Source organism: Leptodactylus fuscus, chromosome 5 (genome assembly GCF_031893055.1).
Source record: "Leptodactylus fuscus isolate aLepFus1 chromosome 5, aLepFus1.hap2, whole genome shotgun sequence".
Lineage (NCBI taxonomy): Eukaryota > Metazoa > Chordata > Amphibia > Anura > Leptodactylidae > Leptodactylus > Leptodactylus fuscus.
The window spans coordinates 30,684,234-30,961,884 of record NC_134269.1 but is presented as its reverse complement, the minus strand read 5'-3'; the positions used below and the strand labels follow the sequence as shown (position 1 = coordinate 30,961,884).

General features: G+C 44.3%; 9 protein-coding genes across 17 annotated transcripts in view; 6 read left to right on the top strand and 3 right to left on the bottom strand.

Moving 5' to 3' along the window:
- LOC142202645 (gamma-glutamyl hydrolase-like) overlaps window positions 1-5,663 on the top strand; it is a 17,691-nt gene extending 12,028 nt beyond the window's left edge. Inside the window, exons 7-10 of the mRNA XM_075272877.1 lie at window positions 3,249-3,355; window positions 3,455-3,548; window positions 3,639-3,776; window positions 5,084-5,663. Of these exons, the coding sequence (XP_075128978.1) occupies window positions 3,249-3,355; window positions 3,455-3,548; window positions 3,639-3,776; window positions 5,084-5,205 (461 nt within the window). The 3' untranslated portion in view covers window positions 5,206-5,663. The remainder of the gene's footprint in view (window positions 1-3,248; window positions 3,356-3,454; window positions 3,549-3,638; window positions 3,777-5,083) is intronic.
- An 8,655-nt stretch (window positions 5,664-14,318) lies between these two features.
- LOC142204472 (olfactory receptor 2T11-like) lies at window positions 14,319-15,083 on the top strand. Its single transcript, XM_075275784.1, has one exon. It carries the CDS (start codon window positions 14,319-14,321, stop codon window positions 15,081-15,083), a length of 765 nt encoding a protein of 254 aa, XP_075131885.1.
- A 15,351-nt stretch (window positions 15,084-30,434) lies between these two features.
- Window positions 30,435-31,358, top strand: LOC142204471 (olfactory receptor 5V1-like). Its single transcript, XM_075275782.1, has one exon. It carries the CDS (start codon window positions 30,435-30,437, stop codon window positions 31,356-31,358), a length of 924 nt encoding a protein of 307 aa, XP_075131883.1.
- Window positions 31,359-48,822: 17,464 nt separating this feature from the next.
- Window positions 48,823-49,776, top strand: LOC142204470 (olfactory receptor 1A1-like). Its single transcript, XM_075275781.1, has one exon. It carries the CDS (start codon window positions 48,823-48,825, stop codon window positions 49,774-49,776), a length of 954 nt encoding a protein of 317 aa, XP_075131882.1.
- Window positions 49,777-55,112: 5,336 nt separating this feature from the next.
- LOC142204469 (olfactory receptor 1C1-like) lies at window positions 55,113-55,748 on the top strand. The gene has a single exon (XM_075275780.1). It carries the CDS (start codon window positions 55,113-55,115, stop codon window positions 55,746-55,748), a length of 636 nt encoding a protein of 211 aa, XP_075131881.1.
- A 1,965-nt stretch (window positions 55,749-57,713) lies between these two features.
- Window positions 57,714-94,388, bottom strand: DDHD2 (DDHD domain containing 2). Of its 4 annotated transcripts, none has more exons than XM_075272834.1 (19): window positions 94,336-94,379; window positions 80,449-80,829; window positions 75,206-75,401; window positions 73,808-73,998; window positions 72,815-72,904; window positions 72,327-72,447; window positions 71,782-71,871; window positions 71,539-71,680; window positions 67,256-67,464; window positions 66,303-66,373; window positions 65,666-65,776; window positions 65,208-65,303; window positions 63,833-63,943; window positions 63,394-63,549; window positions 63,166-63,268; window positions 62,663-62,827; window positions 61,812-61,968; window positions 61,130-61,234; window positions 57,714-60,122 (listed from the first exon to the last, which is right to left on the bottom strand). In XM_075272834.1, the coding sequence occupies exons 2-18, from the start codon at window positions 80,803-80,805 to the stop codon at window positions 61,153-61,155; spliced, it is 2,448 nt and encodes an 815-aa protein (XP_075128935.1). In that variant the 5' UTR covers window positions 80,806-80,829; window positions 94,336-94,379; the 3' UTR covers window positions 57,714-60,122; window positions 61,130-61,152. The 4 variants fall into 4 exon arrangements, with proteins under 4 accessions (XP_075128935.1, XP_075128936.1, XP_075128934.1 ...); XM_075272835.1 differs by lacking the exon at window positions 94,336-94,379 and adding an exon at window positions 91,253-91,352; XM_075272833.1 differs by lacking the exon at window positions 94,336-94,379 and adding an exon at window positions 80,975-81,138.
- Window positions 94,389-110,403: 16,015 nt separating this feature from the next.
- On the bottom strand, window positions 110,404-122,035 carry PLPP5 (phospholipid phosphatase 5). Its single transcript, XM_075272767.1, has 8 exons — window positions 122,026-122,035; window positions 119,994-120,065; window positions 117,838-117,946; window positions 117,221-117,311; window positions 115,377-115,440; window positions 114,104-114,228; window positions 111,816-111,986; window positions 110,404-111,226 (listed from the first exon to the last, which is right to left on the bottom strand). The coding sequence occupies exons 2-8, from the start codon at window positions 120,062-120,064 to the stop codon at window positions 111,057-111,059; spliced, it is 801 nt and encodes a 266-aa protein (XP_075128868.1). The 5' UTR covers window position 120,065; window positions 122,026-122,035; the 3' UTR covers window positions 110,404-111,056.
- Window positions 122,036-142,181: 20,146 nt separating this feature from the next.
- On the bottom strand, window positions 142,182-215,411 carry NSD3 (nuclear receptor binding SET domain protein 3). 6 transcript variants are annotated; one of them, XM_075272742.1, is made up of 23 exons: window positions 214,960-215,411; window positions 203,591-204,363; window positions 194,643-194,805; window positions 194,349-194,503; window positions 192,355-192,897; window positions 190,796-190,925; window positions 178,551-178,651; window positions 167,553-167,598; window positions 167,127-167,257; window positions 163,116-163,235; window positions 162,863-162,989; window positions 162,117-162,314; window positions 160,831-161,004; window positions 155,733-155,876; window positions 150,970-151,129; window positions 149,776-149,978; window positions 149,566-149,678; window positions 148,291-148,560; window positions 147,486-147,602; window positions 147,024-147,165; window positions 145,595-145,701; window positions 144,133-144,337; window positions 142,182-142,608 (listed from the first exon to the last, which is right to left on the bottom strand). In XM_075272742.1, the coding sequence occupies exons 2-23, from the start codon at window positions 204,317-204,319 to the stop codon at window positions 142,367-142,369; spliced, it is 4,320 nt and encodes a 1,439-aa protein (XP_075128843.1). In that variant the 5' UTR covers window positions 204,320-204,363; window positions 214,960-215,411; the 3' UTR covers window positions 142,182-142,366. The 6 variants fall into 6 exon arrangements, with proteins under 6 accessions (XP_075128843.1, XP_075128844.1, XP_075128845.1 ...); XM_075272743.1 differs by having other exon boundaries at window positions 150,970-151,126; XM_075272744.1 differs by having other exon boundaries at window positions 150,970-151,126; window positions 155,733-155,756.
- A 9,435-nt stretch (window positions 215,412-224,846) lies between these two features.
- On the top strand, window positions 224,847-241,492 carry LETM2 (leucine zipper and EF-hand containing transmembrane protein 2). Its single transcript, XM_075272765.1, has 11 exons — window positions 224,847-224,963; window positions 225,608-225,676; window positions 227,154-227,523; window positions 228,259-228,402; window positions 229,986-230,126; window positions 233,851-234,054; window positions 234,483-234,602; window positions 234,699-234,815; window positions 237,489-237,575; window positions 238,515-238,574; window positions 240,211-241,492. Exons 2-11 carry the CDS (start codon window positions 225,630-225,632, stop codon window positions 240,235-240,237), a joined length of 1,317 nt encoding a protein of 438 aa, XP_075128866.1. The 5' UTR covers window positions 224,847-224,963; window positions 225,608-225,629; the 3' UTR covers window positions 240,238-241,492.
- The last annotated feature ends 36,159 nt before the right edge of the window (window positions 241,493-277,651 follow it).

Below are 277,651 nucleotides of genomic sequence, written 5' to 3'. Positions count from 1 at the left end.
ATGACATAACAGCAGACAAGAGTAGCCGGATGAATTCTGAAGTGTACCGGGATATACTTTCAACCCAGATTCAGCCAAATGCTGCCAAGTTGATCGGACGGCGCTTCATAGTACAGATGGACAATGACCCCAAGCATACAGCCAAAGCTACCCAGGAGTTCATGAGTGCAAAAAAGTGGAACATTCTGCAATGGCCAAGTCAATCACCAGATCTTAACCCAATTGAGCATGCAGTTCACTTGCTCAAATCCAGACTTAAGGCGGAAAGACCCACAAACAAGCAAGACCTGAAGGCTGCGGCTGTAAAGGCCTGGCAAAGCATTAAGAAGGAGGAAACCCAGCGTTTGGTGATGTCCATGGGTTCCAGACTTAAGGCAGTGATTGCCTCCAAAGGATTCGCAACAAAATATTGAAAATAAAAATATTTTGTTTGGGTTATGTTTATTTGTCCAATTACTTTTGAGCTCCTAAAATGTGGAGTGTTTGTAAAGAAATGTGTACAATTCCTACATTTTCTATCAGATATTTTTGTTCAACCCTTCAAATTAAACGTTACAATCTGCACTTGAATTCTGTTGTAGAGGTTTCATTTCAAAACCAATGTGGTGGCATGCAGAGCCCAACTCGCGAAAATTGTGTCACTGTCCAAATATTTCTGGCCCTAACTGTATCTATCTATCTCCTATCTATCTATCTCCTATCTATCTATCTATCTATCTATCTATCTATCTATCTATCTATCTATCTAATCTATTATCTATCTCCTATCTATCTATCTATCTATCTATCTATCTATCTCCTATCTATCTATCTATCTATCTATCTATCTATCTATCTCCTATCTATCTATCTATCTATCTATCTCCTATCTATCTATTTATCTATCTATCTATCTATCTATCTATCTCCTATCTATCTATCTATCTATCTATCTGCCTATCTATCTATCTATCTATCTATCTCCTATCTATCTATCTATCTATCTATCTATCTATCTATCTATCTCCTATCTATCTATCTATCAATCTATCTAATCTATTATCTATCTCCTATCTATCTATCTATCTATCTATCTATCTATCTATCTATCTCCTATCTATCTATCTATCTATCTATCTAATCTATTATCTATCTCCTATCTATCTATCTATCTATCTCCTATCTATCTATCTATCTATCTATCTTCTATCTATCTATCTATCTATCTATCTATCTATCTATCTATCTCCTATCTATCTATCTATCTATCTATCTATCTATCTATCTCCTATCTATCTATCTATCTATCTATCTATCTATCTTCTATCTATCTATCTATCTATCTATCTATCTATCTATCTATCATCTATCTATCTATCTATCTATCTATCTATCTATCTCCTATCTATCTATCTATCTCCTATCTATGATCTATCTATCTATCTATCTATCTATCTAATCTATTATCTATCTCCTATCTATCTATCTATCTATCTATCTCCTATCTATCTATCTATCTATCTATCTATCTATCTAATCTATTATCTATCTCCTATCTATCTATCTATCTATCTATCTCCTATCTATCTATCTATCTATCTATCTATCTATCTATCTATCTCCTATCTATCTATCTATCTATCTATCTATCTATCTCCTATCTATCTATCTATCTATCTATCTATCATCTATCATCTATCTATCTGCCTATCTATCTATCTATCTATCTATCTATCTATCTATCTCCTATCTATCTATCTATCTATCTATCTATCTATCATCTATCTATCTATCTATCTATCTATCTATCTCCTATCTATCTATCTATCTATCTATCTGCCTATCTATCTATCTATCTATCTCCTATCTATGATCTATCTATCTATCTATCTATCTATCTATCTATCTATCTATCTATCTAATCTATTATCTCCTATCTATCTATCTATCTATCTATCTATCTATCTATCTAATCTATTATCTATCTCCTATCTATCTATCTATCTATCTATCTATCTCCTATCTATCTATCTATCTATCTATCTATCTATCTATCTCCTATCTATCTATCTATCTATCTCCTATCTATCTATCTATCTATCTATCTATCTATCTATCTATCTATCTATCTCCTATCTATCTATCTATCTATCTATCTATCTCCTATCTATCTATCTATCTATCTATCTATCTCCTATCTATCTATCTATCTATCTATCTATCTCCTATCTATCTATCTATCTATCTATCTATCTATCTCCTATCTATCTATCTATCTATCTCCTATCTATCTATCTATCTATCTATCTATCTGCCTATCTATCTATCTATCTATCTATCTCCTATCTATCTATCTATCTATCTATCTATCTATCTATCATCTATCTATCTATCTATCTATCTATCTATCTCCTATCTATCTATCTATCTATCTATCTATCTATCTATCTATCTCCTATCTATCTATCTATCTATCTATCTATCTCCTATCTATCTATCTATCTATCTATCTCCTATCTATCTATCTATCTATCTATCTATCTATCTATCTATCTATCTATCTCCTATCTATCTATCTATCTATCTATCTATCTCCTATCTATCTATCTATCTATCTCCTATCTATCTATCTATCTATCTATCTATCTATCTATCTGCCTATCTATCTATCTATCTATCTATCTCCTATCTATCTATCTATCTATCTATCTATCTATCTATCTATCATCTATCTATCTATCTATCTCCTATCTATCTATCTATCTATCTATCTATCTATCTATCTATCTCCTATCTATCTATCTATCTATCTATCTATCTATCTCCTATCTATCTATCTATCTCCTATCTATCTATCTATCTATCTATCTATCTATCTATCTCCTATCTATCTATCTATCTATCTATCTATCTATCTATCATCTATCTATCTATCTATCTATCATCTATCTATCTATCTGCCTATCTATCTATCTATCTTCTATCTATCTATCTATCTATCTATCTATCTATCATCTATCTAGCTATCTATCTATCTATCTATCTATCTATCTCCTATCTATCTATCTATCTATCTATCTATCTATCTATCTATCTAATCTATTATCTATCTCCTATCTATCTATCTATCTATCTATCTATCTATCTCCTATCTATCTATCTATCTATCTATCTATCTATCTCCTATCTATCTATCTATCTATCTATCTATCTATCTATCATCTATCTATCTATCTATCTATCTATCTATCTATCTCTTTTTGGGACAGATATCTCATCCAGTAAGATGTTCTGTCATGCTCCCTCGGAGTTACTTCGTGCAGCCTCCCAGGAAAATATTACAGGGAATTTCCACCATTTTGGAATCACTCCGCAGGTAATAGCGACACAACAGCAATCTTCTCCACATGACTACTTTCCGTTCTCTCTTTATGTCCATTCTCCCCATTATGGCACTTGTCATATTGTTTTACAGACCTTCCAAGCCAACAAGAAGCTCTCTGCATTTTACCGTATCCTGTCCACAAACCATGATCAGGATGGTGTAGAATTTGTCTCCACCATCGAGGGTAAGCGGACTCTCTGCAGCATTACAGTAAATGTTATCATGATGGTGACGGTTTCTGGCAGCCATTATATGATGTGTCTTCTCTCCACAGCTTGGGACTATCCGATCTATGCAGTGCAGTGGCATCCCGAGGTGAACCGCTTCCAGTGGCGCAGTGATCTCACCTATCCACACTCTGCCAATGCCATTTGGATATCGCAGTATATGGCAAATTTCTTTGTGAGTGAAGGTAATGCAATGATCCTTATAGGATTATTCCAGGTTTTTAATATTGATGACTTATTCTTAGGATCAATTATCAGGATCAGATCAAAGAAGGTCTGATTCTTGGAACTCCTAAATACCAGCTATTGGAAGTGGCCAAATGTCAATGGACCTACAACAGTTCTGCATACTGTGTAGTGGGGGAAGAGGCTATTCGAGCTTAGTCCCATTCAAGTAAAGAGGGTTCAGCTTGCTATACCTTTCCTATCCACTAGGCAGTGTATGGACCTGTACTAGTTCTCCTCCAGGCAGCTGATCGCCAAGTGGACCCCCATCAATTTTATGTTAATATCCTATCCCACATCTTCGGATACCCCTTTAGTTAACTGAATTATTGAAGTATTCATGCCGACATCTCCTATTGATAGTGATATAATTGTATGAACGACTCCGCCCCTTCCCTTTACAGCAGAAGCTGTAAAGTAATCCACACAAAACAGGAAGTGTTAGTTACTGTGTTGCCCCTAGAAGTCCATGTGAACACTATTATATTTTGCATTTTATTTTTCTATACCTATTTGTATCCAAATGAAAATTAAGAGCATTTTTTAAAAAATTTTTTTACATTTTTTAAGTAAAATCTTCAGCTAAACTATGTCATATTTTGTGTTCGATTCCATTTAGGATTACTTTTTACTTAAATGAGTTCTTGGCTTTGGAAACCACTACATGTTAGAAGTCTGCCCTGACAATACACAGATCACACATTGTCCCCTACTGATGATGTTTAATGTTCAGATCAGTAAGTGGTCGATTTCCCTGCAGCACCACCACAGGAGAAATGAAGTATTGCACAGTGTCCATTCAAATCAATGGGGTGTCTGAGTAATAAAGGACAGGACAGGTCCTCCAGAGCAAGAGACACTCTTTATAACCACTTTCCCCTCTAGCTAATACATCAGGGTCCTCATCTGATAGAGCTTAGAAGACCTGCAGCATCTACATCCTTTAACCCATTAAAGCCTTTGCTTTTTTAAGCATTTTCATCTCCTTTAGTGCTAGCAGGATCACTGAGCAAAAAATACAGAAAAACACATGGGGTCCCATCATTATATTCAGGGACCCTTCTACTGATAAGACATTGTCCAAGGTGGACAACCCCATGAACTGTATCCACTCAATACAATATAGTCCATGTTGTTAGGTAAGCAGAGTATATTTTTGTATTGTGTTGACCTCACAGTTACAGACTGCAGCCAGGTGACCAACAAAATTACTTGAAGAACTAAAAGGATTATAAGGTTTTCTTAGTGTCTTTCTTCTCTGTTACAGCCCGAAAGAATGCAAATCACTTCTCCAACCCCAAAGAGGAAGACTCGTCTCTGATCTATAACTGGCCACTGACGTACACGGCTAATATCAGCGGTTACGAGCAGGTGTACTTCTTCGACTAGTCATCTATGACAGACATGGAACACTAAACAGTATTAAATTATTTTAGAGTCACGGACTTACCTATGGAGGGAGCTGACAACCAGAATCTCCTGTTAGATAGCAAAGATTAAGAAAAGTTGCCGGTTACTGTGGACGTCTTAGGTATTCATGTGTTCAGGGGTATTTATATTGATAAGTAGCAGTGATAGTTCTGCCACCTTGATAGGGGCCCTTTGGTCTTTTTGCATGGCTTGGTGGTTATCACAGTAGCCTTACAGCACTGGAATCCTGGGTTCGAATCCGACCATAGACATTGTACATTCTTCTTGTGTTTGCGCGGGTTTCCTCCGAGTACTCCAGTTTCCTCCCACACTCCAAAGACATACTGATAGGGAATGTACATTGTGAGCCCTATATGGGACAGGGGCTGTCAATGTCTGTATAGCGTTGCAGAATATGATGGTGCTGTATAAATAAATAGTGATAACCACATTTATTTGTTGCTGCCTCCATTCCCATCCATCCTCCACCAGATTTTTGCCCCTTAGTGCACCAGGTACCTGAAGAATCTGCAACTATTCTCAATCTCTAAAGAGTCATCTTCAGTAGATGTGAATCTATAGAAAATTGTTTATTTAGAAAAAATAAAAAAATTTAAACTTCCTTTGGGGAAGCCGATTTAGAGAGACACCTACTTCCTGTGTGTGTGCTTTATGGCAGCTGAAATTAATGTTGTCAAATAACATAGAAGTAGATTGATACAGTTTGCAGGAAGTGATGGATGACGGCCCCTAAAGGGTACCAATGGAGGACCAGGGAAGCTGCATATAGAGCCTTATCTGTATGTAATATCCTGCCTTATCTATGCACTCCAGCAGTACATCTGACTTTGAGATGGCTCTGCTCACCCTCTTCCAGTCTGTAAAGCAAATCTGGCAAAGTTATCTTCAGAAAACAGATGTGTCAGTCTATTGATCTAGTGACCAATGTGAAATCTGTAATATGTAAGGACCATTTTGATGTGGTTAATACCATAATAGTCTAAAAGATGGGTGTCCTACTTCTGAAGACTCAGTGGTTCTCAGGCACTTTGTTATGGTCAGCAGGGTTTATTTAAAAAAACTAAATAATTGAAAACCCTGCGGAGCCCTCTGGGCTTCTGAACTGCAACACCTAGTGTGAACACCGTCTGACAGTTGGTGTCACTGCCAGCTAAATTAAACTACCAGGTGTGCTCTGGCTAGCCTGAAGTCCAGGACTAGCCAGAGACCAACTAAACCTAGTGTGTTGCTGTTCCACCCAACCAGCAAGGCAACTACTGCCAAGCCCACTTCCAGTAAACCTTGACTGAGAAGGGATGCTAGCTGAAGCCTACTGAGTACTACCACACACATACAAGGCAGCATGCTGCCTAACTAATAGTGACATTGCTGACTCAGGGTAATTGCTAGCTAGGGCAACTAAGGTTTACAGGCTGGAACACGCACGCGTCAGGTTTGAGAATGGATCTTAGAGCACCAGGTGATCAGGCCAGCCCCCTTATATAGGCAAGGGGCGGCCACCAGCAAATAGCCCAGCTGCCCAATCCGAGCGTCCATTGGTCGACACACCAGTCCATCAAAGAGTCGACCACACCCGGCTGTTGCAAGGCAGGTTAACCCTTGCAACCCTGGACCGTGCAGAAGAACAGGCAGCGACGCCCATCTCATGGCCGCAGCTTCTACACAATCCTAACACACTTCCATAGTGAATGGGGAGAGCCATACATGTGTGGCCACCACTCTGTTCCCTAAATAGGTGCGGGATCCTCATCTATGAGACATCTCTACAATATTATGTGACTATGTTTCTAAGATGGTTTTAGCCCTTTAAGTTTGGTTGTTAACGAACTTAAACTATGTACACGTCACGTTTCAATAACATATAAGCTTAGTGGATCCATTTTAATTGACACCCTAAAAACAGATGGCATTGAAGGGAATCTGCTTGTAGCTGTTTTGCATAGACTTCTATGTAAGAAAAAAATCCATTGTCATGTTTTTTAGTTTTTATTAGGGTTAGGGATAGCGTTATCTACCGCACTTAATGGGAACAGTAATGTGTACATTATACATTTGATGCCTACTAGAGATGAACGAACACTATTTGAAACAGCCGTTTCGAATAGCACGCTCCCATAGAAATGAATGGAATGCCTACATAAAGGGGTTTTCTAGACCCAAATCGAATTTTCATACTCATGACGGAAGACTGATCATCTGCTCTAGCAGGATCCGATCACTGCTAGCGGGTGGGCGGTACGTGCAACACCACTCACATTCAAGTAATAGGAGCAGCTCAGCAGCGCCATCCACTACATAGTGGTGGTTCTGGTAAACTACAGGAGCGCCAATTGGCTCAAATTGGTAATGTGGTAAACTACAACACCACTCCTATTAGAAGAAAAGGAGCAATGCCGTCACTTATATCTTGAAATAAAACTGGGGCCACTTTATAGGTCTATAGGATCCAACAACAATATTCAGGATCTGTTTGAGAATATATAGTTGTCGTAAGGAATCTATGATGTTAATGTGAGCAGGTCTTTATTTGGCATATTCTGTAATCCTCTCAGTTATCTGCTACGGGCAAAACAATAAGGAAAATAATTGGTGAAGTAATTGTTCCACTGAGATCCAATATTTTGTTCTCCTTGCGGACAAGGTCCCAAGCTCATCCTCTGGTGAACAGATTCTCATCTCTAAGGTCTACTATTTATAACTGGATACCTTTAATTACAAGCTAGAAATCTTATTAAGAAGAAGCTTATTACATCTGCCATTACATCTGCTTATAAAATCTCCAAGGAACGATATGCAAGACTTGAAGAAATTAGCTCAGGACTGTAAAAAAGATAGAACATAAACCATCAAAATGTGATGATTTACTGGCCATGATGTATCAAGACCATGGAAGACTGATGGAAGGGTTACACAATTTTGATTAATTCTTCAGAATTTGGCCATATTAGATTTTGGAGACAGGAGCACAGGATTAGAAATTTTTTGTCTTCAAATTTGAAACAACTTTCTTAGGAAATACAAAATGCACGCAGGGTAGTTTGGGCCTTAAGGCTCAGACCCTGTTTTTCAAATATGACGTCTTTTACTTTATGTGAAGATAGCTTCATAATGCATTTACCTATCCAGGTGATTCCAAGATTGTTTTTTCGTGACACTTTGTAGTTTATGTTGGTGGTAAATTTTGGTCATTATACTTTGCGTTTGTTTGTTAAAAAACGGACAATGTACTGAAAATTACATAAAATTATCAATTTTGAAAGTTTCTGTTATTCTCATGAAAACACAGACAGTCCTATCACACAAAATTCTTCCTAATTAACATTTCCCATATGTCTACTTTATATTGACATTGTTTCTTCAATGTCCTATTACTTTTCTAGGAAGTTAGAAGGCTTATAAATTTAGTAGCAAATTGTCAGATTTTCAAGAAAATTTTAAGATTTTGTATTCTAGGGACCTATTTAGTTGTGAAGTGACTTTGAGGGGCCTATATAATAGAAAACTCCCATAAATGACCCCATTTTTGAAACAGTGGTCTTCAAACTATTCAAAATTGTATATAGGAACTTTATTAACCCTTTAGGTGTTCCACAGGAATTAATGCAAAATGAAGGTGAAATTTCTAAAAGTCACTTTTTTATGCACATTTTCCATTTCAAACCACATTTTATCTGTAACAAAGAAGGGGTTAACAGCAAAACATACCATAATATTTATTTCTGCGATTCTGCAGTTTGTGGAAATATCCCATATGTGGCCCTTCTGTGCAACGTGACTCAATACGTGTCCTTTAGGGATTTCGGGCAGCAATTTCATTAGGATGGTTTTTAGATACTATGTTGCATTTACAAAGCCCTAGAAGTACCACAATAGTGGGAAACCTCCAAAAGTGACCCCATTTTGGAAACTGCACCCCTCAAAGAATTTCTCAGGGGGTGTAGTGAGTATTAGTATCCCAGACATGAATGCACAGCGGATGGTGAAGAGGGAATATGTAAGCGGTGCGGAGGACATTGGGAGCACCAAATTCCCTACTATGTCCCAGTAGCTCCTATGATTGGGGGGTCACTTTGGGGGTCTCTTCTATTGTTTTTTTTCTTGTAAGCTGCAAAACTGGTCTGTACCCTGATATACGCTCGCACCGCTTATATATTCCCCTCCTGACGCCTTTGGCGATTTTGGGTTTTTTTTCTCTTCACATTATTCAAGCTATATTTCTTTATTTTTGTGTTGATGTGGCCATGTGAGTGCTTGTATTTTTCCGGGATATGATGCATTTAGTAATGACACCATTTTTGGGTGCCTATAGCTTATTGGCTATTTTTTATTAACTCTTTTTTGCTGGATAAAAAAAAAAAAATCAATTCTGGCATTGCATTTTACTTTTTAAATGTTTTTCCACATGAGGTACAGCATAAGTATCATGTGAACTTTATTCTGCGGGTCGGTACGGTTACGGCGATACCTCATTTATAGGTTTTTTTATGCGTTAGTAATTTTGCTGAACAAAAACCCATTTGGGGACATAAATCAATGTTTTTTGCATCGCCATCTTCTGAGATGCGTAAAATTTTTATTTTTCGATTGACAGAGTTGGTTGAGGGCTTATTTTTTGCGAGACAACCTGTGCTTTTCATTGGTACTATTTTGGTGTACATACGACTTTTTGATCACTTTTTATAGCATATTTTTTAAGGTGAGATGGCAAAAAATCATTTCCGGCGGTTTTTTTCCGTTTTTTTTCTCGACATTTACCATATAGGTGAAATAATGTTTTAGTTTTATGGCACAGGTTGTTACGGACGCGGCGATACCAAATATGCATTGTTTTTATTATTTTTTAGGTGTTTTTTTTTTTATTTAACTCATTTGCTATAGAAAAAAGGGAATTTGGGGGCTTTATTAATTTATTTATTTATTTCACACACTTTATTTATTTATTTATTACACTTTTTTTTTACATTTTTAATTTCTTTTATAACTGTACTTGGACCAGTAATACTCTGATTGCTGGTCCAGTACTATAGCCTGCAATACACATGTATTGCAGGCTATATAGGAAGTGTGTCTCTGCAGACGCAGAGACACACTTCCGGGCATCAAGGCAGGATCACCAGGTAAGCGGGGGTCCTAGCAGCCCAGGGTCACTAGCCAGACCCCGGGCTACATAAAATTAATCATGGCACCCCCCGATCTCGCCGCAGGGGGTGCCCAGGAAGGGGGGGGAGATCAGAGAGAAAATGCTCTCAATGTCGCGGATCTGGAGCTCCGACCGGCAATTCACCGAGGCAGCTCGTCCTGGCTCTCGCCTGTGTAATGCAGCCGAGTGCTGGGTGTAATGGCGCAGGTACAGCTTCTGTGCCCGCGCCATTACTGGTCAGTAATAGTACTGACCTGAGCGCGAACGTGCTACTTGCCAGGACATACTATTACTGACCAGAGCGTTAAGGGGTTAAGAAGAAGCTTATTACATCTGCCGGGAACGTGTAAAATCTCCAAGGAACGATATGCAAAACTTGAAGAAATTAGCTCAGGACTGTAAAAAAAAAAAAGTAGAACATAAACCATCAAAATGTGATGATTTACTGGCCATGACGTATCAAGACCATGGAAGACTGATGGAAGGGTTACACAATTTTGATTAATTCTTCAGAATTTGGCCATATTAGATTTTGGAGACAGGAGCACAGTATTAGAAATTGCCGTCTTCAAATTTGAAACAACTTTCTTAGGAAATACAAAATGCACTGAAACATCTCTGAACCATATTTGGACTGTAAATGTCTAAATAAAGTAACTCAGAACCTCAATATAAGTGCAGACGTTCTATCAGTAGATGTTTGTGGATTGGAAGTTCTACTTCTAGCACCAGAATAACCTGAAAAGTGTATCCAGGAACCTCAATCCTATAGTTCGTACTAGAGTTTAAGACTGTGTGTCCTAACCAGGGGGTCGAGGAATTCTCTGGACTCCTTGGAACCCGATAAAAGGTTCCTCAGAAGATGGCCATGTCAAGAACTTTTCAATTTTAAGAGTAGGGATGACAAAATAATTTCAGAATGTCCAAAGATGTTTGACATGAAATCAGACAATTTTGGCAAGATTCTAGAATTCAAAAATGTTTTATTGACCCGTACACAATTTGTTCATGGGCTCACACATGGTAATAGGGTTGAGAACTTTTCTGACGCCCACTTGACATCTGCATTCAGGCCATTCCGTTCTACTCTATGCATAAAAAATGCAGAGAAAAGTCCTGCAAGTAGCAATTTTTTCTCCATTTTTCATACGGAAACCAAACAGACCCCATTATAGTCTATGGGGTCTGTGGGTTTCCTTTTTTTGCAGATTAGGTTTCCATTCGGGGAGTCCACTTGGGAAACCCATATGCAGATGTCTACTGGGTTTGAGAAGCCATTTTCTGTTTGTGGATCCCACATCCCGTCTTTCCTTTAGGCTTTCTGTTCCCTTCTTATTGGATCCATGGCTACGTTTCTTCTAAATAAGTTAAGACCTAGTGAGATCAAGTCCTACTCCTAAGATTAGGGCCTTTTCTTAAATTTGTTGAGTTGTTGAAGCACATTTATAATAGAATGAAACAGTTCAACTACTTTTTCTGCATGAATAAATCCCTCACTCCTGGTAACTGGTGGTTATAGTGAGGAGCCAATGATTGGGGTTTCATAAATAAGAGTGCCTAAAAGTCCCTCTGCTGTATATGAAGAAGTGCTATAAATGGTACATAGCTGTAGTAAGAGGGGTTCTAACAACGTTTGCACTGGGGCTTCAAATTACCCCTCTGGTGCTATTTGTTGCTTATCTCCATAGATTATCCAGGTGGACATTCTAGTTTCGGGAGAGCTTCTACGTTCTGCTAGCATTTACATTCACTGGGGAACACTATTAGATGTCTGTAACACCCTTCTCCATGACCTCCCAGCAAATACTCTCAATCCCCTCCAGTCCACCTTAAACTGTACGGCTCTCTTAAAACACCTCTCCCCCTGATCTTCATTGGCCACTCCCCCCTGCCAATTCCTTCACTGGCTACTAGTTGCCCAGCAAATAGAGTTCAAGTTACTAACACTGACATACAAAGCCATCCACAACCTGTCCCCTCCATATATCTCCAACCTAATCTCCCGCTACCTGCCCACACGTAACCTCAGATCCTCCAATGACCTCCTGCTCCGCTCTGCTCTCATCCGCTCCTCACACAACTATCTCCAAGACTTCTCTCGTGCATCCCCCATACTCTGGAACTCCTTATCACGACACATAAGACTGACCCCCACAATCACAGGCTTCAAGAAGGCCCTGAAGACTCCCCTATTCAGGAAGGCCTACAACCTCCAATAACACTATCACCGCACCGCCATCTGTACAGTCTCCCCCTCTCCTTCTGTCTCTACCCCCTTCCCCCATAGATTGTAAGCCCTCGCGGGCAGGGCCCTCTACCCCACTGTGCCAGTCAGTCATTGTTAGTATTATATTTGTTTTGAATATTTTGTGTACTCTCAAATGTACAGCACCATGGAATTAATATAATAATGTACAGCACCATGGAATTAATATAATAATGTACAGCACCACGGAATTAATATAATAATGTACAGCACCATGGAATTAATATAATAATGTACAGCACCATGGAACTAATATAATAATGTAGAGCACCATGGAATTAATATAATAATGTACAGCACCATGGAATTAATATAATAATGTACAGCACCATGGAATTAATATAATAATGTACAGCACCATAGAATTAATATAATAATGTACAGCACCATAGAATTAATGGTGATAGATAAATAAACAATAATAAAATTGTTTGTAATTTTTGGTCCAGAAAATTGTTCTCTATTTGTTATTGTTCCAGAAATATGGACTGGAATCTGAATTCATTCAGTGGTTTCAAGGGTCTGAGATCTTGGGATAATGGGGGCCATGTGTATCATTTGGAATTCAAATGTCATAAGGCCATAAATTTCATTTGATACTTCACCTTTCAGAACCTTCACGATATCTCTTCTGAAAAATTAAGTGTTTTACATTGGACTTTCTTAATCCTATAGGTGATTTTTACATAAGGCCACACGTATTAGGTAATCCTACTGGGTTCCATTGATACGAAGATGAATGAATTTTACTGTATTAATGAGTTTTATATTTGCAGAGTAAAGAACTTGTTATTGAGAACCAAATAATGTCATTGGGGAATTCTAGATGGAAAAACAAGACTTGTCCCTAGTGATATCTAATTACTTGTCTTTACGGAGAAGACCTCTTGTGTATCTGCCTGCCAAGGGTATAAAACCTGCCCCATATCTCTCCTCGTAGAGACTTTGCTTCTCCATTCAGCTATAGAGCAGACTTCATTGGACTCCGTTGGGCATCAGTTGGAAGGTAGCGTAGCATTTGTTGCTTTGTATTGAATACATGTCAATTTTTCAATTCTTAATATTGCAACAAAAAAATCTAAAACTATGGGAATACCTTGGTCTGAATAGTAGCTGTATACATAAAAATGTTAAAAAAAATTTGATTTACTAATAGTAAGATCAGGGTCAAATGTAGTGAGGTGACACCTAGGTCCGCATGGAACTTGCTACCCTACAGGTAGTAATAGAGGGGATAGATGATGCAATAACACATGGATATAGGATTTGTAGTGTGTGTATATATATATATATATATATATATATATATATATATATGTGGCTCCCGGGCTGCCAATGGGGAATCACTGGTCTAAGCTATAGTGTTTGCTTCAAAATTTTCCTCATTTTCTTTATAGTTATTACCAAAACATTATCCATTTTATGTACCAACGTGAGACCAGTGAACCAAATTTCCTATAAAGACAAGCCACAATTTCATACAATAACCTACAAAGCAATCTGATGGATAACTTGACCTACAATTTTCACTTGACAGCATTTTCCAATTCGACCGAAAACCACCTTGTACTTTTCCATTTGTTTTTATTCATCTACTTGACTGGCACATTGGGGAATATCCTTATCATTACCTTGGTGATCACGGATGCCCATCTACATACCCCCATGTACATTCTCCTCTGCAACTTGTCCTCTGTGGACTTGATATTCAACTCATCCACCCTCCCGAAACTCATGGACATTTTACTTTCCGGGAATGACTCCATATCCTTCATACAATGCTTCACACAACTCTACTGTTACATGTTTGCGGCTAGCACGGAGGACATCTTGTTGTCTTTAATGGCCTATGATCGATATGTTGCTGTCTGTAAACCCTTACATTACAACCTGATCATGAATAAGAAGAACTATGTCCTCCTCTTACTGGGCACCTGGATATCAGGATGTGCCAACTCTTTATTTTTGACCCTCTCGATCTACCATTTGGACCTATGTCCCTCTAATAAGATACAACACTTCTTCTGTGATATCAAAGCCTTGGAGAAGATAACTTGTAGTCATACCCAATTTTACACCCTACTATACATTGAAAGTGTGGTTCTTGGACTCTTTCCATTTTTGCTCAGCTTAACGTCCTATGTCAAAATTATTCTCATCATCGTAGGTATCAAGTCTACTGGTGGGAGGCGGAAGGCCTTCTCCACATGTACGTCCCACCTGGCCGTGCTAATCATTTTCTATGGGGTGGCTCTATGTATGTATGTGAAGCCGCCTTCTGGCCACTACGAGAAGGAAGACCTGGTGTTTTCCATAATGTACACAGCAGTCACTCCCATGTTGAATCCATTAATCTACACTCTGAGAAATAAAGAAGTAAAAGCCGCATTGTCAAGAATCTTTAGGATAAACCAAACAAAAAAATATTAAAGAATTGTTTGTTTTTTTTCCAAGAAATTAGCCCAAACCATTGACAATAGCCACCAAGCATATCCACCCTCTACTACGTTATACAGAAAGCACTGGGCATAAAATTCATTATGAAGGGCAATTTAGGTTCTTTCCATCCTGGGTTCCCCGTCAGTAGCCTGTTTACTGGCTCTTGCCTTGAACGAGGCTCTCTTAGATCTCAGGGAGTCAGGCAGGGACATAACTTGAGGGGGTGCAGAGGGTGCAGTTGCATTGGGGCCCAGGAGCCTTAGGGGGGCCTATAAGCACTGGCATCACGATTGAGATTGCAGCTTCCATCTGGTCCATAAGCCAAGAAGACCAACAGATGACCCTGACCACACTAAGGGGGATTAACCTCCTTTGTACCCGTAACCATCACTATCAAGTATTCACTGTAGGGATGAGGTAGGGGGCACCGGACAAAAGACTTTAGTTACACGACAGGAGTCAGGTTTCACATAGCAGCAAGCTGCAAAATGACGGGTGAATGGGGTCCTCCCTACTTTTTGCTCCGAATCCTCTTGTCCCTTTAGTAGTTGCTAGAATTGCAGACAGAACTTTAGCTAAGCTTTCTTTCAATCAGGGGCCAAGACTGACTTTACCCCCTTTGTTTTCCACAACACACCCGCATTCTCCTAGAACTTCTCCAGGGCAGATCTAGCAGATTCGAAGTTTCACCAGCTGGGATCCTAGAGCAGCGCCATATTTAACCTTTTTCCCACAGCAACAATTTTTTTGTTTTTGCATTTTCATATTTATTTCCCGATTTCTAAGAACCACAACTATTATTCTTCTTCAGTTTTGGGTATAAGGGCTTATTTTTTATGAGACAAATTGTAATTTATAATGGCACTGTTTAATATTCCATAAATGCAATGGGGACATGGAAAAAAAGAATGGGGTGGAAATACAAAAAACTGCAATTGGCACATTTTTATTTTTCTGGTGTTCATTGTGCAGTAGAGATATCCTTACATTCCTTAGATTTTGCAGGTCAGTACAATCACCGTAATAATAAATTTATAGAGATTTTGTTGTTTTATTACCTTTACCAACATCATTTTACATTTTTTGTAGATTGGGCATTTTTGGATATGGGGATGACTTATAGGTTGATGTTAATTTTGAGTTTGAATTTTTAGATTTTTTTTTTATAGTTTTTTAAGATTAAAGAATTAGCTATGTTTGGCCCCCTCCTTGGGGCTTTAGTCTGTGATCATTAAATTGAATGTACCATAGACTGCAATACTACTGCAACACTAATGTATTGTAGTCTTTGGTAAAATATGTATTCAACTGTTGGTAGCCCCCAATATTTCTATGGCAGCCCTGGAAGCTTTCAGAAGGATCGAGGATGCCATAGTATTTGGACAGCACCTGTGATCTCAGCATGGGGGAGCCGTACCTGTGCCTGAATGTAAGCAGTGATGGTGGGGGAGCCACAAAAAAAATAATGTCCACAATCAGAGAGGATTGTAGTCAGTACTGTAGGATCTCCTCTATTTGTAAAGCAGTGGAGACCCAACAGTTATGGCACCCACCCTACTTCTAAACGGGCTCTGTCTAAAGATATGACTTTTGCCATACTATTATGGTAGATACTGTATCAGGAAGGGGTTAAAGTCACACCATTTGTTTCCACCCACACTAATAGCAATGTGTTTTTTTCTTCCTATCAGTATGTCTTTGTAGTATAGGAGGAAATCCACGTAAACACAGGGAGAACATACAAACTCCTTGCAAATGTTGTCCTTGGCAGGATTTAAACCCAGGACTCCTGCACTGCAAGGCTGCAGTGCTAACCACTGAGGCACTGTGTTGCCCCCTACTAATGTCAACGTTTGTCTATGGTGATGGAACTCAGAACTTCATATTTAGGAGGGGATCCACATACTGTTGGCCATGCATTAGGACCGGTCTCTGATCCAGCTGATAGTTCAATGTGCTTGCAGCAAACCAGAATATGCCCCAATATGCACCATCTTTCATTGCAAGCCCTACTCCTTTCTTCTTACCCCTGTCACATGTTCTATCCACCTGAAGAAGTCGGAAGTCATCCAGGGAGACAAGGGTGCTGAGATGATTATTCCTCCATACTCTATCTCCCTCTCTTGTCCATGCTTCCCTTAACTCGTGGGGGGATGGTAGGTTCCTGCACTGTAACAAAGCTTTCTACGTGCACACAGCCTGCCGACTGCAGGCATCTTCCAAACATAAACAATAGACACAAAAACGATTTGGAAAGAAAGAGTCTGCAAGTTTCATGCAAGTTTTGCCTCTATACTTTATCTACCTCTCTTGTCCATGCTTCCCTTAGCTCATTGGGGGATGGTCGGTTTCTAGGCTCCAAAATATAATAAAAATACACTTAAAATTTAACTTTTATTAATTTACCAAAAGTAAAATAAACTACCTCTAAGACACATTTGGGGCCAAGATTCATCCAGGATAGACTATATAACAGTGGGAGTCGCCTAATCATATGGTGAAACTGTGTGCAGAGCAGTGGCCAGGATCGGTAAGTGACACCGTGGGAACAACAAGCACTATTATTATACTCGGGGGTCTTTTCAGACCCCTGAGCACAATGATCGGAGCCCCCGGAAAGGTAAAGGAACATAATACTGTGTGCAGGGGCCACTATGGTACATAATACTGTGTGCAGGGGCCACTATGGTACATAATACTGTGTGCAGGGCCACTATGGTACATAATACTGTGTGCAGGGGCCACTATGGGGCATAATACTGTGTGCAGGAGCCATTATGGGGCATAATACTGTGTACTGGGGACACTATGGGGACATAATACTGTGTGCAGGGGCCACTATGGGGCATAATACTGTGTGCAGGGGACACTATGGGGCATAATACTGTGTGCAGGGGCCGCTATGGGGGATAATACTGTGTGCAGGGGCCACTATGGGGCATAATACTGTGTGCAAGGGTCACTATGGGGCATAATACTGTGTGCAGGGGCCACTATGGGGCATAATACTGTGTGCAGGGGCCACTATGGTACATAATACTGTGTGCAGGGGCCACTATGGTACATAATACTGTGTGCAGGGGCCACTATGGTACATAATACTGTGTACAGGGGCCACTATGGGGCATAATACTGTGTGCAGGGGCCACTATGGGGCATAATACTGTGTGCAGGGGCCATTATGGGGCATAATACTGTGTACTGGGGCCACTATGGGGCATAATACCGTGTGCAGGGGCCACTATGGGGCATAATAGAGCATGCAGGAATGCGGCGGGGGGGTCAGTCGGTCGAAGTCTTCGGTGTCAGTCAGGAAGGGGGAGGTCCCATGTCAAAAGTTCGCCACAGAGCCCCGCCATTCCTAGTTACACCACTGGTGCAGAGTGTAATGCAACAACAAGCCGCACATGCAACCACTCCCCACGCCCCACCTGAGGCATTTCTGCTGGTAGTTTCCAGCTCATCAGAGGAAGAATAAAGTGGAAAAATGCCTGGGTGCATCAATGGTATACACCCAGGTCCAAAAGAAGGTAACGAGCGTTTGTGTGTCAGCCCAGAGAGCTGTAATTTGTAGCTGCAGTGCCAGGACTTGCAGCCCATACTGATATAGGCTAGGTCACGCCCCCTCATCCACCATCAGCGGAGGTGCACCCAATGAAAGGACGCCACATCCCCGATGACGCGGAGACAAACCACGCCCAGAACACACCTGTCTTAAGGATAAGAGTGATCTAGCTCCTCCCCCGAGGGTGGATAGGTCCCTGTTAGGACTGTGCGTCAGCTGTGGCCGAGGGGTCGAGTCGCAGCCCGTCCCTCTGCGGTAGTGTCTAGCCACTTGTCACTCAATTCTTAGTTTTAGTTAGGAATTTATTATTGAAAGTTTAGTTGTTATCTACCTGTGGTGTGCCTCTGTTGGTCTGAGTGCATGCTATCTATTTATTTGCAGTCTAGCACAGGAGTGCTGTCTACACTGGTTTCCTTTGAGTGGCTGCTCTGAGCGGCACAGGCCTCTGTGATTATACAGAGCAAACCCGGTTGGTGTATTGTGCAGTGACGCTAATGGCCAGACCTTATTCACACCAGGGTGTTCCTGTGTTTCAGAGCTCAGTGGGCTCCACAGGGTTTTTGTTTGTTGTTTTTTTTTAAATAAACCCAGCTGACTGTAACAGTCCCCTAGATCCCCCTTTAATTCCTATAGGGGTAGATCCAGGAGTAGACGAGAAAGGAATCCCCAATCTAGAGAAGTATTTTTATTTATTTTTTTTATCTCAGGGTCCCCCCATTTCCAATTATATGCTAAGAAATTGGAAAGGATGGCCTCTAGACCCCAGGCAACACTGACAGAAAGTGACGAGATGCAGATTATCAATCTGTCTGATAAGATTTTGACGGAAGATGAAGTCAAATTGTAGAAGAGCGGTCTATCTTTTGTCCCTACCCCACAATTTGACCCCTTTGTGTGGGTTAGGGACCTTAACCTTTTTTGTCATAGACTTGAGTGGAAACATTTTTTTAAGTTTACTGACAAACGTAAGTGTCAAGAATTGGGGGTCTCTGAGGAGGACTTGTAAATATTGGGTGACCTCTGGGAGGATGGACAAAGAGACCTGGGGGATGGTCCATTTTCATCTAGGCGCCTTCCCTCTAAAAAGGTTTTCCCCTTTGGGAGATGAGGGACCTATTGATGTGTTTCTCCGGGTATTCACTGACAAAATTATGGATATGTATGCTACTGGTGATAGACTCCATTTTGCGGGCTACAATTTAACCAACCAGGAGTGGTCGGCCCTGAGGAAGCTAAAGGAGTGTTATAATCAAACCCTTAGACAAAGGGGCAACTTGGTTTGACTTAATCGGACACAATATTGTCAGGACCTGAGTTGTTTTATAAAATTGTTGTATGTTTTCCGGTGGTATTTGGGGATTCGAGCCAGTGCCCTGTGGCTCTCTGGTCAGTCTCTTTGCCACTGATCTGTTGACTTGGTGGTTTGGTATCTGCCTCAGTGTATACTCGAGCTGGCTTGGTGTCTCAGTAGATGCGAGCTCCAGGTGTTTGACATTGTCATCAACCTAACAAGTCTTTAAAAGACTGCAAAAGGCTGACTACTGGCTTCAGTCCTCGCTGGTTTTAATTGTTACCAACTAGGATTCTTGGCCCAGTTTAGGAGGAGTGTTTTGTGGAAGTTGCACGGTCTCAGGAGCTGATTGGCAAGTGGTGTGAGTTTTGTCTTGTGTGAGAGTCTGTTTTACCATCAACATTTCTATTCAACCCCTGTCCTGCATTTCTGTATTGGTATTAGTGAGATTTTGTTTAGGGCTTCAGGTTTATTTTTCCCCTGTCCTGTGATACCCTTTCCTCACTACTCCACTCTTCCTCTCGACAAACTCCTGTTGTGTAATTATGGTTGTGCTGCGCCTGTTAGTTCTCCAGCACGTCCCATCCTAGTTGTTACCATTTGCAGCTGACCGCCTCTAGTATCCCCGTCCCTAGCCTCTTTCAGCTCTCACCCCATCTGTCTGTTAGATCTTCACGTTTAGAGAGCTATTAGTTGTCGGGGCCAAGCTTAGCTTGGGTACAGCTGACCAACACCCTCAGGCAGAGCCTAGTCAGCCATCATAGCGCCAGGGACAGCTTTCCTACGCCATTTCCATAGAGGTGCTAGAAGCATTCGGTATCGTGTTTGCTCGGGCATTGACACAACCAGATCTTCCACCAGCTTAGGGCAGTAGCTATGGGGAGCCCTTGTGCCCCCCATTTTTGCTAGCTTTTACCTGGGCTAGTAGGAGAAGGAGGCAGTCTTCTCTGACTCTATGGATCAGTGGACTGGGCACATATTCCTCTGGGTCCATTTCATTGATGACCTCTTCATTTTGTGGGACGGGCCCAGGGGGGAATTTGTAGCCTTTGTACAGGCCCTAAATCAGAATGACTTTGGGTTATACTTTACCATTGTAATGCAGGACAAAAAAATGACGTTCCTAGATTTATCTATCTCAAAGGAAGAATCTGGGTAGTTATGTACAGTGGTACATAGAAAAACTACTGCCACAAATCGAGGGTTATGAATGATAACCTGTTTCCCTTAGTCCAAACAGCAGCACAACAGATGGGGTATTCCTGCCCCTGTGTGCGGTTTAGGACAGGTGGAATTTTAATTAGTCAAAATTAAATGCAGCCGTACCCCCTCTATAAGAGGGTAAGAGAACCTCCTCCCCTTGTGTTAATTATAAAGTAAAAATATCCGCAATATATAGGGAGGGAAAAAACTTGTGCTGCTGTTTGGACTAAGGGAAACAGGTTATCATTCATAACCCTCGATTCCCCCACGTCCAAACCGCAGCACAACAGATGGGGATGTAGCGAGATTACCCCTAGGGAGGGCCCCCTCGGCATACAGATGACAACACATTATGACCGAAGGTGGTAGCCTCTGACCTTTGCAGGTCCAGACGGTAATGCTTAACAAAGGTTAAATGAGACTGCCAGGTGGCAGCCATACATATATGCTCTAAGGAGACAGAGTGCCTCTCTGCCCAGGAAGTGGACATTGCCCTAGTGGAATGGGCCCTTACAAAATCTGGGGGAGTAAGCCCCTGAGACACAAAAGACAATCTTATAGCCTCCTTAATCCATTTGGATAGTGTAGGTTTTGAAATTTTAGACCCCTTGGACTGCCCAGAAAAGGAAACAAATAAGTTTTCCTCCTTTCTAAACTCACTGGTGCGTTCTAAATAGATGCGTAAGCACCTTACCAAATCCAGCGAGTGCCATCTTTCCTCCTCAGGAGAGGAGGGAGAGGGAAAAACACAGGTAATGAAATAACCTGATTCAGGTTACTATAGGAGGGAACCTTAGGTAAAAAACCTGGCAAAACCTTAACTGCACCCGATCAGGGAAGAAGGTTGTATAAGGCTCATGTGCTGATAGAGCCTGCAGTTCCCCCACGCGTTTGGCTGATGTAATCGCCAAGAGAAAAGCCAGTTTAACCGACATTAGTTTAAGGCTTGCCTCCTGCATGGGTTCAAATGGAGGGCTGCAAAGTCCTATCAAAACCGTTGAGAGGTCCCAATGCGGAACCGGAGGTCTTGTAGCAGGCCTTAGCCTGGTTGCACCTTTCAGGAACCTGGATATAAATACGTCCTGTGACAAGCGCTTGTTTAAACAAGCCGACAAGGCGGACACCTGCACTTTAAGTTTAGCAGGAGTAAGGCCCTTGTCCAGAGCGTCCTGCAAGAATTCCAGTAGGCTTTGCGTGGATGGATCAACATGTGATCTCTGCTTATCCATACACCAGGTTTTAAAGGTGTTGTAGACCCTGAGATAAGCCTGGTTGGTAGCTGGAGCCCTTGAATGGGCTATGGTGTTGCGGACGGCTAAGGACAATTCTTCTAGTCCTGGTAAGGACCGGTCAATTTCCAGGCTGTCAAGTTGAACCTCTTGAGATCTTGGCATACTCTGGCACCCTGCCAGGTTGTGCACTGGGGGGAGCCTCCAAAATATCCCTCGACTCATCTGAATGAGCTGGGTAAACCAAGCCCTCTTTGGCCAAAATGATATGATTGCTATCACGGACGCCTGCTCCTGTCTGGCTTTCATCAATACCCTCGGTATCATGGAAAGTGGAGGGAAGATGTAGGCCAGCCTGAACCTCCATGGAATCGACAGGGCGTCCACTGCCAAGGGCTCGTCCTCCAGGTAGAGAGAGCAAAAATTTTCCACCTTGGCATTGTACTTGGTGGCCATCAGGTCCACCTCTGGAACTCCCCACATCTCGGTAATTTGGACAAAGATTTGCTTGTTCAGTGACCATTCGCCTGACACCATCAGACCCCGGCTCAGTTGATCTGCCAATACATTCAGGGACCCCCTGATGTGGACCTCCATGATGTGGGTAAGGTTCCTCTCTGCCCAGGAGAAAATTAGATTTGTTTCCCTCAGGAGGGCAGGTGACCGGGTGCCTCCCTGTTTGTTCAGGTAGAGGACTGCGGTGAGGTTGTCCGAACGTACCTTGACTGCCTTCCTCTGAAGGAAGGGGGCAAAATATAGAAGTGCCAGATAGATGGCTCTGATCTCGCGCCAATTGGATGACTTGGCTTTCTCCAAGTAGCTCCATGTCCCTCTTGCGTGCATCTCTTCTAGATGGGCTCCCCAACCGGTGAGAGATGCATCCGTAGTCAACAGGGTCCAGACTGGCTGGACCGTGGACTTCCCGTCCTTTAGATGGGACCACCACCTGAGTGACAGACGGGTATTAAGGGACAGGCGGATTGGTGCATCCAAACTTAGAGGGCTGCGGTTCCACTTCTGAAGGACCTCGCTCTGGAGCGGGCGCATGTGAAAAAGGGCCCAAGGGACTGCGTCCGCAGCCGCTGACATGAGACCAAGGACTTTCATGGCAGTTCGGACTGACACTCGGCTGTTCTGATGGAGATGGTTGACTGCTGCTCTGATTTTCTCCTTCCTCTGGGAAGGAAGAGAGACCGTCATTTGGATGGAATCCAGGATGCAACCCAGAAAGGTTTTCCTTGTGGAGGGTACAATGTCTGACTTGTCCCAGTTGATGATCCATCCAAGTTTCTGGAGGAAGGAAGTGGTCAACCGCATCTGGCTTACCAGTAGCTCTTCTGAGCGTGCTTTCAGCAGCCAGTCGTCTAGGTAGGGCACCACAAATATGCCTTGCCAAAGGTGCCTTGCCAAAGGTGCTGAGGTGATGCCGAAAGGCAGAGCCGCAAACTGTAGATGGCGTAACCGGCCGTCCAAAAGAACGGCTATCCTCAGGTATTTCCTGTGAGCTGGACAAATCAGGATGTGAAGCTAAGCATCTCTGAGGTCCAGAGTGGCGAGAGCGTCTCCAGGTTGCAGGAAGGTGACCACCGACTTGATGTTTTCCATCCGGAAATGTAGTTTGTGGATGAACTGGTTTAAGTAACGGAGATCGATTATCATCCTCCAGCCTCCTGATACTTTGGGCACCAGGAAGACTGGAGAGTATACGCCCAAGCCCTCTTCGGCCGGTGGCACAGGCTCTAAGGCCACTTTTTCCAGATTTTCTCGGATCATTCCTTCCAGCCACACCTGTTTTTGATTGAAAGAACGGGTTGCGATATATTAGTCGCGAGGCGGAGACACAAAATCTATGCGGTATCCATGTTGAATTAGTTGGAGGACCCAGGGGTCCTGGATGTTTTGTTGTCAAGCTGGAAGGTATTTCATTAAGCGACCTCCGACAGGCAGCGGGCTGTCCACCGACAGGCTGCAGTAGTTGTCAAAAAGACTTTTTGGGCTCTTCTTTAGAAAAGCGACGGCCAGATCCTCTGGCCTGACCCCCAGATCTTCTGGAATACTGCCCTCTAGATGAAGACTGGCGGTATGACCCTCTATGAAGTCCCGGGTCTATTCTTGTATGGCTGTGGAAGGGATTTCCCCTTACTGTCAGCAAGTCCCTCCATAATCTCATCCAGGCGCTTGCCAAACAACCGGTCAGGCTCAAAAGGCAGGGCACAAATATTATATTTGGAGGCGTTGTCTGCCTTCCATGGCTTAAGCCAGAGGGGTCTTCTGGCAGCAGCAGATAAGGCCATACCCTTGGCGGCCGCTTTTACTTGGTATGTAGAGGCTTCCGTCAGGAAGTCTGTTGCCAAGAGGAGAGATGAGAAGGATGCCAGCAGGTCATCACGAGGAACCCCATCATCTATGTCACGCTGAAGTCTCGCCAGGTCTGACCGTAGCTTGTTGGAGACTTCGGAGGAGGCCACTCCGATGGAGGCTTGAGATGCAGCCGAATGAATACGTCTGAGGACACACTCTGTACGCCTATCCATAGGGTCAGATAAATTAGAACCATCCTCTGATGGCACGACAATACGCCTTGAAAGCTTGGCCACAGCAAAATCCACTTTTGGAGGAGTCATCCAGCCAATTCGTTCACCCCCTTCCAAGGGGAACATCAGTTTAAATTTTTTGGATTGGAAAAAAGCCTTCTCAGGGCGTTTCCATTCGGCTTCCATAGCTTTGGCCAGGGCTGGATCCACTTGGAAGGCCCTAGACCTTCTATAGGTGGAATCCGAGGCTTCCCCCTCGTCAACATCACGCCCGCCTGGACGGATGGACTTAATCAATTTCTGCATTCTTTCAACCGAAATGCGGACCCAGCAGACTCCGGATCCTCATCAGAGGAGGAGACATCCATATTATAAGACCCTTCTTCCGAGGGATACACTGAAGGCCGCGAATGTGTACGAGGTCTTTTAGCGGTCTGTGAAAAAGACTCCTTCATCTCATGGACGGTATCCTAGACAAGTTACTTGACCCAGGCGATCATGTCGCGCATAGCGGGTTCTTCCGGGGGAGGAGCCCGGCACTGACGGCACCTATTAAATTCATAGCCGTCGGGAAGAGGAATATCGCATCCTCTGCAAGCGAGGTGCCTACGCTTGGCCGTCCCTTTCCGTCTCGGCGGTTCAACGTCCTTAGGAGAGGAAGACATCTGTTAAAAACAGAAACAACAAATCAGTATTTAAAGACATGGAAACCATAGCCTAAGCTAGGTTAAACCCAGTACCGTGGATGACCACAATCACACGTCAAGCAGCAAGGATTCAGCAATGCACTCAATGTGTGGAGCTTGATCCAACTACAGAGCAAGCACTGAGGCTCTGCTCAGGGGAGCTTAAATACTCCAAGGGGAGGGAGGAGACCTTCCCCTTTTTTTTTTTTTTTCTTTTACTGAACATCATTAGGGGGAGCCTGGACATACCCAGGAACCCCCCCCCCCCCCCCCGATTCCAAAAAACGAGGGCTATAGTGCCCCTAATACAAGTTGATAGGGGGAGGGACAGTAGAGATGCATGACCCGTCTCTCCTCCCCCGTCCTGCTGAGAGCCGGCATCCAACTCCGGCTGGGAGAATGCACAGCAACGGCCAGCTCCCGTAAGTGCAGAAACACACTGGGAGCCAGCAAGCGTGGACCGGCCAGCGGACTCAGGAGCTCCAGGCCAGGTAAGGCCGGGGAAGGAAAAAATCAATCTGTAAGGAGGTAACAGAACCTCCTTCCACCTGTCCTGCACAGGACAGAAAAAAACACAAGGGGAGGAGGTTCTCTTACCCTCTTATAGAGGGGGTACGGCTGCATTTAATTTTGACTAATTAAATTTCCACCTGTCCTAAACCGCACACAGGGGGCAGGAATACCCCATCTGTTGTGCTGCAGTTTGGACGTGGGGGAATTCTTTATTACATTGGAACAGGTGGCACCTCCCGTCCTTGAGAGCAGGGCTACCAAAGGGCCAATATGTGCGTGTACGCAGAAACTGTTTCAGACTATCGGATTTTCAAGTAATGACCAAAGACCTCCAAAATAGATTCCTTAGGAGGGGGTATCCTAATGCGGTGCTACATAAAACATATCACCATGTGTCTACAGTGGATAGGACATTGTTATTAATTTCCCATACATACAATGAGGAAAATCGGGAGGAGATTCACATCATAGCCACCTATGATCGTGCTGCTGAGGAAATGAAAAGAATTATCACGGATTCGTGGGGTATCTTGAGAACTGACCCAGTCATGGGGCCCTTGTTGGGTCCAAGGCCTAGTTTGACATAATGGAGGGGTCCTTATCTCCGAGATTAATTGGTCCATAGTCATTTGAGGATGAAGTTAGTTCAACCAGAACCAAAGGCAAGTAAAATGATATAAAATGTACCATAAAGGGCACGGCCTGGCACTATGGACATTGGTCGGCACCAGAACCGAAATTCTGCAGCCAAGACAACGGAAACTCTATTCTACATTTTGTTTGGACCACAAGATAAAGGACTTTCCTTTCCTTTGAGCACGACCATCTTCCACTATCTAACATCTTAATAGAGGATGGGGTAAGGTGACTATTACATGGTTAAACATAGAGATATCAACAAAAGAAAACAATGGCGTTAACTTATGAACAAAACAATTTAGAATATCTGGGGAGACAATTTCTATTTTATCCTAAACCTTTTCTGGTGCTTGTCCCAGGTGTGAGTATCCCAGAAGTACATGGAGAAGATATAATGTGCAATGTTTGAGACTCCGGATGAAGCTTCCCACCTAGATCTGTGCACACATTGTTTGATTTTCAGAAGTAGAACGTTGAAGAATATTTTTGATGATGGCAAACGTTACTATTCGGTCAGACCAAGACCCAAGGTGAGATCCTTGTTCCTTATCTTGTAGACCTGGTGCCATATTGGTGAATCAATCAGTATAAAGCAGTCTGGTGCAGAATGGGTTAATAGGCTTCAGACAACTCTCAGTAACAAGAGGTAAATGTTCAAGGGTGACCGTCACATGGCACAAAGTGACTGCAGATACAGATGTGCCTCAATAATTGGTGGAGAAATTAATGAAATGGAGACATAAAATAAGAATCACTCCCTAATATCAAGACATCAAGGTAATACAAGCAGATCAGTATAGCCTTTCATCTATTGGCTGGGTACGTGAAGTCCTAAACCCGACCTGAGGCTTACCGTGTGTCACTTTAGGAAAAAAAAAATTGGATTATTTCCATGTATCCCCTATATTGCACTAATTGGTTCAAAAACAATGAAAAAAATTAACATTTCAACTAGAATTTAAATAGAATTTTTTCTCTGAACCTGTCTAATACTCTTAACATCATATGATAAATTGGATTAACCAAAATACTATAGAGTGGGTGTAACCAATGCTTATATGTTATCATCACATCACATTTTAGCATATGATATGGTCACTATACAAGAATCTGCTCCATCCTTCAGCCTCTGAATATTCCTGCCACGTGAATAATCCATTTCAATGTTGCACCTAAATTAGAGGATTCCTGTAACTGTCAATGAGACTTCTGCACCTCTCAGCTGGTATTTTGGCCCCTCCTCATGAGCAAACTGCTCCAGTTGTCTCAGGTTTGAAGAGTACCTCTTCCAGACGCCATGTTTCAGCTACTTCCAAAGATGTTCAATAGGATTTAGGTCAGGGCTCAAAGAAGGACACTTCATAATAGTCCAATGTTTTCCTCTTAGCCATTCTTGGGTGTGTTTTGGGTCATTATCCTGTTGTAAGACCCATGATCTGTGACTAAGATAAGATAAGATAATCCTTTAATATCTTATCTTATCTCAGTCACAGGTCATGGGTCTTACATGCTTTCTGACACTGGGCAGCACATTTCTCGCTAGAATCCCTTAATAGTCTTGAGATTTCATTGCACCCTGCACAGATTCAAGACACCCTGTGCCAGATACAGCAAAGCAGCCCCAGAACATAACAGAGCCTCCTCCATGTATCAAGGTTAGAACAGTGTTCTTTTCAAGATATGCTTCATTTTTCCATCTGTGAACATAGAACTGATGTGTCTTGCCAAATAGTTCGATGTTTGTCTCATCTGTCCATAGGACATTCTCCCAGAAGCTTTGTGGCTTGTCAGCATGTAGTTTGTTTATTACCTTTGTCAGATTCAAGTTATTTCTTTGTGACCATTGTGGGTTTTTCTTTCATTAAACAAAGGGACCAACAATTTTGTCCACGTGTGTAGATAGATTAGTGTCGCCAGAACTCAGCATAACAATTCAGCCCCACAGGTTAGGGTCACCAGAACTAGCATATCTCCACGGCCCCACAGATAGATAGGTTAGGGTCACCAGAACTAGCATATCTCCACGGCCCCACAGATAGATAGGTTAGGGTCACCAGAACTAGCATATCTTCACGGCCCTGCAGATAGATAGTTTAGCGTCACCTTAATCACACAGTGCTTTCCATTTGTCTATTTGTAGTTGATCCCATTGGAGCAATGAAGCTGTTGCTGTTTACCTCTTTGGAGCAATGACAAGGCCCTCATTACTTCAAAGAGCTTGTTTGCACATTGACAAAATACAATGATATCTGGTCATGTTAACCTATCTATCTGCCGGGCAGGGTTGATGTGCTGAGATCTGGTGATTGACTCCCTTTATGCCTTTCATGGCCATGTTTCTAGTTTCAGAATGATCCAACAACATATTATATACATTTATATATCCCTTTCTATCCTAAGCCTTTCTTCGGACGAACTTCAAAAACAGCAATGTGACATTTTTTGATACACTGTGTGAATGGTCCACCAAAATAGAAGACATTTTTGACCATTTTCAAGGATAACTGAATAGACTCAAGTTAATGAGGGATTCATAAAAACAAGTGGCCCATGGATGAGAATCAGCCACTTCTTTCATCCATTTCTCATGGGCAATTTTAATGACTGTCGTCCACCAAGGTTGGAGGACCCTGTATTATATTCTACTCTATGGTAAAAAGCATCTTATATCCTCAACAACTAAAAATATACCGTCAGTCATGACAATGGCCGTCCTTATGCCAGTCTTAATTCATTCCCCGCCAGGCACATGAGTTACTAACAAGCTTCTACCTGGCCGCAGATATGCGCCAGTCAGGTACCAGCATAGATTTGTGGTATAACTCAAGGCGAGAGTTATAGTAAAACTGGTGACCCCACTCTTGCCCATCTAAATTTCCGTCCACCATCTAAAAAAAAGTGGCGAGCAGGGCACAGAGGAAGAGATGTGCCACAGTGTTGGGCAAGTGATGGCCATTTTTGCCCACTTTTCAGGGGTATCTGCATTAGTAAATGACATATGTCATATGACACTCTCTGGACAGTTTAGTACATTGTATGGGCACAATATGGCACTATGTCACTACATTACCATCTGCATTATGCTTTCTGTTCTTCTGGTCCATTGGAGGACCAGAAGAATGGAAAAACAGATGACAATGGACTCCGAAAACAATGGATGCAAACAATGGCCACAATAGGTGAACTGTTTGGCACTGTATAGGCAATGCTAGTTCCTAGGATTTATTCCTGGTCATCCTCACTATTCTGGGTGAGCAGAATTAGAAACCATAGCTCTTCTTCTCTGGAAGATACATCACGTCCATTGGTCACATGGCCGGGCTGCAGTTCAGTTTTCAATTCATTTTATTGGGACTGAACTATGGCATTACCATGAGCTATTAAGGTCACCTCCACCACCTGTTTAGAAATAGATCAGATCATTCTCATATGGGCACAAAGAGGCATAAATGTGTCCACAAGCGATGCCATGTCTGTAGCTTTGGAGAGTTGTGGACCCACACAAAAGGAAAAAGATCTTACTGAACAAACTGGACAAAAGTATTTACATGAACATGAACTACTGAAAGGTAAAATTCTCAGAAAATGTTGACATTTTTTTCTACAGGTCATAGACTATTGCTTGTCCGTGTACTAAACACCGTAAGAGTGCACTGGAGACACCAAAGTCATCAAGACATTGATGGAGAACCAAACAATCATTGACCATTTTGAGATTGTGGCTTTTGCTAATTCCACAAAAAATCATCCTCTACTTTTTACAGTATTTTTCCTCATCTACGTGACGGGGTTATTGGGTAACATCACTATAATCATATGTGTGATCACGGATGTGCACCTACATACGCCCATGTACATCTCTCTCAGCAACTTGTCGGCTGTGGACATGATCTTTACTTCATCGATTCTACCAAAACTGATGGACGTTTTACTCACCAAGAACAACTCGATCTCTTTTGTTGAATGCTTCGCCCAATTGTGCTTCTACTTGTTTGCAGCCGGAACAGAAGACATCCTATTGTCTTTTATGGCCTACGACCGATATGTGGCCATCTGTAGACCATTACATTACCACTTGATTATGGATAATGGGAAATTGGTGTTATTGCTATTGTGTATATGGATTTCTGCCTCTGTTAATGCCTTGTTCTTCACTCTGTCCATTCTCCAAATAAATATCTGCCATTCCAATAAAATACAACATTTCTTCTGTGAGATCAAGGCACTGGACAGAATTGTTTGCGCTAATATTGCACTTCATCTCATCTTGTACTTTGAGATCATAGTCCTTGGACTTGTCCCATTTCTTCTTAGTTTAGCGTCGTACATCAAAATAATATCTGTTGTTCTTGGCATTCCTACTACAACTGGAAGGAAGAAAGCCTTCTCCACCTGCACCTCACACCTTACTGTCTTGAGCACGTTTTATGGGGCTGGTATGTGTATGTACCTGAAGCCTCCTTCAGAACATCTAGAAGGTCAGGACTTGGTGTTCTCCACATTGTATACGGCAGTGACCCCAATGCTAAACCCACTAATATATACTTTAAGGAATGAAGAGGTAAAAGTGGCCATAAAGAAAATTATTAGCCATATTTTTCACTAATACAAGTTGTAGGTCATGACGTAGTCTTCTACATATGAAACCCTGAACCCATGAAGTAAGCTAATGACAGGACAAAGTGCCATAGTGCTCATGATAACACTGTGCCACCTTTATTGTGAAGATCATGGTAGCATTGACGTCAGACCTCGACTGGTTACACATGGATGGTCTATCCTCATCACAAAATGGACATTGAACTTGTGATATGGCACAAAGAGTTCATATCAAAAATGTAATAAAAAGCAACAAAATGGGAACATGGTATCAATGGAAAAAAAAAAGCTCACCCAACATAAAAAAGGCCTCACACAGCTCAATCCCCGAGAGAGAAAAAGTGTATTTATTGTACAAAAACATTTTACATGGGTGCACTGACAAGTAAAAGGGTAACAATGTCTTGAGCTTTGACTTTGGAGCTCCATATCTCACCATCCACTATGGCTTAGAATGTGAGACTACCATCATCTTGTAGACAGTCATCTTGGCTATCTCATACATAAATGTGACTTGTAACTATTTAGCATACGATTAGTTATGCAGATTTTCATCATGTGACTGCATTGTTACTGTTTTGCTCCTGGTGGTGGAAAAATCTTTTTCTTCTTGTATACAACAAATTACAATGTATTCTCACATTCCCTACTAACTCAGGTTGGGGCCACATCTGTGCTTGTTGCCCATTCAGGGATTCCTTCCTTTATTCTGCTTAAAAGATGCAAGCAGGACTTTTCTCTCTGCATTTTTTGGGCGAAAACCCAACGGACTCCATTATAGTCTATGGGGTCCGCAGGTTTCCGTGGGTAACTGCTTTCTAAGCGAATTGGGTTTCCATTTTTCTGTTCCCCAAGTGGACCCAAAGCACGGAAACCTACAAGCAGGTGTGAATCTAGCGTCATTGTGTTATTAGGTTGATCCCCCAAGTGAAAGGTCACTGGTTTAAGTCGAGGATCAGCCATGAAGAAGACTTCCCAAGAAAAGAGAATCAGCATCATCCAGCTCATCGATGGCGGTCTCTCGGCCAAGAAAATTGCCAAATTGCATCATGTGAGTGCCATGACATTTAGAAGAATACAAAATGAAGTCTGTCCATCAATTCAAAAGCCAAGACGTCCAGGCAAAATATTGGAGTCGACAAATCAGCTCATCACAAGGTCTATCAAATCTGATGCGACAAGCACAGTGGTGCAAATGGCTGGTATGCTTCATAATAGTGAGATCACAGATGTCCTTGCAAGCGGCGCACGTTACACCAGTCTGAAAATTGGTGAAGAAGCCTCAACTTCAATACTGTCATGAGAAGAGTTGGCTCAAGTTTGCCGGCCGGCATCACAGGTGCTTCCATTCATTTCTATGGGTGCGTGCTGTTCGGATCGTCTGATCCGAACAGTGTTCGCTCATCTCTATGTCATCATATGGTCAGGGAAAGAGTTAGACAAGCACTGGATTCTGTCAATAGTAGAAAATAAACAATGAGTAATGAGTAACAATCAGCAAGAAACATAAAGACCATAAAACATTGTTGGATTTTTAAAAAAAACTGTTCTGTATATGCCATAGGTACTGTATGTTTAAATAATACCCCATGCGCCAGATAGTGTTGTGGCTGGGGGATATATCTCTATTTGTACAGAGGAAACAGACATTGTGAGTAGTTCGTTGCCTAGGGGACTTACCTCCGCTCGTTCGCCCGCAGGGTTCGCTGGAGACAATCAAATAGGTGGGATCAGTAGCAAGAGGACGCGGCACCAAAAGAAAAGCTGTTACGCTATTGAAAAGGGCGCGTACAGCGGGTGCCGGCGTCTGGGTATAAAAGGGCCGTGCGGCCAATAGGTAAGCTGCCGCGGCGCACACTCAGAAAGGGCTGATGAAGTGGCCGCAAGGTTCTGAAGACGCGCATGCCCACTTAGTTGCCGTGTCAGCTCGCGCTGGTCGGCATTACGGCGCATGCGTGGAGTACGGAGACATCAATACAGGACGTAGGAGATCAGATGTGCTCTTACATTGGAGGGTAAACATTGATACTTAGGTGTATTGGAAGGATGAGGGATGGGATGAGTGTGGGATAGAATTTAGCTTAGTACGTAAACCAGAGAACCTGATAATGTACCAGCAAAATAGAAAGGAGTGAAGACTCAAGGATGAGAAAATAATGAATATAAATAAGGAAGGGGGAGAAAAGAAAAGAAGGATGCAGATAAAGAAAGAATAGTGGATAGAAGATGAAAATGAGAAAAATCAAAAGTAAAGAATAAAAGTAAAAAAATAAAGAATAAAGAATAAAAAGTAAAAAATAAAAATGAATAAAAAATAAAAATAAAATAAATAAATATTTACTGAAACCATAATGGACCAATAAAAACCAAAAAAGGATACTTTGAAGGTTGCGGACCCTGAAGGGTAAATTGCGGCGGGGTGTCAACGAGCCTATAGAAGAGGGACAAGAACAACATGATCAGATAGATAAAACATAATATAGTTGAAGGCAAAATTCAAATAAAGGCATTCAGGTCATAGTAACGGCTGAGGCCCATAGGTTCTAACGTCTGTAACCTATGGATCCAATAGGCTTCCCGTCTTTTGAGTATAGCGATGCGGTTACCGCCCCGTCTGGGGACCTCAATATGTTCCAAAACCTGGAATCGTAGTTGTGAGATGTTATGCTTCACAGCATCAAAATGGGCTGGTATTGGAAGCAGAAGGTTTTTGCATCTGATGTTAGACTTGTGTTGTTTGATGCGGTCCCACACACGTTGGGTGGTCTCCCCAACGTATGTGAGACCGCACGGACATTTTATTAGGTAAACGACAAAATTAGAATTGCAGGTGAAGTAATCCCTCACTGGATCATTTGACCACTGTGTGGGTGATATACCTTATCACCCTTGAGTACGTTAGAACACTGGTGACAATGAAGGCACGGAAATGTGAAATGTGCCCTTCCTTTGTGTGTTAAGAAACATCTGTCGTGGGATTTTGGTATCTGAGCCTATGTCCGCCTTAATGAGTCTGTCTCTAAGATTGCATGGGCATTTATAGCAAGGTAGGAAAGGTTGTGTGAACTCATTAATGTTTGGGTAAGCCCGACCAAGAAGTGACCAGTGTCTCCTGATAATATTGTGCACTTTATAGGTAAATGGATGAAATTTGTGGATAAATGGAATTCTGCTACTGATTTTGGGAGACCTGTTTTGAGTGGGGGCTGTTGTTTCTTGTAGTGTCTTGTGCAGTAGTTTAGTAGGATAACCTCGGTGAGTAAATTTGTTTAACATCTCGGAATATCGTGTACTTCTGGTTTTGGGGTTGTCTACAATACGTTTAACTCGAAGAAGTTGTGATTTCGGGAGGGCTCGTTTGATGGCTGGTGAATGACATGAACATCTCCTCGAAAAATGCCATGTAGGCGTTTGCGTAGGGGGGGGCCACATTCGAACCCATAGCTGTTCCACGGCCTTGTACAAAGTATTTGTCCTGAAACATGAAATAGTTTTCTTCAAGGATAATGTGTAATAAGTCTAGGACCAGTTCAATAACATCATCGTCAACTTTGGCTGCCTCTAATAGAGATTTAGTGGCTGTGATTCCTTTGGGGTGTTCAATGGAAGTATATAGGCTTACTACATCCCGAGTTACAAGAAGACTATTGTGAGGTAGGTCAGTAAGTCCATGTATCAGCTCTAAGAAGGCTGATGTGTCGAGGAGAAATGATTTGGTGTTCTTGACATGGGGTGTCAGGATTTTTTCAGTAAATACAGCCAGTGGTGAAAAGATAGAGTCCGTGGAGGCCACTATAGGGCGTCCAGGGGGGTTATTAGGAGAATAGGTACATCATGATAAAATGGAGGGCTTCTTTAAGGAAAAATTTTTGGTGAATTTAGACCATATTCCGATGATTAAAAAAAAAATACAGACATAACAATGTCTATAAATACCATTATGAATGCAACTTTTTGCAAAAAAACCCAAAAAAACAAACAACTTACTTTTGCATGTCCTACACCGTTGACTGTCAAAATTTCTTGAAAACAGTTTGTGCTTGAAATGCAAGAAAATCCTAATGAAGTGTAAAACAAGGTAATAAGGAACATGACATCTCCCCGGGGTTGTACCGTCTATGTAATTGTTACCCCTGAGCTGCCTTATGTTCCCTGGAGAAAAGAGATGGGATAGTTAACTTTGAAAATTGTATATAAATTCCTGTCAATGTCAGAGAGGCTGCAAAACCTGAAGATTTCATCTCAACGTGAAGGTAAAGATTTTTCAGATTTTTTTTTTCACAATGTATCTCCAATCTTCCAATGACATATAAAAAAAGGTATGGCTTGTTTTATTTTATAAGAAAAACTTTATTGAGCAGGGTACGGTAAAAAGACCAAATAAATACACCATAGGTAGCCTATTTTGGGCCTAATGTGTAACTTCCATATATATATATATATATATATATATATATATATATATATATATATGTACTATTGTGTCGGGAGTATTTGGTGAACATTTTTGTAATAGTAACCTATCTAACTTCCTTTTAATATAAAATAGACTGTGAAGTGAAGTCAGTGGGATCTGTTTTGAAGCGCCTCGCTGTGACACATGTTTACATGTCTAAATGAGCGGCGCGTTACTCCATGGGAACGGGGGGCTAGATCTCCGTTCTTTAACTAGTGATATCTCAGGTTATTTTATAGTTAATACCAAAGGCTTGGCAACATCTACCAGAAACATAGGTTGTAGAAAACTGGAGATGCAGCCACTTGGAGTGACCATTGGCAAATGTTACATCTCTATATACTGCCAATACAAATGTATATGGATTCGTAGGTAAGTTAGAGGGTTGCTGGGGGGAATTTTGGAACATGTTTTCTATTAAAAAAGAAGTTAGGTAGGTTAACTAAGTGTATTACAACCATATTCACCAAATACCCCACAATACAATAAGAAAATAAAATGGAAGTTACACCACAAGGTACAAAAATAGTTTTCTCATCCACATTTATACAGCTGTGACTTTTATGGGAAATGAGAACGTATAGAAATTCTGCTGCAGTTTTATATTTTTTTTTACGTTGATCTTTGTACAATATATAAAAAAAAGTTTTTGCTTTTTTCCATTCATCATTACATTTAGGAATAATTTTATTTATATCTCTATATTTCTAAAGCCGCAGATCTTTATATTTTTCCTAGTTTTACTGCACAAGCTACATATTTCAGTAGGTCATATTTGGGTACTGTCCTACGGCTGAATGAGTAACCTTATTGTTAAATTGCTTGGCTAGAGAAGCAATTCTGACATTATTTTCGTTTCACTGGTGTACATAATATGGTGACCATAGATAACCATAACATGGAGACCATAGATCACTAGAACCATAATATAGCAACCATAGATAACTATAACATGGTGAACATAGATCACTAGAACCATAACATGGTGACCATAGATCACTAGAACCATAATATAGCAACCATAGATAATAGAGATGAGCGAACACTAAAATGTTCGAGGTTCGAAATTCGATTCGAACAGCCGCTCAATGTTCGTGTGTTCGAACAGGTTTCGAACCCCATTATAGTCTATGGGGAACAGATACTCGTTAAGGGGGAAACCCAAATCCGTGTCTGGAGGGTCACCAAGTCTACTATGACACCCCAGGAAATGATGCCAACACCTCTGGAATGACACTGGGACAGCAGGGGAAGCATGTCTGGGGGCATCTAACACACCAAAGACCCTCTATTACCCCAACATCACAGCCTAACAACTACACACTTTCCACATTCAAAAAAACCTCTATCAAAGTGGGAAAATACCTGGAAACCTTCTTTACTCCCCAAATGGATGGACACAAACCCCAATTTAAGCTCAACAAACAGTAACAACCACCCCTTTAAATCACGTTCCCCATGACAACCACAAATGGAATAGGCAATGGGAATTCCAAAAGCCCTCACCCTTAACTGTCATTTTGAGTGTGTGTGTGTGTGTGTGTGTGTGTGTGTGTGTGTGTGTGTGTGTGTGTGTGTGTGTGTGTGATGTGGTAAGACCTTCCAAAATTCACTTTTCTAGCCCTTAACATGAGCCCTTCCAAACAAAGTTACATGACCTTAAGCTGAGCTACCAGCAGAGATTGAGGCCCTTGGCATGAGTAGAGCCTTGCACCAGCAGTGTTTTTGGCACTTAGGGTGAGTTGAGCCTTGTACCAGCGTGTGTCCCTTAACATCAGGCGGGCCCTAAGTTCTGCGCTTTGCACAAAAGTTCCACATTAACTAGGCTGAATGGTACAAAGATTAGTAGGCCCGAGAACCAGGAACAGGTCTTGCAATGGCTGTCGGATAACGCTTAAAGCACATTGTCCACCAGCCAGTCAGCCTCTACCTCCTCTTACCCAACAGTCTTGTCCTCCTTCCACCCAAAATTCCCAATCTTCCCAGAACAATAACCCCAACTGTCCCTGCTCCCCAGAGCTGTTCTCCCTTCCTTTGACTGTACCGCAACCTGCCCCTCCATTTCGCGATTCCACGGACCTAACAGACGAGTATCTGTGTCCAGATGCTCAAACACTAGAGTCTCCTCCATTCCATCTCCGGTCGATTTGGTGGCGGATGACCAGCAACCCACCCTCATCGACGACGATGAGACGCAGTTGCTGTCAGGGCAGCCAGTTGACATGCGCATTGTGCAGGAGGAGGAGGCGAGACAGGAGTTGGAAGAGGAGGTGGTGGACGACGAGGACACCGACCCCACCTGGACAAGGCAGATGTCAAGCTGGGAAAGTAGTGTGGATGTTGAGGCAGGTGCAGCACCAAAAAGGGTAGCTAGAGGCAGAGACATGTCCAGAGGCAGAGGTCAGCTGCTTTGCCGAAGCCAGGCCAGACCCGGAATGTCCGAAGATGTTCCCTTTTGTACCCAGCCCAGAAAAACTCCCCCATCGAGGGCACGTTTCTTGAAGGTGTAGAGTTTTTTCAAGGAATGCGCCGAGGACAGATATAGTGTCGTCTACACAATTTGCCTCTCGAAATCGAGTAGGGGCCCTGAGAAGAGCAACCTGTCCACCACTTCAATGCACCGTCATTTGGAATCCAAGCAATGGAATCAGTGGCAGGCAGCAACGGCAGGACAAACGTCGCCCGCCGTTCATGCCACTGCCTCTGCTCACAGTGCTGGCGATGCACTCCAGAGGACGAGCCAGGACATCACTTCATCTGCCTCCGCCACTTTGTTGACTTCTCCCTCATCCTCCCCTGTTTCTGTCTTATCTCCTTCTCCTGCACCATCAAAGGCACCATCAGGCGCTTCTTTACAACAACCCACCATCTCTCAGACATTGGAGCGCCGGCAGAAATACACCGCTAACCACCCACCCACGCAAGCCTAGAACGCCAACATCGCTAAACTGCTGGCCCAGGAGAGGTTGGCGTTCCGGCTTGTTGAAACTCCCGCCTTCCCGGACCTGATGGCAACTGTGGCACCTCACTATGCCGTCCCTAGCCGTCTCAACTTCTCCCGGTGTGGCGTCCCCGCCTTGCACCAGCACGTGTCACTCAACATCAGGTGGGCCCTTAGTTCCGCGCTTTGCTGCAAGGTCCACTTGACCACCGACACTTGGACAAGCGCCTGTGGTCAGGGATGCTGCAGTGCTTATCTTTAATGACAGGCAGGGTGAATGTGGTGGAGTCTGTTCCCCGGGTGCAAACTGGGGTGGCCTATCTCCTCTCCCAGGCCAAAATTCATGGCAGGAGTAGACTGAAACCCTACGACGCTGCAACCTCCACCACAGCTACTAGCGGCAAACGCTAAAACACTGGTGTGGGGAGACGTCAGCAGGCGGTGCTGAAGCTCATCAGCTTGGGGGACAGACAGCACAGTGCCTCCGAGGTCAGGGATGCCATCCTGGCTGAGATGGCATTTTTTTTTCCCTGCTACACCTGGGGCCTGGCATTTTTACGCCTGTGATAATGGCTGGAACCTGGTAGCGGCTCTGGAGCTTGCCAGCCTCCAACACGTTCCATGTTTGGCCCACGTCTAACCTAGTGGTGCAAAGTTTTTTAAAAACATACCCAAATGTACCGAAGCTACTGTTGAAAATGCGGCGCTTGTGTGCCCACTTTTGCAAGTGCACAGGAGTCGCTGCTAGCCTAAAAACACTCTAGCAAGGCCTACATCTGTCCAAACACAGGCTGTTGTCCGTCATTCACACACGCTGAAACCCTACAATACCATATCTTGAGCAGGGTGTGTGAGCTGCACAGACCTTTGATGGAGTTCCATCTACAAAACCCAAGGGTTCCTCAAAGTCAGCAACCAAAGTTTCTGCACCATGAGTTTCCAGGGGTGGCAGAGTTATGGCTAGGGGAAGAGGCATGGATAGGGATGATGTCTAGGGGCAAAAGCAGTGTGGATGTGGAGGCAAGCTAAGCAGGAAAAACTGGGGGTACAAGCTAAGGCATGGACTGGGGTGATGTCTAGGGGCAAAAGCAGTGTGGATGTGGAGGCAAGCAAAGCAGGGAAAATGGTGGCTAGAGGCAAAGGGATGTCCATAGGCAGCAAGGGCAAAGATGCAAAACTCTCCCGTTTCAAGAATTTTCCTGACTTGTTTCCCCACAAAACATTCCTGGGAGGAGGGCTGAAACACCACCCTCCTCCTCCTCCGCTGTTAGATTGACCCCAGCTACGAGCTGAAAACGCTGCAACACTGGTGTGGGGAGACGTCAGCAGGCTGGGCTGAAGCTCATCAGCTTGGGAGACGGACAGCACACTGCCTCTGAGGTCAGGGATGCCATCCTGGATGAGATGGCAATTTGTTTATCTCCGCTGCCCCTGGGGCCAGGTTTTTTAGCTTGTTGGAGGGCTCTGGAGCTTGCCAGCCTCCAACACGTTCCATGCCTGGCCCACATGTTCAATGTAGTGGTGCAATGATTTTTAAAACATACCCCAAATTAGCTGAGCTAAGGGTGAAAGTGCGGCACTTGGACACCCACTTTCCCAAGTCTACAGTACCTGGAGCTAGCCGCAATACACTCCAGCAAGGCCTACATCTGCCTGAAGCACCTACTGTTGTGCGAGGTCACCACACGCTCTAACCCTAGATACCGTATGTTCAGCAGGGTGTGTGAGCAGCAGAGACCTTTGATGGAGTACCAGCTACAAAACCCAAGGGTTCCTCAGAGTCAGCTCCCTCACTTTCTGCACCATGAGTTTCCATGGGTGGCAGACTTATGGCTAGAGGCACAGGCATGGATAGGGGTAATGTGTAGGGGCAAAAGCAGTGTGGATGTGGAGGCAAGCTAAGCAGCAAAAACTGGGGGTACAAGCAGCCGGTGGCATCATCACTGACAAGCACAGCTGTCTGTCAGCTGACAGGCTGACTTTCACCAAAATGAACAGACAATGGATAGACTCATCATATACATGTCAGTTACATGACAAATTTAGTGCAATTTGCAAGTCCAAGATGGTTTGGAGATCTGCGGAGAGGAATCTCACCACCTCTTGCGGGTGCCATCATTTGGAAGGCAAGCCCTGGGCTCAGTGGGTGAGAGCAAGCGCAGGATAATCGTCGTTTGGCCTGGCGGCCACTGCCTCTTCCACTGTTGACAGGGCTGGCGCTGCAGTCCAGACCAGCAGCCAGGACACCTCCACATCTGCCTCTGACACTTTGGGGAGTTCACCCTTATCCTCACCTTTTCCTGCCATTTCTCCTTTTGCCCGCGCCATCATGCGCCTCTTCCCAGCAACTCCCCATCTCCCAAGCCTTTCAGTTCATGCTAAAGTACAGCGCAACCCACCCACATGCCCAAGGCTTCAACGGCCTCATCTCAAGAAATCTGGCCCAGGAGATGTTGGAATCCCGGCTGGGGGACACTCTGCCCTTTTTGGGCAGAGTGTCTACTGCGCCACCGCACTGTGCCGTCCACACCAGCACTTTCCCCCAAACATGAGGCGGTCCCTAAATTCAGCGCTTAGCCCTAAAGTTCCATGTGACCAGTTACGAATGGACAAGTGCATGCGGACAGGGACGCTAACTTTCAATTTGGGCACAGTGGTTGAATGTAGTTGAGGCGTGGACCGGGTCGCAAAATGTGGTGGCCTGACTTGTCTCCCCACACAACATTCCTGGGAGGAGGGCTGAAACACCACCCTCCTCCGCTGTTAAATTGACCCCAGCTACGAGCTGGAAACGCTGCAACACTGGTGTGGGGAGACGTCAGCGGGCCGTGCTGAAGCTCATCAGCTTGGGGGCCAGACAGCACACTGCCTACAAAGTGAGTCATGCCATCCTCGATGAGACGGCAATGTGGTTTTTGCCACTGCACCTGGGCCCAGGCATGTTGTCATGTGTGATAATGGCCGTAACCTGGGATTGGCTCTGTAGCTTGGCAGCCTGCAACATATTCCATGCCTGGGCCACGTTTTTAACTCATTGCTGCTAATCTTTTGAAAAAGGTACCCCAATGTTCCTGAGCTACTGGTGAAAGTGTGGTGCTTGTGCGGATAGTTTTTAAAGTGTATAGTTGCCGCTGCTAGCCTCTATGCACTCCTACAACGCCTGTACCTGCTGGAACAACGGCTGTTGTGCGACGTCTCCACACTGCTGGCACTAAACATATCATGTGTTGAGCAGAGTGTGTGAGCAGCACAGACCTTTGATGTAGTTCCAACTCCAAAACCCTCGGGTTCGTCAAAGTCAACTCCCTCAGTTGCTCAACCATGAGTGGCCATGGGTGGCAGACTTATGTGAAATCCCATCCCATCCATTGCACTGGACACGAAACATTAGCATGCGCTCAGCACAACTTCGGATATGGCAGATGCGTTAAGCAGGGTGCAGGGTACAACACAGACCAGGCCCGAGCACCAGGAACAGGTGTTAGAAATACTGCAGCATCTGCCATTTCCTTCCAATTTTGGGGTTTTGGACCCGCCACCGACTTGTCTGGACCTAAGTGGGGATCATGAGACACAGTTGCCATCAAGGCAAGCTGTGGTCATGTGCGGTTTGCAGTAAGGGGGCAGTGCGCAATTGGAAGAGGAGTTGGTGGATGACGAGGCCACCGACCCCACATGGACAGGGGTGATGTCTAGGGGCTAAAGCAGTGTAGATGTAGAGGGAAGCTAAATCAACAAAAAACCTGGGTAGAAGCAAAGGCATAAACTGGGGTGATGTTTAGGGGTGAAAGCAGAGTAGATGTGGAGGGAAGCTAAGCAGCAAAAACAGTGGGTAGAAGCAAAGGCATGCAAAACTCTACCCTGTTGGAAGACTTATTCCTAGGTCTGGAACACGTTAATGGCCCCCCTGGACAAATTACTGCCACTCAGGGGCCTAGTGTCACCAGGAGGGACAAGTATAGGCGCATGTTGTGGGAATACCTGGCCGACACCAGCTCTGTCCTCTCCGATCCCTCTGTGCTCTACAGCCTAAACTTATTTTCTCATCTTTTTTTCTGAACTGCACATCTCTTGCCTGCTTCCTTTGGGATCTTAGAAATGGTGGTCCACTTCCACAGATGGTAACTTCAATAGACAGTGTAACGGGAGTAGCTGAGGGATCGCTGTCTTAACCACTTTTTGGCACAAAATTAACTTCCAAAGCCAAATATGGTGCAAGTATATGATGCAAGGACACCTACACACCTATCTCTGACACATTGGGGAGTTCACCCTCATGCGCCCTTTTGGCCTGCACCATCATGCGCCTCTTCCCAGCCACTCCACATTTCCCAAGCTTTTCATTGCAGGCAGAAGTACAATACAACCCACCCCCATGCCCAAGCCTGTAACAGCCTCATCGATAAACTGCTGGCCCTGGAGATGTTGGTGTTTGTTTATGCTTCTGGAGACCCAGGCCTTCCGTCAGCAGATGGCAGCTGGGGCACCTCCCTATGCTGGGCCTAGCCGTTACTACTTCTCTTGGTGTGCTGTCTCTGCCTTGCGCCTGCATGTGTCCCATAACATCAGTCGGGCCCAGAGCTCTGCGCTTTGCTGCAAGGTCCACTTGACCACCGACACATGGACAAGCGCCTGTGGTCAGGGATGCTGCAGTGCTTATCTTTAATGACAGGCAGGGTGAATGTGGTGGAGTCTGTTCCCCGGGTGCAAACTGGGGTGGCCTATCTCCTCTCCCAGGCCAAAATTCATGGCAGGAGTAGACTGAAACCCTACGAAGCTGCAACCTCCACCCCAGCTACTAGCGGAAAACACTGTAACACTGGCATGGGGAGATGTCAGCAGGCCGTGCTGAAACTGATCAGCTTGGGGGACAGACAGCACAGTGCCTCCGAGGTCAGGGATGCCATCCTGGCTGAGATGGCATTTTTTTTTCCCTGCTACACCTGGGGCCTGGAATTTTTGCGCCTGTGATAATGGCTGGAACCTGGTAGCAGATCTGGAGCTTGCCAGACTCAAACACGGTCCACGCATGGCCCACGTTTTCCAACTTGTTGGTGCCATGTTTCTTTGAAACCTACACCATTGTGCCTGATATACAGGTCAAAGTGGGGCCATTTTCATAAGTGAGAACTAGCCTCTGCTAGGCAGAAAACATTCAGAGCACACTCCTCTCATCTTCGCACCGTTGGCTGGCGGAGGAAGACGAGGGGGTTGGAGTGGCATCTGATGTCCCTATCCCACACGAGGCTAGAGGGTGCACTTCAGTGCATCCCATTGCTTCACCACAAATGGTGTGAAGGGGAGTGGAAAATGGAGGAAATGGAGAGTGACCCTTACAGTTGGGGCCAGCAAAGGCATGCCAAGTAACACACTGGCACACATGGCTGACTTCATCTTGGGTTGCTTTTCAACACATATTTCACATCATGAAGAACAAATAATACTGGATTTTTTCAAGCCTCGAACCCCGGTCTAGGTCTAATGTCTGTTCCTTTCTTATATTAGGGGAGAGGGAAAAAAAATTACTTCAGTGATACGTTTAGCGTACATAGACTGACTATTAATGTGTATCCCACTTAGTGTTGTTAGGGTTACACACCGTCACAACCTGGCTAAAGCTTCTATAGCTGTTAATAAAGTCAACATAACTTTACGGTATCCAAAAAGACAGCTGGTACCGACAGAGAGCAAGACAAATGTCACCCAAAGCTGTGAGCTCTGAACACCCACAGTGACTTTGGCGTCATCATCATTATAAGGGAGCGGGTGGTAATAAATAACTTGGCAGTGCCTAAAACCCAAAAAGCTTATACAACTATATTTACATTAAGATACACAAATGAAACTTTTCAGTAGCATGTCATGAGACAAGCTGATAAGCTCTTCCTTTGTGCAGTGCTATTTGAAAGTTAAACGCTGCCTTTATTTTAATTCTGGAGAAGGTGCAGACATTAGATTTAGAACATGTTGTCTTCATTGTCCAAATCCTCTATATAGGTAACGTGTTTTTCGGGCCGAGCTGTCTGGGAACGAGCTGGTGCAGCACTGACAACCTGGGTGAATATGGCAAGAGCCTGAGATGTAGGGTGAATGAATCCCCAAATTATTTGTGGAATTCCCAGTGAGACAATGGCACTGTATACCAGTAGCAAAAATTGTGGGTGCACGTAACCCCCATATATTCTTTGAATTCCCAGTCAGACAATGGCACTGTATACCAGTAGTAAAAATTGTGGGTGCACATAACCCCAATATATTCTTTGAATTCCCAGTCAGACAATGGCACTGTATACCAGTATTAAAAATTGTGGGTGCACATAACCCCCATATATTCTTTGAATTCCCAGTCAGATAATGGCACTGTATACCAGTATTAAAAATTGTGGGTGCACATAACCCCCATATATTCTTTGAATTCCCAGTCAGACAATGGCACTGTATACCAGTAGTAAAAATTGTGGGTGCACATAACCCCCATATATTCTTTGAATTCCCAGTCAGATAATGGCACTGTATACCAGTATTAAAAATTGTGGGTGCACATAACCCCCATATATTCTTTGAATTCCCAGTCAGACAATGGCACTGTATACCAGTATTAAAAATTGTGGGTGCACATAACCCCCATATATTCTTTGAATTCCCAGTCAGACAATGGCACTGTATACCAGTATTAAAAATTGTGGGTGCACATAACCCCCATATATTCTTTGAATTCCCAGTCAGACAATGGCACTGTATACCAGTATTAAAAATTGTGGGTGCACATAACCCCCATATATTCTTTGAATTCCCAGTGAGACAATGGAACTGTATAGCAGTAGCAAAAATTGTGGGTGCACGTAACCCCCATATATTCTTTGAATTCCCAGTCAGACAATGGCACTGTATACCAGTATTAAAAATTGTGGGTGCACATAACCCCCATATATTCTTTGAATTCCCAGTCAGACAATGGCACTGTATACCAGTATTAAAAATTGTGGGTGCACATAACCCCCATATATTCTTTGAATTCCCAGTCAGACAATGGCACTGTATACCAGTATTAAAAATTGTGGGTGCACATAACCCCCATATATTCTTTGAATTCCCAGTCAGACAATGGCACTGTATACCAGTATTAAAAATTGTGGGTGCACATAACCCCCATATATTCTTTGAATTCCCAGTCAGACAATGGCACTGTATACCAGTAGTAAAAATTGTGGGTGCACATAACCCCCATATATTCTTTGAATTCCCAGTCAGACAATGGCACTGTATACCAGTATTAAAAATTGTGGGTGCACATAACCCCCATATATTCTTTGAATTCCCAGTGAGACAATGGAACTGTATAGCAGTAGCAAAAATTGTGGGTGCACGTCACCCCAATATATTCTTTGAATTCCCAGTCAGACAATGGCACTATATACCAGTAGTAAAAATTGTGGGTGCACATAACCCCCATATATTCTTTGAATTCCCAGTCAGACAATGGCACTGTATACCAGTAGTAAAAATTGTGGGTGCACATAACCCCAATATATTCTTTGAATTCCCAGTCAGACAATGGCACTGTATACCAGTATTAAAAATTGTGGGTACACATAACCCCCATATATTCTTTGAATTCCCAGTCAGACAATGGCACTATATACCAGTAGTAAAAATTGTGGGTGCACATAACCCCCATATATTCTTTGAATTCCCAGTCAGACAATGGCACTGTATACCAGTATTAAAAATTGTGGGTGCACATAACCCCCATATATTCTTTGAATTCCCAGTGAGACAATGGCACTGTATAGCAGTAGCAAAAATTGTGGGTGCACGTCACCCCAATATATTCTTTGAATTCCCAGTCAGACAATGGCACTATATACCAGTAGCAAAAATTGTGGGTGTATATAGCCCCAATTCTATTGCTAGGGGACTTGCAGGGTATTTCTGAGGTGAAGGTGGGGGGGCACACCGTTGGAACGGGGATTTGGGGTGTATATATGGGGTATACGGGAATACACTGTCAGTGTGTTCCATTCAGGATCCTGGGAAAGCTGGGTTGCGGCGATTGAGCCCGTCAGTGCCACGTTACACTGACAAGCTTCTCCCTGGAATTGAAGTTATATGTAAGCCCAATATATTCTTTGAATTCCCAGTGAGACAATGGCACTATATGGCAGTAGCAAAAATAGTGGGTGTATATAGCCCCAATCCTATTGCTAGGGGACTTGCAGGGTATTTCTGGGGTGAAGGTGGGGGGCACACCGTTGGAACGGGTATCGGGGGTATATATCGGGTATACGGGAATACACTGACAGTGTATTCCATTCAGGATCCTGGGAAAGCTGGGTTGCGGCGATTGAGCCCGTCAGTGCCACGTTACACTGACAAGCTTCTCCCTGGAATTTAGCTCTTACAAGAGCTGTTGGTTGTCTTCTCCTTCCTATCCTAGCCTGTCCCTGCCTACCCAGAATCTAAGCCCTAGCTAGCTGGACGGAAACCTCCGTCCCCGGTGAATTGCAAGCTCAGAATGACGCGAAGCTGGGCGGCGCTGTTCTTTTAAATTAGAGGTCACATGTTTTCGGCAGCCAATGGGTTTTGCCTACTTTTTTCAACGTCACCGGTGTCGTAGTTCCTGTCCCACCTACCCTGCGCTGTTATTGGAGCAAAAAAGGCGCCAGGGAAGGTGGGAGGGGAATCGAGTAATGGCGCACTTTACCACGCGGTGTTCGATTCGATTCGAACATGCCGAACAGCCTAATATCCGATCGAACATGAGTTCGATAGAACACTGTTCGCTCATCTCTAATAGATAACTATAACATGGTGAACATAGATCACTAGAACCATAACATGGTGACCATAGATCACTAGAACCATAACATGGTGACTATAGATCACTAGAACCATAACATGGTGACCATAGATCACTAGAACCATAACATGGCGATCATAGATCACTAGAACCATAACATGGTGACCATAGATCACTAGAACCATAACATGGTGACCATAGATAACTAGAACCATAACATGGTGACCATAGATCACTAGAAGTTACCATAACATGGAGACCATAGATCACTAGAACCATAATATGGCGACCATAGATCACTAGAACCATAACATGGTGACCATGGACTACTTTGGGTGCATATTGTATCCAAGTTTTCCAATTCTTTCTTATTTTATGCAGAGGCACATAGAGGTTTCCTCTCACTGATTCCTACTTATTATTATAGATCCAAAATACAGCCATGTGTACTGGCTGTCACCTGAAATGAAGCCTGAAAGAACCTCCCTACATCACCTCCCTCTTCTCTGACTCTCCGTTCTGTCAATGACCATAGTTTTCCAGCCTCATCTCTTAGACTTTTCTCGAGCTGCAGCGGTGCTCTAGAATGCTCTACCCCAGGCAGTCAGATTAATATCCAATTTTAGCAGCTTCAATCATGTCCTACAAATACATCTTTTTACGCTGGCTTATCACATGACCTGATCACATTGTTCTACTGAGCTAACATTTCTTATCCTATTCTATATTATCCTTCCTCCTCTATTCCTCAGAACGTGACCCATCCTGAAGTTTCCCTGCACTCCTGGCACTTAGTGTTTGTATATTCACAGATATCGGCTGCTGACGGCTCATACAGCTTCAGTTACATGACCTTGTTCATTAAAAGATGGCGGAACCATTCTACCAAACATGCCCTGCCACCTCTTGGGTCACCCCTATCTCCTCGTAGATTGTAAGCTCTTGTGAACAGGTTCCTCACTCCTATTATTTATTTTGTTGCACTGTAATGTCTAATATTGTCTACAAATGAATAGATCTATGAGCCAAGTACTCCAAGATATACTGACGCCATGGAAATAAAATAATATAAAAATAATAGAATATGTATTATATAAATAATATTATAATTATTAATATTATTAGGGATTTCTCTAGTTGCAATCTTAGATAAAACATCAAGATAATAAAACAAAAATTTCTGAAAATTTTGGACTTCCGACTAATTTTCTTCCCCAATTTTTTTTTTTTTTTTTTTAATTTTTTTTCTTTATTTTTCAGAAATCTCTCACCTAATGGATAGTAACTGGACATCCATTAAAAATTTCCAAATTGTGGCATTTTCAAACATTGCGGAGCAGAGTCATCTCTTTTTCCTGCTATTTTTCGCTATTTATATGACAGGTTTATTGGGTAATTTAATCATCATTTCAGCCGTGACCATTGATGTCCGTCTACGTAACCCCATGTACATCTTCCTCTGTAACCTGTCCTTGGTGGATATCATATTTACATCTTCTACTCTACCAAAACTGATGGACATTTTACTCTCGAGGAACTTCTCCATCTCTTTCCTACAATGCTTCACCCAATTGTATTTCTTCATGTTTGCAGCTGGTACGGAGGACATCTTGTTGTCCTTGATGGCCTATGACCGATATGTGGCCATCTGTAGACCCTTACATTACCACTTGATCATGAATACCAACAAGTACGTCCTCCTCTTATTGGGCACCTGGATTTGTGGGTCTGTAAATTCATTGTTCATGACGGTTTCCATCTACCACTTTGACCTATGTCGATCTAATAAAATCAACAATTTCTTCTGTGACATTAAAGCTTTGGAAAAGATCTCGTGTAATAACTTCGGTTTCCATATCATACTCTATGTAGAGACCCTGATACTTGCCTTCTGCCCATTTCTCCTAAGCGTAACATCCTATATTAAGATAATCTCAAGTATTTTAATGATCAAGTCGACTAATAGTAGGAGGAAGACCTTCTCCACCTGCACATCCCACCTGACGGTCCTCATTATCTTCTATGGCACCGGTCTATGTATGTATATGAACCCTCCTTCAGACCATTTAGAGATGCAGGACATGGTCTTCTCAGTGTTATACACGGCTGTGACCCCCATGCTAAATCCGCTTATATATAGTTTAAGAAATAAGGAGGTGAAAAGGGCATTGAGCAGAATTGTCAACAGAGGAAACCTTAAAAACTTGTCTTTTCTTAAAGGTCGGTGAGAAAAAATAAGGTCACCATTGTATCTTCCACCCAATCATTCCAAAACTTGTATATAGCCTATCTGCCAAGCTATACAGTGGTTTATTCCCTTTACCCACCACAGGGATATAACTGTAGGCTCACAAGGCCTGGTGCAAAAGCTTAGCTTCGGCCCTCGTGCCCTTTTCCTCACACCCATCGCTGTGCCCCATTTTAGTAGCTTTTACACTTCCTTTGGGACATAGAGCCAAACAGGGCTTTACTTCAGCATCCAGTCAAGACTACGGTGTGTTATTTTAACCTGACACTTCCCTTGATCAGGTGCCTGTGATTCCATTTGTATCTAGGATCTGCATTTTTTTAGCTTCCATTTTCTGTGAATTCCCTGGTTTAATGGTTTTGGTTTGCTATCCTCATTTTTCCCTTCTCCTGCTGGTTTGACTTTATCTGTGACCTTCTGAACTAGATCATGGCCTGGACGTCTGGTATTCCTCAGCTATTTTATTTTTTTTGGCTTTTTTTGTACTGTCCTAGTTTTTGTCCTGCGCTTGTGTATATTCCCTCTGCCTGTTATAGGGGCTTAGTTTGGTCCTTAGATAACTTGCAGGGTGACACTTTGTTCTGGGGTCCGAGCTACCAACTTCATCCTGCGTTGAGGCTCTGGTGAATACCTCGGGGTAGTTTTAGACTCTACGAACCAGATTGGTGTTGGATTACAGATAGTTTTTTACTTGCCGTCTATTGGGCCTGTCGGTTACCTACAGGTTTAGCATGGAATTGCTTAAATTACCGTTACCTTTAGGAATTTCTTAAGCTACAACTCCAGAATACCTGCTGCCACTTTATCACCATATGAGCAGCTTATGTTTCCCTTCACCTACCCTAACAGACTGTAACCCCTCTAAGGCAGGGTCTTCTCTCGCCCTCTGTACCAGTCAATTCATCTATATTTTTTTAAAGGGATTCTATCAATAAAAGCAATTTTTTGTCCGTAAAACGTAGGAATTGCCTTAATAAAGATTATTCTCCTAGCTTTAGATGTCTTCTCCGTGCCGCCGTTCGGTAGAAATCCCTTCTTCTGTATGCAAATGAGTTCTCTTGCAGCACTGGGGTCAGTCCCCAGCACTCAAACAGCACTGGGGGCGTGCTCAATGCTGCCAGAAACTATCCAGTGCCACCTCCATCTTCGCCAGGAATGGCCTCTCCCTGCGTTTTCTTCCAGCGCTGGCTTCAAACTTCTAGGCATGCGCAGTCAGCTCTGCCGTCGGACCTCGGGTAGAGCCATTTTCCTATGGCAGCTTACACAGTAAGTTATTTTAGGACTTTTTATTTCACTAAACTACTTTTTTTTAACTTTTTTTTTTGTGTAATGAAATGTTGACAATTACTAATATTCTGTCTGTGTTTCTGCCATTACTACTTTATGATTTATGGTCTCTCTGCTTTTCCTACTAAAAACTGTTAGTTCAAACAGAACTTGAAAGAAAGAATTTTTTTGGGGAAATTATAAAGTAGGTCATTATTAAATGTGGGGATATAGAAAAATGATTGCTTTAGATTTTTATTTGACATTTTATTTACAGCTATGGTTACATTTGAGATAATTGCAATAAAATATTTTACTATAATAAAAATCCAAAGTGACATAAAAAAAACATGTGAATACAGTCTAAGGCTGGATTCACACTTGCATTGAAGTCTGCTTGAATCAACTTACAATCGGCGGAGAGAGAACTTTCCTCTCCAAAGCCAGGAGTGGCGGCGCTTCATGGCATGAAGGGGAGTGATATTCTTTTTTTAATTGGTCGCTACTTATCGTATTATTGCAATAGGTAGTGACCGATAAATTACTCACCCACCCACGCTCCTGTCCAGGCCGGCCTCCGCTGCGGCCTCTAGATGGTACTACACTTATGTCACAACCCTGGTGTTCTTCAGTGTCTGGTACAGCGCTCTCTGGAGGTGGCAGTGGAGGCCGGCCTGGACAGGAGCGTGGGTCGGTGAGTAATTTATCGGTCACTACCTATTGCAATGATGCATTATCACTGTGTGGGGTCCAAGCAAAGATTGGTTCATATAATGTGTGTGTGTGTGTGTGGGTGGGGGGTGGGGGGGAGGCATCATATACTTTGGGGAGCCAAAAAGCGGGTGATATACAGTAGGAGGGATATAAAGGGGATTATATACTGTTGAGGGTCATAAAAAAGGGGTCATATACCATGTTAAGGCAAAAGAAAACAAAGAAAAAAAACAGGGTTGTGTGCAATGTGGGAACAAAAAATAAAATAAAATAAAAAAAATAGCCATATACCATGTGTGGCTCAAAAAATTTGGGGTTGTATACCATGTGGGGGCCAGAAAAGTGAATTTTGTATTGTGGGAGGGCTAAAGAGAGGGGTCATATGCCATAAGGAGCCCAAAAAATGCGGGCACTATACTATGTGCGAGCCATATAAGGTGCCGTGCTGCGATTCCTGTGGCTGATCCACTTATGGGAGGAAGATTTGGGGCAGAATCCTCCTCAAAATTGGTGCCAATTTCTGCCATGTGAGCATGCCCTGAGGTAAACGTTACATTGATGATGTGGAGGTGATGTTGTTGTGGATTCCAGATTGTATATAATGGGTGACATAGACAAAAGCACGACGGTGATAAAATATGCGTCCTTTTCAACCTTGCTATAGACCTTAGAACATGTGACACGAGACATCTAGCCATTCATGTAAGGATACTAAGCCATGGAAGAAAGGTGAGGACTGGAAAGTGGAGAGGAACTTGAGATGGTGGGCCACGTCTATTCCTCTTCATTTTTCGCTTTTTCAATGGCCCCGAATACTGTTAGAACCAGCGGATTATAGCTACGAACGGGAGTTGATGTTTAGACTACATGGCGACTTGCCCAGAGTTGACTTTGGTTTTCTTGGAGCACTCAATATAAAGGAATAGGCCATATTGGGCACATGGCAGGAGCCATCATGTGGATGAGGCCTAAATATTACACGACTTGTGATGGTTTTCACCAGTATCAAAGACACATGTAAGAGTTAAAGGAGAAATCCACGTCCAGATGTTTTCTACAGAGCAATTCCTACATTGATAAGTCCCAGTGCACACAGCCTTATAAATATGGCAAACCCGCAATATCAATCTCACTGGCTCCTGAATAAGCAGAATGTCATAGTGTTAGGTAACAGGCGATGGACATGAGCTAACCCCATGATACCGGCAGAAAGGAAGAGGTGAATCATGTAACAATAGAGCATGGGAAGACTCGGCCATCATCAGACGGACCAAGAACCTGACATAATACCAAGTCCATGAACAACCATCTAAAGGTGAGTGGACCAGACTTATGTCTATGACCTATCACATTCTGGTTTGTTTCCAGTCCCTTCTGGGAAAATATACCATAAAACTCCAGCAGTTTCTAAGAATCACTGCATAAAATATTTTTCACTGGCATAAATCATCAGAATTTAGTATAGATACCGTATATACTCGAGTATAAGCCGAATTTTTCAGCATTTTTTGTGCTGAAAAAGCCCCCCTCGGCTTATACTCGAGTCAATAAGTTTTCCCAGTTTTTTGTGGTAAAATTAGGGGCCTCGGCTTATATTCGGGTCGGCTTATACTCGAGTATATACGGTAATCGATAAACTGATAAAAGTCCAAAATACAATTTGGATTGATCTGACTGGATATATATATTTTGGAGGGGTCCTAAACTTTATACCTACTGGTGGGGTGTGATACATTGAAGACAGTATAAAAAAATATATATACCGTATTTATATCTTGTATTTTCGGACTATAAGACGCACCTAGGCTTTAGAGGAGGAAAATAGGGGAAAAAAATTTAAAGCAAAAAATGGTAAAATTTTTAATATATTGGAGTTGTAGTTTTGCAGCAGCTGCGAGGCCATATTGACAGGTGACCCTGCAGGGATGCATAGAGCGTTTTTTTGTGTGTACTTTTTAGTTGCACCATTTTGGGGAAGGTCTATTGCTTAGATCACTTTTTATTTAAATCAGAGGCAAAACGGTGAAAAAAAATTGGCTTTTTGGCACTTTTGACGTTTGCCGTACAGGCAAAATATCAGTAGATCGGGCATTTTAGGACACAGGGATACTTATTGTGTATGTGTGTCACAGTAATTTTATACTTTTATATGTATTCTAGGGAAAGGAGGTGATTTAGAAGTTTTATTTTTTTTATTTTTAACTTTTTTTATTTTTATTTTTTTTACTCATACACTGTACAGCACAAAACAGGTGTGGGAAAAATCCTGCACAGTAAGAATGAATTCAGCAATAAGTGTTAATGGTTTATTTTTATCATTAACAAAATGAAGTGAATTAAAAGAAGAGAAATGTAAATCCCATCAATATTTCGTGTGTCCGTCCTTTCCTTCCTATTAATACTTGCAGACAAAGGCTGGTCACACCACAGAGTCATGAGATTTAGATTTTTGTTTTCTTCATTCATGTCATTGTGTTAATTGATACATATACTATTAACTCTTCTATTTCTGAAAGCATTCTTACCTTACGGCATTACTTCCACACATGCCTGAAACTTTTGCTCAATCTGCACACAGTCGGGCTATTTTCATAGGAAGTCAGTTTGTTTCCGCTGGTTACTCTGATTTTCTCCCACACTCCTAATACACAATCAAACACATGGAGAACATAGAATTGTGTTTGACATCATTCCCGATCCCCGATGCTGCTGGGCAACAGTCACTTGGCTAGCTGTTAAGGGTCTTAGTAGTCACTACCCCAACCGGGCATGAAATTTAAGAGGGCCTATAGGTCACCCTGGATAGACTTCTGTGATTTCCTTACCCCTGCCCTCTGGTGCACTGAGGTGAGAAGATATATGATACATAGACTTCAACTTTCAGAAAAGAGAAAATTAACCCTTTCGTGACAAGATAAAGTAGGATTTAGTCAACAGTGAAGACCAGGTAGAGATTCTGTGGCACAAAAGGGGACACGGTTACTATGTGTTGTGCCCCACTTACTCACCAAGATCTCGGCCTTCTTTTAGGGTAAGGAGATCTTTTTCATGTCCAAACCCTAATAATTCACATCGCAGAAAGTTTACTTGATCATAATTCTATGAAAGCGATTGTATGAGTTTATAAAATTCAGAAACTGCTCCACTCATGTCCATAGGATGTGTCTGCTACTGTAGCTTAGCAATGAGGTGAATGGGACTATAATGTAGTACCAGTCATAGCCTGTAGACCAGAGTGGCGCTATTTCTGAGGCATAGTAGTCATATTTTCAATTAATTTATTTTTTAAACTGAATGCAGTGGTTGACATCTCTCCTTGTAGATCGCCCTGAGATCATGGACAACCAAACCTCCATGACGTACTTCACCATTCTGGCATTTTCCAGTAAAGCAGAAAAGCAGCCTCTTCTTGCCGTTGAGTTTACGATGATCTACCTTCTAGGAGTATTAGCCAATGTCAGTCTTATTACAGTAAGTGTCTTGGATTCCCATCTCCAGACCCCCATGCACTTCTTCCTTCGAAACCTCTCCTTTGTGGACATCATATTCACCACGACCACCCTCCCCCAACTCATTAACATCTTGTGGACCGGAACAAACACCATTTCCTCCATCCAGTGTTTCATTCAAGATTTTTTCTGTGTGTTTTTGGGTAGTACGGATGATATCTTACTGTCATGTATGGCCTATGACCAATATGTCGCCATCTGTTACCCATTACACTACCCCATCTTGATGGACCGGAAAAAACTGGTGTCGCTTTTAGTTGGCACCTGGGCGACCGGATTTGTGAACGCCGCCATTACTGCCTTGTTTGTCTCAAAATTATCTTTTTGTGGTTCTAGAATGATCCAGAACTTCTATTGTGATATTAAAGCTTTGTCTAAGAGCGTGTGCGCTTCCTCGTGGCTTCAGATATTTGTGTACGTGGAGGCTCGGGCCTTGCTTAATCAGTCTTCTGTCTTACATTAAGATAATCGGGGTGGTGTTACAAGTCCAGTCCCCGGAGGGTCGGAGGAAAGCCTTCTCCACTTGTACGTCGCACCTCACCGTACTATCAATCTTCTACGGGTCTGTCTTACTTCAGTACACCATCCCACCATTGGAACATGTGCACTTTTTGGATCAAGCCTTTACTCTTCTTTTCACAGCTTTAACCCCAATGTTAAATCCGATCATATATAGTCTACGTAATACCGAGGTAAAAAGTGCAATATTGAGGATTCTGAAGTGACCAGAGACCAGTGAGAGTCCGTGCATAGCAACGCTTCTTAGCAGCCTACAAACCAAGAGGAAATTTTGATGCATTCTGTCTGAAGGGTCCGTACAGCCCCATCCTCAGAAGGTCTGATCCTCAGGGGCAGGGAAGATGTACGTCCACGTCTGTTCTGTAAACTCGTTCCAGGCCTTGGCTGGTCAACAAGACAATCAGTCAACATTGGGTGGTCTTCAAAGGAGTGTTGGAGGACTTGAAAACATGGCCGCTTTCTTCTGCTTCTTAGGAAGGGACCTCACGTTCGTTGGTCACATAGCAACGCCACATCTCCAGCCCTTTAAAATGAAGGAGACTGAGCTGCCACGTGGCCATGTAACTAATGGACGGCCATGTTTTTGAAACCCCTTTAACATGAACCCTTGAAGACCCATTCATTTTGTAAGGTACTGCCAATTTTCTTTACTATATTTAGTAAAGACTGTAGAGTCTTTATTCCATTTCTGTACATGATTACGGGGGCGGCCATCTTGCCTGAGCTTCTCTTCTGCCCCATTAACAGCATTTAGTGATATGCTTTACAGCATAGTCATGGTCATAAACGGCAGTAGTCTGAAGCCAAGTCATTGAGGTCTAAGGGAGAGTTTTATAGATATGTGCTGTGCAAAGAGGGGAGGAAGATAAATTGTGACATCTGTTCAGTAGTGGATGTAGTGATAGGTATTAGGCGATGTTATCTATAGAGGTGTTATCTTCTATTGTGATCATGGCTGAGTGTCTGACAATTCCCAGACCATAGGAACTTTCTATGGACCTCAGAAAGTGCCTGCATTCATGGTCATATCCATTGACAACCAACAAAGACAACAGACTGACCACTGCAAAATGTTTAAATTTAAGTGACGTCATTAAAGAAGGATGAGAGCGGCGGCCGACAGCATAGGAGCCGGGGACAGGTAAGCAACAGTGTTTTTATTCCCCCGGGTCTCCGATTATTATACTCTGGGGTCTGTAAAGACCCCAGAGTATAATAATTGTTTATGGGTGTCGACAGTGGGACATAATACTGTGTGCAGGGGCCACTAAGGGACATAATACTGTGTGCAGGGGCCACTATGGGGGATAATAGTGTGTGCAGGGGCCACTATGGGGGATAATAGTGTGTGCAGGGGCCACTAAGGGACATAATACTGTGTGCAGGGGCCACTATGGGGCATAATACTGTGTGCATGGGCCACTATGGGACATAATACTGGGTGCAGGGGCCACTAAGGGACATAATACTGTGTGCAGGGGCCACTATGGGGCATAATAGAGCGCGCAGGAATGCGGAGGAGGGGGTCGGTCGAGGTCTTTGGTGTCGGGGGGGGGGGGGGGGGCACGTCAAAAGTTCGCCACGGGGCCCCGCCATTCCTAGTTACGCCACTGCCTACTGTAATGGCCGAACCGCACAAAGTTTGGTGCAGGATGACTCTGGGTGTTATTAATACAGTAACTACTAAAAAAAAAACTACTAAAAAAAAAAAAAAGATTAAAAAAAAATAAAAATCGATATGCAGTGAGCGCCCTCTACAGACAGGGAATGTAATCACTTACTTGGATGGCATTGCTAACTATAATAACAATTAGGATTTGGCTGCCCACATAAGGTTCCCCACCTCCCCCAATCTTCTTTTCCCTGTCTAGTAAATGATGACCAAGGAAACAGAGAAACAAGACACAAGTAAAAACACATTTCCTTTAATTACAAAATACAACTTATATATGCCATCACATGCTGGACCGTCATATATATATAATATATACAATTACAAAAAAAAAAAAAAAAAGGAAAAAAACCCGCCACATAAGGCATACAAGTACTATGCTATGGATAAATACACTGGCCATTGGAAAGCAGTTACATAGGCTAATGCGGTATGTTGTGCGTGGTATGGGATATATAGATGACGTATAATAAAGGTTTACATGACATCACATGGTGACTGGTGCTTGTGCTCACCTAGGCAGGAAAAGCAACTGTACTGACTTTCTTGAAGTATCACATGTAATATAGCACAGGGGACAGTATTCATAGGTCTACTATACAAAGTGACCTCCTGCATTCAGCTGAATGGAGAATTTAAAGGGGACATCCATCCAAGTGCTTGTAAGACAAGTAGTCCAGAATGTAACCGGTCATGTTACCTGCAAACAGAGTCGGACTGATGTTCCTTGGGCCCATCAGATAAGACGATTCTGGGGGCCCACCCTCCAGCAACCCCTAGGAAAAGGATTCACTACGCTTCAAATATGGGTGTCTTCTGTTATTGTGTCAGAGCCAGGGGCCACCAGAAGATACCCCAGTGGGTCAGTCCAACACTGTCTTCAGAATGTGTACAGAGTGACACAAGCACTTACTTACACTAGTTCCTGTACACACTGCACACTTGACACCACTCTTCTGATACACCCATAACCCCCCCCCCCCATTTATTAAAGTGCCTATTTAGGATTAGAAGAACAGTGCCACCCCTGTCCACAAGTTATATGTGGGTTTGCAACTCGATCCAATTCAACTGCCAGGCACAACCTGTTTTTGGAAGAATGCAGCTATTTGATGATTTGAGGGAAGAGAGGAAAACATAAAATGTCTTTTTGCCCACAGTCAGGCCCAGTTCACATCTGCGTTCGGACCATTCCGTTCCAAAAAGTCCATTTTTCTCTCCACATCTCTTGTGTGGAAACTATACAGACCCCATTATAGTGTATGGGGTCTGCGGGTTTCCTTAAGTAACCACTTTTTCACGTGGATAGGTTTCTGTTCAGGGGGTCCCCACGTGGACTCCCCAAATGGAAACCTGAACACAGTCCTGGGAGTTATCCAGCTTTCTAAAATTTTAATGACCTATCATTAAGGTAAACAATCAATTTCAGATCAGGGGGGCCGACTGACAGAATCCCCATAGATAAGCTGTGGAGTGATGAGACCCACGCCAAACTTGAGAACTGTGGTGTTTTGCATCCTAGGTCTGCCCTAGTTGTACAGTGTGCCACTCCATTCATGTGAATGTGAACCACCAGAGATAGTCAAGTAATCTCAAGAACAAATTCCCGGGGACCCCAGTCTATCGGGTGTCCATTATTTATTTATTTTTACAGACATCAGTGGATGAAGAGTCAGGTTAGGAGGACTTTTTCACCTGGGACTCTGCGCCAGAGGATCAGAACGGAAAATCTGACGCAGTTCTTAACATAGTCTAATGTAGATTTCATGTATATATCTATGCCTATCATTCAAACAAAGAAAAAGTGCAAAGAGACCTGGAAAGTAGGAAGAGCATGAGGTCCTGCGTCACATCCAGGGTACGGTCCACATAGGAACAGGATTCTACCACCCAAACATAACATCCCCAACCATCAGGAGACCTATAAGGGGGTGTACATACAAATGTGCACTACAGGTCACACCAGTGCAATGACTGCAATATTTGCAAACTCCATTAAACCCTATATGTACTCGTGTGCAGACCCAATGTACAGACTCTCCGAAATAAAAGGAGTAATAGAGAATCTGTCCATCAACATAAGACACTTAGCCACTGCTGCTCCCCCTGAGAATACACACTTGGGGATGGAGATTTAATGGTCTACATCTTTTATCCCCATGTGGTTTTTAGGTCCAATATCCTGTATGGATAAGTCTATTAACTCATTTTACTATAGGCCCTAAATCACATCATATGTCACACCCAATATGAGACTGCTGTCAGGAGGGCGGTCTTAGACTACTTGCTCTAGCCCAGGACCACCCACTTGACAGTAGAGAGGACAATTAACAGAATGGGTGCTGGAATTGACAGAACTGATTGCTCAGGAATGGCGGTGAATAGGGAAAAAATTACTACGGCTACTAAAGGATGCAAATAGTTGGAGCTGGTGGAGGTGGTGGTGAGAGGTCCTCTTGTAGACTGGTAGTCAGATAGTATACACTACTACAACTTGGGAAATGTGTGTGTGTGTGTGTGAAATATTCCTGTACATAAATGTAAGGTTGTGAAATGCGTTTAAGACAACACTTAAGGTGGCGACATCGAGAAGGTGCTCAGATCCAGGAAGACCAGGAAAGAAGGATGTATACTATCCATATGTACCTGCAAGAATATACAAAGAAATGAGGAGTCCATGAGTGAATGAATATCTAGATACATGCAGATGAGGCCGAGCCGAGTTTGTTATTTGACTTCGTTCATTGTGATATATTATCATGCAATATACATTATACTTGAAATACGTATGACAAAAAAAAAAAAAAATTTTTTTTTTTTTTTTAACCAAGCACTACCTCATATATATTTAGCTATTGCTCTGTAATTGAAGATGGCTACTGATGGGTGACATTTTGGTAGTAACCGGTCACTCATATGCCACCACTCGTTTATCTAGCATCACATGATTCACTACACAATCAGCTCCAGCGAATCAAATAACACATTCAGCACTGCTACATCCCTATCAGTATTACATCAGAATCCAAAACCCTCTCCCTCTCCGCTCACCCTCTCCAAAGGAGCTGTTCAGTGCACTTCGGGAGAGGCCACACCTGCACACACCAGGACATGCTTAGGGCTAGGGGATGATGTCTTAAATTGCAATTAAATCGGGTATTTTACCTAAGTCACACCCCTTACAATACACCCCTTTTCAGGTATGGGTTGAGCGAGGTTTGCCAGGCTGTTTCGTGACTGAACACATCCGAACTGGAACTTCTTCAGGCCTCAGAGTTTAATAAGCGGAGGCCCAGGGAAGGTGGGCAAACATATAAAAAATTGTTACTCACCTCCCCTGGGCTCTGGGGCTGCTCTTGGTCTTCTTCAGGCCTGCTGAATGATATAAAGAACTGCTGATACCTGTTATTGAGCCTCTGTAGAGTTGTGAGGCAAAGACCAATCACAGGCCTCAACAGTCTTTGATGTTATTCAGTAGCCAGTAAGAAGAAGACCAGCGCTGTAGCCCAGGAGAGGTGAGTAATACTGTTTTCTCAGCAACAAGTTTGCGCTTTGACACATGAAAGATATTTTCCTTATGTTACTAACAGTCCCTACATCAGCATATAATATGGTTTAGTTCAGCACGCCAAAATTCTTTTTGTAAAACCTACTGTGCCAAGTGCGAATTGTGCTGTTACTGAAGAGGCTGATCCATGCTGACTCCCATTGTTTGATAGATTTCCTTAAGAAACAACAACGCAGTGTCTTCTGAAGTCCTATAACAAGAATTACACACAGTATTTTTAGTTTCATAGATCATACTACATGCCAGCCCCATACACTATATAGGTGATGAGTTAATGTAGGGGGGTCCCTTTGAGACCTATCAAATCACCCACCCCAGTGTGCCAGACTACTAGGTTATAATAGGATCACCAGTGTCCTATACCAGAATATTAGGATTTTTCAGACCGCTGGCTGCTGAATTAATGGGATTTTACTGTGATGAGGAACGTGAATTAAGCAGTGGCTGCCGTGTGCACACATCGGACTCGGGGACCCAAATTCTCATGATCATTGGGGGCCCAGGATTCAGACACTTATATCCCCTCCTGTGTATTGTTCATGGGAAACCCTTTTTATTCTGCTGGTTACAATCCCATACATGGCTAAAAGGGGGACAAATAGAGTTCTTCTGTGACTTTTCTATCCAATCTCCTCCATCGTATTGGCTTCTTCTACCCTTTCTAAATATCCAACCCACACTTTGTATTGTATCTTCTACCTCTTTCTGCCCTAGAGGTGACCTGTGATGTATGTCTATATCCATATAATGGTGAATGCGGTGATTACCAGTAACATAAGTGGCTCTGTAGTGCAAATAGATATTCATTGAAGCTCTCGATGGGCTTCTCCTGGAGAACATAGTCAAACCGCTGACCCCCATTTAACATCCCCACATCTAGTGGTGCTGGTTCCTCATTCACGCCAACATCCTCCGCCGCCACAACTGGAAAAAGAAGATGTAATAATGTCACAATTAATATTTAAGTGCCAAAATATTGCTCTCAAAATCAAGTAGGCAACTAAGAAATCTGGAGTATGTGCCACTTAGCAGTAAGGCCATTCATCAACTAGGGACAGAAATAGACTTGACAGGCTGATCAGGAGGGCCAGCTCTGTCCTGGGGAGCCCCCTGGACCCAGTACAGGTGGTGGGTGACAGAAGGATACTGTCTGTGGTGACCTCCATGCGGGAGAACAAATCCCACCCCATGTATGGGACCTTGATGGGACTTGGCAGCACTGTAAGTGACCGTCTGCTTCACCCCAAGTGTGAGAAGGAGCTATCGCAGGTCCTTCCTTCCAACCGCGACCAGGCTGTATAATCTACATCAGACCAAGCGAAGATCACTCTGCACAGAGAACTAATGATTATGACTATGAAGTCTTCCTTCTTTCTTCTTCCGTTCCTTAGCTGCTATGGACTCCTAGTATATCTTCTCTTCTCAGCATATGTGTGTCTACGTCTGTAATATATTACTGTGTATTATCCTGTATCTGTATTACTATGCTGCTGTAACATGCTGAAATTTACCCACTGTGGGACTATTAAAGGATTATCTTATCTTATCTCTTATTTCTCACGGCAGATTTCAAGCGGAATTTGTAACTTGTCATTTTCATGTGCACATTTCAATTTACCGGGTGCGTTTTCTGCAACAGGTGGAAGTTCTGAAACTGGCAACTCTGCCGCTTCTGCAGTTGGAGGTGGTAAGGTAGGCACAGGGGGACGGGTGAAGGTCTGCCAGGCTACCCGAAGAGACCCCAGAAGGTCTGTACCCATCCGTGTTAGTCCTTCTTTTAGTTCTGTATGGAAGAAATAAAGATTACATATCAACTTCAGAACATAAATCCCTTAAAATGGATTTTCTGGGCCTGGGGTGTGTTTTAGATATTGATGACCTATACTTAGGGATAGGTCATCAATGTCAAATTGGTGGAGCTGACAACCTGTGCTGTTATAATCTGCTTCTGGTAAGAAAATCACACTGTCTACAGACCAAAAAGCAGAATGCTCCGTATACTCTGTAGTGCTTGTGCTGAAGATCGATAGATAGATAGATAGATAGATAGATGTGAGATAGATAGATAGATAGATAGATAGATAGATAGATAGATAAATAGATAGATAGAAGCTCAATTACCTAAATGCATCCTCTTCCTTCCCTTGTGGTGAGGGATCAGCATTGGTTCAAACTCCTCTTCCCTAAGAACCATAGGTTCAATCCTATACGCGACCGGATCAAACTAAGACAAATATTTAGAACATTAGTAGCGGTATTTCGGATTATTTTTCCATAGAATTAGCCTGGTGAAAAATAAAAAATGAATAATGCAAAGTGTCATAAAGGAAAGCACAACATTATACTTACAGGATGATAGATATTGAAGAAACGTTTACAGGTGGGGAACTGGTATTTGGGGTCAATCCTCTTCAAACCCCGGACAGTCAGAAACATCCCAATGGGAGATCCCCAGGCAAAGAATATCTCTGGGTAGAAGCTGAGCTGTGGGTAATTGATTCGGACCTGAAAAACAGTGATAGGTGGGATTTATACACTGAAATGTGTACAACATGCACCGGAAATTGTGCCAAACTCAGGGATCAGAAGAGTGTAGATGAAGGACATCCTATTTTAATGGCTATGGGGTACTGCAATGTGAAAGAGCAGCGGGGTCCCTTTGCTATGTCGGAAGTGGGCACACACCACCACTATGCTGCTGCCTTCTTCTCTTCTACTCCCACTTCTAAGTGACTTAGTCTTAGAGTACAAGACGCCAAGGTTTGAGGAAGGACTGATGGATTCTTACCTGGCCAATTCCTACATCAAAATATTCATAATTGACCATATTGAATGTAGTCCCGGAGGTGAGCGGAGGTGGAGTGAGGTCACTGTTAGGAGCGGACTCCGGGGCGGTGTCCTAGAATAGGAAGGAAAGATTAATTTACCGTTAAAGTTTCCTTGGTTATACAGTACGGTATATATAAGCAGGAGCTGGCGGTGTGACTCTCATGCCTTTATCTGTATACTATTAAAGGCCTTAGTGCATTGTCAGTGTGCTAGCTGCATTTTTCATGACTAGCACATTGACCCATTTCTTACTAAGATCCCATACACATGACTATATATTTATACTGTCCTGTGTATGGGGCCGAGAGAAAAACTCAGGACAAGTCCTATTCCTGTCCGTTTTGTTGCCCATGCTCACTGACCTCAGTGAATGGGACCATGGAGCGACGTATAGTTGTCACCCATGTGCCATCCTTGCTGTTTTAATCATGACATACAGTCATCTGCACGTCACCTTAGTATACAGCACACACCTTACAAATATTTACGGACTGTATGCTCCCACTTTGTCAGGATTGAGTCGTTCTTCCTGACCCCCATTTGAAGGGGCCTCAAAAAAGTCTGTGCAGTAAAGCGAGAAACTCTCTAGCACAGCAGGGGAATGTCCAAAACTGGAATGAAGCCTCGCTTTACAACAACCGTCATCAGTAGGAAGTGGGTGTAAGGCATGGGAAGGGTTTGATTATTATGGTCACGCTTATGGTGACCACCATCTCCTATACAATCTTATTTTCTCACCTCCTCGTCTATAAGTATGGCTAAATGCCTCTGAGGAACTTTTACCATTGGAAGTTCTTTGGTTTTTGGTTCTTATAGCACCTACTATGTCTGCCATCATGGTAGTTAGTAATATAGTTCTCACACAGATATGAAACTCAGATGGTGCAACATCTATCCTAGCTTAAAGATTAAACTAGAGTATTGCACAATGTCATGCAACTTTTCACTATAGAAATTAATTGGAAAGCAACAATATGCTTACTGCTTGTCAAGTTTCATGGACTTGTATGGAGTTTGTCCATCTTAAAGGGATTTTCTGGCACAGGTAGCGTTTTAATACTTATGATGGTATTGGAAACTGATTGGGGGGGGGTTTGACATATGGACCCCGCACCGATCAGCTGATCTGGCCGACTCCAAATACTGGAAACTACTGCTGTGGACAAGCCAGAAGCAGCTCTGAATAAGCGATCAGTGTGTGGTGCTGGTTTGAGACCTCCACTGATCAGATACTGATGGCTTATCCTATGGATAGGACAATGATATAAGACAATACAGGAACACTAAAAACTAGTAATAATCTTTACCCATATGCAAAGATTATTTGTGGTCACCTTAAGGTATCTTCTGTAGTTTATATAGTGGACAAGTTTTTTCCTTGGTCCTAAAGAAATCCCCAGATTCTTCAAGTCTTGCTCAGAGCACAAAACCTATAGACAAGGGCAGCAAACATAAGTAATAAACACAAATTCACAAGAAAGAACTTCAATAAACAAACGTAAGATAGACCAAGTGATAACCTTCATGGGTTAAAGGAGGGCTCTAGGACGAGCAATCTGAAGGCCTGACATTAGAAGAGGTCATCCATACCAGATCGGTGGGAATTGGACTCTTAGCACCTTTGCTGTAGAACGTTGTGTCATCTTTTTTAGCTATTAGACACAGCTTTGTACTGGAGTGCTGGGAGATGGACCCCAACAATTCAATATTGGTGGCCTATCCTAAGGATAGACAATTCAGTTTCTAGTCCTGGAAATCCCCCTTTAAATATAGGAATAAGAATTGGACTCACCAGTGCCTCTAAGTCCATTGATTCTCGCTCAAACACATCAATAATTTCGGTCATCTCCAGCTCATCCAAGACATCTTTCAGCGAATGCTTGCTGGTCTGAGATTCTGAAGTCTGTGCAAAAGTGTGTTAAAATAAATAAAATATTTAGAATATTATTATTATAGCTTGGGGACATCCCGAACAGAATACTGAATGCATTAAAAAGCAGTTCGCTAAGAAACCACAAAGACCCCATAGACTATAATGGGGTCCGTGTGGTTTCCGCTGGGTCTCTGTACGAAACATGCGGAGAGAAAAGTCTAGGTATTAAAGGAGTACTCTACCATTCCTCACTATCACATCCCACTCCGAATACACATAGACAATCCAAAGAAAATGATAATATCTTTAGAGACCCCCATACTTCTTGTCACGTCAGGGTGTCCCCAACATCTAAATCAAAAACATCCTGGTGCCCCCAACTTTGGGATTGGAGGAGAAAGCCTACTATCCAAAGGACAGGGCATAAGTGTCCATGCAACAAACCCGTTCAGTAACCTGCAGACCAATATCCTACACGCCCAGTCTGATGTTATAGTGAAGTGTAGGACGTCCCAAATCCAAACATTAGAAAACGGGAGAGGATTACGGGTTTTACCTTTGCTTTAGTCGGAGTGTTTCCTGCAGGATCAGCTTGGTTAGTGAGTAGATCAAACAGAATAAGAGATCCTAAAGAGGCGACACAATAGTACAGTATTAATATGTGTGTCTACTAGTCCTTCCAAATAATTATCCTTCCAAATAAGTCACCTGAATACAAGAAAGCGCCCATGAACATAAATCACACGACGGCCCCCATGATCTTTATAGCCATGGCTATGATCAAATACCCTTTTAAACATGGAAACAGCCCCCCATCTCTTATTAGTGGCCTACCCTACAAATAGATCATGAATAAAAAAAAATTAGCTGGACCACTCCTTTAACAAATTTTCTTTCTGTACCGTACTGTAAAACAGTGAATAAAATTCCAGCCCAAGGTGATAAACACTTGGGTCATGGTTGTTCGGGACATTCGGCAAGAAAGCTGATGCAATGACATGACATGACAGACACATCATATGTAATGGGAATTGTCTGAGCTAAATGGGCAAAGATCAACATGATATCATCCTGCCGGGTCCAAGATTCAGCTGCTGATACACAAACTCCACCTTTACCAGAAGATGTTCCCACCCACACCATCAGAATTATACCATGTACAAAGTAGAAGAAGATGGCTCCATGCACTGTATGGTAGCCATTCTTGACTCCTCAGCTCCCAGGTGGGCTGCAGCATACTTACACTGCTGAGGAAGGTGCCGTCTACTGGTGACTCTGTACACTGTAAAGGTCTAGGTCCCCATGGCGGATGAAGACAAGGGAGCAATGGGTGCTGAGCCCCAACACATCAGATATAAAATGCCCAGCTAACCCCTTTACAGATTTTATTTTGGAATTTCCACAGAAGATATATAACACTGTATACAGAAAATGTATCGGTAAAAGGAGTAAAATTAAGCTCAATGTTTGATAAGAATATTGCGCATATTCTAACTCCCATCATCCTACCAAGACTGTGTCCTGTGACTGAGATGCGTCCCTTGAAGCTGGGGTTCCTCTCCAGGAAGAGTCGGTAGATGCGATTCATCTCCCCGCATACAGTGTTCACTATGGTTTGGCAATACGTCGGGCTGTTATAGAAGAACAGGTCCAGTAATGTCTCATTGGTGAACTGACGCAAGCGACAGATGCTGGGCAGTGTGATCCTCTGGATGTCTCTAGGGAGAGATAGTAGAATTAAAAGCGTCACCAAATTAAAGGGATTCTACCATTAAAACCTCTTTTTTTGTGGATAAGACGTCGAAATGGCCTTTAGAAAGGCTATTCGTCTCTTACCTTTAGACGTGGTCTCTGCCGCGCCGTTCCTTAGAAATACCGGTTTTTACTGGTATGTAAATTAGTTCTCTGGCAGCGATGGGGGCGTGCCCCAGCGCTAAAAATGCGATGGGGGCGTCCCCACTGCTGCTCGAGAACACGATCCTGCGACACCTCTATCTTCGGCTGGATCCTCCCCTTCTCTGTCGTCTTCCTCCTGCATCACCTCTGACGTCTGCGCAGTTGGCTCTGCCAGTGAGACACTAGTAGAGCCGACTGCGCATGCCAGCCGGCAGCCATTTTTGGGAGGCCGCTCTTGCTCTTGTAGTTCAGTGCAAGAGCAGCCTCCCAAAAATGGCCGCCGGCCGGCATTCACACTTGGCTCTGCTGGTGTCTCAATGGCAGAGCCAACTGCGCAGGCGTCGGAGGTGATGCAGGAGGAAGACGACAGAGAAGGGGAGGATCCAGCCGAAGATAGAGGTGTCGCAGGATCGTGTTCTCAAGCAGCATTGGGGACAACCCCATCGTATTTTCAGCGCTGGGGCCCGCCCCCATCGCTGTGAGAGAACTCATTTGCATACCGGTAAAAACCGGAATTTCTAAGAAATGGCGCGGCGGAGATCACATCTAAAGGTAAGAGACGAATAGCCCTTCTAAAAGCTACTCCGACATCTTATCCACAAAAAAAAAGAGGTTTTAATGGTAGAATCCCTTTAAAGTGAAATTTCAGGGGCCAATCTGGACTCTCAAACATGACTTGTCATGGCGTGCTGTACTTATTACTAGAGATGAGCGAACACTAAAATGTTCGAGGTTCGAAATTCGATTCGAACAGCCGCTCACTGTTCGAGTGTTCGAATGGGTTTCGAACCCCATTATAGTCTATGGGGAACATAAACTCGTTAAGGGGGAAACCCAAATTCGTGTCTGGAGGGTCACCAAGTCCACTATGACACCCCAGGAAATGATACCAACACCCTGGAATGACACTGGGACAGCAGGGGAAGCATGTCTGGGGGCATAAAAGTCACTTTATTTCATGGAAATCCCTGTCAGTTTGCGATTTTCGCAAGCTAACTTTTCCCCATAGAAATGCATTGGCCAGTGCTGATTGGCCAGAGTACGGAACTCGACCAATCAGCGCTGGCTCTGCTGGAGGAGGCGGAGTCTAAGATAGCTCCACACCAGTCTCCATTCAGGTCCGACCTTAGACTCCGCCTCCTCCGGCAGAGCCAGCGCTGATTGGCCGAAGGCTGGCCAATGCATTCCTATGCGAATGCAGACTTAGCAGTGCTGAGTCAGTTTTGCTCAACTACACATCTGATGCACACTCGGCACTGCTACATCAGATGTAGCAATCTGATGTAGCAGAGCCGAGGGTGCACTAGAACCCCTGTGCAAACTCAGTTCACGCTAATAGAATGCATTGGCCAGCGCTGATTGGCCAATGCATTCTATTAGCCCGATGAAGTAGAGCTGAATGTGTGTGCTAAGCACACACATTCAGCACTGCTTCATCAAGCCAATACAATGCATTAGCCAGTGCTGATTGGCCAGAGTACGGAATTCGGCCAATCAGCGCTGGCTCTGCTGGAGGAGGCGGAGTCTAAGGTCGGACCTGAATGGAGACTGGTGTGGAGCGATCTTAGACTCCGCCTCCTCCAGCAGAGCCAGCGCTGATTGGCCGAATTCCGTACTCTGGCCAATCAGCACTGGCTAATGCATTGTATTGGCGTGATGAAGCAGTGCTGAATGTGTGTGCTTAGCACACACATTCAGCTCTACTTCATCGGGCTAATAGAATGCATTGGCCAGCGCTGATTGGCCGAATTCCGTACTCTGGCCAATCAGTGCTGGCCAATGCATTCTATTAGCTTGATGAAGCAGAGTGTGCACAAGGGTTCAAGCGCACCCTCGGCTCTGATGTAGCAGAGCCGAGGCTGCACAAGGGTTCAAGCGCACCCTCGGCTCTGATGTAGGAGAGCCGAGGGTGCACTTGAACCCTTGTGCAGCCTCGGCTCTGCTACATCAGAGCCGAGGGTGCGCTTGAACCCTTGTGCACACTCTGCTTCATCAAGCTAATAGAATGCATTGGCCAGCGCTGATTGGCCAATGTATTCTATTAGCCTGATGAAGTAGAGCTGAATGTGTGTGCTAAGCACACACATTCAGCTCTACTTCATCGGGCTAATAGAATGCATTGGCCAGCGCTGATTGGCCAGAGTACGGAACTCGACCAATCAGCGCTGGCTCTGCTGGAGGAGGCGGAGTCTAAGATCGCTCCACACCAGTCTCCATTCAGGTCCGACCTTAGACTCCGCCTCCTCCAGCAGAGCCAGCGCTGATTGGCCGAATTCCGTACTCTGGCCAATCAGCACTGGCTAATGCATTGTATTGGCGTGATGAAGCAGTGCTGAATGTGTGTGCTTAGCACACACATTCAGCTCTACTTCATCGGGCTAATAGAATGCATTGGCCAATCAGCGCTGGCCAATGCATTCTATTAGCGTGAACTGAGTTTGCACAGGGGTTCTAGTGCACCCTCGGCTCTGCTACATCAGATTGCTACATCTGATGTAGCAGTGCCGAGTGTGCATCAGATGTGTAGTTGAGCAAAACTGACTCAGCACTGCTAAGTCTCTGCATTCGCATAGGAATGCATTGGCCAGCCTTCGGCCAATCAGCGCTGGCTCTGCCGGAGGAGGCGGAGTCTAAGGTCGGACCTGAATGGAGACTGGTGTGGAGCGATCTTAGACTCCGCCTCCTCCAGCAGAGCCAGCGCTGATTGGTCGAGTTCCGTACTCTGGCCAATCAGCGCTGGCCAATGCATTCTATTAGCCCGATGAAGTAGAGCTGAATGTGTGTGCTTAGCACACACATTCAGCTCTACTTCATCAGGCTAATAGAATACATTGGCCAATCAGCACTGGCCAATGCATTCTATTAGCTTGATGAAGCAGAGTGTGCACAAGGGTTCAAGCGCACCCTCGGCTCTGATGTAGCAGAGCTGAGGGTGCACAAGGGTTCAAGTGCACCCTCGGCTCTCCTACATCAGAGCCGAGGGTGCGCTTGAACCCTTGTGCAGCCTCGGCTCTGCTACATCAGAGCCGAGGGTGCGCTTGAACCCTTGTGCACACTCTGCTTCATCAAGCTAATAGAATGCATTGGCCAGCACTGATTGGCCAGAGTACGGAATTCGGCCAATCAGCGCTGGCCAATGCATCCCTATGGGAAAAAGTTTATCTCACAAAAATCACAATTACACACCCGATAGAGCCCCAAAAAGTTATTTTTAATAACATTCCCCCCTAAATAAAGGTTATCCCTAGCTATCCCTGCCTGTACAGCTATCCCTGTCTCATAGTCACAAAGTTCACATTCTCATATGACCCGGATTTGAAATCCACTATTCGTCTAAAATGGAGGTCACCTGATTTCGGCAGCCAATGACTTTTTCCAATTTTTTTCAATGCCCCCAGTGTCGTAGTTCCTGTCCCACCTCCCCTGCGCTGTTATTGGTGCAAAAAAGGCGCCAGGGAAGGTGGGAGGGGAATCGAATTTTGGCGCACTTTACCACGTGGTGTTCGATTCGATTCGAACATGGCGAACACCCTGATATCCGATCGAACATGTGTTCGATAGAACACTGTTCGCTCATCTCTACTTATTACCAAAGACAACAACAATATGGCTGCAGAAGTTGTTAGAGAAAGAGATGTAGTTTTTTCGCAGGTTATCAGACAGGGACATTACATGTATGAGAAGATAACCTGACCATAATAAGGACATCATGGCTGGGTATCTGACAAGTCCCAGACCATAAAAAACTCCACTGGAAACCGATCAAGGCAAAAGATGTCACCACCAAGATGGTTAGAAAAGAAAAATCTTTACAATTCTGCCAAATTTTTAATTTATATTTGCAAAAATATTAACATTTTAATGTAAGACCATAAGAACTGTAGCCATATACATACTTGTCGACTCCAGTGGCATCGGCATGCAGAGCGCTGTGCCAGTTCACCGGAAGGAATTCTACCCGTCCAATCTGCTCTTGTTCCAGGGATTTCTTAAAGTGTGCGTGAAGCAGGTTCAAAGACACAAGGCGGAAATCATTTACTGAAGAAAAGAGAAGCACTGAAGTTAGGTATACAGCCATTCAGGAAGACGTCAACCCTCACCGCCTTCTATATTTGGCTGATAGTAGGGCCTGCACTTACCACATTGCACAATACTTCTAAACTGCAAGTCACAGGCAGGTCCGATGCCGTGAACCATAAAAACCAAGTGGTCGATTTGGGCTGGCTCGCCTAGAATAAAATGTGAATACTGGTAATACAGAGACACAAGCGCTTGCCTACAGACAGCAGAAGATGCCAACTAAGGCTACAACACCTGCTGAGACTCACTGCTGGGAGAGGGAAAGAAAAGGCCGGTCAACGTGTTGTCTGGGCACAGAGCTGTTCACTAGACTATTAAGGTCGTATTAGACTCTCCGATATTTAGGGCTGCCAGGGACGAATACCCCTAGGAATGATTGTTGCTGTTCACAGCCCTGTCTAACATTGCTGTCCATCAGCAAATAATCATCCATGCACCAGAAAACGGATCCACTGTGGTAGGACTACACCAGGGCCTAAAGGGGCAATGCATGACGTGTCACTGGTGTTCTCTGGAGTGTTCCTCTAAGCAACGTTTTATCCTGTGCATTGTTATTAACACACGTCTACATCCATCCCATAATGTGTGCGAAGTCAGTTCTCACCTTGAGGAATTTCCGCTGAGATATTCTCTACCCCTCTTTTTACTGTTCGAGGCCGACCCTGCTCACTTGGGCTGGCTCCCCATTCGTCCACCATTCCTGATGGCTGGTAGTGAACCATAAGCTGTGAATATAACAGAATACACTAAGAGGACGAGTGATTTCATACAGTGACATACGTTTGGATATAATCTATGTGGGCGATTTTCAGCACTTAAATACCGAACTAACTGTATTCTAATAATGCGTCAGCAGTCTACTAGAAAAACCAACCTGGAAATCAGTCTATCTATCTATCTATCTATCTATCTATATACATAGGAAAGAAGAAAGAAAGAAGCTATGCTTTAACACACCTGGACAACCCCTTTAACATGTAAAAAAATTAATCAATCAATCATTAGTATAGCTTAGGTCTATTTGGTAGCTACATACACACATTTACAGCATTGTGTGGTTGGGACGGCATACAAATGTCCTTCTCCATTCACCTTAGGATTATGTAAAATGATAAGATCTCTAGAAGGAGATTCCAGTCTCTTTTTCCACTCATTTTGGGTTACTGCCTGCATGTAAGCATCCTGGTAGAAGAAAAAAAAAACATCAAGTTCAGAATACAACACGTGGAACTGGACTATAAATGTAGTATGACATGGTGGCCAGTCCGGTAAATGGACGTCTGTATAATACAAGCTTGCCAGAATGGGAATTTTTTTCCACAGAACAGATCTCCATTGTAGCTCACACAGGGACTTCAGTGAGGGGAAAACTGACTGTCTTCATGAGCCAACCCCTTTAAAGAGGACTTTTCACCATCTCCAACTCTTTGCATCCTTTAATAGGCACCACTTCACCGATTCTGGTACAGTTGGAATTTTTTCTCTAGCCCATACTATTCCCGAGCAATGAGGTCTGTTATTTCCAGCCCTCTACTGTCTAGTGGGCGGTCCTTGGGTAGATCAGACAGACAGGCACCGCCCACTTCACAGTAAAGGGCATAATTGTGCTGATACTAAAAGCAACGATTGCTCAGGATTGGTGAGGTCTAGAGAAAAAATTCCAACTGTACTAGGATCAGTGACTATTGGAGTATGCAAAGAGTTGGACTTCGTGGAAGTGCTGAAAAGTCCTCTAAGTTCTTTTTCATACTCTTATCTGGTGCCTAGTATTTCATAAGCTGCTGGAGCACAAGTGTATGTTCACATGGCAAAAACTTCTACATCAAATTCCTTTCCAGTTTCTGTCTCTCTGCTGAAACTTTTAGTCACTTATGCGGCCTAATCTCCGCAGAAGTCACAGCAAGATTGAGTAGGACGCTTATTTTTTTTCAGCATCCTGTTTCTATCTCTGCCTCGCCCTAAATACAACGGGAGGCAGAATCAGGGTGGCATTTGCCACCCATTTTGAGGTGGAATCCTCCCCAAAATTAGCATCAAATTATGCTGCATGAACATATCCTAATACAAATAATAACAATAAGTTACCTCCAATATCTCGCTGAAGTTTTCCGGATAGGGGACATATCTACTGTCCTTATCCCCTTTATAGAACCAGGTGCATCTTTGTACGACAGAGTCTTCTTCATCCCAGTACACAGACAGGCGCCTGCGACTGCCCAGGTAAACGTCATATCGCCCACCACAAACTGGTACAACAATGCTGTTAGGATTCGCTCCTGATAATGAGAGAATAAAACAGAAACATTTTAGAACCAGCAATGAAACAAAACTGGAGAAACAATGCTGTGACCGTTTCGCCAAATGCAGCAGTTCTGAAACACGCCCATGGACCGATATCAATATCCTTTAGGTTTCTTAAGTCTATGCGGATGACAGACCTGCACTATAGTGTTAATCAAATTTTGCAATGATTTTGTTATTTTCCTAGTCCATATACTGGTCCCTATTTTCTCTGCACCATTAGTCTTTTGGCTGATCTAGAACCTGCCAGCACACATCACTTGTCTGTGAGCAATTACCTACTAGAAGATTACAGGCTTTACTACACTCTTAACAAGATTAGGCCCTAAACACCGAAATCCAATTACTACTATGCTCCTACATAAAGAGTCTTCCACCCCCTGCATAGAGAATACTACTACAAACAATGGGAATTATTTCCTATTCCCCAAATTCTTCCCATGATTCAAAAATATCATATTTAGTCCGATTTCTCATTAATAGCAAAAATAAACAGAATTATCCTCAGCAATCACAATTAGGGGCTATTGTATCCAATGAGGACCGGTCACTAGGTCTGAAAACCCAATGACAACCATCATGTGATCGGCGCCGTCACCCTGAGCACTCTTGGTGTCTTGTTTATCCAAACCTGTTCAGCCGTTCCAAAGATAGAAGTCCTGTTAGTGTTGATACAAATTAGGGTCTACTAGTCAAGTGGGTGTTAACAGTGCATGACATATAATATTCAGGCTCCGCCCCCAGAGAAGCCACAGGGTTAACGCCTACTTGGCTGGTAGACTCTAATCTGCATCATCAACAGGTCTTATAACTTTGGAAAGGCTGAATGGCTTTAGTTAAACAAAACAACAAAATTTTGTTTAACAAAGTTAAACAAAACAACAAAATATATATATATATATATATACACACACACGTTTTAGGTATGATAGCACAACTACAGAATCTATCTATATAATGTTGTGCTTGCTCTGGGGTTGCTATGGTAACTTCAACAGATTGCTATTCATCAACTTCCTGTCATGAGTGTAAGTCACATGACAGGATGTCCATAAGCAGTTCTTGACTTACATTACAATGGAACCTGTTACATTCTAATTGAATCATACCGATGATGTCATCGGTCATAAGTCTGCCCGTCAAGGAGGTCTTCCCTAGGGTTTACTCCTACGCTGTACTTACCAGAGCAGAACGCCGCCTCTAGCTTGTCCGAGTCCTCCTTGCTGAAGGGGTTCCAGGAACCTTTGTTGTCCTGCGTTCTGGTATAGAACCAGTGAGGGACCACCGCCTCGTAAGACATGGTTGTCTCCATGGTCTCAGTGGAGACCTGGTACAAGATGGGTGGAGAGGTCTCCAGTTTACCGGTGGAGGACATGAACTACAGTGATAAAGAAATGAAGACGTAAAAGGACTAACAGTGACTAGACTACACAACAACTAGTGCATCGTCCTCTCTCTGACTAACACAGTTGTACAGACTTTGTCCCCACAATGTAGGTGTTAGGTAAGATCAGGTAGAAGACTTAGGAGTAGGAGGTGCCTGACGGGACAGGGAACAACTCGCTGAGGGGATGACTAATATGTTGACTATGGGAGGTTTTGACTAACTAAAAATGTGTACAAAAAAATTTATTCAGCCAAGACCTTGGGAACGGTTACATTTAAAGGGATACTTCTGTAATAAAGGCTTACCACTAGATCTGTGGTGGAATAACTGCTGGGATATGTCATGAAAACAGGGGCATCAAGTCTCTACATAGAAAAAGGAGTAACAGCTGCGCATGCGCTCCACTCATTTGTATGGGACGGCCAGATAGCATTGTAGTCCCATAGAATTGAATGGCGCAGCAGTGTGTAGGAAGAACAACCACTCCTTTTAAAGTGGGAGACTTGGGATCCCTGTTCTAATGATGGGTCCCAACACGGAGACCCCTACTGATCTAGGATATGTAACTGGATTTGCTGGAATACGACATAGATGCTGTGCACATAAGGGGTTCTCCAGTAAGGACATCCAGGTATCCGAAGCCCGGGAGTAAATGTTCAACTTCCCTGCAGCACCACCACAGGTGACCCCGAGTATTACACAGTGTCCATTCCAGACACTGGGTTGTGTCTAATGTAGGACATAATAGGTCACAGAGCAAACAATACTTTTAGTAAACTCTCACCCCTCCGGCAAAGAGATTAGAATAATAAAATCTAAGAACCTCTTAAAGGGGTATAGAAAAATTGGTTTTCTTCAAAGGGATTGTCAAGTTCAGATGAATATTAAGCGATAAATGTTATTGCTTTTAGAATAAAAAGGTTGTACAATTTCCCAATATTCTTTCTGTATTAATTCCTTGTGGTTTTCTAGATCTCTGCTTGCTGTCATGACCATGGACTGATCTTTATCCGCTGAGAGTAAGCAGAATAAATGACAGCAAGCAGAGATGTAGAAAACCGTATATACGCGAGTATAAGCCAAATTTTTCAGTGTGGTCTAGTCCTGCTTCTCCGGTGTGTTCTTGGCCAGCTGTGACGTCTTAGATCCCTTCTACTGATTTGCCATGGCGGGGACAAGATTGCTATGACCAATCAGCAGCCTCAGGAAGAGGCCCAAGATGTCATGTGTCCTTTGCGGAGGCTGTTGATTGGACAAGGATGGAAGACAACAATGGACTGGCAGGCACCGAAGCACCGGGAGTAACCAGAGAGTATAAATTTTTTTTTTTTTTTTACATCCCCACCTATTAAAATGTTTTGCCTGTACAATCCCTTTAAGCTTAAAGTGCTCATACCACACCCAATATTTATCTTCTATTCACAGGATACAGAGGGTGCTGGTGTTTTACCCCTGTTGTGAATACAGCAGAACCTCTGGAGGACATTGATACAGCCCTGCTCCTATTCACTTGGAAAGGAGTGCTTGAAATGGCCAAAATTCAGCACTTGGCTATCCTCAGCAAACGCACTGAAGTGGTCGGAGGCTCACCAATGGATAGGGAGTAAATATTCTTTGTGGCATAACCCTTTAAAAGGTGTACTGCTAACCTGGACCTTTATGGCATAAGCATGGGATATGGAATAGACATCTAACAAATTCGAGTCCACCTCTGTGACTTGTATCTACGTGGAGAATGATTGTCCACTTGGATGTAGGATTGGAGACAATGAACGGGGAGGAGGTTGCATGTCCTTCTCTATTCACAGTGAGTTTAGGGTTGGGTTATACACACACGATTAACATTAATATGTACAGTTATTTAGTAATGATGTATAGCGGTGGCAACAAGCCTGTAAAGAGTCCACCAAACCACAAAGTCCACCTAATGGTATAGAACATATCCAGGTTATATTGTAAGGGACAATCTGAAATGTGAGAGGTGTAATAATAATTCCATCAGTCTTCGACAGGCTATTTGTATTCCCAGCAATCTCCAAAATTAGACTTCCAAAGGCTGTAGACATCTACTCACCTGCCTGAACTAACATTATCTGGTTGGGTTCACATCTCCATTGGTGGTTCCATTAGGAGCCTCTGTTACATATTCCATGTGACAGATAGAGACAAAAACATTTAAAAACATTTGACATATATGATCCTGGAGGCCCCCAGAGATCAGAAGTAATCTTCAGGGGAACTAGAGTAAGGCCTAAAGCAAACAACCAGATGCACCACCCAAGAAGGCTTCCAATGGTCCTTTCATTTTAGAACAGGTCCTATCCTGCTCAATGAAATCAGATCAGAATGAAGCCCCCTATAGAAATTAACATATCGCGAAAGGCACTCTGAGTCCAAGTCAGATCCGAGTGCCTACCTTTATATGGAAAACAGAAAATCGGCACCCACTCCCCTTGCATGCTTGGTCGTGTGCATGAGGTCAATGCCTATGTGACAACACTACAGGGGACGTAAAGCATTGTATGACTCTAAATCAAGAGGCAGTCTGTGTAATACATGGACACTAGAGATGAGCGAGTAGTATTCGATCGAATACCTCCCCGCCATAGGTCTCCGTGTAAGCGGCCAAACACCAAGGGGTTAAGCCGCTGGTGTTCGGCCGCTTACACGGAAACCTAAGGCGGGGAGGTAATCAATCGAATACTACTCGCTCATCTCTAACGGACACGTTGGGTCCTCCAAAGAAATGGTGACCTCTATCTAAACTAAGAATGCTTGTCATTTCTGCGCGTTTTATGCTACATTCACACTACTGTTATTACAGACCATTTGCTCTCGTCATAGGATGACAGCAACGGACACTGCAGGTGGTAAAATAATGGACACAGACAGAGCCCCAACCGTATACATCTATTCCCCTTGACTATAATGTAAAAAACACAATGGATGCCGTCTTCGGTCATGTTTACTCTCCTAAAGTCAAAAAAGAAGTCATGAATGCACGACTTTTAATCCGTTATAAAAGTTAAAAAAACACGATGCATGAAAGCTTCCAACATGTCTTTTACAATGTGGCGAATATTTTTTTTCTATATAATAGTGCCAATACACATTCACTAGCAGTAGGCTGATCACTGAACATCTGCTAATAGAATGATTGTCTGGTGAACAACTGTCATACATATTTTATATTGTCACTTTACAGAGGACCTCTCACCACCTCCAGTTGTAGGCTCTGCTCCACTGATTCCAGCATAGTTGGATTTTCCTCTAGTCCTCACCATTCCTGAGTAACAGTTGTTAGTTTTGGTGCCTCATCTGCAGTTTAGGCTTTATACTGTCAGCATGTAAGAGGTGTGATTCTGAGATCTGACACCAGCGGTCTCTGATTGGAGCTCAGAATCACACCCCTTGCCTGCTCCTGCCTAACACCGCCCTCCTGAAAGTACAGAGCTGTTCTATATACAGCACAGGCAGTTCTATATACTGCTGGAAAGGCCAACTGTGCGCTGAATTCAGCACACTGTCGGCTTTCCTGATCTGTGCCCCGGGTGAAGAGCTTTCAGTCCCGATACTGTAGCTCTTTACAGTCAGAAGGGCGTTCCTGATAGTCAGTCACGAACGTCCTTCTTCAAAGCAGCGCCTATCGCGCTGTACAGTGTGAGCGGGGAGGAACGCCCCCTCCCTCTGCTCACAGTGCTGGTCCATAGATGAGTATTATCAGGAGGGGAGGGGGCGTTCCTCCCTGCTCACACTGTGCAGCACTATAGGCGCTTCTGTGGAGAAGGACATACCTGACCGAGTGTAAGGAACGCCCTTCTGATTGTAATGAGTTACAGTACCGGCACCGAAAGCTCTTTACCCGGGGCACAGATCGGGAAAGCCGACAGTGTGATGAATTCAGCGCACTGTCAGCTTTCCAGCAGTATATAGAACTGCCTGTGCCCCAAACCATGAAAGGTCCTCTTTAAATAGCATATCAGATACAAAACAAAATGCACCGACTGCTCAGCAATGGTGGGGGCTAGAGAAATAATTCCAACTGTGCTGGAATCACAGCCGTGCCCAACAAAGAATTTAAAGAACTGAAGTTGGTGAAAGCCTAAATGGTTCCTCTTCACATTTTTTTTTTAACCAAGAGAAGGAAGGACAATCTTTTTGAGAGTGTTGTTTCAAGGGCAGATACTTTTTAAGAAGAAAAGATCTTTCGAACAAAAATTTCAAACCTTTCCATGCAATAACGGTGAGACATCATTCAGCTAAAACCATCTATCGCGGGTAATGTTTACTCGCAAATTCTCGTTATTGTCGAAATTGTCCATTTTCCCCAACGTTTGTCTAAGGCCTGGCTCACAATTGCATTCGGGCCATTCTGTTCCCCTATCCACATGAAATATGTGGAGAGAAAAGTCCCACAAGCGGCACTTTTCTCTCTGCATTTTTTATGCGGAAACCACATGGACCCCATTATAGTATATTGGGTCTGCGGGTTTCTTTAGGTAACCATTTTTTTATGCGGCTAGGTTTCCGTTGGGGGGGTCACTAAGTGGACTCCCTGAATGCAGATATGAATCGGGCCATATATATATATATATATATATATATATATATATATATATATATATAGTCATGTTATCACCAGATCAGTGGAGTTGGAGTCAGGAAAAGAATAAAGTTACTGACTCCGACTCCAGCTTTGAAATATAAAATGCTAAATTAAATTATTTATATTATATAATAATTAGAGGTATAGATTGTTACATATTTACTTCCATAGGAGTCAAACACTGGCTTTTTAACAAATTAGAGGAGCTTTACTACATCTGATTGACCCTGGCCGTCATCCACGTGTTGCTATTGTGGCAGAGTTGGTGGTTTGGCCTACCGTCTCCACAGCCCTGCCTCATCTCCACGTAGCAAGAAGGAGAGCTTCAAGAAATACAGAAGCAATGTATAGAACATTGAAGAAAAAAAAACAGAAATACAAGGCTGAGAGGTTCAAAGAAATTTAAAAAAGGGGAAAGAAAAAGTAACCCACGTAAGTCCGGCCTTTGTGTAAGGAACGACATATTGTTGATGTGTGAACATGGACTCCCATCCTAGAAGCAGAATTCTGAAGGTCTTTCAAGGTCGTCATTGGCTCCAGAGTGACATCCTCAACTAACTTCCTGCGTACTTGGCTGCACAGCTTAGGAGGGCGACCTGATCTGGGAAGAGTCTCGGTAGTGTGGTGGGTCTTCCATTTTGTAATGATATTGCGCACTGTGCTTACGTGGAGAGAAAGTGCTTTGGAAATTTTTTTATACCCTTCTCCAGCATTGTGGAGTGCTACAACTCTTTCCCGCACATCTTGAGAGAGCTGCTTGGTCTTCATGTTGCTTTTGTTGACCACCATGGAAGCATAACCGAGGGAACTGATCTACAAGTTAAACAAACTTATATTACACAACAATGGGGACTAATCTACTGATCTAGCAACCTTCTTAAAGGAGGTTTCCAACCCCATGAAATTTTTGGAAATGGCTATCATGATGTAAAATAACAAAGAGTAATAAGCATCTTACCATAAGCACCGCCTGTGCCGACGCTTCCAAGGTCTTCAGCTGGTCTCTGTTCACCCAACTCTAAGGATGTGTTGACACATGACCACGGCAGACAATTGTTTTCCAAAGCGTTGACCTCAATGAGTCAACAAGTCACCGCTACAGCAGTCAAATGTTTTTGGAACCTGGTAAAGGGAGATTGCCCAGAGAACCAGTGAAGCATCGGCACAAGATCGGCAAGGGAACGATAAGGTGAGTATTTCTTCTTTTGCTATTTTATACCATTGGCAGCCCTTTATTAAAAGATATTTATGGAGCTGGACAACCCCTTTAAACAAAACCATTTCACCTCACCCTTTGGGTGAAAAAAAAGAGAATCGACTCTCTTCCATTTAAGGTACCCATACCTACTCAGATATTGAAGCCAATGTGTAATAAGATGTTTTGGCTCAATATGACCCACTCAAAACGAGTGTATGGAGGTTGGTAGTTTCTATCTTTGGTGTAGTCATCCAGATTGGTATTCAGTTGCCACCCCAATCTACTAGAAAGGCCAATGATTTCATAATCTCATGTTCCTTAGGCAAAGAGTTTCCAATGGGTCAAAGCCCTACAAAACCCACTCATAAGAGCACTACTGCTGGACATGTCGGGAACACAACACTGAATGATGAAGAGCATTCAACATAGTGCAAAAATGGTTAACAAACACCCAATATACAATTTCTCTCAGGGAACAGTTATAGGCTAAAACCAACCCTATATGGGGAGATGTTTCACATTTGGTGGGGACACCACCTAAGATCCACATCGAGCATCCTTCCTCCTGTATTAAGCAAGACAAAGGCCTGAGAGAAAGAGCATGTACATGGCAAGTCAAAAATGGGTAAAGAAATGGACATCGTGGACATAGAATGTGTCATGGACTGCCAACGACAAACAGCTGTCTAAAAAGTCCTCTTGGTTATACAAACAAGCCATCCATACACTGCTTGATCTATAAGGTCCTATATGTGTAGGGTTAAGAGACTACGTGGCAAATTTTGATCATGTTGTGATGTTACTGAGCTTTCTTCAAGGAAAAAAAAAAAAAAAAAAAGTCAAATGAGTGCACAAGAAACCTCAAAAAGGTATGTTCCGGGACTACACTAAACGAAAACTTCTTAATGCTGCTGAACTTGACTTTGAAGAAAACTGTGATACCGAACATTCATCCGGCAGTTTCCGAAAATAGACCTAAACCTAATAATGTAAGCGGAAGAGGCAGCTCAAAGCAGGAGAAGGGTACAGGAAAATTCCAAAGTACTGATCCACTACAATAAAAGAGTAAAGCATAGTCATCATGGCTGCCCGTACACAATCCCAATGGGAAACTTTTGGACCTGCTAATATTAGAATAACGGGCAGTGTCTTAGGCTCTGCTCCAGGATACATTACAGTCATGGCCAAAAGTTTTAAGAATGACACAAATCTTCTATTGTCACATGATCTGCTGCCCTCTGGTTTTTATGTGTGTTTGTCAGATGTTTTTATCACATACAGAAATAGAATCGCAATCATATTATGAGTAACAAAAGCTTATATTGACAGTTAGAATGAGTTAATGCAGCGTTGCAATATTTGCGGTGTTGACCCTTCTTCTTCAGGACCTCTGCAATTCTCCCTGGCATGCTCTCAATCAACTTCTGGACCAAATCCTGACTGATAGCAGTCCATTCTTGCACAATCAATGCTTGCATTTTGTCAGAATTTGTAGGTTTTTGTCTGTCCACCCGTCTCTTGATGATTGACCACAAGTTCTCAATGGGATTAAGATCTGGGGAGTTTCCAGGCCATGGACCCAAAATCTCTATGTTTTGTTCCCTGAGCCATTTAGTTATCAGCTTTGCTTTATGGCAAGGTGCTCCATCATGCTGGAAAAGGCATTGTTGATCGCCAAACTGCTCTTGGACAGTTGGGAGAAGTTGATCTTGGAGGACATTCTGGTACCATTCTTTATTCATGGCTGTGTTTTTAGGCAAGACTGTGAGAGAGCCGATTCCCTTGGCTGAGAAGCAACCCCACACATGAATGGTTTCTTCTGTCAAAAAAGTCTGGTAATGGAAAACACCAGGCCTCTATATTAGAGTAATATAGAGGGAAATTCATCAGAGGGACAACCTGTGATCTGCTTATCAGTGGAGGATTCTAAAAAAAAAGTGGACAACCCCTTTAATAAACTGAAATGTATTTAGACACCCCCTGCTCAGTCATAACTACAGCCGCCTGCCTATATGGTGTAGGTGCCACCAAAACAACCCTTACTCATCAAGGCAGGAACTCCACAAATCGTCTGAAGGCGTCTTGCAGGATCTGGCACCAAGACGTTACCAGCAGATCTTTGTAAGTTTCAATGCAGAGCCTCCGTGGCTTCATTTTTCAAGACATCTCCCAGAGGATTGTTCAAACTGAAATCTAGGGAATCTGGAGGCCATGTCAACAACTTGAACAGTTCGTCACGTTCTTCAAAGCATTCTTGGAGAATCTTTTCAGTGCGGCAGACTCACTACTATAAAATGGGGGCCACAATGAATAGGCAAGTGGTACGTATCAGCCAGGACCAGAACATTGTCAGAACATCACACTGCCTCCACTGATGTGTCTTCTTCTCGTAGTGCCTCCTTGTGCGAATTCTTACCACCCATATGATGTCTTCCATCAGACCAGATCATTGCTTCAAAGACGAGTTATGATGCTCACATTATCTGGCATGGGTTAAATTTGCTATTTTGTGATGGCCACAGGACGTCATACTATCTAACCTTATGGATGCAATCATGTTCCAGCCTTATACGTAGGACTGGGTTCACACATAGTAGTAGCGTGGAGCACAGCCAAATCCTATAAGGCAAATCCATGGCCAGGAGGTATTGCTACGCGATGACTACCCATGTGGCAAACCTGACCGGTGAACCAAGGATTGTAGGAAATGAGGAAAAACAAAAAAGCTCTAGGAAAGTCCAAAAGTTTCCCGTAAAACTTTTATTTTGAAGAAACCAGTGCTGTCAAAGTGTCAAGTTTACCTATAAATTTGAGACTGTGCACCATAGTACATACAAATGTAGGATCTTCCGGTTCCTTCTGATGACAGTTAGTAGGACAATTTTTACCTAAATTGAGCGGTATTTCCATTGTTTTATGGCATATTGCCAGGACGCTCGTATAAATTGATTTATAAACTCAGGTCATTCACGTGCTATGGCTCACCTGCAACGTATGAGAATGGGATTTCGTTCAGAAGTCACGTGACCTAGTCTTCTAATGTAGAAATCAGTGCTAGAAGTTAGCAGCAAGCGGTTTCCATATACAGTGGGGCAAAAAAGTATTTAGTCAGTCACCAATAGTGCAAGTTCCACCACTTAAAAAGATGAGAGGCGTCTGTAATTTACATCATAGGTAGTCCTCAACTATGAGAGACAAAATGAGAAAACAAATCCAGAAAATCACATTGTCTGATTTTGTAAGAATTTATTTGCAAATTATGGAAAATAAGTATTTGGTCACCTACAAGCAATCAAGATTTCTGGCTCTCACAGACCTGTAACTTCTTCTTTAACCCCTTCCCGCCGATGACACTTTTTGACTTCCTGACCAAGCTCGATTTTTCAAAACGGACATGTGTCACTTTATGTGGCAATAACTTTGGAACGCTTTAACCTACCAAAGTGATTTTGAGATTGTTTTTTCGTAACACATTGTACTTCACGTTAGTGGTAAATTTTGGTTGATATGTTTTGTGTTTAATTATAAAAAAATTGGAAATTTGGTGGAAATTTTGAAAAATATACATTTTATAAAGTTTGAAATGATGTACATTACATACAGATAGTCAGACCGCCAAAATTATATCATAAATCTCATGTCCCAGATCTCTGCTTTATGTCGGCATCAAACTTTAGTCACCCTTTTAATTTTTACGGACATTATAAGATTTACAAGTGAAACAACAATATTCAAAATTTTCAAGAAATTTCCAAAACCCATTTTTTAAAGGGCCTAATCCAGTTATGAAAGTGTTTTGAAAGACCCTTGTATTAAAGCCCCCCATAAATCACCCCATTTTCAAAACTGCACCCCTTAAATAAGCCAAAACAACATATACCTAGTAATTTAACCCTATAAGTGCTTAACAGGAATTAATACAAAATGGAGGTGAAATTTTCAAATTTGAATTTATTTTACTAATATTTTCGTTTAGCCCTAGAATTTGCACATTCACAAGGGGTTAAAGGAGAAAACGCATCCCACAATTTGTTAGGCAAGTTCTCCCGATTACCATAGTACCCCACTTGTGGGTGTAAACTAATATATGGACGCACCGCGAGACGCAGGAGGGAAGGCGCGCCAAAGAGCTTTTAGAGGGCAGATCTGGCTGTGATCAGTTTCAGGAACCATGTCGCATTTACAAAGCCCTTGAGGAGTCAAAACAGTGGAAACCTCTAGAAACCCGATTTTGAAAACCGCACCCCTCAAAGAATTTATCAAGTGATGTAGTGAGCATTAGTAACCCCAAAGTGAATGTGTAAGCTGTGCGGAGTAAATTGGGCACACCAAATCCCATTCTATTTTCCCACTAGCATCTATGACACGGACGGGGAAGAGGAGCATTCTGGGGGATCAGCACTGGTGTATTATCCCTCATAAGCTCTAAATATGGGGAGTCCCCTGAAAACGCTCGCACCGCTTACACATTTCCTTCTAGTCGCAGCCACTTATGTCCTAATGATTTGGCGACTTTTGGGGTTTTTGTCTTCACATTGTACAAGGTAGATTTTTATTTTCTGGCAATGTGGCCATATGAGGGCTTGGTGTTTGCGGTATTAGATGTGCTTCTCAATGCCACCATTTTGGGGCCTGTAACTTATTGACTACATTTTATTAACTCTTTCTGGGTGGGATGTAAAAGGAAACATCAATTCTGGCATTGCTTTTTAGCATTTTTTTTTTTCCGGTGCAGCGTACACTATAAGTAACATGTTACCTTTATTCTGCGGGTCTCTACGGTTACGGCGATACCTCATTTATATGATTTTTTTAATGCGTTGCTATTTGTGCAGAATAGAATTCAATTCAGGGAAAAAAATCTATTGTTTTTGCATCGCCATCTTCTGAACGGCATAACGTTTTTATTTTTCGCTAGACAGAGCTGGTTGAGGGCTTATTTTTTGCAGGAAGACCTCTTCTTTTTATTGGTACCATTTTGGTTTTCATCTGACCATTTGATTACTTTTTATTGAACATTTTGTAAGGGAAAGGTGGTGAATAATCATTATTTTGTGCGGTTTTCTACGTTTTTTTTTTACGACATTCGCCGTTCGGGTTAAATAATGTTTTAATTTTATTGTTCAGGTTATTACGGACGCGGCGATACCAAATATGTAATGTTTTTTTCTATTTTTCTTTATTTTACATAAAACATTTTATATGGGGAAAAAGGGATTTTTGGGGCTTTATTTATTTATAATTTATTTTAAACTTATTTAAACTTTTTTATTTTGACTTTTTTTTTCACTTTTTTTTTCTGTCCCCATGGGGGATTGAAGCAATGATCGGCTGATCACTGCTTCACTACACATACATTGCAATACACGTGTTACACGTGTATTGCATTGTATAGGAAGCTGTCAGCCTGTGTAGACGCACAGGCTGACAGCTTCATTTACGGCAGGATCGGCCAGGCGCGAGGACGGGGTAAGTGAAGGGGCAGACCCGGGGTCACTGATCAGACCCCGGGCTGCCCCCTACGAACACCGGCACCCCCCGAAACCGGCGCGGAGGGTGCCGATCGGCACCATATGACATTGTAACCCCGGAGGTGCCAGTGGTCATGTTGATCACCGGCATCTCAGGGGTTAACACCCGCAATCGGACCCGGTTCCGACCGCGGGTGTTACGGGGCATTGTCAGCCGTGTATTACGGCTGACACCCGCTGTGCATGGTGCGCACACAGTTTCTGTGTGCGCACCATGCATCCGCAGTAATAGTACGGCGGTTTGCGGGAAGCCCTTCCCAGCAGCGCCGTACTATTACGGCGAATGTCAGGAAGGGGTTAAGAGTCTCCTCTTTCCTCCACTCATTACCTGTAGTAATGGCACCTGTTTAAACTTGTTATCACTATAAAAAGACACCTGTGCACACCCTCAAACAGTCAGACTCCAAATTCCACTATGGTGAAGACCAAAGAGCTGTCAAAGGACACCAGGAACAAAATTGTAGCCCTGCACCAGGCTGGGAAGACTGAATCTGCAATAGGCAACCAGCTTGGATTGAAGAAATCAACTGTGAGAGCAATAATTAGAAAATGGAAGACATACAAGACCACTGATAATCTCCCTCGATCTGGGGCTCCACGCAAAATCTCACCCCGTGGGGTCAAAATGATCACAAGAACGGTGAGCAAAAATCCCAGAACCACGCGGGGGGACCTAGTGAATGAACTGCAGAGAGCTGGAACCAATATTACAAAGCCTACCATCAGTAACACACTACGCCGCCAGGGACTCAGATCCTGCAGTGCCAGACGTGTCCCACTGCTTAAGCCAGTACATGTCCGGGCCCGTCTGAAGTTTGCTAGAGAGCATTTGGATGATCCAGAAGAGTACTGGGAGAATGTCCTATGGTCTGATGAAACCAAACTGGAACTGTTTGGTAGAAACACAACTTTTCGTGTTTGGAGGAAAAAGAATACTGAGTTGCATCCATCAAACACCATACCTACTGTAAAGCATGGGGGTGGAAACATCATGCTTTGGGGCAGTTTCTCTGCAAAGGGGCCAGGACGACTGATCCGGGTACATGAAAGAATGAATGGGGCCATGTATCGTGAGATTTTGAGTGCAAACCTCCTTCCATCAGCAAGGGCATTGAAGATGAAATGTGGCTGGGTCTTTCAACATGACAATGATCCAAAGCACACCGCCAGGGCAACGAAGGAGTGGCTTTGTAAGAAGCATTTCAAGGTCCTGGAGTGGCCGAGCCAGTCTCCAGATCTCAACCCCATAGAAAACCTTTGGAGGGAGTTGAAAGTCCATGTTGCCAAGCGACAGCCCCAAAACATCACTGCTCTAGAGGAGATCTGCATGGAGGAATGGGCCAACATACCAACAACAGTGTGTGCCAACCTTGTGAAGACTTACAGAAAACGTTTGACCTCTGTCATTGCCAACAAAGGATATTTAACAAAGTATTGAGATGAAATTTTGTTACTGACCAAATACTTATTTTCCACCATAATTTGCAAATAAATTCTTACAAAATCAGACAATGTGATTTTCTGGATTTGTTTTCTCATTTTGTCTCTCATAGTTGAGGTCTACCTATGATGTAAATTACAGACGCCTCTCATCTTTTTAAGTGGTGGAACTTGCACTATTGGTGACTGACTAAATACTTTTTTGCCCCACTGTATAGAGGTTAGGCGGTGCATGCAACATAAGCAGGAGCGCAGCTATGTCATGGGAAACTGTTACTGGACAGATCCAGAAACCCAAGACATCTAGACAAGCGAACTACAAGTACACAGTGGTATGGAGAAGCCAGAGAACAGTGATAGCAGCCACTTGGGGGCGTCACTACGAGCAGAAGAAGAAAAGGATCAAGCTATGTTATAAGTGATGCAGAAGTTTACATGTCATCGCATTACTAGTAGCAGCAGGGCTGGCCCTGTATCACCATAGATGGATTTCCATCTTATAAAGTGATGACAGATCACTAGGGAAAGCCATTACTATATGATCTGCAAAGGTATAACCTCTAGGTAGTGAGGCCTCCCTTACACAGCAGCCATGTGGCTAGGCTAGCTACAGGTCCTTGCAGGTACAGCAGCCATGAGACTAGGCTAGCTACAGGTCCTTACAGGTACAGCAGCCATGTGGCTAGGCTAGCTACAGGTCCTTGCAGGTACAGCAGCCATGAGACTAGGCTAGCTACAGGTCCTTACAGGTACAGCAGCCATGTGGCTAGGCTAGCTACAGGTCCTTACAGGTACAGCAGCCATGTGGCTAGGCTAGCTACAGGTCCTTGCAGGTACAGCAGCCATGTGGCTAGGCTAGCTACAGGCCAATGCAGGTACAGCAGCCATGTGGCTAGGCTAGCTACAGGTCCTTGCAGATACAGCAGCCACGTGGCTAGACTAGCTACAGGTCCTTGCAGGTGGCTGGGGCACCACCGTGCAGGGATAAATAGTGAAGAGGAAGCAAGCTAAGTTGGAGTCGCAGCCCCATCATTCCCAGGGTGGGTGGGGGTCCCAGAGGTTGAACGTCAACTGATAACCCAAAGTTATTTGCCATCACTTTATGCAATATAAATACCCTTTTAACGTAAACTAAAAGGTGGTTGACCAAGAGTATCCTCAGTATTGGTCATGAATAAGAGAGTGATGGGGGTCTGACTATATCAATGGAAGGAGCTGGAAGCAGACAGCTCCATATGCTGTGTAGTGGCTGTCCAGTGCCATTGCAGCTTAGTTCCCTATCCTATGGATAGGCCATCAATATGGGGTATTGGACAACACCTTTTTGAGGTATATGTTCAGCCCCAATATTTATGGCACTGCATATGGAATTGCTGTCTAATAGGTGTCCCTACCTACTATGTACAGAGAAGTGGCTGGAAATTAGCAACACTCTCTATTCACTTCTGTCAGACTTCCAAAAACAGCTGGGCACTCGTATTTGGCCATTCTCAGAACTCCCACAGAAGTCAATGAAGAGACATGCACAGCCATCACTCCAGTCACGGGTTGCATCCATAACCCCATTATTTAAGAAAGGTGCCAACCACCATACATTTCTAAACAATGGAAACCGCATTTAATACCATTTAGAGGCATGTGGATCCGCTTCCAGGACCTTATGAAGACACTAGCGCTTACATGGGGGGATATTCCGGCTGCCCTTAGGCCTTCTTTATGAAGGTTTTTTTGAGTGCTGAAGAATGGAAACAGAACCGAAATATGGGCAAGAAATGATAGAGAAGGCACAATATATGTCGAGGATGACAATGAGAAGGTCATTCTACGTAAAGACTTAACAAGTAGCCACAGACATAGGACTGAAGTAGACAGACAAGTGAATTCTATGGACAGGCGGCTATAAGACACCTAGAACACCAGATATCCCCAAGATGTTAAGATTAAAGGGGCTCTATCATTGGGAAAAGTCATTTTTCGATAAGCACACCCTTGCATAGGCTTTAGAAATGCTATTCCACACCTACCTTTAGGATGTAGATTGCCTCAGTGGTTTTTATTCATATGCTAATGAGCTTCCAGCCAGCACAGGAAGTTCCCAGCAGCACTCATCCCTACTATTATCTTCTATGTGTGTGCAAACAGGAAGCTGAGTCATCATCATCATCATCAGCCTGTGCTGTATACACCCATAGGAAATAACGGCAAAGAGGGTGCACAATGTATGGTGCACCAGTCTAATTAGCATATGAATAAAAACGGACTTGTTCAAAAACCGCTGAGGCAATTTACATACTAAAGATACGTGTGGAATAGCATTTCTAAAGGATGTGTTTATCTAAAAATGACTTTTCCCAATGATAGAGCCCCTTTAATGGGTTAAAGTCCAACCTATCCGCCCTCCCAATCCCAACCTCATATTTGCCTCCCTTGTAACAAATCTTCTTCTTGTCCCCCATCAGTATTATTAAAACCCACCAAGATAGTGGTTTCCCAACTTTTCAGATTTGGACTCAAAGCTCCCATCAGTGGACATTTTTTAGAGATAACTGCGCTTGTGCTCCTTCTTGGCCTCAGGATCTTCTGCTAATGGGATTTTGCAGATTGGTGGAGAGTCTGAACGCTGGGATATCTCGCACCCCAGTAAGACTAAGGTCATAAAGACACTCTATTCATTATATATGAGACTGCCACAGACCGCACTAGGAGCAGTGCCTCGGCCTGACCACTACTCCATTCAGACCGGGGCGCCAAGCATGCCCATCCTCAGGATAGGTAGCGTCCCCAACAATCTGCAACTTATCCCCTATCTTGTAAGCAGTAATAAAGTATGCAGTAAGTTCCCCACCACGAATGTAAATAATTAACCCTTTGTATACAGTCCAGATCTTGTTAAACTGGTTGTTTCTTCATTGAGAAGTCTAAAAAGTGCTGTAAAAACCAAGTCAGAAATCCCACATGCACATTTAGTTGGAGCATTTTCTGATGCAGTTTGTCATATGGTCTAATCTGCACCATCTATATACACCTGTAGAGTCAGTGCCTTGGAAACACAGCCTGTCCTACTTACCTGAATGAGGCTGGCTACAGTTCCTAGCAAAGCTGGGTAATCAATATCTGTTTCTGGGAAAGCTGAGTGACAACAATCTGTCCCACCATTATAGGGACTGTCCTATCAAGAGCCTCTGCACTCGGGGTCCATCTCTATGAGCTGGGAAGGAGATTCAAAGCAAATACAATCCCTTGCTCAGACTTTGGCATGACCGTGCGGTCCCTCCAGCCAAAAGCCAAAATGTCAAGTACCAGGGACCCCTACAGTCAGCACAAAAGGGGTTATCCAGATAGGACAGCAATGGTACAACCTAGACCCATAATCCAAATTCGGAGCAGGGGAGGTATCGCTACCTAACTGGGTTCAGTGACCCATTGGGAATATTGGAGAAGATGCAGATCTAAGGACTTCAGGGAAGCTGAGTGACAACCCTTGAGCTGTGGACGAAGACCAGGTCAGTGGTGCTGTCATAGGAGACAGCTGGATGGATCTCGTGACAAGCAGACAGAGGAGGACGACTCAAGGATGTATATTTATAGCACAGATCCTGGCACTTTGGAGTATTGGGAAATGACCACAATTACATTTGCGGTGCAGATCTTATGTCGTGCTTTGCAAAATTATTCAACACCAAAAAAAAAACAAAACAACAAATGTTTGCTGTTGATAACAATGACACCAATTGTTCCTGCTGGTAATTACACATGATGACAGTGCTGTATGCATAAGTATTCAACCCCTCTGCTGCGGATGCTCCGCGTTTACACAGACGAAAGATACTGCCTTCCTATCAGCGATCAATAGACGCCGCCATGGGCAGACATTTCTGGTATAGGCAAACAATATGTCATCAATGTATTTGGGGTGAAGCCGCACACAGTAGCTGCATATCAGCTTGGTGAGGTGCTTTTTGGGCAGCACATTTTTTTGCAGGTGTTTAAAGGGGAAGTCCCACTAATAACGCAAGTCTTCTATCCATAGGATGGCAAATAAAAGTCTGATCAGTGGACCCCAGAGATCACAAGAATGGGGGCCCAAGTGCCCATCGTAAATAGAGAAGTAGTGGGCATGCTCAGCCACTGTTCTATTCCATTCTACGGGACTTCTGACAGACCTATCGATGTGAATGGTGGCCACCACTAGTCTGTTCACATAGGGGAATAGCAGACCACTAGAGATGAGAGAGTACTGTTCGGATCAACCGATCCGAACAGCACGCTCGCATAGAAATGAATGGACGTAGCTGGCACGCAGGGAGTTAAGCGGCCGGCCGCCGTCAAAGCGGAAGTACCAGGTGCATCCATTCATTTCTATGGTGCGTGCTGTTCAGATCGGCTGATCCGAACAGTACTCGCTCATCTCTACAGACCACGTTCTTGCGATCACCAGCAGTAGCCAAAAGAGCCCATAACACTGTCTGGATGTACAAGCAATGTCTTTATGATCATACTAAATAACTGTGTGACCAATGGTTGCCACATGTGGCCACCACTACGTCAGCGCACTGCTTTAATTATGGGTAAGCCCCTTTAATGGGATACTTCAGCAACAAGAAGCTAATACCTAATCCAACAGACGTTAACTTCTTGTTGACTGCCGAGACCCGCACAGATCATGATAACTGGTTTATTTTGCACCCCATGGAAAATGAAGGAGCAAGTCAGAAACGTGCCAGCCGTGCCATAATTTCAATGAAAACTGTCAGAGATTCAAGGTTTCCTGTAGTCAACTACCTCCAGCATTTCTGACCTACTGCACCAAGGTGCAAAACAAACCAATTATCATGACCGGTGCGGGTCCCAGCAGTCAACAAGTTACTCAGTTCTTGTGATTGGTCCGATCCTTTGATTGGATGCAATTTGTTGTTACCAGAATACCCCTTTAGGCCGGGGCCCCACGTTATGTAGATGCAGCTTTTTTTGTTGCAGATTTTGTTGTGGTTTTTTGAGCCAAAGCCAAGAATTGCTAGAACAGGAATGAGAAATATCTGGGAAGTTCTTACACTTCTGCCTTCTACTCAATCCACTCCTGGCTTTGGATCAAAAAACTGCACCAAAGTCTGCAACAAAAAAAGTAACATGGGACCTCAGCCTTACAGGGGTTATCCATGGCGTTAAAGAATAGAGCTGAAGCTGGACCGGAGGGTCTGGGCTGGTTCTGACCCCAGGTCACTGATCCAGGTTGCTCCACCCCCCTCTCCCGTTTTTACATGTAACTACTAGAGATGAGCGATGATCAGCCGATCCGAACAGCACGCACCCATAGAAATGAATGGAAGCACCTGGCATGTACACTTTGCCGGCGGCCGGCCGGTGTCACAGGTGCTTCCATTCATTTCTATGGGAGCGTGCTGTTCGGGTCGGATGATCCGAACAGTGTTCGCTCATCTCTAGTAACTACCTATGCTATGGGGGCTGGCAGACTATAGAAAGCCGGCCTCAATGCACAGGTAAGTAGCCATGAACACAGGAGCAGGCTGGGATCTATGAGCCATATACCCGCGTCATCATGTAGCCGTAGTGCAGGAACTCACAGGATTATACTGTACAGCGCCAAGATGGTGGTCGAAAGAGGGGCTGATCTGGGAATGAAGCGGTTACACAGACCCCAAATCTGGAGTTTATCATACAATAGGGGTTGAATACTTATGCAAGTCACTTTTTTTTCTCTAAATTTCCCTTAAAAACAAAACAAATGGTGAAACTGAGTTTAAAAACTTAATGTCCAATGGTTTTTGAGGGTTGAATACATTTGCAATGCACTGTGTATATGTGTATATACTCATTCACATTCATACACACACATATATATATATATATATATATATATATATATATATATATATATAATGTCCATACATCCACATATATATGAAGCCTTGACATGAGGATTCCTATAGGTCTCCATTTTCCTATACACCCTATGACTTCTCTTCTATACACTGCCGTACATGACCTATATAATCCCCTATAGATTCCAGGTCACTCTTCTCCCCAGCTAGTATCATTTGTGAAATGTCCGGTACACTGTCCTCCCCCGGCTCATAGAGGGCGCCCTGTGCCGCCGCAGTCCAGGTATAACGGTACAGTACATACACTTACCACTAGCAGGCCGCCATGTTCAACCAGAGCCTCTTCCTCTATCCCCCGCCCCTTCTCTGCGATCACGTGATAATTACCTTGATCCGGGTCTGCGCTGGAAGGATCACGTGATCTGTAGCCGAGCTCTCGCCGTGTGCTGAGGGCTAGATGATGAGGTGAAATCTCGCGATACTTGACAAAGCGCCGAGGGCTTGTATTTCTAGCTTCATGTTTCTAGGAGAGCTGGGTGCAGCCTCAGTGACTGCCACTGTCCGTGTAAGGCAGGGGTAGGGAACCTTCGGCTCTCCAGCTGCTGTGAAACTACAACTCCCAGCATGCTCCATTCACTTTCATGGGAGTTCCAAGAACAGCAGAGCAAGTGTGCATGCTGGGAGTTGTAGTTTTGCAACAGCTGGAGAGCCGTACGTTCCCTACCCCTGGTGTAAGGCTTCCTGAATGTGGGCAATAATGCTATGGCCAAGGAAGAGGTTACAATATATAATTATAGTTACAAGATATCTATTTTCATTCAGGTCTCTGAAAAGCTGGGTGACAACCAATGTGGGAACGATAATGACGGCCATATTGGTTGTCACACAGCTTTTTCAGAAACATTCATGAAAGGCTGAATAAAATATCAAAAACTTGAATTAGGCCAAGGCTAGACGTAGCGAAACGAAGCTAAAAACCGCCGCGAGGCAAATCGCAGTGGAAAGTGGTGTTTTCCATTTTTACCTTCCCCACCACATATAAGTCTATGAGAAAACCGCAGTGTTTTCAGGTAAAATGAATGTTTGGTTTTCCGTAAATGCAGCAAGTCCGCCCCAATGTGTGAATGAGATGATGCAAAGTTAATTTTGCTGGTACTGTATAATAACACCCCCCACCTCTCAAAGGATAGAAGGAGGGGCAGCAGATTTAGCTCCACCCACTTGTACGTTGACTCTGCCCACTTGCATCCATTTTTCTATGCGCTCCCATTCAGAATAATCCTCTTACAGTCCACCTAAAATTACCGTATAAGCCCCACATTATAATGTTCCTCTTCAATTACCTCTCAGTATTAAGTCCTGGTGCCCCAGTTTAACCGGTTAAGGACCAGGCTCAGAAGTACATTAAGGACCGGGCCTTTTTTTTCAAAACTGACATGTGTCACTTTAAATGGCAATAACTTTGAGATGCTTTAACTTACACAAGTGATTTTGAGACTGTTTTCTCGTAACACATTATACTTCATGTTAGTGGTAAACACTAATCAATATTTTTGTATTTACTTATAAAAAAAAACTAGGAAATTTGATGGAAATTTGGAAGAAATTGCAATTTTCAAAATGTGAAATTCTCTGCTTTTCAGGCAGATAGTCATACCATCCAAACACATAAATAAATATTATCTCCCATATCTCTGCTTTATATTGGCATCATCTTTTGATTGTCTTTTAATTTATTTTGGACGTTACAAGGCTTATAAGTGTGACAGCAATTTTCTAGATTTACAAGAAAATTCCCCAAACCAATTTTTTAGGGACGACTTCAGTTCTGTAAGGAATTATAAAGGCCTGTATAATAGAAACCCCCATAAATCACCCCATTTTCAAAACTACACCCCTCAAATTATTCAAAACAGTATTTGGGATGTTTGTTAACTCTTGAAGGATTTCATAAGAATAAAAATATTGTGGAGGTGAAAATTAAGACATTTAATTTTTTTCACTAATACATTCATTTAGACCTAAAATTAACACATTCACAAAGGGTTAAAGGAGAAAATGCATCTGGCAGTTTGTTATGCAATTTCTCCCGTACACAGAAATACCCCACATGTGGGTGTAAACTGATTTTTGGGCACACGGCACTGCATGGAAGGGAAGGAGCGACACTGGGTGTGTGAACAGCAGATTTTGCTGTAATAATTTTCAGGCGCCATGTCTCATTTGCAGAGCCCCTAGAGTACCAAAACAATGGAAACTCCCCAAAAGTGACCCCATTTTAGAATCTACACCCCTTACAGAATTCATCAAGGGGTGTAGTCAGCATTTAGACCCTACAGTTGTTTCACAGATTTTACTAACATTGGAATGTGTAAATGAAAAATTACTAAAATGTCACTTTATCCCCAAAGTTTTCATTTTCACAAGGGGATAAAGGAGTAAAAGCCCCCTACAATGTGTTAAACAAATTCTCCTGAACACGGCAATACCCCATATGTGGCCATAATCTGCTGTATGGGAACATGGTGGGGCTTGGAATGGAAGGAGCGCTATTTGGCTTTTGGATGGCAGATTTTGCTGGAATAATTTTTAGGTGCCATGTCGCATTTGCAGAGCCCCTAGAGTACCAATACAGTGGAAACCCCCTAAAAGTGACCCCATTTTGGAATCTACACCCCCCACAGAACATATGAAAGGGTAGAGTGAGCATTTTGACCCTACAGCTGTTTCACAGATTTTATTAACATTGGGGCATGAAAATGAAAAATTACTTTTTTTCCAATAAACTGTCAATTTAGCCCCAAATTTTTCATTTTCACAAGAGGATAAAGGAGAAAAAGCTTGTAAAGTTTGTTACACAATTTCTCCTGAACACGGCAATACCCCATATGTGGCCATAATCTGCTGTATGGGTACATGGCGAGGCTCAGAATGGAAAGAGCGCTATTTGGCTTTTGAAGGGCAGATTTTGCTGGAATATTTTTCAGGTGCCATGTCGCATTTGCAGAGCCCCTAAATATATCAATATAGTGGAAACCCCCTAAAAGTGACTCCATTTTGGAAACTACACCCCTCATAGAATTTATCTAGGGGTAGAGTGAGCATTTTGGCCTCACAGCTGTTTCACAGATTTTATTAACAATGGGACATAAAAATGAAAAATTACTTTTTTTTCCAATGAATCGTCCATTTAGTGCCATATTTTTAATTTTGCAAGTAGCTAATGATAGGGACATATGGATCCCTCCGTATGTTGTAGAGGTCCTAATTAGATAATTAATTAACAGGCCTAGATGGACTGCAGCCATCTTCTTTTAGGCCTGGAGAACTGACTTGAGACACAAGATGGTGGTGTATCAAAAGAGTTCTAATTTTATTGTAAGAAAAAGGTAGTTTAAATACATTACAGACAAAAAGCTGGCTTGGCTATTCTAATCAGTACAACATGATTGGTCATAGAGATATACGACAAGCCTGGCACATGACTATTGGCTGAGGCTCATTATAGTCTGCATCTCATTATAGCTTTCCACACTGGGATGGACTTTCCCATGAAACAAAGAAGGATTCAAAATACTTATGTGTGAGCTAACATCCCAGACTATGTCTATATGTATATATCATGGAAAAAGAGATAAGATGACATGCTTCATAGACTCTGTGTCTATACACACTCTAAGTGACCTTCATATACCATAAAATATGACAGAGTGCCCAGATACCATAAGATTAATACTTTTGTTGGTTATGTGTCCATACATCATGTAAAGGAGGTAAGAGATATACAAAGTCAGCTGCATCTTCTCAAAATGAGGCCCTTGAGAGATAATGATTAGCAACCTATGCATTAACGTTCATTATCACATTCCTTAAAGTCTAACAAAGGGCCTCCTTGACTTAAGCAGAAAAATACATACTTATACAGTTTATATGTGAAAGAGTACAAGATGGCTGACAAAATACAAAGATGGAGGACTTAACTCTAACACTAAAGAATTAAAAGCCCCCCACAGTTTGTTACAAAATTTCTCCTAAACACGGCAATACCCCATATGTGGCCATAATCTTCTGTATGGGGACATGGTGGGGCTCAGAATGGAAAGAGCGCTAAAAATTATATATGTGGGTGTACACTGCTGCTTGGGCACACAGCAGGGCACAGAAGGGAAGGAGCACTGCACTTTTTAGCTTTTGGGGTACAGATTTAGAGGCACTTTCTGGGGGCCATGTTAATTTTGGAGAGACCTGGAGGTAACTGTAAACCCTATTTTGTAGGGGCAAGTTTAGGGTCTCTGCAAAAGTGTCATGGCATCCAAAAACCAAACTGTCTGTGCTCCAAAAACCCAATAACTCTTCTTCCCTTCTGTGTCCGGCTGTGCCCTAATATCAGTTTATACCCACATATGACATTACATCCGTTATCCCGGGTACACCAGTGTCATACATGTGGCATAAACTGCAGTTTGGCACACAGCCGGGCACAGAAGGGAAGGAGCGCTATTTTGGTTTTTGCCACACAGTTTGGTTTTTGGACATCATGCCACTTTTGCAAAGCCCCTGAATTGCCAATAAAGTGGAATCTGCAGACATGTCACCCTATTTTGGACACTACCCCACTCATGGGATTTATCAAGTGGTTTAGCGAGCATTGTTCACCCTTGAGTGTTGCATTTATTTAGTTTCCAGAAATGAAATCACAGCTGATAATGAGAAGTTAAAAATGAAATTTTTCCAGAGATTCGCCATTTCAGTGCCAATATGTTGTGCCCCACTTATATCAGCAGAGATACACACTCCAAAAACTGGTAAGCAGGTATCCCGGGCACAACAGCTTTCAGAGCGTTCATCTCTGATACAAGTCGGACACAACATATTACGCACTGAAATGACGGATTCCTGGAAAAATTGTCATTTTCAGCTCTCACAATCAGCTTCGTATTCATTTATGGATAATAAGTTATAGCAACACTTGGGGGTTAAAATGCTCTCTGTACCCCTGGAGAAATCCTTCAGGGGTGTAGTTTCCAAAATAAGGTCTCATATCAGGGGATTCCACTTTACTGGCGTTTCAGCTCTACAAAAGTGTCATGGCATCCAAAAACCAAACCGTCTGTGCTCCAAAAACCCAATAACCCTTCTGTGTCTGGTTGTGCCATAATATCAGTTTATACCACATATGACATTACGTACGTTATCCCGGGTACACCAGTGTCATACATGTGTCATATATGTGTGATAAACTGCAGTTTGGGCTTACAACAGGACGCAGAAGGGAAGGCGCACGATGCGGCTTTTGGAGTACAGATTTGGATGTTTGGTATCTGGACGCCATGTCATGTTTGTAGAGCCTGTAAGGTACCAAAAAAGTGGATTCCCAAAAGGAGTGACCCCATTTTGAAAACTGCACCCCTCAAAGAATTTATCAGGGGGTGTAGTGAGTATTAGTATCCCGGACTGCACAGCGGATACATTTCCTTCCTGACGCAGCCAGTCGTGTTCTAATAATTTGGCGATTTTGGGGGTTTTTTGCCTTCACATTACTAGATGCTATATTTTCTTTATTCTTCTGGTGACGTGACCATATAAGGGCTTGTTGTTTGCGGGATGAGGTGTATTTTGTAATGACACCATTTTTGGGTGCCTACAACTTACTGAATACATTTTATTAACTCTTTCTTGCTGGATTTTTTTTAAAAAAGAACAATCCTGGAATTGAGTTGTACCTTTTAAATTTTTCACCATGCAGCGTACAGTATAAGTAACGTGTCCTTTATGCTGAGGGTCGGTACGGTTACGGCGATACCTCATTTATGTTATTTTTTTATGCGATACTAGTCTGCAGAGGAAAAACACATTTTGCATGATGTGTCATTTGACACCCTTGAAATGCGAATCTTTTTGTCATCAATTGGCACAAACTGGTGATTTTCTCTTGTTCCAACAATTGTATGTCCATCTTTGAACCTTTCCTCTTGAACTACCCGAATTTCGTCAATTTTTTCTTTTGGAACAAAAAAAAACTTGATTCCATGCAGTTGCTCGTTGCAAAAGTTGAATAAATCCACCGGGGTCAGTATTTGGTTTTCAGTTGGGCGTTGAAGACTGGCACGAGCTGCCAACCTCTTTGCTGTCCCTCCAATCCCATCATCTTTCATTGCCCATGTAGATAGATCTGTCAGATCAGAAATGCCTTTTGTGCCAATTGCAAACCTCCAGCCAGGGCAATACATTACCTGCATTTACGATAGCAACTGGTGGATTGGAAATATTTCTGAAATTTCAGTTGACGACCATGATGCATTAATAAATTTTATGCATCCTCATGGACCAGCTACCTTCTTTCACTGGCCGGTGAGAAATGATACCTGCTGGATTCCCGAGCAGTCAATCATTGCAGTACTTCCAGCACCAGCTGCAACAGCAATGGGACGACAATACAGCTTCTCTGAACCAATTATGTTGCAAATTCAGCAACAATTCCAGACCACTTAGACTGAACATTATGGCTTGGGAACCAACAAAAGATACCCAATATTAGGCTTGGGATCCTAGGCAAAGACACCCACCCTCAGGCTTCGGAACCTGCGATAAAGAGACCGCCCATGGCTGGCCTTGCACGGTTTTCGGCCATGGCTCCTAGGCGATGGGGCTGCCAATTCTCGAAATACAGCATTATTACAATTCTTAATAGGATTATAATACCAATTCTTAGGGAATTGGTAGTGGTATAACCACCATGGACCAACGCAAGGGTTTGAATAGTGCAGTTACCATTCATTGCGTATGATTAAAAAACCCCATGTTCAGTGGCATTTTTTGAGAAATTTGACCTAAAAATAGGTAAAATTTGAATTTTATATGTTTTTCATCATATGTGGGTGTGAATATCTCCACAAATACATATGCTTTGACCATGATATTGCAGCAATGCAAAGTCATGTAGATGTTTGGTGTACAGGGCAAAGCACCAGTTACTATTGGTTTTTGGTCTTCTTGAGTTATATTTGGGCAAAGTTTGGCATAAATGTCATGCGGCGTGATTTTCAAGCTACTTTGACACAAAATTGCGGTCGATATATTGTTTTGTGATAGCCGGTAATAATTTTATCGTGTTTAGCAGCAAAAGTTGAGCTAGAATGTCAAATTTCAGCATCATAGCCAGTATAGAACTCTAATGGCTATGTGCCAAATTTTGCATAATCCTCTTAGCTGAAGCCGCGGTCTTGGTGGAACCTCCAGTGAAAGGTCAACAGTGCCCCAGGTATTTGATATCTGGCCCTAAAATTTTACAGAACCTCGTTTCAAACATACATGTACATCCTTATAAATTTTCAGCAAAATCGGAGATGGTTGAGTGGGGAGCACTGGTCCACTTGACATGGAATGACCCTTTTCCACAATGTGTAGTCTCAGCCTTAAAGGGGTTGTCCACTCAAAACCTCATCTCCCCACCACAAATAAAGATAATGCTGAGTGGACATGTCTTATTTGTCAAGCCTTCTTCGGGTGTAATTAGATTTTGCTTAAATAAAGCAGCTTGTAACTTCAGCAGGCTGAGCTTTTCTGTTTTGACATTATACGTGTGTATCGTGTCATTTGCATCAAAGCTCCAGTAGCAACGACACATCACTAGAGCATGTGATCCTATTGCTAGAAGGGTATTAGTCTCTTCTTTGACATTACTTGGTGGAGAATGCGGGCCATGATCTCACTACCTCACACAACCTCCACAAGATGAACCTGGTTTGCCTTTTCACCAATGAATCAGAGGCCTCTAGGCATCAAGGCAGACAAGCTGATTAGCAAAATACCGAGTTTCTGCTTAACTCAAAGGTGTTCAGATCATGTACACGGTTCATTGATACGTCTAAAACAATGAAGTACACATATTTCACATTCACCAAGGCATGGCAATTGGTATTTCGTCCGACACCTAATAACAGGGCAGCGGGTGATGAGGATTAAATGTGAAGAGATGGTCTGCAGGCACTCCTGAGCCTTAAAACATCAGATTCTTTATTCCATAGTAGATTAAAAAGATAGTATACAAAGGGTGTCCAAGCAGAAAAACACACGGTGCGTTAAAAAAGACGCTTACGCGTTTCGGGGTTACCCCCTTAATCATAGCATTTCAACCTTACAATATCTTCGGACTTATAAATGTTATACACAGGTGTAATACCTGATTGCCCTGTCACATGCAAAAGTGTGACAAATTGGAGTACAATAAAGTTGTTTTTGTCAAACAATGGAGCTTTGTAAAGTGTTTATATGGTGACTAAGACAATAATCATATAGAAATAAAGACATATTTTAACCACAAATTTTGTCCTTATTCTTTAACTATCCTAGATCTTTTTTTAAAATTTGTAACGGGACTCCTATTACCACCTTCAATAGCCTGGTTAGTATTTCCTGAAGAATATCTAAGCTTACATTGCTAAATATAATTTCATTACGTCGCATTAATAACATCAAAAATTCCTAAGCAGAATAGCACATTCACATTTATATGTAAACATTTATGATAGAATATCAGATTAAACTGTAATTCTGGATTGCACAAAGTTACTAAATAGAACACCGTTCAGACTAAGCGTAGCCTACGGTAGCCGATAGAGCTAGCTAGACTGGAAGTCTGAAGTAGCTGATTTGTTAGCATGTATTAGAGATAGAATTTCCGAATGAATTATAATGTAGTGCCTAGTTTCATATCATCCTCCAATTGTTTTAATAGTTGCCAAGACTAAACAGTTTTATAAGCCTTAAAACCCCCTACTTTTAGAACATATAACATAGCGAGCCGAATCTCGCTCGGGGGGGAGGAGCGTTCGCTTCTCCTTTGAGGTCACATGACCAGAATCCACCAATGAGCATAAGAGGCTGGATCATAACCTATCTCCGCCCACAAGACACACCTACTGGGGCTCCCGTCTACATTGAACAGATGTATGATACATACTGGAATGCTTCAAAAAGGTAAGTGATACATGGAAGAAAGACATACTTACTAGAATAACGTAACTAATGATAATAGTATCCTCTATTGGACTAAACTAGATTGATCCCTAGAATAAGATCTAAAACACAGATTATATATAAATCTCAAAAGAGTATAGCTATCTGGATAGTTTGTAATAAAGAAGCATAAACACGTACATATAGGGTCATGCAGGACAATCCATATATACAAGTATGTCTTACAACACAATAAAATAAAGAAATAGTTATATGGTGTTGTTTATTTAAATAACATTCATGATATATATAATTTAATAGATATAGGATAAATCGGTTCTGATGTTCATTCCCATAGGTACTCTGCTATTAAAGTTAAGGATGTTTGCGCCTTATATCCTAACATCCCGCATAGGGAAGCAATTGATGCTCTTGCATTTTACCTCTATAAGTATAGTGCGTTCTCCGGGCCCTCCTGCGAGTACATCCTGGAAGTGACTTTTTTTCTACTTTCACACAATTTTTTTATGTTTAAGGAATCTTATTATTTACAGCTAAAGGGGGCTCCTATGGGTGCCCCCTTTTCACCATCTTTAGCAAATTTATTATTATCATTTTGGGAAGAGAAATTTATTTTTACATCTGTTAATCCTTTTCATTCGTATTTACTCTGGTATGGGCGTTATATCGATGATATCCTAATTGTTTGGGATGGAGATACAACGCCCATACCAGAGTTCATTAATTATTTACACAATAATGTTTATGGTTTAAAATTTACATATACTCATGATTTTTATGGTATTAACTTTCTGGATGTCTCGCTGCAGGGCTCGGGGGACGCACAAAATGTGACTACCAAGTTATTTCGCAAACAAACAGCAGGAAATAGCATCTTACTTGCGGACAGTAGTCATCCTAAACATACAGTTTCCAGTATCCCAATAGGCGAATTAACAAGAACAAAAAGAGCCTGTAGTAACACAAAAGATTATGCTATCTTAGAAAAGGAAACCCTTAAACGCCTCAAATCTAGAAAATATCCCGATTGGATTTTGAAACAAGCTCAAAAGAAAGTGTCAAATAAAAGTAGAGATAAGCTTTTAGTAGGGGAATGTAATAAAATGAATAATAAAAATGGTAATAAACATAATTTGGTCTTTTCTACGAAATATAGCCCTCAGTTCAATAAAATAAAACAAATAATACAAAGAAATCTTCCGATCTTAGATGTAGACCCTATCACCAGCAAACTACTAAGTAGTGGAGTCAATTATGTAGCTAAAAGAGCTGATACATTAGGTAATCTTCTAGCACCTAGTTGTTTACCCCCTACCAGTAACACCAACCCAACTAACTTAGAGAACATGGGTTTTTTCAAATGTAGATCTTTGAACTGTAAAGTCTGCAAATACAGCCAAAACACTACAACTGTAACTAGTTTTGCAGCTAAATTTAAATGTATCATCAAAAAACACATTACCTGTGAGAGCCAGAATGTAATTTATTGCATTAAATATACTATATGTAATGTCGATTACATAGGCTGTACAACCAGAAGCCTCAAAACGCACATTACAGAACATCTTAGAGATAGCGGTAAAAGTACTATTGAAGGAATGTCGGGAGCTTCCCGACACTTCGCAACAACTCACAATGGCAACACGCAGTCTTTTAAATTTTATGGGTTGGAAATAATTAATTTATCCATCAGAGGGGGCAACACAAGAACTACTCTATTAAAAAGAGAGGCCTGGTATATCCTTAACTTTAATAGCAGAGTACCTATGGGAATGAACATCAGAACCGATTTATCCTATATCTATTAAATTATATATATCATGAATGTTATTTAAATAAACAACACCATATAACTATTTCTTTATTTTATTGTGTTGTAAGACATACTTGTATATATGGATTGTCCTGCATGACCCTATATGTATGTGTTTATGCTTCTTTATTACAAACTATCCAGATAGCTATACTCTTTTGAGATTTATATATAATCTGTGTTTTAGATCTTATTCTAGGGATCAATCTAGTTTAGTCCAATAGAGGATACTATTATCATTAGTTACGTTATTCTAGTAAGTATGTCTTTCTTCCATGTATCACTTACCTTTTTGAAGCATTCCAGTATGTATCATACATCTGTTCAATGTAGACGGGAGCCCCAGTAGGTGTGTCTTGTGGGCGGAGATAGGTTATGATCCAGCCTCTTATGCTCATTGGTGGATTCTGGTCATGTGACCTCAAAGGAGAAGTGAACGCTCCTCCCCCCCTGAGCGAGATTCGGCTCGCTATGTTATATGTTCTAAAAGTAGGGGGTTTTAAGGCTTATAAAACTGTTTAGTCTTGGCAACTATTAAAACAATTGGAGGATGATATGAAACTAGGCACTACATTATAATTCATTCGGAAATTCTATCTCTAATACATGCTAACAAATCAGCTACTTCAGACTTCCAGTCTAGCTAGCTCTATCGGCTACCGTAGGCTACGCTTAGTCTGAACGGTGTTCTATTTAGTAACTTTGTGCAATCCAGAATTACAGTTTAATCTGATATTCTATCATAAATGTTTACATATAAATGTGAATGTGCTATTCTGCTTAGGAATTTTTGATGTTATTAATGCGACGTAATGAAATTATATTTAGCAATGTAAGCTTAGATATTCTTCAGGAAATACTAACCAGGCTATTGAAGGTGGTAATAGGAGTCCCGTTACAAATTTTAAAAAAAGATCTAGGATAGTTAAAGAATAAGGACAAAATTTGTGGTTAAAATATGTCTTTATTTCTATATGATTATTGTCTTAGTCACCATATAAACACTTTACAAAGCTCCATTGTTTGACAATAACAACTTTATTGTACTCCAATTTGTCACACTTTTGCACGTGACAGGGCAATCAGGTATTACACCTGTGTATAACATTTATAAGTCCGAAGATATTGTAAGGTTGACATGCTATGATTAAGGGGGTAACCTCGAAACGCGTAAGCGTCTTTTTTAACGCACCGTGTGTTTTTCTGCTTGGACACCCTTTGTATACTATCTTTTTAATCTACTATGGAATAAAGAATCTGATGTTTTAAGGCTCAGGAGTGTTTGCAGACCATCTCTTCACATTTAATCCTCATCAGCTGATTTCCTCTTCAGTCCAGAGGCAAGGTCTTGCACCTCTAACGAAGCCATAGGAAGTGGTAAGACGCAGCTCCTTTACTATATATATATATATATATATATATATATATATATATTTATTAACAGGGCAGCGGGACAGAAGTTCAGGAGACAGCCAAACAATGGGTTACTTACTGCGGTTTCCTGGGTTCTGACTCAATGCTGGTGACCTACAACCAGGTGAGCTGTTACGATGCCGCATTCGACCAACTAACGTCAAAGAAGAGACTAATGCCCTTTTAGCAATAGGATCGCATGTTTTAGTGATGTGTCGTCGCAACGGGAGTTTTGATGTAAAGGACAACATCAAGTCCCCTGTACCATTCTGTCCAACCAATGGTCAGCTAGCTGCTCAAATAATGGGTTGGGTGCTGGCAACACTAGGTCACTGGTACACAACATGGACTGATGTCACCACAGAGGACACAGGGTCGATGAGCATCCCTTTTTTTGTATCTTATTTTTCCCAACTTTACTTGGGTTTTTCAGTTTGACTAGAAAAATCCCTTTAAGGTTAAGGTACCATGTCACGGGCTGCAGCCAAAAAGCACTGCAGAAAAAAAAACAAAACATGGTGGAGATGCATTTGATTTTTTTCCGCATAAAGTCCGCAGAGTTTTTCCCTGTGGACTCGCTGCTTCTATTATATCTATAGAGAAACTGCCAATGTTTGCGTAGGTAACTGACATGCTGCAATTTCCAAAAATGCAAGGATTAGCCAGAACCCCATCCACTTTGCAGGGACTGCAAAACGCCACAGCCAACACCAACGCTTCAGTCTAGAGCAGGAGTCTGTCACACTTTGTCAGTATGTGAGCTACTTTATAACATCATCAAGTCGAAAGATCTACTACCCACTTCTTATGGGCAGGGCCAGGCGGATCGTGAGAGCAGGAGACAGCGGCGTTCTGTGGCCGCCCAGGGATCCCTGCTGTCTGCTTGCAGCGCAGGCTGAGAGTTATCTCTGGACACTAGCAGGCTGGAGCTGCTGCAGCCCCGCCTGCCAGTGTCCTTAGATGACTCTCAGCCTGCGCTGTGGACAAGCAGCACCCCGGCTCCCTCCATCCCTAAGAGCGGCCTGCAAGTGTCTGGAGTGCTTGTTCACAGCACGGGCTGAGAGTCGACTCTCAGCCTGCACTGTGAACAAGCAGACACCGGGGATCCCTGGCTGCATCCCGCGATCGACCCATACGTCCATTGCGATTGACCGGTAGATCGTGATCAACGTATTGGGCACCCCTGGTCTAGAGGAAGTCTGTCACCAGAACTCAGCATATAACCCCGGCCTGCAGATAAATAAGCTCTGGGTCATCACATCCAAACCATGGTTTCTCCATTGCTCAACTATCACTTTTTATGCCGATATGCAAGCAATGAGGATGTTGACACGCCTTTATGGAGCAATGGCAACACCATTCAAAGAAGTAATATGCATTTTGATATACAAAGTGATGTGTAGATAACAGAGGCAGTGAACACTGGTGACCCCAAGGGCGCATTCACATCTGTGCCCAGTCTCAGTTTTCAGGTTTCCGTCTTCTGCCTGAGAAACTGGACAGGAGACTGAAACCAGCAGTCACTTTTTAAACCCATTCATTTGAATGGGTTTGCAAAGTGTCCACCTGTGTTCTGTGGTCTCCGCGGCAAAAGTTGTTTTTTTTTTTTAACTGGACGCAACGTCAGACATGCAGGACTTTGTGTCCCGTTAAAAAAAGAAACGGTTTCACCACAAAACAATCGGGGGCGGGCACTATCTGCTGGGTTTCCGTCTCCTGTTGGCAGAAGACAGAAACCTGAAAGTGGAGACGCGGGGCGCAGATGTGAACCCGCCCTAACCTGTATATATGAAGGACTATATATACACACTGGATTCTGGTGACACACTCCCTTTAAGAGGAAGACTCGGGCAATAATCCTTCAAGGACATGGATTTTGTGTCACTAAAAAACGCAGCGAATTTTCTGTTTTCACTTACTGCATTCCTAGAACAAATTTTTTTTCACACACGACCAATAACATTATCTCCATATTGGTCTGAAAGTGGCTATCCCTTTAAGCACTGTGATCAGGAAGGCAGGGATAGTGATAAACCACCCCTGCCTTCCGTATAGGAGGCCAAGCTGTAGTAAGCGCCGGCATCCCCATCTTACAAGGACATACCAGTATGGGTAAAAGCAGACTGTCAGGGTGTATGGAGTCAATGGGCTTCTTAGAGAGCTTTGGCTTTCACCCCATCACTGCTTCCCAGTGCCTAATCCATAGAGCCAAAGTCTGGATACCTGAAATAGCATTCTTCTGGCCTAATTGTCTGCAACTCTTATTCTGTTATATCTAGTCCTCCTATGGACTGTGAAGATCTGTCCATGCGAGAGTTGAATTTATCTACATGAACACTGCAGGAAGACAGACTCCTATCATAGGCATCCCTGCCACAAGATACCGTCATGTACAGTACAGAGATAACTCCCAGGACAGCGCCACCTACAGGTAAAGCACGACTGACTGTTTATATAGGGAATGAATGAAGAACTTGAAAACAAAGTCACAGTCTGTTTTATTACGTAGAAATGATATGCAGCACGTTGGATGGATATATTAGGCAGAAAATATAAAAGTACATGTTCACAGAATTACACAAATAACCCTGAAATGGTTCTGGACAACATTGCACATTCACAAACGGGTTCTCTTTTTATTTTTTTTAACCATTTATGTAGCATTGCTCGCTGGTTGGCCCATCATCTAAATTTCTTTAGTGCTATCAACTAAAGGATTTGTTCCCTGTGTCCGTAATATAAAATATAAGAGTCAGGCTTGTGGCAATCGAGTGTAAAGCCTTAGGCCCCTTCACACAGAGTATACGCTCGCTGATTCTGAACGTGTAACATGTTACGTATCAGCGGCGTTAAAACAGATCCCATTGCTTTCTATGGGAGCCGGCTTATGTGCGCTCCCCATAGAAATGAATGGGCTGCTTTTTTTCTATAACTTTCAATGGGATACGCGCATATCCATGCTTTTATCCACGGAGCTAATGTTCTTGAAAAAAAACAGCCGTGTCTGCCCGTGCAAGTCCACGGCTGACACTTATTCAGCCAGGCGCCGCCAGTTTTCAACTGGCTGTCATTGTACTCATGAATTGTGGGTCTATTCACCTTTGCACAGACCAAAAAAAAAAAAATCACGCCATGAATATCTAAAATCCTACAGTTTTCACTCTGGCCACTGATCTTCAGCACCACCAACATCACTTTTGCAGAGGCATGGCGAAGGTATCGGGCGGGGGGGTGGGTAGGACAGTCGTGTGTACTAGAAAGAACGGGCATAAATGATTGAGGAAATCTGGCATAGACTTCACTCCAGGTGCAAGGTCTTCATTCATGAAGACTTCATCTTGTTATGAAGGAGCACCCTCCGCCTGTATAGGGGATGTGAAGACTGGCATTGAACATGATCTCCTGTCTACAGCTTTTTATGGTCCATGTGGCTGCTGTAAAGTGAAGTTCTGAAGCTGCTGACAAGATGGTCACCCTCAACTCACGTACAGAAGACAGAAATAAAAAAAAAAAAAAAAAATACATTCCAGAAAATAAAAACCGGTTAAAAAAAAAAAAAAAAAAAAAAATTACATTTCATGGTCTTGTTTTAGTAAAAAATGAGGGGAGATATTCCCTTTGAAGTGGTCTGTCCAAGTAACAGTTTCCCTTTAGGACCAATTTAGTTAAAAAAAAAAAATTCTATATATTTGCTAAAATCCTATTACATTCCTAATGCTTGGCTTCAATTCTGTTATGTTATGACATGACATTGCAGAGGATGTGGTCACGTAGCAGCAGTCGCATGCTACCGAAACACTGCCTGGTGTGTGGATACTGCATACAGTATCATTGTGGGATCCTTGGTGGTCAGATGCAGCTGCTGCAAAGTGAGTATACACCCCAAAAAAAGTGAAGTCTATAATACCTTTACGTCAAGTAATAAAACACTTAGATGACAGTACAGAAGCTAGGTTATCATTAAGTGATCTGTTCCAGTCAGACAGTCCTCACAGATTGGCTTTTGCAGCAGCCTACAGAGGTTAGAAGCTGGCACCCAGAAGGGGAGCATGTTTTGGGGGGCCAGAAAACCCCTTTAATAAAAACACATTGCACAACAAGACATAGGGTGCAGCTCTTAAAGGTAGTAGGGGGTTGGAGTCAGGAACACCCCTTTAAAAGATCCTTCATTTAATAGGTATGCAAGGCATTCTGCCTAGAGAAGAGGGAGCAATGTGCCTACGTATGTCCCTGCACAGACATGTAAGGTAGCAGCGGGTGTCCGAGACTTGATCCAGGGTTACCCAGCTTCTATGTGCGAATAGTCCTGGAGAAAGCCATAAGGGTTCACTTACTCCAAGGAATAGAGTTCAATAGAAACCCTATTGTACAGCATTATATAAAAGTTAACCTAAGGTATGTGACAAGGTCCCTTTAACATGCCCTAATGGGGCACATACAACGAGGTCATCTGGAGCGGAAGACCCCTATAAGTCCAGCAGTGGTGACCCTAACCGAATAACGTACAGCCACTGTACACAACCCTGTACAGAGTGATCCCGCGCACAACACTAGACTGCACCTACCTCTATGTAGAGGCTACCACAACGATCAAGTGTTGCTATAACTATAGTCTGGTCCGGTATACGGGCGTTTCCTTCACTTGCACCCTGGAACTAGATTAAAAGCTAAACCCGCCATTAATATAGTTCTAAAAAACAAAACAAATAACAGATTTGCTCCTGAGAAAGCAGCGTCCAGGATGCAGCCGCTGTGCCAGGTATCAGAAGCAGATGAGAGTCAATAAATAAGGAATGTAAAGTCTTAACCATGGTCCCATATTGTGCTTATACATCCAGGCTGTACCCTGCTGTACTCAGCTTCCTCTCCTGAGCCCCCGACACACGTCCCTTGTTCCTGTATGGCTGATGGCAATCTCTGTCCGTTAATGGAGGATAATACTGCCGGTAACAGAGGTAAGCAAAGAAGAAGCCGATCATGGCGCCCACCACCACATCTGCAAGAGAAAGATCCACGGGGATTTACCAACCTTCAGACACCACTTTTCTGACCTACATGGGTGTAATGGTAGTGCATCTCTGGCATAATTCATTCTGTGGGGCAAGTCTATAGGAAATACCAGTCTTGAAAAGATTGGGCAGGACATCAAGAATATGGCTGCTTTCATCTTCAAGAAGTGAATTAAAAGCCTTGTCCCCTCTACATAGACTTGTGTATGAGGTGAATATAGACTATGACAGTGAGTGAAGATAAGGAGAAGGGAGGGGAGTCTAATAAGTGAAGGAAAACAGATTTCTGAGATCTTAAGATATCAAAGTTTCTTATATTCACCTGCACTATGCATTCATGAAATTGAAATATACTTAGAATCACTTTAGGAATGCAATTTATGACACAAAGCCAGTGTCCTGTTAAGCAAGGGTGGGTATAAGACTAGACATTGGGTCTAAGATGATGACCCTAACCCTAATGTTATGGTGCCAGTGCAGGCACATCTAGACACACTGTTTGGACAGCACTGGGAACATATATACAGTATGATCTGGGTATATAGAGCCATACATATAGTTTACTTATATTCTTACCCTGCCAGTGATGCTTGTAATCACAAGTCCGGGACAGAGCAATGGAGGCAGCACATAACAGAGGAAACAAGAAGCTGCACAGTCTCCAGGAATGTCCACGACCACCAGGGGAAAAGCTTCCAAGCTTCCCGGCTATATACAGAGCTGTAAAGCCTAACCCTGCAAAGGCAACTGGAAGAAAAGAGGTATGAAAGTCAGTAAGAGGAGCAGCAGTTGCAGGGGTCAATAAGACACTTATTGTCTCTCTGATTCATTCTCGCCTTGACTACTGTAACTCCTTACTAATCGGTCTTCCCCTCACTAAACTCTCCCCTCTACAATCTATTCTGAATGCAGCGGCCAGGCTCATCTATCAGGCTAGACGCTACAGCGATGCCTCCGGTCTGTGCCAGTCACTACACTGGCTGCCTATTCATTATAGAATAAAATATAAAGTTATCACTCATCCACAAGGCTCTCCATAATGCCGCACCTCCATACATTGCCTCCCTCATCTCTGTCTACCGCCCAACCCGTGTTCTCCATTCACTCAATGACCTAACATCCTCTATTATCAGAACCTCCCATGCTCGTATACAAGACTTCTCCCGAGCTGCACCACTTCTCTGGAATGCTCTACCCCGGACAATCAGATTAACTCCAAAGAAATCCAAAAGTAATCCAGCAACCAGTTTTGCATTAGATTAAAACATTATGTTTTATTAGTCCATTTAAAAAAGGTGATTCCTTTTCTTTAACAGAAAACCAGTGACAATAAATGTAAAAAAGAGACACAGCACTTACATGAAAAAACGTTTTCGGATCATATAGGACAATAGACACACGATGCTTAACCGCCTACGCGTTTCAGGGTCCAAGCCCCTTCCTCATGGCGCCATGAGGAAGGGGCTTGGACCCTGAAACGCGTAGGCGGTTAAGCATCGTGTGTCTATTGTCCTATGTGATCCGAAAACGTTTTTTCATGTAAGTGCTGTGTCTCTTTTTTACATTTATTGTCACTGGTTTTCTGTTAAAGAAAAGGAATCACCTTTTTTAAATGGACTAATAAAACATAATGTTTTAATCTAATGCAAAACTGGTTGCTGGATTACTTTTGGATTTCTTTGGATTTTGTATTGGTACCTGCACCGGCAGGATTCCATGGTTCTCCGTGCACCAGTAGTAGCATAAGAAAAAATTCTTTCGCACTAAGACCACGAGAAAACCACAGGGCTGTGAACGTTTTTTTCTACAAATCAGATTAACTCCCAATTTCTACAGTTTCAAACGCAAACTAAAGATGCATCTTATCAGACAAGCCTATCACAATGTCTAACGTAAACCCGCTCCCACATTTCCCCACATGATATGATGTCATCTCAGGATAACTTTATATGTCCAAGCTCCATCCACATGTTACAGGACACGACTGGTGACGGCTCATAAAGTCTTATGTTTGTGTAATGACAGTCACCTCTATTACAAAAGTGTCTGACCCCTGTCTAAGCAATGCCGCCCCTGCTACCTCTTGTGTCACCCCCTCTACCTCATAGATTGTAAGCTCTTGTGAGCAGGGCCCTCAGTCCCATTGTGTGAAATGATTCTTTGTAATGTATCTTTCTGTCTGTATTTGAACCCTACAAATTGTACAGCACTGCGGAATATGTTGGCGCTATATAAATAAAATGTATTATTATTATGCGAGGGCATACGCTTCAGCTTAAAGCCTTGCTTAGCGTTACAGGACTATAGCCGTTACATGTTGCAGCACCCCCTACCATTCTTTTGATTCCCTCTCAGAGCAACCTGTTAGTGTGTTCAGTGCTGATACCCACCTAGGGGTTTTAGGCAGAAAGCAAAGAAAGTCAGAGTCCCCTGTTCACTGCGCAGCAGAGTCCACATCTACACTAAGCCCTCGTTCACATTTGCATTTGTATTCCGTCCGTGGAGAGTCCGCATAGAGACCCCCTGGACAGAATACAAACGCAATTGCGTTAATGAGGGTCCATGTGCTTGCTGATACACGATTCCCAGCAGTGTCTTTCCCACACCTCACAGGACTGTTACTACCCATTTAGCAGGGGGTGTGATAAAACATCTGTTATATACTGCATACTTTTATTAAGGTTATATTATTGGCAATATGCAACATACGCTATACAGGGGAATACATTAGTGAATACGCCAAGCACTTTGGGGCCATTTATTGAGGGAAACCGTACATATAGAAGAAAACACTAATCTTGCTCTGACTCTGCACCCTGACAAGCATGCACACAGTATTGGAGGCAACAAGGATGCGTGCTTACATGAGGAATGGCCGCTGGGAAAGCTCTTCCTTCCCTCGATCACCACTTCCGGGTCTCCTGTACACTCCATAGACAGCAGCTCGCGACCATCGGGAAAACAGCGGTACAAGAAGTCTGGACGAGGCCTAAGTACGAAGAAGCAGAATGGAGATTTGTCGATGTGGTTAAACTTCTAAGAGGTCACATTAAAAATACAAAAACTCTCCCGACAGTGCAGATATTGAAAATATGGCTGAAATAAATAATTGTGACAACTCTGGCGCCTTAAGTACATTTTAACCCTTTAGCGACCACATTGTAGCCTGAAGCACTAACCTATCCCTCTCTGCATTCCCACTTTCCAATCTTTTACATGTCATTTCAGCGTAGCTTTACAAGGCCTTGTCCTCTTGTGGGTACATAAGACTTCTTGATCAGTTTGTTACTTTTTGCTTTTGAGACTGGAGGATCAGAAAACATCAATCCTGGGATCTGAATTTTAAAGTTTATGGCATTTATCATGTAGAATAAGTAACGTATTAATAAATTACGGTTGTTCCAGACGTGATGATCCCAATTGTGTTTTCTATTGTTCGTTAAAGGTAGGGAGCGTATTTTTGCTTTTTTTCTGTAAAATGACCAGTGTATAAGGGGTTAAACAGCAAGTATGCTTCTGATTGATAATGGGGTTGAGATAAAATACACGGTACCCCCTCCGCTAGTTATCTGAAGTGTCAGGGACAGGAGAATAAAGTCATTTGCTCCTCGCCGTGCATGGACAGCATGTTCTCCTGTACACTGGTTCAAGGGAAAGTTCAAGTACATGCACTTCCACTTTAACCAGCGATATCTATAAATCTATGTGCGCTACTGACACAATCTTATTGGGAGCCATTTAAAGTGACAGTGTCATTGAATGCCTCCTCTGGGTGAACGGTCACGTACTTTGTTCAGAACTGTAGGAATGGAGTTACATCGTACTTTTGTTTTGCTGGTTCACGCCGTGAACTTTTAAATTTCCGCTATTCCTACTTGTATTACATACACACGTATATTATATATTTTCCACATACACAAGGTGTCCATTTATTGTAAACTCTGGATCCCCTGTTATCCAGATCCATTTCAATGTAATCCCACCTGCAATGATGGGAAGATGCAAAAAGTAAACCAGAGTAGGCCAGATTAAAGTCACACTGTCTAAATCTTAGTTTGGGATAGTTAGACAGGAACCTGTCAGGGGTTTTTCTTCATCACCCTAAACTGACCCCAGTATCTGCAGGATGTAGCTTACCTTCCAACTATAAGCTTTATTGTATTGGTGAAGATGCCATTCAGACCAAGTGAGAGGCTGGCAGCTGCAAGAGACAAACAGTTTAGTGATGCCCATAAAAGGTTCCCCCCCCCCCAAAAAAAAAAAAATAAAAATAAAAAAAAAATCCTACTATTAGAAATGTAAAAGTTTGGATGTTTGTTATTCAATCACCCAAAAACGGCTGAACGGGTTTGAATGAAAGTTGGCACATAGATAGATTGTAACCTCGATTAACATATGGGCTACTTTTTATCCCAGTAAATGACAAGGCTTCATGACTGTTATCTCTCTGTGTAAACACATGCTAACCTTCTGTGGTGTGTGTTCATGTATTTGCATGTTATCTGATCTGCTCCAGTGCAGATAACGTGACATGAGCAAACACCTTTAATCCAAATTGGCAGTTTGCCACTTTTCAATATGCCTGGAAAAGAGAATGTAATTTGTCGCAAACGACAACTATGAAGGAAGCCAAAAGTCAGAGTTCTCCTTAAGTGCAGCTGAAGAGGATCATCGACGCCAACACCACATGCATTATGTGGCATCCCAGCAAGCTGCTAAGATGCCAGAACAATCACGGGCACAGTGCAAGAAACAAGTCCAGCAGCAGGCCAGCTTGAGAGCTGCCAAAACGCCAGAGCAGGCGAATCATCAACGCCAACAACACACTCATTATATGGCGTACCAGCGAGCGGCTGAGAAACTGGAACAATCACGGGCATGGTGTGAGGAACAAGGTCAGCAGCAGGACAGCTTGCGAGCTGCCAAACCATCGATGCCAGCAATTTGCTGAATAGAGGCGGATCATCAATGGCAACAACCCGCAGACAAAGTCGCAGGCAGAAGCTAGTAAATAAATTTGCAGCCATAGAAGACTGTTTGGGACTCTCTGTATTACCCAAAATGGCTACAAAAGAGCCTCTGCCCCACATCAGTACATGACACAGACGACATGTTGATTTAATGTTACATATTTGGTGAACACCCATGGGAGGCTTCGCTGTATATGCAGGAAAAACTGTAAAAACTGTAGCAGAAATGCATTGCGTTTTTTTCCCCATAGCATTTTTTCACAGAAAGGAAACTTCTGCGGACCTTCTGCATCCATTATGCCTATAGGGAAACCGCCAGGGTTTCTGTAAGTATAATAGACATGCTGCGATTTCAGAAAATGCAGTGTTTTGGAAATCACAGTGCGACCGCTGCACTTATTTTTCTGCAATGTGTGGATGGGATTCACTTGAACCCCATCCACTTTGCAGTGACTGTAATACGTTGCAGTTTTTTGCCACCAAACTGCAGAGTCTATGCCACATGGGGCCCTGGCCTGCTCCTTCACACGGGTGGGGGGCCGTCGCGACTTCCTCCTCCGGAGTCGGCTCAAATGAATGGGCCGACTCCAGAGGTCGCTGCTGTCAGGCGGAAGCAAGTCGCGGAATCCGCCTGAAGAAAGGGCAGCTCGCTTTTTTTTCTGCTAGTGGTAACACACCGCTAGTGGTCTCCATAGACCACCATTGTATGGAGGCGAAATCTGCTGTCAAAATCCGCCTCCTTGCCCCTGTGTGAACTAGCCCTAAGGAGGATTTTTGTCTTATTTTAGTTCTAGCTTATCTACTCAACTCTCTACACAATGTCCTATTCAGAGACCACAAAGCACGTCTAGAAGTCAGTAGGTTCTACTCCAGACCATTGTGTCTGCAGCTCATTTTCACAAGACAGGAAGCCAAACTATTTTAGGCTGTGTGATAATATAATATAATATACATATACACACACATACATATGTTGAGTATAAACAGAAATTCAAATGCATAGAAACTTACCGAATATGGCTTCTCTTGAATCCGTGAGATCTGCTCGGCGGCAAAGACGTGCTAAAAGCACAACAGAAATAGGTGCCATAATAGAAATCAGCTACAATAGGAAACAAACAAAAGCACATGTAGATAAGTTACTGTGAAGACACTAGAAATATTGTAGTTTCTCACACTAGATTTTTTTTTCCTATCAGTATATCTTTGTAGAATGGGAGGAAATCCACGCAAACACGGGGAGAACATACAAACTCCTTGCAGATATTGTTCCTGGTGGGATTCGAACCCAGGACTCCAGTGCTGCAAGGCTACAGTGCTAACCACTGAGCAACCGTGTTGCCCCCGTTTCTGACACTAGATTGGCACAAAAAGGAGAACTATAATTTCTGAACGTTCTTGTAAGGTGTTATAATATGCCAAGTTACCAAGAAGTAGCGGCAGAGCGACTGCGGGATCAGACTACACACACGATATGTTGCAGTGTTACCATGGATAGAACTAAAGTCTAACATCTCAGCACGATGTGCACACGTTCAATACATTTCGTTCATTTCCTTCCTGTTCTTTGTCTAACTTTAGAACAGTATTAACACGCTTTCACCACATGAGGACGGTACATAACATACAAACATGCTGTTGGTGGGCACCCGATCCGACAGTACATGGGGATTCCTATACAGCCACATCTCTTCTGGCTGTATCACTCGCTGGAATGGATGCATCATCTCCGTTATCCTATAGGCCGAGAGAAAAGATTATTGACGTGTATTCATGTAACATTGACATATATTATATAAGTGATATTCCACTAAGACAGCACCCAACCGTGACAAAGTGGATAAAATTATAGCAAAACACATTTTCGCTGCATTTTTCTACATGGGGACTTTATGTCTTAGTGCAAGTATCGTTTTAGACAATAAGAAGCTACAGTAGTAAGTGCCAAGGCTCAGACCGTGAACTACGTTCCTTGGCCCGTGGCATTTCCCTCTGCAGAGTGACACCACTGTATTAGACTTCTTGTTAATTATTTGGGGATTACCTAATGTTTATTTAGGCAGCAGTTACATCCTGGACACGTATGAATCTCTTAGTGGTGGCCAAGTTAGTTATTTAGTGGGGTTAATAAAGAGACTATTCACTTCTATGTGTACTGTGTATTTAAAGGGGTTATTCAGCCAGGACAGAATATATGGGAATATAGGATAGTTGGATAGATCTCATTACACACCTGCACAGAGACTAAATATGGCATTACTAACAGGACCCTGATGGGACAGGACGGTGACCTGGAGACTGCAGAAGGGGGCTGTCTATTGCATCCTGGTTACACGCTTTGACATTACGCCAACGTAAGGGTATGTTCACAACCTTTTCCGCTGTGTGAACTCTCCATGATGGGATGCCGATGCAGTGAATGAATGAATGGGCCTAATCCGGAGTGTGTCTCACCCTATGGACGCCGCAGCTAACTCAGCTGTGGAAAGAAAAGGCATGTCGCTTCTTTTTTTCCCGCTAGCGGGGAAAAAGCGAGCAGCTCCCATTCAAATGAATGGGAGCCTTCTTTGCATGCGGATTCCACGTCAAAATCTACCTACAAAAACTGCGTGTGAACTAGCCCTAAGGCTGGTCTTACACGGCCATAATGTAGGTCCACAATTGAGGGTTTTCAATTGTGGACACATTATACTCAATGCGGCCTCTTGCACTACCGGATATTTTATCCGTGGTGTGGACGGGCCGCAACCGTGGTCCGCAATTTATAGAGCATGTCCGTAATGCCCGTGAATTGCGGCACTGCACGGACTTGGCCATAGAACTCTATGGGCGAGTGCGGCAGGACACGGGCGTCTGCGGTGTCTATGTTGCTGATCAGCAACATGCGGACCGTAGAATCATCACGGTCGTGTAAGACCAGCCATATCAGGAAGAGGAAACTGCTGCACCACAGGAGCTGGTGTTGATGAGTCTGAGGCAAGAAGAACAGGACCTCTTGGGGACATGGGTCAGCAATGCCATGGGGACTTAATGCCCAATTGGAATGAACATATATGTAGAGAAATCTATAAACCTAAGATATTCACAGGTTTGGCACAATTTTTTTTGTAAAACCTTACTGAAGCGGTCCTGGCTTTCGCAGAACATGCATATCGATGACCTATCAATATGTGATCAGTGGGGTCACAATACCAGGACCCCCACAAATAAGCTGGGGAACAGGCCAAAGTATTTGGGCAACTGCTGCAGTCTCTTCACTGAATCCCAAGCACAGCGCTGTATACCTTTAGCATTGTAGCCCAGCCCCATTCACTTGAATAGGACAGAGCTGCTATACCATGTGACCAAGGAATGTGATGTCAATACCACAGAGAGGAGGTCACAGCACTCATGAGCAGCCGCTATGAAAAGTTCATTGGCAGTGGTCCTGGGTGTCCGACCTCCACTGAGCACATATTGATGACCTGCCCTAAGAAGCCGTCAATATGGAAACCCTCTCTGTATAGGGAGTTTGGAGCTCTGTGTCAAAAAAGTGAAGCTCTGGCCACCATAAAATTGTACAAAAAAAAAAAAATATATATATATAGATTTTTATATATGTTAAATTTAAAGGTGCAGATATAGCAAGCTATACATTGCCTTGTATTATATGTGTATATTATATCCTCGGATACTTTCTGTTCTCATTTTATCTTGGCAATCTCTTTGGCAGGTTGTATATACCCAGATTCCCCCAACAGTAGGGGGCACATTATCCCATAGATCATGGGGTCCAAGGACTTACATGAATATCCCCAGGAGCAGCACCCGGATAATGAATTCAGCCACAAAGCCTTCCAGGATCCTCTTCTCCATCCTAGTGCAAAGGTTGAGAAACAGCGAGTCAGTCAATATACTCTACAGCCCCCAGACCGGCCACGCCTTTGCAGTCACTGTTCATATAGAAGGAGGTATGCTGGCTACAATCCAAACTTGACATTTAACTCATTTCAAAAACAGGATTCCCCTGTTTTTCTTGTGTGAATGGGGAGGAAGTGCAAACACCGCGCCATTTACCATTAATAGACTAATACACTGATCACACGTTACTACCACACAAGGGGCTCTGCCACCCCTGTATCTGTGATCACTGGGGGGTAGATAAAGGTATAAACACTATTTGCAAAACCCCTTTAATACTTGTAACATGGACCCCCAATTCTCATAATTGCTGAGGGTCACAGAGACCAATCAGACACTTATTCCATATCTCATGTACAGGTGATGCTTTTATGGGTAACCCAAATACAACAAGGGCGTAGTTACTGGGGCCGATTTATTAAGCCTAGCATGTATTGTAGTACGCTGATCCTAATGAACGTCTGCACTAGAGACATGCCAAAATTACTAAGAGCCTCTTAAAGGGATTTCCTAGTCCAAAATCCACATTTCATACTTCTGGATGGATCATCAGTATCTGATCTTTGGGGGTCCACCAAACACATCAGGTCTACTGGCAGCACTTGTGCAAAGAGACTGTAGCAGTGGACAGTGGGGGTACCACCACATCTGAACAAGGTGCAGAATTACTACTAGGCACTGGCATCTAATAGGGGGTTTAAATATTCTGACATGCGAGTGTGGCATCGCAGAAGAGGATGGGGAGGGGGTTAAAGTGAGACAAGATGCACCAAATTTTATCCTAAAATTGTAAACTAAGAAGTTGATAGACTAAGAAGTAGACTAGACAGTGCAAAGATCCACCAGATTTATCATCCAGCATCAGCCACTGTGAGGTCTGTCTGTGTAGGCTTTCTCAACAGAAAGGTGGTAATACCTGCTGCCAAACCAGATCCCTTCTTCCCTGAGACCTGATGTTGAGGTAGTCACCGCTCACATATACATTATACTTAGTCAGTCCCTCCAATATCTGTAGGTCTGGTTGATATCTCAGGTGTGTCCTCCATAAAAGGGTTTCCTCACTGAGGACATTCAGCCCTTATCCACACGATAGATCTAGATGTCTGGGGTTGTACCTAATGTGAACGTGGTGACAGCGCACAGGTTTGGCTGCTTCTTCCTTCACATCAATGGGATTGTCAGATAGCAGGCTCAAAAGTGTCGTAGAGAACGGGGCGCACCACTGCTACATACACATGGAGGACTGGTACAACTGGGGGTCCCTACCATTCTGGTCAAATATGATGTAATATGTGGTGGGGGGCAAATGATGAAACTACTGCCCCACCTGACTCTTATGGTAATCTATATGTGGCTCAGAAGAACCATGGCAGTCAGGGGGGAGGCAATAACTACACTATATACACATGGCAGGAAATAGCCACACACTAAAGAGTTATTATATAGGCAAGTATTACATATACACTGTACTATATACAGACAAGCATAACACACACTATAGATGTATATACAGACAAGCACTCCATATACACCATTATTATATATAGACTATAGCAGTATATACACATCACACCATATTATATACACACACACACCATATACTATTATAGTCATTCCATATACACACACTAGTATAGATGTACAGACATGCCATATGTACACACTATGGATAGAAATCCCCATTCATAGACGTCACAGCTATTACATACATGTATATTAGCGCTATATGGGCATTGCTCTGCCCTGAGCCTGTATAATGTATGGAGCCCTCCCCTATACGTGCATTGTGTAGGCAGTAGATGACAGACACTACCCGCCTCATTATCACTGCTAATTAGCCCTCATTAGGACCCTGAGCCGTCACCCCGCACACACAGCTGACAACAGCGGGTGCCGTCACGGCCCCGCCCACCTACCTGCACACGTGGCGCTACTCCGCTGTCTTGTGTCTGCTGGCTCAGTCCGCTATTTATATAGACGCTCCACAACCACGGAGAGGAGGCGGGACATAGACCAGTCCGGGAGACTGAGGCGAGGCAGTGCTGTCACCTGTCTGTCGCCGGGGAAACTGCACCTTATCTATTTCTATTCCAAATCATTGTTCCTAGTGGGGTGTTCACTACTACAAGCCATGATGGGGAATTAATAGGATGGCTGTGGTCTGGGGTGGAATAGGGCTATGATGAAAATTCTGTATGTGTGGTCAGGAGAAGCAGGACTCAGGCTTTCTGTATGTGTGGTCAGGAGAAGCAGGACTCACAGGCTTTCTGTATGTGTGGTCAGGAGAAGCAGGACTCACAGGCTTTCTGTATGTGTGGTCAGGAGAAGCAGGACTCACAGGCTTTCTGTATGTGTGGAGGAGAAGCAGGACTCACAGGCTTTCTGTATGTGTGGTCAGGAGACGCAGGACTCACAGGCTTTCTCTATGTGTGGTCAGGAGAAGCAGGACTCACAGGCTTTCTGTATGTGTGGAGGAGAAGCAGGACTCACAGGCTTTCTCTATGTGTGGAGGAGAAGCAGGACTCACAGGCTTTCTGTATGTGTGGTCAGGAGAAGCAGGACTCACAGGCTTTCTGTATGTGTGGTCAGGAGAAGCAGGACTCACAGGCTTTCTGTATGTGTGGAGGAGAAGCAGGACTCACAGGCTTTCTGCATGTGTGGAGGAGAAGCAGGACTCACAGGCTTTCTGTATGTGTGGAGGAGAAGCAGGACTCACAGGCTTTCTGTATGTGTGGAGGAGAAGCAGGACTCACAGGCTTTCTATATGTGTGGTCAGGAGAAGCAGGACTCACAGGCTTTCTGTATGTGTGGAGGAGAAGCAGGACTCACAGGCTTTCTGTATGTGTGGAGGAGAAGCAGGACTCACAGGCTTTCTGTATGTGTGGAAGCAGGGGTGAACCTACCTTTTTTGCATCCCGAGGCGGACGACAGAAAGCCCCCCCCCCCCCGGGATTAGGGGGCGGAGCGGAGGGGGCGTGGTGGAGCGGCGTTACCAGGCAGGGAGAGGACCTGCTCTCTGCCTGAGCGTGAGGGGAGGCCGCTGGAGCAGCGCTGCGTCCACAGGGCCTCCCCAATACACCGCTCGGCGACGGTGACGATAAGCCAAGTCCAGGACAGCTTGTCCTGGACTGGCTTAGTTAAGCAAAAATGCCGCCCTGCCAGGGGCCCTGGCATAGCGCTGCCTGAAGTGGTCGCTTCAGGTCGCCTCATGGGAGGTGCGGCGCTGTGTGGAAGAGAAGCAGGACTCACAGGCTTTCTGTATGTGTGGAGGAGAAGCAGGACTTACAGTCAGTGGTGTAACTAGGAATGGCGGGGCCCCGTGGCGAACTTTTGACATGCCCCCCCCCCCAACCGACACCGAAGACCTCGACCGACCCCTCCTCCGCACTCTATTATGTCCCTTAGTAAGCCCTGCACAAGGTATTATGTCCATTAGTGGCACCTGCACACAGTATTATCCCCCATAGTGACCCCTGCACACAGTATTATGTCCCATAGTGGCCCCTGCACACAGTATTATCCCCCATAGTGGCCCCTGCACACAGTATTATACCCCATAGTGACCCCTGCACACAGTATTATCCCCCATAGTGACCCCTGCACACAGTATTATGTCCCATAGTGACCCCTGCACACAGTATTATGTCCCTTAGTGGCACCTGCACACAGTATTATGTCCCTTAGTGGCACCTGCACACAGTGTTATGTCCCTCAGTGGCCCCTGCACACAGTATTATCCCCCATAGTGGCCCCTGCACACAGTATTATGTCCCTTAGTGGCCCCTGCACACAGTATTATCCCCCATAGTGGCCCCAGTAACCTTTTGTCAGGTCCAGTGTAGTTATGTACCTGGCATTACCCAACTTTTCAATAAGCTCAAACTTAGAAATCTCATTCAATTTTCTAAAATCATTGCAGAACCGCCAAGTACCATTGGGCTTGGGTATCAATACAATTGGTTTAGACCACTCACTTTTGGATTTCTCCATCACTCCCAACTCCAGCATGTGTTTAACCTCAGCTGACACTACCTCCCTACATGCCTCTGGTCTTCTGTAGGGTTTGAGGTTTACTTTCCTCCCAGGTTCTGTCTCTACATGGTGCTCTCTCAGGTGTGTACGCCCTGGTAGATCAGAGAACTTGCGTCTATTTTTCTGCAGGACATCTCTTGCCTCTTGTTGGGGCACTGAGAGGGCCTCATTCACACGGACTGGAGGGATTGGTGGCAACGAATCACCCATCTCTGTATTTGAGGCCACCAAGGATTCCTTCTGGTTCCAGGGCTTAATCAAGTTCACATGGTAGATTTGAAAAGTTTTCCTTTTCCCTGGTTGGTGAACCTTATAGTTGACTGGCCCTACTTTTTCCACAATTTCATATGGGCCTTGCCATTTCGCTAAGAACTTGGTCTCCACAGTCGGCACCAAAATAAGGACACTGTCCCCTGGGTTAAACTCTCGGACTCTGGTAGAACGATTGTAAATTCTGCTTTGGGCCTCTTGTGCTCTTTGCAGATGTTCTTTTACAACTGGCATGAAATGCGGTTCTGCATTTGGGCTACATGCTCTATGACACTACGGTATGGGGAAGTGTCCGTTTCCCAGGTTTCTTTGGCTATATCTAGTAAGCCCCTGGGGTGTCTACCATAGACTAATTCAAAAGGGGAAAAACCTGTAGACGTTTGTGGAACCTCTCTGATAGAGAACATCAGGTATGGCAACAGGTAATCCCAGTCATGACCATCTTTTTCTACCACCTTTTTAAGCATATGTTTGATAGTCTTATTAAAGCGCTCCACTAACCCATCTGCCTGGGGGTGATACACAGAGGTCCATATGTGGGTAATGTTAAACAGCTTGCATAGCTCTTTCATCACCTTTGTCATGAAGGGTGTTCCTTGGTCAGTCAGTATCTCTTTAGGTATGCCTGTCCTTGAAAACATATAGAATAACTCATGGGCAATACTCTTTGATGTCGTATTACGCAAGGGAACCGCCTCAGGATAGCGAGTAGCGTAATCTAAGACAACCAGAATACATTGGTAACCTCTAGCTGACTTAACTAATGGACCGACCAAGTCTATACCAATCCTTTCACTTCAATGATGGGAAGGGGAACCAAGGGACTACGGAAATGTGGGGCTGGGGAATGTACCTGACACGTAGGACAGGACGCACAGTAGTCCTTCACTTCCCTGTACACGCCTGGCCAATAAAATCTTTGGAGAATACTCTCCTGTGTTTTCTCCGCCCCTAGCACATGATTATGGGCCATATCAAGTACCATACGGCGGTGGCTTTGGTACAAGAATCTGCTCCACAATTTCCCCATTACTTTTTGCAACCCGATACAAGAGGTCATTATTCATAGAAAAATGCAGAAATTGTGCTGTCAGAGTGCTGCTATATTTTTCTGTTTTTATGTACCGTATTTTTCGGACTATAAGACGCACTGGACTACAAGACACACCTAGGTTTTAGAGGAGGAAAATAGGTAAAAAAAAATTTGAAGCAAAAACTGGTAAAATATTTAATATATGGGAGTTGTAGTTTTGCAACAGCTGCAAGGCCACATTGACAGGTGACCCTGCAGCTGTACGGGGATGCATAGAGCGGTTTTTTTTGCGGGGCCAGCTGTACTTTTTAGTTATACCATTTTGGGGGATATCTATTGCTTAGATCACCTTGTATTGAAAAAAAAACAGGAGGTGATTTAGAACTTTTATTTATTTCATATTTTTAAAGCTTTTTTTTTTTTTTTTTTTTTTACTATTTTATTCCCCCCCGGGGGCTTGAACCTGCGGTCACTTGATCGCAAGTCCCATAGACGGCAATACAACTGTATTGCCGTCTATGGGACATTCTGTCTATTAGTATTACGGCTGGTCATAGACCCAGCCGCAATACTAATATATAGCAGTGACAGGCCCGGGAGCCTCATTAGGCTCCCGGCTGTCACCCGAACAGGTCGGCTCCTGCGATATCGCCGCGCAGGAGCCGGCCTGCAACTTTACAGGTACGGGGCCGGTGGGGACCGGCCCCGGGGGAGAAGGGGCCGCCAATACAGACCCGGCATCCGCTGTACTAGAGAGGCGGATGCCGGGGAGGGATAGACACCGGGGCCTGAGACATCGCTACGATCCTCTGCCCTGCATGAAGCCAGCGGCGGGGGCACGGAGGAGCCCCTGCCGCTGCTGGCTTCATGCAGGGCAGAGGAGTGCAGCGATGTCTCAGGCCCCGGCACCTGTAATGGCGTCTATCACTTGCCGGCTTCCGCCTCTCTATTACAGCGGATACCAGGCGCCACCTTCAGACTATAAGACGCACCCTTCTTTTCCCCAAAAATTTTGGGGAAAAAAAGTGCGTCTTATAGTCCGAAAAATACGGTATTTTGCTACGGTAGCTTGCATCTGTTCACTAACAAACTAAATCCGTTAATCCTATTAATATTATAAATGTGAAAGTTTGTGAGTTTGTGGGTTTGTGGGTTTGTGTGTTTGGATGTTTGCATGTTCGGATGTTTGTTCCTCAATCACGGAAAAACCGCTCCACCGATTGGGCTGAAATTTTCCACAAACATAGTCATTACACTCGATTAAACAATAGGCTACTTTTCGTCACAATAGCGTACATACTTTTGTGCCAGGACCCCCACAAAACCCAAACTCACACCACCATCTCTGCAATCTCACACACTTTGGACCATAGCAAGCCACAAAATTCATATTGCCCTCTACAGCCTCGCCCCTAACACCACACAATCACATATACATATACTTTACCACTTTGCCCCTCACCTTAACGATACTCCAGGAGGTTCTCTTTAACGCTCCGGAGCAGCCATGTTTGCCGACCCCCACCGCTCTGACAATCCGCGACACCGCCCACCCATGTCAATACCCCTAGGCGGTCTAATAAATGCAAAAAAAAAAAAGTTAAAAAAAAGTAAAAAAATATAAAAAAAATAAATAAAAAGGATTAAAAATTCAAATCACCCCCCTCTCCCTAGAACACATATAAAAGTAGTTAAAAACTGTGAAACACATACATGTTAGGTATCCGCGCGTCCTAAATCGCCCGCTCTACAAAGTTATACAAATATTTTTCCTGTTCGGTAAACGCCGTAGCGGGAAAAATGGTCAAAAGTGCCAAACTGCCAGTTTTTCACTGTTTTGATTCTGCTAAAAATTTGAATAAAAAGTGATCAAAGCAAAAACATTTCCCGAAAATGGTAGAAATACAAAGTACACCCGGCCCCGCAAAAAAAGACGCCCTATACATCCCTGTACACGCACGTATAAAAAAGTTACGGCTGTCGGAATATGGCGACTTTTCAAAAAATAATTTTTTAACACAGTTTTGGATTTTTTTTAAGGGGTCAAAATGTAAATAAAACCATATAAATTTGGTATCCCCGGAATCGTAACGAAGCACAGAATACAGGGGACATGTCATTTTGGTTGCACAGTGAACGACGTAAAACCAAAGCCCGTAAGAAAGTCGCAGAAATGCATTTTTTCTTCAAATCCACCCCATTCTGAATTTTTTCCCTGCTTCCCAGTACATTATATACAATAAATAATGGTGGCATCATGAAGAAAAATTTGTCCCAGGAAAAATTAAGACGTCATATGGCTCTGGGAGCGGAGAAATAAAAAAGTTATGGGGTTTAGAAGGAAGGGAGTCAAAAACAAAAACGAAAATCAAAAAATGCCATCGGCGGCAAAGGGTTAACTTCAAATACTTCTGCCCCAAAGTCACTATGTAAAGTTTCTCACAACACCGTATACCGTATTTTTCGGACTATAAGACGCACCCAGGTTTTAGAGGAGAAAAATAGGGAAAAAAAATTTTCAGGCAAAAAATGGTAAAATATTTAATATATGGGAGTTGTAGTTTTGGAACAGCTGCAAGGCCACATTGACAGGTGACCCTGCAGCTGTACGGGGATGTATAGGGCGTTTTTTTTGTGGGGCCAGGTGTAGACCGGGCATTTTCAGACACAGGGATACCTAATGTATATGTTTCACAGTAATGTTATACTTTTATATGTATTCTAGGGAAAGGAGGTGAACTTTTATTTATTTTATTTTTTATTATATTTTTTTTTAAGTGTTTTTTTTTTTTATTTTTTACTATTTTAATATCCCCCGCCTAGGGGGCTTGAACCTGCAATCATTTGATTGCAAGTCCCATAGACGGCAATACAAGTGTATTGCCGTCTATGGGAGATTCTATACATTACTATCGCGGAGGGTCATAGACCAGCCGCGATAGTAATATATATCTATGACAGGCCTCGGAGCCTTCATTAGGCTCCCGGCTGTCATCGGAACAGGTCGGCTCCTGCGGCCTCGCCGTGCAGGAGCCGGCCTGCATCACTAAAGGTATGGGGCCGATGGGGACCGGCCCCGGGGCTAACTAACTGCCGGGACCTGCGGAGGAGAAGCGGATTTGCAGCATGGCCGTGCTACTGCCACCGCTGGTTTTCTTCAGCGGCAGTAGCGCGGCAATCCGCAGGCCCCGGCAGCTAAGACAGTCCCCGGCATCTGCTGTAATAGGCCGGCGGATGCCGGGGAGTGTCTTAGCTGCCGGGGCCTGCAGTATTGTCACACTCCTGCCGCTGAAGAAAACCAGCGGTGGCAGTAGCGCGGCAATCTGCAGGCCCCGGCAGCTAAGACACTCCCCGGCATCCGCCGGTCTATTACAGCAAATGCCGGGGACTGTCTTAGCTGCCGGGGCCTGCGGATTGCCGCGCTACTGCTGCTGAAGAAAACCAGCGGTGGCAGTAGCGCGGCCATGCTGCAAACCCACATTCAGACTATAAGACGCACCCTCATTTTCCTCCGAAATTTGGGGGAAAAAAAGTGCGTCTTATAGTCCGAAAAATACGGTATATAGCAGCTCTAATACAAATTAACTTCAACACAAAAGTCTCACGTATTCTCTGAATTACAAAAACAAGATACAAAGTTACATTTCATATCCCATACCATATACACAGTACGAAAACCTTACCCGCACCTGTATATACCCACTGCTACAATCACCGCAGACGAAGTTGCGGGTACCAGCTAGTAAATAATAATCACGAGGGGGGTATGGGACATTCAAAACAATTTTTTATTGAAGTCAACAAGCAAACTTTCAAATCAGCGGAATGTCATAAAAAACACTTTCTCATTTTTCTCCGTTAATATTTGAACAGCTAGAACACACATTAAAACGAAACCAAAAATGAACAAAAAAAAAAAAAATCAAAAATTTTACAAAAAAACAAAACAAAAAACCCTTTATAGGCAATGCATTGAAATTTACAAAATGTATATGCACAGACATTCAGTGATAACTAAAGTGGTACAGGTATTTCTAAAATGACTAGTGTAATACTTCCTTCTATTTACAGTAGAAACTGGTCAGTCCCACTTAAGACTCGCTAGCAAATGACTTCTTCAGTCTGAATACGTAAACTTTGATCATAAATGCCATATATTTAAAGCACTTAACAGGACTATTTGCTTGGTTTATTTCATTATACATCAATGTATACATACTGTCTGCTATCCGTATGGTACGGGAGACGAGATGAAATGGCTACAAGCAGTAGGCTAAGGCCTGACGTTGCGGAAATTCAGCTTTTTTTGTTGCGTTTTTTTGAGCAATAGGTAGAAGTATAAGAATTTCCTATATACTTTCCATTCCTTTTGTAGCCACTCTTGTTTTTGGCTCAACAAAAAAAGCTGCATTTCCGCAACGTGGGGCCTTAGCCTTAGGGCCCGTGCACACGATGTAACGCGGCGCTCATTCTGACACATAAACTCATGTCAGAGTCAGCGCTGCAGAACGGAATCCCATTGACTTCAATAGGTTCTGTCTTACGCGCGCTACACATTGAAATAAATGGGAGGCTTTTGAACCCATTGATTTCAATGTGTTACGCGCGTTAAACGGAACCCATTCAAGTCAATCGGATTCTGTTTTGAAGCGCTGATTCTGACACGAGTTTACGTGTCAGAATGAGCGCCGCGTTACATCGTGTGCACGGGCCCTTAAAGTGCAATCTCCATAGTAAGGTTATGAAACACATCCAGCATCGAACACGTGACTATTTGGAATAAAGTGCCTTTTACACCCCCCCCCCCCCATCCCCTTCCCTTCCCAAAATACCAAAAATAAAATGGCAGATGCACGTAGATCTCTTTATTCCAGTATAATGACATGAATCGACCTGACCTGAGAGAACCATTAACAGCAATGAGTTTCACGATGGCGAGATTTCATCTTGAGGTCACAGTCTTAAACGCGGCAGCCAAATCCTTTCGAAGAAGTGTCACGTCTAAAAAAAAGTTTTTATTTTAGGTCAAATCTGAGGTTGTGCTTGTCACTAGCCGTCCATCTATATACAAAGTACATTGAAGGCAGATGAAAATAAAAATTAGAGATACATGTAAAAACAATACACGAACGTTAACTTTCCAATGTACAGAACATTTACAATATAAAAAAAATCCCCCCCCCAAAAAATAAAAAAAAAATAACAGATTGAATTACCTACCGACACGTATCACCAACATCACATCAATTTCACTAATTCTATCTTACGTGGGACTGACCTTTTAAAAAAATAGATATATAAGTGCGGATGAATTACACTTTAAAAAAAAAAACAGGGAAAAAAAATTCCAAAAAAAAAAAGAAAAAAAAAAAAAGGCAAAACGGTAAGAATCCCACACACCTCGTACACTATAGGGTTAAATATTAATGTGGTCATATCAAGTCAAAAATACAGAAGACGCTCAGTTATACTGTGTGAATCTGTGAACTATTTGGGGTTAGATCATCGAAACTAGACTCTCTCTACGCCAACCGCAAACTTTCCCGGACAAGTCGAATTCGTGGTAGAGCAGTGGAGGCATCTTAAAGAACAATTCCAAAAACTACTTACAATACTTATATAAAAAATAAATGTACAATTCAAAAGGTTTTTTTTTTTTTTTTTTTATTGTCTTTTTATTTTTTGTTAATTTGCGGCTTCAGAAATGCTACCCGCTTAAAAAAAACAAAAAAAATTTAGCGACGATGGTACAGAGTAATGGAGATTACTAAGACTTGGCAGACTTTTGGTTTACTCACGTTAAAATGGTAGTTTATATAATATTCCTGACCACCCGTGATAAAAAGGAAAAAAAAAAAACACAAAAAATCTGAAGGTATATCAAAGTAAATAAAATATGATTCCGAAAATATAAAAATATATATATGTACACATCTCAACAGAAGAGAACCGCGGAACGTAGTAAGAGACGAAAGCGAATCTTAGCGTTATAAGGTAGAGCAGGATGGATCTTTCCTATACGTGGACAGTTGAACGTCGTCCAACTGGCAACTCGCGGTGTAGGCGAGCTACGCTACCATTCCTATCACTTCATAGGTCGGAACATGAGACATTGGTCAAGCAAAAGGCCACAGGGGCATTCAGCACCCATGTCAAACAGGAAGTAGTCCAGACGGAAAACTGGTTCCCCCATTCCCTCCCATTGGTTCTACCGAACCAAACTCATCACACCATAAAGGGGTCTAACATGCCGTAGACTTGGTTTGGTAGACTTGCCCATAGTCTGGATACAATAATAGTTAAAAGGGTTCCCAAGATTTAACCTTATTACTCCTATAGCGAAAACGGGGATCCTATGTCCCCTTGTGGAAATGGAGCGGTGGTCGGGCATGTGCAAGACCCTTCCATAGGATTGGTAGAGAGAAGAGGACCAACTCCATATCGATGCTCCATTTATAAGGGTGGACAAAGGACCCCCGCTCTTGTGATCGGTGTACATCCCAATGGTCAGGACCCACCAGACACTTTGCCTATCCTGGAACTAGGTGGTAAGTTTAACTCTTGGAACAAGTCCTTTAAAAACAGGTAAAACATAACAGTCTGAATGAGGCCTAAGGTCATTTATGTCTCATGCCTTAACCCAGTTTCTAGCTCCTAGTCATCTGTTGAGGAGAATACCTATCCAACGATTATAAAGTGACCACCCCATTAGGCAACAGGCAAGTCAACGGTAAAAGGAGTTGTACAGGTTTACAAAAACATGGCAGTCCATAGGTTGGACAGGGTAATGCATCTTCATTTACTTCAATGGAGTTGAGTTGCAATACCAGGCACAAACCATAGACAGGTGTGGCGCTGTTTCTGTATCTTCTCCTATAGAACCCTTTTGAAGGCGCTTTCCAATGATGTCCATAAGGGATGTTACTCATTGAATCAATGCCAGAACTTACAATAGAGGGTCCCAGGTGACAGACCCCGACCAATGGGACTTATAAAACAGGCCTGAAATGACATAAAGGTCTGTGGCCCGGAAAAAACCCTTCTCACTAGTCCTACTGGGAGTGAAAGACTATGCTAGTAAACTAGACAGGTAGCCAAGGAAGTCACGTTAATGTTATATAGACCAAAGGCATCGCAAACACAAAGTGTAATACACTACATCCAAGGTATACAATAAAGAGAACGCACTATGACAAATAGGACATTGATAGGACCTCGTGGGCCTCAAACATTCCCCATGTCACAATGTGTAAGCCATCTCTCCTTCCGGAACAAGTGTCAGGACACAACTATGGAAATTGGTTTTGTAGAAAGTGCCAAAGTAATGTGGAAGCACCAGGGAAATAAGACGAGGATTGTATCGGGCACAACTTTTCCTAATCCTAAAGCCCCATTCCCCGTAAGCACGTGTCAGAGCGCAGCGCTTCAAAACAGGTCCCATTGACTTCAATGGGTGCCGGCTCACGCGCGCTACACATTGAAATCAATGGGTTATAAAGCCTCCCATTGATTTCAATGTGTAGCGCGCGCGTAAGCCGGCACCCATTGAAATCAATGGGATCTGTTTTGAAGCGCCTCGCTCTGATATACACTATATATACGTTCTCCCCTTGACATTTTGGCAAGATGGAAATGGATTCTAGCAAAAGGAACTAGAATTTTTTTTTACCCAATGTAAATGAAAAATACAAAAAAGGATTGTATATTTCTTACAGCCTTGTACAAACAACCCCATAACAAGTGAAGCGGCCAAGGACTTGTGTGGCAAACAGTAGCCAAAAGTTAAAGAGGTGGGGTTGACCATAGAAAGTCCCTTTTCTGGATAATAAACTGATTTTAGGATATTCTGCCTTTGGGGATCCCAGTGATCGCCTGTAATCTCTGGAGGAACTTAATAATAAGTGTTAGATTTCCCTACAGTGCCACCACAGGATAAATAAAGTATTACACAGTGCCTACCGAAATCAATGCAAACATATGAGCAAATTCCGAATCCCATAATAAGGTACTTGGGTAGGGTAAACCAGACGACGTGTAGAAGTTTGGTCCATTGACACAAGTATTAGGCAGTGGAATCATTTACATAAAATAGTTGGTACAAAGAGTGTCCTTCGCTCTGGAGGACCCGTCCTGTCCTACAAAGATAACCCGTTAACTGACAGTGTGCAATGCTTTACGCTACCTAAGGAGGCACCACATAGAAATTGAGCTCTTACTACCTGGTTTTCACACACACTTGGCCACAGTATACTGTGACTTTTCCACGGTATAGGCCATCAGTATGTGATCTGTAGGGGTGCAGCACTCAGACCCCTCACAGATCAGCTGTTCCAGCACCCTCTGTGTGCCCTAAGCTGGTGCAGTAGATAGCAGGCACGTGCAGGCTGCTGCTATTCAAACAACAGAATTGGTGCTGCAATTCCCAGGAACCACCACTATACAGTGGACGGAGCTCCTGCGCGGCTTCTATTACTTGAATAAGAACGGTGTTCACTGCAGCAGCGTCCAGGAACAGCTGACGTGTGCGGGGTCTGGGTATCGGACCCCAATAGATCCTATACTGTCATTTGGGGAGTCACTAATCTGCCTTTACTTCTCAGAAGGGTTGGATTACATAATACAGGGTCGGTTCACCCTAAAGTTCGGGGACTCTGTCCCCCAATCCGCTTAAAGAGAAGAGTCGTGTAAGCAGGACTTTTCTATACACTGATTTCAGGCAGAAACTCAGCGGACGCCATTGCAGTCTGGGGAGTCTTCGGGTTTCCGTGGGTGACCACTTTTTAAGTAGATAGGGTTTACGTTTTTCGGATTGTTTTTACACCTTAGAAGAACTTTATACACGTGTTCCTTTATCCTGGGGTATAATATAGAATCCAACACAAGTGAAATGAAGGGCCGAAGGCAACAAAAAGTTCTGATAAACATCAAATACAAAACCGTTTGCGTTATCACATGGGGGTGCAACACTGGATCTGTCAGTCTCGGAGCGCCCCCTTCCAAATAGCAAGGAAGCCGAAGCAAACGCCAAAGGCTACCAAGTATTATCCGATCTAAGGCTAGGTTCACATTTGCGCCAGGTATTCTGTCGTTCGGCTCTCCGTCATTACCCGCAGACCCCATAGACTATATAGGGATCCCCCGGGTGTCCTCCATCAGGACTTTTCTCTCCTCCGATGCAGGTGTGAGCCTAGCCTGAAGGGGTCAGGAGAGAGGAGAGTTACCTAAGACTATACACTGCCGCGTTACAATAGATCCACCATAAAACTAATATCCACCTTTGAACACCATTTTCTTATTTTTTTAATATAAGTAGATTAAAAAAGTCTTTGCAAATTATTTTATTCATATAATTTTGACTTTGTCCCTGCCCAGTATAAGCACGTTCCTTCAAATTCCTCTTCAAATTCAGCGCTGAAATCCTCATCGGTTTTGACAAGCGTCAAATTCCTTGGTATGAACAACCCCTTACACAGACGGCTTCCTCCTATATCTATGGGGAGTGGGCAATAAGCCTAATTGGTGGGCTTGGTTGATATTAATTTGAAGAGGACCTGTCACCACCTCCAAAAAGTCCAGTTTTTAGCATCCATTAATTGGCACGGCTCCATTGACTCCAGCAAAGTTGGATTTTTTTTTCTCTAGCCCCCACCATTACGGAGCAATAAGTGCAAGTTGTTTTGCTGTCTGATATGGTATTTAGGTTCTTTCAGGGCGGAGCAGGCACAGGGTTGGGATTCAGGGCTCTCTGATATTCTCAGCCTTGGATTGGGCAGTGTCATAGAGATAGCAATTACGCCCACCTGCATGACACCACCCACTTGACAGTAGAAGCCTAATTAGTCTATCAGACACCAAAAATAACTGCACTTATTGCTCAGGGATGGTGGGAACTAGAGAAAAAATTCCGTCTGCACCATAATTAGCTGCTGCTCCCCTATTAAAGGATGTTGAAAATAGAATTTATGAAAATATTATCATTGTATCAATATACATTCTGCAGCAGAGTATATGGCGGAAAGGGGACCGCCATGGGTGCCCCACCTACCCCCTTCACTGTAAAGAAAGCTGCGCATATGTTTGGTCTATGTGTCAGTGGCTGGAGCTGTATTAAGGGTGTAGATCAGTCCGAACAGAGATGATGTGATGTTACTGAGGTGACCCATATGACGCCATGATGTATTGAGGATTTGGAGGTGACTGATTGTCTATTAACATAAGTTTAGTAAATGGTAAAGGTTTTTGTAGATGTGAGTCCCACCTCTGACACCTCTTTCTATCTTGATATTGGGGGTCATGGATTTACACCCACTAGGAATCAAGAGGTGACATGTGTAGATGTATATTCACTTCTATACTTGGCTGGAACACCACGCACGTGTGGCCGCCTCTCCATTCACAGAGGTCACATGACATTGTCCTCAATTCCCCACTCCAGATAGTCCATCTTTGGGACACTCATGGCCTATCCCGTGGATATGACCGGAATAATGTCCCTTAATAAATAGTCTTAATAAATTTTTCCCACTGACTTTTGCAATCTTGTTATAGTCCTAAGTCTGCGTCGGAGGCTCTGTTCTGCCCGGTGTCTAGAATTGCATAAGATACGAGTCCTGCAAGCACAACTTTGTCATTTGGCCAAGAGACTGTCAAAACACTGGAAACCTGAAGAACCCCATTATACAAGTTATGGGATCCTTTCTAATGTTAAGCCAATTCTTCTGCTCCCTTCATATTCATGTAAAGTGAACTATACACACAGAGCAAAATGGCGTTCAAAGGTGAACGTGTTTTACCTTACCTTGTCTATATAAGAAAACACAGTAGATCGGGTTGAGCGATCAGATTCCGATTGGCGATCGAGTAAATTCCACGATCGCGATTGGAATTCTGACCCGATCTTTTCCAGCGGGATCGAGATCGGAGGTTATCTCAAGATCGGCTCAACCCTAAAAGTGACTTTCCCATAGAGAAGCATTGACTAGGGTTGAGGATCGGGATCGGAAAAGATTGGATTCCGATCGGCGATCGAGCAAATTTCACGATCGAGATCGGCTGGAAAATGATCGGAAATCGGATTTTAAAATCGATCTTGAAATCTCAAGATCAGCTCAACCCTAATAGTAGACTATACTCCAATACAGTGAGAACAGAAAGGTATGCGGACGCTTATGGGTTTAGCATATTCAATAGGACACTCCTCGGGCTTACACAGGGGGGGAGGGGGACTTAAGGACTCCTATAGTACATATGCTGAGAACTTTCATGGATCACATGCCAAATATGTGCAATAACATATGAGATGTGAACTGCGCCTTAGGGCTAGTTCACAAGTAGTTATTTGGTCTGGATTTTGACGCGGGAGGCCCTGTCAGAATCCGGACCAAAATGCGTCTGCCGTGGCTAGCCACGACTGTTGTGGCTTTCGACAGTCGCGGCTTTCCGCTTCAGAGTAGGCCCAAATGAATAGGCCTAGTCCGGAGGGGTCGTCTTGACGCGGAATTCGCGTCAAGATAGGGCATGTTGCTTCTTTTTTCCGTGAGAGAAGAAATGACCGGCTCCCACTGAATTCAATGGGAGGCAGTTTTTTTGAGCCAGATTTTGACGCGGATTCCGCGTCAATATCCGGACCAAATAACTACGTGTGAACTAGCCCTTACACAGAATGTTGCCTACACAACCTCGTCTCCAGGTAAAATTGAGCAACATTGGGGCATATTTCTCAATAGAAGTACAACACTTTTGTACCATAATTGATGGTGCGCGGCGATTGCGACATAGTTATGGACAGTGCGCACCAAAAAGCTCAGAAAAATACGACTGGCTCAACATTTTTGAAAAATGTGGTTTAGAAGTGTCTCCCTTTACGGCACATTTATGGAGCAGAAAGGAACGGCTATGGGGCAGATTTTATTGTAGACCAAGTTGGTGTAAACTTAGTTGAAGATTCAATTGAGACAGAATTTTGGCGCATGGGCAATGGAGGCTGATTGTTTTTGGGGCAATGGAGACGGATTCCTTTTTGGGGCAATGGAGGCTGATTCTTTTTGGGGCGATGGAGACTGATTCTTTTTGGGGCGATGGAGACTGATTCTTTTTGGGGCGATGGAGACTGATTCTTTTTGGGGCGATGGAGACTGATTCTTTTTGGGGCGATGGAGACTGATTCTTTTTGGGGCGATGGAGGCCGATTCTTTTTGGGGCGATGGAGGCCGATTCTTTTTGGGGCGATGGAGGCCGATTCTTTTTGGGGCGATGGAGGCCGATTCTTTTTGGGGCGATGGAGGCCGATTCTTTTTGGGGCGATGCAGACGGATTCTTTTCGGGGCAATGGAGGCTGATTCTTTTCGGGGGAATGGTGACTGATTCTTTTCGGGGCAATGGTGACTGATTCTTTTGGGGGCAATGGAGACGGATTCTTTTTGGGGCAATGGAGACGGATTCCTTTTTGGGGCAATGGAGGCTGATTCTTTAGACTTTTTGGCACTTTGGAAACAAGAGCCAGAGTTTTGGTAGACAGAATTATGACGTGTCATAAAGTGAGACATAAGGTTCGTACGACAGCTTAATATGTCTAAAACTTCAAACAAGATTCATAGTTTAAGACTATACAAAGTTGGTCAGTATGGATAAACGTGCCCCATTGTGTCCTAAAAACCTTCTATTGTCCCATCAGTATACACATAGGCCACGTCACATCTGTGTACTGACGTGACATCAAAGTCTGAAAAGTTCCACCTTGTCGTCCATTGACCGCTGCACCGCCGCACTACCGTCAGGATTTTTTTCTGCTTCCTACAAACTTTCCTTGGAATCTCTACAGTCGCTGTCACCGCTCTAAAAAGTAAATGTGCAACACACACCGATACATATAGACATGTATATATATATCTCCTCAACAGTCTGGCCCAGAGCAAAGAATTAGTGTGATTAAGTGGAAGTTTAATGTCTAAGGTTTAACCGTGATAAAGAAAAAAAAAACAAAAAAAAAACACAACAACAAAAAACATAAAAAACTGAAAACAAAAAATTGGCAGTAGCCTTAAAATAGCAGCATCTACTTGTTTTCAGACGATGAACAGGATACCGATTTGGATAAAGCCGTACAGGAAGTGAAAAAAAAGACTTAACACTGCTAAAAAACAGCACAAAACAATCCGAACAGTATATGTAAAAACCATACAGGTAAACTGCAAATACAAAAGGTCATTGGCACAAAACTGAGACGTCAGCAACAGAATTCTTATTATTCACTGTTTCTTCTTTGTGCCCTGTGTACACAAGACAAAAGGGGTGAAATAACAGGCTGGTGTGTTTGGCACAACATGGGTTAAACTTTCAAGATGGTTCAATCCCAAGAACAGGTTTATAGGGAGTCTGTCACCGGAACCGAGCCCGCGGATAGATAGGTTACCTGAGTCAGATGGTGTTTTCCCCTCCATCACTGTTTTTATCATTATGCAAATTAGGTCTTCGGAGTAATGAGGGCGTTACCTTTTTGGAGCAACAGTGATGCCCTCATTGCTCCAAAGAGCTCATTTGCATATTGAGAAAACTGAGATACCTCCACAATGGAGGCAATTCACGAGAATAAAACACCATCTTATTCTGGTGACCCTAACCTATCTATCTGCACGGCTGGGTTCTGAAGATGCATTCCCTTTAACACAAATCAAAGTTTAAAGGGATCCTATCATTGGTTACCCTTTTTTTCTGACTAACACGTAGGAATAGCCTTAAGAAAGGCTATTCTTCTCCTACCTTTAGATGTCTTCTCCACGCCACCGTTCGGTAGAAATCCTGGTTTTCTTCGGTATGCAAATGAGTTCTCTCGCAGCACTGGGGGCAGTCCTCAGCACTCAAACAGCACTGGGGGCGTCCCCAATGCTGCAAGAGAACTCTCCAGCGACGCCTCCATCTTCTTCTGGAACAGCCTTTCCCTGTGTCTTCTCTTGGGTTTCAATCTTCTAGGCTTCGGGCCACAAGAAAATGGTCGCTTACACCAGCTTACTGTGATAGAAGATTGAAATCCAGGATGGAAGAAGACACAGGGAGAGGCCGTTCAGGAAGAACATGGAGGCGTTGCTGGAGAGTTCTCTTGCAGCACTGGGGACGCCCCCAGTGCTGTTTGAATGCTGTGCTCGCCCCCAGTGCTGTGAGAGAACTCATTTGCATACTAATGAAAACCCGGATTTCTACCGAACGGCGGCACAGAGAAGACATCTAAAGGTAGGAAAAGAATAGCCTTCCTTAAGGCAATTCCTACATGTTAGTCAGAAAAAAAGTGTATCCAATGATGGGATCCCTTTAAAGGGGCTATCCAGAATTGGAATAAAGGGTCTTCTTTTTTCACCCTAGAAACCGTACCACTCTGGTTCATAGGCTGTCTGTTATAGCAACTGAGATCAAGCAATGTATGAAGCTGAGCTGCAATACCGGACACTGCCTATAGAGAAGAGTGGCGCTGTTTGTTTTTTATTACTAAGCCCTGAAGACCCTTTTACTCTGAACATGTGGGTGAATACCTATTTTGTAAAACGACCTGGATATATTGGACTCCTATACACTTTCCACAGTGGTGGATACATCGCATGCACAACTGTACATTCTTTAAGACAACCAATTCCTTCCATTGGCAAATACAGTGTTAAAATGCACATAAGGATCCATCCAGGCAAGAAAGAGAAGCGACCACTACACACATTTTGGAATGTATACCTAAAGCCCTGTGCCTTGTCCGTATTTAGGGGTGTGCATACATCTGCATGCATGTGGATTGTAGAAATCCTATGGCGTTCCTTGCAAACATCGGAATAGATTGGGACAGGCTGTAAATATGGGCCTTGGATAAATTCAGACCACTGACATCTATGAGGGTGTGTTACAGGTGGGGGTCCCATAGCCCCTCACTGTATCATGCTAAATAGCCAATCCTGGAGAGAGCAGGTCCTGTAAGCCGTTCCCGTAACTCTCAGAGCCCAATGGACATAACAGCAAGGAAGCCTTCTCCTTGGCTATATTTCTAGACACAACAGGAGTCACGGGACCCCCGTTCTTCTAACAGAGGCAGGACCCTCACCTGTTAGAAATGTAGGACAACCTACAGATAATACTATAAAATGTCAACAGTCTGAAATTTTTTTTTAAAGGGAACCTCTCACACGGAATATGGCTCAGAGCAGGAGTGCCACTGCCAACTTGTGGGACAAAAAATGGCTCAGTGGTTAGTACTGCAGCCTTGCACTTTATTTAATCCAAGCTTAGGAGTCCAGTGGGCGGTCCTATGCAGTGATTGACAGCTGTCCCATAACAGACATAGCGTTAGAGACCGCCCACTGGACTCCTCACCAGAATGCATTTTTTTCCCACAAACTGTTCGGCTCCTCCTGCTCTATAGCCGGCGCACAGATAGGACCTATAAAGTCAGGTGCAATAATGGGATCTGCAACGTGAAGACCTTTGGAGACCCTTAGTGTCAAAGTGGAGCATACTGTGATGGGGTATGGGGAGGATGTATCAAGGTACATCATTATAATGGCGAAAAAACAGAACCTGCTTGAGGTTGCGCCCTTCACCAGGATCCGGACTATATTTGGTTTTACGACATGTACTGTAGAAAAGCACAAGAAGTTAGAAAGGATTAATAAGAGAACAGAGTTATATATGTAGGGAAGGGACGTACCGAAATACGGTAAGGTGGATCAAGTGTCCACGTCAACCAATCCCTCCCATTCTCACAGTTTGGGGAAAGGAGAGCAGCGCCGTCAATGGGAACCGTTCCAATATGGCAATGGTTTTGTAACTATATCCCCTCCATTATGTGCACGCTCAAGAAAGGCCGTCATATCTTTGGTGAAGGGTAGTCTTATTTTTGCTTAATTTTTCTTTTACCAAATATAGTCATGGATCTGGTGAAGAAGGCTCACACGTGACCGTACATAATATCGCATGTCCTACCAGACCCATTATACACAACTCAAAACACGTGCAGGCGTATTCAGCATCTGTCTAGGATAACATGGCAGGAGATCCCTTATTAATGGGAATCCACGGTCGACACATTGCATCCTATCGGGAACCTTCCAATTTGCCGGGAATGAAATATTGGTAATTCAGGATTGCGGTTTGCTGGTTCGCAAGACAGTTGGTTTCGATCCACCATATTTAGGGACATGAGAGATGACATTGTCAATTTTTTTTTTGTTTTGTTCTTTCCATGTTCCTTGCAGGAAGTATGACATATACATGGCATATGGTAGACGCTATATGTTCCCCTTGAGGTGCCTTAGAAGACTCGATGTACCTTACACCTCATTGTCCTGCCCCAATAGGCCGCAAGGAAAAAAAAAAAAAAAAAGGTTCTTCTTGAAATTTCTCCCCCCTTCCTAAAATCGGCACACAAGGAGTTAATCACGCGTTGAATTTCAACATACATCCTTTTAAGAGAGAACAGCTGCCGTTGAATCCTACCGAAATCTACTGAAGGAATAACTCGAGAAGATATCCAGGAATAATGCTGAATTTCCGTCCGTCGATACACATGAGGAGCTGAAAAAGTTTCAACTTGCCGTTTCTTCGATGTTTCTATGAAACTGGTTGCCCGGAGCTGCGTTTGTTTTTTGTAATTCCAAAAAAAAAAAAAAAAAATCAATAATAAAAAATAATAATAAATAGAATAAATACAACTTTGCTTACCACAATGGTGGAGGAAAGCGGGCAGGGACTGGTATCACTATAAAAAAAAAAAAAAAAAAGTTCCCAGGAACAACAAAATGACACTAAAAGGACATGTACCATCTAATCCTGGCATCAAAACACTTGGATGTGTGCGTTACAAGCCCCCGCTACACACTGAGGAGGAGGAGGAGGGGGTGTACGTGGTGTACTGACAGGACTAGTTTTCTGTTCTAAGTGCATTGTCTCCTTTAAAACTCGGATGGAAACGACGAGTCCTCGCTCTCTGTTTTACACTTAAATTTCTTCTCGTCTCCATAGGGCAACAAGTGCTGGGGGTCGTGCTCCGAGCAGTACAGTCTTCCGTCCTGGGCTGAGGCCGTCAGTGCTCCCTTCTCGTGCTCTTTGCAGAAAGACGATGGACAGAAGTCACAGAAGGACAAAGAAGCAGCTCCGCACTGGTCACACTGGTGCCACGGACAGTCCCATTTTCCTTTATGCAAAAAAATAAATAAAAAGTTAACGACATTTATAGACCGTGAAGGACGGGTTCAGAATGCAAGTGCACCAAGGGCGGGCCTGGTTTGTCAATGTCTACAGGGCGCCAAAAACATTCAGTTTGTAGGCTCTCCCCATATTTTTGTTGGGTTCCTCTGTGGTCTCTAAATTTTTTACTCTCACTATAAAATATACTGATAGGTTAACCAGACTCCTACGAAACTGAAGATATTGGCCACAATTTACCTTATGGTAGAGCGGTGATTTGTGACAACAGCTTAGCAGAAGTGCCCACAGGGAGTCGGAGGTAGTCTGAGACACACCCCCATCTTATCATTGGCTCAGTTTCCTTTCTAAACCTATCTGGCACTTTTTTCTCCTAAACTGACTTTCACTCTGAAATCTCAGCTAGACCAAGAGGGAGTGCAGCTCATAGACATGTCCGATTACATAAAAGTCTATGGAGAGGGAGGATTGAGCAGGAGCTGAGTGAGGGAGGAGAATAGAAGCAGCTGCAGCTGTATAAGAAGTTTCTATCTCAAGTTCTATTCCAAGTGCTTTATTAACATAAATACAGGTCAGTACTTCTCTATAATGTCCTATGATCCTGCTGCTTCTGAGTAAGAGAGAGTCATGGAGCAGAATCTCTATGACATCCATGTATGGGAGACCCCACAACAGCTAGTCTCCTCCCACCGGCTCAGGGAGAATTTAAAATTAGAGAAGGAGCATACAGAGGGGAAAACTGCTAAAATGCTATGTAATAGCGTTATTCCTAAGTAGAGATGAGCGAGTAGTACTCGATCGAGTAGGTATTCGATCGAATATTACGGTATTCAAAATACTCGTACTAGATCGAGTACCACTCACTATTCGAATGTAAAAGTTCGATGCAGAACCAGCATTGATTGGCCAAATGCTATACAGTCGGCCAATCAATGCTGGTTCTTCTCCTACCTTTAGAAGTCTTCTCCTTGCAACGTCCCTGCGGCGTCTTCTGGCTCTGAATTCACTCTGCCAGGCATCGGTCCACTTGTAGTGCGGACATGCGCAGTCGGCTCTGCCCAGGCCCGATGCCTGGCAGAGTGAATTCAGAGCCGGAAGATGCCGCAGGGACGTTGCAAGGAGAAGACTTCTCGGAGGATCCAGCCCGACCCTCACTCGTGGACTTGATAAGTATAATTTGATCGAACGTTGCCTACCCCTGAAACGAGCATTTTCCCCCCATAGACTATAATAGGGTTCGATATTCGATTTGAGTAGTCGAATATTGCGGGGCTACTCGAAACGAATATCGAACCTCGAACATTTTACTGTTCGCTCATCTCTATTCCTAAGTACAGACACTAACTAAACAATTGACATGTCAATTTGTCTTTTCTGGCACACATTCCCCTTGTAAATCAGTGGTCGGAATACACACATGCATATTTCTACACCTCTGTAAATCAGTTTTCCCAGTGAGCCCCCCACAATCTTAACATAGCACATAGGGTGTGATCCATAGACTATCTATTACCATAGGGAGGCTGTGTCAGGTTAAGGCAGAGGAGGTGATAAGCTTTTGGACAGTCTCTCTTATCACACATCACCAGTTCTCCTCCATCTCCACAGCGGAAACAGAAATCTTCATGCATCTGCTTCTGCTCGGTTTTGATCTTCCGCTTTTTTGCCTTCAGACGAGCATTTTTGGCCTTTTCTTCATTTGCTGTCGCACAAGCTGTCTGCGGAATCAATGGCGGGGGGAGAGAAAGTCAATGAAATGTGGAACACAGCAAACACTCCACAAGGGCATTCATGAGCCCTCTTCAAACACAGTATACAAAGGGGGATATGGGGGATACAAATACTCCGTAAGTCTGGGTGATTATTCATGAGCACTCTTCCAATACAGAAGATACCCCCACTGCTGGCCAAAATAAAGGGGCAGAATTGCCCAGCTGAGAACTCTACCCCTTTGCCATGTGTGCTGGAGACACAGTACCCCTGTCGTCATTAAAAATTTTCAGGCTTTATTCCACTTCATTAAAAGCAACAGTGGTAGAGAGGCATGCAGAGAAGAAAAACAGCAGCGACGATCGTTTCACACCTCTCGGGTGCTTTTTCAAGCTCAGTATGAACATACTGGGCTTGAAAAAGCACCTGAGAGGTACAAAATGAAGTGGAATAAAGCCTGAAAAGTTATTTCTATTTTTGCTGTGGACTTATATGCTATTTATCTGGGAGTGAGCACCACTTGAATTAGGCTTTGTTACACCTGACCACGTGGTATATACTTTTTTCCCCCCCCTGATATGCCTGACGCTATATAGCGTTTTTTGCAGTGCCACTTCTACTGTTCCTTCTGTCTATAACCTCTCACCCAGTCAGTACCCTGCTTCACACTGATGGGGGAAATAACCCCAAAACAGCTGTCTACTGATTGGTCTCTGGCTTGGTTTTATTGCCAGATTATGTCACTAATTTTTAGGAAAACCAGGCATTGACCTACAGAGAACTACCTTTTAAAGGATGGTGCTAGAGCAAGTTCCTCTTATTCCACCAAGGAAGTCTTATTTGAATATTCTTTTCCCAGAATTCTTTGTACGCTGTCCCTGTACACGACAAGTTTGTTTGATAAAGGAAACATCTCCTTAGAAGCTGCTAGAGGATGGGGAGTGGGTGCAGCACCCCTATTACTCAAGTAATAGGCAGTTCAATTCTCCAGAACCGCCGCTTTTAACGTTTCTGTGCCCACCCACTAACAGGGTCTGGGTATAAGACCACCACACATCACATACTGTGATCAATTTTCATATTGTGGTTAGGACATCAATAAGAGAAATCGATTTGGGGCTGGACCCCTTTAAAGAGACCTAGTACTCCTTCATCACACATCTGACTCTTTGAGGAAAATCAAGCATAGCATCTGGTCAAAACAAAAGGCCTATTCTTTACATAATAGATATATAGATATATTCAATATAATAAATGTGACTTACTTTAGGTCGTACCCCCAAGAAGCCACTGCAGTTCTCTGCCCCACAATGACATTCTGTCCGGCCGTTCCCCAGACAGTCAAGGTTGTAGTTAAATGTTAACTCCGTTCCTAGAGACATTAGATGAGACAATATCCAGTTACAATACAAGAAAACAGGAACATACCAAATACTACTTATAATACTAATATTATAAAGGTGAAAGTTTGTGTGTTTGGATGTTTGTTCCTCAATCACAGCCAAACGGCTGAATGGATTTTGTTGTAATTTAACGCACACAGACATATAGCCCAGGAAGAAAGGATAGGCTACTTTAAATGTGGGTCACTCACCCCAAATCACCACCATGACCCTCCAAAGAACCCTCCAGCTCTGCTATACAAGCTGGCATTCCGCCAGCGCTGGTCTGTCCACGCCCCTCCTATTGGTGCATGGCTGGGTGTGGGCAGGCTATGGAACCAGGGCTGCGGCACCATACGTTGGGGCTGAATGTGGGCGTGCCGATTGAGCAGGGAAACAGTGAGGAAGATGGCGGCAGTCCACATGGTCCCGGCACCACAGCTATCCCAGGCCACCTACACACTGTCACTTCGCGGACGGCTAAAGGGGAGTGCACATGCTGTCGGCTGCTGCACCCGACACACCACTTAACTGGTCAGTGCAGCGGAAACAGGGCGATGGGTGGGGGGTTGCCCCAGGTCGGTGACCCAGCCGGTGTTCCCAGGGATCAACCACATTCACCCTGAAAACATTTCCTCCGTCGGCGCGTGAGCGCATCCATGTCCCCTCTCCACGCCGGCACCCGGAGGAGTCTCTGGGGCTGGCATCAGGTTGCTATGGCAGCCGGGAGCCTTGCGCTGTCAGTCTTTCGCTTCTATTGCAGCCTAGGCTGCGTAGCCTGCAATAGAGGCGCCGGTATAATGCAGTGCATTGCATAAAACCGGCGCTTCAATTGCAGTCTACCTGCCATAGGCTGCAATCGAAGCGAAAGACTGACAGGCTGGGGAGCCAGTGCAAGGCTCCGGCTGCCATAGGACGTGACGCCGCCACCCGCCTCAACCTCCGGGAGCCAGCGATAACAGCGATCATGGAATGAATGGACGCAGCCGGCACGCAGGGGGTTAAGCGACAGGACGCCGACCCTGCCTCTTCATACTGAATACTAAGCACACTCAGTTGAATGGGACTGAGCTGCCGCTATAGCATATGACTGATGAATATGACAGGGAAGAGGCTGCAGGGCTCAAAAGCACTGCATGCTCTTCATACAACCAATCGGCAGCGATCCCAAGACCTCCATCGATCACATATGGAGGACTGATCCTAAGGATAGACCATCAGTATGTAAGTCACAGAAGAACCCCTTCAAACATACAGGTCATCTATATAACAATGCAGACATAATATATCTAGAGAGAAGGAAGGGTTGTACCTTGAGGTATGTCACAAAGGGCAAATAGCCCAACTCTGATGTCCCCGTTTACCGTCCATTTCTGTGTTTCACAGTTTGGGTTACAGCTGTGGTTCATGAACCGGGAGTAATTCCCTTTAGGGCCGGCATCTATGATGCGATCCTGAAATGAAGCAATCACATTAAATATTACATTAAGGAAAGGTTATATAAAGCTAGTCTACGGGTTCGGGTTCGTATATGTCTTTGGGATTGGAAATATGGCCCTCATAAGGTAAAAAGGGACTGGCACATGAGCTAATGTGTATCGGGGCCTCCGAGCTTCACTTTCAGTTTCAATTTTGTTCCTGGAGATAAGCGGTCGTCCGAGGCGTCTCTCCCTTTAGTGCTCAGTTGACGGCTAATGAAGGTCATGGCTACCCTTAGCACCACATCCTACATAGAGATCCTGTATAGGTTTAGACAGAACAAACATGTTCTCACCTTTGTGACTGTCAACAAGTAGAAGTTGGTGATTCCGTTTTCGTGGGCTCGTTTTAGGCGTAGCCTGCACTCCTCCTCGTCGATCAGCTCCCCAACATACTCATTGACAAACTCACCCTACGAACATATGAGAGATGAGTGACATCCATATGTGATCATACTAGAGTCTGGTTGCTGTCACCCTTCTAGATTGATAACTTGATAAAAGAACGTGTAATGACTGTATGTTATTCAGTAGGGATTACTCCCACTAGTAACCAACCTAATATATTGTTATAAGCCCATCAGTGCACAGGATCATGGTCTAACAAGCACCGCCCACTTGACAAGTACAGTCTGTACATCATTACAGACACAACATGGCGGCTGATGGAGAGAAATGTGGCCTCCATTGAACAACATTGCACATGCTTGTAAAGCTAGCACATGTGCGGTGCTATTCAATGGAGGCCACTGAGGGCGCCTTGTTAGGACTATAAAGCCATACAGTCAGTGAAGAGATTGTACCAGGAGACAGAACTTATTAGACAAGGATCTGAGCCCTGGTGGACTTCTCTACAGAGTAAATTTATGATCACTGCGGAGAGGGATTGCCAACCATTCATTAGAATGGAAATGTCAAGACCCCTGTTCTATTTACTGGCCAAACCTCCAATGATCACCCACGCATATTGTCTATCCCATGGATAGGTGATAAATGTCCATTCTAAGAAAATTCCTTCAAATCATAGTGAACAATCTCTTTAAAGTACCCTATTAAAGTGGTATTGGTTGACTTTTTGCCCTATAGCCAGCTTGACCATACCTTGCGGATGTCTCTTTTGCACCTGAGCCCCCAGCCTCTTCTCTCTGTTCGGAAGATTTCGGTGTCGGGGTAGAGCCGCTTGGTAAAGCTCTGGTTCTGACAGTATTCCCCAGCAGGGCACACCTGAGGATGACACTCATACAACAACATGCGGTTCAGGCACTGGGAGTCCAGGCCACACGGGGCTTCATCAGTGGTACGACAATTACAACGAGGTATTTCAGAGACATCCGCCACCTGGATCTGAACTTTCCCCACAGCTTTGTTGGCCTGTCAAAAAGACATATATAAAGGCACAATGTAAACACAGTAAGACAGGGTGTGTACTGTACCAACAATGGGGTGTAAACCATATAAAAAAAACTGTGCAGCTAAAAAACTGACATACAGTGAGGGCAAGATTATCTCCTGTTTTGTTCCACCATTTACTTGTAGGTTTACCATTCCTTTAAATGGTCACTAACATCCCATTCTGGACCAAAATATAATGAACCTTTTTTTTGGACAAATGTTGCCGTTTTCTGCTTGAAAAACCTCTCTAAAGTTCCTGCCACTTGGTGTCTTCTTTCTATCTAATTTGCTGTTCACTCTCTGTTACTAGAGACGTCCTGTCCATAGATACCAATAAAAAGAGCAAGACTGGTTCACAGTGAGTGCAGGAGATAGGGGCTGGGCTTTCTTTACACAGACAATAGAGAGTGGAGGATTCCACACAGCTTTCCCAGCTTCTACACTGCACAAAAGCTTACAGATAAAAGTAGGTAAATGTATTTCTGACTAGCTGCTTTACTTATTGCTGTTGAGATATTATTCATAAGCAATAAGGAGCTTTCCTTATTGTGCTCAGATTTCAATATTTTTGTGTCAGGGGCATTATTACCTAGATTTTCAATCCAGTGTTCCTGCTCATGGCAGAATTACATGTAAATAAACCAGTAGAAGTTGTAATGGATAGGAAAAGGAGGCAGACTGCTCCTTATTGTACATACCCCCTGCCTTACACAGAAGTGCAAAATGTGCTGCAGCCATAATGGGTATGGTAGCAGCAGAAAAGCTGAGAGGATACAATGTATGAAGGCTTTTAGGGTCAGTGCACACAGTTTTTTGGTGCTGATTTTGATGCTGAATCTGCCTCAAAATCAGCCTCACAACAGAACTCTATAGGGTTCTATCAACGCCAAAACACTCCATGTGCACTGACCCTTACAGCCAGAGAACAGATTGCCTAGCAAGACCCAATATCTCACAAGAACTCAACATCTCACAAAAACGCACCTTTATGTGCTTGTAAGGAGGAGGTTTTCTGGAGTTTCGTTCTATCTCCAGAGCTTCCTTACTCTCTCGCTGTGCCTTCAACTCTTGGAATCTTTTAGCAGCTTCTTCAAGAGCTAATGGAAAACAGAAATAATGACGATGACATAAAAGGATGGGGCAAAACACACTCAAGTCGTGAACTATGACACGTCCAATAAGCTTTGCACGCACCTTTCTTGAAAGTTTTATTAATACTGGTCTGGCCCTCTGCAAAGCTTTTATCCCCTTCTACATAGGGAAAAACACGACCCTGGTGCACCCAGTAGTAATCATGCGAACCAAAGAAGAAAACCGGAAAGTCTCCTATGTCATGTTTCAGTCCCTGGATGTTTAATGGGACAGACCTTGGATTGCAGATCTCGGCTGGCCACCACCTGGAAGTATTAGAAGTAAAGAACTTAATATTGCATGCTATGGAGGAAGGCGTAGATGCCCAGCAAATCAAGTGCAAAACAGACACTGAACCAGTAGGGTCTACTATAGATGTGAGCTCAGTAGTCGGTAAATTTTCATAGCAGTATATAACATTACATGCAATGTAGGAAGCAAAGTTTAGATGCACCATGATGCTTGCTGAATCCAAGACAATGGACAAGCAGGGATTACTATAGATGTGAGCTCAGAGTTAATACAGTGGTACATGTTATGGAAGAAGCAAGGCTTAGATGCCCAAGAATCAGCAAAGACACTGAACCAATAGGGCTTCCTACAGGTGTGAGATTAGTAATCTACCTTTCCAATGAAAAATTTGCAGACTACTAAACTCACACCTGTAGCAAGCCTTGTTGGTTCAGTGTCTTTATTTCTCTTTCTCTGCTGATAAGCAATCTTGGGCATCTAAACGTTACTTACTGCACAACATGTAATATTAAACACTTTACCTTTGCAATGAAAAGTTTGCAAAATGTTTAATATTACAAGTTATGCTCTGTTTAGATGCCCAACAGAGCAAGCGCAATGCAGATACTGAACTAGCAGGGCCTACAACAAATGTGATTTCAGTAATCTGCAAAATTCTGATGGCGGTATTTAACACTACATGATATGTAGGAAGCAAAGTTTAAATGCAATAGAATGCTTACTGCCACAGCAAGCTCAGACACAGATACTGAACAAGCAGGGATTACTGCAGATGTGAGCTCAGAAGTTAATCCAGTAGTAAAGTAATTAAATATTACAAGCTATGGAGGAGGAAAAGTTTAGGCATCCGAGAACGCAAGCTCACTCAGACCAAGACACTGAGCCAGCAGGGCTTACTACAGATGTGAGCTCAGACATTGTGTATGACTGTAGATTGATCCTCGGTACATCATTGTATGGTCATGCACAGTTCTACCACAGTACTACTACTTGCTATGCCCTTACCTGTAGTTCCCAAGCTTAACCCACACGATCTGCTTGTAGTGCAGCTTCTTTCCAGTCCTGCAGTCGTTGCAGCTCCAGGACCCTTGTGGCATCTCCATGCTGAGACAGGAGGGGTGGAAGGCGGCTGGACATGAATCACAGCATAGGAGTTTGCCGCCTCCTCGGATAAACAGACAACTTTATTAAGACCTCTGATGAAGGTGTAACGGCAACCATCTTGGTGTCTGGGTCACCCAATCAACAAAAGGGTTGCACGGCAAAAGATGATGAAATTTGCTACTACATAGGCAGATCTGAAAATCGTTCAGTAATGGCCGCCCTGTAGAGAATATCTAAGCTCTCCATAAACAGAATGGAGATCTTTTGCTTCCTACCTGTTCATACAGGTGTTTTATGCTGTGGTCACAATATGGGAACTCACCGCTCATCACCATTTTACATCTGACACCTGGATACAAAGCTGCATAAAAAGTCAAGTAACTCCGCAGAAACTTTGCGTAACTTTAGTGTGAATACCAAGTCACAGTCAACGTCTTGGTTGGTTGTCTGCATTCTGGAAAATGGAGTTCTAGGAGTATTGGCCATCATTGAAGAGAGTGATTTAGCTATGGAGTCTTACAGGAAAAAAATATACAAATTGGTTTTCCTCCCGAAGGAAGAAAACATTCTCTATTCATCGGATGATCCTACTAAAGCAGTTATCCGGGATTTAGAATCTACATGTAGTCCGGAGGGGAGGGCTACAATATAAGGGGGTGTTCATACAGAGTAACGTGCCGCGTGACCTGGCACGTATACGCCGTGTGAGATTTTGAGCACCGTATACGCTCCCATTGATTTCAATGGGAGCCTGGAACGTATATGCCGCGTTATTTTGCGGCCGCAAAATAACATGGCGTATACGAGACTAACTCCCATTGAAATCAATGGGAGCGTATACGGCGCTGAAAATCTCACACGGCGTATACGTGCCAGGTCACGCGGCACGTTACACCGTGTGAATGCACCCTAAAAATGCATTTAAACTTACCTGCATTCCTGGGCTGGATATTTTCTCCGCTGCTCTCTTTGTATACGTCAGAACACCACTCTTAGTCGTATACTGTTGTCCTGTATACAGGCAGAACAGCGGAGCTGACGGCCGGCCCCGCACAGCAGCGGAGTGGAGTATACAGGTAAGTATAAATGCAGATTTATTTCATAGCTCCCCTCCTGACTGCATGTCTTAGAAAAAAATCCCCAATATTTCTTTAAATACAATTCGACAGAGAAAGTTCTCTCCAGACACTGAACCAGCCGGGTGCCCTGCAAGATGTGAGCTCAGTAACCTGTAATATTCTGACTGCAGAATGGACAGGAGATCAGTAAAGGATCAGTAAAGAAAAGAATTTACGAAATTACTCAAAATTTTTATGCAGTTGACCTGTGGAGTGTAAAATGGTGCTACAGGGTGCATCAGACCGGAAGATTTGGCCACCAGCTCAAGAGGCATTTGCAAGTGACATTTTTGTGCATGTGACATGCTGATGCCTTGGCGAACCTCTGACATCAATAGACTCGGAGCCTCCAGTCAAAGGCAAAAACAATAAGAATAGAGTACAATACATACAAGCAAAAAACACCTGCAATAAACAGGAAGCCAATTGAGAAAGCTGTGATAGGACATAGAAGGTTAAAGGAACACTAAACCTAGAAATGAATGCTTGTCAGCCTGAAAGATCTTCCGCATTCCCCTGAAATAATTGTATGCTTGTTTCAGGGTTAGATGTCTGCTGACAAACAGCTTAGGGGTCGGGGTTTAACAATTTTTTTGCCCTTCTGCAAAAAAAAAAAAAAAAGTCTGAGGGGAGAGGCTCCTGCTGCAGCTGGTTGTTTTACAGCCCAATATAGGGCAGAGGAGAAGGAGGACGGGGACACAGCTGATCTCCTGGGACACGGATAGAAGATTTCTTTACAGATTTCAATAGTAATATGAGCCAAAATGGGAGAAGGGAGATGAGGAGGTGGGATATAGTGTCAATTTTGCACGTTTTCTATGTTTAGAGTTCCTTTAAGACTATATGATGCCGTGGTGATAGTGCTGGAGGGTTTCAATTTCTTCCCCCAACAAGGACACCTTATAGAAAAAAAACAACTTTCAGACAGATTTACAACATTCTGCAGTTTAGTAAGTTGTATAAAATCTTGGGCATCTTTGTAACCACTTTGGGGGAGATTTACCTGTCCGACTGTGCCGGAATTCTGGCACAATGTGCCCCAAAATTCTGGTGTACATGCCTTGTCTGCTTTAAAGGGGTTAGCCAGGACTGGAAAACATGGCTGCTTTCAGGAAGTGACATCACGAAAGATGGACACATGGTCATGTGACATCACTTCCTGGGAAGAAGAGAGCAACTATAGTTTTGGATCTTGGATAACACCTTTATAGGTACATTTTTCATTTCAACCAACAAAGGACGTGTGAAAATGGAGAGTGGCTTGGGGAAAAGGAGGGTAGCTAAGATGAAACAATGTGCAAAAAATTTGCCAAAATTTTGGTGTGATGTAAGCCATCTAATAGGTGGTATAAACTTAGACTCAACTGTCTAAAGATAGGCCGAATCTATCATATGATAAATTTGGGGAATTTTAAGACGCTCAAGCCTAAATTTACACCAACTATCAGACAGGATTAGTAAATCTGCCCCTTTGTTTAACCATTTAGTTTCACAGATGAAGGTAAATTCAGAATTCTGCTGGTTCGTGGTTATTTGATAGCAGAAAATTGTATAGACGTTGTAAGACAAATTTGTCTAACAGGGAATTGGAGCAAAACTGGTGTCTGTTTCGAATGGCAACCAGCAGAAATCTGTCCCACCAGGCATCATACTGGCCAAATTCATCCTGCCCAACAGCAGTGATTCCCTCCTGTCAGTCATCTGCTGACCCGACTCACGTGAGACGCCATCACCACCTCCCACCAAACACAAACAAGTTCTCCAGTAATTCTGTGCACAAATGCCAACAAACCAAAACCAGCAAACTTATATTTCCTCTCAACGCTTTCGGATGTGACAGGTTCTCCTCCAATATGACCTTTTGATCCACATTTCAGAGGAAATATAGAAAGTTTAAGCCACAGAACGAACATCAAAACCGCGTACAGGTAACGATTCAGCGTCAAGCCGGATGCAGGGAGCGCAAGCAGAGGGCTGAAAATAATTGTGTCTGCAAAGGTGTCAGGATGGCTATAGGTATATAGTGTACTATGACTGCCTGCCTTCCACTCATGGTGACGTTATGCACTACAGGAACCAGCAAGCCTTTCCTTGTAGCAGAAAGCAGGTGAAAGGGTTAGGAAAGAAATCTAAGTGCAAAGACTACCTGACCTCTGCAACTATAATTTACCGCAATCTAAATCCAGACTCATCAGTATCTGATTGGTGAGGGTCTGACACTTGGGACCCCCATAGATGAGCTGTTCCAAGCAGCAAAAGTGCTTTGGTTAGCGTTGCTTTTGCTTCACAGGCCATGTGTCGTAACGTTCATTAGTCAGCAGTAGAGATGAGCGAACACTGTTCGGATCAGCTGATCCGAACAGGACGCACCCATAGAAATGAATGGAGGCACCTGGCACGTACACTTTGCCGGCGGCCGGTCGCCGTGCCGGGTGCTTCCATTCATTTCTATGGGTGCGTGCTGTTCGGATCGGCTGATCCGAACAGTGTTCGCTCATCTCTAGTCAGCAGCCCAGTCCCATGCAAGTGAATAGGGCTGAGCTGCAATACAAAGAATAGCCCCTATGATATGTACAGTTCTGTACGTGGTATTAAGATAGGGGGCCTCAGCTGATATGTGGGGGTTTTGGGTGTCGCACCGACCACATAGGAGAGGTGATCAATATATAAGTCCTGTACAACACCCTTTAATGAATGTATGTATCCATCACTTATATATACATATATGTATAATACGTATATGATCACCCATTAATGGACTTTACCAAGCAAAAATATCTGTACCATATACGTACATTTATGTATATATTTACTGAAGTACTTTTTCTCTACTTTCTTCATAATTGTAAATTTCAATTTCTTTTTTTTTTTTTAAATGTAGATTGTGAGCCCCACATAGAGCTCACAATGTACATTTTTTCTTATCAGTATGTCTTTTTTGTAACATGGGATGGAAATCCATGCAAACACGGGGAGAACATACAAACTCCTTGCAGATGGTTTTATGCCCTTGGCGGGATTTGAACACCAGGACTCCAGCGCTGCAAGGCTGTAGTGCTAACCACTGAGCCACCGTGTGGCCCCCTTTGTAAATTTCAATTTCCACTAGATATTGGATATTGAAAGTTACTCTGCAATGCGCAGACATCCCTTCCTGTATACGGCTTTGGTTTACATGGGGGCAGTCACAGGACCCCTGATCTCACCTACATAAGTCCTGTGGTTACGCTAAAGACTAATCCAGCCATCCTGCGTGGAAATTTTGAGAAGTGGACGTTGCTATAGGATTGATAGATACAGATAGGTGGAATTATTTTAAGCCCTTTAAAGCTGTTCAAAACTCACACAAAAAGGACAAAAAAACCCAAAACACTCAAAACGTAATGCCATTCATGACAACTCGACATGGCGTGCAAAGCGGAGAGGCAGAGCGGGCACAGCCGGGTACCAGGCAAGGACAGAGTTAATGGCTTTAGGAACGTAAAAGATGAAATGCAGATATAAGGGATTTCAGTAGACGGGGGGGAAAAGCTATTTTACAGTTACCTTTCTCAGATTTCTTTAGGAAAGCTGGCGAGGAGGAAGGAATCATAGGTATTTTCATCAACTCTGCACGCTTTGAGTCATTCAGTAGATAGTGGGACTTAAAGGACATAGAACTGACCAGGGTATAATCCTGAACTATCAGCCCTATACAAAACAAACAGAGAGATGCGGTCAATGAAAGCACCCATGATTCCACAAGGATCAACACAGGGTGGGGGAGGGGGGAGGAGGAGGTGGAGGCTCGGGAAAGAAGAAGGGGGGAGGGGGAAACAAAAACAAAAAAATAAAATAAAAAAGAGACAATGAGCAAATGGAAAGAAAAACATGACTCAAAAGAATGACATGAAGAAAACGATGACATCAGCAGAAACACGTGGCTCTAGAGTCAACCGAGACCCGTAGTTGGGGGAAGGGGGTGTGACAACTGAGATCCACTGTGATTGGCTGCTCAGGAGAGCGCCACAGTCCAATGGCGTCACATTTAGGAGTCACATGGACTGTTTTCAGCTCAGTCCTATTAAAGTTAATGGGGGCTGAGCAGCCATACCAAGCTTGGTAAGCGGTAAGGAGTCACTAGAATGCTCCGGTCTCTTCAATCAGGTGATCTGTGGGGGGGTTCTAGGTGTCGTATCCTCACCCTTTGTCGTACCCTCACCCTTCAGATAATGATGACCTATCCTAAGGCTAGGGATGCCCCTTTAGGCTGGGGTACATATGGCGTAATCTGTGGGGTAGCTGCCAGTACAGGCGGCGGTGGCTATGCTGCTGTGATATACAATAGCAGTATAACATTACTCGCAGCAGGTCAAAGGGAGTGAATAAGCTGGTTAAGCTTTATTCGTAATATACATCCCATTTATTATTTTTGGGGAGCATAGCGGGGGAGGCCACAACTCTCAATCCTGTCCCTCCTGCAGCTGTATCGCCATTCACTGACTCAGGCCACAGGCCTACTGATGGAGGGAATAAGAGCGTCAGTCCGGGGAGCCAGTAGGCCTCACAGGGTACACTCCATAAAAGTAATAAATGGGGCTCTGGAGGAATGAAGTATATATAGGGCACGTATTGGTAAGCTTTATTATTCCCCGGGTATACCCTTTAATTTTTTGCTGTGGGTCAGAGTGGTTTTCAAGCTTACCAACGCAAGGTCTGAATTACACACCATGGCCAGGGACAGGTCCATTGGCAGATGTGTGCAATCTCACTTTATGTTCCATAGGGGTCTGACCTATAGGACTGCCCCTGATCCTGAGAGTGATGGGGCCATAGTGATACTTTAGCCCTTCACTGTTATTTGCATTAAAGCAGACCAGGGCATGGGGCTGGCTGTAATTCCCTAAATGGCCAGAAGAGGCGCTGTGCAGGAAAAATACCACAGCACTTAACTAGGAAGGGGGAAGCCATTGGGGGGTTAAATATCGTCCTATCAGAAGATCAGACAGAAAAAAGATGAAAGCTCTCTTTCAGTAACCCCACAGACAGATTTGTTAGGGTCACCTGAATCAGAAAGGGTTCTCTCCATTGCCAAGATATTGGCTAATTGTCATTATGCAAATGAGTTGTTTGGAGCAATGAAGGTGTTGCCATTTACCTTATCGGACACCATTATTACCATAGAGAGATTATTTATACATTGATATCTTATCAATGATTCACAAAGGGAGAACACTGAACGATTGCGGTGAGTCTAACCTATCTATCTGCAGGACTGGGGTGAAATGCTGGATTCTAGTGACAGACTCCCTTTAGGGTACGCAGATCAAAATGTCTGCCAGATGCCCTTTAGGAGTGCCCATTATATGGCTCCTCAAGTCATAGGGCAAAGGGCTGTATGGGCAACGCCATATACATGCAAGCGATTACGGTTTTCATCTACCGACACAGATTCTTCAAGAACCATTGACAAGATTTCTCTGTCAATAGTTAAGGGCAGTGTATGAAGTGGGCACTGAGCTCCGGCTATGCCATCCTATCTGGCAGTTTTAAGGGCATTTCTTCACTGCCATGAAGACTTTACCACATCACTTCTGTGTGATTCTTTGACAGGGCCTGACACGTTTCTGTGGGAGGTAACCGAGAGCCACATGGACATGCTGAAGGATAACCCAATTTATTTGCCATTACAGTAAGGTTTACCAAGAAAACAGCCGATACACTTGCTAACTCCTATAATACCTGAGAACTGCCTATAGCACTGCTGAAGACGTCTAGGACTCAACACTACACGGGGCAGAGGAGTGTCACTCTGATAACCATGTCCCATTAGCTAGAGCAGGTCTATCAGTCCTGAAGAAGTCCATAGACACTCGCTGACTGTGGTGACACCCTCTAAATCAAATGGCCTTAAAGGGATTAAAGAGATCGTCCCATTGTAAAAATTGAGGGTATGTCACTAGGAAATGGGGTGACTATGATCGGTGGAGGTCAAACCTCGGAATTGCTACTCCCTTGCATAACATGGACTGCCAATTCCTTTTTCCAAAGGCACGGTGTAATGCCCCATTCTACCTGCGGGAGTGCTGCAGATAAACTGAACACCTGCTATAGGGTTCTCACACAGACTATACTGCCGCTTATAACTGCAGCACATAATATGATCAGCGTCTAATAACAAGGGACTGTTCCAATGGTCTAATGCAGTGGTTCTTAACCTTGTTTGAGGTACCGAATCCACCAGTTTCATCTGCACATTCACCGAACCCTTCTTTAGTGATAAATCAAATATGATTTTTTTTCCAAATTCAAGACATAGGTATATGTTTTTTTTACTGGTACACAAAATGAACCGTGCATAGGGCCTAGGGTTCGATCGAACCCTGGTGAAGAACCACTGGTCTAATGACTGGTTGGCAGAGAAGCCAAGATGAAGATGAATACTCCAAGGCTATCCATCTCTATAAGAAGAAATGTTTGCATCAGTGCTGCGAAGTTGGAGTCAAAGTCAGAGCTGTGGAATTGGAGTTGGGACCAATTTTTTTGGAGTCAATCAATATTGGAAAAAGTTACTGACTGTGGCTTCAAATAAAATTATTGTAATTATTATTAATAATAATAATAATAATAATTATTATTATATTATATCATTCTTAATATTGTATTAGTAAGCAGATGTTTAGTGTGTTACATATTTACTTTCAGAAGAATTTCTGTCAATTTTGTGAAGGATCTTAGGAAGAGGACTTTGCTGCGGATTTGGGGGCGGACTTCGCCCCCTGAATCCGGGCCAGATTCCTCCCAAAATCCGCCTCCCATTGCTTTCGATGAAGCAGAGATTGCAGCCGGACGTGGAAAAAAGAAGCGTCCTGCTTGATCTTTCCGCGGATACCGGGGCTGATCCAGCCGCAGAGTCCCCGGTTCGAGACTCCCTGCTGACTAGACCCATTCATCCAGGGAATGCCGATGTACTGCATTGGCATCCCGTCGTGGCTAGACCGCAACGAAAATGCCGGCAGCGAAAAATTAAGACGTCTGCTGCTTCTGACTGACCATGGCATTGATGAAGGAGTCAGAGATTTGGCCTACCAACTCCACAGCCTTGGTTTCCACAAACCCGGCCCTGTTTTAGGCCAGGACAATCCAAATTTGCTCCGATTGTTGCTGAAAATTCTGACCCCATGCTGTGTTGGAAACCATAGTCAGAATATTGATAGTCATATAAATATGACTATACATATACGGTATAATTTTTTCTTTGTGCCCCACTGTATTGTCTTACTGTATTGCCCATAGACTGGAGACATTTCTAGCATATTTGCTGAACCCACAGAAACCTCTCTCCATCTATCCGCACTTACCAGACGCACAACACACGCTTATCTTGCAGTTAACAAGTGTAATGGCTGTTAGTAAAGCATCGTCTGAACTATGGGTTAATAAAATAAATAAAAATATATATAAATAAAGATTAAAAAAAATACAAAAAGAACAGAGGAAATGTGAATAAATAAGAATAAAAGACTCTACAGGCTTCATCTGGTCAGGGACTGTCATACAGATGTTGGGGGTCTAGTCTGATGGGCTGGATATACAGTATAGTAACACGTTAACATTCTGGCCGACAATCATGTGCGATCAGGTCGTACATTACATACATAGATAGCAAATGTCCTGGATCGTAGCTCTATATACAATGTCTGCCGGGCATGAACACCATAGATATCCTCATACTCACTGCCATCCAAGTGTTACCAGATCCCACAGCCATCTGATAGTGAAGTATTGCCATTTACATCCCCAATCCGTGGCCCCCAGCTGTTGTGAAGGAACAACTCTCAGCATATGCTGCTGTATGGGTAGAGTGGTAGACAGACGACAGCTGGAGAGCCGCAGGTTGCAGGGCACTGATCTGCGGGGTTATACTTTTGGATCTTACCTCTGCAAGTGACTCGTCTACTTAGGAGACGGCGGCAGCTGAGAAGATAAAACCTAGATTCACTTTGCAGAAGTGCTGCCCCCTAGTGAGCAACATGGCTTGCACTGTTTTTTGTTAACCCAGTTGGATGTTTACAGCCAAGGATGCGCAGACTTAATTTTAAAAGGCGTTTTCCAGGCTTCGGGGGGTTAATATTGACGACCTGTCCTTACAATAGGTGGTCACTATCAAATCAGCATCAGTGATCTGCTGCTCTGGCCTGCATCTAGGACTATGCAGTGTACAGAGCCAGAAGCAGAAGGCTCCGTATACCTTGTAGTGGTTTGTATCAGAGTACTGGAGCTCAGCTTCCATGAATGCTCCTTCATAGTTACTACACAGTGTACAGAGCCTTCTGATTCTGGCTCAGTACACTGTATAGTGCTGACAACGCAGGCAGCTTATCACTTTGGTGTCCAGGTGATGAACCCCCCCAATCTGAAAGGATAAGTCACCAATATTGACCTCCCCAAAGCTCAGAGAACCTCTTCAACTATCGGATACAGTACACCAAATTGGGAACTGAAGCAGTCAAGCAATAGTTAAAATCATTTCTCTATCCTTTAATGTCCAGTATCCTGAAGGCAGGAGTGTACGTGAAGGCCCACTACCTTCCGCTATAAGATCACACCCTCTAGTCACCTACAAATCAGCACAATAAACGATAGCACATGTCACGCTGCTTACCTCGCGCACATACAAAGCAGAAGCTCACATTGACGGCACAGGACGAATGACCGCTGCGTTTGGAATGGTTGCTGCAAATCATGAGGCCTGAAGACAGGATAAGGCTGCCCGCAGCCACACAGCTGTCCCCACTGTGATACGCCACTGGGCATCGCACACAACGCAACATGCGTCCTGGAAAAGAGAATATTCTATGTTACATAGTGTTTTCACAAACTACAGCTTTATACCTGGACATAAATCTACAGATCTCTATACATATCCATGGACATCCTGCACCGTTTCTAGCATGCTGCTACTACTGCTGCTGCTATTGTGCATGCACCCGCGCCATTTTTTATCAATGGCAGTTTGCGAGCGCCGGAGGAAGACGGGACACTAAGACATCGCTGGAAGAGGAGGCGTGGCTGAAGATGATGTCGAACCCTGAATGCCTGCCCACCGTGCACGATAGATATGATTAACGGGTTTTATTTTAAAACGGGGGGGGGGGGGTTAGTTTAACTGTAGCGGTGCCTGAATGTTCACGCATATGTGGGTTCTATCAGCATAATTTTGCTGATAGAGCCCCTTTAATGAAGGGACATCAGGACAGATTTATTAAAACTGGTGGTTTTGTACATCGATTTTTAGTGAAGAGCTGAATTATCAAAAGCCTCCACCTTCTTAATAACTCATGTGCATTCCCGTGCACCAGAATGGAAATCTAAGCCAGTCATGAACTGGTGTGGACTCTCTATATAACTCACAGCAGTTTTCTGCCATCAGTTATAGTAATTTTTTTTTTTTTTTTTAATGTAGATTGTGAGCTCCACATAGGGATCACGATGTACATTTTTTTCCCTATCTATATGTCTTTTTAGAATGGGAGGAAATCCATGCAAACATGGGGAGAACATACAAACTCCTTGCAGATGTTGTTCCTGGTGGGATTCGAACCCAGGACTCCAGTGCTGCAGGGCTGTAGTGCTAACCAATGAGCCACCGTGTTACCCCCAAGTTATAGTAAATTTGTCAGGCCAAAGAGTCCCTACTCTGGTCTCCGTCCACTTTCAGTCAAAGGCAGGGCTCAAAAAGAAGGAAGTGGCGCATCTTTCATGCAAAAAAGACCTGTGCACCCAAGATACGTCTCATGGACTCCAGTTTTCTATGGCAGAGGGAACAGTAAATACTCTCCACTATATGGTTAGAGCGTCCCATTGGCATTTACATTGGGGCTACAATTTTAGATTGTTCTACCATTTCTCAGAAACAGCCACTAATAACTACGTAAATCTCTAAGTCACCTTTGCAGGCTCTGTACATGTCCTTTTCGGCGGTGCAGGAACTACAGCAGTGGTGAGGGCACCGGAAGCCCCTGGAATCTACAACAGTCGCTGCATACTGCCGCGCACAGGCTTCATGGTAAAACTTGCCACAGGAAGGGACAGCGCAGCGCTTGACACTGGTGCTGGGGATTTTGCAGGAGAAGCAGGTATGGAGGCCTATCCAAAAAAGGAAAAAATTTCAGGAGTTATACTAAATTTATGGACCACGTTTTAAAGCCTTGTAAAATATCTGCATCATATAGATCTATAATATGCACACACATACAGATATATTTATTACACACCCAAATACATATACACACACATACAAACACATATACACACACATACAATACAAACACATACACACACATACAATACAAATGCATATACACACATACACAGTATACACACATACAATGCAAACACATACACACATACAAACACATACACACACATACAAACACATATACACACACATACAATACAAACACATACACAGATACAATACAAACACAAACACATATACACACATACAATACAAACACAAACACATATACACACATACAATACAAACACATACACACACATACAATACAAACACATACAGAGTATACACACATACAATGCAAACACATGTACACACAAATACAAATAAATATAAATGTGTATTACACACAACCATAGAACATGTGCCACGCTGACATAACATTTCATCAACGCACCAGTTTTACACTCCATACAGATGAATTTTCCTTCTGGTAGTGTATCCATGCCAAGACATTCGAGATGGAAGAGTCGAGAGCAATCTCCGTCACAAGACACCAGCGTCTCCCCAAAATTTTCACAGATCTAAAAAGAATGGAGAATGTTACATTAACACAATTTCCTGGCTTGTAACTGCGTTTTAGGTCGTTGTATGCTGGAACGTTCATCACTTTATAAGATGGGGAGGAGACATCCATGTCACGCACTTACCTGACACACAGTGTCCCTCTTGGCTGACCGCCGAGAAACACTGGAATCCACAGACTGGACATCAGAGGCATCTGCATCACCAGTGGCTGACGGACTGTCCACTTGCTTCTCAAAGCTAATCTGTAGCCAAAATGAAGATTCCAGGTCATACAATTCAGTAAGATAATGTGTGCAAATCACAGAGGAAAAAGACTGACATCTTCCGAATTCTACATATGTACCAGCATTGTGTACCAGGCACAAAACTAAAGAGGAGGCCACTTCTATCTAACATGTGAGACAAGCTAGTGTGGAAGGCAGGAGGAAGAATGATAGAGAGGAGAGGAAGGAGGGAGGGATCAAAAGAAAGAGTGAGGAAAGGGAAGACTGAAGGAAGGAAAGGAAAAGAGTGCGGGAGGGAAGAAAAGGGAAATCGAAGGAGGAAAGGAAAAGGAAAGAGTGCGGGAGGAAAGGAAAGGGAAAGAGTGCAGGAGGAAAGGAAAGGGAAAGAGTGCAGGAGGAAAGGAAAGGGAAAGAGTGCAGAAGGGAAGAAAACGGAAAGAGAGAAGAAGGAAAGGAAAGGGAAAGAGTGCGGGAGGGAAAAAAAAGGGAAAGAGTGCAAGAAGGAAGAAAAGGAAAGAGTGCAGGACGGAAGAAAAGGAAAGAGTGCAGGAGGAAAGGAAAGGGAAAGAGTGCGGGAGAAAAGGGAAAGAGTGCAGGAGGGAAGAAAAGGAAAGAGTGCAGGAGGAAAGGAAAGGGAAAGAGTGTGGGAGGGAAAAAAAGGGAAAGAGTGCAAGAAGGAAGAAAAGGAAAGAGTGCAGGACGGAAGAAAAGGAAAGAGTGCAGGAGGAAAGGAAAGGGAAAGAGTGCGGGAGAAAAGGGAAAGAGTGCAGGAGGGAAGAAAAGGAAAGAGTGCAGGAGGAAAGGAAAGGGAAAGAGTGCGGGAGAAAAGGGAAAGAGTGCAGGAGGGAAGAAAAGGAAAGAGTGCAGGAGGGAAGAAAAGGGAAAGAGTGCAGGAGGGAAGAAAAGGGAAAGAGTGCAGGAGGGAAGAAAAGGGAAAGAGTGCAGGAGGGAAGAAAAGGGAAAGAGTGCAGGAGGGAAGAAAAGGAAAGAGTGCAGGAGGGAAGAAAAGGGAAAGAGTGCAGGAGGGAAGAAAAGGGAAAGAGTGCAAGAGGAAAGGAAAGGGAAAGAGGGCGGGAGAAAAGGGAAAGAGTGCAGGAGGGAAGAAAAGGAAAGAGTGCAGGAGGGAAGAAAAGGAAAGAGTGCAGGAGGGAAGAAAAGGGAAAGAGTGCAGGAGGGAAGAAAAGGAAAGAGTGCAGGAGGGAAGAAAAGGAAAGAGTGCAGGAGGGAAGAAAAGGGAAAGAGTGCAGGAGGGAAGAAAAGGAAAGAGTGCAGGAGGAAAGGAAAGGGAAAGAGTGCGGGAGGGAAGAAAAGGGAAAGAGTGCAGGAGGGAAGAAAAGGGAAAGCGTGCAGGAGGGAAGAAAAGGAAAGAGTGCAAGAGGAAAGGAAAGGGAAAGAGTGCAGGAGGGAAGAAAAGGGAAAGAGTGCAGGAGGGAAGAAAAGGAAAGAGTGCAGGAGGGAAGAAAAGGAAAGAGTGCAGGAGGGAAGAAAAGGGAAAGAGTGCAGGAGGGAAGAAAAGGAAAGAGTGCAGGATGGAAGAAAAGGGAAAGAGTGCAGGAGGGAAGAAAAGGGAAAGAGTGCAGGAGGGAAGAAAAGGAAAGAGTGCAGGAGGAAAGGAAAGGGAAAGAGTGCAGGAGGGAAGAAAAGGAAAGAGTGCAGGAGGAAAGGAAAGGGAAAGAGTGCGGGAGGGAAGAAAAGGAAAAGAGTGCAGGAGGGAAGAAAAGGGAAAGCGTGCAGGAGGGAAGAAAAGGAAAGAGTGCAAGAGGAAAGGAAAGGGAAAGAGTGCGGGAGAAAAGGGAAAGAGTCAGGAGGGAAGAAAAGGAAAGAGTGCAGGAGGGAAGAAAAGGGAAAGAGTGCAGGAGGAAAGGAAAGGGAAAGAGTGCAGAAGGGAAGAAAACGGAAAGAGAGCAGAAGGAAAGGAAAGGGAAAGAGTGCGGGAGGAAAGGAAAGGGAAAGAGTGCGGGAGGGAAAAAAAAGGGAAAGAGTGCAAGAAGGAAGAAAAGGAAAGAGTGCAGGACGGAAGAAAAGGAAAGAGTGCAGGAGGAAAGGAAAGGGAAAGGGTGCGGGAGGAAAGGAAAGGGAAAGAGCGCAGGAGGAAAGGAAAGGGAAAGAGTGCAGGAGGGAAGAAAAGGAAAAGAGTGCAGGAGGGAAGAAAAGGGAAAGAGTGCGGGAGGAAAGGAAAGGGAAGTGTGCAGGAGGGAAGATAAGGGAAAGAGTGCAGGAGGGAAGAAAAGGGAAAGAGTGCAGGAGGGAAGAAAAGGGAAAGAGTGCAGGAGGGAAGAAAAGGGAAAGAGTGCAGGAGGGAAGAAAAGGAAAGAGTGCAAGAGGAAAGGAAAGGGAAAGGGTGCGGGAGAAAAGAAAAGGGAAAGAGTGCAGGAGGGAAGAAAAGGAAAGAGTGCAAAAGGAAAGGAAAGGGAAAGAGTGCGGGAGGAAAGAAAAGGGAAAGAGTGCAGGAGGGAAAAAAAGGGAAAGAATTCGGGAGGAAAGAAAAGGAAAGAGTGCAGGAGGAAAGGAAAGGGAAAGAGTGTGGGAGGAAAGAAAAGGGAAAGAGTACAGGAGGGAAGAAAAGGGAAAGAGTGCGGGAGAAAAGGAAATGGAATGAGTGCAGGAGGAAAGAAAAGGGAAAGCGTGCAGAAGGTAAGGAAAGGGAAAGTGCAAGAGAAAAGAAAAGGGAAAGAGTGCAGAGGAAAGAAAGCGGAAAGAGTGCAGGAGATAAGAAAAGGGGAAAGTGCGGGAGGAAAGAAAAGGGAAAGAGTATGGGAGGAAAGAAAAGAGAAAAATTGCAAAGGGAAAGAGTGCAGGAGAAAGTAATTGAAAGTGGGGGAGGAATGGAGGAAATGAAGGTGGAAGAAGCAAGGGAAAAAGAAGGGAGGAAATCCCAGACAAAAAAAAGTCCTGCAAACCCAACTTTTTCGTCTGGTGATGTATGTTAAATAATAGCAGGAAACTAATGAAGCCGATTATAGTCAATGGCGTCCTTCAGGATCTGTTACTGTCCCTCATTGGATGGACCGATTTTCCATTCTTCTGGTCCATCACTAAACTTAGATGTAGATGTGAACGTAGCATATGAAAACAAGGAGGCAACGATGGAAGTAGCAAGTGAGGGATGTGAGAAATTAATAACGGGAGGAAATAAAAGGAGTGAGGGATGAAATGAAGGTGGGAGGAAGGGAGTGAAGAAGATAAAGTAGGAGCAAAAGAATATAAACGCGAAAGTAAAAGAGCGAGTAGGAAGTAACAAAGGAGTGATGGAGGAAGTGAAGGCAGAAGAGAGAGAGGAACAATAAAAAGAGAGGATATGGATCACATTGTGCATTACACGATCCCCCTCCACAGACCTATAAGGGGCAATGTGACACACGCCACAGCGCCATCATATGGTCCTTCTGAGAGTTTCTGACTGGCTGAGAGAATTCCTGTGCCATATCGGGCCTACACTAGGCTTAACAGTGCACAAGCTTTTCCTGGACTATTCCTTTAACCAGACACATATTTAGCTTTCAACATTTACAGTGGTTGTGCTAAGTTTGTAACTTATGACCTATCCACTGGACAAGTGTCTGATCACTGGAGGTCAGACTTCTGGGATCCCCACCAATCCCAAAAACTCTGTTCCCCAGTATCCATATCTGAATAGAGTAGTGGTCTCTGTCACTCCATTCAGCTCTATGGGACGGCTGAAGAGAAGTAAAGCACAGAACTTGGCAATTTTTCGCAGTCTCATAGAGATGAATAGAGCGGCTGTGTGCATGTAGCACCGCCACGTCACTCATACAGGGGTGGGACATGTTCTGGTGATTGGTGGGGATGAGAAGCCTATGACCTTTCCTATGGAGAAGTAACAAGTTTAATCCTTGACAGAACCCCTTTACCCCTACTACAACTTAAGACATGGCATGCCAATCCCACCTGTGCATCATTCAGGCCACGCGAGTCAGAGTCAGAAGCATCCCGGTAGGAGGAGTTGGCAAGTTCCACGTCGGTAGAGGCCCGGCTTCTCTTCTTCAAGGGCTTGCATGCGTCTGATATCTCACTGGCCCCTTGAAACAAGGAGCGTCAGGATTCACTAACACACCATGTGGTAACTTCCATTAGTTTCAATGAGAACGAATGCGGATGTGTGGTAACAGTTAGGGTATGGAGTTACGGCATCTAATACAGAGACGTGCCAAGTCAAGGCGTCTGCTGTGCCCACAACAGGACTTGCTTTGTAATGTGGATGCCAACCAAACAAAAGGATCAAAGGACTATGAAGAACTTGGAAATGAGAGGTCTTCAGTGTAATACAAGTGTACAAGCTCAGACACCAGTCCGCTACCAGTCAAAAACACTCACCCTTCTGCAATCCAGTCTGCACTGCGGTTAATGGAGTGACGTCAACCTGCTGGAGAAGATATGAAATAATGAATGGAAACATAAGGGGGACCCTTCTATTATTAATTCTGAGCCTACCTTATGTCTTCCCCTGCTGCAGCCCCTCTTGCATGCATTATCACAGAAAGTGAGAGATTCTGCAGCTGCATCCCCCTCCTCCCATCTGCTAGCTATTCTATTAGTGTCCACATGGTATATTCACATAGAGCAACTGAAAATCTGTCGCTGTAGCATGTGCATGGATTTCTGCATAACCCTTCTAGTCAATGGGAAGAGCCAAAAATTTCTCTCCCCACCATAAGGCTGAGGCCACACGTTGCGGGATGATGTGCTTTTAGTTGCAGATTTAGTTTTTTGGAGCCTAAGCCATGAGTGGATTTAGCAGAAAAGCGCAGCAAAATCTACAAAATGAGATCAACAACTAAAAGTACATGAACTCTGTAGAGATCCCAAAGATGGTTCTTGAAGAGGATCTTTCACGTCCTCTGACATTGGCGGTATTATATACTGCCAGAAAGCCGACAATGCAATGAATTCATGTGCCCAGGTGTCAGAAATATTGGTGCTGTGAGTTTGTGCACCGATATCCCTCCACTGTCAGAAGGGCTGGCCTGACAGGTGTCATGGCTGACAGTGCAGGGATATCAGTGCCATTAGTTTCTCTAGTGGTATATAATACCACCAATGTCAGAAGATACGGTATGAAATATCCACAATTATTATTTGATGGGGAATATACCATAAGTATTTCCGAAAGCAGACATGGAGTGGACCTGTATATCATAACGTCTAATAGATCCATGTTAACACTGACTAATACAAAAATATGTCAAAAGATAAAATAAATGTAATGAAAGACCATCTCCTCACAAGATCGTATCCTGCTTACACCTTCTTCAATCAATCACATAAGCAAAGTGTGACCTCATTTTTCTAGCATGGCTTGCTGTGTAACCAGGAGGTCTCTGCTGCCTGTAGATACTATTGAGAACTACCATGTGACTTCAGATTCAGCAGAATTTGGACCTTGCAGTCTTCTGCCCTTCTTCTGCCTTTCTATGCTCTGGTTCTCACATGATCTTCTCTGTATATCCCCCCCTTTTTCACAGTCAGGTCACCATGACCTCATTACCTATCCCAGTGTTATAAGCAGCAGTTGGTGCCGCTTCCAGGACCTATAGTGACATCATATTCGGGTATTTATAATCTGTGATATTTTGCAGAAAGAGGATGTAGACATGAGAATGGAATGTGGATCCAGTAGGTGGCGCTGTCTCAGCTTTGGGAGTGTTAACTGTGCAGCCCGTCTTGATCTCGGTATTTTTGGGTGCAGCATGGTCCACATAGAGACTAACTACGCTTCTCCTACATGCAACCCTAACCTTCCTGGGTTGATGTGGACACAGCAGGTGGTGCCACATATTAACAGTCACGGGAGGCAGCGCCACCTACTGGTTCCACAGCAGACCACTCCATTCTATGATCCACCATACGGGTACCAGACATGGGTGACAGTATCACATAAAGGGTTGTTTTAAATTCTAACTCGGTGCGAAAATGAACGTTGTTATTTTTCGGCACGCCAAAAACCATAACCTTCCTTATCTTTCCGCTGAGGTGGCCGTCTTGTAATTTCCAAGGCCACCATTTTGGCAAACATATCACTGACTAGATAACATGTATTAACCCTTTGTGTAAACCACCACCAATTCTGCCACTATCTTATTATCCTTTTACAAGTTTTGCGCTGTTCACCATGTTCTTTATCTCGCTGGTCAGTGATCACATTCATAGTTTAGGAGGCGCTGCAGTTTTTATTGCCGCCATTTTGTGTACACAAAGGGGCGGCTTTATTATACTGTCTAAGAGAAGAAGGGTCTTAGTCGTCCATAGCAACCAATCACCATGCAGCTTTCATTCTCGAGGAGAAGAATACAAAATGAAAGCTGCGCTGTGATTGGGTGCCCGTTTTGCTTCACTTGATATGGCATTTTTATATGGGTTATGTGTTGTTTTACCAAGAAAATGCAATTTAATGTATAATTGTTTTTATATAGTCTTAAAAAACATTGAAAATTTCATGGATTTTTTTGATTTTTTTAGTCCCACTATCGGTCTGCCACCACACAGTAATAAACCCTCTAAGGGAGCCGGCACACGGAGTAACGCCGGGCCCAATGTGTGCTTATTTTTACTGCCGTAGAAATGCGAGGGCAGCGTTTATGCAGCGTTTTTTTTACTATAAGCGTATATGCTGAGCTCAGTAAACGCTGCGTATACGCTCATAGTAAAAAAAACGCTGCGTAAACGCGACGTAAACGCTGGCCTCGCATTTCTATGGCAGTAAAAATAAGCACACATTGGGCCCGGCGTTACTCCTTAGGGAGCCGGCACACGGAGTTACGCTCCGCTCATTCTGAATGTAAAATTCGTTCAGAATGAGCGCGTAAAAATCAGCTCCCATTGATTTCTATGGGTGCCGGCATACGTACGCTCCCCATTGAAATCAATGGGAGGCCTTTTTCCCTATGCTTTCAATGTGATACGTGTGTATGCCGGCACCCATAGAAACGAATGGGAGCTGGTTTTTACGCGCTCATTAGGTAACCACTTTTTTATGCGTATAGGTTTCCATTCGGAGGGTCCTCAAGTGGACTCCCCAAACGGAAAACCGAACGCAGATGTGAATAGGGCATAAGAGGTAAAATAGTGAGCTCAGCTGACACGTGCGCCATCCCCATACCGTACATAGTGTCATGGGAAGTTGTTACAGGGGGTTGTGCTGTTATAGACACTTATCCCCTATACACAGAACTTTCGGTCCCCCGTACTCCTCATCACTGAGTCACCCCGCGATACGGTATCCAGCAAACGGACACGTATCAGTCATCACCTGTCCTATGGGTAGGGAGTAAGTGTCCATCAGAGCATAAGCACAAGCACTGTAACCCTTTTCAATTTCAGGATCTGTGGTGGTCCCAGAGGTCGGACCTCCATCTATCATAAAGTAATGGTGTATCCTACTTATAAAAAATGTAAACGCGGAACGCAGCTCAAAAAAACCCCCCAAGAAACGCATTGTGTCGTCCCCCCCCCCCCTTGCTTCGCTTTTTCTTCCCATATTAAATCTATAGGGAAACCACTTGCGTTTCAGCAGGTGACATGGACGTGCTGCGGTTTTTCAAAATCGCACATATTTTTTAAAAACGTAGATTTTCCAATGTGTGGATGGGATTAGCCAAAATCTCATTCACATTGCTGGTACCGTAAAACACATTTTTTTCTGCAGTGCATTAGTCACAAAGCAGCGAGCGACGCGTCCAATGTTCTTCCAAAAATGTTTCTGCATCTTGTAATCTCCCTGTGTGATCATGGCCCTAAAGACTTGCTGTAGTCATTTGTAGCGTTTTACAGTTGCAGTGAACTGGAAGTTACAGAAAGTTTAGAGGTGCAGATTTTTTAAAAAAATTGGGGATCCCCCACATCGGCGGAGGGTGCCCCTTATATATTACGAGGTGCACCCTCATATTATGCCCCCCATATACCAGGTCATGGCAGACACCGATTTACAGCATCATTTCTAGCAAAAAAAAAAAAAAAAAGATAATAAATTTGGTGGGGCAATGGCCGATCCCACGCACGCCCCTCTGAGAAAGCTAAAAAGGTGCAAACCAAAGAAAACAAGTATACAATAATACATCTTCCCCAAAGTCTTAGTTGCCCCTTGCAACCAATCACAATGCAGCTTTCATTTTCCAAAGCAACAGTACAAAATGAAAGCTTCACTGTGATTGGATAGCTTTTGTTTCAGTTTAATAACCTGCCCCTGGGAGCAGTCAGGGGTCTTTGTGGACTACTCACCATTGTGTAATGTCCTGCAGACACCCAAGACCAGGGCAGGCAGGGAGTCGGATCACCACAATGGCGGGGCGCTCACACATCACTGCTTGCAACCCTTCATGGTGTTTGCAGCAGCCACCACTAGAGGGCGCTCACTGCATTAGATTTTCACAGATCGCCTTCATTTACATGCAGTGAGCGCCCCCTAGTGGTGTTTGTTTGCAGCAAGACTGAAGGGAAGCAGGGGATTGGGTGCAATGTGATTTTTAGGATGGATTCTAGTAAAACAGCACATTGGCTGGAGTCCATTCTGAATATTGCTATGACACCCTATTATATAAGTGTAACATGGAGACTGATGCAGGTATACAGACTGCTACTGACATGGGGACAGGGGACAGGACCGACAAGCCAAATGAACTGCTGAGAAATTTGGGGGTTGGAAAAATATAGTGCACAGGCAATGTATGGTACTTCAGCTCAGCCCCATAGGATAGGTGCACAAAGATGGCGCCCTGGGTGGTCTTCAATGTCCTCCCAGGTGCCGAAACAACCACTCATGCAATGCGACTATGAAGGGGTTGGGGGATGTGCACACAGACAGCACCCCCTCCCTCTATGTCATTGCTCAGATGCCGCAGTCTAAGGCTACGTTCACATAGGAGACGCTGTTGCAAAAAGTTCTGCATGTTTGGCTTCCTTGCTCGCCGCCGTTCTCAGTTTTTAAACGATGGATCCACTATAGGCAATGGGGTCCGCCTGTCTGTTGTTCTGGTCCTCCAACTAGCATAAGGCCGAGTTGACAGGGTGGAAATTTTGTGCAGGAATCTTCCGCCATTCATTTCGATGGGAGACAGATGCTTGCTTATGGGAAAAGTTAGCTAGCAGGAGGAATATTATGGTGGATTCTGCCCAAAGTGAACAGGAGACAGCAAAGGTTTCGGCTGCTGGCAGCAAGGTTTCCATGGACATAGCATGGCACATCACACTGAAAAATCAGCCGTGTGAACCCAGTCTAAGCGATCCTGGTAAGTTAGGAGTGAGTAAGGTCTTTTTCACATCTGAACGCAGATGTGAACTAGGCGTCCGCCTCAAAATCCGCTTCCAAAACCAGCTCCCGTTGACTTCAATGGGAGCCGCTTGCTTTTTTCTCTACTACCTAGTAGTGGAAAAAAGAAGCAACATGACTATTCTTGCCTCTGATTCTGCATCTGAATCCACCGCGGCGCGACGCTCCCCTCCCATCTAGGCCCATTCGTTTGGGCCTAATTTGGTTCAGAATGCCACTGCGCCGGCATCCCGTTGCGGCTAGCCATTTTTTGGACTGGATTTTGTGGCGGCCTCCATGTCAAAATCTGGTCCAACCCCCCCGTGTGAACTTACCCTAAGAGTGGTAACTATTGAGGCCCAAACTTACCACTCGCTGCTCAGCCACACCGGTAACCTTGACCTGCTAACTATTGCGCTGCCGCTCTCTCATTTGGGAGAACAGTGGCCAACCAGGGTCAGCAAAGAGGCAGATTTAACCATTAAACTGCTCTCTTGTGCACCCCCTGGACGTATGACTAGTGTATAACACAACACTAACCTAAGGGTGCATTCACATGGAGGAAAATGGCGCTGAATTTGGCTATATGATGGTCTTTGCACTAGATTAGTAATGTGGACATGTGAAGGTGTGCCTGCTTATACCTGTCCATGGAGACTGCAGGGTACTGCACAGTATATAGTTGTCTTTATCATTTCAGTATGGGATGGGACTATACTCGTTTCCAGAGGTCAGGTCTGCAGAACTTTCTGGCTGATTGTCTATTGCAGGAATGGGCAGAAACTTTCTAAGTGTGACTGTCATGGTGATATATGTAATATTACAGCCAAAGGAGAAGACTACACTGTACAATTGAGCGGAGGCTATAGGATCCCACTGGCCCGGATACAAGATGAGATATGGTTGGCCATGGAGATAACAGGCTCAGTTATGGTATCCTGCGGCACATTCGCACAGATGTTATAGATTCTGCACGCTTATGCTGGATTGGTGATAAATCTGAAAGATCATCCCACCAGCAGGGGGCAGTGTGTCACTGCTCAGCAGAGGCAGGATTGAAGCACTGACTACGAAGCCTCCATACTTGGACCTGACAGTCATCAGATCTTGCACAGTACTTGGATTTGTCACTAAAGATGATACGGTTCAGTCCATAGCAGTCTAGATTTCACGACATCACTGCAAACAAAAGCAATGATGGAAACCTGGAGCAATTACGTGCCTGGAAATGTTTTGGGCATAGCTAGGGATGTGTAATAATGGCACCACCTGCTCTGGATGTTGGACAAGAAAACTATGGGAGCTGTCGGTGGATCAAGTGATCTACTCTACTGGTGATCTGTGTGGGCCTGTTCGCCGTGTATGTGCCCTCATGTAACCACGTGCTCCTAACCGCTAGATGGCGGCCAATTCATCAAATGACCATCCATCTTATTTCAGTCCAATAATGACCCCCATGTCATGTCTGTCACCTGCTCAATGAGTGCGGTTTATTAATGGCAACGTTACCACCAGAACAATCCCTATTTAAAACAGGGTTTACATGCATATTTTTTCCCCCCTCTGCTTCCTGCTCGCTGCCTCCATTACCCTTCATTCACATCTGCGTTGGTATTCCGTCCGGGGGAGTCCGCATGGCGACCCCCTCCCCAAACGGAATACCGAACGCAACTGCAAGCGGTGTGCCAGTGAAAGCATACAGACCCCATAGACTATAATGGGGGTCCGTGTACTTGCCGCCAGATCTCTGCAGGGATCACTCAGACAGGAAAGTAGATAGTGAACTACTTTCCTGTCCGCATGATCCCTGCGGAGATCTGGCAACAAGCACACGGACCCCATTATAGTCTATGGGGTCTGTGCGCTTTCACTGGCACACCGCTTGCAGTTGCGTTCGGTATTCCGTTTGGGGCAGTCCACATGTGTACTCCCCCAGACGGAATACCAACGCAGATGTGAACGAGGCCTTACTGAGATATTAACTTTTTTCCCCTAATATGCTATTGAGCTGTTTGGTGCAATGTGGGTCTCACCATTGCTCTCAATCCCTGAGCCACTGATGCTTAACATCGATCTATTTCAGCTGTTACCCTATAGTCACTAATCGGTTATATGACTGCAGCGACACAGCTGCATTGAATTCACTGTGTGTGAACGGGAGCTGATTTTTTTGACCATCCCTTTTAACAGGTCATTTCCTATTTTTTCACGGATCCCTTAATACACTCAAATATAGGGGGATCCGTAAAAACACGCACCCCTCCTATGCAGGATGCCTGTTTCATACCACGTTTGTGTGAATGTATCTTTGCTGGCTTTGTAGCTTTTAGAACCACATCCAGTATATACAGAATATTGTTATAGCATCCTTACAGAGCCGTGATCCAGCCAGTCAGATCCTACAACTCTCCTACCTAATAATACATCAGTCTGTCAGTTTCCCTGTTCGTACACACTGGAAGAACGTCAGAGACTGCTGTGATCCCATTAAAGGGGTTGTCCCATAACAAGGCTCCTATCTATACTGCTAGTTTATGTGGATATAAGACTTTTCCTAAATACATTGCTTTATCAAAACTGCTTTGTTTGGCCGCTTTCTTAATTTATTCACTTCATTGTTGACACTGGCCCTTGGGATTATCTGCTCATTTGTCAAGTGAGGCAGCTGCTTGCTCTCAGGGGGGGAGGGAGGGGCTGACAAGCAACAGAGCTCCTCATATAGGGGAGGGGGAGGTGAGAACTCCAGGATTACTGTGCTGTCTATCTTCAGCTTTTCCACTTATCAGCCGATTTAATTGAATTTGGATGATAAGGGCTGAGATAAGGAGTCTGTTACCTCTGTATGTAATGCAAGCTGACTCAAATCCAGCTCTGCTACATCAGCATCATACTGTGGATCATAGCAGATACCCCGCCCACCAATGTGCGAGAAATCCAGGAAGTGAAGAGAGTACAGAGCCTTTTTGGCTGCAGAACAAGAGTTATGGGAATACCCCTTTAATAACCAGCAAGCTCTATCTACAGAAAGGAGCAGCTTGTTTTTTTCAGTTTGGGTTAAAATCTATCTCAGTAGGGAGGAAGTAAAGGACTACAGTAAATTAAAACTACTCTTGAAATCAATGGATGGAACACCCTTCAAATTTGTACACCATAGTGCACTTATAATCTCCATGTAAACTGTATCTCAAGTTGGCCAACAACCATCTTCCCCAACTCAATACATACGCTCACCTGAGTAATGCATGTCTGCTAACTGGGAGAGGGGAGAAAGCAGCTGCCGGACCCCTATGGTGCCAGCTTATTATCCCACTAAATGTAAAAGGATCCAACAGTCCGATGCTCATATACTGTTGGGGAGAGTCAGAAGACCCCCATATAGATTAGATGGTTGGCCAGTCCTGGTCAACATCAGTAGGTTCACTACTATTGTGTATGGCAAGGTTCAGATGACTTCAACGTCTCCAAAGGCAATTCTGTGGAACACAGGACCTCAGACTATATGGATATGACTCACGTAATGAAGTCTTGGTCATTGCAGCCATCTGCTGCCTCCTGCTTGAATAAGTTATGCAGGGGTCTTACCTTGGGTGAGAAGAGTCCCATTGTTACAAGGATATACTTGAGAAGAAGGGGGATTCACACAATGGCATCTCTGCTAAGAGTCCTGCTTCTCTAGTATTCTCTTTAAAGTTTATGAATCCTACTAAACGGCTGTAAATGTTCCAAAATCTGTTCAGTCATAAAACTCCCCTTAGGGTAATATGGTAAACGATAGAGGAGGGAGATGCAGCTGCAGCTTCTCTGTGACTGCATGCTATGATAGGGGAGCAGACATAGGAATGAGCCCTTATTTCAACAGGAAGGGCAAGAGAGAAGATATTCCATTTTTAAAAAGCATGCAAGAGGTAGGAATAAAAGACAAGACAGGTTAGACACGAGCATGCATTTTATGATCAGTGGGGATCAATGACAATGAAGAGGATGCAGTGGTAGTGTAGCCATAGTGTATCCTTCCCCAATTTTTTTGGTCATGTGACACAGCACAGGGAACTACAGCCAGTTCCATTCACTTAAATTGGGATATGTGGCAGTTCCCCTCACAGTGCGGTGAAGGGACCACAGCACTACTTTATCAATATCCTCCCGATACACCATCACCTTATAAGATAGGAATATCCTTCTAGGTTTTACGTTTACTGCTATTCTATTCTCTGACAAATGTCGTGTTGTCCGCTCCCTGTAAATAGGGCTATGTAACCCCAATACTGTATAGTAGAAGGCCATGCTTTTTCTGCGAAGGAATTTTTAATTCTACATATTATTTATAGCCTTTATTATCCACATGCATATATGATGTACAGAGCATGTAAGTATTTAAAGGGATGGTCACCAGGGCCATGACCCCAGTGTTAGGTCAGGCTCCCTGAATCTAATGTTTTGTCTATGTTGATTCTTTCCTCTATTTCAGAGATGTATGGTAGATTTCTAAATCCACTTAAGATAAGAGGTACTACTAAAAATAGATGCAAAATGGATGACACTTGTCCAAAAACGGACGCTGAATGGATGTACAATGGCTGCATACTTCCATTTTTCACAATGTAGGTCTGTTAAAAACAGAACAGTCATGTCAATAAGGCATTATAGGGTCATTTCTATTGTATCTGGGAGAGTTTGGGGACTATTTTTGTGATATACTTTATTATCCTATCTAACTTCCTTTTTTATTATAAAACAGGCTGCAAAATTCTCCTTTAACTGAGCGCTTACTAAAGGAAAGCCTGTACAAATTTGTACTGTGAACATGTAGAGCTGAAACCTTTATCAAAGAGGCATGGTCACTTAAAATAGTTATATCTCTGGTTTTATACCACCTCAAAAAATGGTTCTGGCATCATAAGAAAGATGAGATTCTTATACCATAGCCATTTTTCTAGGTGGTATAGAACCAGAGATATAGCTATTTTAAGTGACCATTAGAGATGAGCGAACACTATTCGAATAGCATGCTCTCATAGAAATGGATGGAAGCGGCCGGTACTCTGACTTTGCCGGCGGCCAGCCGTTTAACCCCCCTCCCCACGTGCCGGCTACGCCCATTCATTTCTATGGGAGTGTGCTATTCGAAACAGCTGTTTCGAATAGTGTTCACTCATCTCTAGTGACCATGCCCCTTTGCACACTGCATTGGCCTCCGCATCAAATTCCGAACCAAAAAACCCCATCTGAACTCAGCCTTAGTCACAGCAGTCCAAGCATTGGTGGGAACAGGCCACCCAAACTGAAGGTATAGCAGTAAGAGGTATTTTTTTTAATTTTACCCCACCCTAGACTGTGATATATAGGTTTGAATGATTTGGGGGATTTAGGTTAAAAAAAAAGAAGAAAAATAATGACAGGACTCCTAGGAGAGACAATGGGAGTCCAGATCACCCTGTCCACACAGGATGATTGAAAGCAAGTGTCCCAATTACCCCACCCACAGCCCTGACAGGGGCTCTAAACTCCTAACTACGGTTGAGTGAACGGGTTCGGAAAAGATCGGATCCTGATCGTCGATCGAGCAAATTTCATGATCGCGATCGGCTGGAAAATGGTCGGAAATCAGATTTTGAAATCTCAAGATCGGCTCAACCCTAAAAGTGACTTTTCCCATAGAGAATCATTGGCTAGGTTTGAGCGATCGGCATCAGGAAAGATCGGATCCTGATTCACGATCAGCTGGAAAATGATCGGAGATCGTATTTCAAAATCGATCCCGAAATCTCAAGATCATCTCAACCCTACTCCATGAAGCAAACTGACTGCCCTCCACCCCTCCCATGGACCTCATCGTGGTGGCAAAGTTGTCTCAAAAACAATGGTAACCGATAAAGAAAAATGCAAGGCAGGCGTGTTGTATGCTTTAATAGTACAGATTAGGTACAAGCAATGTCTTCCAATCGTACGAGAATCCAGCCACACATTTAGTCAGAGATGAGTTGTAAAGTACTGGTTAATGTTACAAGGAACCACAATCCATGGACACCACTGATGGTAAGAAGAGAAAGCAAACGGTTCATGCAACCCACCTGCTCTTTTTTCACTTTCTTCTTTGGCACGGAGTCCAAGGACTTCTCAGATTCTGAACGAGTCCGATTGGACCTTCTCTGGTGTTTCTTCTCAGAGGTTCCTAGTAAAAAGAAACTGTGTTGTGCATTAATCCATCATTGGGTCTAAGGACTGCAAACGGCCCGCCTTGGTAGAGATCACCAAAAAAAAAGTCAAATGGTCAAAATTAGTGTCGAGCGAATAGTATTCCATCGAATACCTCTCTCCCATAGGAATGCGTGTAAGCGGCCGAACACCAAGGGGTTAAGCACATCAAATATTCACTGCACTTAACCCCTTGGTGTTCGGCCGTTTACATGCATTCCTATGGGAGCGAGGTATTCGATCGAATACTATTCGCTCATCTCTAGTCAAAATCCTTTAACAAACTTTGCATAAATGAGTAATATAAGGGATAAGTTTATATACTTGGTCATCCCCCTTCACTGGCTACAAACCGTCCCCCCGACTGCCCAAAATTGGATTCATAAGGTCAATCTTATCGCAAGGTTCGAAGAACTCCTTAGTTGGGCCAATAGGTCGCATGATAGGTTTCGCCAAATTTGGTCGCCCTGGCTAGACCGCCCCACTTGATCCTCCGCGTCCCCCCCCTTCCTCCCCTCTCTTCTGCTGTTCGGTACTTATCAACTCCGGATCCTAGGTGCCTTCTGGTGAGCTTTCCATATCCTCCCCCCAATCTCCCTGATTCTATTTCCCAGCTCCGACTCCCCTTCTCCCCATTTCCCCCTCCCCCCCATTTCTCCTTCTTCTTCGCATACTATCCCCCCCTCACTCACAATAGCTCATTGTCTCTCCCCCCTCTCCCCCCCTCCCCTTTTCGTCCACCTTCTTTCTTTCCCTTACTCCAGTTCACAAATGTTATTAATGGGGTCCCGCGGGGCCCGCGTCCCACACTTCTGTTTGTTTTTCTTTCCAGAGACATGATTTCACATGTCTCACTTACCCGGACCTCTCCTCGTGTCTCTACCCTTCGCTCCTCAATACCAATACTGCATCTCCCTTCCCTACGCGTCATACTACACGTTTGTATAGGTATTGATTGACTCATTTCTTTAGCAGTTATTTTTTTTTTTTTTTTCACTCTCAACTTTTGATTATTGTTTATTACCTGTACCCTTACTGTGTTTACTGTACTTTGTTATTTCATGCTCAATTTGCTGTACTCCTCCGTGTTCACTATATTTTGTTCAAAACTCAATAAAACTTGTTGAATTAAAAAAAAAAAAAAGTTTATATACTTGGAGAAAAATGCTTCTTTCTCCTTGTTCTCAGTCTGTTTCTCTGCCCTCCCTCTGATAAACTGACCTTTACTCTAAAAATTCTGCTGCATCTGTCTTGAGATGGACTGCAGGTTACATGACTCAGATGACAAATGTCTACAGAAGTCTATGGAGAGGGAAAGGGGAGAAGGAAATAGAGGAAGACAGAAGCCGAAATACAAGTTTAAGCTTTGTCTACATGGCGTCATGTCTTATATGATAAGCAGTTGCGTGAGTTAGGCCCTGTTCACATCTGCGTTAGGGGGCGGAATGGCCCGATCCACATGAAATATGCAGAGAGAAAGGTCTTGCAAGCAGCACTTTTCTCTCTGCATTTTTCGTGCAGAAACCTCTCGGACCCCATTATAGTCAATGGTCTGCTGGTTTCCTAAGGTAACCGCTTTTTTCATGAGGATAGTTTTCCATTTGGGGAGTCCCCAAGCAGACTCCCCGAACAGAAACCCGAATGCAGATGTGAACCGGGCCTATCTGTTGCATGATTTCTATTATAGAGCTTGGCTCCTTTGTGACCGTTCCATCACAGTCACGTCACAAAAGGGATATATAGAAATATAAGTCATGCAACAAGTCGCCGTGTAGCCCTTGCCTAAAAATGGCATTTCACATGGCACTTCCACTAAAGTCTTTGGTAATACAAAGCTGCATGCTTGAAATTTTATTTGCTCAAGTGTCACCATATAGTCCTATTCTTAGTGTGATGCTGCAGCTAAACATAAGCTATCACAGCCCAAGTACTTTTGTCACAATAGTACAATCAGTACTTCTCTATATATGTCCTGCATGTAACAAGGCTGTTTTGAGAGCGACAGTTATGGAGCAGATTCTCCTCTACGTACTGGGGGAAATTACAAAGCCAAACGTGCCAGAATTCTGCCATAATTCCTTGTGCCATATTTATCAAGTGTTTAAGTCACATTCTAAACTTGTGATAAAACACTCCTTTCTTACTGGGCATCCCAAAAAATGATTTCATACTGGTGACCTACACACAGAGCAGATGATCCGTGCGGAGTCCAGGGAACAGACTGGCATAGAACACACTGATTTGTTGCTGTCATCTCTAGCTATGCACTCAGTATTTCTGCCCCATTATGTGCAGTGTATGTCTTCACCCACCAGCTCAGAGAGGACTGCGCGCCACAGAAGCTCTGCAGAGGGGAAAACCACTAAATAAGGCAGTGTATACTGTATACCATACCAGAAACCGTGTTATTCCCCATGTACATAAACTGTACTAATGATTTATGCAAAGTTTGTTTAAAGGTTACCTACGCCTTAACACTCTATTAACTTGCCCCTTTAAATGAGGACTGATAAGTCACCCTATCCAGAACCTTATTTTAGGGCCATTTTGCATTGGCCATGTTGAGACTGGAATAACGGTTTTTGTATTGGCCACATATACCCACCCGAATATGGCTCCGCTGAACTGTGCATGTCAGTAAAGCTGAGCCGCATTCAGGCTGGAAAACCCAGCCAATACAAAGACTATATTCGCCAGCTCAAATGGCGGATCTTAAAACACCTTGACCTTCAAAATCTCAGAAATCTGCTCCCAAATATTTATATGATTTATACAGAAACCATATGTGTAAAGAGACATGAAAAATAATGCTGAACCAGTGGTTGCAATGTAGCAAATCAATAGGTCACATTTGTAGAGACACCCCCCCTGACGGGGGAATGGTAAAACCCAGGTACAGTCTCTGCTTGTCAGAGAGTTCCCTGCTCGTCAGAGAGTTCCCTGCTCGTCAGAGAGTTCCCTGCTCGTCAGAGACTTCCCTGCTCGTCAGAGTGTTCTCTGCTTGTCAGAGAGTTCCCTGCTCGTCAGAGAGTTCCCTGCTCGTCAGAGTTCCCTGCTTGTCAGAGAGTTCCCTGCCTGTCAGAGTGTTCTCTGCTCGTCAGAGTTCTCTGCTCGTCAGAGTGTTCCCTGCTCGTCAGAGTGTTCCCTGCTCGTCAGAGAGTTCCCTGCTTGTCAGAGTTCCCTGCTTGTCAGAGAGTTTCCTGCTTGTCAGAGTGTTCTCTGCTCGTCAGAGTGTTCCCTGCTCGTCAGAGAGTTCTCTGCTCGTCAGAGTAGATGATAAGAAAGTGCAATTGAAGAACTATGTAAGAAATAATAAAGACTGGCATGAGGACACCTGAGTTATTAAAGTGTAACTAAACTTTTTATTTTTAAAAATAAATCCATAGTTTAGGTGAAGATAAACTTTGTCATATACTTTACATAAGAAAAGATCAAATCAGTACAACAGAGCTCTATGGAGATGGAGGAGAGCTCTATATAGAGTCCGTTCTTTTTAATACACCCGGGTTGTCAGGAATTACTATCCAGCCTTCTCCCAACAGGAATGACTCATTCAATGCTGCAGACTGCCTCATATCACTGTCTCTCCTTTCTACTCCTTGGGAGTCTGTTCCTTTTGGGATAGATATACTAGTTTGGCAACAATCCCGCATCATGGTATAAGGCTGTCTGAAAAAGTCATGCCTGGTGTTTAAAGGGAGTTGCCCTAGACCAGGGGTGCCCAATACGTTGATCGCGATCTACCAGTCGATCGCAAAGGACGTAAGGGTCAATCGCGGGATGCAGCAAGGGATCCCCGGTGTCTGCTTATTCACAGTGCAGGCTGAGAGTCGACTCTCAGCCTGCGCTGTGAACAAGCACTCCGGATACTTGCAGGCCGGGCAGCAGCAGCTCCGGGGGATGACGCGCTCCCCGCTCTTAGGGATGGAGGGAGCCGGGGTGCTGCTTGTTCACAGCGCAGGCTGAGAGTCATCTCCGGACACTGGCAGGCGGGGCTGCCGCAGCCCCAGCCCCAGCCTGCCAGTGTCCAGAGATAACTCTCAGCCTGCGCTGTGAACAAGCAGCCACCGGGGATCCCTGGGCAGCCACAGAACGCCGCTGTGTCCTGCTCTCACGCTCCGCCCGACCCTGCCCCGCCCACAGACACACCCCGCCCTGCCCGCAAGAAGTGGGTAGTAGATCTTTTGCCTTGGTCAGTTTATAAAGTAGCTCACATGCTGAAAAAGTGTGAGCACCCCTGATCTAGCAGTAGCAAAAATAGGCATTGTTTTTCTAATTACATCCTGGAAAACAGATTTGCATATTCCCCAGAATCCCCCAGTGGAGCCTCAATGGCTTGTAAGTCTCCATATGCCTGCAAAGGTGGCCTTAACAGCACTCTCCTTAAGGAGTTCTCTTAGTCCCTCTCCTTTCTATAGACTTTATTGCAAACTGACAGTGCTTGGGTATGGAACACAGATAGAATGAGTCAGATCAGCAGAAGAAACGGGACTAATACTAAAAGACACAGGCACTTTTCTTTAGTGAAGTATATTGCATAGTTCCTTTCACCAGCCCCACTGGATTTATGAAAAAATTAATTAAAAAAAAAGTTTACTTACATTTTAAGAAGCTCCAGATTCTCATGCATCAGAATGGAAATCTGATACAGACCATGGCAATTTTATTAAATATTGGCCTGAAACATCCCTGACCCAGGTCTGTCTGCCGACCATATGGGCAGAAAGTGGCAATGGGTGACGTGGCACATCTTTGGTGCAAGAAAGGGAAACAATTATCACCAATCTATGCCAGAAAATGGCTGTAGACTGGCTGATAACTTTTTATTACTTCCTCGGCCTATCCTGTGACAAGCAGAAAAGTCACTCTAGCATAATAAGTCCGTCTGCATACATGGTGTAGCAGAGAGAGGAGCAAGACTTGGCATGCAAGTCCGTCTCAGCACACCGAGGCGGACCTTCAATAGAAACAGCAGGTGGTGCTCTACTAAAGTAATTTCTGGGATATCGAGGTATCTAGTGTCTTTAAATGTAAAGTGTATACAAGGAAAAAGCTTTATAAACTGGCTTTACCAATAAACATCCTTTATGGGATAGTCCCTTTAACATCATATTGGTGTATGCACAGCAAACGGGAACACAGAGAAGGTAATAAACCACCCTTGCCTTATCTCTGGGAACTCCGGCTCAAGTTACAGTCGGCTTCCCGTTTCAGCAGCTACACAACTGAATGCAGATGCTGCAATCTGCTTGGACGTACTGGTACATCCTTGCAGAACAAGGACGTAAAAAACCAATGGGCAATCCAGAAGTGGTTAGTAGAGGTAGTGATGCTGGACCATTACTTAAGAAAAAAACAGGCTTCAGCTTTAAGTTGCTGCCACTTGGCATCTTCCTCCTTGTCAATTTGCTGTTCACTCCTTGTTACTAGGGAAAGTTCGTCTTTAGATCCAACAGGCTCAAGATAACATAGGAAGTGAAGGGGCTCAGCAGGTTTACACATTGTGCAGTCTATAGGCAGGGATTACAGAGCGGCTCTGAGAGGAGTCTGCAGATACTCAGGTGAGTGCAGGAGTCTTATCTACTTCTGACTAGCTGCTTGTGTTATTACTGAGTCACAGACAATAAGCAACTTTCCTTATGGAGCTCCAAGCAAAGTATTAGGTTAATATCCAACAGGCCATTTCAGTGTATGGAAAACTTTACACCCCCTGAAGTGCAGGCAGAAACTCCTATAGCCACAATCCAATAGGTGAATGGACCAAAATATGGCGTCCGTCATATGGGCCTGTAGAAACAATTTGTACTGCCTCGAGCACTATAGAAATGTAGTGAATCTGGAGACATGAAGTGAAAAAGTACAGGTCCAGAGACACCCATGGGTGCCACATTTGGGATCTCTGGGACCCAGCCACACATTATCATTGTAACCAAAACACATGAACTAGACTATGAACTTACCAGAGCAGAGACAACCTTAATATGGATGGACCAGTCTATCACATAAATGCTCAATACTACTCCTGTAACAACGGAACCAAATCTAACATCATACAGGTAGTTAAAGGAACACTAAACCAAAAAAAAAAAAATCACAAAAAATAAAATATCCCAGCAGTTCCTCCCTTTATCTCATTTCCTTTGATCCCATTTTGGCCTTGTATAACAATTAGAAGATTCCTTTATATATTCTCTCAGTTTAGTGTCCCAAGAGATCAGCCATGTCTTTCCTTCTCCTCACAGTAGTGTGACAAGCTGTAAGACAAGTGATGCAGCAGGAGCCTCTCCCCCCCCAATCCTCTGTCGGCAAAAGGAATCCCAAAAAATATTTATCCGCTACCCCTAGAATAAGTTGCTGAACAGTGGGGGTCTGGCTGCTGAAATTTCCACCAATCCCTCTGACGTAGTGAATGTAACTGTGGACACAAAATGGACATTCAATGGGATTACTGGAAATAGCGCTCTCATTAAAGACGACCTTTCATGTCCTCGGGCACATACGGTTTTATATACCATTAGAAAGCCGACGGCACACTATCGGCTTGCCCGTTATCTGCCCCAGGGTAAGAGATATTGGTGCAATTACCGATAGCTCTTCACCATCAGAAGGGAGTTCCTGACAGTCTAGCTGTGAACGCCCCTCCTGATAGTACTGTCTGTAGCTCTATACCAGGGGTCCTCAAACTGCGGCCCGAGGGCCACATGCGGCCCGCCAAGCACTTCTGTCTGGCCCCGCCGACAGGCGTGCATTTATAATGAAGCTCCTGGAGAGCTCGGGCCAGGCCATGGAGCGCACTTCACTTTACCTATTGGAGGGCACCGCTCCCGATGTCTGTGTGACCTGCTCTGCCTCCGGCCCACTGTTTAAAAAGTTTGAGGACCCCTACTCTATACTGTCAGAGGGGGCGTTCCTTACTGCCCAGCCATGACGCTGCGTGGTGAGGAACGCACCGTATGTGCCCAGGGACATGAAAGGTGCTCTTTAAAATGGGTAAGGAGGGAGGTGCATTCTGCATCCACAGCTACAGTCATATCAGCGGCAAACCACTCCCATTCTTGGGATCAGTGGGGTCTCAGCTGTGGAACCCCTACTGATCAGCAATTTATTCCACATCCTATGAACAGAGGATACACATTTGAGGTTTAGCTTCCTTATACCCCACTCCCTTAAATTAGCAGCACCTCTCAGTTACTCTCCAGCTAAAACCGTGTCAGACCAGCAAGGGAATAACATGTAGTCTGTAGGATTTCTTCAAGACTGTGTCAGGGTCATGCAGAAAGCTGTGAGGATAGCTACATTCCTTTTTTACTTTTAACTTTCTTTTCTATGTTTAATGTTCCTTTAAGACACACAATAATCAGTCAACATATGATGTTTTATGGAAGTTGTACCAATAGTCGTACCTCCTTGGCTGAGATGAATGAAGGTATACCATTATCTTACGGTGAAGGATAGTGAGTAGATGTGGTACCACGGTAGACGCAGCACTTGTAGTGATGTTATATGAGGTCCGTGGACCATGTGAGAATGTGTCCTTTACTAACACACTAACCATTAGCCTTACTGTAGTAGCCCTTTAAAAGCATTGACAGGAAACCTGGGTAGGAATGGATCCCTTTCAGCTTCTCTCTTACAGGCGCCTCCTTCACAGGGAAGTTTTCAGCTCTTGGCCAGAAGGAAACATTTTCACACTTAACCAGGTGTAATCTCCATCCAGAATGAATGCAATATACTTAAAGAGTTCTAAGTATTACAAGGACGGCTCCGATCTGCCAAAATCGCCAATTCTGCCCGACAATCAGGTATGTTAATGCCTTGTTCGCTCGCAGCTGACTGACAGCAGAGGGGAGATTACAGCTGCCTCTGCAGTGAGCCAAGCAGTGCGTAGTAGTGGACTAAGATCATTTATCACTGGAGAACACAACTGGGAGGACAGCTTGGATTCAAAGATTTTAAAAATTATTCTTGCAAAAACAAAAAAAAACACCAAAACACTAAATTATACACTGTTTGCATCTAAAAATGTTTGGGGTAACTCTGCATGGGAACTTATAAAGCTATTGTATCAATGAACAGAAGTGAGAAATGAGAGGAACACAAAGCAACGTTACAGTAAGCCCATCAGTAACAATAACAGGGGCTCATTCTCTAAGCATGCTCCAAAATATATCATGGACGTGTAAAGTGTATCAGAGAGCGTGCAAGAGGGAAGACCGAGAAAGAGTGAGCAACAACAGGACTGAGACAGAGAGTGAGCGAGAAAGAGACCAAGACAGAGAGCTACAAAGAGACCGAGAGAAAACGGAGAACAGAGACGAAGAGAGAGCGACAAAGAGACCCAGAGAAAATGGGGAATAGAGATGAAGAGAGAGCGACAAAGAGACCGAGAGAAAACGGGGAACAGAGACCAAGAGAGAGCGACAAAGAGACCGAGAGAGAGCGACAAAGAGATCGAGAGAAAACGGGGAACAGAGACGAAGAGAGAGCGACAAAGAGACCGAGAGAAAACGAGGGACAGAGACCAAGAGAGAGCGACAAAGAGACCGAGAGAAAACGAGGGACAGAGACAAAGAGAGAGCGACAAAGAGACCGAGAGAAAACGAGGGACACAGACCAAGAGAGTGCGACAAAGAGACCGAGAGAAAATGGGGAACAGAGACGAAGAGAGAGCGACAAAGAGACCGAGAGAAAACGGGGAACAGAGACCAAGAGAGAGCGACAAAGAGACCGAGAGAGAGCGACAAAGAGACTGAGAGAAAACGAGGAACAGAGACAAAGAGACCGAGAGAGAGTGACAAAGAGACTGAGAGAAAACGGGGAACAGAGACGAAGAGAGAGCAACAGAGACCGAGAGAAAATGGGGAACAGAGACCAAGAGAGAGCGACAAAGAGACTGAGAGAGAGTGACAAAGAGACTGAGAGAAAACGAGGAACAGAGACCAAGAGAGAGCGACAAAGAGACCAAGAGAAAACGAGGAACAGAGACCAAGAGAGAGAGACAAAGAGACCAAGAGAAAACGGGGAACAGAGACCAAGAGAGAGCGACAAAGAGACCAAGAGAAAACGAGGAACAGAGACCAAGAGAGAGAGACAAAGAGACCAAGAGAAAACGGGGAACAGAGACCAAGAGAGAGCGACAAAGAGACCGAGAGAGAGCGACAAAGAGACTGAGAGAAAACGAGGAACAGAGACAAAGAGACCGAGAGAGAGTGACAAAGAGACTGAGAGAAAACGGGGAACAGAGACGAAGAGAGAGCAACAGAGACCGAGAGAAAATGGGGAACAGAGACCAAGAGAGAGCGACAAAAAGACTGAGAGAGAGTGACAAAGAGACTGAGAGAAAACGAGGAACAGAGACCAAGAGAGAGCGACAAAGAGACCAAGAGAAAACGAGGAACAGAGACCAAGAGAGAGCGACAAAGAGACCAAGAGAAAACGAGGAACAGAGACCAAGAGAGAGAGACAAAGAGACCAAGAGAAAACGAGGAACAGAGACCAAGAGAGAGAGACAAAGAGACCAAGAGAAAACGGGGAACAGAGACCAAGAGAGAGCGACAAAGAGACCAAGAGAAAACGAGGAACAGAGACCAAGAGAGAGCGACAAAGAGACCAAGAGAAAACGAGGAACAGAGACCAAGAGAGAGAGACAAAGAGACCAAGAGAAAACGGGGAACAGAGACCAAGAGAGAGCGACAAAGAGACCAAGAGAAAACGAGGAACAGAGACCAAGAGAGAGCGACAAAGAGACCAAGAGAAAACGAGGAACAGAGACCAAGAGAGAGAGACAAAGAGACCAAGAGAAAACGAGGAACAGAGACCAACAAAGAGACCAAGAGAAAACGAGGAACAGAGACCAACAAAGAGACCAAGAGAAAACGAGGAACAGAGACCAAGAGAGAGAGACAAAGAGACCAAGAGAAAACGGGGAACAGAGACCAAGAGAGAGCGACAAAGAGACCAAGAGAAAACGAGGAACAGAGACCAAGAGAGAGCGACAAAGAGACCAAGAGAAAACGAGGAACAGGGACCAACAAAGAGACCAAGAGAAAACGAGGAACAGAGACCAAGAGAGAGAGACAAAGAGACCAAGAGAAAACGGGGAACAGAGTCCAAGAGAAAACGGGGAACAGAGACCAAGAGATCGCGACAAAGAGACTGAGAGAGAGCGACAAAGAGACAGAGTGAGAGCAATAAAGAGACCGAGAGAGAGCGAGGAACAGAGACCAAGAGAGAGTGACAAAGAGACAGAGAGAGAGCGACAAAGAGACCGAGAGAAAACGGGGAACAGAGACCAAGAGAGAGCGACAAAGAGACCGAGAGAGAGCGACAAAGAGACTGAGAGAAAACGAGGAACAGAGACAAAGAGACCGAGAGAGAGTGACAAAGAGACTGAGAGAAAACGGGGAACAGAGACGAAGAGAGAGCAACAGAGACCGAGAGAAAATGGGGAACAGAGACGAAGAGAGAGCGACAAAGAGACTGAGAGAGAGTGACAAAGAGACCGAGAGAAAACGAGGAACAGAGACCAAGAGAGAGCGACAAAGAGACCAAGAGAAAACGAGGAACAGAGACCAAGAGAGAGCGACAAAGAGACCAAGAGAAAACGAGGAACAGAGACCAAGAGAGAGAGACAAAGAGACCAAGAGAAAACGGGGAACAGAGACCAAGAGAGAGCGACAAAGAGACCAAGAGAAAACGAGGAACAGAGACCAAGAGAGAGAGACAAAGAGACCAAGAGAAAACGAGGAACAGAGACCAATAAAGAGACCAAGAGAAAACGAGGAACAGAGACCAACAAAGAGACCAAGAGAAAACGAGGAACAGAGACCAAGAGAGAGAGACAAAGAGACCAAGAGAAAACGGGGAACAGAGTCCAAGAGAAAACGGGGAACAGAGACCAAGAGATCGCGACAAAGAGACTGAGAGAGAGCGACAAAGAGACAGAGTGAGAGCAATAAAGAGACCGAGAGAGAGCGAGGAACAGAGACCAAGAGAGAGTGACAAAGAGACAGAGAGAAAACAGGGAACAGAGACCAAGAGAGCGCGACAAAGAGACCAAGAGAGAGTGACAAAGAGACAGAGGGAGAGCGACAAAGAGACCGAAAGAGAGTGAGCGATAAAGAGACAGACAGAGCGAACGACATAGAAACCGAAAGAGAGCGAGCGATAAAGAGACTGAGAGAGAGTGACAAAGAGACCGAGAGCAAGCAAGAGAGAGCACAAATGAATGAAAGAGAGACATAGAGAAAGCAAAAAATAAGAGAGAAAAGTAGAAAATACAGAAGGACACCAGAGAGCACTTGTACTGAGGGTAATTCTAAAGGAAGAGAGAAGGCACAGGCAAGCTTGTATTGAGACCCTAGACACATTTTTGGGGACTGAAGAGGTCTCTGAACATCCACAAAGAAGGATGGCTGCTGGATGGTAAGAGAAGACCCTTCCCAATATAATGACATGCACTCTCAGTTATACTGATGAATACCCAGTCATTTTGCACCGTGCACAAACACTACGGTGGCCCGGAGCGCTCAGCTCATAGTATAAATGGGGCACAAATCCTGTGTATTCAGACCGCACACCTCCTCTACCCTGATGCTACTCTTCTAATTCGGGGAGGGGACCACTTTGTTTCTCTCTTCAACATCTGACTCTGAACACTACCTGCACATTAGGGGGGAAAAAAAGAATCCAAGTATGTCAAATAAACTTTTCTATAGAGGATTGTTTTGTCTTGCAGATGTATTTCATTCCTGCTCCAAATGTGCTGCAAGCTATTGTAAGATGTCAGCTGTTGTCAGCCAGGCATATAGCAGGATGAAAAAGACCTGCAGGCCGCCCCATCTCATCTGCACGGAGTAAGACACAACAGAAAACCCACTGAACAATGCAAACGGCTTTGTATCGTTTATTGCACAAAAAGCAGCATATAACAAAAAATATGAAAGGGGTGACAGCGCAGTTTTGATAAAATACTGATTTTCAGAGGGAGAGGGATGTCCTCTCTCCGTTATATTAAGTTTATGGATCTTGTCGGCGGGCTCAACAGTCTCTTCCCCCCTCCCCCTTTCACTTTGGCAGTAGGGAGGTATGTGTTAGGGGCTGACACGTGCAGTTTGCCTACCTGTGGCCCCCGATGAGGTTTCGGGAGCAGGCGTGTGTTGTGCTGACATTTTCTCCGCCTTCAAATTGGGGGAGGGTACAGATGTCTTTTCCGGAGCTTTGACTGTGATTTCTGTCTTGTTGCCAACTCCCTTGAAAACAAATATGGAAATATAAGATGTATATCACACCAAAAAAAACCCCCAAAACCTAAATACCCGACTGCATAAACTCAATGGGCAGACCCTGATGGCTTACCAATGGTCAGAAAAGAGGTGGAGAGGTGGCTGTGTACTTCTGAAGTCTTAGGATGGATTAATACCTAACTTAGAAGTCCATATTACAGCCGCAAACCCCGTGCCAGGCGCTCGTCTGACGACTTGGACTTACAGCATTATAGGGATAGGGATCATTTAACCCATAGCCAGACATAGCATGGCCTTGTGACTCAAGCCTAAGGGACTTGCTGCTCCGCTTCACCCATAGTCTTCTGTGAAGAGGACCAGACCCATGTATAGCTGACTCTCCTATAGCGGGCTATGATGGGTTCAGGAGAAAGGGGAGCGCCGATATATTATGTTACCGCCACCAACCTTTAGTGCTGAATTAGATGTCTATCGGTAATTTTACCAGGACAACCACCTCATGTATATAGAGATGACATGATGGTCCCTGACACCAGATTTTCTTTTTTTGGGGGGGAAAAAAGGACTAAGCATGCCAGATGTCAATAAACTCACAGGAGACAGTCCACCACTATAGGTGTCTGCTATATTGTCCTCTTAGTATAAGCAGGCATGTATTACCAGCAGAGAACAGCGTGAAAGTGTATGGGGGTTGGGAGGTATGGTATTTGACCGCATGAGCATTTGGCCATCTCTTAAAAGGGGTTTTCTGTGCAAATGATACAAATGACCTATCGCTAGGACATCAGATCAGTGGGGACCGCCTATCAGCTTTTCTTAGTAGCCTTAGGGTAAGTTCACATGGGGTTTTTTGGTCTGGAACCTGAGGCGGAGGCCGCCTCAGGTTCCAGACCAAAATACGGGTAGCTGCGACTGGATGCCGATGCAGTGCACCGGCATCCAGCCACGCACTCCGCTCTGGATTAGGCCCAATGAATGGGCCTAGTCGGGAGTGTTTTCAGGCGGACATCGCTTCTTTTTTCCAGAAGAAACGGCTCCCGGAAAAAAGAACTGACCGACTCCCACTGATTTCAATGGGAGCCGTCTTTTTGGTCAGGATTTTGAGGCAGATATGGCCTCAAAATCCTGACCAAAAAAACCCCGTGTGAACTTACCCTTAGTAGTACATAGCTCTGTACTCCATGTTGTGGCCGTGCCGAGTATAGATTGGCTCCTATACAAGTGACTAGGTAACATGGCCTACTCAGCCATCTACTTCTGCCTCTGCTCTCCGTATAGCTGATCCTCAGAGGCCGCGAGTATCAGACCCCCACGCATCTGGTATTGATGACCTATTCTAAGGTCATCAATATAGTTTGCCCAGAAAGCCCCTTTAACAATGGGACATTACATACGGTATGAGAAGGACTATAAAGCAAGTCATCATATGTAATACCTTGGTTGTGTATATAAACTGTTCAAAGCCATCAGAAGAAGCATTATGGAGAGCGAGGACATTTTCAATTTTCACCACAGGTGACATGTTGCACTTCTGAAGGTCGATTGTGCCCTTGTGCAATAGGACTGAGGCAGGAAGGGACTTGCGGGCGGCTGCTGTCTTCCATGGAATCTTTACTGGAGGGGGCTGAGGCGGCGTTGGCTCCTCTTCCTGAGCCTGTTTCCTCTGGCTTTGCCTCCGAGTCTCAGGTACAGAGTCTTTAATGTCCTTGGATGAAGGGGACTGTACTGGAGCCGAGTGCTTAGAAGCCGGAGACGAGACTTCTTTAGGACGGACAGGTTCTGCCTCATTACTAGAGGTGGACCTCCGACTCCTTTTGTTACTGACTGTTTTTTTGGGCTCAGGAGATGTCTCTGGGTCTACGTAGATGAAGGTGTACTGTTCTATCCTCTCCTCCCGAGTCATCCGCAAGGCTTTTTCTGCGTGAGCAATGCCGATGTCCCACTGGATACGCTCTTTCTGAGGGCGAGGTTTCCGCATCTAAAAAAGAAACACAAGACAAATAGGACAGTAAGATCTCTATGGAACAGGGGTAAAGACCAGTTGATCAGCTGAATAAAGGGGTCTTGATGCCCCCGACACCACCAAATAGTACAATTACTAGAGGCTGGGCTGCACATTACAGCTTTGTCCCAGCCTAAAAGTTCCTACTGCTAGGCGTCTCCCTTCTAGCTGTGCTGTTCACTGCCTGTTACTAGGGAAAGTCTGTCTGTAGAAACCAGCAAGCTCAAGACAGAAATACAATGAGTTGAGGGGGCAGGGGCAGGTGTTTCTTCAAAGCCTCTATATATCTTTAGACAATTTTCTCTGCCTGTACACTGTACAGACAAGAATCTACAGCTCCTCACAGATTAATGAGTGTATGGAGAGTCTATGCACTTCTGACTAGATGCTTGTGTTCTTGCCGATAGGCTGGTAGTCATAGAAAGGAAGGCAGCTTTCCATATTGTTCTCGGGTTTCTCTTTTGTCAGGGATCTTTTTAGCCGCTTCATAGCCTATATTTGCAACTTCTGATGAAAAACTAGTTACCCTTTAAGGCTGAGCTCGCACAGAGTTTTTTGGTCAGGAATCTGCCTCAAAACCAGACTCCAAAATAAGCCTCCCAATAAAACTCTATTGGGAGGCTTTTTTTGTAGGCTGATTCCTGACCAAATTCCTGAACAAGAAACTCTGTGTGAATTCAGCCTAAAAGTAGTTTTCTGGCACTTGTTGACTGAGGATAGGTCATCACTATCTCATCGGTGGGGCTCCTTCCCACAGGACCCCTGCTGATCAGCTGTTTAAAAAGGCTGTGGCCTCTTCCCGGGACTGATGTTGTCATGGTTATCAGTCACACGGTATAGCAGGTGTTCAGTCCCATTACAATGAATGAGGATGAACTACAATACAAAGCATAGCTCTATGAGTTCAGAACAAAACTCGAGCAGTGAAGGATTGGTGGTGTGTTTTTGATTTAGTCAGACTCCTCTTAAAGGGCATTTATTTATTTCTATGTCTGTTCACACGGAATTTTTTGGCAGCAGATTTTAACGCGGAATCCGCCTCAAAATCCACTGCCAAAACTGGCTCCTATTGACTTCAATGGGAGCCGCTCGCTTCTTTTTGCCGCTAGCTAGTAATGGAAAAAAGAAGCGAGCTGCCCTTTCTTGCTGCGGATTGCTTGTCTGACTCAGCCACGGTGCGAGACTCCCTCCCGATTAGGCCCATTAATTCGGGCCTAATCCGGGAGCGGAATGCCGCGCAGTATGTTAACACACAGAATCCATTTTCCGCTGTGTGAACATAACCTAAGTGGTCGCGCTATAACAGTCAAGTAAACAGTCTTTTCTAAAATAGAGACACATTTAGTTCAGATTATATATATATATATATATTTATTTTATTTTATTTTTTCTTTTTATTAAACGGTCCAAAAAAAAGTTGCAGGCACCTTAAGTCTCTCAGACTGGTTGACAACCTTGGCAGAGTCTTCAGCCACCAGCTGCTCGTATTGCTTCTGGCCCCGATACTCCCGCATACGCTTCTCGTGCACCCAGGCTCTCTCTGGTTCATTGCTGAAAAACTGTACATGGTATTCACGAGCACCTGGAACAGAGGACATCATATCAGGAGTGAAACTCACCAACATTGTCACCACAAATACACAGTGCAGAGTGGGACAACAGCTTGTACATGAGGAGACCGTGCAGAGAGGTCACATCTACGTGCACACTCACTGCCTTACCTCTGGAGTTGATCTTGCTGTGTACATGAAGCTGGGGGTCACAGGACACCATACACGGCCACCAGGGATAGGTTCCCACTTTCGACCAAACAAGGTCACCCACATGAAACCAGACGCCAGTCCTGACCTCAGAGGGGAGCGGTGAGATGGGTAAATGCTGAACCTAGAGAGCAGAACACAGTGAGATTATAGAAATTAACTTTTACTAGGTCTACGTGATTGTCAAATAACCAAGATCTGCCATCACTGTATGATTACTGGGATAGCCACTGATGCTGAGAGAGGGGCTAGCTATGACACTGGTGTAAGGCCCGTTCACCCAGGCAAGAGGGGGTGGATTTTGGCACGGACTCCACGTCATAATCCGCCCCCTCACAATAGCGATTTATGTAGACCGCTAGCGCAACATGCCGCTCATGGAAAAAAGAAGCGTGCTGCCCTTTCTTCAGGCGGACTCCACGGTTGATTCAGCCCTGGCGTCCGCCTCGTGGCAGCACACTCTGTGCTAGGCCCATTTATGTGGGCCTACACCGGACCGGAGTGCTGCGACTGTTTGGCCATATTCTGACGCGGCTTCCCAAAATCCGCCATCCGCGCCCCATGTGAACGGGGCCTAAGGCTGTACACGACCAGGTATATCTACGGGTCTATGGAGAAATTGGCACAGACCTGTTCATTTCATATAGTGAGCCTGGGTCACAAAACAAGACGCGGTTCTGAGTTTTGCCCCTGGGGCTACAACCCCATACACAGACCTGTGATAATACATGGGCGTTTGTATTGCACTGTCATAAAAAAATTAAAATAAAAAAAACAAACTGGTCATGTGCTAACCATAAAAAAACATGGCACCACACTGACCATGCAAGTTTAGTATTGCTGTTTATTTATTTATTCCGCAGTGCTTTCTTGTTAGTCCCAATCCCATATAGGGCTCCCAATCTACATCATTATCAGTATGTCTCTGGAGCGTGGGAGGAACCATTATCTATTGCTTCAATGAAGCCAGTAAACCTACAGGCAGCCTTTAGCCGGGTTCATACGTGGGGTTTTTTGGAACGGATTTTGATGCAGAGCCCGCCTCAGAATTCGGTCCAAATGCCGCAGTAACTTGTAGATACCTATCGGGCATCACTAAATTCCCTATCATTAGGTCTTTGGAGTGTGGGAGGATACTGGAGAAACCCACACAAACCCAGGGAGAGCATACAAATTCCTTGCAGATGTCCTTAGCAAGATTCGAACTCAGGACGTCAGCGCTGTAAAGCATCATATGAATGTGGGGTGAACCAGACAATGAGGGGGGACCAAACAGGGAAGAGATTCCTGACTCTCATCTGACAACAGATGTCAGGATAGTGAAGGTGCGGGAATGCTGAACTGAAACAAACAATACTTTGGTTCTTGGGTAAATACGCCATTGTCAGGTGACTCATCAAGTTTCTCCCCTCTATCCACAGAAAAGACATGCACTCGGGGCAACATGGTGGCTCAGTGGTTAGCACTGCAGCCTTGGAGCGCTGTAGTCCTGGGTTCGAATCTCACCAGGAACAACATCTGCAAGAAGTTTGTATGTTCTCCCCGTATTTGTGTGGATTTCCTGGGTGCTGGGTTATTTAGCAGTCAGCTGAACCCTCTTATACGGGTCTATAGAATACAATTCAGCAGAAACCTAGTTGATCGGGATATTGAAGCTGTAGCAGGGCGGACCAGTGGTTAGCACTGCAGCCTTGCAGCAAGGGAGTCCTGGATTTGAATCCTGCCACGGACAACACCTGCAAGGAGTTTGTATGTTCTCCCTGTGTTTGCATGGGTTTCCTCCCAAAGACATACATAGGGAATGTAGATTGTGAGCCCTATATGGGACAGTGACTGTCAATATCTGTAAAGTGCTGCAGAATATGATGGCCCTATATAAGAAGGCATAAGTAATATGGGGAGGGTGCAGCCTCCGCTATTCCCAAAAAACCACTGATGTGCGATATGTAAAATTCCTATCTGATGAGCAAATGATATGAAAAAGGACAAGAAAATGGAAACCAGGAACAAATACAAACATCAGAGGTGGAACAAAGATTTAATAACCTGTAACATCTGACCATAGAGTTTTTAATGGTGTTTTTTCACAGTAAGAAAAAAAAAAGTCCCATTAACCAGTCCCATTAAAAACCAGTTGGAACCTGGGGCCCAGAAGGCATACTGAGGGGTTAAGGAAGAAGTGTCCTAATAGTGCGTGCGGCCTGCTACAGTCCTTGGGGTTGATAGACCGACTCCAGAAAAGTGCCCGGTCAGCAGTACTGCACATGACGAGTCATGCTGGATCATGGGCACAGGACCCAATATTCTGCCAAGAATTACGAAATGTGGTGTTGAGACATAAACTTGTCGGAGCAAGTGAAGTGGTTTTTATTCTGCAGGTTAAATCTTCAAGGAGGCGTCCAAAACTGGTCAATGCAGTTGTCATGTGGAGAAAGGAGGAGGGTAAAACTAAGATGTGGCGTCTTCAGAAGTCAGGATAGACTAGGCGACAGAATCCCACACCGATCCTGGAGATAGTCCAAAAAAGTTTAAAGAGGACCTTTCACCACCTCCAATCCTGTTCCTGCACCGATTCTGGCCTAGTTGGTAACTTTTAGCAGTCCCCGCCGTCTCTGAGCAACCAGCGCTGTTAGTTCGGTGCCCAATATGATAACTACTTGTAGAGATGAGCAAACACTATTCAAAACTGCCCATAGGAATGAATGGACGCAGCTGGCACGCAGGGGGGTTAAGTGGCCGGCCGACGGCAAAGTCTGCATGCCGGCCGCTTCCATTCATTCCTATGGGCAGTTTCAAATAGTGTTTGCTCATCTCGAATAACTAGACTAATGCCAAGTGGGCAGTGACAGCAAAGAGCGGACAAGAAAGAGTGACCCAGAGCTCATAGATAAGCGCCCTTGCCTGCTCCTGCCTGACACCGCCCATTTGACAGAGCACAAAACTATCATCTGCTCGGAAATGGTGGGTGCTCGAGAAAAACTCCAAAATGTACCAGAATCAGCAGAGGATAGCCTATTAAAGGGTGCAAGCTCAATTTCGCAGAGGTGGTGAAAGGTTTAATTTAAAGGGACGGTGAAGGACCCGGAAACAAGGCTACTTTCTTCTTAGGAAGTGACATGGTGGTGGTCACATGGCCATGCCCATTCTATATAAGGAACAGACATGTTTTTGAAGTCCTGCACCACCCATTTTAACCCTTTTGCACTCTGAATCATACTACTAGGCTGAGTTCAGATGGGGGTTTTTTGCCCGGAATTTGACGCGGAAGCCACCTTAGATTCCAGACCGAAAAATCAGTAGCCGCAACTGCACTGTACCAGCATCCAGTCGCGGCACTCGGAGGCCGCCTCAGAATCCGGTCCAAAAACTGGCTAGCCGCGACTGGATGCCGGTGCAGTGCATACAGTCGTGGCACTCCGCTCTGGATTAGGCCCAAATGAATGGGCCTAGTCAGGAGGGAAAGTCGTCAGGCGGACGTCCGAGGCTGAACCGGCGGCTGCAGAATCCACCTGAAGACAGGGCAGGTCGCTTCTTTTTTCCACGAGCAGGAACAAACCGCTCACGGAAAAGAAATGACCGGCAACCATTGATTTCAATGGGAGGTGTTTTTTTTGGTCTGAACCCAGCCTAAATGTCACAGTGAACAGCGGTGTGACACTTGGGTTATGGCTGCATTACACAGCCAGGATCCAGGACTAGGACAAGCTGCTGAACTCCAAAAATGCTCAGAGACTCTGATGTCTTAAGCCGTCCAATACCATCATCAATGGTAATCCCACCATATGGGTAGTGGGGGGCTGAGATAGTCTCCCCTTTCACCCTCTCGAGTACACTGGGGAAGGGGGCTTCAAGATATCCTAGGGTCAAGCTATAGCAGAGGTCCCCAACCACTCGGACTCAGCCCGGTACTGAATGGACACTCAATGCTGGGCAGTTCCCATGAGCACAGCTTGTGCGCAGGGAGAAGTGACCAAGGAGGAGCGCCATGTCTGGATCTAAGTACAGTAAAAGTTAGTCTGCCAGTCAGGGCGCCCCTCACTGGCTGTCGCTTTCCTCCATATATTGTTCAGTATAAAGCAAATAGAGATGAGCGAACACGATTCGAAACAGCCATTTCGAATAGTACGCTCCCACAGAAATGAATGGACGTAGCCGGCATGCAGGGGGTTAAGCAGCTGCCCGCCAGCAAAGTCTGCGTGCCAGCCGCTTCCATTCATTTCTATGGGAGCATGCTATTCGAAACGTCTGTTTCGAATCGTGTTCGCTCATCTCTAAAAGCAACGTTCTCTGGCCGCTACACTATCACACTAAAGTCTGGGATGTGAGTCTGTGTGAATACCGGATGATGCTAGGAATCCCTGTACCATACTGCCCCCTACTTTAGTCACTATGCGACACGGCAAGACATGTTCCCACCAGATTATATCCATAGTATATCATTCTCCTTGTCAGTCTGGTAAGTCCCTACACAATCTAAAGCTCCTTACAGATGATTGTGGGCTAGATCAGTGTTATCCATGTTTTTCCATAACATACGTCCGTGTTTTCCGCAGATCAGTGTACGGGCGGCAAGTCCGAGCCGCAAAATATGGAGCAGGTCCAATTTGGTTCAGTGTTTGTTGCACAGGCTCGTTCCTATAAACCTATGGGTGACTAAAATCCAGGGATGGCAGAAGGATATACGGTGTGTCAGTGTCACATCCGTATTTGTGGACAAGCGAGGGACATCATTTTGCGGATCCACAAACTAGGGTTGCACATGGTCCATTTATGAGGACATACGGCACGGATGACATGTGGTCCGCAAAAAAGGAACGCCGATTACTAGCTTGCGGACCACAAAATCCAGCAACTAGGCTTTGGCCTATTTCACATGGCGAAAACCTTTTCCATTGTCAGCTTTTTCGTGTGGCTAGCCATGGCGGGATGCTAATGCAGTGCCGCCCGCTCCGGATTAGGCCTGGATGAATGGGCCTATTCAGGAGGGAGTCGCGAGCAGCCACCTCGCGGTTGACTCATCCGCAGAATCCGCCTGACGATAGAGCATGTTGTGGTATGTATCACACGGAGGTTTTTGCAAGCGGATTTTGATGCAGAATCCGCCTCCCATTCATTTCAATGGGAGTTACTAGCGATTTTTTTCCCGCTAGCAGATGCCGTGACTAACCACGTGAAAAAGATGTGGTAAAGGTTTCCGCCGTGTGAACTAGCCCTTGCTGAAAAAAAATTGCTAACTGAAAAAACTGCCATTAAAATGAATAGGAGGCGGTTTTTCAGATAAATTCTGCATCAAAATCTACCTGAAGAAACCTTGGTGTGAACATACCCTACACTTCCCAACCACCTTGTCATTTTATTCAGAGAATTCCAGGAGGAATAATGGAGGAAAGGCAAGAACGTGGCAGCCGAAATCTCATGTACTAACTATTCAGATTATACAGAATAGAGTATCGGATTATTCCCGGAGGATACTAGATTCTCTCAGCTTTTTCAGGAGGAGTAAGGCTCCGTTCTCACAAAGTAACGCGCCGCTCATTTAGACACGTATACACATGTCAGAGAGCGGCGCTCCGAAACAGATCCCATAGACTTCAATGGGTGCCGGCTTACGCGCAATACATATTGAAATCAATGGGTTACAAAGCCTCCCATTGATTTCAGTGTGTTCCACACGTAAGCCGGCACCCATTGAAGTCTATGGGATCTGTTTTGAAGCGCCGCACTCTGATGCGTATACGTGTCTAAATGAGCATCGTGTTACTCTGTGACAACGGAGCATAACAGAGGGTAGAACACAGCTTTTCAATAACATTATAAAAAACCATGAGACAGAAGAGCCTAGATGTCTTAAAGGGGTTACGCATTACAAAACCCCTTTAACCTACTAACAGTCCCCATCGTTCCTGGCCAATCAGCATAGCCAATTTCTATGCCCAACATGGAGACTAGACTCTAATGTCAAGTGGGTGGAGTCAGGCAAGAGATGGCATGAGAGGGCATGACTCACTGCCCCAACCAGAGGCAGAGCTCTAAGTCACCCCCCGTTGTCTGACACCACCCACTTGACATTAGAGAGTCAGGCACCAAAACAAACTGAACTTATTGCTCAGGAACAGCGGGCGCTGGAGAGAAAAATCCAACTGTGCTGGAATCAGTGAAGGGGGGTCAAACTGTCAGGAACGCCCTTCTGACTGTAAAGCACTACGGTAGGGACCGAAATCTCTTCACCCGGGGCTCAGATCGGGAAAGCCGACAGTGCGCTGAATTCAGCACGCTGTCGGCTTTCCAGCAGTATATAGGACTGCCTGTGCCCCAAACTCATGAAAGGTCCTCTTTAAATAAAAATATTTCAATGAGCTATTCCTATCTCATAAGGTAAGGTGCTAATACTTCATATCCTTTAAGGGTCCAACCTTTGGGATCCCAACAATCATGAGAATGAAAGTGCTGCTGTAATGATGCATACAAGTACTTCCGGCATGAATGGGAAGAGTAATGTACAGGCGCAGCTTGTGCCCCCTTCATCTTCCCCAAAGGTTGGACCCCTACCAATCAAAGGGAGTCTAGATGTGGCGCTAGACACAAGCAATAACAGGAACGAAGGGGGACAAAGGGGAAAAGCAAGACACAGAAAAGTGGACAAAAAAAACACAAGTGGACAATATTAGTCACAAAGGGTTTACACTCTACAAATGGTAGCAGAGACAGGCCATAGACCAGACTGTACAGACCTCAACCCCAAAGCCCCTTCTTTGGCCTCTTGTTAAACAACGTGGTATAAAGAACTAGAATTACAGGGTTTCATATAAGTTTAGCTTTTCCATCAGACATATACGCTGGGAAGAGTGTGAATGTAGCCTAAATAGGGCCATACACAGATGGAGGATGGGCTAACCCGCTGACGTGGATGTCCTACTGGTGGATGATGGGGGCTAGGGGTGGATTGAGTAATAGTCATGCATATTGTTAGTGAAGGGTCCAGCTCTTTGCATCAATTCACAGGCTCTGCGAATTCCAGCAATTGGATTTTTTTTCTCTAGTGCCCTCCTCCCCCCAGTAGTCAGTGCAGCATCTTTAGCAGCTTATTCTACTCCCCATTGAGAAGACTAGCACGACTCAGCCCAAAGGAACATGCAGCCAAAAGCTATGAAAGGTGTAGGGTCGGCTGAAAGCGCACAACAAGCTTTGCATAAATCAATTGTACAGTGTGTGTGTGCCCAGTACAGGACTTGTATTCTCTAACTATCATTCTCAGTGATCCCTACAGACTGGATGGTATGAAGTCTCCCATACAGAAGAAAAATCTGCTCCATAACCATCTCACTCCCTTTAAAGGGATCCCATCATTAGATACCCCTTTTTTTCTCCCTAACACGTAGGAATAGCCTTAAGAAAGGCTATTCTTCTCCTACCTTTAGAAGTCTTCTCCGCGCCGCTGTTCAGTAGAAATACCGGTTTTCTTTGGTATGCAAATGAGTTCTCTCGCAGCACTGGGGATGTCCCCAATGCTGCGAGGGAAATGTTCAGCGATGTCTCCATCTTCTTCAGGAACGCCCTCTCCCTGCGTCTTCTTCTGTCCTGGGTTTCAATCTTTTAGGCCTTAGGCAGAGCCGACTGCGCATGCCAGCGGCCACAAGAAAATGGGTAAGCGACCACAAAAAAATGGCCATTTTCTTGTGGTCGCTTACCCAGCTCACTGAGTAAGCGGCCATTTTCTTGTGGCCTGGGCATGAGCAGTCGGCTCTGCCCGAGGCCTAGAAGATTAAAACCCAGGACAGAAGACGACAGGGAGAGGCCGTTCCTGAAGATGGAGGCGTCGCTGAAGATTGGGAACCTCCCCCCCCCAGTGCTGCGAGAGAGTGCATTTGCATACCAAAGAAAACCGGGATTTGTACCGAACAGCAGCACAGAGAAGAATAGCCTTTCTTAAGACTATTCCTACGTGTTAGTCAGAACAAAAGGGTAACCAATGATGGGATCCCTTTAATGCTGTAGCAGGAACATACAGGACATTATACAGGAGGGCTGACCTGTACTGATGTGAATAAAGCCCCTGGACTGAGAGAGAAACTTCCTATTAGCACCAGCAGCCTGTCTCTCCTCACTATGGGGTCTAATACTACTGTCAGCTGCAGTCCAGAACAAGACAGATTCAGAAGGGATTTCAGAGTGAATGTCAGTTCAGCGGAGAGGAAGACGTAACCAGATAAAGCCGACTCCCCATGGCCAGGCCACACTGTCTGTATTACCTGGACCAACTATGACCCGGCTGAAGAGAACACAACTTGCAAGTTCAGTTTAGCTAAGCCGTGGAGGGTCCAGGAAAAGCGGCCGTCACATGGACCAAATTTCCCAACCCCCCCAAAAATAGCCTGTGGAATATTTTTTATATTACAAAGTTTCTTCTATTTGCTTGTACTGTTGACTTATGCAAAGTTTGCCAAAGGTTAGTGACTAGTTAAGTGTGAACAAAGCCTTAGGCAGCACTAGCTGGAGGTGCACGTTAAACAAACGAATAAAAAACAAACAAAAAAAAAACACAAAGAAAAACAGAAGAGTAAATCAAAAAGACAAAAGCGTCATGCATGGCTTTATTTAACTGTTAAGGTAAAAAAAAAAAGGAAATCAGAAATGAACACGGGTGAAAGGTACAGCAGCGCCCGAACTCCGGGATACTGTGTGTTAGAGACATGCAAGACCAACAGAAACGTCACCACAATAACTCTGTGGCCATCACTAGTCACCTATACTTAAAATATGTCACAAATAACACCCCCCCCTTGGAAATGAACACCCTTCAAACAAGCCTAGAAGGGGACACCCATACACCCTAAAAGTCCATATAAAAGGGGGCTGTCAAGAGGAGCCCACCCCTTTAACAGTTAAAGTACAAGTGCAGAAGAACTCACAATTTCCTCCTCGGGAGGTTCCACCTTTTGCGTCTCGTGCGGCTGCGGCTCCTCTGCCTTCAGGTCTTCTCGGTGGTGGTGATGGTGGTGGTGATGGTGATGATGATGGTGTCTGCTCTTCTTTCTTTTCTCCTTCCTTTCTCTCCTCCTCTCGTGTTTTTTCCTGCTCATCTCCATGGCCTCATGAAGGAGATCCCCACACAGTGAGGACTCAAACATCTCCCGCCCGTTCTGAATAGTCTTTGTAATTCTTAACTTTATCTCGGGGGAGCCGGTCTTCTTTTGGGTGATGATTGTTGAGGATGGAGGTGCTTGGAGAAGGTTGGGTGGGGATGTGGGTTGAGGGGGCGAGGACTTGAGCACTCCTTCGTGAGGGCGCATGGCTGCCGTTTCCAGGTGGTGGTAATACTCCAGGGTGCTGTAGCTCCTTGTGCCGTACCCATTAGCCGAGCCATTGGGATACTGAGAATAGGCTGCGTATTTGACCTGCGAGTCATACCCCAGCGAGGACTGATAGCCATTGGTGAGAGGCGGCAAGTCCTCCGTGGTGGGTGTGGGGTACTGGAAGTCCGTTTGGAGGCCAGAATCGTAGGGTGTGTGCCCACCCTCATCGGCCTGATCACTACTGTTGGCATCATCCTGCCGGTTGTTGGCGGAGTCGATGAGTTGAGGGGGTTGCTGGATTGTGTTTCCCATGATCCCTTGCATGAAAGAGAAGGAGAAATCCATTGTCGTGCTCAGGCATCATCAGCTTTCCCTTTCTCTCATAGGGCCTGAGAAGAAAAACAAAAAAATCTAAATAAAACAATTCAGGATTTTAATGACAGATTTCATTTTTGTGAGAATTATACCACACCAGGCGTGCCCGCTAGTACTATATATCATGTTACATATCAGTACCCTATTAGTACACACTGCCTAGCTGCCCAGAATCCACGGGGACCTAGAAATTTTAGCAGTGCTCCCTGACCGTCCCCCAAGCAGCCACACAGCGGCGCTCCCAGGCCTGTCACTAAATGCCGGACTAACAGAAAGACTGCTTTCTGGTCACTCAGTTCTGTGCTGGAAACAAGTGCCAGATTATTAGACCTATGGGATGCCAAATTAAAGGGACGTTTCACTAGACACTAGAGTGACTGCCAGGGCAAGAAACTGATCGGAGCTCGGTGCTGGCACCCACAGCACATTACCCTGGAGGAAGCGGTAACTGTAGTGTTACATGGCTGCCAGGAAGAGTTATCTACTTGACATCACAGGATGCCTCGTCCAGAGCACGTGGTCATCTGATACAACTATGGGTGACGTGTGACAAGTGTGGGTTGGTGCTTTTCAGAAAAAGCATGTAGTGTTCTTATCTCCCCTCCGGCTCCCACTCCTCTGTTATCACTGCTGGCAGAAGGAGCCATTATCAGTGTTACCCACACAGACTATGGCGAGGGCCTCATGTACACAACCACAGCACAGTCCACCCTAGGAGTGTGAACGCTGATGAAGGAACTTACTGGAATAACATGCTCATGTCAAGACTGACCGTGACCTAAGGAACCGTGCCCTTGTATCCATTGTCTATGGCTAACTTTACATGGAGCCGATCATAGATTGTATGGGTGTGCACCAATATCAGCGCACCATACAGTGGAGTTAAAGGGTTAAATGAGCTTCCTAGACTTATCCTTTAATTGAAGACGAGGACTATCCAATCAGTTACTACAGTATTCTGTGGCCTATTCACTAACTCCCAAGCATCGGATGCGCTTAGTATTGCAGCTCAGCCCACTCTCTAGACTGGGACTGAGCTTCGAACAGGACATGTATCCGATGAACGTAACGTCACATGGCGGGTGAAATGGAAGCGGTGCTCAGGGAACACTGCTCCTCCTACAAGCAGCCCAAGCGTCAGACCCCACTGATCTTCAATTCTAAGGATAGGATCATGAATTAAGGCCTGGAGAACCCCTATAAGGTGGTGTGATCCTAATATTTGTATAGGCCATCAATTACAGGATGAGTGGAGTCCATCCATCAGCCTTCTGAAGGCGCTGCCCCGTCCAGCCAAACCCTGCAGCTTCTTGGGTTGCTCACATTGCTATGCCCCCCACATAGCAGCACTGATGCCGGATATTACGGTATCATCCCCTTCACTTAAAGACTGCAAAACCCAGCACCGCTGCCAAGTAAGTGTCTTGCGGCCAGAGCGATCTAAAGGACGGAGAGAGCAGTGCTTGGGGGAGTGACAGGCCCTAACATGGGTGCAGGTATGGAGAGGGAACCCACTAATCTGATGTGGAGTACCTATACTAAATAACAGGCCATGAATATTCCGTACATAGAAAACGCCTTTAAGCATTTTAACCTGCACTTTCTTGCCGAGCAGCCTGTCGTCTATGAGTGAAGTTTATACACAACAATTCCGGCTCCGCTACATCAAATACACAGCAGGCTCCATTCACTTTCATGGGTAGCTCCAAGAAGACCAAAGCAAGCAAGCATGCTGGGAGCTGTAGTGCCATAGGGAGTCTAACCTCCGCTCTATGATATCCGGAATGGGTACATTTTATTGAAATCAGCATCGAGCTAGATGATGATGGTCGGATCCATTACAACATACAGCACAATACACTGGATGGAGATACCAAGTTGTTTGAGTTTAGGTGCGATAAAACAATTGTTAGGCCCGAACTTTCCAATGCCCTTTTGCCACCTTGTAAGACCCGATCAGTCTGACTGGTGGGTACGGCCGCTCCATTGACTGCCCATGTGCAGCGCCTTCTCCCCGAGACAAAGACAACACAGCGTACTTGGAGACTTGCCACAAACTGCTTCAGTGCCAAAATCTGTCCAGAGTGATCTACGATCAGACATTCAGGCAGCGCATTCACTATTTTAACGGTTTGATATTTACACCTCCCATTTTTCTACGCAAGAATCGTGAACGAACACCAAGAAGCTCGCCTGTCCCTGCGCAGGCGTAAAAGGGGCGCCAAACGAATAGAATGGGCCCCATCCAATGTAATAGGAGTGCTGAGCGCTGTAGTCCCTATGGTCAGATCCAAGATTAACCCCTCGCTCTAGGGGAGTTTTTCTTTTTTTGACACCCCCCCCCCCTAACAAACCCCGTAACTTTTTTTAAAATTTTTCTATTCACAAAGCTTTGCGGTACCAATTTTTCTTCATGACGACGCCATTTATTATTCTGTACAATGTACTGGGAAGTTGGGAGAAAAAAAAAAAAAATTCTGAATGGGTTGGAATTGGAGAAAAAGCGTATTTGGGCGACTTTCTTACGGGTTACATTTTTATGGCGTTCACTGTGAAGCCAAAATGACGTATCACCTGTATTCTATATTCCGGGGATATCAAATTTACATAGTTTTATTGGCATTTTAACCCCTTAACAATAGTCAACAACTTTGGAAAAAAAAAATTTGTAAAAGACACCGAACTCTGACACCTGTAACTTTTTTATATTTCCGTGTATGGGGATGCATAGGGCGTCTTACGGATTACGGTACTTTTTAGTTCTACCATTTTAGGGAAGGTCTATTGTTTAAATCACTTTTTGTTAAAAGTTTTATCAGAGACGAAACAATGAAAAACTGGCAGTTTGGTACTTTTGATTCTCCCCACCCCACCCCCACTATAGCCCTTTCAGGTGTCACATAGGCCACGATTACTGACACAAGGGTCCATTCACACGGAGGAAAATGGTGAGGAGTTTGGTGTGGAATTTCAGCGCTGAAAAAATAAAAAGCCTCCCATTGACTTCAATGGATTCCTTTTTATGCTAGCACTGAAATTCCACACCGTTTTCCTGTGTATGAATGGACCCTTAATATTGGTGCAGATTAGGGTATATTAGCCAAGTGGGCGGTGACACAGTACTTTCCCTGGGGCACAGTGTCAGTGCTCGATGTTGTGCAGTGTTACCACCCACTTGTCTACTAGGCCCAAGTAGACACCCAGACCCCACTGCTCCTACACCATTACTTTTTAAGGAATGGCAAAACATTAAAAGGGTTTATAACTTTGGAATAGCAGAATGGATTTGGATAAACAAAACACCAAAATACTCCATGCCTATCAGATGGGCTTTATAGTCCTGGTAAATGCTATCAGATTTCCCTGCAGCGCCACCACAGGAGAACTTAAGCACTACACAATACATAGTCAAATAAGAAGGCTGTATATATAAAGCAGGACAGGACTGCCAACTTAAAGGGGTTGGTCCAGTTGCTCTTAAGCCAGTGACATCACATCTATGGGTCACATGGCCGTGCTGCAGCTCAGTCCCTTTCAAATGAATGGGGCTGAGTTGCAATATCAAGCACAGTGACTGCACAATGTGCCACGAGCCTTCAGAAGTCAATAGCACGGCCCTGCGATACCCCTTTAACTTCACATTTTATACGTATTGTCTGCAAAGGCGGTCATAGCCTTCAACAATGACTTCTAAGAATCCCGACCATCGTGCGGCCATGTCTAGTAATACAGGGAGCGAAAATAATAAGTGTCTGCAGTCCCGTGAGGGGTGATGTTACTCATGACATTCTAGCAGCGATTCTCCTGTAAATGACTCTCAAAACTTCCCCAAATTATTAATGGAAACTCCAGCCTTGACTGACACAGGGGCGAGTGACACATCCCTGTCCCTATAGATGGTAAAATCCTGGTCACGCTGTATACTGGGCTTAGGCTGTGACAGGACTGCATTTACTTATAGCAGGGCCACTTATAAGGGGGCATTCATACACTGCAGATTTTATGGCAGAGTTTATTTACTCATCAGACGTCCCGATACTGCCATTGGAGCAACCTCATTCACATAAATGGAGATTTCCAGCCACAGAAACTCCTGCAACACAATAGGCCGCGTGTGAATACACCCTAAGGCTGAGGGAGACGTATAAGACAATCCTATACACTCCCCATACCTTCTGTAGAAAACAATCCTATACATTACCTATATCTTCTGTATAAGACAATCCTATACATTACCTATATCTTCTGTATAAGACAATCCTATACATCACCTATACCTTCTGTATAAGACAATCCTATACATTACCTATATCTTCTGTATAAGACAATCCTATACATTACCTATACCTTCTGTATAAGACAATCCTATACACTCCCCATACCTTCTGTATAAGACACTCCTATACATTACCTATACCTTCTGTATAAGACAATCCTATACATTACCTATACCTTCTGTATAAGACAATCCTATACACTCCCCATACCTTCTGTATAAGACAATCCTATACACTCCCCATACCTTCTGTATAAGACACTCCTATACACTCCCCATACCTTCTGTATAAGACACTCCTATACATTACCTATACCTTCTGTATAAGACAATCCTATACATTACCTATACCTTCTGTATAAGACAATCCTATACATTACCTATACCTTCTGTATAAGACAATCCTATACATTCCCCATACCTTCTGTATAAGACAATCCTATACATTACCTATACCTTCTGTATAAGACAATCCTATACATTACCTATACCTTCTGTATAAGCAAATCCTATACATTCCCCATACCTTCTGTATAAGACAATCCTATACATTACCTATACCTTCTGTATAAGACAATCCTATACATTACCTATACCTTCTGTATAAGACAATCCTATACATTACCTATACCTTCTGTATAAGACAATCCTATACATTACCTATATCTTCTGTATAAGACAATCCTATACATTACCTATATCTTCTGTATAAGACAATCCTATACATTACCTATATCTTCTGTATAAGACAATCCTATACACTCCCCATACCTTCTGTATAAGACAATCCTATACATTACCTATACCTTCTGTATAAGACAATCCTATACATTACCTATACATTCTGTATAAGACAATCCTATACATTACCTATACCTTCTGTATAAGACAATCCTATACATTACCTATATCTTCTGTATAAGACAATCCTATACATTACCTATACCTTCTGTATAAGACAATCCTATACATTACCTATACCTTCTGTATAAGACAATCCTATACACTCCCCATACCTTCTGTATAAGACAATCCTATACATTACCTATACCTTCTGTATAAGACAATCCTATACATTACCTATACCTTCTGTATAAGACAATCCTATACATTACCTATACCTTCTGTATAAGACAATCCTATACATTACCTATACCTTCTGTATAAGACAATCCTATACATTACCTATACCTTCTGTATAAGACAATCCTATACATTACCTATACCTTCTGTATAAGACAATCCTATACATTACCTATACCTTCTGTATAAGACAATCCTATACATTACCTATACCTTCTGTATAAGACAATCCTATACATTACCTATATCTTCTGTATAAGACAATCCTATACACTCCCCATACCTTCTGTATAAGACAATCCTATACATTACCTATATCTTCTGTATAAGACAATCCTATACACTCCCCATACCTTCTGTATAAGACAATCCTATACATTACCTATACCTTCTGTATAAGACAATCCTATACATTACCTATATCTTCTGTATAAGACAATCCTATACATTACCTATACCTTCTGTATAAGACAATCCTATACACTCCCCATACCTTCTGTATAAGACACTCCTATACATTACCTATACCTTCTGTATAAGACAATCCTATACATTACCTATACCTTCTGTATAAGACAATCCTATACATTACCTATACCTTCTGTATAAGACAATCCTATACATTACCTATATCTTCTGTATAAGACAATCCTATACACTCCCCATACCTTCTGTATAAGACAATCCTATACACTCCCCATACCTTCTGTATAAGACACTCCTATACATTACCTATACCTTCTGTATAAGACAATCCTATACATTACCTATACCTTCTGTATAAGACAATCCTATACATTACCTATACCTTCTGTATAAGACAATCCTATACATTCCCCATACCTTCTGTATAAGACAATCCTATACATTACCTATACCTTCTGTATAAGACAATCCTATACATTACCTATACCTTCTGTATAAGCAAATCCTATACATTCCCCATACCTTCTGTATAAGACAATCCTATACATTACCTATACCTTCTGTATAAGACAATCCTATACATTACCTATACCTTCTGTATAAGACAATCCTATACATTACCTATATCTTCTGTATAAGACAATCCTATACATTACCTATATCTTCTGTATAAGACAATCCTATACACTCCCCATACCTTCTGTATAAGACAATCCTATACACTCCCCATACCTTCTGTATAAGACAATCCTATACATTACCTATACCTTCTGTATAAGACAATCCTATACATTACCTATACCTTCTGTATAAGACAATCCTATACACTCCCCATACCTTCTGTATAAGACAATCCTATACATTACCTATACCTTCTGTATAAGACAATCCTATACATTACCTATATCTTCTGTATAAGACAATCCTATACACTCCCCATACCTTCTGTATAAGACAATCCTATACATTTCCCATACCTTCTGTAGCCACTCCTGGGTTTTCCACAATATGGGGTCTTAGCCTAAACGTTCCTCATACCAGGTCTTTGAACCCACCACCCAGAGCAGGACAAGGTGCATGCCGACCTCTCTGACCTCCACCGATCATGAGATTGGGGGTCCTTGCACCCCATTGTGATGGAGCAGGTAATCCAACACGCAGCTGCTGCACCCACTAAATATAGCACATGGTCTGCCACTCCGTATGCACGGGGGTACAATGAACCCCCATTCTTCCCCCAGCCAACATACCCTGACTGATCAGAGAACAGATAACTTGGATTTTTCATACCGATGACCCATCCACAGGACTGGTTACCAGTATGTGATCTGTGGGGGGCGCAAACTGAAACCCTGCACCAGAAACCAGTGTAGCGGATATAGGCTTCTAGTCAAGGAACAGGCCTGATCTCCTACAGCCTAGACAATGCTCTGTGGACTCCAGACACTGTAGAGATGATGACTACCTAGACTGGGAACAATTTCTTCATTTTTTACTTTGTTATTTGGCAGGGGTGCATCCATTACACATTACAGGGGCGGGGGAGAGTATCACCATCAGAGCCTGTGCTATAGGCCCAAACATCCCAGATGGTGACAACCAGGAGCCCAGTATACAGCAAGCTCACCGACGGGTGTATACATAAGGGATACAGAAAGAGTAGAGGAGTGGGAGCCTCTGCACTACGGAACTATAGTCCATGCAATACAATGACAAGATTTATAAGGGTTCTACAAAGGGTTAAAGACATCCTCCAGCAGTGACAATGGGGGTGGGGGGACTTATCAAGCACCTGCACTGGGGGGGGGGGGAACTGGTCACATACAAGAGAAGGGGCACCACGGAGGCAAGAGGTGTCACCCAATCCTCACTGGGCCAGTTGCTAGGCAACCACATTATTCAAGAGAAAGACGTCCTGAGGAATGAGTTAAATTTTCCCTGGAGTTTCCCTTTAATACAGGCTCCATGTCACTATACGCGAGTAACACAAGTCAGTGGGGGTCTATATCTATCTAATATATCTATATATTCCTATAGTCAGTGTGGTTGGGGGGGGGGGGGTTATGGAGTCTCCCTCACAAACGTCTCAGGTGGATTAAGAAATGGAAATCTCTCCTTGGCTCAATTTAAGCAATCCCTGCCAACTATGATCCTGTGTAGCCAAAATTGGGGGCACTCACAGGGTCCTTTAATCTGTGGTCTTACTGTAAGACTGAGGCAGTGCACCCGCTATGTAAGGGTTATATCTCACCTTTACCCCACATATTGTACCCGGGATGGGGGTGGATGGCACCCCAGGGGGTATCCCCTCACTGCACCCCAACCCTACAAGACAGCCTATCACTAGTGTATATCTCCTTACAAAAACATATAGGCCAAGCTCGCACGTAGCAGGCGCAGCAAAAAAGCACTGCGGGAAAAGTCATGGCGGCAGCATTGTGTTTTTTTCCCGCAAAGGTTTCTACGTCCATTATACCTATAGGGAAACCGTCAGCAATTTTGTTGGCATAATTGACATGCTGAGATTTCCAAAACCCCAACGTTGTGGAAATCTTACTTTTTTTTTTCTTCTTTGCAATGACTATAAACCGCCTCGGTTTTTACACCACGTGGGGCCTCGGCCGCAAAGGGTTTCTCAGAATACGGGGGTAAGTGTCTGATAGCTAGGAGTGATCATGGGAATAGGAAGGGGGTCCCCAAATAAAGGGAATAAGTGACCCAGCCCTGCGGATTCAGTGTCACTACTCCGTGAGGCACCAGGACCCCCAGAAGTCAGACCCCCACCCCCCCTAACCTGTGTATAACAGAGACTACCTGTGTGGTTTTCTGCTTAGAGATGACTTTTTATTCCCCATTTGTTGCAGGAGAGAAAACAAACAAACAAAAAAAAAAAATGAGCATCTTGTGTGGCCTCAGCCTAGAGGTTTTCTCCGGTTTATTTGTTTCTTACCCCCTATCACCTGTCCATAGGGCTGCAGATCCAATACACAGTCTCCATCGGGTCTCTTTACATTCTGCCTGTGCACTCAGGGCCGAAAGGAGACTCCATGGGATACCTGGCCAAATGGACGGTTATTTTACACCTCCACAGGGGTTACATATATATTTTTTTTTTTTTACTGAAATATCCCTTTAAGTGCCATTACAGTGAACAAATAATTTGGAATGAAAAAACGAAAAAAAACAAACATAAAAACAAAATACACAATGGGGATTATAAAGCCACTGTAGACTCCCCTAACCCTCCTGCGGTCTGTGCTACACCTCAGACAAGAAGGAGCAGGCCGGGGACCCCCACAAAGGAACTTATAAGTAACCAATACAACATACTGCTATATAATACACAGCACACATAGTGACGACACTTCAGGGCAGCTGAGCACACAGCACACTCACGGTATAGTCACCGCTACAATGGAAACCAGTAACGTGGCTCAGACCCCGCATCTACCGTTTAGGTATAATATATACACACAGAACGCCTGATCTATATACCGCCACGTGAGCACATACAGGTATACAGTGGTCCTCCATATGCCAGACTACTCACCCCCCACCACAGCATTTGGCCTGTTCAAATCTAACCAATGTGAACAGTTCTCTACAGCGCTCCATTGTATACCCCTGTATATATATCACCATGTAGTGTCAGTTCCTGGGACAAGGACCTACAACCCAATTTATAATGCTAATGTATACAGACACACCCCTCCCCCACTGACCCATATCCAGTCTATATACCCACACAGCCCTCTTCGCTAGAGTGTCAGCTCTCTAGCCAAGTTGTCCTTGCTACCTATATCTATACCATGTGCCAGTATACATATATACCCCCCTCAGCTTCTGGGACAAGGACGTACAGCGTCCCAATCATACACCACCGCCTCCTCACATATCAATAGCCAGTGTATATACCTGTATACCACTCCTCCATAGCCAGTGTATATACCTGTATAGCACTCCTCCATAGCCAGTGTATATATCTGTGTACCACTCCTCCATAGTCAGTGTATATACCTGCGTACAGGGATACAGCCCCCATGGGATGAAGCATCAGCTCTTGAGACAAGGAATTACATCCCCCCTCCTCACATAACCATAGCCAGTGTATATATCTGTATACAAGGACAAAGCCCCCTGCCGCAGCATCAGCTCCTGGGACAAGGACTTGCAGCGCCCAGATCATACATCCCCACCCCCCACATATCCATAGCCACTGTATATACCTGTATACTGCTCTACCTATACAGCAAGAAAACAGTCAGCTCCTGGGACAAGGATCTCATCCATCACCCCCTCCCCACTGATACATAGTCAGTCTATATACCTGCCTACAGGAACACACCGTCCACACTAGAATGTCAGCTTCTGGGACAAGGACTCAGATCATACACCACAAAGGCCCATAGCCAGGCCATACACCCGCACATACCTGTATACAGACATACCCCTCCCTCACTGACCCCTAGCCAGGTCATATACCTGTATACAGACACACCCCTCCCCCACTAGAGTGTCAGTTCCTAGGACAAACACCTACCACCCCAAACCATGCATCAACCCACATAAAGACACACAGCCAGTCTATATATCTCTGTATACAGATCTCAAACAACCCCTCCCCCACTAGAGTGTCAGCTCCTGGGACAAGAATCCTACATCTCCAGATCATACACCTCCCCTCCCCCACATAAACAAACCCTCCCCCCTCGACCCATAGCCCATCTATATACCACATATACAAGTATTAAGACCCCCCCTCTCTCCCATTAGAGTGTCAGCTCCTGGGCCCAGCCCCTCCCCCTCCCGTTACACCCGACATCACCTTCAGTTTGTTCCATTCTAGATCCCGGTGTCTCGGACTCAGCGACAGGAACCCGCGGATGACCGTAAGGAGGGGAGGAAAACCGGGCGTGTGACGTAATATCCGGGCTTCACCCCCCCTGCGGCTGAGAAGAAAAATCCGGGCGTCTTGATAGTTCCTTATCTTTTTCGGGTGACATAAAATGGCGACGGCTCTTTTATTCGGGTGTTTATAGGATGGTAACGGCGTTTGCGGCAGGTGGCCCCCGGTTGGGGATGTGACGATGCGGGGCCTCAGTTTCGGGCGTTGCGGGGGGTGATAGGTTTTTTTTTTTTTTTTTTATTGCTCAGGGGTTTCCTGGCGTCGTGTGAGGCTTCCGGATATCGGCTCCCGGGTGACTAGAGACCCCCTCCCTCCCCCCCGGTACGTTCCAGGTTTTTTCCGGGTGTGTCCGGGTCACCACCGCCCGCTTCCTCCTCACACAAAAGCCGCCCGCGCGCCCCGGCAGCGCCAGTGAAAAAAAAAATCCTTCTACGCCGATTGGTTGGAAATTGCCGCTGAGGATGCCGGGAGTTGTAGTTTGCCTTTAAGGTGTCAGTAAAAATTGGTGTTATTAAAGCTTGGAAACTGTGACAAGGTGAGGGCTGAAGTGTGGTGCGACACCTAGTGGCTGGAGGGTGAAGGGCATCATGGCCAAAACATCCTCTGCAGCATTTTCAGGATCCCGCACAGGCGGTTTTCAGATTTTATGTAAAACTGGTAAAACAACATGCACACTTAGTTCAGACAGGGTTTTTTGGTCCGGAATTTGACGAGGAGGCCGCCTCGGATTCCGGACCAAAAAAACGGTAGCCACAACTGGATGCCGATGCATTGCACTGGCATCCAGTCATGGCGCTCCTCTCCAGATTAGGCCTAGACGGAAGGAAGTGTCTTCAGGCCGACATCCGCAACTCAACTGGCCGCAGAATCCGCCTGAAGAAAGGGCATGTCGCTTCTTTTCTACACGAGTGGTAACAAACCACTCGCAGAAAAAAAGAACTGACCGGGACACATTGATTTCAATGGGAGACGTGTTTTTGGTCAGGATTTTGACGCGGATTCCACGTCAAAATCCTGATCAAAAAACGGTTTCTTCCCGCTTGCGGAAAAAAGAACTGACCTGCCCTTTCAGTGTGACACTCCCTCCCGTCTAGGCCCATTCATTTGGTCCTAATCCGGAGCGGAATGCCGCGACTGGATGCCGGTGCACTGCATCGGCATCCAGTCACGGCTAGCCATTTTTGGACCGGATTCTGAGGCGGCCTCCGCGTCAAGATCCGGTCCAAAAATCCCCGTGTGAACCCGGCCTAAGTCATCACCTATTACAAGATCTCTTATTGCTGTCAGTGACTAGAAACTCTGGTTACATTTGAAGAGTGAAAGTCCATACTGAAATGTATCAGATTTGCAGTATGAGTGGGCTTGTAATTTCAGCCCCCCCCCCTTACTAAACTGCTTACCTATGTGCAGTCCATCACAACCCCCTTTATTAGACCTCACACAATATAACCACCCTACCCCATGTCCTCTAGTCCCCTGTTGCTTCTGATGCTTGGCCAGGCCTGATCAGAGATATTGAGGCTCATGTGACCAGTCATTTACATCAGGAACGAAAGCCGCCCCATTTCTGCAACATGGGGTTCCTAACCTTAGGGTGCATTCACACTACGGAACGCCAGCGTGTATCACAGCCGTACACGCCGGCGTTACAGCAGGGCTGCCGGACACTTCCCATTCATTTCTATGGGAGCCGGCATGCGAGCGCTCCCCATAGAAATGAATGGACTGCTTTTTTCCATTCATTTCTATGGGGAGCACTTGCATGCCGGCTCCCATAGAAATGAATAGGAAGTGTCCGGCAGCCCTGCTGTAACGCCGGCGTGTACGGCTGTGATACACTCTGGCGTTCCGTAGTGTGAATGCACCCTTACAGCGCTTTTTTTTTCACATCAGCCAACACAATGTGGGGCCTTACCCTTAGGCCTGGTTCGGAAGTCTGCGTGGGCACCCCCCTAATGAAATACCGAACGCATTGACAAGCGGTGAGCTTATGAAAGCGCACGGACCCCAGAGGCTATAATGGGGTCCGTGTGTTTTCCACGCGGTATCCGCATGGATCATTCGAAGAGAAGAGTACTTCATAAACTGCTTTCTTCTCCACATGACTCGTGCGGAAAACACACAGACCCCATTATAGTCTATGGGGTCCGTGTGATTTCACTGCACACCGCTTGTCAATGCGTTCAGTAGTCCGTTCAGGGGGTCCCCAATCGCTCTCACCGACTGGAATATTGAACGCAGATGTGAACCAGGCCTTAGATTACCTCAGAAAACTGGCCTATGTGCTTTTCATACATTTATTATGTGATTTAGACATTTTTGGGTGTGACTTGACAAGAGGCATGAGTAAGAAGTAAAGAGTGTGGTTTAAGATGCTCTAATGTGGGCGAAAACCTTGGCACAGAATAACCCTACTAAGGGAACGTTCACACTACCGTCGGTGTCCGACAGTTAGTGTCCGATGCTAATGTCCGCGCAAAATCTTGCGTGGATTCCGCCTGAGGAAAGCGATAGAAGTGAATGGGAGGTGAAAAACGCCTAGCTTTTTTTTGCAAAAAACAGTGATTGAAACTAGTGTTTTTTTACAGTCCATTCACTTTAGGGGAGGGGAAAACCACCTGGCGTTTTCTGAAGCAGTTTTTACCAAAAACTTCTCCAGAAAATGCTCCAAAAAACACTTCAAGGTCAAAAAACCACTTCCTAATTTGGAAGTGGTTTTTTTCGGGACCAAAATAAGCCAGGCGGTTTTTATGTGTGAACTAGCCCATACGAGGACTGAATTAAATATGTTTCATATTCAGAACAGGCGGTTGATGGTAGACAAGGTGGAGGTGTTCTGGGCCCCATAGTTACATGTTACAGCAGACCTAAATTAATTCAGAATGAACTACACCTTTAAACAGTGAGGCCCCAGGTCGGGCCCCCTAATCTGACCTGACCCGGTCTCTGATCACACCCCTATATAATTTGAGAACACAGACCACACCTCTAAATAAATCAGACCTCTAAATTAATGTGAGCCAGATTAGACTGCAATCTGCGGGCTCATATGGATTTCGCTAGCCTTCAGAGGCCATGGTAGAAATGTATACTGACTAGCCTTGCCTGCTGAGGGCTCTAGCCCATCCCCACTAATTTTTTCTAGAATTTACATTTATTCCCTGCAGATTAGTTTTAAACTGTTTTATAATAGTGTGAATCCTGCCGATTTTAACTGAATCAATAAAACTTAATTTTTATGCACTATACAAGGTATAAGCACTATATGATGGTAATATCTGGATACTACTGTATAAGCAGTATATGATGGTAATATCTGGGCACTACTGTATAAGCACTATATGATGGTAATATATGGGCACTACTGTATAAGCAGTATATGATGGTAATATCTGGGCACTACTGTATAAGCACTATATGATGGTAATATATGGGCACTACTGTATAAGCACTATATGACGGTAATATCTGGATACTACTGTATAAGCACTATATGATGGTAATATATGGGCACTACTGTATAAGCACTATATGATGGTAATATATGGGCACTACTGTATAAGCACTATATGATGGTAATATATGGGCACTACTGTATAAGTACTATATGATGGTAATATATGGGCACTACTGTATAAGCACTATATGATGGTAATATCTAGGCACTACTGTATAAGCACTGTATGATGGTAATATATGGGCACTACTGTATAAGCACTATATGATGGTAATATCTGGATACTACTGTATAAGAACTATATAATGGTAATATCTGGACACTACTGTATAAGCACTATATGATGGTAATATCTGGATACTACTGTATAAGCACTATATAATGGTAATATCTGGACACTACTGTATAAGCACTATATGATGGTAATATCTGGGCATTACTGTATAAGCACTATATAATGGTAATATCTGGACACTACTGTATAAGCACTATATGATGGTAATATCTGGACACTACTGTATAAGCACTATATGATGGTAATAACTGGGTACTATATACTGTATAAGCACTATATGATGTTAATATCTGGGCACTACTGTATAAGTACTATATGATGGTAATATCTAGGCACTACTGTATAAGCACTGTATGATGGTAATATATGGGCACTACTGTATAAGCACTATATGATGGTAATATATGGGCACTACTGTATAAGTACTATATGATGGTAATATCTGGACACTACTGTATAAGCACTATATGATGGTAATATCTGGACACTACTGTATAAGCACTATATGATGGTAATATCTGGATACTACTGTATAAGCACTATATGATGGTAATATATGGGCACTACTGTATAAGTACTATATGATGGTAATATCTAGGCACTACTGTATAAGCACTGTATGATGGTAATATATGGGCACTACTGTATAAGCACTATATGATGGTAATATATGGGCACTACTGTATAAGTACTATATGATGGTAATATCTGGACACTACTGTATAAGTACTATATGATGGTAATATCTGGACACTACTGTATAAGCACTATATGATGGTAATATCTGGATACTACTGTATAAGCACTATATGATGGTAATATATGGGCACTACTGTATAAGTACTATATGATGGTAATATCTAGGCACTACTGTATAAGCACTGTATGATGGTAATATATGGGCACTACTGTATAAGCACTATATGATGGTAATATCTGGGCACTACTGTATAAGCACTATATGATGGTAAAATCTAGGCACTACTGTATAAGCACTATATGATGGTAATATCTGGATACTACTGTATAAGCACTATATGATGGTAATATATGGGCACTACTGTATAAGTACTATATGATGGTAATATCTGGACACTACTGTATAAGCTCTATATGATGGTAATATCTGGGCACTACTGTATAAGCACTATATGATGGTAATATCTGGACACTACTGTATAAGCTCTATATGATGGTAATATCTGGGCACTACTGTATAAGCTCTATATGATGGTAATATCTGGGCACTACTGTATAAGCTCTATATGACGGTAATATCTGGGCATTACTGTATAAGCACTATATGATGGTAATATATGGGCACTACTGTATAAGTACTATATGATGGTAATATCTGGGCACTACTGTATAAGCTCTATATGATGGTAATATCTGGGCACTACTGTATAAGCTCTATATGACGGTAATATCTGGGCATTACTGTATAAGCACTATATGATGGTAAAATCTAGGCACTACTGTATAAGCACTATATGATGGTAATATATGGGCACTACTGTATAAGCACTATATGATGGTAAAATCTAGGCACTATATATGTTATAAGCACTTGTGAGAATGTGACGGGTAGCGTCTTAGACGGACGCTCTATCTCCCCCAGATTCCTCACTTATATATGGTGTGAGTTCATCACATACAGTATCTGTAGTAAAACCTCACCTTTCAGCTTAACCACTTCTTGTCCTACCGCAGGAAGGAGTTCTCATGCACAGGTGGGAGCTGGGCCTCCTTAAAGTCCTATAGCGCCTGACAAGACTTCAGTCCTGGGCAGTTCCTGAGGATAATGGAGGAGAACTGGTTCTCAGACAAGCAGGATTTGTGTTACTATTTGTTGCCTGAAGCTAAGGCTTGTTAATTTTGTCTGCCAGTACCTTTTTTGCAAAAATAAATGCACCGGCTTAAAAAACCTGTTGAACCTGATTTTGGTGTCTGTCTCTGACTGTCTGGGACTGCTGCTGCTACCGCTGAGCCTACCTACCTCACACACTGTATGACGGTAATAACTAGACACTATATACAGTATAAGGACTGCATGATGGTAATATCTGTGCACTAGTTACTGTATAAGCATTGTCTAATGGTAATATCTAGGCACTATACAAGGTATAAGCACTATATGATGGTAATATCTAGGCACCATATACGGTATAAGCACTATATGATAATATCTGGGCACTATATACGGTATAAGCACTATATGATGGTAATATCTGGGCACTAAATATGGTATAAGATAACATAATCCTTTAATAGTCCCACAAGGGGAAATTTCAGTATGTTACAGCAGCCTAGTTATACAGGTACAGGATAATACACAGTAATATATTACAGAAGGAGATACACATATGCTGAGAAGAGAAGATATACTAGGAGTCCATAGCAGCTAAGGAAGAGAAGAGAGAAAGAAGGAAGACTTCAGGATCATTTAGTTTTCTGTGCTGAGTGTCTTCGCTTGGTCTGATGTAGATTATACAGCCTGGTCGTGGTTGGGAGGAAGGACCTCCGATAGCTCCTTCTCACACTTGGGGTGAAGCAGACGGTATAAGCACTATATGATAATATCTGGTCCCTATACAAGGTATAAGCACCATATGATAATATCTGGGAACTATGAGGTTGCTCCCCCCTCCACTCGTAAAGTCCCACATAGGAGGCAGCAACCCTGGCACACGCCACAGACACGATTTCTCCAGCGATGCTCTAGGTGTGCCGAACGTCTCTGGAGAAAATCACGCTCACCTGCAGATTTCCTCCACTTCAAGTTTATGCTTAAAACATATAGCTCTGCCCTTTACCTCGCCAAACAAGACTATTTCACCACCCTCATCTCTTCTCTCTCCAGCAACCCTAAAAGGCTTTTTGAAACCTTTCACTCCTTACTCACACCCAAGGTACAGACGCCATTCACAGACCTTAGTGCTGATGACCTGGCTATGTATTTCCATGATAAAATTGATAAGATCCGTCAGGAAATTACTGCCCAAGCCCCAGGTGGCATTGACTCCCACACCTACGATAGTACTGATCCCCTCACCAGCCGCACTTCAGACTGTCCATTCTCATCTTTTGAACCTGTTACAGAAGAGGAAGTCTCCCAGCTACTTTCTTCATCTCGCCCCACAACCTGCAGTAGTGACCCCTTCCCCTCACACCTTCTCCAATCTCTGTCCCCTGCTGTCACTACTTACCTTACTAAAATATTTAACCTCTCTCTCTCTTCTGGAATCTTCCCATCCTCCTTCAAGCATGCTGTTATAACCCCGCTACTGAAAAAACCCTCCCTGGACCCATCCTGTGCTGCTAACTATCGACCCGTCTCTAACCTCCCCTTCATCTCTAAACTTTTGGAACGCCTGGTTTATTCTCGGTTAATCCGTTATCTCTCTGCTTGACCCCTTACAATTTTTCCGCGCTCTGCACTCTACTGAAACAGCTCTCACAAAAGTCTCTAATGATCTACTAAAGGCTAAATCCAATGGTGACTTCTCTCTTCTTATTCTTCTGGACCTCTCTGCAGCTTTTGACACTGTTGACCATCAACTTCTCCTCACTATGCTCCACTCAGTTGGCCTCAATGACACTGCGCTCTCCTGGTTCCCCTCTTATCTCTCAGACCGCACTTTCAGTGTATCATTTGCGGGCTCTGTTTCCTCCCCTCTTCCCCTTGCTGTTGGGGTTCCTCAGGGCTCAGTCCTAGGCCCCCTGCTCTTTTCTCTCTACACAGCCCCCATTGGACAAACCATTGCCAGATTTGGCTTCAGGTACCATCTTTATGCTGATGACACCCAATTATACACATCTTCCCGTGACATCACCCCTGCACTCATACAGAACACCAGTGACTGTCTCTCTGCTGTCTCTAATATCATGTCCTCGCTCTATCTGAAACTAAATCTCTCTAAGACTGAACTACTACTGTTTCCACCATCTAACAGATCTGTCCCTGATATATCCATTGCAGTCTCAGGCCTTACTATAACTCCTAGGCAGCAGGCCCGCTGCCTCGGGGTCATGTTTGACGCAGACCTTTCCTTCCCTCCTCATATTGAATCACTTGCACCTTACCAGAGATACATTAAAGACACTTATTGGGGGCCAACGGTGGCTCAGTGTTTAGCACTGCAGCCTTTCAGCGCTGGAGTCCTGGTGTTCAAATCCTGCCAAGGGCAAAAAACCATCTGCAAGGAGTTTGTATGTTCCCCCCACGTTTGCATGGATTTCCATCCCACATTCCAAAGACATACTGAAGGGAAAAAATGTACATTTTGAGCTCTATGTGGGGTTCACAATCTACATTAAAAAAAGACACTTATTGTCTCTGATTCATTCTCGCCTTGACTACTGTAACTCCTTACTTATCGGTCTTCCCCTCACTAAACTCTCCCCTCTACAATCTATTCTGAATGCAGCGGCCAGGCTCATCTATCAGGCTAGACACTACAGCGATGCCTCGGGTCTGTGCCAGTCACTACATTGGCTGCCTATTCATTATAGAATACAATATAAAGTTATTACTCTCATCCACAAGGCTCTCCATAATGCCGCACCTCCATACATTTCCTCCCTCTTCTCTGTCTACAGCCCAACCCGTGTTCTCCGCTCACTCAATGACCTAACACTTACATCCTCTATTATCAGAACCTCCCACGCTCGTATACAAGACTTCTCCCGAGCTGCACCACTTCTCTGGAATACTCTACCCCGGACAATCTCCCAATTTCTACAGCTTCAAGCGCAAACTAAAGACACATCTTTTCAGACAGGCCGATCAAAATTCCTAATGTAAACCCTTCCGTACCGTAATTAGAATCCCCAAAATCTAACCCTTCTCCGTTCCTGCTCCCACATTTCCCCACATGATATGATGCCATTTCAGGCTAACTTTATAGGTCCAAGCACCATCCACATGTTAAAGAGGACCTTTCATGGTTTGGGCACAGGCAGTTCTATATACTGCTGGAAAGCCGACAGTGCACTGAATTCAGCACACTGTCAGCTTTCCCGATCCGTGCCCCGGGTAAAGAGCTTTCGGTTCCGGTACACCCCCTCCCCTCCTGATAATTACAAAATTGTCTGACCCCTGTCTAAACAATGCCGCCCCTGCTACCTCTTGTGTCACCCCCTCTACCTCATAGATTGTAAGCTCTTGCGAGCAGGGCCCTCAGTCCCATTGTGTGAAATTACTTTCTTTGTAATGTATCTTTCTGTCTGTATTTGAACCCTACAAATTGTACAGCGCTGCAGAATATGATGGCGCTATATAAATAAAATGTAATATGGTAATATGAGCACTGTATACGGTGTAGCGGTAATATCTGAGCACTGTATACAGTATGAGCACTGTATGATGGTAATATCTGAGCACTGTATACGGTGTAGCGGTAATATTTGAGCACTGTATACAGTATGAGCACTGTATGATGGTAATATCTGAGCACTGTATACGGTGTAGCGGTAATATTTGAGCACTGTATACAGTATGAGCACTGTATGATGGTAATATCTGAGCACTGTATGGTGATATTATTTGAGCACTTTCTGTACATTATTTGGACATTTCTGGTGACATACTGTCAGTACTATATGGAGTTATACAGAATATTTTTCATATATTAGCTGGACTATATGAGCCATTCTCCATTCCTCTGCTACAATGTTATATCCCTTTTGCTATGATATCACTGTGAGATACTGTTATGTGGCTCTTTCCATACACTCTAGTGCAGCGATGCAGTATATAGATAAGACAGCACTTGTATCCTCCAGCACACACGTCCTCAGTCTGACAATGACCCTGTCTGTCAGTCCCATCTACAGCACACAGCAGAGCCGCGCTCTCTGAGCATGCGCTGATCCGTCACTGAGGCCGTTTTTAGTAAGGGCAAGACTGACGTCACGGGTTCAGACTATCACCTATCTAGTCACGGAGAGCTGGACGCCCCGCCCCTGCTCGTCAGCGATTGGCCGAAGCAGGAGGTTGTGGACTGTCTGTGCGCCTTGTGATTGGCTGAGGCGCGTCTGCCGGTGGCCTGGTTGTTGATGCTTGTGGCCCACTAGGTGATAGGGAGAGGAGAAGGAAGAGGAGACGCAGAGGACTCGGAGGGAAGAAGTAACGTTATCCTCCAGGGAATGGACTACAGAGCTGGCCAGGTATATACTGCATTATATAGCGGCTACTAGTCTGTCACCTTCTTCCTATACCATGTATACAGACTGCTGACATCACTGGACGTGCTGGTGACGTCACTAGGTTAGGGAGCTGGGGCAGCCACCATTGGGACAGCTTTTTGGGGGGTATTAGTTGGGTCTCCATATGACCCCCTCTTCTCAGTACCCACACAATACATGCCCCCTTTTCGGAGCCCCCCTTTGCAGATTCCATCATATTAGACCAGAATACACCATAGTATCTTGTAGTGACAGATCCAGGCGGACCCCACTACCATTATATTAGTGTATTCGGGTGTATTGGGCGCTGTTGATGCCTTGCGGGCGTTATTGGTGTCCATTACTTCACCTATGGCGGAAAGGACAGCTACAATTTATAATGGGGACCCTCAAATTCTGCCGAGACGCCTGTCATGTTGACGGGAAAAACCGTGTCACATGCAGACCTAGTTATTGTGTAACAAATATTCATATTGCATGGCTAGAAGTCATCATGTAGCCCAAGACTCAAGACTGCATGAAATAGTGGGGAGCTGGTTTGTAGTCCCTTGTGGGACTTGTGATAGGGGGGCATTTTGGTAAAAAACCGTAAAAGTGAATGTTTTTCGTTTTGTTTGTCTTATCAGGTCATAGTAAAGTAAAGAGAACATGGCCACGTACACCTGCGGCATTGTTATGGCTTCTCTCAGATCCCGGTAAGATGGCTGCCACCCATACAGAAGTGTAGATGATGATGTCTGATCACATTGACCTAAGCATAGGACCACAAAAGAGGTTTTCCATCCCATAATGTACGTTTAAAGAGGACCGTCCATGTCCTCGGGCACATGCGGTTTTATATACCGCTAGAAAGACGACAGTGCGCAGAATTCAGCGCATTGTCACCTTTCCCGTTTTGTGCCATGGGGCTGAAGATATCGGTGTCGTTACTGATATCTCCCCACTGTCAGAAGGGCGTTCCTGACTGTCTAGCTGGGCTGTGAGGACACCCCCCGACAGTATTCATCCATAGCCCTGTATTGTCAGAGAGGGTGTTCCTTACCGCCCAGCAATGACGGTAAGCTGTGAAGAGCGCCCCCCAGTACTAGTCTATAGATAAATACAGTCAGTGGGGCGTTCCTCACTGCCCAGCTAGACTGTCTGACAGTGGGGTGATAACAGTAATGGCACCCATATCTCCAGCTCTGACGCACATAACGGGGAAGCCGATAGTGCGCTGAATTCAACCCACTGTCGACTTTCTAGCGGTATATAAAACCGCATGTGTCTGAGGACATGAAAGGCCCTGTTTAATACTGATGACTAGAGATGAACAAATAGTATTCGAAACTCTAGTTTCGAATACCTTGCTCCCATAGGAATGAATGGAAGCGGCCGAACACCAAGGGGTTAAGCGCCGGCCGCTTCCATTCATTCCTATGGAGCCAAGTATTCGAAACTAGAGTTTCGAATATTATTCGCTCATCTCTACTGATGACCTATCCATTGCCTAGGTCATTAGTATGTGTTCTGTGTGGGTTTGACACCCAATCCCCTCACAAATCAGCTGTTTTGGCACCTGGAACTGGTACAGTGGACAGGACGTGGATTCAGTCTGCTCCTATTGAAGTAATGGGGTCGTTGCTGCAACCCTATTCAATATAATGGTGGCTTCCTGTACACTGCAGTAGCTTCCAGCACCCGGACTCTGCCACAACAGCTGATCCGTGTGGGGTCATGTTGTCAGACAAACCCAGATCAGATACTAATGACCTATCCTGTGGATAGACCAAGCCACCTCTTAAGCCCAACCCAGTGCTTTGTGGATGTTTGGCTATGGATAGACTACTACTAGAGATGAGCGAGTACTGTTGGGATCAGCCGATCCGAACAGCACGCTCGCATAGAAATGAATGGACGTAGCCGGCACGCGGGGGGTTAAGCAGCCAGTCGCCGTAAAAGCGGAAGTACCAGGTGCATCCATTCATTTCTATGGAGCGTGCTGTTTGGATCGGCTGATCTGAACAGTACTCGCTCATCTCTAACTACTACAACATGATTGGTTGGAGTTGAAGCCCCCAAAGCATGAGGCTGCACTACTGAAATATCCTGATTTACATCTTAGCTTTAGTGTGAACTAAAATCTCCATTATAGTAAGTACCTCTATGACTTATGTAATCCTTGATTTCCAGGAGTTGTCGTCTTGTCCTTCAGAAGAACAGTTGTCCACTCTACTTAGCTTTATCCCATCACCAAAATGGATGGCTGTCCTCCATGCCGGGATGCCCGACTCACACTAATTTCACATACCCAACTATCAACATCCGGCATTTCCACTCCTCAGTGTTACATCTACAGAACCTACCTCCACCGGCACCTCCAACGCCAGAGCCGGAGAAGTCACCGCAGGTTATACGCAAGTCTCTAGGCCAAAGAGTGGTGGATGAGATTAAACACTTCTACCATGGTTTTCGCCTGCTCTGGATAGACACCAAAGTGGCTGCTCGTACGGTTTGGAGGCTGCTACATGGCCAGGTGCTGACCAGGCGAGAGAGGAGACGGGTATGTAATATGCAGTGGCAGTGGGCGATATCACTATTATTGGGGTCTCATTGTTTGTGATAACAGGGGAGGTCCCAGATGTTGGACACTGCCTTATGGGTGGTTGTGGAGATACATATATCCTGTAATCTTACTCTGACAATGAACCAATGGACATCTACATGGAAAGACCTTATAGATGGTTCCGTATCACAGGAATGTGAATTAGCAATATGTATGCCTCACCTCCTACTCTTAGTGAGGTTGACCCACCATTAAAAATGACATTTCTTGTATATAGATCATAAAAGCTGAACAGAATTTTCCATTTAGATTCTGATAAAATATGATCCAGTGAAAAGATATACTGTATTTACTTCCATAGTATGGCGCCATCTGGTGTTCAGAGTGTGCGAGTGTGCACTGAATATACCGCTACCAAGTAGACAGTGCACTGAATTTAGCTGTCTGCTTTCCTGGTATGAGCCCCATTGCTGGAGATATTGGTGCTGTTAATTTCGGCATCGATGTGCCCCCGCTGTTAGAGGAGCAACATCATCACTGGGCTGTGAGGAACGCATACTTCTCACTTCCTGAGAAGAAAGCAGCCATGTTTTTGAAGTCCTGCACAACCCCTTTAATAATTCCGACAGCTGGTCTTGCTGTATTTTCTTCTGCTTGGCTTGGAGTAAGTTGTCCATGTTTTCTGTTTTTTGACTATATGTGGTGCTGATGTGTGTTTCTTGTTTCCTCCAGTTAATGCGGACGTGTGCAGACCTGTTCCGGCTGGTTCCGTTCATGGTGTTTGTCATAGTCCCGTTCATGGAGTTTCTGCTACCTGTGTTTCTGAAGCTCTTCCCTGAGATGTTACCTTCCACGTTCGAATCGGAGTCGAAAAAGGTTAGTTATCGTGAGATGTGGAGGAAAGAGTTAGGGCGGGTTCACATTTGCACCCCGGCCTCTGCTTTTAACCCGTTTCTTTTTTAACCGGACACGGACATGCAGGACTTTGTGTCCGATTAAAAAAAACACGATTTCGTGCGGAGAGCACAAAACGCTCATGGGCGCTCACGGCCGGACACTTTCCAAACCCATTCAAATGAATGGGTTTGAAAACTGCCTGCAGGTTTCCGTCTCCTGTCCAGTTTCTTGGGCAGGAAACAGAAACCTGCAAAACGGAGACCGGGGGCTGGTGTGAACCCGCCCATACTATAAAGTGATCAATTATGTGGGAGACCTTTCAGTTTCGGGATCCATGGGGGCCCAAGAGAGCAATCCACTATCAATCATAAAGTAATGGTATACCCTAGAGACGTGTGATCAGTTTACAAGATGGCAATATCCCCTCATCTACCAGGACTTTGAAGCTGTCAGTCACATATCAGGATATAGGATTCTTTAATGCGTCGAAGAAGAAGTTTTTTGTTCTTTTTTTAACCACTTCAGTACCGGGCCAATTTGTGGTCTAGGACCAGACACATTTTAGGTTTATTTTGTATGTGCGGTTTTGAGGTCTGTAACATTTTTCTCGTATGTCTCAGTCAACTAATTTTTGCGTCTTTTTTCGGGGACACGTAGGGCTTTATTTTTATGTTGTTTTTATTTTCGAATGTGTTTTAATTTTTTTTATATCCGGGAAAATATAAACAAAATAGGAAAGAAATTGTGTCTGGTTTTCAATTTATTTATTTTTTTTATTTAATAACACAAAGTGTCACTGAAAAACTTTATAATATAGTTTTTCCTCTAAGTTATGGTCATTTTTATTTTGTATGGTGTCGTCGGGGGTGGGGCTATAACCTTTAATAACGGCGTTTTATTAGCGTATTATAAATATTTTTTATTATTTTATTTACTTTTTTTTTTTAAACTGTTTTTATTATATTTTTATTTTATTTTTCAGATTGTGTCCCCATAAGGTGATAAGAGACCTTTGGGGACATCTGATCATTTTTTTTTTGTACTGGAGGCTGATTTCCCCTGTAACTGAGGCTGGTACATTTAGCCTCAGTTGCAGGAGGAATACAGCCTCCTGGACGCTGTATACACAGTATACAGAGCTGATCTGGGTCCTGTAGGTCCCAGCAGCTCTTGCAAGACACTGCTCCTGGCGGATCACATGACTGCCAGGTCAGAGGGCGGCCGCATCATGGCAGCGTCCATAGCTATGTATACAGCGCTCATTGAGCGCTGTATACACAGCGATCGAGAAGGCAGGGAAGGGAATAAATCTTCCCTGTCTTCTCTCTGGGAGCTCCGGTTGAAGTTACAGCCTTCTCCCAGCTTCAGCAGCTGCACGATCTCCGTGCAGCTGCTGTGTTCTGACTGGACGTACCGGTACATCCTGTCATAACAAGGCAACCACTATCCAGACGTTTATCGTCTGTGGGCGGTCCGGAAGTGGTTAAGCTATCAGTACGTGTTTACCTGTACTGTGTGAACTGTGGTCCTATGATCCTTATGCATATATTCACTTTTCTCAGGAGGAGAAGATGAAAAAGAAGCTGGGAGCCAAATTGGAGATGGCCAAGTTTCTTCAGGAGACAATCTCTGAGATGGCCCGAAGGAATAAGGCAGAGACTGGAGCAGACAGACAACAGCAGTTTTCTTCCTATGTGCAGCAGGTTTGTCTTTTCTAATATGTGACTCCGTCCCCTCTCCTGACATGTCTGTTTTTTGGTAAATACTAGTAGTTCCCATGAAATAATAATAGTGAAGCATCTCTGTGTTGTGTCATTCCTTGGTTATTACTCCTTACATTAGGTTCACACCTGCACTTGGGTTTCCATTTTTCAGGACCCAATTTGCTTAAAAAGTAGTTACCCGCGGACCCTATAGACTATAATGGGGTCTGCTGGGTTTCTGCCCGAAAAAATGCGGAGAGAAAAGTCCTGCTCGGAATGATGGGCAGAGTCCCCAGGCACCTGGCGCAGATGTGAACCCAGCCTTAAAATGGACAGGGGATTGTCCCTATGCCGTCATATCTTAATTGAACAGTATCAGAATGTTTATGCATCCCCCCTCCCCCCACACTGGTATCATGCAGCTGCTATTTTATGTACAGATTTCCAGGTGGAATAACAGAGGGACAGCATAATATGGTGTTCTCAGCAATATGGACTGGAATTGTTATATACTGGAGAATATGATTTGTTGCTGAACTTGACATGACAGGAGAGGTGACATGGTCTCTTTAACCCATTAGTGACCAATGTATAGACTTTCTACATCTGTCACTAATGAGCCTTATTCCAATTGACTTTCTACATCACTTGCAGCGGATAGTGCGGGGTCTTCCCTGTCTCAGACACGGGTGTCCGGCTCTATTACCACAGCCTGGCACCTGCTCCTAATGCCTGGGTTCGGCAAATTGCTTTTCACCAGTGTTTAACCTTCTAGATGCTTTGGTTAAAGGGGCTCTATCAGCAAAATTATGCTGATAGAGCCCCAAATATGTGTGAATAGCCTTTAAAAAGGCTATTCAGGTACCGCAAATGTTATTTTAAACCCCCACCCCCACCCCCGTTTTAAAATAAAACCATAAAAACATATTTGTAAATCATACCTTAGCGTGTACGGTGGGTGGTCCTCCATGGTCCAACGTCATGTTGCTGTCACGCCTTCCTCTTCTTTCTTCTTCCAGCGACGTCCTCCTTTCCTGGCTCTTCCCCGCCTTGATCTTCTGTTCTTCCGGTGGGTTGTGTTCAAATCCCGCGCGTACGCAATATTGCGCTACTGCGTATGCGTCGGCGCCATTTTTGTTGTAGTTCTAAGTACCCCTTAGAACTATGCGAGTGTACTGTACATGCGCAGTATGCTCGCGAACTTCTTCATTCCGGAAGAACAGAAGATCAAGGTGGGGAAGAGCGAGCACAGGAGGACGTCCGTGGAAGAAGAAAGAAGAGTAAGGCATGACAGCAAGATGATGTCGGACCACAGAGGACCGCCAACCGTGCACGATGGGTATGATTTACAAATATGTTTTTATGGTTTTATTTTAAAACGGGGATGTGTGTTTTAAAATAAGATTAGCGGTGCCTGAATAGCCTTTTTAAAGGCTATTCACACATATGTGGGGCTCATACAGCATAATTTTCCTGAAAGAGACCCTTTCCCAACATCTGCCGTACTATTACGGCGCATGCCGGGTGTGTAACTATGGCAACCGCCCAGGAGCCGGGCGGCCGCCATAGCCGCCGGGTGTCTACTGCTTTACGCAGTATACAACCGGTGCTAATGTCTCTGATCAGTTTCCGGACCAATCGGAGACATTAACTCCTCCAGCGCCATTTTCCCGGCGGCGCATGGGTACCACCATTTTGCCGGTGATCGCCAGTGCCTGGAGCATGCTCCAGGGCTGACGTCACGTTTCCATGACAGCGGGAGCCTTGTAAAGGCTCCTGGCCGGTCTGCTTTCTCTTTCTTTTGCAGGCTGGTCTATGCAGCCTGCAAAAGAAAGAATGATTTTTTTGCATTGCATTAGTGATCAGACCCCCTGGGGTTCAGCACCCCTAAGGGGTCTAATAAATGCAAAAAAAAAAAAGTTAAAAAAAAAAAAAAAAATTATTAAAAAGTATTACAAATTCAAATCACCCCCCTTTCCCTAGAACACATATAAAAGTAGTTAAATACTGTGAAACACATACAGTACATGTTAGGTATCCCCGTGTCCGAAATCGCCCGCTCTACAAATCTGTAAAAATAGTTTTCCTGTTCGGTAAACGCAGTAGCGGGAAAAATAGTCAACAGTGCCAAACCAACATTTTTTCACTGTTTTGATTCTGATAAAAATTTGAATAAAAAATGATCAAAGCAAAAGCAATTCCCCAAAATGGTAGAACTAAAAAGTACACTCGGCCCCGCAAAAAAAGACGTCCTATGCATCCCCGTACACGCACGTATAAAAAAGTTACGGCTGTCGGAATATGGCGACTTTTATAAAAAAAAAAAAAAATGTTAACACAGTTTTGGATTTTTTTTAAGGGATTAAAATGTAAATAAAACCATATAAATTTGGTATCCCCAGAACCGTACCGAAACACAGAATATAGGGGACTTTTCATTTTGGTTGCACAGTGAACGCTGTAAAACTGAAGCCCGTAAGAAAGTCGCAGAAATGCATTTTTTCTTCAAATTCACCCCATTCTGATTTTTTTTACCAGCTTCCCAGTACATTATACAAAACAATTAATGGTGGCATCATGGAGTAAAATTTGTCCCGCAAAGATTAAGACCTCATATGGCTCTGGGAGCGGAGAAATAAAAAAGTTATGGGGTTTAGAAGGAGGGGAGTCAAAAACGAAAATCAAAAAATGCCATCGGCGGGAAAGGGTTAATAGTCACTGCAGCATGTAAATGATTTTGGAGGGAGGCGTCTCCCTTTTGTAGGCATCAGTACCCCTGCAAATGAGATAACATGGGTCCAATGCCTTTGCATTGCATCCAGAGGCCATAACAATGGACCAATAGAATGTCTGGCACAATATGCATTGCACTACAAAGGTAGGTATTCTATATACACACCTATATACATCACAGGTATTGAGTATTGCTGTGTCCGTAATGCCCCAAGCAATACAACCATGATGTTATTTTACCTTTATGGTGAATGGTGTAAAATATAAAAAAATAAACCTGGCAGAATTGCTACTTTATTTTTCTGTTGGCTACTGAATAAAAATCTATACAAAGTGATCAAAAAGCGTTATATTTCCCAAAATGGCACCAAAAAAATAAGCCCTCACACAATTCCACTATTAAAAAAAAAAAAAAAAACTACACAAATTTGGTATCAATGTAATCGTATCAACCCAGTGAATACATTTATCAGGATATTTAGGCCGCACAGTTATTGGTGCAAAATTGCTAACATAGAAAGGCAATGGCATAATTGCTATTTTTTTTCTGCTCCTTCCCAAAAACAGTTAATAAAAGTTAGTTAATTAATGTCATACCTACCCCAAAATAGTGACATTAAACAGTAGCACTTGTCAAGCAAAAACGCAAGCGCTTGTAAAGTTACAGAGACAGAAAAATAGAAAAAAAAAAGTAATAATCTTGGTATGTGATGTTGGAAAACGTAAAAAATGGTTTGGCTTAAGGCCTAAAACAGGCTGGTCACTAGGAGTTGTATGAGATTATTTTTTTTGTCCCAGAAATAGCGCCGCTCTTGCCACAGGCTGTGTCTCGTATTGTCATCTTGACATCATTCAGGGCCATTTGTACATTACCAGGGATTGTCCATGCAGAAGAATAACAGCTATTCTGGAAAGAAGAGCAGTCCATGACCGCCCTGTAATGCCCCTTTAAGACTACTTGGAACATGACTTTTGCTTTGTGTTGTTCCAGGTACGGGTCACAGGAGAACAGCCGACCACACAGGAGATTGTGAGATTCTCGAAGCTTTTTGAGGATGAGCTGACCCTGGAGCACCTGGAGAGGTCTCAGCTGGCGGCTCTGTGCAGACTGCTAGAACTACCACCCATCGGCACCAATAACTTGTTACGGTTCCAGCTACTGATGACGCTTCGCTCTATAAAGGCTGATGATGAGGTAAGAGGGATTCTGGGTAATCACTTTATACTTGTAAAGGGATTATGTGATAAATGTAGGATTGTTAGGGGTCTGTCCCTTTCTGGAGAGGTTAGAGTAGAAGGATGGGCATTGCAACCACCATTACACAAAGTCTATGGAACACAAATTGACTTGCTACAAATTTCCGGTTGTTCCGGTAGACCTTGTATAAAGCAAATGCAAGCCACGAGCCCGCTGTTTCTTTGATGACCCCCAATAAAGGAGTAGGAGCTGCAGTGCTGCGGCACAGAGTGGGAAGTTTTCTTCTGAAACTACCTGCCTTTCAGTCTAAGGTTCAGTCTAAGTCTATTAGCTTTAGTAGTGGAGAAGGAATGAAAACACGTGGACCCATAGACGTAGATTAGAAGAACATCATATGGTTCTACAGATGTCTCTTTTCACTTAAGATGATCTCAAAGGAAGGAGTGGACAACCTCACCGTTGCCGAACTGCAGGCCGCCAGCAGGACGCGAGGTATGAGGTCACTGGGTCTCACAGAAGAGCAACTTCGAGATCAAGTAAAGCAGGTATAATAATCTTCTATGTATCTTAGAGCTGATCAGCATTGGTGCAGACCTGTGTGCTGTTCTATTACCCTACATATATCCTATTCTCTTTCCCAGTGGTTGGATCTACACTTAAAGGAGAATGTTCCTCCATCTCTCCTCCTGCTCTCCAGAGCCCTGTATCTGACTGATGTCAAACCCAAGCCCATCATGCCTGCGAAACCGACCGTAGAGGTGAGGAAAGCCGACTATACACATTTGAGACTCGTTGACCACAATGGGCCTCTTTATAAATTGGCAGTGCCCTGCGCCTGTCGTGGTGTTTATTAAGACTGGTGTACAAAATGCCAGTCTTAATAAATCCACCCCACTGACTGTACAATGGCTTGTTTTTTTGCTTTTTGTGCACATGAAACTTTCTTTTACTACTATTAGTATATCTAAATATTACCGTGTATTTTGTAAGCGACCAAGAGGACAGAAGTTCAAGTCCCCCAGTTATAAAAATACAGAAAAGAAGTTTTATTCTCCCCATCCAAAGACCTTAATGATGGCAAAAAAAGTTAAAAATAAAAAACTGCATCTATAACAACCTTTTCATTTCACCTCTCATAAAGACAAAAAAAAAGTGATCGTATGCAGTACATAATGGTACCAGTGAAAATTAAAACATCCCTAAAAAAGCAACCCTAATAGACTTCCATACATGGCAGACTAATGGGCCAGTGTTAGCCCCCTTAGCGACCCAACGATAGGGTGACAGAGGGAGCCACTTGCTTGTGCCTAGCCACTTAGATGCTAGTAAGGGGATGTGATTGGGCATTTTACCTCGATTATGATTAAGATATTTAGGCCGCGCCCCTTTTAAACCACACCCCTTTTACAGTATGAGTCATCTCGCGAGGTTTATCTGGCGGTATCATTCGGACTGAACAAAACTGATATACTCTGGGGTCTCAAACTCCTGTCCCCAAGGTATAAAAGGTGGAGGCCCAGGGGAGGTGATCAAACATAAAAGCCACTGTTACTCACCTCACCTGGGCTCCTGCTGTCTTTGGCTTTTCTAACTGACGTCAGTGACTACTAAGACATTCGATCGGACCTCAACGTTACATGGCGTTGTGATGCATAGACGCAAGCAAGGCCACATGACTGTACATGCCTCAGCAGTCCCTGATATCAGATAGAAGCACCAAAGATAGCAGGAAGTCCCATCAGAGCCCAGGAGAGGTGAGTAACACCGGTTTTTATATTTGATCACCTCCGCTGGGGCCTCTGATTATAATGATAGCAATAATAGCAGAAAACTGCAAATATTGTAATAATGAACCGATATAACCAACATTAACAAAATCACTCAGGTTATCCTTGTTGATGTTCAGTTTTGGTTATTTTTCAATGAATCGCCCGGCCCCAATGTAACATCACAAGCTGTAAATTTAGGATAAAAAAAATAGCAAACACAATAAAGCAAACAATACTCATAGGAGCAGTAATATATTACCGCAGCGACAGCATATAGTACTATAATATATTACCGCAGCGACAGCGTATAGTACTATAATATAGTACCGCAGTGATATGCTGTACTTACGGCTTCACTGCTATGGCCAGATTCCTTACTGCAGTGTGTGGGTGATATTGTTATGTTACCCATTCTCTTTTTTCACTCTTTCCTCACATCATGTCTATAGACACATTCCAGCTAGTCAGGACACCATGGGAGTTGCAGTTTTTGCAGGAATACCGTCCTAGATTATATTCGAGCATCTACATGTCGATTCCTTGCAATAGTCAAGACCACTGTGCAGTCTTTGTTTAGCACGAGCTGGCCATTGTGCGCACTAACAGGCCTGGCTAACCCCGAGCTATGGGTTTGCAGCTTTAATTATACCTTTAAGCCTTGACAAACACTGGTCTAATTTAAAGGGATTATGAAAACTATTTTACCGCACTGCTCCATAAGCACCTGGGAGATCTCACAGCGGATTACACCGGACCACAGGCCCCATCAGGGATTCATTGTAGTAATGATGGTACTGCTTAGGGCTTATTATACAAAACCAGGGGCACACAGATGTCAGGAGACCTGTCTGTGCTACTAAAACCAGGATCTACCTAGTAACTAGTGATCACCTGATACCTGCCCCACCGTGTTACCTTTGGACGTTATTCTCTCCAATAAGATGCAATGAGATACACAAACTAGTATCTTAGGAAATTGCATTACTTTTAGTCCTCTACATGTTCCTTCCATAATAATTAAAGGGGTCTACTTTATAGGATAGCCAATAATATTAGATCTGCTGGGGTCCAACAGCTGGACCTCCGTGTATGAGCTATTGCAGGAAAGCTCAGCTCCCAGTATTGTTTACGTGCGTAGCTCCTGGTATGTGTACAGCTGATCAGCAGGGGTCCTAGCAGTCAGATTCTTGCATACCTAATATTGATGGCTTATCCTAAGGGTAGTTCATCAATGTCAGAAAGTGGATAACTCCGTTAAACCTTCCTCAATAGGCTCAGAGCCAGCTACCAGATAGTGAGCTGCTGGGGACAGTCTGTAGTCTGCGCTCCATAGACCATCGATAGACCAACTAGCCTCTGCCCGCGACTTCGTCTGCGTGTTGTTGGCATTGATGATCTGACTATATTCAGCAAATTGCTGCCGTCAATGGTTTGCCTGCTCCGGCGTTTTTTCAGCTGTCAAGCTGGCCTGCCACTGAACTTGTTCCTCACACCGTGCCTGTGATTTTTCCGGCATCTCAGCAGCTCCCTGGGAAGCCATATAATGAGCGCGTTGTAATGCAGAATTTCAGGTTGTGCCACTACCATATACATATGTGTGTGTATATATATATAACCCTGTAAACCTATTGCTCCGTGTTAACTACATCTTATATATGACAGGTACCAAAGAGCAGCTCTTCACCAGCACAGCTTACAGACTCCAAAGAGACCCTTACAGACCCAGCCCCTGTCTTACAAGGATTGCAGGTAACTAAGGTTTTATTTATTCTTTTCAGTTAAAGGGATTCTACCATTAAAACCCTTTTTGTTGTGGATAAGACGTCGGAGTAGCCTTTAGAAAGGCTATTCGTCTCTTACCTTTAGATGTGATCTTCGCCGCGCCGTTCCTTAGAAATACTGTTTTTTACCGGTATGCAAAGTAGTTCTCTCACAGCAATGGGGGCGGGCCCCAGCGCTGGAAATGCGATGGGGGCGTCCCCACTGCTGCTCGAGAACAGGCTCCAGCGACGCCTTTATCTTCGGCTGGATCCTCCCCTTCTTTTGTCGTCTTTCTTTGGCGTCACTTCCGACGCCTGCGCAGTTGGCTCTGCCAGTGAGACACTAGCAGAGCCAACTGCGCATGCGCGCAATTGCGGCCTCGGACCTATGGTCGCCGGCCGGCATGCGCAGTCGGCTCTACTAGTGTCTCACTGGCATCACATCTAAAGGTAAGAGACGAATAGTCTTTCTAAAGGCTATTCCGACGTCTTATTTACAAAAAAAAGGGTTTTAATGGTAGAATCCCTTTAAGGAAAGGTAACAAAATGAATATCAGCATTACATAGAATGAAAAAAACAGGGTAAGTGACCTATAGAGGGCAAGGAGACAAACGCCCAATAAGGAAGGGTGTAACAAACCATTGGCAGTCCGGTACAACCAGCAATACAAGCACAACATTCACACGGACCCGAACCCCCACCCACCCCCAGCCCATCGACATACCCAACTACTGTAGATAGCAGTCTCGGATATTTCCAGCCAAACCATAAGGACATTTCCAACTGAGATATAGTAACTGATAAAGGGGAACATCCTTAGTAACAAGTAGGAGCCAGTGCTGAAGGGAGGGTACGTCAGAGGATTTCCATGCCGTGGTTGTAATCTTCTGGTGACTGCTAAGCTTTTGTTTTTGTCTGATCCCACAGGAGGAGAATATTGCACCAAAACCTCTGATGCCAGAGTCTACACTCCAGGCAAAAGAAAGTGTAAGTTGTTCTGGTACTTCACTAGCTGCATTATACATGTATAGTTCTGTAATAGTATGTAAGTGTATATTGTGTCCCAGAAATCCACTATCAGATATTCATGTGATAAGACACTTAAAGGGGATGCTCATTTTCGTATACCCTATTAATTTATAGGGGTTTCCTCATCTCCTTGTCATAGTGGAGAGCAGATACAAAGCATCTCTCTTTCTGGCGAACAAGTCTCATGTTACATAGAAAACCCATTGATTTAATTTGCAGGGAAAGTGTTTAGTTTGGCTGCAGCGCCTCTACAGGGGAAATGAAGCATTGCACAGAGTTCATTTAAAGAGGACCTTTCATGTCCTTGAAGATTATACACTGCTAGTTTTACCAGTAAGCCCCCGGAGCCACTCTGCTTACTTGCCATACAAACTGTAGTGCTGTGTGTAGGCACTGCCGTACTACCCCAGAGTCTTCAATAGATAAGGGCTGCAGTACCAAAACCCACTGCTAAAGTTGTACAGTGAGTGAGCTGCGCTGTCTCGGCTAAGCTGATCTGTAAGGTCTTGGACTTCGGACACCTGCAATTGTAATATTTATGGTCTAACTTAAAGGGATTCTACCATTAAAATCACATTTTTTTCTCATTCACAAGTAGGAATAGCCTTAAAAAAGGCTATTCTTCTCCTACCTTTAGATGTCTTCTCGGCGCCGCCGTTCAGTAGAAATCCCCGTTTTCATCTGTATGCAAATGAGTTCTCTCGCAGCACTGGGGGGGTCCCCAATGCCGTGAGAGAAATCTCCAGCACTGCCTCAATCTTCTTCAGGAACAGCCTCTCTGTGCATCTTCTTCCGTCTTGGGTTTCAATCTTCAAGGCCTCGGGCTGAGCAAAGTGTGTATGCCCGAGGCCACAAGAAAAATGGCTGCTTATACAGTAAGTAAGCGGCCATTTTCTTGTGGCCTGTGGGCATGCGCAGTTGGCTCTGCCTGAGGCCTAGAAGTTTGAACCCAGCTCCAGAAGAAGACACACAGAAAGGCCGTTCCTGAAGAAGATGGAGGCGGCGCTGGAGATTTCTCTTGCAGCATTGGGGACGCCCCCAGTGCTGTGAGAGAACTCATTTGCATACCGAAGAAAACTGGGATTTCTACCGAGCGGCGGTGCAGAGAAGACATCTAAAGGTAGGAGAAGAATAGTCTTTCTTAAGGCTATTCCTACGTGTGAACGAGAAAAAATGTGATTTTAATGGTAGAATCCCTTTAAGGAGGGATAGGACGTAAGTGTCAGATCGCTGGGGGTCTGACCACCAGGTTCCCACAGTGATAACTGGGACCCAAATTTCCCCTAAAGCCTTCTTGTCAATGGTGCATTGGTGACCGCACTGCAGTGGGGCTGCCAGAGATTACAGTCTTGGGACAAGTGTCCTTAATGGCACAACCCCTGCTGTCTTTGTAATACCCTTGAAGTCCATATTCAGTACCTTAAGTGACGTCACATCACTGCCCTATGTCACTGGTGATGTCTTGTGCTACAGGAGTATTCATAGTGACTATAGATGTTGAGTAAATGTTAATCTTGCTCATGCTTCATCATGGCTTCCACTACTGTGTAGTAGGGACTATTTCACTTTTGACACTTTGTGCTTCTTCCTACAGGCAAAAGCCAGCGCCAATGGAGTGTAACATGAACTGAGGACGGCTATGTCCTGTTGTGTCACTTTACCAGTCCTTAGTCTGAACATGAACATGTTATATAAAAAGACCACTCCTCTGGGACCTGCAGTATGATCTGATCAGTCATCAACCTGAGAACCAAGGAGAGAGCTGTGGAGACGTCCACTACAAGGGCATCTGTTGCACTGTAAAGCCATGTTGAATTCATATGGGGATTTTTTTATGCTTATAATTATGGACTTTTATTGGGAGTACATACCACATGGGATTTATTTATCAAGGGTCCACCGTGTGCAGTCAGATTTATTTTTATAGTGTATTATATAATTACAGAGTTTGTACTCCCCCCAAAAAATATCCCTGCATGTAATGGGGACTAGCTTAGATCCACTAAGTTCTAGTCTGTGAGGTATTGCAGCAGCCATGCAAACAGCTCTGTATCTGGACAGCTCTCTCTGCCTCTACCACAGCGGGAAGTCCCAGCACATATGTAAGAGCCTTGTCCTTAAGCACTGAGTGACCTGCTGAAGCATCATCTTTGGTTCTAGCTTCATTTCTTACACTGAACAAGCCTCAGCAAGGACAAACCCTTTTGCTTAAGCCTTATATTTTAGTAAAACAAGGATGGGCCTTGGCTTGCTGATCATTTCGTTAGATCAAAGGGGCCCTCAGCATTATTCATTTGCTGAGGGCCCCTTTATAGAGGACAAGACCAGCATTATTCCTCTGTTATTCTTCTTGGAAATGTGTCAGTAACCTGTGCAGGGAGACAACCCACTGCCAAGGGCAATTCCAATTGTCACTTTATTCATATATTTCCAGAATGAGTAGTAGAGGGACTGAAAAATACAGAGTTCCCACAATATTGTTATTATTTTATGGTGAATGCAAGGAACGGAACAGACAACAGAACGCCAGGGACAGGTGAATATGCATTTTCTCTTTTACACCCACTCCAGGGGTTGCTCCAAATCCTGGACAGCCCCATTAACCAATCTGTACTGTAACAGCATGGCTGCCAAATCAATCTCTGTATTATTGGACTTGTCTATAGAAGATAGATTTTTCTATAGTTCTTGGAAGTCTGGGGATGTCTGAGATTAGAAAAAGGGTGTGGTGTATAAACCAAAGTCCCAAAATGTACAGGAATCAATTGCAATACCAGACACAACCCATAGCAATAAGTGGCGCTGTTTCTGGAATATAATATAGGCAGACCCTTTTCCCTATTCTTAGACGTCCCCTTTGCACAGTATGTATCACCGGCATATAGTAGCCGCTGACGTGTTATTATACAGATTCATGTAGCATTTGGCCTGGTTCTTTGTGCAGATGTGTGTTCACTTTAAGAAAACAGCTCACTGAATAAGGTATTGTCATCTGGGACATTTATGGCATATCCACAGGCTATGTTATAAGTGTCCAATTGATATGGAACCCACATGTATCTCAAGTATTAGGGTCCCTGACCCCAGTCTGGTGGCTGGAGTGAGTTGAGTATGCCGTGCATTTTCGGTTCTTAACCGTTCACCTCTATGGGGCGCCTGAGATTAGCCAAGCAGTGAGCCGCTGTTATTCTTGGACCCCCCATAGAGGTGGGTACAATGAGCCACAGTATTTTGAGATAGTTCAGATGGGGATATCCCTTTTGAAAGAGTCACTTGAATTTCATAAAACATCTGATATGTCAGAAGTTCTCTCTGAACCGGAGAGAAGCGCTCGACTGATCGCTGTGATTGGCTCTGCTCAGGTAGATGGAGTAGGCGCTGGACCCCCAAAACCTCTGACATGACAAAAGTTTTGTGAAATGCGAGTAACTCTAATGACTGATCTTTGTTTTCATGTAGATAAACTCCATTTACCTGTAAGACCATATTCAGACAAGTGTATCGCACCCATGTTTACCCTTCTGTATCCCATATATAACACCCTATGACCTCCTGTGAACCCCACCTGCAATACCTTATGGATCTATGGTGCTGATAGTTCGGGTCAGTGGAACCATAGAGGTTTGGGTGCAGAATACAGACTGTACTATCCAGGTACGGTCCTCCGCTCTGAACTCCATCTTGTATGCTATGTAAATATGTACATACGTCTTTGAATACTGGATTTTAGAGCACTGTACAGTTTTGCTTGGACTTGCTATATTCTTGTACAGTCAGGTATGGGATCTCTATATAAATTCTTTTATGTTTTATAGGGTGCACACTATTATTTTATTAGGGGTCTGTCTTTATGTTGTGTGCCAGTCACCACGAGGTGCCATCTTGTTCTCTATGTCCTGATAAAATAAAATATGGCATCTACTGTTATTTCCTCTGGGTGTCGGTGATGTCTAGGCTCCATGTTGTAGTATATAGTGACTACTACCGCGTGACTTGCTTTTTTATTATCACATCCAAAGCTGCCAATAACTTAGATCTATGTCTAGGCCTACATAAATATGCAAATCTATTCTCCAGGATGTAATTAGGAGAACAGCGCCTCTGTATGCCGCCCTCTAGAGGGCAGCCCCCTTAACATCATGCATGACTCAGTTAATAAGCCTACTGACATGATGCGGAGTTTATTGCCAAATTAGTATTTCTATTCCAAAAGAAACAGATTCCCAGCTATGGACAGCGCTGTTTCGGTCTTTTGGACCTCCTCAGCATAGCTCTGCCAAATCAGTATCCCTGCGCTATGCTGAGGAGGTCCAAAAGACCGAAACAGCGCTGTCCATAGCTGGGAATCTGTTCCTTTTGGAATAGAAATACTAATTTGGCAATAAACTCTGCATCATGTCAGTAGGCTTTTTAACTGAGTCATGCATGATGTTAAGGGGGCTGCCCCTAGAGGGCGGCATACAGAGGCACTGTTCTCCTAATTACATCCTGGAGAATAGATTTGCATATTTTCTAGGCCTACATGACAACTTTAGACGTGTCGCCCTACAACTCCTTCACCAATGGAAGTGAATGGAGCAACATCGTGACCCCAAGGGTGCTGCAACTGTGACTTCTAGTCACCAAAAAATCTAGAGCTGCTTTTTGTAAGTAGAAATTGTCCTCGGTAAGTAACTTAAAGGCGACTACCTGTGTCCGAGAAGATCTATATTATAGGACTGAGCTCCTAAGCATGTCTGACCACCAGCACTGGACACATTAGGTGGACATTCAGAGGAGTTATTAAAGGAACACTAGGGGGCGCCAAGCAGGAAGGTAAGTTATTAATGGTGCTTGCAGGACGTTCTAGTTTTCTCTGACTGTAAAATGAATGATGGAGTTCTGTGACATCACTTGCTTGATCTCCTTTGCAGAAGAGTCAAAGCTGCTTCTCCTCAAGTCAAAGCTTTCTTGTACCCACTCATTTTAGCACAGTAAGATATTACGCCCTGAAGCTGCCTCCCATTGTTGTCAATGGGAAGCTTAAATCAAACCAATAACATTACATTTATTGATCTCATCATCATACTATAGTTCAGTCCCTTTCAAACAAATAGGGCTGAGCTGCAATACCAAGCGCAGCCACTATACAGTGTATGGCGCTGTGCTTGGTAAGTAATGAAGGGACTGCAGCCCTAGTGTCCCTTTAATGGAATTGGGTGCCTCATTTCTCCCCCTTGTCTTGGTGGTGTCATCGTTCTCCCTCATTCTTCTGGGTCTCCAGCTTTTACCCTTTATATGCCCCTATGTGGTATTCTCCTCTGTATGCTATAATGTCCCCCAGCTGTATTAGATAAGGTCCTGACTCCCCACCGTCTCCCTTCCATCTGATTTAATGCCCTCCGCAGACAAGACCCTTTCAGTCTCTGAATAGCTGCCATTTCCCTGGTCTCATTGCCTTGTCTTATGCTTTTCTTCATTGTAACCTGCTTACTCCCTTTCGATGCCGCGTCACCCTCTACTCTCGCCCTTCTCCCATTTTCGCCCCTGCTGAAGACACATTTGGATGGCTGTATATGTTGCTGCGGTTTTTTGAGCTAAAGCCAAGGGTGGCTTCAATAGGAATGGGATACATACTGTATATAGGGTGCCCTTATAGGTCTCCCTACTGCTAAATTCAGTCCAGGTTTTGGCCCAAAAAAATGCAGCAAAATCTGCAATAAAAAAACTGCCTTTCTACAATATGGAGGTTTAGCCTTCCGGCGTGCGCGGTTTAATCCTGCCACGGACCAGAATAGATTGAACAAGAAAGACTGGATGTCTAATGATGGACAACAATGGATCCCGGGAGAGCACATTCACTAGAATGGAGTCCATCACATATGCATTATTTTCTCACTAAGTCGTGCTTTTTCTTTCTTAATGTAGATTATGAGCCCCATATAGGGATCACAATGGACATTTTTTCTTCCTATCAGTATGTCTTTGTACAGTAGAACGGGAGGAAATCCACGCAAACACTGGGAGAACATACAAACTCTTTGCAGATGTTGTTCCTGGCAGGATTTGAACCCGGGACTCCAGCGCTGCAAAGCTACAGTGCTAACTACTGCTCCCCAGTGGCCCAACACACAGTGTTTGTTTCCCAGTGGTCCTCAGACACCTAATAATGAGCCCCAGTGGCCCTAGGCAATTAGTAATGTTCTTGAGTAGCTCCCAGGCAAGCCATAATGTAACCCAGTGGCCCGAGGCAAGTAACGATGTCCCCCCAGTGGCCTCCTGATAACTAATAACGTCCCCCAGTGGCCCCATACTGCAGTAGTGCTATATAAATAAAAAAACACCACTTACCCGTCCTCGTTCTCCAGAGCTCTGAGGTCTCTCGCTTCTTATTTGCAAATGGATGCAGCAGGTCCTCAGCAGACATCATGAGACTGAGGTAGGCCTTGTTCACATCTGCTTCAGTAATCTGTTTGGGGGAGTCCGCATGTCCCCCCCCCCCCAACGTACTACCGATCGCATTGGCAAACGGTGTGCAGTAAAAGCACATGGACCCCATAGACTATAATGGGGTCCATGTGCTTACCGCGAGATCTCCGCAGGGAACATGCAGACAGGAAAGTACTTCACAATCTACTTTCCTGTCTGCATGATTCGTGTGGGCAGAGAGCGGCAAGCACACGGACCCCATTATAGTCTATGGGGTCCATGTGCTTTTACTGCACACTGCTTACAAATGCGCTCGGTAGTCCGTTCGGGGGGGTCCCCATGCGGACTCCCTGAATGGATTACCAAACGCAGATGTGAACCAAGGGTAATAGAGCAGGGGGCAGCGGATTGTATATAAGGGCAGAGCCACTATGTATGTCTATGGGGAACTATAATTATATGAGGGCAGCAGACTTTAAACAAGGCGCCACAGAGCCACTATGTATATTTATGGGGGCAGCAGCCTATATATCGGGGCCAGAGACACTAGATACGGTATATCTACAGAGACTCTATGGCGGTATTAGTATAGTAATGTATTATTGTTGTAATAGTGCAGACAACGAATATATTAACAATCATTTTGCATAGTATTGAAGTTGAAAAGAACATGGGCCATCAACTTTACATTTTTAATATATACAGCCGAATTACCTAGGTAAGATTGAGACCCCTGATTGAGGAGATCCGATTAATTTAGAGGGTCTGGTCTGGGGTGTGTGTATATTTTGGGTAGTGATGAAGGGGGTTATATGCGCTCTGTTATTCCGATACCCATTCCCATAGAGCGAAGCACAGACACAATACACATATACGGGCTACATACTTTGGCTATTACTCCAACTTCTCATTTGCAAATATTTGGCCAATTTGACATTTTCTGCTTTTTATAAACCTTCTATATCACACTCATGGCGGCGTCAGAGAAATAATTCAGCCGTTACTCACCGTAGTCACGTTTTATAGATGTGACCCTGTGACTATGCATGTTTTTATATTAGTCATTGGATGTGTACACGTAGTCATGTCAAAATCCAAATTTTTCTGTAAGGTGCAATACCTGCTTTAAGTCAGCAGGGGGCAGTGTTGTAATTCAGGCGGCCATTATGTTTAGGGCTGGAGGAGGAATGTTTATTTCTAAGAGCTGGAACATGAGAAGGGTGTAATTTATGAGCAGACAGCAGACACGTTACCTGCCTGCAATAGCAAGACAACAATGTCTTTGTCCTAGTAAATCGCATTCCCTTATTACAATGTAGTCCACATTTCACTTGCAATTCCTAAAGAGGTTTCCGTGTCCACAGCTGCAGATTTCCGGGAACTTCCAAATATGACCACAGTCATGATGAATCCACAAAAAAACTTGCTACATGACTCAATGCAAAGCCTGGACCTCTGCGTCTCTTCGCGCGTCATGCTTAGTCAAAACATGAGACCACGTTCCGTCACATTGACTTCGCTTGCCAGGCTTTTATAATATTGCTTTTCCTATAAAATCCTAAAGGTGTTGTGTGAAATTAAAAGCCATGACTGTCTTCTTGTAGAAACAGCACCACTCCTGTACATGGGCTGTGCGTGGTATTGCAGCTGAAACGTGTTTAATGTAATGAATGGGGCAGAGCGGTAATACCAGGTATGGCCTATGGACAAGAATGGTGGTGTATTAGGAGGTTCTGCAGGATACTAGCGGTGTATTATGAGTTTCTGCAGGATACTAGCGGTGTATTATGAGTTTCTGCAGGATACTAGCGGTGTATTATGAGGTTCTGCAGGATACTAGCGGTGTATTATGAGGTTCTGCAGTATACTTGCGGTGTATTATGAGGTTCTGCAGGATACTAGCGGTGTATTATGAGGTTCTGCAGGATACTTGCGGTGTATTATGAGGTTCTGCAGGATACTTGCGGTGTATTATGAGGTTCTGCAGGATACTTGCGGTGTATTATGAGGTTCTGCAGGATACTTGCGGTGTATTATGAGGTTCTGCAGGATACTTGCGGTGTATTATGAGGTTCTGCAGGATACTTGCGGTGTATTATGAGGTTCTGCAGGATACTTGCGGTGTATTATGAGGTTCTGCAGGATACTTGCGGTGTATTATGAGGTTCTGCAGGATACTTGCGGTGTATTATGAGGTTCTGCAGGATACTTGCGGTGTATTAGGAGGTTCTGCAGGATACTTGCGGTGTATTATGAGGTTCTGCAGGATACTTGCGGTGTATTATGAGGTTCTGCAGGATACTTGCGGTGTATTATGAGGTTCTGCAGGATACTTGCGGTGTATTATGAGGTTCTGCAGGATACTTGCGGTGTATTATGAGGTTCTGCAGGATACTTGTAGTGTATTATGAGGTTCTGCAGGATACTAGCGGTGTATTAGGAGGTTCTGCAGGACACTTGCGGTGTATTATGAGCTGTTGGATGTTCTGCAGCAGGATCTGTGTATAGTGCACACTAAGGAGCGATGTGTACAGAGAAGGACCTTTTTGCATAGACCATTTCTGTAGGAAGAACTTAGCCGTGCCTCCTTTCTGCAGAGTAGAATATGATGATTAAATATGTATTAGTCACAATCTAATATAGGACAAGGATTCCACCGCCAAACCAGGTCAAGAGGGCACCCCATTCTTGTGATAAAGAGGGTCGGCAACCCCCTCCCTGACATTACATTGTGTATGGAGGTATGAACACTGCCCAAATGATAGGGCCACCTGTGGGTCCCCCTGTCCACGAGCTCCATAGTCACTAGTGTATACATGTACTGTACGTATCTATATGGTCTGTACGAATATATAGGGGGGAGGGGCAGGCCCACCATGAATTTCTTGTAATATTCTAGCAGTTACATTTTTTGTATAATTTCCCATTGTTAGAATAGTCAAAATTTTCTGCCCCCCTTCGCGCACCCCCTTTTATAATGTACATCAGGCAGCAGACTCCTCTTACAAGGTTGTACGGAAAAAACATCCTCGGATTTGCATTGTATGAGTGATGGCTGACAGCGATAGACTTGTACGAATCGATTTCTAAATCTTGTAACAGCTTCATCTGTCTAAAGGGTCTGAGGGAAGAATATAAGAGACTTATGAATAATTCAGGCCTTTCAGTGTGAAACACATGGGGTCGGCCTCGGTGGAAATAGAAGAAAAGGCCCCTTAAAGTGAATTAAAGTGATGAATTGGACGTGTTCCTTTCTAAGGGTTGAACCCAGATGTTGTGAACAATTCATCTCCATGAAGGCGGCGAGCTGACGCATCTGCGCTCCACTCATCGCTTTTCCAATCAGCGGTAAAGCCGAGGTCCAGCGACAAGTTGTAAATCCAGGTGTGACCCCAATACCCCTCCTCAGCATAGCGGCGATATGAGGAGCTGCTTGGAGCTCCCCCCTGGCTGCTGCAGGCATACCTTATTCAAGGGGACAGTCCTGGATTTCAGACAATGGGATGGTTTGTCCTGGTGGCGGGAAGTATGTCCTCTTGGATCATCTCATCACCTGTCCGTTCCCTGATTCACTAGTCAGCCCCAGTCCCCCCCATTGACGGCTTTGACTACATTACAACTGGCTCTCCTAAGGTGTCAGCACCAAAGACCAGAATGGACTGTGCAATTGAATAGGGGGGCGTCAAGAAGGGGGCATTATAGAGTGAATACCACAATGAGGAGACATTACGATGTAGTAGCCACAATTAGAGAGCATTATACGGTGCGGGTACCATAATAAAGGGTATCATAGTGTGTGGGGGGCCACAATGAGGAGGCATTACAGTGTAGGTTCCATACGAAAATGGACTTTACAGTGTGGGGGCCACAATGAAAGTGTATTATATTGTGTAGGATCCACAATGAGGGAGCATTATAGTGCGAGGTCAACAATTAGGGAGCATTATACTGTGTGGGGACACAATAAGGAGGATTGTAGTGTGGAGCTATGATGAGAGTGCATTATACTGTGTGGGGACACAATGAGGGTGCATTATACTGTGTGGGGACACAATAAGGAGGATTGTAGTGTGGAGCTATGAGGAGAGCGCATTATACTGTGTGGGGACACAATGAGGGTGCATTATACTGTGTGGGGACACAATAAGGAGGATTGTAGTGTGGAGCTATGAGGAGAGCGCATTATACTGTGTGGGGACACAATTAGGGAGCATTATACTGTGTGGGGACACAATAAGGAGGATTGTAGTGTGGAGCTATGATGAGAGTGCATTATACTGTGTGGGGACACAATAAGGGTGCATTATACTGTGTGGGGACACAATAAGGAGGATTGTAGTGTGGAGCTATGAGGAGAGCGCATTATACTGTGTGGGGACACAATGAGGGTGCATTATACTGTGTGGGGACACAATAAGGAGGATTGTAGTGTGGAGCTATGAGGAGAGCGCATTATACTGTGTGGGGACACAATGAGGGTGCATTATACTGTGTGGGGACACAATAAGGAGGATTGTAGTGTGGAGCTATGAGGAGAGCGCATTATACTGTGTGGGGACACAATGAGGGTGCATTATACTGTGTGGGGACACAATAAGGAGGATTGTAGTGTGGAGCTATGAGGAGAGCGCATTATACTGTGTGGGGACACAATGAGGGTGTATTATATTGTGTAGGAGCCACAATAAGGGAGCATTATAGTGTGAAGTCAACAATTAGGGAGCATTATACTGTGTGGGGACACAATAAGGAGGATTATAGTGTGGAGCTATGATGAGAGCGCATTATACTGTGTGGGGACACAATAAGGAGGATTGTAGTGTGGAGCTATGATGAGAGCACATTATACTGTGTGGGGACACAATAAGGAGGATTGTACTGTGGAGCTATTGGGAGAGCGCATTATACTGTGTGGGGACGCAATAAGGAGGATTTTAGTGTGGAGCTATGATGAGAGCACATTATACTGTGTGGGGACACAATGAGGGTGCATTATACTGTGCGGGGACACAATAAGGAGGTTTGTACTGTGGAGCTATTAGGAGAGCGCACTATACTGTGTGGGGACACAATGAGGGTGTATTTTATTGTGTAAGAGCCACAATAAGGGAGCATTATAGTGTGAAGTCAACAATTAGGGAGCATTATACTGTGTGGGGACACAATAAGGAGGATTGTAGTGTGGAGCTATTAGGAGAGCGCATTATACTGTGTGGGGACACGATAAGAAGGATTATAGTGTGGAGCTATGATGAGAGCGCACTATACTGTGTGGGCACCAAGAGGAGATATTAGTGACAAAGCAAATGGGTGTGAGTGAGCAATGCCAAAGGGGGGCATGGGTGGAGTTAGAGACGTGGTGTAGTATATTTAAATTTGCACATGGCAAAGAAGTTCACATGCACTGATAGGGAGACATAGTCCCAAATGTAGCAAGCAGAAATTCAGCAACAGTAAAATTCTCAGTAGAAAAGTCAAAGCCTTATTAGGAACTCATTAAAATGTCCAAAATTTGCACATGCAGCCATCTTACATGCTTCAGAAGTCATAACTATTCCGCCATGCCAAAGCTATTTCTATTGGCTGCCCTGTACTGAACAGGGGATCGCTATGCAGAGACCTGGCTGTGGGGAGAGAGACTGAGCATGTGCGTCCACCAGCGCTCAAAAATTTACTTAGGCCTGGTTCACATCTGTGTTCGGTAATCCATTCAGGTAGTCCGCATGGGGACGGACTACCGAATGCATTGACAAGCGGTGAGGAGCTTATGAGCACAAGGACCCCATAGACCAGACCTGGGCAATGTACGGCCTGTAGGCCACATCCGGCCCTCTGACTGCTTCTATCCGGCCCGCATAGCTTTTTGAAGTTTGTTCAAGGACCTGTGATGATGTCATCACAGCCTATCACCAGGATAGGCTATGACTCGTTAGTGGGCGGAGCCACACGGGACTGTGTGCTTGCTGCCAGCTGCCGGCAATAGGGGCTGCTGGATGATAGAGAGAAGAGACAGCATGTGTGAGCAAGAGGGGGGAACTAGGGGCAGATATAGGGGGCAGTTACACTGAATGCACATGGAGGGGGCACATTAAATTAGGGGGCAGATGGAGGGTGACATTAAACTGGGGCAGCTAGAGGAGGATATTAAACCATGGAGGATAGCTGGAGGGGGACATGTCTGCCTCTAGTTGCCCCCAGTTTAATGTCCCCCTTCAACTACCCCCACTGTTTAATGTCCCCCTCCAGCTGCCCCAGTTTAATGTCCCCTCTAGTTTCTGCTGGTTTATACTGGGGCACCAGGAGAGGGACTTAATACTGTGGGACATTTGGAGGGAAACGTTATAATGTGGGGGTGTATAATGCTAGGGTGACTGTAGGAGGATTATACTTTGTGGGGGCACATGGAGAGATGATTGAGAATGGGCGGAGTCAACATAGAAGTGGGTGGAGCTAAATTTGCCGCGGCGCACATGGCCCTCTAGAACCGTTACAATTTCTCATATGGCCCCATGGGAAAATTAATTGCCCACCCCTGCCATAGACTATAATGGGGGTCCATGTGTTTTCCGTGCGCTGTCTGCACGAGTCATGTGGAGAGGAAAGTAGTTCATGAAGTACTTTTCGGTCCGCATGCTTGCGCGGAAAGCACATGGACCCCATTATAGTCTATAGGGTCCTTGTGCTTTTATAAGCTCACCACTTGTCAATGCGTTCGGTAGTCCGTTCGGGGGTCCCCATGTGGACTACCCGAACGGATTACCGAACGCAGATGTGAACCAGGCCTTATAGAGTTCAAGGGAGAACAAGGATGGACGTTATACTGTAATATGCTGCGGGATGTCCATGGGGGGATCTATCAGATTAACACTGGATATCACCCTACCACATCTAGGCCCATACTTGCATGGTAAAGACGCCATATTGCCCCAGCCAAATAGGGCATCTGTCTTTATAGATACAGACACATGTATTCACATATACAGTAAATTCTACCACTTACTAATAGTCGTATCCCCAGACTAATATCATATCCATGCCGTCATCCTATAAATAGACCTTTAATGAATTACTAGTGTCCAGGTTAAATGGGTCTAATTGCTTTTATTATCTGCTACCATTGTGAATATGGAAAAGTATTATAAGGCCATGCATTTACCATGCATTATGTATTAGGTGGCTGGGAGCAGTCGGCTGAAAGACGCTCAATTTCACGGTGGGTTAGAGGCTCCCGGGTCCATCAGAGCTAATAAATCTCTGATCAATATGGTATTTGGTTTGCTAAGAAGCTTGAAGTACCTACCTGTATGGAAAGTGGTTTTGTTACTTAGGGAATAACATCCATTAATACGTTTCCATAATTGATGGTTATCATTTACTGAAAATGTCATCGTACACAGAGGGGACAGTGCGTGGGCGCAGAGATTGGGAAATGGCGCTGAGTAGAGGCTGTAGGGTGGTAGACGAGATCATCGAGTACAAGTCTGGTCTCCAACCTTGGATTGGTGAATTTCGTAGTCCCTAACTCCCAACCCTATGGACAAACAGTACATGGCATCAAATCAAAGAAGCTTTATTGGCACGTCCAAATAGATATTTGGCATTGCCAAAACAAGTAAAGTGTGTGTGTGTGGGGGGGGGGAGAGTTGGGGTTGGGGGGATGGTGGTTATGGGGGAAGGGGTGGGTGATTTGGGGTATAATAGCCTTTGGGGTCTCATCTTCCTCTTAGTTGGTGGCAGGTGGACACATATTGGCCAGCGATCTCCACAGTGGACTCCTCTTCTCCCAGTAGCATGTAAAGTTTCCTCTTCTCATCATCCGATCAGATTAAGACAAGTCAGAAGAGCTTTATTGGCGCTAGAGGGAATGGTTGGTATGGTGCAGGGGGCTAGGGGCGTTGGGATATATGGCAGTGGGTTATTAGGGGGGCAGAAGTGTCCGGGGGTGAATGGGTGATTAGGGGGTATAACAGTCCATGGGGTCTCATCTTCCTCTTAGTTGGTGACCGCTATATGGGGAGGTGGGGGTGGGGTATAACAGTCCGTGGGGTCTCATCTTCCTCTTGTTTGGTGACAGCTGGACACGTATTGGGCAGCGATCTCCACAGTGGCCTCTTCTTCTCCCAGTAGGATGTAGAGTTTTCTTTTCTCGTCTGCAGATATGAAGTCTGGGATGTGGGCGGAGAGTCTTTGGTAGTAGACGGCCCTCACAGCTGAGTATTTGGTGCAGTGTAGCAGGAAGTGGGTCTCGTCTTCTAGGGCCCCCTGGTCACAGTGCTGGCACAGTCTATTCTCCCGTGGCTTGTACATCTGCCTTTGTCGCCCTGTCTCCATCTCCAGGCTGTGGGTGCTCAGTCTGTACCGGCTCAGGGTCTGTACTATACTGAATTGAACCTGTTGACCAGTATTCGCCATCTTTTATCCCTGCCTTCTCAGTTTCACTGCCCCAGTCATCAATCCTCTTGTATAACCTTACAAGAGGTAACAGGACCTTGGTCAAGGCAAAGGTTAGTCAGTAGGGTCACGAGGCAAGGTCTAGGCCGTCATAATCCTGTTTGTCCCACATACTATACAGTAAACTCCTAAACCCCCCTAATAGTAGCTGTAGGTAGCCACTGTGTTACCTTGTAGGGGCTTGTTTTTTGTGAGACTGGGGACTGATTTGGAATTCATATAATTTACCAAAATATATTACTTTATTTTTGGAAGAATGGGGAAAAAAACAATCTCTCTGTTATTTGGGTTTTTATGGAGTTGATTATGCAATATAAATGAATTATTATTATTATTATTATTATTATTATTATTCTGCAGGTCACTACCATTGTGAGACCAAACTTTTACTGTTTTGTTTGGAATTGTTTTACTACTTGTGCACAATAAAACTTTTTTTGAACTTTTTTTTGTGTTGCCATATTCTGAGAGCTTTGTTTTTTAATGATTTTTCTGTGAATGTATCTGATGGGCTTGTTTTTTGGGGAATGAGTTGAAGTTTTCATTGGTACTTTTTGGAGGTGTGCACAACTTTTTGATTCCTTTTAATTTGTTTTTTAGGATGGAGGTTGGTGAACTGAGAGGATTTATTATCATTATTATTATTATTATTATTATTATTTTTCTACAGCTTGCATTATATAGCTTTGGTCAATCTGGATACAGGGAGGTCAATTGTGCGCACTTTTTTTTATAATAAAAATAATTTTTCTTATTAGGGTGAAGGTTAAGCACAATGGGAACTGTACAGCACTGCAGAGATTAAATGGCCGTGAACAGAAGTAGATGCAATCCTGGGATTTGCAGCATGGTTTCATTTACTGCTGATGATGCAGGCTCAACTCATGGGATAAATCACTTGGACGCATCAGTTCCCCTAAGGGGGCATTCACACGGAGGAAGTTGGCGCTGATTCTGGCGAGGACTCCGCATCAGAATCAGCACTGAAAAAAAAGCCTCCCAGTCACTTCAATGGGTTCTGTGCAAAAAACGGAACCCATTGTCAATGGGAGGTTTTTTTCAGCCCTGATTCTGATGCAGAGTCCACACTAGAATCAGCGCTCCGTGTAAATGCCCCCTAAGGGTATTTCAAAAGTGGAATTTGCTGCTGATTTTGAGGACAATTCCACCCCAAAGTCAGTGGCAGATTCTGCCTTCCCGCTCAGTTTTGCCACTAATTCCGCAAATATCAGCCTCACATTCTTTTTAATTTGCCGTTGTGGGAACTTACCCTTATACATAGAATGGTGCTGAGCTGCAGTACCCTCACCTGGCCACTATACAGGTCACGGAGCTGATTCTGTCTCTATGCTGTGTATAGTACTGGGGATCGAATATACCTACAAATATCAGATATTAATAAAGATACGCCATAATAAAATTCCTGGTCAAGCCATTTAAGGAACTTTCATCTTAAAGGGGTTATCCATTTACAAAAATAATATAGTATGGTCCAATTAGTAAGATGCATCAATACGAAACACTTCCTAATATACATCCTGTTTAAATTCAGAACTTTTTATCGGATTTATTTTAAGGTCATTGACCTCGGCTGTGACGTTTCGTCGGCTCACTACCCCTCCCTGTGAGCAGTGCAGCCAGCAAACAAAGCATCATAGCATCATGTGACTTCAAATCTCAGATGTGAGAGTGATTTATTACCTGTGACTTCATTGGAGGAGAGAGTAGAGAGAGATATACAGAGTGAGAGCAGGCAGATGCATCATGGGAAATGTAGTTTGTCCACAGACTCACTCCCTGGAAATAACAGTGATACAAGGAGCGGCAAGTAAAATGAAGCAAACAAAGGCCGCACAACGATCATTTTTGGAATCTGGATAACCCCTTTAACTCACTTTCATGTACTGTGACCATGCTTAGGGTTTAGATCTAAGGTTGTCAATCTTGAAGTCTACCTGGTTTGGAAATCATGGTGTGCATATATATATATATATATATATATATATATATATATATCATGGCATCTTAGATCACTAGCATGTCTGTGTCTTCCTGTCCTCTTACTGTCTGACATTTTCAACTAACACGACATGAAACACAAACTCCACGTCCTTGGAGGAGCGAGGACAGGACTTCCTTGGCGGTTGTTGTTTTCGCCTTGTGTATATGTGACTGAATCTGGTACAGCAATTAGGATCCAACAGGGGGTCTCGCCTAATGACACAGTGAGCACTAAGTTCTAACTCACAATGACATGGGAGGATTTCTCTTGGTTTTTGAACATTGTGAAGACAGATGGTGATTCTCAGAGCGTTCCTGCCAGGCAGCCGAAGAGGTAAACACCAGCAGGGAGATCAAAGAGAGCCATGATGACTGATGCCATTTTTGTACTTTCCGAAAAATATTTACAAATGCTGTCGTATGCCACGATTCCACGTCTGCTCATTGTACAGTCACTGCTTTCCCCAAGAATTGCTGGCATTCGCCTCCGCTGCGTAAATGCAACTGGTTATGGGAGATTTTATCGTCCGTTTCTGGGTAGGTTTCTTTATTTTTGTTCTTAATGTCTAAGAAGTCTCCATTTAAAGACAGAACTTGGAGAACCCCACACATCGCAAGGACTCATATGACCCACGTCTAGACCTCCCACCCAGCCAGTACTCTGCGCGCCACCGATAACCTCACAACACCTGTCTATGGATGGGTCCCTCTTCCTTTTGGAGGAGGTATTCTGGCTTGACTAATATTCCCAAATTATACCCTTAGGTTTCTTTGAAAACCAAGTATTAGTCCATAGGGAGCTCCATCCAACAGGTGGCGCTAGAAGCAAGCTCCTCTTTTTTTACAGATAAAGTCTTATTTGCATATTCCTTACCCAGAATTCCTAGCAGGACACCTGTGGTCTAATAAATCCCTATACTATCTCTTCCTAATGAGACACGTTACCCCTTCTGACCTGTGGAAAATGGCAAACATTGAAGTGTATCAGGCCATACTGACCCACCGTATGTCTCTCTCATACACGCCACGCTCCAGCAGACATGTTGCTCTAACATATATAGGCAGCATATGGAAACACATGGGTGTATACGAATATGCAGCTTGGAGTTGCAGACATTTTGCGTGCCACTTTTCAAGCCCTGAGTACATGGCTTTCTGGTGTATGTAAGGCCTTAAAAGGGTAATCTAGCCTGAATCATTTAAAGGGAGTCTGTCACCAGAACCCAGCATAACAGCCCAGCCCTGCAGACAGATAGATTACTCTCACTGGAACCCAGCATATCATCCCAGCCTTGCAGATAGATAGGTTACTTTTACTAGAACCCAGCATATCATCCCAGCCTTGCAGATAGATAGGTTACTTTTACTAGGACCCAGCAAATCACCCCAGCCTTGCAGATAGATAGGTTACTTTCACTGGAACCCAGCATATCAGCCCAGCCCTGCAGATAGATAGGTTACTTTCACTGGAACCCAGCATATCAAGCCAGCTCTGAAGATAGATAGGATATTCTCACTGGAACCTAGCACATCAGCCCAGCCCTGCAGATAGGTTACTTTCACTGGAACCCATCTTATCAGCCCTGCCTTGCAGATAGATAGGTTACTTTCACTGGAACCCAGCATATCAGCCCAGCCCTGCAGATAGATAGGATACTTTCATTGGAACCCAGCATAACAGCCCAGCCCTGCAGATAGATAGGTTACTTTTACTGGAACCCAGCATATCATCCCAGCCTTGCAGATAGATAGGTTACTTTCACTGCAACCCAGCATATCAGCCCAGCCCTGCAGATAGATAGGTTACTTTCACTGGAACCCAGCATAACAGCCCAGCCTTGCAGATAGATAGGTTACTCTCACTGGAACCTAGCACATCAGCCCAGCCCTGCAGATACAGTGGGGCAAAAAAGTATTTAGTCAGTCACCAATAGTGCAAGTTCCACCACTTAAAAAGATGAGAGGCGTCTGTAATTTACATCATAGGTAGACCTCAACTATGAGAGACAAAATGAGAAAACAAATCCAGAAGATCACATTGTCTGATTTTGTAAGAATTTATTTGCAAATTATGGTGGAAAATAAGTATTTGGTCACCTACAAACAATCAAGATTTCTGGCTCTCACAGACCTGTAACTTCTTCTTTAAGAGTCTCCTCTTTCCTCCACTCATTACCTGTAGTAATGGCACCTGTTTAAACTTGTTATCGGTATAAAAAGACACCTGTGCACACCCTCAAACAGTCAGACTCCAAACTCCACTATGGTGAAGACCAAAGAGCTGTCAAAGGACACCAGAAACAAAATTGTAGCCCTGCACCAGGCTGGGAAGACTGAATCTGCAATAGGCAACCAGCTTGGATTGAAGAAATCAACTGTGGGAGCAATAATTAGAAAATGGAAGACATACAAGACCACTGATAATCTCCCTCGATCTGGGGCTCCACGCAAAATCTCACCCCGTGGGGTCAAAATGATCACAAGAACGGTGAGCAAAAATCCCAGAACCACGCGGGGGGGACCTAGTGAATGAACTGCAGAGAGCTGGGACCAATGTAACAAAGCCTACCATCAGTAACACACTATGCCGCCAGGGACTCAGATCCTGCAGTGCCAGACGTGTCCCACTGCTTAAGCCAGTACATGTCCGCGCCCGTCTGAAGTTTGCTAGAGAGCATTTGGATGATCCAGAAGAGTATTGGGAGAATGTCCTATGGTCTGATGAAACCAAACTGGAACTGTTTGGTAGAAACACAACTTTTCGTGTTTGGAGGAAAAAGAATACTGAGTTGCATCCATCAAACACCATACCTACTGTAAAGCATGGGGGTGGAAACATCATGCTTTGGGGCAGTTTCTCTGCAAAGGGGCCAGGACGACTGATCCGGGTACATGAAAGAATGAATGGGGCCATGTATCGTGAGATTTTGAGTGCAAACCTCCTTCCATCAGCAAGGGCATTGAAGATGAAATGTGGCTGGGTCTTTCAACATGACAATGATCCAAAGCACACCGCCAGGGCAACGAAGGAGTGACTTTGTAAGAAGCATTTCAAGGTCCTGGAGTGGCCGAGCCAGTCTCCAGATCTCAACCCTATAGAAAACCTTTGGAGGGAGTTGAAAGTCCGTGTTGCCAAGCGACAGCCCCAAAACATCACTGCTCTAGAGGAGATCTGCATGGAGGAATGGGCCAACATACCAACAACAGTGTGTGCCAACCTTGTGAAGACTTACAGAAAACGTTTGACCTCTGTCATTGCCAACAAAGGATATATAACAAAGTATTGAGATGAAATTTTGTTACTGACCAAATACTTATTTTCCACCATAATTTGCAAATAAATTCTTACAAAATGAGACAATGTGATTTTCTGGATTTGTTTTCTCATTTTGTCTCTCATAGTTGAGGTCTACCTATGATGTAAATTACAGACGCCTCTCAGCTTTTTAAGTGGTGGAACTTGCACTATTGGTGACTGACTAAATACTTTTTTGCCCCACTGTAGATAGGTTACGTTCACCAGAATCAGTGTTTTCCCCTTGTGAATCTTTTTTCCTGGTGTCCGGTCTCGTGATATCAAAGAAGATGCTGGAAGAAGCAGCAAGAGCCTACGGGAAAGAAGAATAGATATCCAGGAGAGGTGAGGAAAGGTAAGTAATAATAATAATATTAATTCCACTTATGATTCGGACCAAACAAATTTGGCGCGAATTGAAGCTTGCAGGTGACCTAATCCTCTGAATTCTGGCCACCTTTAGTAGTAATGTCCTATTCTGTAGAGGGGCACTACTAGTCAGCCAGTCGGTGCCCACACCTCACTAATACGGGGGGGGGGGTTCGGTGAAATGCAGATTTATGGGAGCCTCCAGCCAAGCATTGTATGGTAAGTCTGGTTTCACGTACAAGAGGTATGTTGAAAATATTGTATTCTAAGACCATATGAGGGCCACTGTATAGGAGATGACTGCTGAAAAGTGATCTCTAAAAAAAGGCAGTTACAGACTATTATAAGGCTTAGCAATCAGAGTGAAAACTGCAGAATTTCTGGATTATTTTGAAATATATTATAAAATAGATACAAATTTATAAAAACGCACGTTTAACATAAAGATTTGACTACATGAATGGGTCACTTTCTGATGACACCTTCCCTTTAACTTGGCCTGACCCTGAAGCGGACGAAATTACAGACTGGGAAACAATCTGCTGAGTGACTGAAATGTGTGTACAAGCAAATTCCGAAATTAGGAATGCAATGTTTTCCTGTAGAAAAATGACCTTTACATGATAGGTCTTGTCTTTATTACCGCGGGTCCCTGAGATTTCCTGGCTAGGCACACTATAATACACATGCCCATAAATCATACCGTCCATTCATGAGATTGTCCCGTAGAGTAGGCGGCCCACAATTCCCAGCACTTGCCGGCAGCTGTCACTCCGTCATGTAATCAGGTGAAAGGTTGGCACTTGGGGCAGGCGTCATAAATCTGCCGAAATTAATATAATATAAATAATTCAATTTAGCTAAAAATGTAAATCCACAAATATTTCAATGCGGAGATCGACATCACAATGATTACATTTCCCTATCGAGCCTTAGAACAAGTGCATTTTTTGAGATACCTCCATGTAGAGATGGGGGTTATGTGACGTGCCCCTGAGCTCTAGGTGGGGATGGGTAGAGGCGTAACATGAAGCTCCTGGACCCAAAGGCAGAAAAACTGTACCAGGCCCCCAACTATGGGTCAGTTCTAGGGTTGAGCGATCGTGTTCGGAAAAGATCGGATTTCGATTTCACGATCGTGATCGGAATTCCGAACACGATCTTTTTAGGTGGGATCGAGATCGGTACTATTTCCCACAATGCTTTGCTTAGCCTTCACACTGAGTATACGCTCCGCTCATTCTGAGCAGAGTGTATACTCAGTGTGAAGGCTCCGCTGCGGTTCCATAGGAATGAATGGAAGCAGCCGGCACACAGCCTTAACCCCCTGCGTGCCGGCTGCCTCCATTCATTCTAATGGGAGACTAAACTAACATCTCTAGTAGCTACTTACCTCCTGAGATGGCTGCTCTGCTGCCCGGTGTTCTCCTTCTTCGCCTCGCTGCCGCTCCACGCTGCTCTTCTCGTCTCGCTGCCGCCGCCTCCCAGGTTAGTGTTTAAACTAGGAAGGCGGGGCTTGTGGCTTGGGAGAGTGTGGGCGGGTACAGGGCGGGGAGATGTGACGTCTCCCCTCCCAGTACCCGCCCACACTCTCCTAATCTGGGAGGCGGGGGCAGCGAGGCAAGAAGAGCAGCGTGGAGTGGCAGAGAGGCAAAGAAGAACACCGGGCACAGGAGCAGCCATCTCTGCAGGTAAGTGGACACCAGGGGGGACTAAGTAGCCAGAGGATTAAAAAAAAATCCTCTGGCTACTTAGTGATTCACTACACAGCGTGGATTCTAACAATTCTGAATAGGATTGCTTTTAAAATCCGATCTCCGATTAATAAAAAATCCCATTGACTTGCATTGGGATCAGAATTGGGATCGAGATCGGGTTCGAATGAAAAATGATCGGAAATCAGATTTTAAAATCGATCCTGAAAAGTCAGGATCGGCTCAACCCTAGTCAGTTCACGCTTGTGTCTGGTGTCCGGTTTGTGCAATCCGTCTGGTTTCCATCTTCAGCCCCGGCGAAATTGGACAGGGGACGGAAAAACGGCAGTCAGTTGTAATTTGTAAAGGTGACCGCTGGTGTCCGCCTGTAGCCTGTTCGCGGGGAAATCGATTTTTTTAGCCGGCCAATCAGGACTTTGTTTCCGGTTAAAAAAAAAGGTTTGGCCGCGGACAGGCGGAAGACGCACACTGGGCGGTCACTTTGCAAACCCATTCAAGTGAATGGGTTTGAAAACTGACTGCCGGGTGTCCATCTCCTGTCCAGTTTCTCGGGGCAGAAGACAGAAACCCACCGGATTGGCTTTATGGTGGCAAAAATAGAACCACATTACAACTGTGTGAAACTGGGCCATGCACTTTGTTTGTTAGGGACATCAAAATTTGGGACACTAAGTGGACCAGGGATTTAGTATCCTAAATAGCTCTGCTGCAAAACAGTCCACGACTTCTCGTGTTTTCCATCTTGCCCCCCAAATAATTGCAAAGTAATAATATTAAATCAGTCTAATATTGTGTCTATACAAATAATATTAATTAGGAAAGATTGCAGTTTTCTTCTTGTCCCCTAGGTGTCAGCACAACAAACTATAACCAAGAAAGCCATCTTGATTTACATCCTGCTGCAAAACTGAAAGATGTCATCTCCTTATGAGATCTAGAAAGCAGGGATGATCAAATTCATCTCCCTGATTCCCGATTCACCAATAATTTATCAATTCCTATAAATATAGATTAAAACTTGAGGTGGATTTCAGAGAATACAATAGTATTAAATTCTTCTTCAATGCTCTTGTGTATGATTGCCTCATATAACATGTGAGAAATACCGGGCCTGTTTTATTTTCCTTGCAACAGCGCCTCTCATGTCTATAGGCTGTGTCTGGTATTGCAGCTCTTCCCCATTTAAGTAAATGGGGCTGAGTTGCTATACCAGATGCAGCCCATGCACAAAGGTGGCGCTGTTTCTAGAAAAGACAAACCTCTTTTTGTAGTCTTCTGCAACCGGTGTGAGCGGAGATGTTAATAGTGACTCATCCAGGCACCGATACATTAATACAAATATCTGCTCTGTCATAGTAGTGTTGGTCTAGTGGCTTGGAACTGGGGCTTGTGGTATAAAATAATTCCCAGCGCTTCCTGTAGTACGACACACATGGCCATTTATCCATTTATTTGCCTACATAAGACGTGTAATTATGACAACCCGACCACAGCCCCCCTCCCCTTTCGCCGGTGCAGTCGTGACCTCAGTACAATACAGTCATGTTCCATAGCTGTTGCATCTGTTTAAGGTTGAGCGATGTCAAATGTTTATTTAAACCAGTTTTAGGATATCCAGACGGGCGCAGAGACTTCTCATATACATGTCAGCATTTCTCTTTGAGAGGACCCAGCTGAACTGGATACAGAATTGAACCCGCGGTGATGTCGTTTTTATTGAATGAGGCCCCAGATTTGGGAAGGTTTCAAGAACAACATCTCTGAAAGCTACACAAGTCCAGGTTTGTTCAGGAACCCTACAAGAAACCTGCTTTCGACCACATCCTTCCCCTAAGAAAATACTGTCAAAAATAACTGAAAGTTCTTGGCAGGGAAAATAAAATTTAGTGTTTGAGGCAAATTCTCTTACAAGGATGTGTGTCATAGTCAATAAGATTTAATACTGAATGAACCTACTGATGCCAGAGGATCTTGTCCTACATTCAATGAAGCATTGTATGGAATTGACATAGAAGATCTATTATGTAGACCTCATCCCTAGATCCTGTTGACAACGTCTAGTGACAGTGAGCAGGGTTGTCAGCGTTCAGTCCACTACCGGATACCAAATAATGGCCTATGAAGGAAGGGCCAAGAGTCTCCACTGTAGGATCCTGGTGTATAGCTAAGTAGGAATTAAAGGGGATATTTCACCACCTCTACCAACTCCAACTCTTTGCATCATCCAAGAGGCGACACTCCACTGATAATAGCACAGTTAAAATTTTCTCTCTAGCCCCAACCGTTCCCGAGCAATCATTTGTGTTAGTTCCATCACAATTATACTCTCTACTCTTAGGTGGGCGGTCCTAATCTGGAGTAGAACAGGGACCGCCCACTTGAAAGCCTAATTATGCTGAAACTAACCCAACTGATTGCTCAGGAATGGTGGGGGCTAGAGAAAAAATTCCAACTGTTCCTGAATCAGTGGTGCAGAGCCTATTGAAGGATGCAAAGAGTTGATGTTGGCGGAAGTGGTGAAAGGTCCTCTTTAATGTCACCTAAGGTTATTCAAAAGTTCATATTTCCCAAAACAGTGCCACAGCTGTGCATGGGCTGAGTCTGGTATTGCATTCCATTCCATTGACTAAGACTGAGCTTCAATACCAGGCACAACTGTGGATAGGATTGTAAATGCATGGTGCTGGAAGTCAGTACATAGCACCCAGTGTTCTATATTTATGGTGCTGGACAAAAAAATGTCCTGCCCTATTTTGAGGCAGAATTAAAGTTTGCCCAGTATCTGACTACCCCACTTTACCACATCGCTGACTTGCCCGTACACCTACATGAGTCAGCAGTCTCGGGCCATACACCGCTGAGACAAATGCTTGTCTGTAGCTGTCAGGCGGATATACACTCAACATTGAAATTGTACACCAAGGAGCAAAAGTCTTGGAATTATGGAAATCACAGGATGGTTAGACATGTTAATGATATGCAAATGATTAAAAATGGAAATAAAATACTAAAACCCTCTTGAATTATTCAGTATTGAGTATGATCTCCATGTGTACAAGTATCCGCACTTACAGGACTTGGCATGGTCTCAATGAGCTTATTAATGGTTGTCTATAGAGATGAGCGAACACTAAAATGTTCGAGGTTCGAAATTCGAATCGAACAGCCGCTCACTGTTCGTGTGTTCGAACGGGTTTCAAACCCCATTATAGTCTATGGGGAACATATACTCGTTAAGGGGGAAACCCAAATCCGTGTCTGGAGGGTCACCAAGTCCACTATGACACCACAGGAAATTATGCCAACACCTCTGGAATGACACTGGGACAGCAGGGGAAGCATGTCTGGGGGCATCTAACACACCAAAGACCCTCTATTACCCCAACATCACAGCCTAACAACTACACACTTTACACACTCAATACCACCTCTCTGACAGTAGGAAAACACCTTGAAACATGTGTATTTGGCACTTGCAGTGAGGAGAGCTTGTCACCAGCAGTGAATTTGGCCCTTGTAGTAAGTTGAGGTTGGCACCAACATTTGTTTTGAAAATCAGGGTGGATTGAGCCTCTAACCAGCAGAGTTTGGGCAAATTCATGGTGGAGGGAGCCTCTAAAAACCCCAGTTTGGACCAATTCATGGTGGAGGGAGCCTCTAAAAACCCCAGTTTGGACCAATTCATGGTGGAGGGAGCCTCTAAACAGCCCAGTTTGGACCAATTCATGGTGGAGGGAGCCTCTAAACAGCCCAGTTTGGGCAAATTCATGGTGGAGGGAGCCTCTAACCAGCCCAGTTTGGGCAAATTCATGGTGGAGGGAGCCTCTAAAAACCCCCGTTTGGACCAATTCATGGTGGAGGGAGCCTCTAAACAGCCCAGTTTGGGCAAATTCATGGTGGAGGGAGCCTCTAACCAGCCCAGTTTGGACCAATTCATGGTGGAGGGAGCCTCTAAAAACCCCAGTTTGGACCAATTCATGGTGGAGGGAGCCTCTAAAAACCCCAGTTTGGACCAATTCATGGTGGAGGGAGCCTCTAAAAACCCCAGTTTGGACCAATTCATGCTGGAGGGAGCCTCTAAACAGCCCAGTTTGGGCAAATTCATGGTGGAGGGAGCCTCTAAAAACCCCAGTTTGGACCAATTCATGGTGGAGGGAGCCTCTAAAAACCCCAATTTGGACCAATTCATGGTGGAGGGAGCCTCTAAACAGCCCAGTTTGGGCAAATTCATGGTGGAGGGAGCCTCTAAAAACCCCAGTTTGGACCAATTCATGGTGGAGGGAGCCTCTAAAAACCCCAGTTTGGACCAATTCATGGTGGAGGGAGCCTCTAAAAACCCCAGTTTGGACCAATTCATGGTGAAGGGAGCCTCTAAACAGCCCAGTTTGGGCAAATTCATGGTGGAGGGAGCCTCTAAAAACCCCAGTTTGGACCAATTCATGGTGGAGGGAGCCTCTAAAAACCCCAGTTTGGACCAATTCATGGTGGAGGGAGCCTCTAAAAACCCCAGTTTGGACCAATTCATGGTGGAGGGAGCCTCTAAAAAACCCAGTTTAGACCAATTCATGGTGGAGGGAGCCTCTAACCAGCCCAGTTTGGACCAATTCATGGTGGAGGGAGCCTCTAAAAACCCCAGTTTGGACCAATTCATGGTGGAGGGAGCCTCTAAACAGCCCAGTTTGGACCAATTCATGGTGGAGGGAGCCTCTAAAAACCCCAATTTGGACCAATTCATGGTGGAGGGAGCCTCTAACCAGCCCAGTTTGGACCAATTCATGGTGGAGGGAGCCTCTAACCAGCCCAGTTTGGGCAAATTCATGGTGGAGGGAGCCTCTAAAAACCCCAATTTGGACCAATTCATGGTGGAGGGAGCCTCTAAACAGCCCAGTTTGGGCAAATTCATGGTGGAGGGAGCCTCTAAAAACCCCAGTTTGGACCAATTCATGGTGGAGGGAGCCTCTAAAAAACCCAGTTTGGACCAATTCATGGTGGAGGGAGCCTCTAACCAGCCCAGTTTGGACCAATTCATGGTGGAGGGAGCCTCTAAAAACCCCAGTTTGGACCAATTCATGGTGGAGGGAGCCTCTAAAAACCCCAATTTGGACCAATTCATGGTGGAGGGAGCCTCTAAACAGCCCAGTTTGGGCAAATTCATGGTGGAGGGAGCCTCTAAAAACCCCAGTTTGGACCAATTCATGGTGGAGGGAGCCTCTAAAAACCCCAGTTTGGACCAATTCATGGTGGAGGGAGCCTCTAAAAAACCCAGTTTGGACCAATTCATGGTGGAGGGAGCCTCTAAACAGCCCAGTTTGGGCAAATTCATGGTGGAGGGAGCCTCTAAAAACCCCAGTTTGGACCAATTCATGGTGGAGGGAGCCTCTAAAAACCCCAGTTTGGACCAATTCATGGTGGAGGGAGCCTCTAAAAACCCCAGTTTGGACCAATTCATGGTGGAGGGAGCCTCTAAAAAACCCAGTTTGGACCAATTCATGGTGGAGGGAGCCTCTAACCAGCCCAGTTTGGACCAATTCATGGTGGAGGGAGCCTCTAAACAGCCCAGTTTGGGCCAATTCATGGTGGAGGGAGCCTCTAACCAGCCCAGTTTGGACCAATTCATGGTGGAGGGAGCCTCTAAAAACCCCAGTTTGGACCAATTCATGGTGGAGGGAGCCTCTAAAAACCCCAGTTTGGACCAATTCATGGTGGAGGGAGCCTCTAAAAACCCCAGTTTGGACCAATTCATGCTGGAGGGAGCCTCTAAACAGCCCAGTTTGGGCAAATTCATGGTGGAGGGAGCCTCTAAAAACCCCAGTTTGGACCAATTCATGGTGGAGGGAGCCTCTAAAAACCCCAATTTGGACCAATTCATGGTGGAGGGAGCCTCTAAACAGCCCAGTTTGGGCAAATTCATGGTGGAGGGAGCCTCTAAAAACCCCAGTTTGGACCAATTCATGGTGGAGGGAGCCTCTAAAAACCCCAGTTTGGACCAATTCATGGTGGAGGGAGCCTCTAAAAAACCCAGTTTGGACCAATTCATGGTGGAGGGAGCCTCTAAACAGCCCAGTTTGGGCAAATTCATGGTGGAGGGAGCCTCTAAAAACCCCAGTTTGGACCAATTCATGGTGGAGGGAGCCTCTAAAAACCCCAGTTTGGACCAATTCATGGTGGAGGGAGCCTCTAAAAACCCCAGTTTGGACCAATTCATGGTGGAGGGAGCCTCTAAAAAACCCAGTTTGGACCAATTCATGGTGGAGGGAGCCTCTAACCAGCCCAGTTTGGACCAATTCATGGTGGAGGGAGCCTCTAAAAACCCCAGTTTGGACCAATTCATGGTGGAGGGAGCCTCTAAACAGCCCAGTTTGGACCAATTCATGGTGGAGGGAGCCTCTAAAAACCCCAATTTGGACCAATTCATGGTGGAGGGAGCCTCTAACCAGCCCAGTTTGGACCAATTCATGGTGGAGGGAGCCTCTAACCAGCCCAGTTTGGGCAAATTCATGGTGGAGGGAGCCTCTAAAAACCCCAATTTGGACCAATTCATGGTGGAGGGAGCCTCTAAACAGCCCAGTTTTGGCAAATTCATGGTGGAGGGAGCCTCTAAAAACCCCAGTTTGGACCAATTCATGGTGGAGGGAGCCTCTAACCAGCCCAGTTTGGGCAAATTCATGGTGGAGGGAGCCTCTAACCAGCAGAGTTGTGGGAAAGCAGGGTGGAGGGAGCCTCTAACCAGCAGAGTTGGTGGAAATCAGGGTGGAGGGAGACTCTAACCAGCAGAGTTGGGGGAAATCATGTTGGAGGGAGCCTAGTATTAGCAGAATTGTGCAACGCTTATGGTGGATGAGTATGAGGATGCGGAGGAATTGGAGAGGTTGAGTACAGACATGGAGTTTCATGTTGGGGTGCTTTACACAGGTGGGCACAAAAATGAAGGCTCTATCCAGTGGTGGTTCATTTTTATCAAAGTGAGCCGGTCGGCACTCTCAGCTGACAGACGGGTGCGCTTGTCAGTGATGATGCCACCGGCTGCACTGAACACCCTCTCAGATAGGACGCTGGCGGCAGGACAGGACAGCACCTCCAAGGCATATAGGGCAAGTTCAAGCCACAGGTCCAACTTCGACACCCAATACGTGTAGGGCGCAGAGGGGTCGGAGAGGACAGGGCTGTGGTCGGAAAGGTATTCCCGCAACATGCGCCTATACTTCTCACGCCTGGTGACACTAGGACCCTCTGTGGCGGCACTTTGGCGAGGGGGTGCCATCAAGGTGTCCCAGACCTTAGACAGTGTGCCCCTCGTTTGTGTGGACCGGTGAGAACTTGGTCGCCTACTGGAGGAACTGTCCTCCCTGCCGCCAACGTCACATGCTGGAAACATCTCCATCATATTCTGCACCAATTGCCTGTGGCAAGCATTGATGCGATTGGCCCTCCCCTCTACCGGAATAAAAGACGAGATGTTGTTTTTATACCGGGGGTCAAGGATAGCAAAGATCCAGTACTGGTTGTCCTCCATGATTTTGACAATACGCTTGTCGGTTGTAAAGCACCCCAACATGAACTCAGCCATGTCTGCCACAGTGTTAGTTGGCATGACTCCTCTGGCCCCACCGGAAAGTTCAATCTCCATTTCCTCCTCATCCTCCATGTCTACCCATCCGCGCTGCAACAATGGGACGATTCGAAGTTGCCCGGAAGCCTCCTGTATCACCATCACATCATCGGACAACTCTTCTTCCTCCTCCTCCTCCTCCTCCTCCTCCATTAAACGCGATGAAGCGGACAGATGTGTGGACCTACTCTCCAGCTGTGACGGATCGGATGCTATCCCTGACTCCTCTGTGTGATCTGAGTTATCCCTGATGTCAATCAGGGATTCTCTCAGAACACACAAGAGCGGGATTGTAAGGCTCACCATCGCATCCTCAGAGCTCACCCTCCTTGTGGACTCCTCAAAGACCCGTAGGATGTCACAAAGGTCTCTCATCCATGGCCACTCATGGATGAGAAACTGAGGCAGCTGACTTTGTGGCACCCTAGGGTTTTGTAGCTGGTATTCCATCAAAGGTCTCTGCTGCTCAACCACTCTATTCAACATCTGAAACGTTGAGTTCCAGCGTGTGGGGACGTCGCACAAAAGCCGGTGTTGTGGCACATGCAGGCGTTGCTGGAGAGATTTTAAGCTAGCAGCGGCTACTGTCGACTTGCGAAAGTGGGCGCACATGCGCCGCACTTTCACCAGTAGCTCTGGAACATTGGGGTAGCTCTTTAGGAAACGTTGCACCACTAGGTTGAAGACGTGGGCCAGGCATGGAACATGTTGGAGTCCGGCAAGCTCCAGAGCTGCTACCAGGTTCCGGCCGTTATCACAAACGACCATGCCTGGGCCCAGGTGCAGCGGCTCAAACCATATTGCCGTCTCATCGAGGAGGGCATCCCTCACCTCGGAGGCAGTGTGCTGTCTGTCCCCCAAGCTGATCAGCTTCAGCACAGCCTGCTGACGTCTACCAACGCCAGTGCTGCAACGTTTCCAACTCGTAGCTGGGGTCAATCTAACAGCGGAGGAGGAGGCGGTGGCGGAGGCGGAGGAGGAGGCGGTAGAGGAGGAGGAGGAGGGGGGTGTTCTTCTCGTGTCCCTGCCAGGAATGTTAGGCGGGGAGACGAGGTACACCGGGCCAGTTTGGGAAGCAGTCCCAGCCTCAACTACATTCACCCAGTGTGCCGTCAGTGAAATGTAGCGTCCCTGTCCGCATGCACTTGTCCACGCGTCGGTGGTCAAGTGGACCTTTGTGCAAAGCGCGGAACTAAGGGCCCGCCTGATGTTGAGTGACACGTGCTGGTGCAAGGCGGGGACGGCACACCGGGAGAAGTAGTGACGGCTAGGGACGGCATAGCGAGGTGCCGCAGTTGCCATCAGGTCCAGGAAGGCGGGAGTTTCAACAAGCCGGAACGCCAACATCTCCTGGGCCAGCAGTTTAGCGATGTTGGCGTTCAAGGCTTGCGCGTGTGGGTGGTTAGCAGTGTATTTCTGCCGCCGCTCCAATGTCTGAGAGATGGTGGGTTGTTGTAAAGAAGCGCCTGATGGTGCCTTTGATGGTGCAGGAGAAGGAGATAAGACAGGAACAGGGGAGGATGAGGGAGAAGTCAACAAAGTGGCGGAGGCAGATGAAGTGGTGTCCTGGCTCGTCCTCTGGAGTGCATCGCCAGCACAGTCAGCAGTGGCAGTGGCAGAGGCAGAGGCAGTGGCAGAGGCAGTGGCAGTGGCGTGAACGGCAGGCGGCCTTTGTCCTGCCGTTGCTGCCTGCCACTGATTCCAGTGCTTGGATTCCAAATGACGGCGCATTGAAGTGGTGGACAGGTTGCTCTTCTCAGAGCCCCTAATCAATTTCGAGAGGCAAATTGTGCAGACAACACTATATCTGTCCTCGGCGCATTCCTTGAAAAAACTCCACACCTTCGAGAAACGTGCCCTCGAGGTGGGAGTTTTTCGGGGCTGGGTACGAACTGGAACATCTTGGGAGATTCCGGGTGTGGCCTGGCTTCGCCTAAGCTGCTGACCTCTGCCTCTGCCTCTAGCTACCCTTTTTGGTGCTGCACTTGCCTCAACATCCACACTACTTTCCCCGCTTGACATCCCCCCTGTCCAGGTCGGGTCAGTGTCCTCATCATCCACCACTTCCTCTTCCAACTCCTGTCTCATCTCCTCCTCCCGCACAATGCGCCGGTCAACTGGATGCCCTGATGGCAACTGCGTCACATCATCGTCGATGAGGGTGGGTTGCTGGTCATCCACCATCAAATCGAACGGAGATGGAGGAGACTCTAGTGTTTGAGCATCTGGACACAGATGCTCCTCTGTTAGGTTCGTGGAATCGTGACGTGGAGAGGCAGGTTGAGGGACAATGAAAGGAGCGGAGAACAGCTCTGGGGAGCAGGGACAGTTGGGGTTATTGTTCTGTGAAGCTTGGGAATTTTGGGAGGAAGGAGGACAAGACTGTTGGGTAATAGGAGGAGAGGAGGCAGAGTCTGACTGGCTGCTGGACAATGTGCTGTAAGCGTTCTCTGACAGCCATTGCAAGACCTGTTCCTGGTTCTCGGGCCTACTAAGGTTTGTACCCTGCAGTTTAGTTAATGTGGCAAGCAACCCTGGCACTGTGGAGTGGCGCAATGCTTGCTGCCCCACAGGAGTAGGCACGGGACGCCCTGTGGCTTCACTGCTACCTTGCTCCCCAGAACCATTCCCCCGACCTCGCCCACGGCCTCGTCCACGTCCCTTTCCGGGAGCCTTGCGCATTTTGAATTCCCAGTTAGAAATTGGCACTATATACCAGTAGCAAAAATTGTGGGTGCACGTAACCCCAATATATTCTTTGAATTCCCAGTCAGACAATGGCACTATATACCAGTAGCAAGAAATGAGGGTATTTATAACCCCAATATATTCTTTGAATTCCCAGTCAGACAATGGCACTGTATACCAGTAGTAAATATTGTGGGTGCACGTAACCCCAATATATTCTTTGAATTACCAGTCAGAAACTGGCACTATATGGCAGTAGCAAGAAATGAGGGTATTTGTAACCCCAATATATTCTTTGAATTCCCAGTCAGAAACTGGCACTGTATACCAGTAGTAAAAATTGTGGGTGCACGTAACCCCAATATATTCTTTGAATTCCCAGTCAGAAACTGGCACTATATGGCAGTAGCAAGAAATGAGGGTATTTGTAACCCCAATATATTCTTTGAATTCCCAGTCAGAAACTGGCACTGTATACCAGTAGTAAAAATTGTGGGTGCACGTAACCCCAATATATTCTTTGAATTCCCAGTCAGACAATGGCACTATATACCAGTAGCAAGAAATGAGGGTATTTATAACCCCAATATATTCTTTGAATTCCCAGTCAGAAACTGGCACTATATGGCAGTAGCAAGAAATGAGGGTATTTATAACCCCAATATATTCTTTGAATTCCCAGTCAGACAATGGCACTGTATACCAGTAGTAAAAATTGTGGGTGCACGTAACCCCAATATATTCTTTGAATTACCAGTCAGAAACTGGCACTATATGGCAGTAGCAAGAAATGAGGGTATTTGTAACCCCAATATATTCTTTGAATTCCCAGTCAGAAACTGGCACTGTATACCAGTAGTAAAAATTGTGGGTGCACGTAACCCCAATATATTCTTTGAATTCCCAGTCAGACAATGGCACTATATGGCAGTAGCAAAAATAGTGGGTGTATATAGCCCCAATTCTATTGCTAGGGGACTTGCAGGGTATTTCTGGGGTGAAGGTGGGGGGGCACACCGTTGGAACGGGTATCGGGGGTATATATCGGGTATACGGGAATACACTGACAGTGTATTCCATTCAGCATCCTGGGAAAGCTGGGTTGCGGCGATTGAGCCCGTCAGTGCCACGTTACACTGACAAGCTTCTCCCTGGAATTTAGCTCTTACAAGAGCTGTTGTGGTTGTCTTCTCCTTCCTATCCTAGCCTGTCCCTGCCTACCCAGAATCTAAGCCCTAGCTAGCTGGACGGAAACCTCCGTCCTCGGTGAATTGCAAGCTCAGAATGACGCGAAGCTGGGCGGCGCTGTTCTTTTAAATTAGAGGTCACATGTTTTCGGCAGCCAATGGGTTTTGCCTACTTTTCTCAACGTCACCGGTGTCGTAGTTCCTGTCCCACCTACCCTGCGCTGTTATTGGAGCAAAAAAGGCGCCAGGGAAGGTGGGAGGGGAATCGAGTAATGGCGCACTTTACCACGCGGTGTTCGATTCGATTCGAACATGCCGAACAGCCTAATATCCGATCGAACATGAGTTCGATAGAACACTGTTCGCTCATCTCTAGTTGTCTAAGGAATGATAAGCCATACTGAATGTGCCTGGGCTCATAGATCATCAGGATTGTCAGCTCTCTCTGCAATTGCTGACAAAATGCCCTCCCAAATGTGCTTGATGGGACACAAATCCAGGGATTGTACAGGCGATGTGGCAAGTTTAGGTCACGAAGGCTGCCCACAGCAACACATGGCCTGTGACACTTTGGAGAAATGACCGTACCACTGGTTCCACGACCAAGTGAATGTATCGGCAAGCTGTTTGTAGGATATAGCTACCCACACCATAATCCTGGGAGTATGACTGGTGGGATGTTCACTTCATGGTGTTACCCACTTGGTTTCTGACTCAATCTCAAGGCAAAAGTTGGACTCATTGCTGAAGAAGATAGAATTCCAATCCCATTATGGTGTCCACCATGGTAGCATTTGAGGGTGGTGGTATGAGGTCAATGGAGCACCTATACTCGGACATCTGGCTTGTAACTCAATGTCGTACAAAGGCCTCCTTTTGGTTTGTGTCATCACAGCTTTCCAGTCTAGGCTTGGAATATGAAGCCCAATTACACTTACAGTATTGTATGGATCACTAGGAGCCATTTTTCCAATCAGAAGATCCATCCAACTATCTTATCTGTGCTGTAAATGAGGCAATTGCTGCAAAGAAAACCCCTACAAAATTGGCAAGTTTCAGTCTATTATTAGCTTAAAAATTCCAGAATAATAGTAATATTTTTATTATGTACAAAAATTATCTCAAATTCTTGATATAAAAACTTAAAAAGTAGGTAAAATATCCTCTTTAACTACAGGTGCTACTATGAACACATCTCCATGTTACTTAAAATTTGCTGAGATTTCCTGCTGCGAGAGGGGGGAGAGAACCGCTGCAGTTAATATCTGACCACATGGCAACTGCAGAACACATGGGGGTTTCATTGTGAGTTTTTTAGATTTATAACCTCGTTGAATTAGACTTTGGAGGATATATGTATAAATGTATATATTATATATTATTATGAATGATGATCAAACGAAAGGAAATTCAGAATTTGCTTTTCATCAAAGCCACAGCGAAAAAAATTCAAACAACCAAGGTTGGGTTCACATTTTTTGTGGGTTTAGATGCCTTTTAAGTAGGCAAAGATTAACAAGACATTTTCCTATCCTAGTGCCAGCTATTATAAGCCGTCAGGCCTGCACATTGCTCCTTTCATATACTGTAGCTGCAGCACATCGCCTCTTTATATGCTGCAGCCACCTGATCGTCTAAGGTTTGATCCTTCGCCACCCACCGGAGGATATTACTAACTTGTGGGGTTTGTGTGTGAGATTTATGAGCTCGGACTTTTCAGGCTCAGTCTGGAAACCTGTTAATGATCCTTTACTAGAAAGAAAACATTGAGATCTGCTGACAAGGTGCAACGGGCAGGAGAATGTGCTCTGTGTGCCGCAGAGAGGAAGTGGCTTTGTGCTCTCAGCAGCTGTTCCGAAGGAATTGCTAAATGGCTCCAGTCCCAATTTTAGTTCGGAAAAGACCCTGGGGCATTTGGCGGATAGATGATTCAGTGGATCTTGCTGTACAAGCGCAGAGACGGTCTATCAAAATGCAAACAATGTACAATGACGAGGATATCTATCCTAAGAAACAATGATGGAAATATTGGGGCAGACTAGATGGACCATATACGGATAATGTATACCCAGTATAGTTCTAACGTATGAACCTACGTTGAGCAAGTTTAGAACTCACTGATATATTTGTCAACTATCACTGGAAGGTTTCTGCAAAAAAGAGAGACCACCCAGCACCCAAGAACAGTGGGCAAATCGCCTAGGCGGAGTGGAACGCTCCCATATCTACCAGGCTTGTGGTCATTACTAAATGGGATGTGGGTATATTTTGTGTCCATGCAAAAAAAAGGTCATGCCATGGCCAAGGCTTTGCAGAAATTTGTATGGTATGCCAGGAACTCTTAGTGGTTACCAGCAAAACTGCCATGTCCGCTCTATGGGAACTCTGTGGGCAGTGCATGACATTGTGTGATGAGCATTAGGGTGCATTATGGGTTTTTTGGTCCCGATTTTGATGCGGAATCCACATCAAAATCCATCTCAAAAGACCTCCTCCCATTGACATCAATGGGTTCCTTTTTCCATGAATGGTTTGTTCTCACTTGCGGAAAAAAGAAGCGACCTGCCCTTTCTGCAGGACAATTTCACGGCTGATTCAGCCACAGACATCCACCAGCCATCACGACACTACCTCCGGTCTAGGCCCATTCATTTGAGCTTAATCCAGAGCGGAATGCCATGACTGAATGTCAGTGTACTGCACTGGCATCCAGTCGCGGCTGGCCATTTTTTGGACCAGTTTCTGAGGCAGCCTCCGCTTCAAAATCCGGTCCAAAAAACTCTGTGTGAGCCTAAGAGTTACTCATCTGGTGGTATGTGTGCCATATGGTAATCTAAAGAGATGAGTCTTCAAGTTATGTCTATAGTCTGTGATTGTGGAGGACAGTCTTAGGTATCGTGGCAGGGAGTTCCAGAGTATTGGGACTGTACAGAAGATTGTTTGAAGAGCAGATAAGAACAACATGATGGAGGAGGTCTGGAGCAGATCGGAGATTACGTGTGAGAAGGTAGTGGGAGATGACTAATATCTTGAATTGGATTTGTTGGGCAATGGGTAGCCAGTGAAGGGATTGGCAAAAGAGGCAGAAAAGAGGGGGAAGGTGGATTAACTGGGCATCAGCATTAAGGATGGATTAAGGGGAATGAGACAGTCAGCAAGGAGGCCACAGAGAAGGATGTTGCAATGGTCTAGACTGGACATCATAAGGACATAGACTAGTCATTTTCTAGACTCCAGGGTTCAGAGATGTTTTTGAGATGTAGGTGGCAGGATGTAGTAAATCCTAATGCACACGGCCAACTATGTGGACTGAGGCTCTCCAGAAGGGGGCATTTGATCTGTTCCAATGGTTATAGAGCAAGTCCTATCATTGGAACAGTATGGATAGGAAGACCCCCTAGAAGTGAAAGAAGAGCATTTGGATGACACTTGGATGTCACTCTGAGTGTCATCCAAGGACATTCCACTGTAAAAATCGCCCACCTCATATGGCACACTTGGTCATGTGCATAGGGCCTAAGAGTCAATCAAAGGAACTTGTGAGACTGGTGAGACTGGTGAGAGTCGTGAACTGTGATGGCTAAACCTAGTGGGAGGACTGGGTGAGATTGGGGTAAGATTAGGATTATTAGTTAGGATTATCCTTGCTTTTCATCTGAGATCAGGACTAGTTATGTACAAGGTTCCCACCTCTGAATGGTACCAAGTGTCTTCTCATTCATTGACATATCTCGAAATACGAAATCTTTCAACGAAATATGTGGCCAAATTTCGTCCAAAAGAACAATTGCAACTTTGGCCAAGATCTGCTTTCCTTCATATGAATGTGCCATTATCCCCTTACTTAGCGCGCGGCTGGTTTATGGCGCTTGGGACGTGGTGATATATAAACTCCTTAATGTTAAAGACATCATCACTCAGTCGTTACAGATATTTATTATCCCTGCTGGCGCGGGGGAGCGAGGGAACCAGTAAATAAGCTGTTTATATGCTGTTTGTGGCTCTTAGAGGAGGATCGTACATCATATGAAGTCATCCAGATTATCGCACGTAGATGACCATTCTCCAGCCTCATTTACATGGCGAGCGTGTTCGGGGTAATCCATCTTCTTAATATAGCAGCCAGAGTCATTTGTGTGGAGATGTTACAGGTGTTTTCTTCCATATCCCCGGCGGGACGGCCTCCCCGGGCCCCGGTAATAGCATCATAATAAATATAATAGAGCAAGGATGATTGACAGCTTATTGATGCCGCATAATAGCCAGGAAGGAAAGCCTTTCAGTATGTCAACCTCTTAATCATCCTCCATAAGTAAGGCGTCCGCCATATTATACTGAGTAAATGGACATGTCCTGCACCGTCTTAACAGCCGTCTTGGGTTTACATAGTTAAATAGAAAGGTTATCTCTCTTAGAAAGACATATCTTTATGTTCCTGGGACTCGGTGCAAAAACCTGAAGGCCCAAATGACCATGTTCCTTCCATAATTCTGGTATCTTCTCAAGAATGATAACCTTTAATGGGCTGTCACTTGAAGCAACTATATAAAAAATTCCCAATCAATATATAATGTATGGTTAACATACCTAGCTCCCTCCTTTACAGTCTTTTGCGCCCTCTATCCATTTCTCAGTTCCCTCTTTATCTATGTAAATTGGTCACTAGCTGCTCAGATTACTTTATGCACCCTGCGCTTTGGTAGTCTGAGACACGCCCCCCCAGCTCTGGGATGGTCTATTCAAAAGCAGGGGAGGGGAGGATCAAATGATAGCGTTCATAGGAAAGGCTGAGTGACCACCCTGTGCTTTGGTAGTCTGAGACACGCCCCCCAGCTCTGGGTTGGTCTATTCAAAAGCGAGAAGGGGGGGATAGTAGACTATCAAATCATAGCGTGCATAGGAATGAAAGATTGTGAATGACAATCTGTTTTCCCTTAGCCCAAACAGCAGCACAACTGGGGTATTCCTGCCCCTAATGAGCTGTTAGGACAGGTGGAATATTTAATTACCTAACAGCTTTGACCCCTATAAGAGGCCGGAAGACCAACTCCCCCTTGTGTTAGTAACAAGTACAGTTCTGACATATATTTTACAGGAGTAATCTGACATAGTACACAAAAAGTACAAATACAGCATATAGAGGGAGCCTTGTGCTGCTGTTTGAGCTAAGGGAAAACAGATTGTCATTCACAATCTTTCGTTCCCCCTACGCCCAACAGCAGCACAACTGTGGATATAGCAAGTATCGCTTTATCCTAGGGCGGGTGATTCTGGCAGGCTGATGCCAACACCGAGTGTCCAAATGCTGTGGA

Bases quoted from the DNA above. Each gene is read 5' to 3' on its own strand.
- LOC142204472 (XM_075275784.1), top strand. From the start codon at position 14,319: ATGTACATTCTCCTCTGCAACTTGTCCTCTGTGGACTTGATATTCAAC.
- LOC142204471 (XM_075275782.1), top strand. From the start codon at position 30,435: ATGGAGAACCAAACAATCATTGACCATTTTGAGATTGTGGCTTTTGCT.
- LOC142204470 (XM_075275781.1), top strand. From the start codon at position 48,823: ATGGATAGTAACTGGACATCCATTAAAAATTTCCAAATTGTGGCATTT.
- LOC142204469 (XM_075275780.1), top strand. From the start codon at position 55,113: ATGGACAACCAAACCTCCATGACGTACTTCACCATTCTGGCATTTTCC.
- DDHD2 (XM_075272833.1), bottom strand. The intron at 72,448-72,814 runs GTGAATGGAGAA...TTATATTCACAG, and splicing joins TCATTTTACATAATCCTAAG to CTTATGGTTCACTACCAGCC. The intron at 61,969-62,662 runs GTAAATTGAAAT...TTCTTTTTCCAG, and splicing joins TGTTGCAGAAAACGCACCCG to TTGTGGCGGCGGAGGATGTT.
- PLPP5 (XM_075272767.1), bottom strand. From the start codon at position 120,064: ATGGAGAAGAGGATCCTGGAAGGCTTTGTGGCTGAATTCATTATCCGG. The intron at 115,441-117,220 runs GTAAGTTTCTAT...TGTCTCTTGCAG, and splicing joins TTCAAGAGAAGCCATATTCG to CTGCCAGCCTCTCACTTGGT. The intron at 111,227-111,815 runs GTAAGAATATAA...TTTCTCTTGCAG, and splicing joins TTACAAGCATCACTGGCAGG to ATGTGGTGGTGGGCGCCATG.
- NSD3 (XM_075272742.1), bottom strand. From the start codon at position 204,319: ATGGATTTCTCCTTCTCTTTCATGCAAGGGATCATGGGAAACACAATC. The intron at 162,990-163,115 runs GTAAGTGCGTGA...CATTCTTTTTAG, and splicing joins AGAGGGACACTGTGTGTCAG to ATCTGTGAAAATTTTGGGGA. The intron at 147,603-148,290 runs GTATGGTCAAGC...ATATGTTCGTAG, and splicing joins GCAAAAGAGACATCCGCAAG to GGTGAGTTTGTCAATGAGTA.
- LETM2 (XM_075272765.1), top strand. From the start codon at position 225,630: ATGGCCACGTACACCTGCGGCATTGTTATGGCTTCTCTCAGATCCCG. The intron at 230,127-233,850 runs GTTTGTCTTTTC...GTGTTGTTCCAG, and splicing joins TTTCTTCCTATGTGCAGCAG to GTACGGGTCACAGGAGAACA. The intron at 234,816-237,488 runs GTGAGGAAAGCC...TATATATGACAG, and splicing joins CTGCGAAACCGACCGTAGAG to GTACCAAAGAGCAGCTCTTC.